Raw genomic sequence first — 250101 nt, forward strand, 5'->3', positions numbered from 1 at the left:
AGCTTTGACTATAATTAGTGAAAATAAAATTTAAGATTATTTATTAAAACATAATTGTTAGAACAACAGGTTTCCTCACATCATAGAGACTAACTAACCCACGACAAACACTCTGGGAAGCTAAACAGGTCAACAAGACCTTTTATCTCTTAAACCAGAGATGTTCTCAATAATGCCAATATGCAGGGAGGCTACAATATTTATCTAATGCATTTCTATTTAAAGAAAAGCACTTCTCTAAACTAGTTTCTCCACCTTACCTTCTCATATGCATTTTCCAGGAACTCAATTGGACTTTTCCCAAATGCTATTGCATGGCCAAGGAATGGAATTGGAGAGAAAATGTATGGCGGACTTTTCTACAAAAAAAAAAAAAATGAAAATTTTAATTTCCATTTAATTAAGAGTTGTTAGTCAGTTTGAGATTACTGTTTTAAAAAATTTAAGTATATTTAGAGAAAGTATAGTCAAAAAGAATTCAAAATAGAAATGACTACGCAGAAAGGCACTGTAATTTTAAACATTGGTAACTAACAAAAAACGTCCATTATTATTGAGGCTTCAGACAACTTTCTAGCCGTCAAAGGGGAGAGTTGACTGCATTTCTGAGGTTTCTGAAGTCTACGAGCACTCCCTTCAATCCCAGAGTCTTGCCTGACTTTTTCTGGAACAGAAAAAGCTAAATAGTAATTTACAGAAAAGAAAATGTTTCTCACATTTACAGGGAAAAGGAAGTTTGTCATGCTTCTTTGACTGCAAATAGCTAGATCCATCAATATTTGAGAGAACAGACCTTCTCCAACAGGAATTTTGTAGTGCTTGTCTTAAAGGGGCTTTAATGCCACCAAATAAGATCTTCAGATTGCCAAGACTCTGCGAGGAAAAACGTGCAACGATGAAAATAGATGATGTTCCTCGCATCTTTGGTGGTCTCAAAACACCAAAACCTCACAGCACTTTAGAATAAGGTACCTTTGTCTTTCCAGTGGTAAATACAATCTCCTCAAAGTAATGTAGAAGCTGAGTGTGTAATGCACACTTTCAAACTCACCACCCAAGGAGTGAAGGCTGTCAGATGTGCCAAGGTGAGTCTTGCCTACAGAGCAAGTTCCACTGCCACCCTGGGTTACAATGAGGTCCCGCCCCCAAAAAAAGGCTTTTAACACAGCATATCTAATAAAAGTAAGAAATAGTAACTGTCTAGTGCTTGTTCGGGTTGAAACAAAAATAATTTTAAAAGCAACTTGGTTGGAATTTAATGCTAGACACAGTGCCGTTTTTACATTCTATTATCGGTTCCAAAGGAGTGATTTCCATAGCTACCAAATGTTGATTACAAGGGCATTCATCAAATAACATTTGGGAGACTTGGAGCTTGTGGTTTGCTGTAGTGCTAGGCTAGATTATTTTAACAGTGTCTTCTCAGGCACTTATAAACTGGCCACAATTTCCCTGACACTGATATTAATAGCCATTACCTCCAATATCCCACAGGATACTAAACACACAAGGTAATATAGAGAGGAACGGCCACCAGGGCCGCTGTTGTCCATATTACTCGCCACCAAGGCCCTCACAAAAATCCTGAACACCTCGAAAGGAAACAGCAAAGCCAGTACAGCGTTCTACATTTACAGTCACGTCCAAGACCACGTCCAAGCCGACTCCACCCAGAAGGTCACACACACCAGTCTGCACATCCAGCGCTATAACTACAAACGCTGCAAAGCACGAGCCTAGCCAGATGGTCAAAGCAAGTTCTGCCACGGCAGAAACTGCGGCGGCCAGCACAGCCCCGAATTCGGATTCCAACGACCCCACTACCAAAAGCAAAGATCAGGATCGCCTGCAACACCGGCGTCTGCAGCCACCACCCGGGCCCCCAGCGCGCCCTCCACCGCAAGGGCCCCCGAGCCTGCTCGGTCGACCCAGGCACAGAACGAGGACCCCTGAGGTGCACGTACCGCCCCGGCGGGCAGCTGGACCATGTGGCCCACTGCGAGGCGGAACAGGTAGACCAGGCTGAGCGTGAAGGCGCAGGCGATAAGCAGCGTGGAGGGCAGGTTGCCTCCTGTCACCTGCTCCATCGCCTGGCCCAGCACCAAGCCGCCCGACTGCAACAAGCCCAGGAACACCATCCCGGCCGCCGCGTCGCTCCCTCTTGACGAGATGGAGGCCGAGGTCGCCGCTGCTTCTCCGAAAAGATGGAGCAGGAGAAGCCGACTGGTGGGAGTCGCAATGCGGCCCCGGCCTCCGGGTCTCTACAATCCCCGGCACCTCCCACACCCGCGGCCCGCCGCGCGCCACCGGCACGTCACAGACAGGGCGGGGCCTTCTGGAGGCCACGCCCCCTTCTGAATACCGGGATCCTTGCGCCACCGAGGGAACCTGCGGGAGTGGGCTTTGCCTGTTTCACTGGGGCACGGGCAAGAAAGTGATCGCTGCAGACACGACCACGCCCTGAGGACCGCGGGCCACGAGAGCCCTTGTTCCCAAGGAACACAGCGCTGGGAGCGGGCACGGGAGGGCCTGGCGGAGGGATCTCGAGACCAGCCCGCTGGAGGGCGGCGGAGGCAGAGGCGAAGCGCTCTGTGATTGCACCACGCGCAGCTGAGGTGATGTCGGCCTATGTGGCGTCAGCGGGACTGGCGGCCCGGGCACCGCCCCTTCTGTGGGGCGCGGGCTGCTGCTCCTATCCCGCCCTGGTGTCGCCTCCCGGACTTTTGGTGAGACCGGCCGTTCCTGAGCCCTGAAATCGGAGTTGTGAAAAAACGAGGTTCTGCAGACTCAGACTGGAGGATGAGGCTGTCGGGTAACCCGTACCCACCCAATTACAAACTGTTGTTTGTGTTGTTCGACAGGTTGTTCGTATAGGGCCACAGAGTTAACAAGTGATACTTGTGTAGTGTGCTGTTGCACCAAAACAAGTCTTCCAAAATAAATACAGATATCATAAGTGAACTGAGGCCAGAGCTCCCCAGTACCCACTTTCTGTTAGTTTACTTGCTAGATTTGAAGCAGGAGTTACCCTGATCACACTCATTCCTGTGGCTTCAAATAAAGCATCTCAGATGACATGCTTCCAAATTTAACCCTCCTTCATGATCCTTCACATGGGGTCCTATACAGCTACATTTATTTATTCAACCAGATTTAAGAGCTAGGTTTTTTGGCTAAGCTTGGCGATGACAGCATAGTAGATGAGACAAAACTGCTGCCTTCTACCCGGAGAGCCCACATTTTATCTTAGCGGGTCAATAAAGGCACAAACTAAACTTATTTCTTCCCACGCCTCAGCCAGCAAGCCTTCCTGCGGTGGCCATACAGGAAGGTCTGTACACCGTTTAACTACTTCCTCACATCAGTCATCGAATCTAATAGTCCGCCGTTTTTATTGCCACTGCTTGAGGTAAGAGCCTCATCATTTAGAATCTGTGTTACTAGAGCAGGAAACGTTTCCGGGCCTGTCTTGTGTGCTTGATGTACTAGAGTAAGTACAGGCCATTACTAACCCTGGTGATGAGAAAGAGTTAGACAATCATCCAATTAAAATAAACTTTGCTTAATACTGTCCAGGAAGACACTGGCCAGGTTTCCCAGAGAATGGCCTCAAACTATGTCGGCCAGGTGCCTATAAAGGTCAAACCCACAGCTATGGTACTTTCCTGTGGTGATATTTTGTTTATGTTTTAACAAAGCTTGCCTGAAGATCAGAGTGCCACTAGTTAGCCACAGAGGCCAGGCAATGATAGCACCGACCTTTAATCCCAGCACTCAGGAGATAGAGGTAGACTGATTTCTGTGAGTTCAAGGCCACCCTGGGCTGCACAAGATTGAATCTGTGTAAAAGCGAAACAGAGCTCACACAAAGGTGAACCCTGCACTTGGGGTTTCATGCCTTTAATCCCAGTACTAGGGAGGTGGAGACAGGAGCTCTTTGGTTGGGCAGAGAGAGGAATATATAAGGCAAGCAGGGGACCGGAGCTTGCCTCTGAGGAGGCAGTCTGTGGACAGGATTTCCCCCTTGGTCTGAGCATTGTTAGAGGTAAGAACTCTAGTGACTGATCACTCTGCTTCTCTGATCCTTCAGTTTTCACCTCTGATAGCTGACTCCAAGTTTTTAGTATTAAGACCAATTAGAATTTCCCACCTACACTTCCTACCTTCGTGCAATTGTGGGCAAGCATACATCCTGACATACTTCCTGCCTATGTGTGAGCAAACACATCCTGTGCAGTTGGGGCAACCTCACCACAGGCGAGGATGAACCTACCCTGAGGGCATGAATGTAGGGGAGCTGACTCAATCACTGCACCCGAGAAGGGTAACCCCAGTGGCTCTATCTGACCTACCTAGTTAACACCCAGGCCCACAGCTGGGCCTTAGTTTGACCCACCCTAGCATCTACCCCATTTACGTCCTGCTGGAGTTCATGAAGGGACTGGCTGTGGAACAATACCCCCAAGACCTTCAAGACACAGGATACCCCAGAAGAGCTCCAGTGAGGATCCAGTAAGGTTGATACACCAAAAACCAGAGGTTTTGAATCAGACTAATGACTCATTGCAATGGATAGTTGCCAGTCAAGCCGATGGGACAAAGGGGTATACTATATGACACACCAAAACCTCTGATATCATCAGGATGAATGAAGAAGTGATGGAGAGCCAGGAGTGAAGGAGAAGCAGAGATTTTTCTGTTCCAGGTGTGTTTTGTTGTTGTTGTTTTTGTTCTGTTTGGGTTTATTGGGGTTTTTGTTGTTGTTGTTCTTGCTTTTACTTGTTTGTTGCTTGCTTTGCTTTGTTTTGTTTAATGGGGGGAATATGAGGGAACTGGGGGGTGAACAGAATTAGGGCACATGATGTGAAACTCCTAAAGATTTAATAAAGAAATTTTTTAAAACTATGAAAAGAAAAACTACTGGAAATAGAATTTCATAACTATCATCTCAATACTAAGGATACTGCAACAGGCAGATTGCCAGGAGTTTGAGACCAGTCTAGTCTACAAAGTGAGTCTGATCAACGTGAATGGAAAAGTGAGATCCTAGCTCAAACAAACAGATAAACTTTTAAAATAAGAGTTTATTAGAAGGATAGATTATTAGTGGTTAGATAAATGAATTCTATACAGCTGGCCAACTTTCATAATCATGTACTACATTTTGAGGTCTTATATCCTCAATGAATAACTAATTTTGATCTTTTGTAAATGACTCAAGAATATTTTCACACTGTTTTTTGTTTTTGTACAGTTTTTCCTATATGAGAACTATACTTTTTGAAGTTCATCAGAGTCAATACATAACCAATATATATTCCAATATTCCTATTCAATTTTCCTATCTTCTGTACCACAGTGTTTGGAGTATGTAGAAATCCAGTCCAAATTTTTTCATCTATTGACCACAATACCAGTTTTTGTTTTATTTATTTGGGGGCTCTGATGTGTTATTTTGGGGTTTTTTTTTGTCCTTCTAAGACATTAAGCCTTTTTCACTATTATATTTTACTATTAAACTTTGCCAGAGAATAGTTTTTCCTTGCAGTTTTAAATGAACATACTTGCAGCTTCTAAGTTTGCAATCTTTTCTGAGGATTTTTTTAATCATACCTACTGCCAAAATTTCATCAGCTGCCACTTTTTGATGGAGAGACAGCATTTTCTTAGAAGAAACACATGCTAAGTCCAGGCATGACAACAGGTGGTAGCTACACTCATGAGGGAGTGGACTAAGGTCATGATCTTTTTGTGATGACAAAGACAAACCCCACAAACCCATTTATCATCTATAGAGGGCACAAAACTACTCATACAAACTGGTCTTTCAGGATTCTAGTTCTGGACACTGCTCCTTGACATTTGTTCCCCCTAAATAGCCCCTGCCCCGTTTTTTTGTTTATTTGTTTGCTTTTTAATAAACCGGACTTGGACTATTTGCTGCATCTGACAGAAGATACAACTTCATGCTTGCTTATGCCTGGGTTACCCAAAGAGGCCAAAAAAGACATGTGATGCATATATGTTGGTCAAAGTGCTGAGAATAAAGGACTGTTGAATGGAATATCCATATCACTACCTCCAAGACCCAGGAAAAAATACAGGAAAAGGAGCCATGATAATATAAGAGCCAGAGCAAGAAGTAAAGAGAGGCAGACATCTTTGGGGCATGACACTGTTATTGTACTCTTGATCTCACAGTAGCTGAAATTACTGGCACAAGGCCTGTGCAAGACTTAGACTGCCAGCATCCTGTTATGAGAGGAAGGAGGGTCTCTGGGTCTTTCTTTCTCCTCTCCATGGTCTTCTGGTCTTTCTTTCCCCTCTCCATAGTTTTCTCTGTCTTCCCATCTCCATCCTTCCGGGAGCCTGAAGGACCACCCAGGAGCGCTGGCATCCATTAAAACTGGGATTTTTCTAATTCGGTTTGATTTGGTCTTTGGATTATTGTGTCAGCAGAGAAGTTTGTTGGGCTGTAAAAACTTTTCACCTTACCCTACATCTCCACAACCCTGTTCAGTGCCTTTGTTTTTCTCAAGACCTAGTTTCAAGTAGCTCAGTTTAGCCTTGAACTTGCTATATGGCTGAAGGATGACTTTGAACTCCTGATCCTCCAACCTCCACCATTATTTTTGACAAGTTCCCATGATGTCTTTATATTCAATATTAGTGACATAAATTGTGTAATGATGTTTAGATAGACCTTAACTTGTTTTACACATACTCACAAAGTTGAGTATGATGCTGGGGTTACAAGCATGGGCTGTGTGTGTGTGTGTGTGTGTGTGTGTGTGTGTGTGTGTGTGTGTATGTGTGTGAAAGGCAGAAAAGATTAATCAATGATGCAACTTTGAATAGAAAGACAAAGGGATACAGTGATCCCTGAGATATCTTCCAGATTCTGACTTGAGTTAGTTTTTAGACATGTGGCAAAAAGAGCAGTAAATACACAGTTTCTCCCATCTCCTACATGGTCTGACAAATGGTAAATCTTTCACCGGCAGACCAGTTCTTTATCTAGTTGCATCCAAAGCCTCAGCTTTTGTAACATGATGGGCTGGCTTGTTGGAATTTTCTGTCCTGCCTGGTTCCCACAGCTATTTAGCCCCAAAGAAAATCACACAGAGGTCTCCATAAGTTATAAGCTTATTGGCCTATTAGCTCAGGCTTCTTATTAGCTCTTATGACTTATATTAACCCATTATTCTGATCTATTTTAGCCATATGGCCCAGTACCTTTTTCAGCTGACAGGTCACATCCTGCTTCCTTGGTGGTCTGCGCAGGACTGAGAGGAATCAGCTTCCTCCTTTCCAGAATTTTTCTGTTCTCATTGCATCACCTCTACTTCCTGTCTGGTTTTCCCGTCTATACTTTCTGCCTGGCCAATCAGTGTTTATTTAAAACATGACTGACAGAATACAGACAATTCTCCCGCACCAAGCTTTTCCTTCTCCCAGCACAAGATTCCAGGAGAGTGGGGATGGGGGGGGAGGCAGAATTCCAGTTATCAGGATCCATTGTGTCAGTATTCTGAAAGCCAAAGTAAAGGACATAAGTATATTTACATATGCTAATTCCTGCCAGGTATGTTGGTTACATTTCTCCACTCTTGTTTTAGCATCTGAGTCTTGAAGAAAAATATGCCTGTACCTGAAGTAAATATCATGAATGGAATACAAGCAGAAATGTTAATTCCATAGATGCAAGAAGAACAGCCACCAGCCCAAATTGAAGGACCCCAACTCGTATTAACCACAGTCATACCGTTCTTGCAAAGGATGAACAGATAACAAGCCTAGTCAGGGCCTCCGGAGTGCTGAACAAATAACAGGCTTAATTCAGGACCTCCGGAATGCTGAGCAAATAACAAGCTTAATTTAGGACCTCCGGAATGCTGAGCAAATAACAAGCTTAATTCAGGACCTCCGGAATGCTAAGCAAAGATACCTGAGATTAGAGCAAGGACAGCCTTATCTGGCTGCAAGACAGGGATTTATGGACTGGCCATAGAAACAAAGGAAGAGAGGATTGCAAGGCCTGAGTCACGTATAAAGTGGGGCTCTCACGAGTCAGGGGCTGTGCAATCAGACATCTGGTCGCCAGCCAGGAAAGGGGGGGGCAGGATAAGAGAAACAGTAAACCGCTGAATAGTCCCCTCATTGTTATTTAGGTTAAGAATTTACCACCCTGCATCTTGCTTCTGTAAACCTCGCTTTTTGCTCTCCTATAAGAACCCCTCATCCCCAACCTGCAGGCGTGCAAGTCCTCCGAGAGACTTGTCGCCCCAGGTACCTGCGTATCCAATAAACCTCCTGCTGTTTGCATCCGGCTGCGTGTTTTCGACTGATCTTTGGGTACGGGGTCTCTCCCAAAGGAAGACGCCCACGGGAGTCTTTCAAAATCATGGCCAAATTAATTAAAGCAAGCTTTATTTTTGTCTTCCACTGTAGTGGGATTCAAGATATGAGGAAAATAAGGTTTTCATAGCTTAGGAATAGAGGGTTTCTGTGAGGCTCTGTTTTCCCTGTTCCTCGAGGCCAAAGCACAAGATGCAAGAAATGTTTACGCTAACCAGCTAAGCTTCCTGCTAAGTTCCATGCTTGCTTCTGCTCTAGCCTGGTATAATAGCCTAGGGCTCTATATCACTTTAAAATGGTAATTTCTCAACCTACCTGGAAGAGCCCAGGCGCCAAGGCCCATCTTACATGTCTGACACTGCCCTGCACCCTCGACCACCTGCCTGTGGAGAAGCTCTCACAGGTGCCAGTTTCCCCAGCCCCCTCTGGGTGGGAGGAGTTTTTCTTTACTGGGGCAAAAGGGTATATTAACCCCAGATTAAGCTGAATAAATGGGACATTCTCTTCTTGAGGATGACTCAAACTCTCTGTCTATGTTGTGTGTGTCTTGTGTTTTAACCCCTAGGACAATATAGAACTCGTGGGAGGTGGGTGGTGATGCTGAACCTGTGACATGGAGCGACCCCCACAGGTTTCCCAATGGGAAATTTGGCAGACAAATCAGAAGCAGAACATAACAGGTTGGTCATAACAATCTCCTGAAACAGAGGCATGGTTGCTGTTTACTACAATAGGCTGTACAGAACCATTTGTAGTTAAGATTGCAGGTGGGACATAGCCCGATCCTTGAGAAACAGGTTTAATCATAGCAGAAATGAATCTAGTTTGATTTTCCTATAAGATAGCTTTCAAGCCCAATATGGAAGCAGGCTGGTTTATCATTCCCCACTTGTCTTATATGATTCTGTCAAATCCTAGATTGGGTTCCTTTGGGTTTTTTGTTGTTATTTTAAGGTATAATAATATCAATGGAGGGCAAATATCTTATCATTCTTTATCTGGGAGGGGGGAACAAATTTGTAATGTATCAAAAAATGCATGGCCCAATATCTGATTAGCATTGACATGTGAAATGTCAATGTGAAGTGGCCTTTCATATGTCAATAAGCACTATAGAAAGCCATTTTGTCCTCTTTGCCAGGGAGTTTCCTTTTGATATAACATTCCAATCTTTCACTGAGGAAAAGGGGTGACATACTGTCTTTTGTACCCACTCTCAGCTGAAATTAGAATTTTGTCACCAGGGCCCAACAAGACTGGAATATTAATCAATAACCAGGAGGGGGTTCTGGCAATGGGGCATTTATCAGAAACATCTGGTTTGTAGACTCATCTAAAGAGACAGGGATAAATCATATCATCTGGACATACATTAGTTTTCAGCAAGTCTAAAGCTCTCCAGTTTTATAAGAATATCTGTGGGTGGTATAATATAGATCAATTTTAGAGCAGTTTGTAACCCTCAGAAAATTTCTGGGTGGTGTCTATCAGCTGAGTGGAAACCTTCCAGGGCATATGTAAAAGTTAAAGTTAAGGAACTTAAAGGAAAATCTTATATTTGGAGCTGGCCCTTATGGATAAGCAATAGGCAGGGAAGCTTAGGCAGTTGATTGGTATGACAGGACTTATCTGGAGTTCTTTTGACTTGTGACAGGTGAACTTAAGTTGCAGCTATCTGAAGCTTAATAATTTTTTCTGGTGTAGCATAAATTCTGTTTTTAATGATAAAAATCTAGAGTCAGCTATTAGGAGATGAAAGCTGGAAGACCAGAGAAGCAGAGCAGTCAGAACTAGAGAGTTCTTAACCTCTACCAATGCTTAGACCAAATGGGCAATCCTGTCTCTAAAAATCCTCAGATTGCTTGTTCAGACTGAATCCTCAGACTGCATCTGTCTCTCAAACTGGCTGAACTCCTTCCAGTCTCCTGCCTTATATTACTCTCTCTGTCCATCCATATCACTCCTGTCTCCACCTCCCTAATACTGGGATTAAAGGCATGTGATCCCAAGTGTTGGGATCACCTTTGTGTGAGCTCTGTTTCTCTTTCAGACAGATTCAATCTTGTGTAACCCAGGTTGGGCTTGAATTTATAGAGGTCAGTCTGCCTCTGCCTACCAAGTGCTAGGATTAAAGGTGTGTGCCATCACTGCTTGGCCTCTATGGCATAGCTCCGCCCTTTGATCTTCAGGCAAGCTTTATTTGTTAGGTCACAAATACAATATCACTACATTTTAGATAACAAAAAGAGATAAAGGTTTCATATATATTAACATTATCACTGTTTTAATTTGTACTAACATACACATTGCAAAAAAAAGCAAAACTAATGTGTCTATAAAACATCTGGAATAGATGCATACCTTTGGGTTCTAGCAAAAGGTATGACTTCGGGTTAAAAGTTATGAACATTTTTTTTCTCTGACCAGAGGGCTGGATATTGGACAAAGATGTATTTAGCATGACGGAAAGTATTTTTAAGTCTATACTTAGAAGACAAGCAAAGGAAATTTAAAATCTTGAGTTGTGAGTGATAATAGCAGTTAGTGCTTTAATCACCCACCTTAGCAGAACTCCACTGACCAATGCTAAAACTCTAAACTTTTGAAATATTAGTTTAACAATAGCATAGAGGAGGAAAGAAATGTGAAACATCTCCCATTTGAAATCATTTTATGCCTTCATAACATATATATGCTATGTATTATATTATTATTTACAACATATTATATATACACCTATATAACATATAGATTATATAAAATGATTTAAGGTATATGTTTCTCTCGTGTGTGTGTGTGTTGTGTGCATATATCTTCAAAACTTACTTGTAGATACTCATAACTTACTTAGGTTTTCTTATCTTCAAATATGCAGTTTACAACTTGTATTTATATTTATATACCTTACATTATTTTTAGACTTTTATACACCTTAATTTTTATCTAATTATTTACCATTAGACACACACAAGAGGTCGATTACTGAGAACAGTCATTGCAAAGTAAGTTCTTCTAAATAAAAGAATAGTAAAAAAAAAGCTATATCTGAAATCTATTTTTTTTTTAATATGAAGTCTGCTCATAAGGAAAGCCTGTCTGTGAGCTTGCCTTTTTTTTTTAACCATGAGACCTATCCTCTCTAGAAAAGTAAAGCCTGGCTTCTATATATATAATGCATTGACCAGGCGGCTGATGTTAGACTGATAAAGCTACAGTTAGTTGTCAACAACATCAGAGATCTGAGAAGGATCAACTATAGCAGGAAGTATAAACTAAATGGCCTCGGTATCAATTAAAATGAGAGAACCTCACCAGCAACCTTAATGATTATCCTGGTAGGCTCCCATGGTGGTATCATTGGGGGCAGAGGTCATAGGTTTTTGGCTGTCACATAGGACAGCATTATAGCTCCAGCTGGTACACAACACTGACTAGCCCTTGACTGCTTACCCCAAAAGGTTCCAATGATTTTCCTGTGGAAAAAAAACTCAGGAAAATTGACCCACCTTTGACCAGGCAGAGTAAGGAAATCAACCCAATAATGTCTACAGTATGGGCAAGGCCCTGGGGGAAGGAAAGGCTGCCCAGTGGGCAGCATTGCCACAAGCCATTTGTGTCCCACTGACTTCTTTGGAGACCTTAGGATCCCTGATAGGAGCTAGCATTTCTGTCTTTCATGGGAAGCCCTTACTATTAAACATTTTAAATGTCATATTCAACTGATCTCTGAAAAGTTTTAACGGTCATCTACCAAGTATACTTGATTTGAAATTTACTTGCTTTTAGTTGTTTGTTTCAGGCTTAACCTTGGAAAAAAAATACAAAGGATGCAAAATAAAGCTTATTTATGTAAATAAACTACATTTATACTTAGGATGATTACAAGTGTAGTTCTGAAAACACTAAATTTGATCACTTATAAGATGGAAATTACTTGTATGTTTTAATCATCTTTAATAGTTTGTAGCAAGTTAGTAGCTTTTATAAGATTAGGATTTGCATTTTTATCCCTGTTAGATTTAGCTTTAAAAATTACAATTTTTGGTTTTGGGGTTTCTTTTTTCTTTCTGGTTTTTTGAGACAGGTTTTCTCTGTAACTTTGGAGTCTGTCCTGGGACTTGCTCTCTCTCTTTCTCTCTCTCTCTCTCTCTCTCTCTCTCTCTCTCTCTCTCTATATATATATATATATATATATATATATATATATATATATATATATATATATATATGCTGGCCTCAAACTCACAGAGATCTATCTGCCTCTCTCTGCTTCCCAAGTACTGAAATTAAAAGCATGTGCCCTGTTGTATAGGGAGGCCACTTGTTCATATTTCCCTGCTGCCCAGACTCTTGAAATAACTGTACAGAAACTATTAATTAAATCACTGCTTGGCCCATTAATTCTAGCTTCTTATTGCTTAAGTCTACATATTAATTTAACCCATCTCCATTATTTTATATTTTACCATGAGGCTCATGGCCTATCAGCAAGGTTTCAGCATGTCTGTCTCTGGTGGCGGCTCCATGGCTTCTATCTGACTCTACCTCCTTTTCCCAGCATTCAGTTTAGTTTTGCCCACCTAGCTCTGCTCTACCCTATCAGGCCAAGCCAGTTTCTTTATTCATTAACCAATAAAAGCAACACATATACAAAAGGACTTTCTTCATCATTTCCACTTTTTCTGTTTAAGTAAAAAGGAAGGTTTTAACTTTAACATAGTAAAATTACATATAACAAAACAGGTATCAAGCAAGAATTATAGTTACAATATTTATATCTACTTTATCTTTTATCATAACTGAGGAAAACTATAACTATCAATTCTTTAACTCCATCAAAGACTCCAGAAGGATATAATATTACCTAAGTAAACTGGAAGTGCATTGTAAGCAACTTCCAAAATTCTAGAATTGACAGAGATATCTCGCTGCCTGGACAATCACCTAAAGTTCTACTGTACCGTTTGGGCATCCATCTTCAGCCTTCAGGCCAATAGTACCCAGGAGATTTTTCCAAGAAGCAGGAAATATCAAAGACAATTCCACCTGTATTGACAGTTTATCAGTTATTTTCTTTTGTGTTCCTTTTATTCTTTCATGAAGCAGAAACCCTGAAGGACCATCTCACCTTTAAGCAAGTTCAGCAGTCATTTCTCTGTGGGTCCTGCCTGTCCAGTTCACATAGCATACCATCAAGCAGTCCAGGCAAGAGCAGTTTCTTGCCCAAATGGCTTACCAATTTCATAAGAAGCCTCTTCAATGGCCATCTTCCTCTTGAAGTAAACTGGTGCTGCCAATGTGTCTCATTGTTATAAAGTCTTAAGCTCTTAAAATATTTTAAATACCATATTCTGAAGATCTCTAAAAGATTTGAAGAATACCTAACTGAAATATATTTCTATGTATCTAGAAAACCTAACTAACAACTATAATTTTGACTATTATAGATGACTTTCTATTCACCTATATTTCTTAATTATATATTTTTAAATGAGCTGGACAAACATAATACCTTAATCAAGATCAGAAATATATATACACAGTATAACAAAATTTACCTTAAATTTGTATCAATAAACCAAGATCCATAACAATGCAAATCTTTATAGCATATCCTCTTTAAATGTAAACAAGCATTTATAGACAATATTTGGGAATATGGGCATAGATCTTTCCAAACTGCTTCCTGCTTTTTGTTGGGCAAAGTAATTTTTGGGGGGTGTTCTTGGTAACTTTTGATGGCTCTTGGTCCATTAAACATCTGGAAGGATTCCACAGGTTCTCATCTTCTGTGCAAACAAAAGCAGAACCTCTTTTCCAACGCAACATATCCTTAGACCCTGGTGTGGGAGAATTGTCTGTATTCTGTCAATCATGTTTTAAATAAATGTTGATTGGCCAGGCAGGAAATATAGGTGGGAAAACCAGACAGGAAGGAGATGTGGAGCAAAGAGAACAGGAGTATTCTGGGAAGCAGGAAGCTCCCTGCGCCAGTTCTGCCCAAGCCACCGAAGAGGCAAGATGTAAACTGCCCTGCTGTGAAAGGTACCAAGCCATGTGGCTAGCATAAATAAGAACAATGGTTTAATATAAGCTACAAAAGCTAATAAGTAGCCTGAGCTAATGGGCCAATCAGTTTTATAACTTATGGAGATCTCTGTGTGATTTTCTTTGGGGCTTGCCAGTTGTGGGGTACCAGATGGGACAGATACCCCAACGAGCAGGCCCTCATGTTACAAGACCCAAATTCTGAAGTCAAGATACTTTTATGTTGATTTAACTTAGCAGTCCATAGAATGAAATGTCTCTCTGTACTTAGATCCTTCACAGTCAAAAAATTAAAAGAAAACACAATAACATACATAATCCAGACTCTTTGTGTATATTCCATCTTTACATGTCTTGTTTTTTCTATTACTTTTTAATATTTATTTTATTATCTTTGCTCCTTTATTCTATGACTGTCTGTACTCTGTCTCATTAAAGTCTTTTTTTTAACCCTTTTATTTTTAAAACTCTCTATACTCTTTTTCTTCTCTCTCCTAAGCCTACATACATTTATTCAACACTGTGAATCATTTAGAGTTTTTTTCTATCTGGATTTGTCTTTATTGAATATCTGTAATCCTTTTCTTACCAGAATGACTTCTTAAAACACTAAACACTTCTTAAAAAACTAAGCAGCAGCCTTGCTAGGGCAAACAAGGCCCTGCCTGCTTGCTCCACCCAGTCCAGCAGGAGCTGTTTGCTCTCTCTGAAAGCCATGCTCACAGCTCCATTTTTAAGCACACTGCCAGTCTATGTTGCCATTAAGCAAATTGTAGTGCTCTGTTCACAAACCCCATTTAAATGCTCAGCTTCCTGAAAGAGCCAGAGATCATACTGGCAGCACAGCCCAAAAAGCTGGCATTTCAAAATGGTGTGGTTTTTTTTCTGCTACTACTGAATCAGGAAGACTTCTCTTAAAGGAGCTGTAGCATGCCACCAGTAAGCAGAGCTGACTGGCCAAAAAATTACAATTTTTGAATTGAAGCTTTTTAATATCAACATAAATCATAAATACAATCCATAAGGAAACTGGCAACTTCATTTTTCTGCTTTTTTCATACTGTATCATTACAGAATATCACAATTTCTTGTATGACTCATTCTAACAAATTAACTAAAGCTTAACAAAGTTAGCAAAGGCAAAGAGTATTGTAGAAAATTATGTTCAGGAATGTTACTTTTGTATGCTACATTAGTTTAACTCTGTGATGTTATGATTCTTTGCCGGTGTAAAACACCTTATGATTGAATAAAGAGCTTAATGGCCAATAGAGAAGCAGGAGAAAGGATAGGCAGGTCTAGCAGGAAGAAAGTATAAATAAAAGGAAAAGCAGGCAAAGAAGAAGGGAGCAAGAGATCAAGAAGAGGAGGACTTTGGGGCCAGCTACCCACCTGCACAACAGCAATCAAATAAGAGTGAAAATAAGAGAAAAGCTCCAATGCAAAAGGTAGTCAGGATAACTTATGTTAAGTAAAGCCAGCAAATAATAAGTCAAGCACTTATAAGAAAGTTATAAGAAAGTTATAAGTTATAAGAAACTTATAAGCCAGGCACTTATAAGAAAGAATAAAGACTCCATGTGTGATTAATTTGGGAGCTGGGTGGCAAGCCCCCAAAAAGAGTAAAGAAACTGCTGTGAGTCACTAGCATCATACAGTAAAAGTACAGCTAACTGATCACCAGACAAACTCATGTGAGTGTTTTACATCCAATGAGGAACCAAATTTGCAGAGCTTCAGGGATACCTGTCTTTTGAATAATCACTAACAATTCTGTGGAAATCTTGTGAAGCGATGGCTCTTTCCCTTCCATAATGGATTCATCCTGAAATATCCCAGCAGTGAATAAATCATTGAAATAACTCTTCCTGTATGGGCAAATGGATTACCTTATCCATAACCTGGGGTCCTGGTGTGAAAGCTTTCATTCAACTGAACCTTTGCTCTAATAATCAAATCTACATAAAGCTAGACACCCACAATTATCCTTATTGACAGGAGCTATTGACAAGAATGAAGGCACAAGCAGGAAGTCCTGAACAAGAGAGACAGTATTCTGCTTTTTCTGATAAACAGGTCTGGGTGGACATGAATTCTCAAATAGTCAACTCAGAAGAGTATAATCTACTAGCCTTTTCTCTACCCTAAGAAGCTATTAATATTCTGTACTTATCTTCACCTTTCATTTGACACAAGGTCTTAGCCTAGGAAATTGAGTGTACCTTTACCCCTAAAATATACAGGAAAAAAGTTTGGGTCACTAAACCAGCCCCAGAGAAAGAAATTCCTTCTTACCTGGGTGCCAGCAAATATAGCACCCTGATGTTTATTCAGGCAGGGTCAAGCTCCATCCTAATCCTCCTGGAATCTGCTGGGGAGCTTCAAAGCCATGTTCCTTCTAAGACATAAGGCACCTGCCTTGTCAATCTTTTATCCATCCTATTAGTCCTAAGAACTGCATGTTTAGTACCATTGTTATCACCTATGGAATTGCTAACTATGTCTGTGTGGGTATATAAACTAGAAACCTTATGGGACAGATAGAACAGCGAAGAACATCAAAAAGGGAACATCAAGAGAGCATTAAAGAGAGCATAGAAAGAATAAATGGTACATGATTAAAAAGACTTCTGTGAGCTAATTTATTTAATTTACCCTCAGGCCTTATTAGTCAGGTTTTTGCCTGCTATAGCAATCCTTCTGAATCCTGAGAGGTTAAGTGAGGCTTAACCCCAACATAAACCTATAAGTTTTTTTGTTTTTGTTTTGCTTTGCTTTGTTTTTTGTTTTGTTTTTGTTTTTTGTTTTTTGCCAGACTGCTTAGGTTATTGTCCTGTTGCATCATAAGATAGCACCATTCCAGTTTCTGATGTTTAGTGCTTGGTGTTTATAGTTGCGGCCCTAACCCTTTAGCTTTTTTTTAAAGTCTCTATTAGTCAGCCAGTAACCACATTGGGTGTTTGGGGTTTCAGTGTAGCTCACAGCCTTTCTCAAGGTAAGTTTTTAAACATAAAAGCCACGTCTTGGGTTGACAGACTTGAGTTAGCAAGAACATTCAACAAGAAGCACAATTATAGAAATAGATAAGCAAGGTTAGCATATTTGGAGATTTTTCCTGAACTATGAGCTTTGGTGGATTAGGTCTTTGTTTTCATTTGGCTGGTGCTTCTCTTTATGTACTGGGCTTTGCAGCTTGAAAGGTAAGATTTTCTAATGTATACATTTTAAATTATCAACCTTGTATTATAAGGTTTAAATCCATTTTTGTTATAGCTCTTACAGCTTCTTATCTATATAGAATAAACTTAACTTAAAGCACAGAAAGTTAACATAATAGTTTTACAATCTTGAGATAAGGTTTATCTTAGCAAAAGTTTTAGGCAATTAAATGAAACCAATAATCTAATTTTTTTTATCTGCTCTGCATTGTTTTTTCAGGTGGCTCTCCTGACATAGGATAGAAACTTTCCAACCCCGGAGCCAGTTTCCCAATAATGTAGAATATCATAAAACTATATTTCAATATTATCCATACCCAAAAGTTCTGAGTCCCTGCTGAAATGAATCCAGTAACCTGCAAGTTCAAAAATAAGAAATTCTGAATCAAGCAGTGGCAGTTGCTGGTGGCACGAGATTTGGGCCTGGATAGGGATGCACAAACTCCCCAGGGAGGCATGCTGGGGGTGGTTGTGCTAGCATTGCCCCAACCCAAAAGAGGGAGTTAGGCAGCTAGACCTTGGTTTGGCTCCCAAGTCTGTCTGTTACTGGAAAACACAAAGAGAGGCACAGGAACACATATAAAGGATGAAGGCAGCAAAAACTAAATCAATAAACAGACTGTTCACACATTCAGAAGATACTAGTCAAAAGCAAAACTTGGGGTGGTCACCTTTATTCAAGCCAGAGAGCAGAGGCAACTCTGTTAGAGCTGAAAAGGAAAATTTCAGGCAAGCAAGCTGTAAATCTTGGCAGCTGCTCAGAGGAGAATAGAGCATGGAAAGAATGAGAAAAATACCAAGCCATTTGATTTAAACCAGGTATGGAGGTCAGCTTTAGAGAAAGAGAAACTCCCAAGTGTTAGAAACTCCTAAGGAAAATATGCTTAGACTAGAAAAAGAGAAAGCTTCCTCAGAGAAGCAGGCAGACTTATGAAGCTGTGTGGGTGAAGTTCTGTAAGCTAATAAATGACTGCGCTGGGGGATGGGACATCTTGAAAGGAAAAGTGTCTCATTAAGGTGATCTTATCCCTTCAGCTTCTTCAGCATATTTCAAGGTAGAATTGCTTATCTTCTTGAGAATTGGTCTCTTGGCCAGATGATTCACCTGCCCAATTGGCTGAGCTCATGAAGAGAAAGTGTCATGTCTGCACAGAGGTAGATTCCATTCTTCAGTGTAACACCCCTCCCTCTAAAAAGGTAACCCTAAAGTCATTTAGGGAATGGGTTCACATTTGGACATAGCTATAAACCAAATATCACGAAAATGTAGAGATCTAGTTTCAGTGCTGCTCATCAAAAAGGATTAATGTCTGCACAGGAGTTTGGGTTCCCACTGTGATATGTAGCTTCCAGGCTGGGTGTGCTCATTTAGACAGAGAAATCAGAGCTCTCCCAGCAGAGAACTGAGAACATTTGTGGGACTGCTGTTGTTTGCAGGGACCCCTTCCTCGAGTCTGCCTACCTACTTCCTATCTACTGCTCTCATCTCAAGCACAGGTATTGCCCCATCTACACCCCAATCTCCTTAGAGGCTACTACCTGGAGGGTCTGGGAGAATTTTACTCAGAAACAAAGTGACAGCACAAATTAAGTACACTGCGAAGGGACCATGGGTTTGGGGGGTTATCTAAAGCCCCTAGTTACAGCCCAGGGACTCCTTCTATGGTGTCTAGAAGAAGGAATTTGTTTTTAAGAGGCATAATTGTGTCATTCTCTATTTTGATTGACAGGCTTGAATCATGTAAGCTTTTTTTCTATACACTTGCTCTTCTCATGATATATTTTGTTTCAGCCAAATGCACACCCAATTATTCATAGGCATAAAATGGTGAGTAGGGTTTTTAATCTCCCTAAAAGATCACTCAGAGCTGGGCATGGTGGCACACACCTTTAACCCTAGCACTTCAGAGTCAGAACCAGGAGATTCTATGTGATTCTGAGTCTGCATAGTGAGTTCCAGGGCAGTCAGCCAGGCTTATGGAGAAACTCTTTCTCAGAAACAACACCCAAAAAGTTCAGATGACGACTTTTGCTGTTCTGCACATGCTCTCTGAACACGCTTACTTGAATCGACCCCAAACTTTCAGTTCTCGATATGTTCCTATATATGTTATAATGGACAGAAAAGGAGAGTTACCAACGGCTTTGCTAAAGGAGAGCTGATATATCCCATTGTTTGTAGTGGGGTAAATGCACAGATAAATACAGGTGAAAGCCTCAGGTTGCTCTAGGCACATTATTAGGACAGAGTGTGTGCAACCCAAGGCAAGTGGAATCCCAGGTGGCCAAGCTATTTCAGAGTTCATCTGTGATGGTGGTTTGAGGTAAACTCTGGCTGCAGAGTGCAAGATGGTTTCAAATTCACAATCCTCCTTCATCCTCCAAGGTAGCAGCCATTACTGAGGCCAGTATTACTACATTTCCATTCTGGTAATTTTTTCTCTTGCCTCTGAAAATGTTTCCTGAAGATTCTGTTGATTAACCATTAATTTCTATTTTAGAGAGGTTTTGATTGTCAGACTTGGATTATGTAAGTTTTTTCTATGCACATGCCCTTCCTCATGATATAGCTAACTTTAATCAAATACACACCCAATTACTCATAAGCATAAAATGTTGAGTACTTTTTTTCTCTAAATATTTATTCAGAAGATGAAGTTTGCCATCCTGTACACATGCACTCCAGACCCATTGAATTACGACCACTACCATCTGGAGTAATAAGCTGTGAATAGCACAGAAAGCTGAGTCATAAATTGCCCTGGGTGGTATGTAAGGCAGGAGGCACAATAGCATTAATCACAAAACAAATTTGAAGCTACAATGGGATGTCATGATTAGAGATACAATGGCGGTGTTTAGAATGAGAAAAGGCTCCCATAGGCGCATGTCTATGAGCCTTAGTTCATAATTGGTGCTACTGTTTAAAGGAGGTTTAGGTATTGCAGCCTTGATGGAGGAAGTAAGTCACTAGCGGCAGGGCTGTAAGCTCATACAGACTCATCCTACTTCCATTTTGCTCTCTCTGCTTCATGCTTGCAACTAAGATATGATTTTTCAGTTTCATTGAGCTGCCACCCCATCCCTCTCTCCTCCCCCTTCAAATGATGGACTCATGTTTCTGCAACTGTTAGACAAAATAAATGCTTTCTTCCATAAGTCACTTCTGTTTATGTATTTTATCACAGCTATCCAACCTTCAAAGGGAAGCAAATATGCAATCCAAAATGAATAAGCCTTACAAAATTATATATTAATTCCTTCTAGGTCTCTGACTAAAATATCTAACAGAAACAACTTAAGAATTTGTTTTGGTTCATGGTTTCAACAGACCATGACTGCTTGGCCCATATACTTGGAGATAACATTATCACCATGTTAGCAGGAGCTTACTCATCTGGTGAGCAGAAGCAGAGAAAATACAGGAATACTGCAAAGGCAAGATTTGGTCCCAGGGACAAAATCCCAGTGATCTACTTCCTTCAACCGGTCCTACCTTTTACCTCCTCCAAATAATGTTATCATTTTAGGAATCTGCCAAAAGATCAATCCATCAGTTTAGGACACTAAAGAATTAGATTCAATCATTAACCCTAGATGAGGAACAAATTGATAAGAACAACCACCTCACATATATTAAGTAAAAAAAGCTGTTTGGGGCTGGAGAGATGGCTCAGAGGTTAAGAGTACTGGTTGCTCTTGCACTGATTTGATTCCCAGCACCTAAATAACAGCCCACAATTGACTATAACTCCACTTCTAGGGGACCCCCACAGGGAATTAGGAAGTATTATGAAGTATGGCTTTAATAGAGTAGGTGTGGCCTTGTTAGAGGAAGTATATCACTGTGGAGGGTGAGTTTAGAGGTCTAGTGTGCTCAGACAAAGGAATTTAAATACAGGGTTCTTGTTTTGAAAAGAAAAATAGGGGGATATAGAAATAGGATAAAAAGGTAGATTATTGAATCTACTTTTACAAACCAACTATGTGTTTTTAATATTTTACATTGATATGGAATTTTGTAAATTGATACAACCTTGAGATTAATTTTGTTAGACCATATTGTACTTATATTTCTAATCTTGTTCAAGGTATTGTACCTATACAGCTCATTTAACAATGTAATGCAAATTTCTAGTCCCTGAAAGTTATTATTACCAACTATTTAGGATAATAAGGAAGTGAAGGATAGTAGTTAGTCACTTATTACAATCTCACCTCTCTAAAATATCTGCTTGAAATATTTTTAGAGAGGTGGTCTTCAAATACTTCAGAGATCTACAGATCTCTGCTTAAAAAAGAATATGGTATGTTTAAAAAAAGAATATGGTATGTTTTAATAACATACAGTTTTTATGACAATGATACATGCCGACTCCTGGCAGCACTAATCTACTTCAAAAAAGATGATGGGCATTGAAGAAATTCCACATAGGATTTACTTTCTTTGGACAAAAGTAGGCCATTGGGTTAGAAAATGCCCTGCCTCAACTACTGACAGTATGCTGTCCAAATTGGACAAGCATGACACAAAAGAAAAGATTGCCAAACTTTATGAAGACAAGTAGGACAGCCCTTTAGGATATCCTGCTTCATAGAAAAGTCTGATATGCTAGGCCTGTAGGCCAAAGATGGATGCTGTTTCTGACATTTCTCATATATTTTTATAACTCACTTGTTTTCACTTCCTGCTTACTCAGGTAATATCATTTCCTTATTGAGCATTATGGAGTTGAAGTTGTAGTTTTCTTTGTTACCAGACTCAGAAAAGAAATTCACTAAAGAGGTGCAAAGTGTACGAAGTTGAGAGACATTAAAAGATAATTTTGGTAATGCAAGTTAGAATAGAAGATGAATTAAGTACAAGTTTTTGGACTCATCAAGAAAGGGGAGATATGGAGTATTTTCTCTGAATTTGTGAATTGCTAGTGGATTAGACATTGTTGATATATTTATTGCCTGTATATATTTTATATAACTATTGTTTTTATTGTATATAGTTTTTCTTATATTAGTTATAACCTTTTTCCCATCTTAGACAAAAAATGGGAAACGTGGTGATATTTTGTTTGTGCTCTAACAAATAAATCTTCCCTGAATATCAGAGGACAAAGCTAGCCACTAGTTAACCATAGAGGTCTGGAGGAGGACTGTACAGACAGATAAGGAGTGATATGGTTGGGCAGAGAGAGGAATATAAGGTGGGAGGAGACAGGAGGTCAGCCCTTTTTCAGCTGAGGAGTTAGCAAAGTAAGAGTTGGCCTTGACTCATTCTTTTGTCTCTCTTATCTTTCAGCATTCACCCTAATATTTGTCTATGGATTTTTTTACTATTAAGACTAATTAGAATTCTCACTACACATTCATTTACAAATTTCTATTATAACCAATCCTAGGAGACTGAGCAGAGCAGTAAGCAACTTGTCAGTTCTTTGTCTTGAGGTACAGACTTATATCTTGGTCTTAAAGAGGCATGTCCATGATCTAAAAAGTCTCATAGGAGAGCTGTAAAATCATAGGAGATCTGTAAAATCAGTCAGGAAGGGATAGCCACTTAAAGAAAAGCAAGACATGTCCCATGCAGAATGAAAATAAATGCAAATGAGAAAGATGAGAGTTTAGAGCATGCTGATGATGTTTTAAATAGCTTAGCTTGACTGGAGAATAATAGAAAAATAAGAAAAGATTTATACTTAAAAAAAGAGTTTTGTTGTTATTTTTAAATAAAAATATAGCTGAGTGTGATGCTATACCTATCTTTCCAGCACTCAGGAGGCAGAAGCAGGTGGATCTCAGTGAGTTCAAGGCCAGCCTGGTCAATAATATGAGTTTCAAGCCAAGCAGGGTTACATAGTAAGACCCTGTCTCAAATGAGATAGATAGATAGACAGACAGACAGATAGATAAAAGATTTTTAGCAAGAAGAGCAGCCAAGACTAGAGAACTGTATAGTTCCCAGGCCAGCTGTCCTGGAGTACTCAATGCAGCAGAAACAAGAGCCAAGTAACGAGAAAGAGACAACCACTCCTGAAATTGTCCTCTGAGCCTTATAGTTGCACCATAGACTGCATATACACACAGCCACACAACCACACATGCACACACACACAGAGGGGTGGGGGCTAAAATATAAAGGTTGCTGTAGTGGTTTGGTAAGAAACAATAAAGACCAGGTACTTTTATTGTTCTAATGTGTAAGCCCCCACCTTTTCTGTGGATACCCAGGCCCGATTCAGGCGCGCGCTTTCCTGAACTCGAGTCCACGAGAATGGATGATTGTCCTGAGGGTTAAAATAGACACACACAAAAGAGACCTGCTCACTTACCAAGAGTAAATGGCCACTTTATTAAACTCAAGTCGGGTATTTATACCAGTGGGCAAGGGGGTTCAAAAGGGCATGGCCTCCTCCCATCAGGAGCAGGAGAAGGAGATTACAGGTGCCCGGCGCCTCAGGCAGAATCAGCTGGGGGAGGCAGGTGTATGGGGCCCACTGCTAGAACCTTGATTACAGGTGGAATCACCATAACAAAAGAGAGCCAAATTCTTCCTAAGCTAACCCCTCAAGCCAGTGCTAGTGCAGAATCTCCAGGGAGCCAGAGGTCAAACGGCCCTACAAATCGCCAAAAAAAAAAAAAAGAGAAAAAGACCTGGGTACCTACTCTAATGCTTTCCAGTCATCTCTCCATACTTCTCCCCCTCTCCGCTTTCTCTCCTCTCTTCCTCCTTCTTCTTCTTTCCTTCTCTTACACCCACTTTCATTTATAGCGCTTACATTTTCTAGGTCTTAAATTTGTTCATTTATAAAAGTGACATCACTAGGAAATTTGCAATGTTCTTCCCACTCTAATGTTTTGTAAAAATAGCCCACTTTTAATGAGGTATGAGCTAATACAAACCCAGGGTAGTAATATTCCTACTGGAAAGTATCTTTAAATGGGGCAGATTAGAGATGGAGGCTTTTTGCTGTTGAACCAGTATTTTATAATGCATTTCACAAATGACAAAATATATACAAATTCCAACTAGGAAGATAAATTAGTTCCTACAATTATTTCTCATATAACATTTTAACTACATTGTATCTACAATATTATTAACTACTTAAATTGGCCTCTTTTCATTCAAAGTTGTAGAAATCCATGGGAGTCATGCTAACTTACATGAGTGAAAGTGAAATGTTCAGAAGCACAGGGAGTTCAGATATGATTAAATTTGAGGTTCACACAATATACTAGGGTTTTATCTTCCTTTATGCAACATTTGACAGATGACCACATGCTCCCAGATGTATAATCCCGCAACAGAGAAATTATCTTCCCAGGAAGTTCTCCAGAGAAGATCAAGGGAAACTCATTGACTTGGCTTGAGTCAAATAGCTTGCCACAGACAATCAGACCTTCATATTAGTGGCAGCTGAGGGAGTACCTTCTGCTCCTTCAGCCAACGCTGAAGTATGAGCCCACAATGCTGCGGGAGTGCCTTCCGCTCCTTCAGCCAATAGCCGCTGAAAATACCAGCCCACTGGGGTGTGGTATATTTCTCTTTTAAAAAGAGTCACAAGTGGAGGAGTTCTATCCAGAGAGGTGAGTGGGTGCTCGCCGGGGTGGACTGTCCCAGAAGAGAGCACAGCCCATAGCCCCTCAGCTTCTGCAGCAGAGACTTCAGTGTTCCACAGGACCCCTTCATGCCCCCACTGCAGCCACTCTTTTGTCTCCTGTGTCCCTGGAATACCAGATGTCCCTGTCTCAGTGCTGAGGAGTCCTATCCAGAGAGTGTTGAGGAGTTTCATCCAGAGAGGAGGAGATGGGCAGGCACCAATGCAAGAATTCCTCCAACAACCTGAAAAGCAACATGACATCACCAGAATCCAGGGATCACGAAACTAGAAGAATTGAAAACCCTACTCCAGAAGAAATAGAAGAAATCGACTCTAAGTGGATCTTTATGAAAATAATAGAGGAACATAAACAGGAGGTGAAAATCTGCCGTAAAGAAATGGAAGATAAGTATAACAAAAAGATTGAGGAAATGAGTAAAGAAATGGAAGAGAATTATATCAAAAAGTTTGAAGAAATGAGTAAATCCGTAAATGAAATTCTGGGAAACCAAGAAAAAACAATCAAACAGGTAATGGAAACAGTTCAAGATTTGAAAATTGAAATGGAGGCAATGAAGAAAACACAAACCAAGGGCCGGCTGGCTATGGAAAATCGAGGTAAATGAACAGAGACTTCAGAAAAAAGCATAACCAACAATACAAGAGATAGAAGAATGAATCTCAGACTCTGAAGACACCATAGAGAAAATAAATGCTCTGACCAAAGAAAACAGCAAATCCAACAAATTCTCATCACAAAACATTCAGGAAATGTGGGACACAATAAAAAAAACCAAATCTAAGAATAATAGGGGTAGAAGAAGGAGAAGAATTGCAGATCAAAGGTCCAGAAAATATATTCAACAAAATTATAGAAGAAAACTTCCCCAACCTAAAGAACGATATCCCTATGAAAGTTCAAGAAGCATACAGAACACCGAATAGACTGGATAAAAAAAAAGATCCCCTCGCCATATAATAATCAAAACACAAAACACTCAGATTAAAGAAAGAATATTAAGAGCTGAAAAGAAAAAGATCAAGTAACTTATAAAGGTAAACCTATCAGACTTACACCAGACTTCTCTATGGAAACCATGAAAGCCAGAAGGTCCTGAATAGAGGTAATGCAGAAACTAAGAGACCATGGATGCAAGCCCAGACTACTACACCCAGTCAAGCTATCGTTCACTATCAATGGAGAAAACAAAATATTCCAGGATAAAAACAAATTTAAACAATACATAGCTACAAATCCAGCCTTACAGAAAGTATTAGAAGGAAAATCACAACCCAAGGAATCCAACATTCCCAACACTGCCTACAATAACTCAGACATCTAGCGACCCTTCACAAGCACAACTCAAAGAAGGGAAACACATACACTCTACTACCCCCCCAAAAATAAATAAGCAGAGTCAACAACCACTGGTCATTAATATCACTTAATATCAATGGAATCAATTCACCTATAAAAAGGCACAGACTTAGAGATTGGATATGAAAACAGGATCCAACATTCTGCTGTTTACAAGAAACACACCTCAACCACAAAGATAGACATCTACTCAGAGTAAAGGGCTGGGAAAAGGTTTTCCAAGCAAACAGACCTAAGAAACAAGCGGGTGTGGCCATTCTAATTTCCAAACAAAATTGACTTCAAACTAACATCTATCAGAAGAGATAGAGATGGACATTTCATACTCATAACAGGACCAATTTATCAGGAAAAAGTCTCAATCCTGAATATCTATTCCCCTAATATAAAGGCACCCACTTATGTAAAAGAAACACTTCTAGAACTCAAGGAAGTCATCAAACCACACACACTAATAGTAGGAGACTTCAACACACCTCTCTCACCAATGGACAGGTCAATCAGACAGAAACCCAACAGAGAAATAAGAGAATTATTGGAGGTATTGAATCAAATGGACTTAACAGGCATCTATAGAACATTCCACCCAAATAGGAAAGAATATACCTTCTTCTCTGCAGCCCATGGAACCTTCTCAAAAATTGACCACATACTTGGTAACAAAGCAAACTTCCACAGATACAAAAAAATATTAGTAACCACCTGTGTCTTGTCAGATCACCATGGATTAAAGTTAGAATTCAACAACAATGCTACCCCCAGGAAGCCAACAAACTCATGGAAGTTGAACTGTCAACTATTAAATCACCCCTGGGTCAAGGAAGAAATAAAGAAAGAAATTAAAGTCTTCCTTGAATTTAATGAAAATGAAGACACAACATACTCAAACCTATGGGACACTATGAAAGCAGTGCTAAGAGGAAAGTTCATAGCACTAAGTGCCCAATTAAAGAAAACAGAGAAAGCACATATTGGAGACTTAACAGCACACCTGAAAGCTCTAGAAAAAAAAGAAGCGGATTCACCCAGGAGGAGTAGAAGACTGGAAATAATCAAACTGAGGGCTGAAATCAACAAAATAGAAACACAGAAAACAATTCAAAGACTCAATGAAACAAAAAGCTGGTTCTTGGAGAAAATCAACAAGATCGACAAACCCCTAGCCAAACTAATCAAACGGCAGAGAGAGAACATGCAAATTAATAAGATCAGAAATGAAAAGGGGGACATAACCACAGACACAGAGGAAATTTAGAGAATCATTAGATCTTACTACAAAAGCCTGTACGCCACAAAATTGGAAAATGTAAAAGAAATGGACATTTTTTTAGATAAGTACCATATACCAAAGTTGAACCAAGACCAGGTGAACAATCTAAATAGATCTGTCAGTCATGAAGAATTAGAAGCTGTTATCAAAAAACTCCCTACCAAAAAAGCCCAGGACCAGATGGTTTCAATGCAGAATTCTACCAGAACTTCCAGGAAGAGCTAATACCTATACTCCTTAATGTATTTCACAATATAGAAAGAGAAGAGTCATTGCCAAACTCTTTGTATGAAGCTACAGTTACCCTAATACCCAAACCACACAAAGACACAACCAAGAAAGAGAATTACAGACCAATCTAACTCATGAACATCGACACAAAAATTCTCAACAAAATCCTGGCAAACCGAATCCAAAAACACATTAGAAAAATCATCCATTATGATCAGGTGGGCTTCATTCCAGAGATGCAGGCCTGGTTCAACATATGCAAATCTATCAATGTAATCCATCATATAAATAAACTGAAAGAAAAAACCACATGATCATTTCATTGGATGCTGAAAAAGTATTTGACAAAATTCAACACCCCTTTATGATAAAGGTGTTGGAGAGATTAGGGATACAAGGATCATACCTAAATATAATAAAAGCAATATACAGCAAGCAGACAGCTAACATCAAACTGAATGGAGAGAAACTCAAAGCCATTCCACTAAAATCAGGAACATGACAAGGCTGTCCACTCTCTCCATACCTCTTCAATATAGTGCTTGAAGTTCTAACAATAGCAATAAGACAACATAAGGGGATAAAGAGGATTCAAATTGGAAAGGATGAAGTTAAACTTTCGTTATTTGCAGACGATATGATAGTATAAATAAGCGACCCCAAAAACTCTACCAAAGTACTCCTACAGCTGATAAACACCTTTAGTAATGTGGCAGGATACAAGATCAACTCCGAAAAATCAGTTGCCCTCCTATACACAAAGAATAAAGAAGCAGAGAGGGAAATCAGAGAAACATCACCTTTCACGAAAGCCACAAATAGCATAAAATATCTTGGGGTAACTCTAACCAAGGAAGTGAAAGACCTATTTGACAAGAACTTTAAGTCTTTGAAGAAAGAAATTGAGGAGGACACCAGAAAATGGAAAGACCTCCCCTGTTCTTGGATTGGGAGAATCAACATAGTAAAAATGGCAATTATACCAAAAGCAATCTATAGATTCAATGCAATCCCCATCAAAATCCCATCAAACTTCTTCACAGACCTTGAGAGAACAATAATCAAGTTTATATGGCAAAACAACAAACCCGGGATAGCCACAACAATCTTATACAATAAAGGAACTTCTGGAGGCATTACCATCCCTGACTTCAAACTTTATTACAGAGCAACAGCATTGAAAACAGCTTGGTATTGGCATAACAAAAGAGAAGTCGACCTATGGAATCAAATAGAAGACCCGGATATTAATTCACAAATCTATGAATACCTGATTTTTGACAAGGGAGCTAAAGGTATACAATGGAAGAAAGAAAGCATCTTTAACAAATGGTGCTGGCATAACTGGATGTCAACCTGTAGAAGAAAGAAAGTAGATTCATATCTATCACCATGCACAAAACTCAAGTCCAAATGGATTAAAGACCTCAACATTAATATGACCACTTTGAACCAGATAGAAGAGAAAGTGGGAAGTAGTCTGCAAGATATAGGCACAGGAGACCACTTCCTAAGTAGAACCCCAGTAGCACAGACAATAAGAGAATCAATGAATAAATGGCACCTCCTGAAACTGAGAAGCTTCTGTAAAGCAAAGGAAACTGTCAGTAAGACAAAAAGACTACCTTCTGACTTGGAGAATATCTTCACCAGCCCCTCATCAGACAAAGGTCTGATCTCAAAAATATACAACGAACTCAAGATGCTAGATACTAAAACTCTAATTAACCCGATTATAAAATGGGGTACTGAACTGAACAGAGAATTCACAACAGATGAACTTCGAATGGCCAAAAGACACTTAATGACATGCTCAACCTCCTTAGCGATCTGGGAAATGCAAATCAAAACAACTTTGAGATACCATCTTACACCTGTCAGAATAGCTAAACTAAAAAACACCAATGATAGCCTATGCTGGAGAGGATGTGGAGTGAGGGGAACACTCATCCATTGTTGGTGGGAATGCAAGCTTGTGCAGCCACTGTGGAAATCAGTGTGGCGGTTTCTCAGGAAACTGGGTGTCAACTTCCCTCAGGACCCAGCAATTCCACTCTTTGGAATATACCCAAGAGATGCCCTATCATACTACAAAAGCATTTGTTCAACTATGTTCATAGCTGCGCTATTTGTAATAGCCAGAACATGGAAACAACCTAGGTGCCCCTCAATAGAAGAATGGTTAAAGAAGGTGCGGAACATATACACATTAGAGTTTTACTCAGCGGTAAAAAAACAATGACATCTTGAATTTTGCATGCAAATGGATGGAAATAGAAAACGCTTTACTGAGTGAGGTAACCCAGACCCAAAAAGATGAATATGGTATGTTCTCACTCATAAGTGGATTCTAGCCATAGTTAAAGGTCTTTGAGCCTATAATTCGTGATCCTAGAGAAGCTAAATAAGAAGGTGAACCTGAAGAAAATCACATAGTTATCCTCCTGGATACAGGAAGTAGTCAAGATTGCAAGGCAAACTTGGGTACACGGGGGGGGGGGGTGTGGGGATGGAAGTAAGGGGAGATGGTTAGAGAGAAGGAAGAGGGGGAGGATTTGGGATGGCGTGGAGGAATGAGATGGGGAGGAAGGATGGATATGGGAGCAGGCACGTATATATCTCAACTAAGGGAGCCATTTTAGGGTTGGAAAGAGACTTGTTTCTGGAGGGGTTCTCAGGCCCAAGGAGAGGTCCCCAGATTTTTCCCTGGGCAGCAGAGGAGAGAGTGCCTGAACTGGCCTTGGCCCATAACCATAGTGATGAATATTTTGCATATCACCATAGAACCTTCATCTGGCGATGGATGGAGATAGAGACAGAGACACATACTGGAACACTGGACTTAACGCCCTAGATTCAAATGAGAAGCAGAAGGAGGGAAAACATGAGCAAGATCGGCAGGACCAGAGGGAACCTTCATCCATAGATGGATGGCGATACAGATGGAGACCCACATTGGAGTACTGGACTGAGCCCCCCAAGGTCCAAATTAGGAGCTGAAGGAGGGAGAACATGAAAAAGGAAATCAGGATCGCAAGTGGTGCGTTCACCCACTGATACAAGGGGACTGATCGAATGAGAGCTCACCAAGGCCAGTTGGACTGGGACTGAACGAGCATGTGATCAAACCGGATTCTCTGAATGTGGCTGACATGGGGGCTGACTGAGAAGCCATTGACAATGGCACTGGGTTATGTTTCGTCTGCATGTACTGGCTGTTTGGAATCCTAGTCTGTTTGGATGCTCACCTTCCTAGGCCTGGAGGGAGGGGGAAGGAACTTGAACTTCCCACAGGGCAGGAAACCCTGACTGCTCTTTGGACTGGAGAGGGAGGAGGGGGGAGGATAGGGAGGGGGGACTGGGAGGGTATGGGGAGGAGGGGAGGAAGTGGAAATTTTTATAAACAACAACAACAAAAAAGCCGCAAGTCTCGGCTCGGGCTCTCTTGATTCCGGTGCTTGTTTCCGGCTCCTGCTCCAGCGACTAGGCTCCTTTCCTGATGGTTTGTGTATATGTAAGTTTTACCCCCCAAAATAAATACCCCTTTAAAACCTCACTGGTGTGGGATTGATTCGCCATTATCTGGTGCCCGAACGTGTGGGTTTTTCCCCCCTCATGGCATGGGCCAAGCAACCAGAGCCACACACCACTACTGGCTCCCGACTGGCCCCGACCTTGGGCGGATCAGGGAGGGAACTTTTTGGCTTCTGCTACCCATATCGGGTACTGTCTTCCCTGCCGCCCGGCTGAGTCCAGTGCTCGACCTGCGACGGAGCACATGATCTGTGAATTTAACCTCTGGATTTGAGTGTATATATTTTAGAGTTTACTTCCTGAATTGACGCCATTGCCACATGGATTCAGGTGCGCCCCCGCCACCTACTGGCAGGCAACGGTCATTACAGGTAAGATTTTTCTTTTCGGTTGAAAATACATACATACATACATACATACATACATACATACATACATACATACAAGTACAATTTCTTTTGATTGAAAATGTCAGAAAATATTACTATCCAAAAGTTCAATGGTTTTTTTTAATTGCACTATGGAGGATATTTTGAAGGAGGTCTCTGATATTCCTCTTACTTGGTTATTTCTGGGATCTGTCACTTTTCTGGTGTTTGGCTATTTTATAAGGATGATACAGTCCTTACAGATTGAATCCACAATGCTGAGGGCAGAGATTAAAACCTTAAGGACAATTCAGACTGACACCAACCTCCTCAAAAGAGAGTTTGGAGTTTTCAAGGAGGAGACAAGATCAGAATTTGGAGTTTTCAAGGAGAAGACTAGATCAGAGTTTGGAGTTTTCAAGGAGGAGACTAGATCAGAGTTTGGAGTTTTCAAGGAGGAGACTAGATCAGAGTTTGGAGTTTTCAAGGAGGAGACTAGATCAGAGTTTGGAGTTCTCAAGGAGGAGACTAGATCTTTGTCTGATATGACTTGGTCGACTGACCAAAATATCAAGAAGGTACAGTCTGATATTGCTTCTTTAGAAGGGAGCTTCACTGCTCTGGAGGAGGGGACAACCAAAATGACTCGTAACCTCCAGTCCATGACTGTAAGTGCTGAAACATTAGCTGAGAGGATTATAATCATTGAATGTGAAAATCAGACTTTATCAAAAGGGTTTGATAGATTAATTGACAGGATTTCCATACAAGAAGGCACAGTACATGCCATGAAGATTATGTCCAAGGAGGATATGGTATCTCTAACGGACAAGCTCCACGCCTTAGAATTATCAATGAAGGCGATTGTGTCCAAGGAGGAAATGGTGTCTCTGACGGACAAGCTCCATGCCTTATAATCGTTAATGAAGGCTTTGGAGCATAATACTGGACAGGAGATTCAGGACTTACAGAAGGCAATGGTGAGCAGATTTAATAAGATTGAGGAAATCATAGACTCTGATGATCAGGAGCAAAACATAGAAAGGCAACATTCACCTCAAAAAACTCTCAGTCTACATAGAGTTATACCTGCCTTTCCAGTAATAACATCAGAAAAGATAACCGGCTCCAAAAACCCTAAGGTCATTAAAGAACATACATGGGAGCCTATACGTATGAGTGATCTGAAAGAATTTAAACAAGCAATTGTGAATTATGGACTACATTCATCCTTTGTTAGGGAGATATTAAAATCCTGGGCTCTGAGCAGCAGGGCCACCTCTCAAGATTGGAATCAATTAACATCAGCTGTCCTCAAAGATGGACCTTTATGGCATTTCAAATGCCTATTCAAACAAGAGGCCAGACTTTTACAACAACAAGAATCAGCAAAAGGAATTGAGGTTTCTCTAGATCAAATTTTAGGGGAAGGACTTTACTCTGATCCTCAGGAACAAGCTCTTTATGATGAAAATATTTTATCCATATGTGCTACAGCAGCTCTAAGGGCCAGGGACAGGGTTCAAGACTCAGATCAGAGAGTAGAATTGTATATCAGGGTCAAACAGGGTCCGAGAGAACCCTTTAGTGACTTTTTACAAAGACTAACTAAGGCTGTACAAATAGGGATACCTGATCCAGAAGCAAGAAATATAGTAATTGAGTCTTTGGCTTGTGAGAATGCCAATGTAGAATGCAAAAGGATCCTGGGGCCTTTAAAGATCAGATCAGCACCTTTGGATGAATGGGTATTACATACAATGAATGTTGATACATTTGATTATGGCAATGAAACATGGGTACAAGAAGCAATTTCCAAAGTTAAAAGGAGACATCAGATTACAAAATGCTTTCATTGTGGCAAAATGAGACACATGAAAAGGGACTGCAGACAATGGAATTCCAGAAATAATGCCTCTTCTAGGAATAACAGGAATAGGAGGAATCAGCCTTCACGTTTATGTAGGAGATGTGGAAAGGGAAGGCATTGGACAAATGAGTGTAGGTCAACAAGAGATAAACAAGGCAACTCGTTGCCATCGGGAAACACAATGAGGGGCCTCTCGCAGGCCCCCATGGTGAATGTGGTCCAGTCATTTCCAGTCACTGCAGAGAACATGCCTCTTCAGGGAAATTAGAATGCCCCACGCCTGCTGTTAAAAGCAATAACGGCCTGAAGGATGAGTTAAATGTGGTGAATGAATCAAGAAATCTAAGAGGACAAAGTAAACTTATGTTCTGGCAGACTTCTATAAATGAACAAAGACCACAGCTAAGAGTGTGTGTAAATGGCAAATTTATTACTGGCTTACTGGACACAGGTGTGGATGTAAGTATCATTACTCCAGAATCTTGGTGTCTGCATTGGCCTCTTCAGGGGGTAAATATTCAGTTCCTAGGAATTGGAACCCTATCTCGAGTAAGACAAAGCACAAGATGGGTCAATTGTATAGGTCCAGACAGACAAATAGGAAAACTAAGGCCATATGTAGCCAATATTGCAGTGAATTTATGGGACCATGATCTACTGCAGCAATGGAATACTCAAATTAACATTCCTGCTGCTTCCAGAGCCTATATTTCTGAGGACAATATTACAAGAATTACAGATGGCGGAAACCAGCCATTAGAGCTATACAAGAACACAACACAATTGATAGCCCTTCAGAGGTAGCAACAGCCATGCCTCTACAATGGTTGACTGAGAAACCAATATGGACTAAGCAGTGGCCTTTAGCTGAGGAAAAGTTACAGGCTTTAGAACAGCTGGTACAGAGCAATTAGATGCTGGACATATAGAAGAATCTACCAGCCCTTGGAACTCTCCTGTATTTGTTGTTAAGAAAAAATCTGGTAAATGGAGAATGGTGACAGATCTTAGAGCTATCAACAAGGTTATTCAACCTATGGGCCCTCTGCAATCTGGAATTCTTCTGCCCTCCCTGTTACCAAAGGGATGGACTCTTATAGTTATTGATCTGAAAGATTTTTTCTTCACTATACCATTACAAGAAAAAGATAGAGAAAAGTTTGCCTTCACAGTGCCTACTTATAATAACTCTCAGCCTGCAAGGAGGTACCAGTGGACCGTCCTCCCACGGGGAATGTTAAACTCTCCCACCCTGTGCCAATGTTTTGTAAGCCAACCATTGAAAATTATACACAAACAATTTCCTAAGTCCATAATATACCACTATATGGATGATATCCTGATATCTGATCAAAACAAAGACACCTTAGAAAGGCTGTTTGAAGAAGTAAAAATAGTATTACCTAAATGGGGATTGCAAATTGCTCCAAAAAAATTCAAAGAGGAGATTCTGTTAATTATTTAGGTTATAAAATAGGTTTACAAAGAATTAAGACTCAAAAGGCACAAATCAGGAGAGACCGGTTACAAACTCTTAATGACTATCAAAGATTATTAGGAGACATTTGTGACGCGCTTCCTGACCAGCAGGAATGGACGATCACGAAATCAAGAATCCTTCTCAATCACAATTTATTAGAGCTCCTTGCTTGAAAGGGGGAATGGGGAACAGGGATGAGAGAGAGAGAGCGAAAAATCCAAAGACAACCGCTTTTCTAGGGTGAGAGGCTCGAATGCTGATTGGTTGATGCCATTCTACTAGGACCCAAGGTCACGGGACAGGTCAGGAGACCGAGTCTCTTGAAATGCAAAACAAGGCTCCGAGCACACCGGCCTAAGGCGGCAACATCAAAGGATATGTATACCTCCAGGCTGAAGGACTGCTGGCACTATCTGGCCAAGGCCACATCTTGGCGGCTCCCTACAGCTCCTCCTTTTATTGTCTTTAAGAGCAATAAGGCAAAACTATTTTCCAATCTGGTCCCCACCTCATGATGTGTGGACTGATTAAAGAAAAGAAAAGCAAGACACACCCTTCCCGTGCAATGGGACAATTACTTCCCTGGGAGTGCTAGGGCTGTGTCTGCACACCCTCCGCCTATGCATACCTTTCTCTGTGCCGTGGGACTATCTGGTTCCTAGAGGGTGCAAAGGCTATGCATGGCTAATTGCCTATGAGCTCTTTTGAGGCTGAGAGCCAAACCTGGGGTGAGGATACACATTCCAAGGCTGCCAAGGCCTGTGTCACAAAGACCTTGTCCCTCCTCACCTGGGCTAGCAGGTAGCACACCAATCAAAGACATACAGCACTTCCACCTAGACACAGCATGCCAAGGATATCTCTGCTCCCACCCATCCCCAAGGAGGGAGAAAGGCAGAATAGAGTCAGTCAGAAAATTGTTAAGAGATAAGAGGTTGCACAGGGTGCTGCTCAAGGTGATAACGTGAAACAGTTGCTCTTGACACCGCCCAGGGTGTCATCTCTGCTGTCTCCGCACGAATCTTCCACAGCAGGACACTCAGCATCCACTGGATCATCTTTCTTCTTTATTTCTCTTGTCAGTCTCGTTGGCACCCAGATTGGATCTTCACAATTCTGAGGGAAAATGCAAATTGCTCCCCTGGATCTGGTAATTACCGGATCCGGTCCACACCATTTATTAATCAATACATCCTTCCACATGACCAAATCTCGCTCTGTAGAGCTTTCAAACAGGGTATGCCTGTCTGCTGCTGTTTTTTCAGCAATATTTTGAATTAAAAAATTAAGTGTAAAGAGTGCAAGAGAAATCCTTTCTCTGGGGGAAGCTGCTATAGCTATTCCCCCTTTTTGCTTTCGCAAAATTTTTTTTAAATTTTTATTTGTTTTTTTTACGATACCCTGGCTTTGAGGATTGTATGGTAGGCCAGTAGTATGTTTAACTTGTAATTGCTTGCAAAAGGCTTTAAAGCCCTGTGAGGCATATGTCGGGCCATTGTCGGTTTTTAAACGACTTGGCTTTTTCCAAGCTGCCCAGGCCTCTAAGCAATGCATTTTTATATGAGTTACCTTTTTCCCTGCCAGTGGGGTGGCATGAATTATTTTAGAGCATGTGTCCACCGACACATGAACATACTTTTGTCTGCCAAACTCCGAGATGTGAGTTACATCCATTTGTCAGAGTGAGTTTGGCTTTAACCCCCTGGGATTTACCCCAATATGTGGGGGATGTAACATGGTCATGCAGGAGGGACAGGCTTTTACTATCCTCCTGGCATCTTTCCTAGAGATCTTAAACTTTAAGCGAAGTGTATTTGCTGGAACATGATAGAGCTGATGGAAATCTCTAGCTAGCTGGAGTGAATCTGTAGCCACAAGGGCGAGTGCTCGAGTAGCACCATCAGCTTGAGCATTGGCCTCTGTCATAGGTCCTGGCAAGAGAGAATGGGCTCGAATATGAGCAACATAAAAGGGATTTTTTCTTTTTAAAATATGTTTTTGTATTTGTAAAAGAATATTAGACATTGTACTTGAGCTGTGAATTGAGGCTGTAACCTCAAGAGAGGCCATAGCATTGACCACATATTGTGAATCTGAAATTAAATTAAATGGCTCAAGAAATCTCTGAAACATTTTCAAAACCATCAAGCACTTAGTGACTTGGGGGGAATCAGGCCGAAATTGAAAGACCACAGGTTTAGCATTTTCTGTCACCAGAGCCCCTTTTTCCAGTCTTTGAGCCATCTGTATAGATAGTTAAGGCTCCTTCTAATGGATGGGGCGAGGTAATCCTGGGAAAATACACCAAATTTTTCTCCATAAAATTTATTAAGGGGTGCCTTGGCACATGATTGTCAATAACATTAGGGAATGCACAAAGCAGGATAGCCCAGCCATCTACTGTGGCTGTCAAAACTTCTACCTGTTCCCTTGTATAGGGAATTATCAACTTGTCAGGCATTCTCGCAAAGTGGGCTAAGCAAAGCTTTATTTTCATTAATGTTTGGCCAGCCACCAATTCTGGATAATATTGAACAGATCTTGCTCCTATGGAATTTTTATGCATTTACCAGAGGGGTCCATCTTGCCATAACATTTCAGTGGGATAATTCTTTGTTTTGAGAATGCATAGCAAAATTGGTAAGGATGGATTCACTTGCTGTAATTGAGTTATAGTAATAGCAGATTTTACCCTCTTAAGGGCCTGCATTGTAGCCGGGGTCATGGCTCTAGGTGAACAGATATCAGGATTGCCTTCTAAGATGGAAAACAAAGGCAAGAGCTCAGATCGAGGTATATTTAAATATCCTCTAATCCAATTTATATCTCCCAGCAACTGTTGGAAATCATTAAGAGTTTTAAGGTGATGGGTGTGAATAAGCACTTTTTGAGGCCTGATGCTTTCAGGGGTGATTATAGTCCCCAAAAATTTTACCATCGAAGATGTTTGTACTTTATTTGAGACAATGTGGAGTTCTTGTTCCTCCAAAAGGGATGTAACCTTTTGGAAAACTTCCTTCAGGGTTTTCTGATGTGGGGCAGATAATAATAAATCATCCATGTAGTGAACAATTTTTACCGTAGGAAATTGTCTCCTAACAGGACTTAATGCTGCATCTACATATAACTGACATATGAGGGCGCTATTGGCCATTCCCTGAGGCAAAGTTTTCCATTGAAACCGAGCATTGGGTTGCTCATTGTTAACAGATGGAAGAGTAAATGCAAACCTTTCCCGGTCCTGAGGGCACACGGGAATTGAAAAGAAACAATCCTTGATGTCCAAGGAAATTACAGGCCAATTTTTTGGTATTGCTGAAAGCAATGGGAGGCCCTGCTGGGCTGGGCCCATGACCTGCATCTGAGCATTGACTGCCCTAAGGTCATGCAGTAACCTCCAACCTCCAGAAGCCTTTTTAATCACAAAAATAGGCGTATTCCAACGTGATACAGAATGTTTTAAATGTCCTAGTTTTAACTGTTTTTGTACTAATTGTCTTGTAGCTTTCAGCTTTTTCAAGGAAAGGGGCCACTGAGGGACCCATACCAGCTTATCTACTAGCCAAGGTATGGGCATTGTCTTTTGTGTGGAAGTTACAGCTTCAGTGGCCCCTATGAAAAACCCAAGCCTTTTCTATCTAACTTGGAGACAGTCTCAATAGGATTTTGTCTACCTTGGAGACATTTACCAAGTCCCTTATTGGGGAACATAGCCCTGACGTGCCATCATTTGCTTACTGGTATCAGAATAATCATTTGTAAGTCTCAATCTCATTTGAGACTGCACATCCCTGCCCCATAGGTTGATGGGCAAATCAACCATAAAAGGCTGAAAAGTCCCTCTCTGATCTTCTGTTCTCCAGACTAACTCCTTAGCACTTATATGCAGTGTTTGTGCATACTCCAGCCCTTGAAGGGACTGGGAAGCCTGTTGTAAGGGCCAGCGTTTTGGCCATGCTTGGGATCTGATGATACTTTTATCTGCTCCAGTATCCATCAGGCCTGAAAAAATCTTTTCTTCTATTTTTAAATTTAAGATTGGTCGCTGATCAAGCTCCAAGGATAAACAAGCCAAATCTATTCCCATGGGAGCAAGGCTTTTGTCCTTTAAGACAAGCCCCTCAGCTGGAAGCTTATTATGCCCTGAAGGCAGAACTAAGAGTTGAGCTATTCTGTCTCCTGGGGCGATGGAAACTACCCCGTATGGAGAATGGCAAAGAATTTTAATGCAGCCTTCATAGGCAGGGTCTATGACTCCAGGATGGACTATCAGGCCTTTCATAATTGAGGATGAATGTCCCAAGACTATGCCAACAGTATCTTTTTTTAATGGCCCAAACATGTCTGTTTTTATGACCTGAACTCCCATATCCTGAGTTAATAGCAGTTCGGAGGTGGCACAGAGGTCCAGCCCTCCGGAACCTTTGGCTGTCCTTCTTGTTGGGACGATGGAGTCATCTCGGGGACTACCATCGTGTTCTGAATTGCCCCAAATATTTTTTGGACCCTGGGTGCATGGGCCCCTCAATCCGTTTTTTGACAATGACTGAACAGGCATAGGAATAAGTTGTCCATTTATATCCCTAACTGATCTGCATTCATTAGCCCAATGTTTCCCTTTCTTGCATCTGGGACAAATGTCTGGCTGCCTCTGCGATGTTGCAGCTGAGAGCCCTGAAGAATCTGAGGCATTATGACTATTGGGACATTGTTTTTTGAAATGCCCCAACTGTCCACATTTAAAGCATGCCTTTCCCTTATCTCCTCTGACATCTCTGGCAGCAGCAAGCACAGCAGCCGCCAGCCCTGCATTGGTTAGAGGCCCCCCAACTTCACGGCAGGCTTTGATCCAGGCTTCTAATCCCTTTCCCTTTACTGGACCTATTGCTCTTTGACATTCCTTGGTGCTCTGCTCAAATATTATTTGCTGGACAAAAGGCAATGAAATATCTAAATTCCCAAACATTCTTTTAGCTGCCTCTGTCATCCTAGCCACATAATCAGAGAATGGCTCTGTAGCACCTTGAATAATCTTGGTTAAGTTACCAGCTGTTTCACCTTTATTAGGGAGTGATTTCCATGCTCTATAATGAATCTCACTAACCTGCCTATAAACCTCCCAAGGATAATGATTCTGATTTCCAGCAAATGCCCCCTGTCCAAGAAGCATAACAGCCGTCCACTCTGGGTGGCCACTTTGTATGTTAATGCGCTCTTGGGTCTGAGCCTTGTCCTGGACTATAGATTTAAAATCCAGGAACTGCCCTGCTGGAAGAGCTGCTCTTGCAATCTCCTGCCAGTCTGTAGGAGTCAGTGCTGTTGTAACAATCCTTCTCAATAATGCGATTGTATAACTGGCATTTGCTCCATAATTTCTCGCAGCTTCAACCAAATCCTTCAGCTGTCTGTATGGGATTGGTTCATACCACCTATTATAATTCTGTGGCTCCTCAAAAACAGGAAAGGCAGCAGCCAGTTGCGACCAAGTTTGCCTTTCTATGAAGCTGTGACCTTCTGTAGCTACCTGCTGATACATGGGTGGAGGGGCGGATGGGGGTGGGGCAGCAGGAACTGGCGCCTCGTCTCTTTTGCCCTTTGTAGTAAACACATCAACATCGCCCCGCCTCCGGCTACCTTGCTGCTCTTTTTTGGATTTTGTAGCTGCTTCCTCTATTTGTTTTTCCTCCTCTGATAAATCTAAATCTACAAATTTTTTCATTACTAAAGCTATGGGGCTTCTCTTCCCCTTTTCTCCTTTTTCTATTTCCGGATCCTTATCTTTTAATTTTTTCTTTTTCTTTCTAGGCCTACATTCTTGTTCCTCCTTCTGATCTGATTCTGAAAAGCTGTCCTGATGTTTCTGTAATGCCTTGCGACCCTGTTTTAATATCTTTATATTACGTTTTTCCTTCAAGCAGTCCCGCACCATCCTCCAAAAAGGAAGTGTGCCTCTCCCAATATTTCCTTCTGCTTGTTCCAAATCCCTGCCTAGCTTATTCCAAGATGGCAAAGTTAGGTCACCTGAAGCTGCAAACCAAGGTGAGACATCAACAATGTCTTTTATGATGTTAGCGACAGTGCTAGAAGAGATCTTTAAATCACGCTGTCGCAAAAGTGCCTGGATTGAGCGATAAATCTCCCTGGGGTTTGAGCTGGCTCCATAAGAATTGCCCATGATGCGCACTTACCCCCTGGGCTAAAGAAAAAAACCTCCTTTTTACTTACAAGGAAGTCCTTTTAGAAAAATGTCGCTTGATCTACTGCGGACTTAGTTTTACTTTTGAATAGAGCTGCAGTCACAGCAGCAGCAAAGGCACTCACCACCTGGTTAATCACAGCGCAACCCAAAGCAACAGAGAAGAAGGAATGCAAACATTACCACTCTGGACCAGCCTTAGCAATCAGCATACATCTGGAGGATTTCCTGACGTCAGTCACAGCTCTTTGCGTTGAGTTCTGAATTCTGCTCCCTCCTTGGCTTGTTCAAATCCGGCGTCCCGGGTTTCAGCACCAAAATGTGACGCGCTTCCTGACCAGCAGGAATGGACGATCACGAAATCAAGAATCCTTCTCAATCACAATTTATTAGAGCTCCTTGCTTGAAAGGGGGAATGGGGAACAGGGATGAGAGAGAGAGAGCGAAAAATCCAAAGACAATCGCTTTTCTAGGGTGAGAGGCTCGAATGCTGATTGGTTGATGCCATTCTACTAGGACCCAAGGTCACGGGACAGGTCAGGAGACCGAGTCTCTTGAAATGCAAAACAAGGCTCCAAGCACACCGGCCTAAGGCGGCAACATCAAAGGATATGTATACCTCCAGGCTGAAGGACTGCTGGCACTATCTGGCCAAGGCCACATCCTGACGGCTCCCTACAGACATCTCCAGCCTACGACCGGCTCTTGGGATAACACCTGATCTAATAATTCATTTAAATAAGACCTTGGATGGTGATAAAGACTTAAACAGCCCTAGAGAATTAACAGCCGAAGCAGAAAAAGAACTGACAATGGTTGAAGAAAAATTACAGGAGGCTCATGTGGACAGGGTAAATCCAAAGCTTAGTTTATTCTTGTCATATTGCCTTCCAGGATTTCTCCTACAGGAATCTTGATGCAAAGAGATGATATTATCTTGGAATGGATCTTTTTACCACACAAACCAAGTAAAAAATTAAAAACTTATGTGGAAAAAGTCTCTGAATTGATTATAAAAGGAAAATTGAGACTTCGTCAATTAGCAGGTATAGACCCAGCAGAAATTATAGTGCCTTTCACTGCTGATGAGATAAAAAAAAAAGTTGTGGGAAGACAATGAACCATGGCAAAGAGCTTGTGCTAATTTTTTGGGAGAAATCAATAACAATTACCCAAAAAGCAAGAGACTTAATTTTATAAAGAGAACTTCTTGGATCCTCCCTCGAATTGTCCGTGATGCTCCAATAACTGGAGCCCGTACGTTTTATACCGATGCTAATAAATCAGGGAAAGCAGGTTACAAATCAGAAGAATTGAGTAAAGTGGAACAAAGTCCTTATGATTCTGTTCAGAAGGCAGAATTATATGCCATCCTTATGGTGCTTAGGGATTTTAAAGAACCTCTTAATATAATTACTGATTCACAATATGCAGAAAGAGTTATTTTGCATATTGAAACTGCTGAATTTATACCTGATGATACAGAACTGACCTCATTGTTTATCCAGGTACAAGACATGATCAGAAACAGGCTCTGCCCTATGTATATAATGCATATCCGATCCCATACAGGTCTGCCAGGTCCTCTAGCACAAGGTAATGCAGATATTGATCAATTATTGATTGGTAGTGTGCTGCGGGCATCTGAATTTCATAAAAAAATATCATGTCAATAGCAAAGGCTTGAAAAAAGAGTTTTCTATTACATGGCAACAAGCTAAGGAGATTGTAAAGAAATGCCCTACTTGCTCTTTTTATAACCAAACACCATTGCCTGCAGGGACTAATCCAAAGGGTATTAAAAGGAATGAAATTTGGCAGATGGATGTGTTTCACTTTCCAGAATTTGGCAAATTAAAATATGTACATCACACCATTGACACGTACTCAGGTTTCCAATGGGCAACTGCTTTAAGCTCAGAAAAAGCTGATTCAGTAATCACTCATTTAATAGAAGTTATGGCCATCATGGGTATACCTACACAGATAAAGACAGATAATGGTCCAGCTTATGTTTCTAGGAAAATGACACGATTTTTTGCTTATTATAATATTAAGCATGTTACAGGTATACCATACAATCCTACAGGTCAAGCAGTTATAGAAAGATCAAATCGAACTATAAAAGATATGTTGAACAAACAGAAAGGGGTGGAAAATACCCCCAGGAATAGGTTACATAATGCTTTATTAACCTTGAATTTTCTCAATGCTAATGAGAAGGGGACAACGGCTGCAGAAAGACATTGGATATTGGAAAAGTCTGCTGAATTAAATCAACCAATTTATTTCAAGGATGTGCTGACCTCACAGTGGAAGCCAGGAGATGTGCTTAGTTGGGAAAGGGGTTTTGCTCTTGTTTCCACAGGAGAAGAAAAATTGTGGATACCATCAAAATTAATAAAGGTTAGATCCGAAGAGAAGAAACCTCTTGGAACAGAGAAATGACAGTATCTACAATGATGATGTCCATACAGGTGGTAAGAAAAATATAAAATGGGGGCAGGGTTCTGCTCTTGTCTCCACAGGAAAACACTCGTCTTTGAAAAATTCAAAGTACCCTGGATGTTTGAATACTGACAGATGGAAAAATAACTACCCAATATGGATTATCAAGAAAACTGAATAGGTTCTGTGAGTATGAAACTCTGGAATATACTAAATCATATTTCTGAATTTATAGAGCTGGTTTTGGAGTTGGACTCTTGGCTCGGTCCCTCTCTAATTCCAAGCCTGTTGTTAGGAGAAAAACCCAGAGTTTCTGGAGTTTCTGTCTTATGTCAAGAGCCATGATATGAGACAGAAAGAAATATGAGTTTAGAAAACATCTTTGTTTTTCTTCATATATATCCTACTTTTCATTGAATATGCCTACCATACCTTTCATTGAATATGTTTGTATATGTCTATATAATTAATGTTGAAGTTTTCCACAATGAACAATGAGTTCTTTCTGCACTGACATTTGAAGTTTTCAGGAAGAAGATGGGACCCCCATAACAACAACTCCACTCGGTTGATATGACGTCATGATACTGATAGTGCTACTACAAGTCCTGTTTCGGGTATCAGCTGCACAGATGATTCCAACTTGGTTAGCTGAAATGGTGCACATCTTGTACAACATTCTGGTCAGATCTCCACAAAATACTCAGAAACTGTTTGCAATTTTAAAAGACATTGACCTTGAAATTTAACCATCATTTTACTTTCACAGGATCCTCCAGAAAGAACCTTACCCCCATGACAGCTGAAAGTAATTCTAGAGGACGATGTCCCCTCTCTCAGAAAAGTTTGTCCTGAGGTTTAGGAACAATATTTAGGGATTGATTATAATTAGTATACGGTTGAGAGTTGGGAAAGGAATTTTATAAGCTCAGGGATCTTTTGGAAAAAAAAGAAAAAAAAGGGATAATTGGATAGATAATAATGGTATTTGTGAGTTATTGTTTATAGATAATTACATTGGCATATATTGAATATTGTATGTGTGCATGCTTCTACCTGTTTAAAACATTTTTTATGTATTGATATATATATATATATTGCATTAATATATGTATACCATATTGCAGTGTACATTTCTACCTCTGATTAAGATACTAATATATTGTTTATGTATTGATATTATTGTTTACATTTGGAGGTCATTGTCCTCATTTATTGCACAGTTGTTTATTTTCTTAGTCTTTAAGTTAGATATGTGTTAAGAATTGTAGATCAATAGTCATCTATGTCTGTCATATTTATGGTTAGACTAATCAGGTTCTTTAGATACATAGAGATTATATTCTGTATAAATAGTCTTCAACCTCTTCAAAGAGCTGTAGAAAATGGCATTTAATTTAATCTTAGAGTTCTGTGTAGTGAGACACAATCACTCCTGGCAACACCGACCTATTCCTGAGAGATTGTTGAGCACCAAAGACACTCCACTTGGAGCTTGTCTTCTTGACAAAACCGGCCTCTAGGCAAGGAACTGCCCATACCTCAACTACTGACAAATACACGGTATCTGAAAATGGATAAGCAGAACTGTCCAATCTTACCAAGACAGGGTAAGATGGTTTTGAAAAATCTCTTGCCTGTTAAAATCCGGAAATGGATAAAATTCGGAAATGGATAGACAGAACTGTTAAATCTTGCCAAAACAGGGTAAGATGGTTTTGAAAAATCTCTTGCCTGTTAAAAATAATCTGTCAGTTATTCTAGGCCTTAGTCAAAGTTGGTTGCTCCAACACTGCAAACAGGTCTTTGGTGATTGCCCAGGTAGCCAGTTGTCTCTGTGATTTGTTGCATGTTTTGGAAGTTCTTTGATTGCACTTCCTAATTACTCAGGTAACATTATTTCCCTTCTCGGATCTTCTATGGGATTGAAGACTAGCTACTTTCCTCTCATGACTTGGCCAAGTTATTTATTGTATAAGACTTAAGCTAGTTAGAATAGGATATTTGTACTTATCGTATATAATTTTGTAGGTTTGTACTTACTGTATATAATTTCATAGTAGGCTTAGAATTCTCTTACTTAAACAAAAGGGGGAGATGCTGCGGGAGTACCTTCCGCTCCTTCAGCCAATAGTCGCTGAAGTACGAGCCCACAATGCTGCGGCACCACCTTCCGCTCCTTCAGCTAATAGCCGCCGAAATACCAGCCCACTGGGGCGTGGTATATTTCTCTTTTAAAAAGAGCCACAAGTCTCGGCCTGGGCTCTCTTGGTTCCGGCGCTTGTTTCCAGCTCCTGCTCCAGCAACTAGGCTCCTTTCCTGACAGTTTGTGTGTATGTAAGTTTTACCCCCCAAAATAAATACCCCTTTAAAACCTAACTGGTGTGGGATTGATTCGCCATTAAGTGGCTCCAAGGAAGAGGAAAACAGGTTCCATACAACCAGTGCAGTCACACATAAAATGTGTGTAACAGATTATTCCTCATGAATGAGAATTTCTGGCAGCAGAAAAAAAGGGGAAAAAATATAGGACAGAAAGATGAAAGATGCCCGTTCCATCATTACCATCAGGACATTCAGCTGAAGGAATACCAGCCCTAGTCTTATTTTATAGATAATGACACCCAATTCCTAAATTAGGGGAAAACATGGAAAAGATGGTATGCCATTTTCATTATAAATCAAAAACTTATCTTATTTATAAATTCAATGGAAACCACCAAAAACCTACTATTATCTATACATGTTGATTCATAAAATAAATAAATATTAGAATATTTTAATAGAATTATTTTCAAATTCATTGAAACAGAAAAATATACAAATCCTTGTCTGTAATATTTTGTTATGATGAAACTAGGATAGCAGGCACAGACTTACAGCACCTCTTAGTAATGAATAAAGAGTCAGGACATGGACTAAGCCTGATGCCTTGATTTCAGCCTCTGGATCTACATGAACACGTGTCTTTGACTTGTACACATCAACTGTAGCACATGCATGTTCACACACAAATGAAAACAACTACTAAAAATAAAAAGAGACATGATATACAAATAATTCCTTTGTATCAGCAAAATGAATTCTGTAAATGCCTCGTAAGTTTTCAGCCTCTACTTCAGATTCACTGGCTAGATTTTGATGGCACTTGTATAAAGATTCAAAGCTGTGATCTTGTCCATTATGTCGTAGGCACCTATCATGTTTAGTGCCCGAACAAGTTGGTCTCTTAAGGCAGTAGCTGTGAGTAACAAGCTTTTATCTGCTTTCCACTTAATAAGTGCATGGTAGATCCTCTCATTTAATGGAGTAGTGCTGTGAAAATTTAAATAATGATTATCTTAATAACCAGCCAAACCATTATTTTAAGCTACTCAAAGATTATCTAAGTTTTCAAATTAATTTTCCACATCAATGTGAGACTAAATTTAACTGAAGACAGTATATATGAACATTTACAATGAGCCTGACACACAGAAGCAAACATTAGCTCCTTTTTTTTCTTATAAAAAAGCCCACATTTCAACTTACATTCAACTATTAAGACAATAATCACTGTGGGTTACATAAACCAATACGAGAAAATGCTTGGTCTCACTTGATTGTCATGGCAGCTTTCTAAACTTATGTATTCATTTTACCATGGAAGAAACTGAAGCAGAGAGAAAGAAAAGGAAATGCTCAAGTTCAGGAAATCAGCTGGACTGAAAGTCCAACAGCTTCTCCTCACACAGTCCTCCTTCTTCTTCTTCATTACATTGTATGGTTGCCCAGCAAGTATCTCAAACACATTAGAAGCTAAAGGTCACCATCTATAGTAGGGTTTATGTTAATGTAAATATTTCTAAACTATGTTGATATGAAGACCATGTAAATGAGGTATGAAAATACATTTGTACCAAATGCTATTTATACTTACTTCTTTACAGGGAAGCTATTTTCTGAGCTTGTGATGTTCAGTTTTTGTTGCAAAAATTCAAAATTTATTTCAGTGACATTGTTGGCAACTATGTTGAATATCTTCTCTAAGATTTTTTCTACATTTGAACACAGAAGAAACATTATTCATTCCGAGAAAAAAGACACTTTGAGCTAATATTTAGTTTTCTTCTGTGTTTTTATCAAACATATATGTCAAATAAAATTGAAAGTGACAATATAGAGCTGAACTATCTTCAAGTTGTACTCCCCATCCTGTTGCTTCTAGAATCTGAGGAGTCCCACAGACCTACTTGAAAAGAATCTTACAAGCAACTTTACAGTGATCTCCAAGTTCCTCTCTTCAATTCTGGCTTTTTTTATATTAACTACCTTGAAAAACTACCATCTATTGTAAACATGGCATATAGATAAATATTTATAATAAAAATTATTATTTAGATAGATATTAATTTTTTAATTTATTAAAGGTTAGGCATGGTAGAATACATCTTTAATGCCAGCACTTAAAAAGGCAATCTCTGTGAGTTCAAGGCTAGCCTAGTCTACATAGTGAGTTCTAGGGCAACCAGGACTACATAGAGAGACCTGATCTCAAAAATGAGCATGTTTAGGGGGCTACATGTGAGTGTAGGCCCCCACAGAGGCCAAAGGTATCAGATCCTCTGGGATTGGAGTTTCAGGCAGTTGTGAGCTACCAACATGGGTGCTGGGAACTGAACTCAGGATCTCTGCAAGAGCACTGTACACTCTTAAACACTGAGCCATCTTTCAAACCCATTAGTGCCTTTTTAAAATAATAAAGCTTCTAGATAGTGTTATCTAGATATGTCTTTTTTGACCAGAAGCTCCTAAATCACGTGATTTAAAGTCATCTTTGATGATTAGAGTACTATGAAAAATTTCAAGATCTCCCATGCTCTGTATCATCTCATAAACATTATGACCTTTTTATTTTGAAAAAATGTATATAAACTATTAATTACTTAGAATATATTTCATACTAATAATAAAAAGAAAATCAAAGTGCTTAATAAAATGCTCAGAAATACAGTACTTTTTAATACAACTTTGTCATTAGCTTATACTGGTATATGCCCTTGGTTATGTAGATATGGTACATGATAGAATGATTGGGGAGCATATATTCCAATTTTCCCCAATATTGAATAATCTGAGTTATCAACACCTTCAGAAAAAGGAAGATGATAAACATTTTGATGTTACTGCCAGCTCACAGTCTCCAATCAAAGCAGGCTCCTTTACTATACAGATACCAGAAAACTTCTTACAAAGATTGTTTCTCACTCATCACCCACCATCTCTTTCATCTGCTCTTTGGAGATAGCGTGCAATAGTATGCAGCTGTTTTCCTTTGCAGATTTCCATTGGTGGTCTCCACAATGGATTGTCATCAAAATTTATCTCTTTCAGCGAAAAAAGACTGTAGATAGCACTAGGTAGAGCTGTCAGGTTGTTTCCTAATGAAGAAAAAACTTGTAAGGAATTTCATCTTTCTGTAAAATTAAACTACAGAAACAGAAACTATGCACACAGAAGTCTACTGTGCTGGTAAAGTGTCCAAGGACTTTCCCAGTGATGACAGTTCCAAAGTTCTTACTAATGTTCACGCTAGAAGGAAAAAAAAGAGTGTATTAAAAACCAATGTAGTTCCTTTGTCTCCTAGGGCTGGCAAAATGAAGCCAGAGGCTATCTTTTTACAATATAGCAAATGACTTTTCAGGGTAGGTATTATCATTTTTAATATAAACTTTTAAAAAGAAAATTAGTTTTATGCAAGTATATATGGCATGGTAAGCATTTCTTCCATGTCCCTGACCCCTTTTTTCTTACCCCTCCCTCTCCTTTGTCCTATTTGTTCTCTACACTGTCACTTCTTCCATACATGGATTGTCTTTTTGTATACATGTAAGAATCACAAGAGAGAGGAAACACTATCAGTCTGCATGACGCTGTCTGAATTCACTTAATATGATCCCCCATTGTGTTCATTTTCTTGCAAATGACATGACTTTATTCTTTATGACTAAAACCCCTCTATTTTGAGTATATATCATATTTTCTTTGTCATTGCTTGAAGAGAATACGCTTAAAAGAAATCCCACACTAGCTCAGAATTGAGAAATAGCTGGTTATTCATTTAGGGGTAAACTCACAAATCAGAATCCTCTGCTGGAACGGAGATCAGAAACAGAAACCCACAACCGGAACAGAGAGGCCTCAAAAGAGGCTGGATGCATGCTCTGTATCGGCATATATAGTATAAGAGGCCACGCCCCAGTGGGCGGGTAACCACTGGCTGTAAGACTTCCTACAGCAATTGCTCTGTTTTTTTAATTAATTAATTAATTAATTTATTAAAAATTTCCACCTCCTTCCCGCCTCCCTTTTCCCTCCCCCTCCCCACCTCCTCCTCCCTTTCTAGTCTTAAGAGCAGTCAGGGTTCCCTGTCCCGTGGGAAGTCCAAGGTCCTCCCCCCTCCATCCAGGTCTATAAAGGTGAGCATCCAAACAAACCAGGCTCCCACAAAGTCAGTTCATGCAGTAGAATAAAAACCCAGTGCCATTGTCCTTGGCCTCTCAGTCAGCCTTCATTGCCAGCCACATTCAGGGTGTCCAGTTTGATCACATGCTCCATCACTCCCAGTCCAGCTGGCCTTGGTGAGCTCCCATTAGATCAGTCCCACCGTCTCAGTGGGTGGACGCACCCCTCGCGGTCCTGACTTCCTTGCTCATGTTCTCCCTCCTTCTGCTACTCATTTGGACCTTGGGAGCTAATTGCTCTGTTTTTTGACACCTAAGTTGTTTCATAAACTTGCTCATGTGAACACTGCTCAGTGAACACTGATATACAGGTGTGTCTGTGATGTATTGACTTGGAGTGTTTGTGTAAAAATGAGTGTGGTATTTAGGTCATATAGGAGATCAGGGTTTAGTTTGCTGAAAAACCTTGATACTGACTTCCCTGGTTTCCTATTTTTCCACATCCTTGCCAGAATTTGTTGTTGCTTGTTTTCTTAATGAATGCCATCCTGGCTTGAATAATTTTAGATACACAGAAACACTGGAGTGCTTTGGTGTTGGCTAATTCTATCTCACACTAGAGTGCTGCCATTCTATTATTTATGTATGGTATATTTCTGTTAGTTACAAATGCAGATGAAGACCTGTTCCTCTTACTGAAGGGTGGTATCAAGAAATCAAGACCTGAAGCAGCATGTGCAGCATTAGGAAGGCACCTGTCTCATGCTCCTGAGACCCTGGCTTCCATCCTCACAAAAAAGACAAAACAGAGGGGGTGGGAGGACTCAGTATCTAGTGCTATTCATTTTGTGGGGGGGACAGAGAAGGGAGGAATAAAGTACATTATAAGAACTCAGATGAGTCATATAAAAATATGCATGTGTAGAGTCTAAAGGCCACAATGCACAGACCCTGACTTTTCTCACTTGCCACTTGAGAGTCATCAAAGTTCTCATTAATAGCTTGGCTCCTTTTATTAATAAGTATTCCATTAGATAGATGTCAATAATTTATTCATTCATTAAATAAAGAAGATACTTGAGTTTCCAGTTTGAGTGAGTGATTAAGAATAAAGTCATTCTATACATTTGCACTTATTATTTTTAAATATAACTTTAAAATATAGTTGAAGTTTGATTAATGGATCATAAGTGAGTGTGAACGTAACTTTATAAGAAATAACCAGTATTTCAAAAATGCTTATACCATTTTTTCATTCCTGCTAAAAGCGTATCAGAGTTACAGTTTCCCACATTTTAACTCCTCATAGTTTGCCAGACTTTAGTTCTTCTGCTAGTGTTATCGAGTGTACTTCCGAACTTCCTTACTCTGACACTGATGCTCCCCAGTATTGTTTATGTGTAGCTGCTGTTTGTGTGCACTCTTTAAAAAGGAGCCACTCAACATCTATGTAGATTCTGGTTGAGCTGACATTTTTCATAGTGTTGGATTAACTCAGGGGCTTCCCTATATTAAGCAAGTACTGTACCACACTGTGTTCTAGTTCTAAGCTCTTGACTTCTTTTTAAAATTCTCTCTCTCTCTCTCTCTCTCTCTCTCTCTCTCTCTCTCTCTCTCTCTGTGTGTGTGTGTGTGTGTGTGTATGTGAGATGCATGTGTGTTTGTACATGTGCATGTTGACCACATAGTTACTTTCTACATATACAGCAATTGTTTTATAAACTATGTGGTTTTTCTATTCTTTTTTTAAAAATTCTCTTCATAAGGCCTGAGTTTCACATTTTGCTGAAATCTAATGTCAATTATTTAGATTTACTTCTATTTTCAAAGCCTTCCATTCTCCAGCCAAGCACCATATTCCTAACTCTCATTAATTGTTAATATAATAGCTGAGAAAATTTTGTCAATGTTTTCTATTTATCTGCAAGGTTTTTTTACTTTTAGTTTTATAGCTAGATCTGTGATGCATTTTGGGGCTTTTCTAAAATGATGCGTGGCACAGATGAAAGTTTTGTTGAAATTGTTTTTATTTGGTCTTCCTTTGTATTTTGGCATCTAAAGTATACTGTTTATTGATAATATAATTTTCTATTGAATTACTTCCACACATTTGGGTTTGATCTTTATTTTATTTTAATTTTTTTGCTTTCTAAATTTAAAAAAAAATCCAAGTCAAATTGTATCAGCTTTATTAAAGACACTTCCGATAAACAATCACAGTATTTCATGCAGGATGTTGGCAGACAATCACTAATAATACACAAGAACTTCCAAATTCCCTTCTTGTATCGACTACCAAAAATCAGACAGCCACTGTAAAACCAGATGAGTCTTCATTTGAAGCTCCGAAAAGGAAAGAAGCATAGAGTGAGGGTTGACAGCTCACACTGAGGATGTTGTTTAACAGCTGTTAACAGGCCAACCCTGATTTTCAGGACATCAAAAGAAAACGGTAGAATTATCAGTCTGAAGATCCACAGTCTTTTATAAAAGTAGCCACTGCTCTTTTGAGGACACTCAGTTATGTCACTGCAAAGTCCAGATTGCCCAATAGACCAGCCAAATCAGTTTTGGGGGTCAGGTTCCAACAGGGCTCTGGTTTTAAGGAAGTTAAGTCTATGTTAATGGTATAGGGGGAAGAGGATATAAAGACGAATTTAGAGTTTTCCAACACAACATGGTCAAAACGGCAATCCCCAAAAGCAATCTATAGATTCAATGCAATCCCCATCAAAATTCCAACACAGACCTTGAAAAAACAATAATCAACTTCATATGGAAAAACAAAAACCCCAGAATAGCCAAAACAATTCTATACCATAAAGGAACTTCCACAGGCATTACCATCCCTGACATCAAGCTCTATTATAGAGCCATGGTAATGAAAACAGCTTAGTATTAGCCTAAAAATAGACAAATTGACCAATGGAATCGAATCAAAGATCTGGATATTAATCCACACACCTATGAACACCTGGTTTTGACAAATAAACTAAAATTATACAATAGAAAAAAAGCATATTCAACAAATGGTGTTGGCATACTGGATGTCAACCTGTAGAAGAATGCAAATAGATCCATATCTATCCCCATGCACAAAACTCAAGTCCAAATGGATTAAATATCAATATAAATCCAACCACACTGAGCCTGATAGAAGAGAAAGTGGAAAGTAGCCTTCAATGCATGGGTACAGGAGACCACTTCCTACATAGAACCCCCATAGCACAGACACTGAAGGCCGCTTATAAAGGAAAACATTTAATTGAGGGGGCTCACTTATAGTTTATGAGGTTCAGTCATATCATTATGACAGGGAGCATGGTGCTGTGCAGGCAGACACAGTGTTGGAGCTGAGAATGGTACATCTTGCAGGCAGCTGGAAGTCAAGTGACTGTCACACTGAGGGAAGCTTGAGCAAAAGAGAATTTAAAAGCCAGTCCCACAATGCCATATTTCCTTTAAAAAGGTCACACCTCCTAACAGTGTCACTCCCTTTGGAGAAAGTGCCACTCAGTTTTCTTTCAAACTACCACAGTGACCTTCACAATCAGAATTCTGAGTAAAAAAAAAAGTGTGTAATGGTAAAAATAAAACACTGCAGTCCCCCAAGGGGTGCAGCGGCAGGAACACTGCAGGACCCTGAATGGCAGCAGTGGGCAGCAGGTACGAGACCACAGCGGTCCCAGGCAGGGAGCTGCCAAGTGGTGGGTGAGAGACCTCAGCAGGGGCAGCCAGTCCCACAAGGAGCTGCAGCCACAGCAGGTGAGAGACAGATGGATAGGCACTTGCTGCAACAGGCAGCCATGAGGACCAGCAGGTCCTAGGCAGGAAGTCGCATGGTGAATGAGATACTGAGACTGAGGTTGGATATTTAATGGGTTGGGGGAAGGGGAGAAGAGAGAAGAGCAGAGAGAGAGAGAAACGGGGGTGGGGGAGAGCAGAGGAGCTATGGCAGCAACTACCTCTTTGGGAGAGAAATGAAAGAGAGCTCAGACCTAAAGCAGAAGATCAGCTTGCCTAGGGACAGGGGAGGAAGTGGGTGGGGCTTACAAAGAGGGCACGATATAGTATGAGAAGTCAATCCAGAGATGCATGGATAAACCAGATATTCAAGACAGAATTTTGTTTAACCATAGAAAGACAAATGAAATTATGATATCTGTAGAAAAATGAATAGTGGAGATAATTATGTTCGTCAAAGTAAGCAGGAGTCAGAATGACAAACACTGCAGTATCTTCCTCATATGCAGATTCCAGATTCAAATTTTAATTGCTTTATTATTGTATGTGTATAAGTATTTTTACTGCATATATGTATGCATATGTAAGGTTCCCATGGAAATTAGAAGATGGCGTTGAATCCCCTAGTACTACTGGAGTTACAGATAGTTATGAGCTGCCATGGGGGTTTTAGGAACTGAACCTGGGTCCTCTACAAGATCAACAAGTGCTCCTAACTTCAGAACCAACTCTCCAACTCATGACTCTAGATTTATATTCATGTGCATGTGTATAAACGTGCATGCATGTGCATGTGCAGGTGTGTGCCTGTTATGAAAGTAGCTAGAAAACCATGAGGAAGAGGAAAGGATCTTACAGAAAGAAAGAGGGAAGATAAAAATAGAATAACAGAATACAGGTGACATGAGAGAAGAAAGGGGGACTGGCAGGAGGACTGTAGCATGCAGTTGTGGGGGGAGAGAAATAGGAGCAAAGTATAATGGCATTGTGGAGGTTTGAAAAAATAACACCCAAAGGGAGTGGCGCTATTAGGAGGTGTGACCTTGTTGGAGGAAGTGCACCACTGTGGAAGCAGGTTTTGAGGATTCATATATGCTCGAGTCATGTCCAGTATCTCAGTCTAGTTCCTGTTGCCAGGAAGTCAAGATGAAAGACATGCAGTTACTTCTCCAGCACCACGTCTGCTTGTATGCAACCATGTCACACCATGATGATAATGAACTAAACCTCTGAAAATGTAAGCCACCCCAATTAAATGTTTTTCTTTTATAAGAGTTGCCATGGTAAGGTGTCTCTACATAGCAACAGAAACTCTAACTAAAATAGGTATATATGCATGAAATGTGATAATTAGGTCCATTACTTTGTATATCAACCTCAAAAGAAAGAGAGAGAGAGAGAGAGAGAGAGAGAGAGAGAGAGAGAGAGAGAGAGAGAGAATAAATAGAAAAAAAGACATAGCTTGAGGACCCTTTTAAAGTTCTGTTTAGGCCATGTACACAGTGATACTATTCAAAATATTTAATAACTGATCTGGCAGAGGAACTAAGCATCAGAACCAATGTTCCTGATACCAACAAAAAGAGCAAATAGAAAGGGTGGGAAGTAAAAACAGCACCCGTGGCTGTAAAGTAGACTGCAAAGAAAACTGGGCTGTCACTGAGGAATTGTCTTCCTTGGGTCCAAAGTGTCAGTATGCCCATCTCCTTTTCTTTCACTTGTTAGTCTGTTTTTTTGAGGCAGAGATGACAGCATCTGCTAAAATTCAGCACACCAGGCTCTGTGTTTAAATCTTGACAGATCCATCATTGCACTCCAAAGCAGTGATTCTCAATCCAGGGGTCATGACCCTTTTGGGAACAACAACCAATCCTTTCACAGAGGTCACCCCAAACCATTGGAAAACACAAATATTTAAATTACCATCCATAACAGTATCAAATTCCTGTCATGAAGTAGTAATGGAAATAATTTTAGGCCAGAGGTTACCACAGCTGTATTAAGGGCTGCAGCATTAGGAAGGTTGAGAACCACTGTTCTAAAGAGTCAATATTATGCCCATTTATTTATTTCCTCAAGTCACTGGTGGAAACTGCTTCCTGCCATTAGTATATCTGTGGTAACTTTAACTCTCTTTAGCTCTTCTAGAAATGAACTGCCTTCAGACTGAAACTTGGGAGGCGGTGTTTACACACGGGTCTTTCCACTGATCTGCACCACCCCAGCTTTTCTTTGGAGCTTGACTGGCAAAGTGAGTTTTACTATTTTCTAATTCTAATATGGAACAACAGAGAACTGTTCCAGTCTGAAGAGCAGGGTACCATGCCCCTGGCCTTTTGGTCTTGATGTTGTCCTAACTCAACCATCGCCAGGGACTATAGTTCCAGTTGGGAGTTTCAATCTGCAACAGAGCAAAAGGTTCTGGGGAAATTTTTGTTTGTATTTTGCTTTCTTTATTTCTCTTTCTTTTTGATAGTTTATTTTTTGAGAACTTCATACATAAGTACTGCATCCATATCTACCTCTCCCACTTCTAACTCCTCTTTCAAATTCATGATCTCTTCTTTATTATTACATGTATGTACATACATGAGTATGGTATATATATATATATATATATATATATATATATATATATATATATATATATATATATATGTAACCCACTAAGTCCATTGGCTTTGTTCATATGTACTGTGTCCAGAGATGGGCATTTTGGATTGGACAATCTATGTGGGAGCTTGTCCATAGAGAACATTGAACCTCTCTGTAGTCACAAAGCCTATATCCTTTCACCTAGTGGTTGGGTCATGTGGAATTTCCCCTGTCTACAGTGGACTGTTAACTAAAGTTGTCATTATGCTAGTCTTGTTCAACCAACCATATTGTTGAGAGTTCATGGGTGGAGCTTCCCTGTCTATGGTGCCTAGGAGATACAGTGTAATACAGGGTAATACAATGTAATAGCAGACATCCTCAGCCTCTGACTCTTAGAATCTTTCTGCCTCTTCTTCCACAGTTTTCTCTAAGCCTTGGATGTTACTTTTCACATGTATCAATTGGGGTGGAGAACCCTATAGTCACTTATTCCTCACATTTTGATCAGTTGTGGATCTTTTTAATAATCTCCATCTATTGTAAAAAGAAGATACTTTGATGAGGGGTGAAAGGATAAGTATTTAGAAAACAATAAAATTGTATTGGTTTAAGAAACTGTCAAGATAGACACTCCTCTTGGGTAGTCACTGGTAGTGGGCTAGTGTTACAGCACTAGGCATGAATACCTGGTGTGGGAGGTCCTTGTGTCTATGTATTGCTTTTCTTGATTAATGAATAAGGAGATTGCCTTGGCCTGTTGGTAGGGCAGGGCTTAGATAGGCAGGAAAGACAGAACTGAATGCTGGGTGGAAGAAGGGCAGAATCAGAAGACGCTATGGAGCTGCCACCAGAGTCAGACATGCCAGAATTTTGCTGGTAGGCCACGACCTCGTGGTGATATACAGATATAATAGAAATGGGTTAAATTAAGATATAAGAGTTAGCCAATAAGAAGCTAGAGCTAATGGGACAAGCAGTGATTTAATTAATACAGTTTCTGTGTGGTTATTTCGGGACTAAGTTAGCCAGGTGGCCGGGACAAACAAGTAGGTCCTCTTCCTACAAATATCACCATGTTGAGTGGGCCTTAAGTCCAAGTAGACAACTGTTTAATTACCCCAAAGTAAAAGTGCCACTATTGACTTTTGTGATTATCTTGGCGGTCCAGTCATTCTTGTATTTCATGGGCTTTATAACTGTGTAGGACTATCAGTCCCTCTTCTCCCTGTAGGATTACCAGTCCCTCTTCTTCCTTGACAACTTGCATAATACTTTCTGATAAGATGAGAGCTAGTTTTTGGGGAGGAGGCTTCCAGATTTATTTCAGCTCAAGTCTTTCAAGATCTGTGTCTAAAGTATGTGGTGTCTTGAGCAATAGGGTCTTACATTCAAATTCTGGGAGGGAATTAAGGACAATAACAGTAGTCCACATTGATAGCTTTGGAATTCTCTTGGGCTTCCCTGATCAAAAGCTAGAAAAGATGTTTCTCATGCTTGGTACTGTAGTTTTTATTAGATAGTCCATGGCTTTTGGAGGAAGCATTATCACCCCAAATACTATAACTTCATCTGAATTATAAACATAATATATGATCCCTTATGCCTTTTCCAAACATTCATAGTATTACTTCTGTTTCCCCCTCCCTCTGTATTGCTCTCCACCTCCCACCTAAAGCTCCCCCCACTCCTCCCACCACAGCACCTGTTTCCTCCTGTTTCTATATCTAGGGTTCCTTTCAAGGCAAGAAATCAGTTCTTCAGCTTCATGCTCATTTCTTGTTACTGGGAAAGCACTGTGTGCCCCTCTCCCTCCGATGCCCACTTAACACATTGTCTGACATGCTTTCGTTAGCAAAATCTGAAATTTAGACATCAATGTTCTACTTACAGATTCATATTGCTTATTATACTTGACACATACCTCTGAGATCTAGGTGCTGTAGAACTTTTAAAGACAGAAAGGATGGTGGTAGAGAACTTATTTGATTGTTGTTTGCATGTAGACTAACCAGGCTTCTCAACTCCCCTATATTTCTTGGAATCTCTTTGATGGCATTGTTTGAGATATCAAGTGTTTTGAGTTGAATCATATTAGACAGCTCTTCTGGAAGTCTTGTTAACTGCAAAAATGATTAAACAATCATGATTTTAAAAATCCATAAGTATTTGTATCACTACATTTTCCTTTTGAAAACAAGTGGAAAAAATAAAGTTTTGTTTTAACCTTTTCCTAAGGAGATACTTTCATTCTGTCACAGATTCTTTGTGACTTTACATCCTAAAAATCCTCAAACTTTTATGTAACTCCCATGTAACTCATGGTCTGATCAGTGCTTCCTAATTAGCCCTGTTGCTTAAGAACCTCTTTCTTCCCACACCCCAGCTCAGTGTCTGCTGTCACCCACTCTCATCTTTCTTGTCTCCCTAGAGTTAATGCTGCCTTGTCTTTTGTTCTTCCCTGAAGCTTTTTCAACTACTCAGTCACACTTTATCTTATTCTCATCACAGAGAGCAATAGAGGAAGACACCCGCCCTTACTCATGGGTATAGACCACACATATACACCACGCAGAACCCATACACAATGCAACACATACATACACACATACCATACATATACACACAATACAACACATAAATCACAAGAATACACACATACAACACAAATACACATACACACACAAACACACACACAAGAAGGAATAGGATTGAAGTACATTATGTAAAGCAGGATAAACATTATACATAAATAGAATTGATGAGGAGGTATCCATTACAGAGAAGTGTTAAAAACTTCACAGAAATACATAAGTAAGCAAGATTATGAAAGACTGACGGCCAAGCTTACGTAGCAAGAATAAGATCAGCATAGGTCTGTAGGCCTGTCATTGAATTTCCTTCAAATGAATGTTCTTTTTGAAAATTTTATTTAATTTTCTTTGAGACAGTGTCTCTCTGTGTAGGCTTGTTGTCCTAGAACAGGTGGGCCTCAAACTCATTGAGATCCACCTACTTCTGCCCCATAACCTCCTATGCTGGAATTAAAGATGCGGCCACCACACCTGACTAGATATTCTTTAAATGTTTCTCAATGCTTGTAGAGGAAGTGAGAGCTCTGTGATGAAGCAATGATGGAGCTGATGTTGAAAGAAAAGACCTGAGCAACTTCCACTTTGCCCAAGGGAAGCTCTGTGACTAACCTGACCCATCTTCTTCAGATGGTTGATTGTTGAAGGACTGTTGAATCATCTTCTTCAGATAGTTGGCTGTTGAATGACTTTTGAATCAGCTAGTCCTTTAGGTATTCTGTCTCTTTTTGTTTATTTGTTTGTTTTTTGAGACAGGATTTCTCTGTAGCTTTGGAACCTGTCCTGGAGCTAACCCTTGTAGACCAGGCTGGCCTCCAACGGACAGAGATCTGCCTGCCTCTGCCTCCCAAGTGCTGGGATTAAAGGCGTGCGCCACCACTGCCTGGCAAGAAGGATTCTTATAAACAATGTTTTCCCATCTAAAGACTTTTAAAATGATGTTGTAAAGACTTAATTGGTGCTTTTGGCAACTACTTTGATCCTAAATTTCTTTCCTCCCTCTTTTCTTCTTCCTTCCTTCTTTCTCTTTCCTTTCTTCTACCCCTCCTTTTTTAGACAGCTTCACTCTGTATTACAGGTTCAACTTACTATCCTTTCACTCAGCCTTGTGAGTGTTGGGATTACAGTCATGTGCCATCATGCCCAACAGAACACATTAACATCAGTCCCTGTGGGACTGAAGACATTGTTTAGCAGTTCAGAGTCCTTGCTGTTCCTGGAAAGGATTGAAGTTTTATTCTTAGCACCCACACGGCAATTCACAATCAACTTTAACTCCAGTTCCAAAGTATCTGACACCCTCTTTTGTCTTCCATGAGATTCAAGCAGGCTTTATATGCATATACACTGAAGCAAGACACTCATACACATACAATAGAATATGTACTTTTTTTTAAAAAAAAAAAGTCTTTTGGAATGAAGTCTGATGACTTTGACAAGGCCTGATAAACAGAAAAATAAGTCAGAGAGAACAGGAAAGGCAGTTACTGGAGTAAACTAAGCATAAAACAAGTGTTATATACATGGGTAAAGACAGAGAAAGTGACATTAAAAATTCCAGGGGAAATTATCAACTGTGGAACTAGAGTGCTAGGGATTATGTGTGTGACAGGTAGGTGTGATGACATCGAACAGTTAATGAAAAGTTGGTGTTATGCAATAGAATATTTGTTTAACTATGTAAAGATAAGTTGCATTTGCTTATTCTGTGGAATATTCATTTAACTAGGTAAAGAAGTGTTGCATTTGTTCAATTATGTAAAGATGTGTTGCATCTGTTTATATTGTGGAATATTTGTTTAACTCAGTAAAGATGGGTTGCATTTGTTATGTTGAGGAATATTTGTTTAACTAGATAAAGATTGCTGTTTTACCTTCCCTGTTTAAGGCACCCAACTGGTCTGATAAAAAATAGAATGGCCAATAGCTAGGCAGAGGAGGGATAGACAGGGCTAGCGGGCAGAGAGAATAAGTAGGAGAAGTAATCTAGGCTCAGGTGAGAAAGGGAAGAAAGAAAAGAGATGCCAGGGGCCAGCCATCCAGACATGGATAAAGCAGGAATACATAATAAGAAAGGTAAAAAGTCAAAAGGCAAAATGTAGATGAATAGAAACAGGTTAAATTGAGTTATAAGAGCTAGTGGGATAAGCCTAAACTAAGGCTAAGCAATCCTAATTAATTATGTCTCTCTGCTTTATTTGGCAGCTGATTGGTGGCCCAAAGAAAGTTCCAACTACAGTTAGGGACATAGTCTAGAGGAGTCACAAGACATAGCAAGAGATACTCAAAGTACTTAACATAAGCTAGTCAAATTAGCTGGTAATTATATTGAAGAATCAAAATATGTATTTAATACAAAAGTAACTTTACTACATTTTGTCTCATTCTTCATTCCATGAGGACACACACTGCTACTGTGGCAGACTTGCTGAAAATGTATTACATAGTAGATATAAGATATAAAAGCCAGATAACTTTGGTTCTGAGCCATAGATCATAGAGATTATTTTTGAGCAAAAAGGAAGATTTTTTAAGAACAGATTTTAGAGGTATTTTGCTCTGAATAATAATCTAGCACTAAAAATGGTCAGATGATAGTTGTGTTTATTGAGAATTAAGGATATATCAATAATTTAAAAAATAGTTCCAAAGTTTGAGGTATAATTTAGTAGCAGAGAATTTACCTACAATGTGAGGAATAGGTTTGTTCCCTAACACCTCAGAAAATAAGTAGTAAGAAGTAAATAAGCAAATAATTACCCTATACATTTCTAGGAGTAAGTTCCAAAGAAAACAGCTTGAAATATGAAAAATATATTTATGACGAAATTTACTAAAGCATTATCATGAAGAAAATATTATTTCAGAGGAATACTACATAAATCATGTATTTATTATAAAAGTTATTGGGACTATTATTATGTTCTATTAAGGATAAATGCTTATGTAGAATAAAAGTTTAAATTGAATTTGTAGTCTATACCTGAAAGAGACTAAAAGTACATTAAAACAATATATAATAGTTTTATTATTAAATGTCTGTGGGAAATTTCTATCATATCAATTTTCTAGAATTTCAGTGCTGCATTATGGTAGTGGGGATCAAACCCAGAGTCATGCATGAGTTGGCAAAATACTGCCAATGAGCCACATTCCCAGCTCAACCATGTGTATGATTAATAAACTTTAAAACTTCTTACAATAGGAGTCAGTAGATGACCCAGTAAATAAAGTATCTGAAAGCATGAAGATCTGAGTTTGAATCCCCTGCACCCATTGGAAAGCTGGGACCGTGCATATAACCCCAGTGCAGAGGGGTTGAGGTAGAGACACATTTAGTGAACAACTAGTCTAGCCAATCCATGGTCTCCAGGTTCAGTGAGAGATTGTCTCAAAAAAAAAAACAGGTAGAAATAATGGGCATGGTGACACATTGAATTCCAGCAATCAAAACAGAAATAAAACAGGTTGATCTCTGTGAGTTCAAGACCAATCTAGTCACCACGGTAAATTCCAGGACTGCCAGAGCTACACACTGAGATCTTGTCTAAAAACTAAAAAACCCAAACAAACAAAAAATAGAAAAAATTGAAGAAGACACTTTTGGCTTCTGCATGTACCCATGTGCACACTGTACACACTACAGGAATGCATACATGTACAAGACACATACAATTTAAAATTTCCCAGTGAATTAAATAGAAAGCAATCTACAAAATCATCTACTTTGTTTCACATTGCACTTGAATGAGATGTTGTCCTGTAAAGCTTTTGTGTTTTGTCTCTAGGTCATGTTTTCAAACAGAACATTTCACTTATTTAAAATACACACAAAAGAACTTCCATGTTGTCTTAGTTAAGGTCACTACTGCTGTGATAAAACACCATGACCAAAAGCAACCTGGGGAAGAAAGTGTTTATTCCAATCACAGTTCCATATGACAGTTCATCATCAAAAGCAGTGAGCTGAGGCAGGAACTCACACAGGGTAAGAACCTGGAGGCAGGAGCTGATGCAGAGGCCATGGAGGGGAGCTGCCTACTGTCTTGCTCGTCATGGCTTGCTCAACCTGCTTTCTTATTGAATCCAGAACCACCAGCCCAGGGTGGTGCCACCCACAATGGGCTGGGTCCTTCCCCTTTGATAACTACTTAAGAATATGCCTTACAGCTGGATCTCATGGAGGCATTTTATCAATCAAGGTTTCCTCCTCTCTGATGACTCTAGCTTGTGTCAAGTTAACATAAAGCTAGCCAGGACACAAGTACAATGTGTCTTAGGTTGAGATTCCTCTAGTCGCCCTGCCCTCCAAACCCAGAAGAGCACTCTTACCTTTTTCCCACTCGCCTGACTCATATTCAGCTCCTCCAGGGTTTGAAGTTGGCATACTTCAACAGGAAAATGTGTGAACTGATTGCTCGAGAAGTTTAATTTCTGGATCCCTTTCAGTTTAGATATGTCTGAAGGTATTTTCTGTAAGTGATTTTCTGAAATATCAAGTACTTGCAAGTTTTTTAAAGCACACAGTTCCTCTGGAAAAATTTCAAACTTATTACCAGACAGAATGAGCACATGGAGTGACACCATGGCAGAGATACAGGGAGGAATTATCTTTATTTGGTTTTTACCAAGATCCAGGTATTCAAGATTAGTGAGAGAACACAGGTGTTCTGAAAACATGGGGAGTTTGTTTCTATTCAACTCTAGATGAAGCAGCTCCTTACTGAATGATATATCCACAGGGATTTCTGAAATATAATTTCCATTAAAACTCAGGTAGTCAAGTGCCGGTAAAGCACACAACCCCACTGGGAAGTACATTATATTGTTGTAATTCAATTCAACTCTGGTTATTTTTTTGCAGTTTTTTATTTCAATCGGAATGTGTGTGATTTGATTGCCTGAAAACTCCAGGCTGTTTATGTTATTAAGATGTGAGATTTCTTCAGCCATTTTTATCATTTTATTTCTGTTAACATGGAGCTGTCTCAAATTTTTAAGCCTATGAATTTTCCTAGGAAGCTCTTCTATGTTATTATCACTAAGACTAAGATATTCCAACAGTAGACAGTGGGAAATTTTCTTTGGTATGTTTTTCAATAAGTTTTTATCAAGGTTAAGAAGTCTGAGTTGTCTGAAATTCTCAATTTTGTTTGAAATAGCTTCCAATTTATTGTCAGCTAGCTGAAGTTCTTTTATTTTGGGCAGCTGAAAAATTTCCACAGACAAAAAGGTAAGTTTATTATGATCCATTAAAAGGGTTTCTAAGTTTTTCAGCTCCCTAACTTCTTTTGGCAAACTGCCTATCATGTTTCCAGTAAGGTTTAGTGAAACCAATTTTGGAAGGAAGCATAGGGACTTAGAAAATATTGTCAATTGGTTATATTCCAGATTAAGAATTTGCAAGTTCTTCAAACTGGACAAAGACTCTGGTATATGTGTTAACATATTTTTACCTAAACTTAAAATTTCCAAATTTCTAAGACTTTCCAAGCCAGCAGCAGGTAAATCCTCAATTAAATTACTATTTAAAAAGAGTTGTGTCATATTCCTAAGTTGTAATAGTTCTTTAGGGATGCATGATATCTGGTTGTAACTGGCATTTAGTATCCTTAAGTTGTGAAGCAACTGTATTTCCATGGGAATTGATGGCAATCCATTTTCTTGCAGGGACAGAATCTCAAGTCCTAGCACATCTCCTGGATCTGCCCCTTGGAAAGTTTTTATTTGATTCTTATCTAAATACAGATATTTTACATATTTGACTTTTAAAATGTCCACAGGGAATTCTTGTAAACCCTTGGCCTCAAGATTAACTGCAAAGTTATCTGCCTCTAAGTCAAATTCTTTCTGATTTTTGGAGGTTTGTGGACTAACTTTCTCCCCAGATGGAAATCCGACATTTTGATAGTCTTCCATTGCCTTCGTCTCTGATGACACAGAGTTTCGGGACATTTCTGGTTTTGACAGTGGGGTGACATCTGCTATGTTGGCATCAGAAAACAGAATGTTTTTATTTTTCTCTTCATCTCTATTAAGTTGATTTGGAGAGGAGGCTGCTGACTGTTCTGTGCCCCCCTTTGAAGGATTTATTTCATAAATATGACTAGAATCTCTCCTTTCTGAATATGGAGAAGCTTCATTTAAGGGATCTGGTGTTTCTTCAATAAATCCACTTTCCTCTGGTGATCCGGATCTAGTGACTCTTCCAGTCTCTGAGTTGTTCTCATCTTCTGACATCTTATTTACTGGTATCTCTTCCACCAACTCAAGACTGTAACTCTACTTTTTTATGTTCTTTTTTCCTTTAAACCTACAAGAAAAATGTTGACATTAAAATAAGTGTAATAATGATGTTAAAAGCACACTTGTGGGGCTAACTGGATAGCTTCATCCCTCTCTCAGTCTCTTCAAATCCAATCCTCTAGTTTCATCCCTAGCTCTGTTCTGCAGAACACCAGCTGCAGCCAACTTTACCCTGTAGCTAGAATGATTAATAAAACCCAGAGACAGATATCGGAGTTCAAACTGTGGTGTAGGAGGGCCTTCTTTCTATGTGTTTCGTTCATTGGTTGAATAAAGAAAACTGCCTTGGCCTATTGATAGGGCAAAACTTAGATAGGCAGGGAGACAGAACAGATTCAGAGAGAGCCGCCATGAAGCTGCCAGGTCAGACATGCTGAATCTTTCCCGATAAACCACAAGCTTGTGGTGACATACAGATTATTAGAAATGGGTTGAGTCAAGATGTGAGAGTTAGCCAATAAGGGGCTAGAACTAATGAGCCAGGCAATGTTTAAAGGAATACAATTTGTGTGTTGTTATTTCAGGGTATAATCTAGCCAGGCTCCAGGAGCCAGGCAGCGGAAAGTGGCTTGCTGCTCTTTTTAAAACAAACCTGAAGACAAGAAAAGCAAAGCAGCCAGCTACTGACTCTTACCTCTACTTCATTCTGAAAATGGTGATACTGTCTCCAGAAATCCTCAGAATGAGACTGTGTGTGAGAGCTCTCTCCTGTTTTATATGCCTCTCTAAGGGCTGAGATTAAAGGCATGCACCACTACTGCCAGGTTTCTATGGCAAACTAGTATGATTACTGGGCTTAAAGGTGTGTGTCATTACTCTCTGGTATGGGACAATTCTGTATAAAGATGGAAAGCACACAGAGAATCTGGATACTGTATGTTATTATACACTCTTTGAATTGTTTGAATGCTGAGGAAGGAGCAACAGCTACTAAAAGATATTTGCTTATAAATGCTGTTGAATTAACCCAAGATAGGTATTTTGAAAATACCTTGACTTCAAAATTGAAGTCAAAAGGTATGTTACTTTGGAAAAGAGATTTTGCTTTTGTTTCCGCAGGAAATGAGAGGCTGTGAATTCATTCTGAGTTAAGAAAAATCAGATTTGATCAAGTAAGACCACCTGAGAAAACCCCAGTAGGAGCAGATGGCCTGGATGTCTGAGTTCTACATCCAAAACAGATTCAAGACTGCTGCCTGAGATGATCAAGGCTCACAGGATACTCCAGTCAGGACTTGATCATAATTCTAATTTTCTTTAGGTCCCCATAAGATTATCAGCACCCCCAACCAGCAGGAAGTAGCCTGGAATACTATGCCCTCATTCCCCAAAAATGGACTATGGATGTTCTTGTTTTCTTTTTTTTTTTTTAAAAAGGGGGGGGTGGGGGAAGTGGTGTGGGACAATTCTGTGTTCTGTTAATTATGTTTTAAATAAACACTGATCGGCCAATAGCCAGGCAGGAAGTATAGGTGGGACAACCAGACAGGAAGTAGAAGTGGGGCAATGAGAACAGGAGTATTCTGGGAAGAAGGTAGCTTTTTCTCCAGTCCTGCCCAGATCATGGAAGAAGCAAGATGTGACCTGCCCTGCTGAAAAAGGTACTCAGTCATATGGCTAACATAGATAAGAATAATGGGTTAATATAAGTTATAAGAGTTAATAAGAAGCCTGGGCTAATGGGCCAATCAGCCTTATAACTTATGTAGACCTTCTGTGTGATTCTTTGGGACCGTTGACTGTGGGAATCAGGCAGGACAGAAACCACGACAAGCAGCCCCTCATGTTACAACTCTCTGGTCTGTAAGGCTGACCAGTGCTGCTGTTTTATTCCTATCTTCAGGAAAATTTTATTTATTACAATACAAATGAAGTATCACTAAATTACCCTCCTGTTCCCATCTCCAGTGGACCACACAGATCTTCCCCTCTTCTCTGCTTTCATGCTACATGTATTTCATTATCTCCTTTCTCTGCTTTTTCTCCCTCCCCATCCCCTAAATTCTCTTCCCCTCCTCTATAGTTGTCTTTCTAGTTTCATAACTGACACTTATACACAAGCATACAAATTAAAATCGAGAATCCACATAAGATTCTGGATTATATCACAGAACTTAATGCTTTGCTGTTGCATCCATTTTCCTGAAAATATTTTGACTTCATTCTTTTGTATGGTGGAACGAAAGTCCATTATATATGTTAATCTTATTATTTTCTTTATCCATTTATCTATTGATGGATATTTAAGTTGGTTCTGTTTCTTAGCTTTGTGAGCAGTGTAACACATGGTGGCTATCCAAGAATGTCTGTGTAGTAGTTAAGAGTCCAGTGGGTTCTTCCTCTGAGAATTCCTTAGTGATTGGTTAGCATGTTTATTGACTGGAATATTTGTGGGGGGATTGATGTTTAATTTTTGCCGTTCTTCACATATTCTCTAGTTATCAACCTCTGGTCGTACATACAGTTGGTGTCTTAGTTTGAGTTTCTATTTCTATGAAGAGGAACCATGACCCATGGCAACTCTTAGAAAAACTTTACTGAGGTGGCAGATTACAGTTTCAGAGGTTTAGTCCATAGTATGATGGGAGTGACATCATGCAGGTAGACATGGTGCTGGAGAATTCTACAGCTTGATTCAAAGGCAACAGGAAGTGAACTGAGACACTGGGCAGTATCTTGAGCACATATGAGACCTCAAAGCCTGTCTCCATGGTGACACACTTCCTCCAACAAGGCCACACCTCCTCCAATGAGACCACACCTCCTCCAACAAGACCACACCTCCTCCAACAAGATCACACCTCCTCCACCAAGGCCACACCTCCTCTAACAAGGCCACACCTCCTCCAACAAGGCCATACCTCCTAATGGTGTCGATCCTTTTGGGGGCCATTTTACTTTCAAACCACCACAGTTGGAAAGGATTTTCTCTCCATTGTGGTGTGCAGGAACTTTTAACCATAGACCAATTACTCTGGTGAATATAGGCAAACAATTGTCAATAATGTACTTATAAACTAAATTCTAAGAAGTTTGTCAAGTTATGTCAAGGCTGAGTTGAATTTTATCACTGAGAGGTAAGGTTGGTTCAGTAGAAACAAATACAAATCAATAAATTTAATAAAACATAAAAACAGATTTGAGGTTAGCTATTTACATGGTCATCTCAATAGATCCAAAGAAGGTATTTAACAAAGTTCAGTGCCCTGTCATGATAAAAAAAAATCCTAAAGAAACTGAGAACATTAGTTACTTTTATTGCTGTGACAAAGGAAGGATCTGTTTTGCCTTACAGTCCAGCATGTCAGAGGGAACGAGGATGGCAGGAGCAGGAGGCAGCTGATCACACTGTATTCACAGTTAAGAAGTGGAGAAAGAACAAGAAGTGAAGCCAAGCTATAAAAACTCAAGAACCATCCTTGATTACATATTTCCTCCAACAAGGTTCCACCTGCTAAACGTTCCATAAACTTTTGGGAAAACATAACCTTTTGGGAAAACAGTACCACCAGCTGGTGATCAAGTGTTCAAACACATTAGCTTAAGAGGGACATTCCACACTCATGCTACAACAAAAAGGAACTTAGTTCAACTTAATAAACTTAGTTAAACTTAATAAAGGGTATATATATATATATATATACATATATATATCAAATAAAGGGTTTGATATATATATCAAACACATATTTAACATATATGAAGTTGGAAGACGCTACATGCATATATCAGTATAACACTAACACTACAAGCATTATAATCAATAAGAATAGAGAAAGGGATAAAAGGCATACCATTTGTCCTAGTTAAGATTTCTATTGCATATATATCAAACACATATTTAACATATATGAAGTTGGAAGACACTACATGCATATATCAGTATAACACTAACACTACAAGCATTATAATCAATAAGAATAGAGAAAGGAATAAAAGGCATACCATTTGTCCTAGTTAAGATTTCTATTGCTGGAAGAAAAAAAGGTTTATTTTTCTGGGATGAATATGACCAAAAGCAACTTGGGTTCATTGAAGGAAGTCAGGACTCAAGCAGGACAGGAATCCGGAGGCAGGTTGATGCAAATGCCTTCAAGGGCTGCTGCTTGCTTGCTTACTCTCCATGACTTGTTCATCCTGCTTTCTTAAAGAACTCAGGACCTCCAGCCAGGGTTGGCACTACCCACAATTATCTGGGTGCTCCCACTAATCACTAATTAAGAAAATTTCCTACAGGCTTGCCTGCAACTAAGTCATATGGACTCATTTTCTCAATTGAGGTGCCCTCCTTGCCAGTGATTGAAGTTTGTGTCAAGTCAAAATAAAACTAGTCAGCACACCATTTGTAAGAAAGAAGTTAAATTAGCCCTATTTACAAACTCTGTAATTGAAGACTTAAAAGACCCTAAAGATATTACCAGAAAAATCAGCAAATTCTGTGGATCTCTGTAATGAGATTGCTATGAAATAAAACAGAAATATAACCAATTCATAATAGTTTTAAAAAATAAACACTAGGAGTAATGCTAACCAAGGAAGGGAAAGACCTTGACAATGTTTATTATTTATTTATTTATTGTAACCAAGGCTGGTCTTGAATTTATAAGAATATACCAACATACACAGCTATATTTTGCATTTCTAATTGAAAAAAATATTTGCAGGACCTCATCCTCACACATTAGGCAAGCAATCTATCATTGAGTTACTTGCTAGACGTCAAGAATTATTGATGCAACGAGCTTCAGAGGACTGAACTCCACAAAATGCTATTCACTCAATAGTACTGTTTTCCTGAAAGATAAAGTTTAATAACTCATAGCCATAGGCAATATGGAAAATTAAATTAAGTATTTTTAAATTAAAAAAATTCCTTCCTTTTTCTTTTGGTAACAGAATTGTCAGGGGTATTTACCACAAGCTATTGTGGGCCATGACAAAATTTCAGCTCATAGCAATTGAAAATCAGATATCACCTCACCAGAGAAAGTATTCCCTGATGGGGTACCCCATCAGCAAAGCTTGTGGACTATTGACTCTGAAAACGGTTGCTTTCATCTGTAATTTCATTTGTACAATAACAGCTATGATATCTCTCCATTACTATGTATTTTTATTCAATGTGTATATATAATCTCATGATTATATCTCAATTTATGGGCACACATATCTATGGGTGGTCAGAAACATGACTTTTCATTTAGTTATATAATTTTAGTATATAGAATATATTAGGACATGCTTCATAACTAGATCTATTTGTCCTATGAGAACTATAGACATTTAAAACCCTGACTTGTTTCTTTTGGCTCAACTAACTACTACACACAATTAGTTCACTTTCACCTAAGAACAATTTTAATCTAGACTAAAGGCATTTTGGAAATAGATTATAAGCTTAAAACTTTACAGCTATATACAAGGTCAGAATCACAGATGTCCAACCAAGGTTACTACACAGAGCACCCTAAGAAAAACAATTCTTTGTTTGTCAAATATGTTAACAATAGGCCTATGCTTCAAAATTTGTCACTGTGTACTGTGACCCCTCCCCATCTGGTCATATGTCTTATTTCTATAACTTTGGAATCTTGTGTTGCTATGGCAATGGTTCAGCTCCATATCACTTACCCTAGGAATGTGCTTTTGACCATTGAGAGGTAACCCTTAAATTTTTTTTTTATTGCTTCAAGACTCCTGTAAGGAGAAGAGTTTTTAGAATAGAGGGGGGAAAAGTTTGGAAAAATTAAGAGGAAGGACAGGAGAATTAAAATAGAAGCAGAATAATTAACGACTGATTCAAAAAAGCACAGAGTGAGAGATACAATTGCCCTCAGACTTTCACTGGCTGTTACTTTCTCTCTGAACCCTGAGAGGCCTTGGGGCTGAACCCCAAAGACTCTCATTACAGAATTCCACAGAAGAAAGAGGATCCACTCAAACTGGTAACTTGAGGAGGATTTAACCAAACGATGATTTACAGAGGTTGGACAGAGAATAGGGGACCAAATTCTGAGATCAGTTGTTTGTTTTTTAGTTTAGCTTTCTCTGTGGCCCAGGTTGTTGTGAACTTGTGAGTTTTTCCATCTTCACCTTCGCCACCTGGGTGCTAGACCTACAGCATGGATCATCACAACCTGCCTTAATTTGGACTGGGTGCCATTTGGCTGGAACCTCCTGCTTGACCAGGAGAGCCCCATTCCTGTCTCTCCAAACCCCACCCTCTCAGAGAATCTCCAGCAAAGAAAAGGTGCCAAAAAACTCAGTTCCACATTCTTGATGGCTGTGGGAGCTCCTTCTCTGAAGTTGCAAGTAGCTGAAGACCCCTTCTAAAGCATTCAGCTTTTGACCATATTTTGGCACAAACCCAGCTAGGGATAGATATGTCATCACCCTTCACATACAGGGTATATAAACATGCATATAAGAAGTATGACTTCTCCAGCCTCAATCTCTGGAGCTGGAGAACTCACCCGGGTGGGAGTTTTGCTCAAATAAAACAACAGTATTTTGCTTTTTTATTTCAGCTTGATCAGGCTTACTGCATCAGTGGAGAAATGTATTATCATGCATATAGAATACTGTTAGGTGCCAGACTTCAGCATGGATTACCATGCCCCACCCTAATTGGAACCATTTCAAAGTCTTCAGCTCATGGTCTTCAGCTCATGGTACATTTATATTGTGATAGAGAGTTTGGTACATTTATATTATGGAAGAGTGTTTTTAGCCAGGTTGTGGTGTATGCCTTTAATCCCAGCATTTGGGAAGCAGAGTAAGGAGGATCTCTGTGAGTTTGAGGCCAGCCTGATATACAAGAGTTAGTTCCAGGACAGCTAGGGCTGTTACACAGAGAAACTATGTCTCGAAAAACAAAACCAAAACCAAACAAACTAACAAGAAAAGAAGATTCAAAGCCTTTTTAAAAACAAGGACTGCAGTGTCTTGGTGTGAGTATAAGTGAGCTGGAGACCAAAGTCTCCATGGGTCTAAATTAGGTCAAGTGTTTAACCCTGAGTCAATGACTGTGGCCAGGGACTGGAATAATGCTTTTTAGATTGCGCTACATGGTTCAGCCTAAGCCTAACATAGCATCCACTTCCGCTAAATCACAAATGCTACAGACTCTGTCGTACAGAGCAGTGGTTCTCAATCTTCCTAATGCTGTGTCCCTTTAATACAGCCCTCATGTTGTGGTGACCCCACAACCATAAAATCGCTTTCTTTGCTTCTTCACAGCTTCATAACTATAAAAATATATTTGAGGAAATCTCCATTCTTCATAACATAGGAATTGTAATGTAAAGATCTGTGTTTTCTAATGGTCTTAGGTGACCCCAAAGGAGGTCTCGACCCACAGGTTGAGAACCACTGGTATAGAGGTACAGGCAACCTCACAGGAAAATCAGGTGCTGGAAAAGAAAATAAGATGTCTTCTACAGCTTGTTAGAGGTAACAATTGGCAATCTCAGTCACATGCTTTATTCCCAGGGACTGGGGATGATACTGAGAGTTTAATACATGGTATCATTTTCCAATAAGGTATACACTAGCAACATGTAGCTATTTCAATGGAAATTAAGTAAAATACAAGACATCTCTTTAGTCACAGCCATATTTCAGGTGTTCAATAGCCACATGTGACTGGTGACTAATGCTACTTGTGCACACTAGTCTACACTAGAAGTGTAGAATGCTGTTTCATTATGGTATTGAACTAGGTTATTTGAAAACACGTACCTAAAAAAATTATTTTTTAAAAATAACTGAAAAGGGGCTGGAGAGATGGCTCAGTGGTTAAAAGCATTGCCTACTCTTCCAGAGGTCCTGAGTTCAATTCCCGGCAACCACATGGTGGCTCACAACCATCTGTAATGAGGTCTGGTGCCCTCTTCTGGTCTGCAGACAGAATATTGTATACATAATAAGTAAATAAATAAATATTAAAAAAAATAACTGAAAAGTATTCAGTTGAAGGAGTTGCCATCAGTGACCCAAGAACATAGCTTGGCTAGTAAAGGTGTTTTCTGCCAAGCCTGACGACGAGAGTTCGATGCCTGGAACCCACACAGCATAAACTTCAGCAACTTGTCTTCTGACCTCCACATGTGAGTCCCCCATGTCCTGGGCACCTCCCTTTCTGCACATGTACTCTTTTCCACAAAGGTTGTAAAAGCTGAAATATACAACTAAGTAAAATTCTAAAAATGTATTTGAGAAAATCTCCACTCTCGTGAGCATTAAGTTCTATTTTAAAACACATTGCCAATTAGATAAGCAAACACAGATCCAAACTGTTTGAACAAGTATTAGTAAAGTTAAAGATACAAGGTAATTTGTTACCTACCTGAAAGATGTGGACATTCAGGTGACCACAGGACTTTGTCACAGAAAGCGACATCAACAGTTGCTTCCACGGTGTGAGAAGAAGCGCACTGAGCGGCGGCTAAAGCAGCGTGGGACAGAGTGCAAACACTAGAAGCGGCAGGCTGGGAACATGAGGGGAGGACGATGTTCAGGGCTGCAAGTGTTGCAGTAGGTGGAGGCAGGAAGTGCCTCCTCCGCTGTGCACCAGGGCCGACAGGGGCTGGCGCATGCGCGCAGCGAATGTCTGCGATTATGGCGACTGAGGCAGCGCAGGCTCAGCGTGTCCTGTCTCCCTCCGACGTTTGTGAGCTGGCTGTGGTCGCACACAGGGACCAGAAGGGTGGGCCCTGCTGTCCTTCAGCTCCCCAGTGGCTGCCTCCTGCCTTTATGGACTGTGTGCTGGTTGACCTTCTTCTCTTGGGGAGATCTCGCAGCCTGCCGCCAGTAATCTGATTTAGGTGGTCTGAGCTGAGCGTTGAAATAGCACATAACTTATCTAATAATTGTCTTTGACTAAGTGGAATTTGGGCACTTACTTATTTCTATTAAACCTTTGTATTTTTTAAAAAAAGTTTTTTAACTTGTACAAAAACTGCTTCTTTTAAAAATTGTTTTAAATTTATGTGTAGTTAGATTATCTGTGATTCAATCTGAATTTTGAGAATATACTATTTTAACCATCAGAATAATCTTCCCTTTCCCTCAAATCCTTCACACTTCCCTTTATGTCCCCATGTTCTCCCACACCCATCCTTAACATCTAGTAACTGCTATGCCCTCTGCCCTGTAGTTTTATCTTTCTCAGAATGTTCCCTAAAAGGAATACTACATTGTCTGAGTCTGGCTTGTTCAGTTAGCGTATTGGAACTTCGTAATTTCTTTTTGAGTAGTATTCCATTGTATGGGTATATCTGAGTTTGTTCACTCACCAACTAAAGGATATTTGGTAGTTAAGAGTAAATATGGTTCATAGTGAAAATGTATCATTTGATAAAACCCATAGAGAGAATAGTGTTAGAGGGGGAATACCCCATATTATACAATCCTATATAGGATGAAAGCTATATATGATTCATAGCAAACACAATACTCAATGAAGACAAATTCTGAGGCAATTCTATTAAAATCAAGCTGCCCACTCTCCACTCTCATTTAAAACAGTCTGAGGTTCAAGATACAGCAACATGACAAGAGAAGAAAATAAAAAAGGCACAAATGTGAAACAAAATCAAAGTAGCCCTGTCTACTGGTGATGCAATACTACAAAAAGAAACCCTAAAAATAACATCAGACAAATAGAGCTGATGTAGTAGTGTGTACAAAAATCCACAGCCATTCAACATACCAGTGGCACACTGTGAGAAATCAGGGAATTGAAAATAGTCAGAAAAAGGGGGTTCAGAGGAACACTCCCAGATGGAAAGTCCTCCCATGCTAATGAGTCAGAATGAATGCTGTGAAAGTGACCATATTACTAAGTATTCTACAGAACCAATGCTATTCCACTCAAAATTCCCATGCCATTCTTCAGAGACAAAAAAAAAATCTTAACAGTGATATAGAAGTATAAAAGATCCAAAGCAAAAATAATACCTGAGGCATTACCATACCTGGTGTCTTAGTTATTGTTTTATTGTTGTGAAGAGATAACAATGATCAAGGCAACTTATGTGTTGTGGAATATTTTAAGGTGTGTTGCTTTTGTTTATGTTGCATTTGTTTAACTCTGTGAAGTTGTTATTCTTTGCCTGTCTAAATCACCTGATGATCTAATAAAGAGATGAAAGGCCAATAGCAAGGCCGGAGAAAGGATAGGTGGAGCTGGCAGGCAGAGAGTATAAATAGAAGGAAAATCTGAAAGGAGAGAAGTAGCAAGATAGAACAATGAGGAGGACAACAGGGGACAGCCACCCAGCTACATAGCAAGCCATGGAAAACGAAGGTAAAGAATGGTATACAGAGAAAGATAAAAGCCCAGAGGCAAAAGATAGATGGGATTATTTGAGGTGGATTTAAAAAAAAAAAAGCTGGCTAGAAACAAGCCAAACTAAGGCCAGGCATTTATAAGAAAGAATACGACTCTACGTGTGTGGTTTATTGGCAGGAAGCTGGGTGGCAGGAAGCTGGGTGGCAGCCTCCAAGAGTAAAGAGCCCAAGAATAAAAACAAACTTATGAAAGAAAGCATTTAACTGAGGCCTTGCTTACAATTTCAAAGGCTTAGTCCATGACCATCAGCAGGGAACAAAGCGACAGGCAGGCAGATATGGCATTAGAGCATTATGAGAGCTTATATCTGATCCATAAACAGGAGGCAGAGAGACTGAGCCTGACACACCTCCTCAAAAAAGGCCACACTTCCTAATTCTTCCAAAACACTTCTACCAACTGGGAACCAAACATTCAAATTTATGAGCTTATGCAGGCTGATCTCATTCAAACTGTTGTGGAATATTAGTTGATCACAGTCACTTACACTGTACAATATTTGTTTAATGTGCTGCATTCTTTTACGTTGCACAGCAGCATTTGGGAGGCAGAAGCAAAAGCAGAAGCAGGAGGACCTCTGAGTTCGAGGACAGCCTGATTTATAGAGTGAGTTCCAGGACAGCCAAGGCTACAGAGAGAAACCCTGTCTTTAAATACAGAATCAAACAAACAAACAGCATGGTACTGGCATAAAAATGCATGTAAATCGATGAAAGACAAGACCCAGACATGAGCCACACCAATACATAGTCATCTAGTTTTTGACAAAGATTCCAAAAATACAAGTTGGAGAATAAACAGCACATTCAACAAAAGGTGCCAGACAGCAGGATGCTTACATGCAGAAGACTAAAATCACATCCCTATTTCTCACCCTGTACAATACAAAACAAAACAAAAAAACTCCATGTAAAAATCTGAAACTCTGGGGGCTGGAGGGATGGCTCAGAGGTTAAGAGCACTGACTGCTCTTCCAGAGGTCCTGAGTTCAATTCCCAGCAACCACATGGTGGCTCACAGCCATCTGTAATGAGATCTGGTACCCCCTTCTGGTCTGCAGGCATACATGGAGGCAGAATGTTGTATACATAATAAATAAATAAAACTTTAAAAAAAAAAAAACTGAAACTCTGAAACTACTAGAAGAAAAAGTAGGGAGTATGTACAAGACAAGGACTTTCCTAAGTGGAATTCTGATTGCTTAAGAAAAATGGCCAATCACTGACTGATGGAAACTCAAGAAACTAAAAAGCCTTTGTGCAACAAGAGAAGCAGCCGATCAAGTGAAGAAGTAGCCTACAGGCTACAGAATGGAAGCAAGTCTTTGCTAGCTAGATATCTAACAGGATTAATAACAAGAACACAAATAACTCAAGAAACAAAACATAAAGAAACAAGTCCCAATAAAAAAAATAAGTCACAGATCTGAAGAGAAAGAGAGAAAGAGAGACACAGAGAGAGAGACAGAGAGACAGACAGAGAGAGAGACATCTCAAAAGAAGTAGATGTGGCTGCTAATGTAGAATTTCCATATACACCAGCTGTATCATTCCTGGGCATCTAATCTTCAGGACTCTATATATCCTTTTACAAAAATGTGTGCTCATCCATGTTCATTGCTGTTCTATTTGCAATAGTCAGGAAATGGAAAGAGTTCATCAACAGATAAACAGATAATGAAGACATAATCTATCTACCTACCTATCTATCCACACATACACACAATGGATTCATCTGCAAATAAAAGGTAAATTATGAAAATTGCAGGTAAATGAATGGAATTGGAAGGTTATACTGAGTGAAGTAACCCAAACCCAGAAGTATAAATATTCTCTCATTTGTGAATTCAGCCTGAACTATGTTTAACTTGGAATTCGTGCAGAAGCCAGGAAACTGGAAAAGAACAGTTGAAAGGAGATGCCATAAGAAGATGAACCTAAAGAAAATCATATAGCTATCCTCTGGGATATTGGAAGTAGACAAGATTGCCAGGCAAAACTTGGGTGCACAGGGGTGGGGGGGGAATGTAAGGGGAGATGGGTAGAGAGAAGGGAGAAGGGGAGGATTTGGGAAAATTTGGGGGGAAGGGATGGGTGGGATGGAGGAAGGGTGGATATGGGAACAGGGAAATAAATATCTTAATTAAGGGAGCCATTTTTAGGGTTTTGCAAGAGACTTGATTCTAGAGGGGTTCCCAGGTACAAGGGGAGGTCCCTAAAATGTTCCTTGGGCAGCAGAGGGAGAGGGTGCCTGAACTGGCCTTGTCCCATAGCCACACTGGTGAATATCTTGCATATCACCATAGAACCTTCATCTGGCGATGGATGGAGATAGAGACAGAGACCCACATTGGAGCACGGGCCTTAGCTCCCAAGGTCCAAATGAGGAGCAGAAGGAGGGAAAACATGAGCAAGGAAGTCAGGACCACGAGGGAACCTTCATCTGGCGATGGATGGAGATAGAGACAGAGACCCACATTGGAGCATTGGACTTAGCTCCCAAGGTCCAAATAAGGAGCAGAAGGAGAACATGAGCAAGGAAGTCAGGACCGCGAGGGGTGCGTCCACCCACTGAGATGGTGGGACTGATCTAATGGGAGATCACCAAGGCCAGCTGGACTCGGACTGATGGAGCATGTGATCAAACCGGACTCTCTGAATGTGGCTGATGGTGGAGGCTGACTGAGAAGCAAAGGACAATGGCGTTGGGCTTTGATACTACTGCATGGACGGGCTTTGAGGGAGCCTTGTCTATTTGGATGCCCACCTTCCTGGACCTGGGGAGACTGGGGAGGACCTTGGACTTCCCATAGGGTAGGGAACCCTGACTGCTCTTTGGCCTGGAGAAGGAGGGGGAGTGGGAGTGGGGGAAGGGGAGGGAAGTGGGAAGAGGGGAGGAGGTGGAAATTTTTAATAATAATAATAATAAAGAAAAGGATGATATGAAAGTAGAAAGGATGGAAAACTTTAAGCAGGAAAGAGGGGTGGAAGCAGAGGAACATGGGGTTAACCAAAATAAAGTATGTATAAAAATGCTACTTTGTAAGCTAATTAAAATATTTAAGTAAAAATATCAGTTGTGAGAGGATGCCCTGCTAGGCTGGATGCTGCTGTTCCTAGAAGCCACTGGCTATTAACCATAAATGCCAGTGCCAGCTGTGAGAGCTCCTTTTGATTTGTTGGGCAGGGGCATCCCAAAGGACTCCCAAACAATGCAGGCTGCTGTCATACTTCTTGCCTGTCCACCAGAACTTGATGGTAAGACCCTATTAGAGTCTTACACATCTTGGTTATGTAGGACAACACAACTTGGTTGCAAGACAGACATCAAGCTAAATGCTTCCTTCTTGCTGGTTTGCTTTCATGATGCCAGGTTCTATACAGGGGTAAAAAAGTCTCAATGGACAATTCCAGCTATGAACCATATTAACTAAATACCAATCCACTAAATACTAATCCATTAGTGGCAATGACTGTGAATGGTACGATAAACTACTCTGGTTGGATTTAAGACCTGCTCCACAGAAAGGAATCCATGCCTAGTACTATAACTCCAGTTTAAAATTTATGGTTTGGAGGGTCATAGACTCTAGGGAGAGATAGCTTACTACTTTTGTTTACCAAAGTTGACATGGGTTGACATCTATGTTTAGGTTTGTGGCAGGTAATCTTGGTTGCCAGCTTGACATACACAGTAAGAGGGAACCTCAATTGAAGAACAGACCTCCACAAGGTGATCTGTGGGACATTTTCTTCATTGCTAATTGGTGTGTGTGTGTGTGTGTGTACGTGTACGCGCGTGCATGTGTGTAGGGGGAGCCCAGGTCACTGTGGATAGTACCATCCCTAAGTGGGCTATATATAACAAAGTTAGATGAACAAGTCTGTAAGCGGCATTTCTGCATGGTCTATGCTTCAGTTTCTGCTTCCAGGTTCCTGTAAGCTGAAGCAAACCCTCTTCTCCCCAGGTTTTTATCACACCAGAGAAGCAAACTACAATATACACAAATACCACTCTCAGCTTTAGCGAAGCTTATCTTCATAATAAACAGCAACGAATGCAAAGATTCTTGACTGCCCAAGGTGCTGAGACCAAGGGAAAGCTGAGTACTCAGAACTAAATAGGGCATTTATACCACATTTAAGGTTCAGGAAATACCACAGAAGTGGCAGAAAAAATATAAAATCTGGAAGACAGTGACAATGGTCAAAATATGATCTGGGCATGAACCGCATAGCACCACAACCATGACCCTACAGAAGGTCTGGCTGCCTGTATAAGATTAGATCTTTCCACAGCCAGTCATGGATTGGAGCAGTCAGGGGTCCAACCCTTCCCTGCTTATTGGAGACTGAAGGATTCAAGGGGAAGGGGTGTCAGTATCTTTAGCTGTGAACCCATTGGTGAGGCCAGGCTCATAGGCAGTCCTGATTAAATTCAGTGTGTCACAAAACAAAACAAAAAGAAATGGGAAAGGGATCTGTAGGAAGATTGGAGACTGACAGAAGTGAGAGATAAGGGTGGTGGTGGCAAGAGTAATCTCAATGTGTCAAATACATGCGAAACTCTGAAAGAATAACTTTTTTAAAAAAGAGGTTTATGTTCAATGTTAAGGAATTTGTAATCTGATTCTAAACAGAATGAGAATTCTGGTGCAGGGGCCTGTGAGGACATTTACAGAAAGGACTGACATGAGAAGATCACCCCCACCATTCACATTGAATAATTCACAGATGCAAAAGTGTTGCTTGCTTGCCTTCACTTCTTGCTAGTGAGTAATTCTACCCTGTTGCTGCCACTCCTGCAGCTGCAATCCTTCACTTGGTGTGGGAAGACCTTCTGTCTGTTACTTATTGGTTAGTTGTTATTTATTGGTTAATGAATAAAGAAACTGTCATGGGCCTGCACAGGGCAGAATAGTTAGGTGAGGAAAACTAAACTGAATGCTGGGAGAAAAAAGGCAGAGTCAGGAGAAGCCATGTAACCATGCAGGAGACAGATGCTGAATGAACTTTACGTGATAAGCCACAGCCATGTGGCGATACACTGAGTAATGGAGATGGAGTTAGTTTCGGATATAAGAGTAAGCCAGAAATATACTTAAGTTATTGGCCAAACAGTATTGAAATTGACACAGATTTCTGTGTGACTATTTTGGGGCTGAGTAGCTGGGAACGAACCGACGACCCACTGATATCAGAACCCAGTTCCTTAAGCTTTTCAACTTGGACTAAGGATCAGCAGTGCTCTAGGAGTCCTCTAAGCCTCCATCACTATTTTTGCTGAGGGATCCAACTTCACAGACTAAGCAGCTACTGGGTTTTCAGCCCTTCCAGTATGCACACAGCCACTGTTAAGATTGTTAGATTACCCAACTCTTACAGCATAAACTGTTTATAAACTGGTTTATAAATCCCTTTGTAATTTACATACCATAATTTACATACTCATATTATCAGTTTGGTTCTAGAGAACCCTAATAGACAAATCATGCACTTTATTAATACAATCCAGTGATCAGACTGGTAAGATAAACTTGGAATTGTGTGGCAGAGGGGCAGTGTAGAGCCTGTATCAGGCTATCAGCAAAGGAAACAATGGCAAGGACTTCAATGCTGGTGGCTGCAGTAAAACCAGAAAGAGGATGGCAAAGGATTCATAAGACATTAGATTGCATATGATCAACAGAATGTATACCATAAGGAAGGAGGAAAGAAGAAAAGTTAAGACAACTCTAAGACTTCAAAGCTATGTAATGAATGTAATCTGACAACACCATTAACCAAATAACAGTGGAAGAGGAGGAAGGAGGAAACGAATGATGAAAACAAAATTGCTTATAGATTATATAAGTAGAATTATACTAACAAGAACTTAGAATTAAGATCTAGAATTCAGAGAGAGACTGAGGCTCAAGTTTTAGGTCTGATATTCAAGAGCATACCTACAAACAGTAACGGATGAAACTATTCAGGGAACAGTTTATACAGAATCAAAAGTACCAAGCACAGAACAAAAGGCTTTCTTATGAACCTTATTGAACTTCTTCAATATTAAGTTTAATAAGGTTTACACACAGAATCATTTTGAATAAAGAGTTAACATGAAGAGTAAACAATGACATATCAAAATTATCTGCAACTTGTAGAACAACTTTACGACCAATAATATATCTCTGAAACTGGAATACATTGTTCTACTGGGTTGGGAAGACTAAAATACAGAGCACATTAAAGAGTACATTGGTCAGGTTTACTGCTCATTTGTGACACTAATGCTCCACTAAATAAAACAATCAAACATGTGGTATGGCCTCCTATAATGCAAAGGCAATACAAATGAGTATTAAATCAATACACAAAAATACAGCATACATTTAACAAGTTCAACTACTGACATCTAGAAATTGTTATATTGCATAAGTGTATATATGTGTGCCTGCATGGCAACCAGTGGTCTAATTTATCAATATAAAGTCCTCATTACAGCTGAGATTTAAAATTTAAATTTATTTATTCCCAGTCCATTGTTTGGAATCATCATTGTTAAAACACCCAAAACTGATGCCACAACATCTGCAAGGAAAGCTATCTTGTGATACATACTTTACTGAAAAGTTTAAAAATACTTTGGGGCATGTTCATAGACTACAGAAGAAATGTTTTAAGTAAGAGATCTGAGTACAAAATACATGTTTATTCAAATCATGTTGATTTTCAGTATATTCTGAAGTAACACACAAAATTATATCAAAGCTATATTTTAATTTCATCACATTCTACATTAAATTCTTTACTATTTACCAAAAATAACCTTTTATAAAGCTTACTATTTTGTCTAATATAATATAGATTGTCTCTCTTTTTATGTGTTTCTCTCAAAAATCAAGTTTATGAGCATATCATACAAAACCGTGGTATATTACACACCAAGCATGAGTACGATTCTGTACAGTGTATATAACAGCATATACATATATACTACAAGAGACTACACGCCTTGTTAAGTCATAGTTTAAGAAATCTTTCATGTAAAAAACTCTGCATTACAAAATGTGGTGGCTTGAGAACCAGCTGTTTTTCTTTTCATGAATTTCTCTCAGAGGACATGAGTTGTCCATTTAACTTCATTAGTAGCTTTACCACGAGCCCAGCCTACAAAATAAAACATATGTTAACAGTAAATATGAAACATACAAAAAGATATACAGTAGTGGGCATTTTCATACCTATTTGAAGGGTAACTTAATTAGGAAGAGACAGCATGTCAAGAAATTGGTCGAATCTAATATACCTGCAAACCCACAAACTTAGTTCTAGACCTGTGGGTGTGAACCCTTTTCATTGAAGAATTCCCTCTGCTTGGTCTAGCCCCAGCACTGTGGGTTGGGAGCCAACTTTCCCTGATCCAGTTAAAGAGCTTGCCCACCAGCTTACTTGATTTAGTTCTGGCTGCACATCTGCCTCATAGCCCAGTCTAAGAAAAGCCGCACAACCAACAAAGGAAGTCCATATACCCAGGTCAAATGGCAAAAACAAAAACAGCATGATTGGCCAAAATAATTGCTCCCATAAACTCACCAGTTTCAGAAGTATTCTCCCATACAGATTTAAAAGAACAATCATGAAGTTTATCAAAGAATTCAAGGATTTAAAGAAGATATAAATACTTTATTGAACTCTAGGAAGATAACAATAAACAGTTGAGTGCTGTCCAAAAAAATACATACAGCTGAATGAAATAAAAATATTTGAAAACTGAAAATGAATAAAGAGATATGAACATTGATGAGAACACAAGCTGAAATGAAGATACAATTGAAAAACTCAATATGCCAGTTAGAAAACTCAGGGAAAGTCTTACAAGTAATACAAGTAGAATGAATCAACCAGAAGATAAGTAGATATCTGTACTAGAAAATAAAAGAATCTAGACCAAAACAAAATAAAACAAAAACAAACCAAAGAAAGTAAAAAAAAATTTAATAAACATGGAAAGGGAACATATGAAATGTGTGGGACACTATCAAAAGACTAAATCTTTGAATTATAGAAATAGAAGGGGGAGAAGAATCTTAGGGCATTCAATGTCATAGGCCAGATATTTAACAAGATGATAAAAGAAAACTTGCCCAAACTAAAGACACACTTGTAGAGATACAAGAAGCACACAGAACACCCAATAAACAAGACCAGAAAAGAAACACCCAAAGGCATATCACAGGTAAAACACCAAAAATCCATAAGAAAAGAAAATATATTGAGAGCTGCAAGAGAAAAACAACCCCCCCCCCCCGCCGCCCAAGTAACAAATACAGGAAACCTAGAATAACACCTGATTTCTCAATGGAAACTACCAAAGTCAGAAGGACCTAAAACCAAGAAATCCTAGTTTCAAAAGACCACAACGGCAAAATTAAACTACTGTAACCAGCAAAACTAACTGCCATAGTTGGAGAAGGAACAACTTTCTATGATCCAAATGGCCTAAACAAATTCACATCCAACAACAAGAAAACACAAAACAGAATATTATAAGCAAAGCAGCTTTGAGCTAAAGAGAGGAATATAGTCAAGCTACCCTACAAAGAAAAAAAGAAGGAAAAAATAAACTGCAAAACACAAATCAGCAAAAAAAATGACTGCAATCTATGTATACCTTTCAATAATAATTTTAAATATTAAAGGCCTAAACTTACCAATCAAAAGACACAGAGAAGCTGAATGGATTAAGAAACAAAAGTTATCTATATGCTGTCTAGAAGAATTCATTTAGTGTTAAAGATAGAGACTACCTTAAAGAAAAAGGATAGAAAAAGTATTCCAAGCAAATGGGATCAAGAAGCAAGCAGGCACTGCTATTCTAATATCCAACAAAATAAACTTCAAACTAAAACTAACCAGAAGAGATAAAGAAGGAAGGAGGGAGGACAGCACAGAAGCAGAGGGCAAGAGACAACACCGTGGTTGTTTCATTAAGCCTCAAGGACTCATTATTTTATATGTATCTAAAGGTATACACAACACATGTGCATGTGTATACATACACATTAGTAATGAGAAACCTCCTTCAAATGGTTGGTCAGGGAGTCTACATGGCTCCCCAAACCAATTTAGACTATTGATGTAGCTCCTGGTTATCTCTCTGGGTTGAGGCTCAAGGTGGTCCCCTCCTGATGAAGACACTACACAGTCAGGACAAAGGACTTGGATAATTTGAACTGAATCCGACCTGAAAGCCCCTGTGCTGTGGCTTAGCTTTCATAGTTCCAGAAAACACGATGCAAGCGGCCAAGGGAAGGAACTGATTAAGCAGTCCTACCCAGCTGCAACACCTAGGAGTCACAGCAATGACTAGCATGGCGAGATATCCATAAATTAACAGTAAGTGGCATTTACATGTCAGTAGTAATCAACAACTGTCTAGTCAGACTTAAGGCTCAAGAGGTAAATCAGGCCTGGTACTAGAAACCTAGCTAGTACCCTTGGCTAGTGACATCGTGGACCTTAGAACTAAGTCTATCGCCACTTTGTTAGAGCAGCATGATTCCTCACTACATTCTAAACCTCTCCTTATACCCACACATAAGCATAACTACCACCTCTCTCCTTAGCCAGGAGGTAGTGGTGCACACCCTTAATCCCAGTAAGTCTCTGAGTTTGAGACCAGCATGGTCTACAGTGTGAATTCCAGGATCTCCTGGACTACAAAGAAAAACTCTGTCTTGAAAAGCCAAAAAAAAAAAAAAAAAAAAGAAAGAAAGAAAGAAAGAAAGAAAAAAATTAAGAAAAAGAAGCCTTTCTCACAGATGGAAATATAGGCCATCATAGAAAACCATAACTGATACAATGCAGAGATCAATGGAATATGGGAAATCTAGTATCAACAAACACATGTACACCCCAGCTCCTACATCTATGGCTCAGGGAACACTGCAGAAGAGAGGATGCAAAGGTTGTAAGAATCAGAACATCAGACTCCTAAAATCCACTGTCAAACAGTCTCTCCTAGAAATAGCTGCATAAGTAAGACCTGGACAATGGCAATATCAATGAACATGTTACTATGGGAAGGAAAAATTGTAAAGGGTCTGTCTCTCCCCTAGACAAAGAACTACAGTGAAGTGATGAATACTGAAAGAAGAATTAGACTCTCCCAGAAACCCTTTTTGGGTGTTTAATGCAGAGTGGTTAGGCAGGAAACCATAAACACACAAAAATAAAAATGGCTCTGGCAGTTGTATTTATATATTTGTGTACACATGTGCATGTGTGTGCACACATACATGCGACAGTAATAATAAAAGAAAAAGAGGCTCTCAACTTGAGAGGTAGTGGGGGAATGGGAGGTGTTGGAGGGAGAGTATATAGGAGAGGCTGGAAGGAGAAAAGGGATGTAATCCTACTTTGATTAAGAACATAGTAAAAAAGAAATAGGGTATAGAAGATAAATTTACTTAGGATTCTGAAGGTAGTTAAGAAATGCCTCACAAAATGTATTGACTAGTTCAGATAGTATACTGGTCAAGAAAAGCGAAGAACTTTAAAAACAGAGGGAATAATTAATCAGAATGAAGAAAAAGAAACGGCATAAGGAAGCATTTAACTGCTCTAAAACAGAGATAAATTAATCTTCCAAGTTTTTGGTTCCTTTAGTTAGGAAAGGAATTTTATTTTTTTCTTGATCTTAAATATTAAATTTCATCTAATACTAAAGGTTTCCGGGGAAGGTAAATGAATTAACAACTAAAAAAAGAATTTTAGTAAAACTGTAGCCTATCATCATAAGTCCAAACTAATTTATCAGTACTTGCCTGTTTTGTGTGCACTATAAAGCTCATCTTATTTTCCAAACTATGGATTTGAAAACAAGTCCCAGCATCTCCCAGTTGCCATGTAAAGCAACAATACTTAAGACTGATGAGTAAAGCCTGCAATAGAATTAGAAATTATTATGCTAAAATAGAGCTAAAAGTAACATTGATCAGTAATGGTGGTGCACACCTGTAAATCCCAGTACTTAGAAGGTGGAAGATGAAGATCAGAAATTCAGGGCTATTCTTGGCTAGCAGTCAGTTGGAGACCAGTCACATGAAACCCTATCTGAAAATGATTGACAAACACCCTAAACAAGAAATGCAACATTTATCTTCACATTATTTTTAAAGTCTCTTTATAGCACCCGCACTAACCTCACACAGCGTGAAGCACAGAACCCAGAAGGCAGACTCCTGGGGCACAATGAACAATGACAATATTTGCATCAGACTAATAAACATTTTAACAGATGTTCATTCTCAATGAGTTTCAACACAGAAGGCTAAGCTTTTACTTCATGCAGGTTAATAATAACTTCTTTAATTTGTTCCAGACCTTTTACGAATATATATACAGTACCTTTAAATTTGAAATTTATATAGTGGGATTAACAGATGACTTCAGCAATTTTATTCCATTGAAAGTAAGTACACTGATGTGTTAATATTTATTGTAGAAATTAAAAAAAAGTAGAATATATTCTTCATAAATTTAATAGAACTATTTAAGAAACAATGTTAGGGTAAGCTACTCTCACGCTTTCCTATGAAATGCTATATTTAAGTAGCCATTTAATTTTTTCTTATGTTAAATGTTTATTTTGTTGACATGTATTACTTGGACTTATGAAGTATGATATGATGTTCTCATGAGCCTATATATACCATATATACATTGATTAACATGCCTAAAATCTAAAATGCTTATTGTTTCTCTCTGGTAAGTAGAATGAAATTCCCTTCTTCTATTTTGGTATATACTTATTTTTAATTATTGTCTTCTAGTAACAACTTGTTCTTTATTATCCTAAACATACAAATATACGAAGAAGTATACACACACACACACACACACATACCAAAAAGTATATATACATATACCAAAAAGTGTTTATACTATCCTTCAAAACATACGTGCTTAGAAATGTCAGCTGTTTATGAACGACAATTCTTAGAATGTTAACTATAAGCTAAAAATATGTTCAAAGATAACAGCTCAGGGACTTTTTAAAATTTTATTTGTTTGTTTGCTTGTTTGTTTGTTTGTTTGTTTTTGAGACAGGACCTTATTATGTAATTCCGGCTGGCCTGGAGTTCACTATATAAAACTGATACACTCAGAGAGATCCACCTGCCTCTGCCTCCTGTGATTAAAGGCATGTGCCACCACCACACCTGACAGTTTAGGGTATTTTTAAAGTGGGATTCTGTAAAGGAAACACAGCATAGCTAATTTACATGAGTGTATGCTATATAATCTACATTCATGTTGTAAAATAAAACTTATAAAATATGCTAAAATAGCTATTTAGTGTAGACAGGAACCAGTGAAAGCACAGTAATACTTTAAAATGAGTAGACTTAGTCACTTGAACTTTTCTTAAAACTAGTGTCAGAAATCAATCCTTTAATAAGACAAAAAAAAAGAAGGTAGAAAAGAAGAAAGGAAAGGAAAGAGTTGTGAAGTTGTAAAGGCAGCAACTCTCAGTTTTACCCCATATAGTAAAATAAAAATCTGCTCTTAGAGGACAATATCCAGTGAGGGAAGAATTCTTAAGGCCCCCAAAATATGAAGAGCCAGGTCCACACAGTCCTCTGATGTGTGTACTTGTGCAAGCACATGAAGCCCAGAAATCAATGCTGAGTGGCTTCCTCAGTCTCTTCCCACACTATCTTTCAAAATAGGTCTGCTCCACTAAACCTGGAAGCTTCTGATTAGACTGTACAGCAGCAAGCTCCAGGGGTCCACTCGCCTTCACTCACTATGCACTGCTCTGCCCATTTTTCATTTCTTTTAAGCAAACTCAGTTCACAGAAATAGAAAAGTAGCCACAAATTACATAGCAGTAGCCTACCCAGTATAAGTAAACCAGTTTTAACAGAAATAGGCAATGGCCCAAGAGCAAGCTGTAAGGAACCCCAAGAAATCAAATTCCATGTCAAATATGAAAATCTATGCTTTTCAGCCCTATGTTTGTAGTTATTCTCTATATCCTCCCACAGGTTAACAGCATAATAAAATACGGTTGTCCATAAGGTTGACTACAAATTCAGATGAATGACAGTTTACATAAGATAAGTAAGGGCTATGAGATCTGCTCCAGCCCTTACCCTGGATCCCAAAGATGAAATACATCTCAGGAGCAAAGGGGGTTGCAGAGGATTTCTATAATAACACACAGACAGGCTAATGCTCTTCATTCCAAGTGTTCTTTTTTTTGTTTGTTTCTACTCTAAAAATCCTGTTCTACTTCTAACTTCTCCAAGCTTCTTCTTCTTCTAACCTAAAAACTCTTCTCCTGTAGGATCCTTGAAGTGATAAGTAGCTGAGCTACTTTCCACGGCAACACAAAGGTTCAAGGCCATAGGAGCAAAGCCTTGACCAGACCAGGGTAGTGTGTGTGTGCACAGTGCCCAATGACAGATCCATTGTTAGTAGACTGGCAAGTGAAGAATTGGCATGCTTTTTTAGTAACCTTGGTTGGACATCTGTGACTATGACCTTGTGTAAGCTGTAAAGTTTCCTTTTTGAAAAAAGCCTTTAGTCTAGTTGAACTTGTGAACTAATTGTGTGTAGCTAGCAAGGTAGGCTTTTAGGTGTTTGTAGCCCTCGTGGGACAATAGATCTAGATATGAAACATGTCCTAGTATATATTCTATAAATCAAAACTATACAGCTAAATGAAAAGTCATCTATTTGACCATTCATGCATATGTGTGCCCATAAGATTGAGATACAATCACAAGAGTAAATGTACACATTGTATGAAAGTGCATGATAATAGGGAGTATCATAGTTGTTATTGCACAAGTGAAATTTCAGAGAAAAGCAACAGTTTTCAGAGTAAGCTGTAATTGTGTCATGGCCTGCAACAGCTGTGATAAACACTCCGGACATCTCACCCTTTTCTGTTTAAAAAAAGAAGCATGTAAGTCAGTCTTAGGGCAGTGCTTTCCCATCTGTTGGCACAGTAAATCCAAGACACTCTTGTTCTCTGTCTCTCTGAAAGCTATGATTCAACAACTTTAGACATGCCATAATTTTTGTCCTTGGGCATCTGTGAAGGTCTCTTTGCCTGGACACTAACACTAACCAACTGGCTGCCAAAGGAGATAATTGCAGGAGGGCAGACTTCTAAGTTTATACAAAGACTTGGTTGAAAGAGTAAGGGTATTGACTGTGATTACTTTCTTGCCAAAAATTATGCCCAGTAAACTATTAACACACTGCAGTGTTGTAGGAAAAATCCCCAAGCTGTAATGTGAGACAAAGAGCCCTGCACACTAGAATTCTGCAATGGGACAGTTTAACACATTCTGAAGGCAGAAAGATTGATGAGATGTGTATCTCTGGTGACAACGGTCCTCATCGGCTTGCTAAATGAGGAGCGCACTCCATGAGATACGCATCTCTGATGAGTTGACCCTGAAATATGTGCTGAATTCTCACTGCATAATTCTGCGGTCAGTAGCACTCCAGTGCTGGAGTCTCAGCAGTTAAAAGCGCTGGTTGCACTTGCAGAGGACACAGGTTCTATCCCCCAGCATCCCTATGGCAGCTCATATCACAACTGTAATTCTTGTTCAGGGATCTAGCACTCTCTTCTGACCTCTGTGAGCACCAGGCACACATGAGATGCACAGACTTACACAGGTAAAACACCCATACACATAATATAAAACATAAAAAAGAAGAAAGTCCATAATAAGAGACAAAAACTAGAATAAAATTTATGAAATTTCTAGACTCTTGAAAAATGATCTAACCTTGACAAATCTAAATAAATTAGGGAAAATTTTTGCTAGCTTACTATCATAAATTAGAAAGATGTTCATCCAACCGAAATGTGTTGAATATGTTAAAAATAACTGTCAAGCTTATCTCTTATATCCTAATCACTTTGATTAGAATAAGGAACAACATAGTGTCAAGAATTTCTGTATCAGGCCTGGAGAGATGGCTCACATTTCTTATGAAACCTGAGCTTGATTTCCAGTACCCACACTAGCAGCTCACAATGCCTACATCACCAGCTCGAGGATGATCTGACACCTGTAGCCTCTGTGGGCAACTGCACACACAAGTACATACTGCACGACATGTGATTATGTTTAATTTTAGACATAATAAAAATAAAAAATGTAAGAACAAAACAAACGAAAAACTCTGTAAAAAGCAGTTATTCTAATGGTTGCCATACTCCCTTCCACACTAAACCTCGTTCCCTGAAGAGCTTCCTGCAACCAATCTTCACTTTTAATTGTTATAAGAAGAGCTTCCTGTAACTAATCTTCACTTTTGATTGTTATAAACGCCTTTCCTTTCTTAAGTCTGGAGTCCTCCTACCTCACCTCCTTCTAATCATGGTCTTTCTATGTATTCTAGGATAGGCTAGCTTCAGAGTCATGACCTTCCTACTTCACGCTCAGGTGCTAGGATTATAGATATATGCCACTATGCTTGGGTAAGTATGAGAATAAAATAAGTTAGCAGCAGCTTATAACTTAGAAGAGGACCCTCACCAGAATCTGCCCATGCTGGTGCCCTAATCTCAGACTCTGAGCTTTTAGAAGTGTCCAGAAACAAATGCCTATTGTTTATAAGCCTCCAGCCTATGGTAGTTTGTTATAGCAGCCAGAACTAAGACAGATACATAAGAAAAAGTCTCTCTTGATTTGAGTTTGCAATATCTGGCTCCTGTCTCCAAAATTATCAATGAACTTTTTTTAATAAATATATATGAAATATATATGAGCCAGAAATAGTAGTGCATGCTTTTAATCTCAGCACTTGAGAGGCTGAAGCAGACAAAACTCTGAGTTTGAGGCCTAGTCTAAATGGTTAGTTTCAGGACATCCAGAGCTACATAGTGAAACCCTGTCTTAAAAAGCATAAACAAAATTCTTGTATAGAAATATATATGCAATTTGTATTTATGTAAAGATATTCGATTCCTATAATTTTTACACTAATAAAGTTTATATAAAGTTTAGCACCCTTTTTATAAAAATGTAACATATAAATGTGTTATTCTACCAAAAATACTATTTATTCTACCATATGGACAAAAGACAAGAGATATTACAAATGCAAAAGTATGCCATTTCTAGATTCTTCACAGAGGATGGCACTATTTCAGATACTACACAATGTGACTACTCAACAACAGCTTAAGACCTACCTTAGTTTCCATGTTGAGGAGATGCAGTCCTTTTATATTCACTCCTACATACACAGGGATGACTTTATGATTGCTTGGGCTTGCCTTTGTAAATATCTGTCCTGTGAAAAAAGCTGCTCCATACGTGGGGATTTCCCAGCAGTTCTGTAGAAACATGCGTTGCAGGTGATGCATTTCCTTACTGACACCCTCACTCATGCTAAGATTCTGAAAACAAAGTAGAATAAAAAGAGATGTATTTTTTTTTTTTTTTTAGTTTTTTAGTTTTTCAAGACAGGGTTTCTCTGTAGCTTTGGAGCCTGACCTGGAACTCACTCTGTAGACCAGGCTGGCCTCAAGATCACAGAGATCGGCCTGTCTCTACCTCCTAAGTGCTGGGATTAAAAGCGTGCACCACCACCGTCTGGCTGAGATGTGACCTTTTATAATGCAAAGAGGTTGACTAGTAATTTCTAAAATCAATGTTGTCTCCAAACAAGAATAAAGTTATGGTATATTATCTCAAGTGGATGTTTTCTCTTGTAGCCTTAATATTAAAAAGAAATAAGCTGAGATCGAGTGTTGTCTATGCCAATAGAAGGAAAGCACTTTATGGGCAAGGATACTACATTATTTCAGTTTTACCTCATGTATTTACCACAAAATACAGCATATATAAAGTATTCAATAAAAGACTTTATAATTCTAGAAATAAATACATCTTTTTATTTTCAGTTTTAGGCATTGTGAACCAGAAAATTCACTTTTAATTCTGCTATTAATAATTTAATATTTAAACATTATAACACTAATACAAATAGCTTACAGTTTTTTCCATTTCTGGAGCAGCTTACCTTGTACTCATGGAGTATACGATTTATCCAGTGAGGCGCTTTACTTTTCAGTTTAGTAATAGGTACAATAGATTTCAAATTTTCTTCGCTGGAAGTATACATGTCAACATCCTTTAAATAAGTCATCTTTAGTAGCTAAAGTACAATAATCCTCTGTCATAAATGGCATTAAATAATGGAAATTTTAAGCTGAATATGATTTTAAAATGCTCTACAATCTTAATACTATCAATTTAGAGAAATGTTTTCTATTTCAATATGAAATATTTTTTTATTGAAAATATTTTCAAAAACTGAAAGATCGCAGTGTAAAAACTTTAGACTAAATCTGTGCTAAAATCTGTTTCTCTCAAACTATTTTCTATTAGTGGGATTCTTAATTATCTGACTCATCATATTTTTTATTAAATCAAATTTTTAGCCAACTTATTTAAACACAAAGTAAAGGAATATAAATCAAAACTATAAAGCTAAATTATATCAAGTACAGCAAATAAATATAAGTAAAACTCAAAACTGCTTTACTAACCAAAACAGCAACTCATGTTTTATAGTTCTTTTCATTTATCCAGTGTTTTGTATTATTTAATTCTAAACCAATGTATAAACAGTATGTCTGTTCTGAGACAGTGTCTTACTCTGCAGCTCAGGCTGGTCTGATCATGACCCTCTGGTCTCAGGTTCACTGATTATGAGTAGGTGCCACCATGCCCGGCCAGCGATGTATTACATTACTTTGCAGTAATGTTAAAATTGTGTTAGCTAAAGAGAATTTTGAGCATATTATAAATCATGCATTGTATCAAATACTTACTTTAAGAAACCTTGTTTGTGCTTCTTACTCTCATAATTCCCATAAACTATTTGTAACAGCAGACTTGCCAGTGTTATCAGTTTAGCATCAGGAGCTGTATAAAATCCCTTCAATAAATTGTATCTGGCTTCATCAAAGAGAATAAGAATAGCTAGTGGGTCTTCAATCTTAAAAGGAAAAATGTATAATTTTATTAATAACATATAATTTACTTAAAAATATACTTTTTCTTATTCACTATAATAAACTATAGAAATATAGTGTATATGTATGATATGATATTATATATGTATACTATATATATATGATATTACTACTCTAAAGCAGGAGTTGGCAGGCTTTGTTTCTAAGGATCAAACAATAATATTTTAAGCTTTATGAATCATGTAATTTGTTGTAAATACTGCATCATAACATAAAAGCACAACTCTTAAATATATATGAAAATTTGTATTCCATAAATTTTCACAATATGATATAGTAAACTACTGATATTCAACAAAATTTCCTAACCCTGAAGGCTGCATGAGAATAGACAGCAGGTAGACAGTGGTCATAGTGGTCATTTGCTAGTCTATAAATATGATCATGGTATATACTGTTAATAATTTATAGCTCAGCTTATCTAAATGTTTACATTCAAAAAACATTTTCCTATTATATATACTTCATAAAATACAGTAGTGAACCTGAAAGACAAAATGCATCTATCCCTAGAATGACAAACATGGGTGAAATAAGCTTCATTTAAGGCAAACACTTTTTAACTTTACACTTTCAAATATATTAAAGGAAGAACATACTACTTTCTTACATTTTAAACAACTTATCTAATAGGATAAATAAATATTAGCAAAGCTATCCTATACATATTATATTTCTAGTTGGAAATAATTAACAATTAATAGTCTCTGAGTATTTCCAAACATAAGTCATAACACCAAGTAGAATGATTTTGATAAACCAAATAAAACATTTTTTAGCTTAAAAAAAACAGAGAAACAAAATTTTCTTTAGAAACATGATGACAGGAAGATTATTATTCTAGTTGAAAGGATACCAATAAGAGTCAAGAAGAAAGCATGAACACTGACTAGACCCTGCAGGTGGGTGCTTATAAAGAACTTCTCAAACAACTGGGAAAACGCTAATTTGGACATTAGACATTATTATGGAGACTTAATTTCCAGTTAAAATGCCATTGTGGTATATGTTATGTCCTCATTTTTGTGTCCTCTTCTGACTCGAGCAGGCATCAGGCACACATGTAGTACACAGACACACGTGCAGACAAAACACTATAACATAAAAATAGATTAAAAAATAGAGATGAAGTAAATGTGGCAAAATGTTAGCTATCAGAAGATCCAACAAATAAACCACAGTGTTAATTATAATATTTTTAAAATTTACCCTTCGTTTTTTAATTTCTTCAATTAAGATATTGAGGGAAAGGTTGAATGAGTGTTCTCACACTAACAACTTAGGAGATTTAAAGGGTTTGAGTAGAGAATAACATAGAATTTTCAGTAGTATATTAAATGAGTTTTAATCAATGACTACAATCTTCTAATAAAATCAGGCTGTTTCCATCCTAAAATTATGATGCCAACAAATAAATGCAATTCTCCCATTTTTCAGAGTGCGGTTAGAAATTTCTCAATTATATGAATTAAAGGACAAAGATATTGTATTATGTGACATTCTTACTTAAGAATTTGGTAAAACCTTGTTTTCTTTTAGGAACCTACTTTTCTAACCACAAAATTTAATATCTATGATTTTTATTCCTCCTTTTCTTTCCCAGATTTTTAAAATATTATATGAGTCAAGAAGATAGCCTTAGTATCCTTAGATTACGTAGCTTTTTTGTTTGTTTTTTGTTTTCCGAGACAGGGTTTCTCTGTGTAGTTTTGGAGCCTGTACTGGAACTCGCTCTGTAGACCAGGCTGGTCTCAAACTCAGAGATCCACCTGCTTCTGCCTTCTGCGTATTGAGAATAAAGGCATGCACTACCACTAACCAGCTTTACTTAACAGATTTTAAAAATCTAATACATTTTTTAAATTGTGGTTATATATATATATATATATATATACCAAAAAACTTGCTATTTTAATCATTTGCAAGTATAAAATTTAATGCCATTAATTATATTTTCAGTATTGTGGCATGCCGTCATCACTATTGCCAAGGACTTTACACTACTTGAACAGAACCTCTGAAAAAATTAATGTCTGAGCTGGATGAAGTTAATCAGTAGTGCTAATGTTTAGCTGGCAAAAGAAGTCAGGTCCAATCCCCAGAACTCAATCAACTAAAACACAACAAAAGAAACCTCCTGATAGCCCCAGCATAAGGACTTTAATAGTTTCTAATGTGTTTTCTGATTTTATAAACTTGCATGCTTTAATTAACATAAATGTAACAATATAGCATTTATCCTTTGGTCTTGCTTATTAATTTAGAATGTCTTTAAAGCTCAGCTCACTCATGTACCATATATTGCAAATTAACTTTTTTAATCATTGCATATTATATATATATTTATTGCATTTTCTTGTCCCCCTCATTTACTCAACACTTAGGTTGCTTCCAACTTTAAATTACGCAATAAACGATATCGGTTAATTGTCCCAGTTCCTGTTTTCAGCCCTTTCAAGTATATACCTACAAGTAGAATTACTTCATCAAATGGAAATACATACATATCCTGGCTCCACACTCTGTGTGTCTATGTCCGTGAGTGCACACATGAACGTGAGGTCAGAGAACAACTCTCTGAACTTCCATTTCTAATCTTCTGTGTACATATGTTCAAATTTATGCTAATATCACAATGTTTTGGTTACTACAGCTTTGTAGCATGTTTTGAAGTGTGAATATCCCAAACTTTATTCTTTCTTCATGATTGTACTATTGAATAGACATACTTTCCTTTACATCACCAAATATGTAGGTCAATTTGTTGTCAGCTAAACATAAAATATCTTTGTCATTGAACATGGATGGATATCTCTGTAGTTATTTAGGTCTTACTAATTTTTCAGCAATGTTTTGTATTTTCATTGAAACCTTTTCTTCATATCTATTTATTATGTATGTATGTGGACAATATGTAGAAGTCAAGTTTCACCTACCACATCATGGCTTCTAGAGACTGAACTCAAGATGTCAGGCTTGGCAGCAAGCACCTATGTTCACAGTGTCATTTTGCCAGCACACATTTTTTACACATGAATCTTGGACTGTGTTAAGAGTTATTTCTGTGTATTTCAATCTTTTAGTCATCAGTTAAAGAATCTATTAAATTCATCATCATCATCATCGTGTGTGTGTGTGTGTGTGTGTGTGTGTGTGTGTGTGTGTGTGTGTAAATGAAAGCCAGAGCTCAACCTCAGGTGTCATTCCTTGGGAAGTGTCAACCTTGACTTTTGTGACAGGGTATTTCACTAAGACCTTGGCTAGCCAGCAAGTCCTAGGGATCCATGTTTCTCCTCCCCAGAGTTGGGATCATAAGTAAGTTCCTCCATGCCTAGCTTATTGTATGGATACTGGGGACTGAACTCAGAGCTACTTTCTCTGCAGCTCTGGATGTTTTTATGTTTGTTGGTATACAGAAATATAAGTAATTTTTGTGTGCTGAGTTTGTACCCTGTAACTTTTCCAAAATAATTTACTACCTAGTTTGGGTAATTATCCAGGGGATTATTAAGGATTTCCCATACATAAGATCATATCACTTGCAAATAAGCAGTTCTTGTTTTTCCTTTCTAGTCTGGAAATCTATTTCATTTTCTTTTCTAACTACGATGTGTAGAATTTCCACACTAGCGCTGCATTGCAGTAGTGAAAGCACACATCCTACTTTGTTCCTGATCTTAGATCAAAGTTCCAGTCTCCTGAAATGGCACTGCGTTTTACTAATGTCTTTTCTGCATCACTGAGATAACTGTCCCCACCACCAACTTATTCAATTAATGTAATTCTAACACATGTTCAATATCAAAGTTTGTTGTACTTCATAAACATTTTTTTTATCTAATTCAGAGTATATTTATCTGAGAGGATCAAATTTACTTTTGCTTTAAATTATCAAGACTTTGGCTTTATAATATCAACATAACTAAAAATGCTTAGGAAGTCTGGACATAACAGACACTTGCTCAACCTTGTCTGTTAATATTCTTCTTCTACAAATAGTTATGGAGAGCATTGAATTTATTTTTTCTTAACAATATTATGTGACCTAGCAGTTATTAAGATTTTAGTTTTTATAGATACTAGTAGGCTAAAATACCTAGTTTGCTATAATTTCTCTCTTAAGTTTCTTCTTTGCCAATTTATTCTCTTCACATCTCATTTTCTCTACATCTACAGTACTTCAATTCAAACAAACTTGCTTGGAAAAGACTGATCAAGTTTAAATTCTGTTCTTATGTCAAGAATGGTTGCTTTCTTACTGCTTAGGGTAACATTCTTAAATCCATTTTGCAAAAATTCTATTCTTTACCCAGGGCTTTGTAGGTTTTTTTTCCATCCTGTTATTTCCTACATCATCTTTGAAATTCACAAAACTGATTCCCATTCTTAAAAAGTTAATTTCTGTATAAACTATCTCTTTAGTTGCTAATTTCCTTATTTCTTATTTTACAAGGAAAAATGTATTTGTTAAGGTAATGGAAATAAAGGAAAAAACAAAACAAAAACAAAAATAAATGAAAAACACCAAGTTTGTATACAGACCAACTGAAACTCTCACTTACGATGTGATACAAAGATTAAAAGAAGAGAAAAGAAGGAAACACTCCCAGTCCAGGAACAGCACAGTTTCTACCTCTACTATCTGCAATGGGATCTATAGAATCTGTGTATTCAAATAACTAAAGATTTCTAAGCAAACCTTTTTCTCAACTTCTAAAGGAAGTCCCACATCTCTTCTTAGAAAAAGCTGTGGTGTTTCTCTTTGTGGATCCAAATTAGTCAACTCAGTAAGTATTTCTGGCCAGTCACGAACTTGTTGCAAGGGTTTATGATAAGGCTTGAACTGAAGGCCTGAAAAAGAGCTTTTCTTTTATAAATGACACTGTAAAAACAAATCCATTATATCAATGCATAGAAACCTTTCATTAAACTATATGTACCTAAGTAGTAGACTGTTTATACACCTAAATTTTAATCAGTGTTTAATAATTATTACTAGCCAATTGTGGATAACTGCTTGCTTTTAAGAACATAATTATAAGAATATTTCCTTTTTCTAATTAAATTTATTTTTTTAATAAAACAATCTTTTCTCATTTTCCATACCTTTCCCAGTTCCCTCTCCCTCCTCTCCTCCCACTCCCTGAACTTCACACCCCATCCTAGCTCCCCATCCACTCCTCACAGAAGGTGAGGCTTCCCAAGTGGAATGAATAAAGTCTGACACTTCACTCCAAGGCACGGCCGAGGCCCTCCCAGCTATATCTAGGCTGAGCAAGGTATCCCTCCAAAAAGAATGGGAGAGCGGTATGATGGCACAAGACTATAATCCCAGCACTTGGGAGGTAGGAGAAGACCACAAGTTCAAAGTTATCCTCAGTTAAATAGCAAATGTGATCACCCTGAGTTACATGAAATCCTGTCTCCAAAAACAAAATAAAAATAAAGAATATTTCTTGTGTTTGGGATGTGAATCAGTAGTATAGCACTTGATTCTTAGTATTTGAAAGACCTGGCTTGACAAATAAGAGTGGAAAAAATTGCAGATAATTTTGCAGATAATTCTTAACATAAATGAAATATGTTAATGTATATTAAATTCTTAATTCCATTACAGCTTACTGAATTAAGAATAATCAGTATGATTTGGTGCTAAACATATATCCAAAGATAACCACCATCCATTTAATTAAATTCTTTAAGTATTTACAGTAAATTTGGAAGGGTAAATATACATTGACATTAAGGTGACTTTAAATAAAAAAGGTTTGACAGAAAACATAAAGAAACATTTCAATCACTTTGAGAGAAACACTTAAAATAAAGGCAAATTGTATGAATTCTACATTTCATAGCATTCTAACTAACTGGGTTATCACAGAAGAAACTTCTGGTGTTTACTACTTTTAAATGCTTGACTAGACACGGGAGGGAATCCTGCCCATTTCAGCAGCTTAAACACTGAAAATATAAAGTGTAATTAGTCAAATTATTGAATGCTATACTCAAGTTCACTAGTTGTAGAGATATTTCATTTCTATTTTAATAAATAAAGCTTGTCTGAAGATCAGAGAGTAAAACAGCCACCCTGGTCAGTCTTACAGACCAGGCAGTGGTGACACACACCTTTAATCCCAGTAGCCACACTAGTTTGCCACAGAATCTGGGCAATAGTGGTACAAGCCTTTAATCCCAGCCCTAGAGAGGAATATAAGATGGGAGGAGACAGCTCCCTGACAGTCTCGTTCTGAGACTCCTTGAGGCAGGATCGCCATTTCAGACTGAGGAAGAGGTAAGAACCAGTGGCTGGATGGTTTGTTTTTCTGACCTTCAGGTTGAACCCCAATTTCTGCCTCTTGGTTTTTATTAATCGAGCTACAAATAGCCTACTTTCAAAAAGGAACATTGAGGTTTAAACAGTTAAATACTTCCCCATCCCAAGTTTCCTTACTAAGGTTTTCTGAACAGATCCAAATAGTGAAACACTGTTGAGTTTCCTGAGAGAGTCGCATCCCTTCCATTATCTGCTGCGCTGTGGTATTGTTGCCATGCTTCAGTTCAACAGAACGGTACGATCCATCCATTCTGTAAATTCGAACTTTTTCATACTGGAAAAAAAGAAAAGTCATATAAGGTACTTGAAAATTACAAATCATGAGGCTGAAGAGATGGCTCAGCAGTCAAGAGCACTTGCTATTCCTGCAGAGGACTGGGGTTTGCTTCCCTGCACCTACCTTGGGAGGTTCACAACCACTTGCAATTCCAGGTTCAGTGAATCTAATTCCATCTTCTGGTCCCTGTGGACACTCACAAACGCATGTAGGCACACTAACATACACATTAATAATAATTATGTATCACAATGTAATAAGATACTTTATGCCCAACTTCATATCCTTCATAATATAGATGTCTAATGTGGGAACTATCACAACTCACTTCAAACAAGAACAGGCTGACAATATTCAGAACACTATTACTTCTATTACTTTCTAAATTTTCTTCTGAGTGTTCCATGATCAAATCAAGGAAAATCTTTATTATTGTCTTTTTTAAAATATAGTTTATAGAGTATTGAATATACAATGTAATGCCACAGTAAATATAAACTTGGAATTAAATCTAAGAACCTCATGAGAAGTAGATCACAAATTGGACTCAGGAAACGTGTATTAACAATAACTTATGCTAAGAGAAGTTCATAATGGAAGACTTTGAAAGTGTAAGTCAGGGAATATTGGATTTTGAGTTAATTTCCTTCCTCAAGTTCACAAAACTCCCATATAGCAGTAGCATTATCGATAGATCTGTACTGCTAAAGGAGGCAGCTTATCTCCCAAATAACTTACAGGCCAATACATTTTGGATTAAAAGTATCCGATTCATTTGATCACATTCACAATATAAAAGTTAGGCCAGAAAATGTTATCTGACTGTATCATTAGAAACTGAATGATAGAGAAGGAAAACATAAGGAGGTCTCTATTGAGCTAGCTTAATAAAAAAAAAAAGCAGGAAAGGGCTAAGAATATGGCTCAGTGAATAAGAGCACTTGCTGTGAAAGCAAGAAGATCTACATTTAAATCCCCAGCACTCACATAAAAACTGGGAATGGCTGTTTGTGTTTATAATTCCAGAGTTAGTGGGATAGAGGAGGGTCCTGGAAGTTAGACATAATGGTTGGCTTTAGTTTTAGAGAAAGACCCTGTCTTCAAAAAAAAAAAAAAAAAACAAGTGGAGAAGTGGTAAAGAAAGACTTCTAACATTATCCTCTGGTCTCTAGAGCATAAACAACTACACACATGTACACATGCATGCACACACACATACACAAAACTAGGAAATCATATATTCCACCTTTGTGGAGAAGAAATAGGGTTTTTATATACTAACTTGCTGAAGATTATTAATGAATGGTATATAATACTGCTGTTAGAAACATACATCAATGAGCAGAACTACTTACAATAAACATGTTAAATACATATAATTTGATACAAAGATGTGTTGCATTCTTTTATGTTGCATTTGTTTAACTCTGTGGCGCTCTGATTCTTTGTCTAAAACACCTGAATGGCCAATAGCAAGGCATGGGAAAGGATAGGAGGGTTTGGCAGGCAGAGAGTATAAGTAGGTAGAGAAATCTGGAGGGAAAAGAAGAAGGAGCACAACAGAACAAGGAGAGGAGCACACCATGGGCCAGGAACCCAGCTACACAGCAGGTCATGGAGTAAGAGTAAGAGAAACATTATACAGAAATAGAGAAAGGCAAAAGTTAGACAGCATAACTTTTAAGAAAAGCTTGTTAAAAAACAAGCTAAGCTAAGGCCAGGAATTGATAAGAAAGAAGAAGACCATGTGTGTATTTATTTGGGACCTGGATGGTGGGCCCCCAAGAGAGTAAAGAGTGAAACAAACAACAGCAAACGATCAATTTAAACACAACATTTGCCTCTAGCTATTCAAACAATGCTTACAGGTTTGTTTATGGCTTCTTTCAACAATTTTGCAGCTTCTTCCCAGTTATTTTGTTTGTTTTCTTCACAAATATTTAATGGGGATCTTCCTTGTTGGTCTGTTATGTGCTAGAATGGAGGAAGCAAGAAGATATTACAAATACATGTTGTTCTGAAGGAACGTTATTCAATTAAAACATTATACAAATACTCTGGTTAAAGATTAAGTAAATATTAACCATACTTAATATATTCTAAAAAAAATAGAAGAGCTACAAAATTCAAACATTAGTAGGATTATGTTTTGTAAAAGTTCAGTTATAGATTTAAGAAAGGTTTCCACAATTTTACTTTCCTTTTCATCAAATGAATATTAGTACAAATTCTAGAAAATGGGTAAATGGTTTTCTTTTTTTAAGACATTTGGGGGTAAATAAGATATATTTTGTAGAGATATATGTATGTAATGATTATATATAACAACACAAATGTATTGAATGTTATAAACTTTGCATCTATGTTGTTAAAATAATACATTTCATGTGAAGTATATTTTATCATAATAACAATTCAAAACTTATGTTAATCACAGTTAACATATACATTATACTCTATAAAGTAAAATTTGTTGTTCTTAGTTGACCTGATTAGATACAATAAAATGCTTTTGTATCACTACTTGTTAGTAGTGATAAATATATTTTTAAAATATAAAAACAGAAAACAATTTACTCTGTCAATGTCTGGGTGGGTTAGGAGGATCTGTACTATTTCTGCATGTCCCCCTCCAGCAGCAAAGTGAAGAGGTGAGCTGAGTTGGCCATTTAAAAGGTTTGGATTGCACTTTCCTTTCTCTAGTAATATGCGAGTGGCTTCAATTTTCCCATACCTATAAAAATAATAAAATATACATAAAAACTCCATCTGAAATACTTCAAAATTCAAATTTTACAAGATATCTGAAGGAAATCTAGAGAACAAATGAATATATTAAGATACCTTATTATTATTCGATGCGATTTAACTATTTTGATTTCTGACCAAGTAAGAGAAATATATTCTCAAAACAAGAGGGGAAAAGATGGCATAATTATCCCATAAAGTACAAAAGTTAGCCAGGTGGTGGTGGTGCACATCATTAACCCCAGCACTCGGGAGGCAGAGGCAGGCAGATCTCTGTAGCTTGAGGCCAGCATGATCTACAGAAAAAGTTCCAGGATATGCTCAAAAAAAAAAAAAAAGTACAAGACCTCTGCAGAACCAGGCCTGAAACAGAAACACCCACAGAAGCAGGCCCAAGCAAGTAACCTCCATAGGACCAGGCCTGAGCCAATGACCTCCATGGGAGCAGACCCAAGTGAGTGACCTCAAGGGGACCAGGTCCAAGCCAGTGACCTCTGTAGGAGCAGGCTCAAGCCAGGAGCATCCACAGAAGCAGACCTGAACCAGCGACCTCCACAAGAGGAGAACCAAGCCAGCAACCTCCACCAGAGTAGGCCCAAGCCAGCAACCTCAGCAGGAGCAGGCCCAAACAAGTGACCTTCTTGGGCGCAGGCCCAAACAACCTTTGGGATTGTAGAGTGATTACTGGTAGAGCCAATCGACTTCCAGGAATGTCTAGTGACTGAAACCATGGCCCTGACTCCACCACCAGGAACAACCATCTGAGCCTTGGATCCCTGGAAGAGTGATCACCAGAGACTAGACCCCAACTAACATCAATCAGAGGAAAAAATGAGTAGACAAGGTAAAAACACGCTCAACATCACAAAGAAGAACACGAAACCAATAAAAACTAGCGGCTCTAAAAAAGCAGGATGAATACCACAATACAGATATAGCAGAAGTAAATGACCTAAAAAATAACTTTAGGAGCATGTTTGAAGCCCTTAAAGAAGAAATAAAAAATTCTCTCAAAAAAAAAAAAAACTGGAGGAAAAGACAAACAAAAAAAAAATCAGAAGAAATCAACAAATCCCTTAAAGAAAACCAAGAAAAAGCAATCAAACAGTTAAAAGAAATAATTAAAGGTTTCAAACATGAAATAGAGATAACAAAGAAAACACAAAACAAGGGAACTCTGGGAACAGAAAATATAGAAAAATGATCAGGAAGCACAAGTGCAACAGAAGCAGCAGAATACAAGAGATGGAAGACAAAATCTCCAGTGCTGAAGATATGATAGAGGAAATAGACTCACCAGTCAAAGAAAACATTAAATCTAACACAAGCTTAACCCAAAATATCCAAGAAATATGGGACACCATGAAAAGACCAAACCTAAGAATAACAGAGATAGAAGGAGAAGTTCAACTCAAAAACACAGAAAATATATTCCACAAAATCATAGAAGAAAACTTTCTTAACCTAAAGAAAGATATGCATATCAAGATATAAGAAGCTTACACAACACCAAACTGACTGGACCAAGAAAAAAAAAGTCCCCTTGTCAAATAATAATCAAAACTTTAAACATACAGAAGAAAGAATATTAAGAGCTGCAAAGCAAAAAGGCCAAGTAACATATAAAGGCAGACCTATCAGAATGACACCTGACTTGTCAATGGAAACAATGAAAGCCAGAAGGTCCTGTTCAAGAGTTACGTAGACATTAAGAGACCACAGATGCCAGCCCAGACTACTACACCTAGCAAAACTTTCAATCTCCGTAGCTAGACAAAACAAGATATTCCATGACAAAATCAGATTTAACAAATACCTAGCCACAAACCCAGTCCTAAACAAAGTACTAGAAGGAAAACTCCAACCCAAGGAAGTTAGTTACATCCGCAAAAACAGACAATTGATGCAGCATATTCCAAAGAAGGGAAAAATGCACACAATAACATCATCAACAACAAAAACTAAAATAACAGGAACTAGCAATCACTGGCCATAAATATTTCTTAAAATAAATAGACTTGACTCACCTATAATAAGACACAGGCTAACAAAATGGATACGAAAACAGAATCCATCCTTCTGATGCATTTAAGAAACACACTTCAACCTCAAAGACAGACTCACCTCAGAGAAAACGGTTGGGAAAAAAATTTTCCAATCAAATGGTCCTAAGAAATAAGATGGTGCAGCTACCTTAATATCTAACAAAAATAGACTTCAAATTAAAATCAATCAAAAGAGATAAAGAAGGACATTTCATATTAGTCACAGGAAAAAACATCAAAAGAAAATCTCAATACTGAACATCCATGCCCCAAATACAAGGGCACCATCATATGTAAAAGAAACACTACTAAAGCTTAAATCATACTTTAAACTCCACACACTAATAGTGGAAGACTTCAATACCCCACTCTCACTACTGAACAGCTCTTCCAGATAGAAGTTTAACAGAGAAACAAGGGAACTAACAGATATTATGATTCAAATGAACTTAACAGACATCATAGAACATTTCATACAAACATAAAAGAATATACCTTCTTCTCAGACCCTCATGGAACCTTCTGAAAAACTGACCACATTCTAGATAACAAAGCAAACCTCAACAAATATAAAACAATTGGAATAACCCAAAGTATCTTATCAGATCACCATTGCTTAAAGTTAAAATTCAACAGCAACACTAGTTTCAGAAAGCCCACAAACACATGGAAACACATGGGCTGAATTGCCAATGGATCAAGGAAGAAATTAAAGACTTTCTAAAATTCAATGAAAATACCCACACAACATACCCAAATTAATGGGACACAATAAAAGCAGTGTTAAGAAGAAAGTTTACAGCACTAAATGCCTACATTAAGAAACTTGAAAAAGCCCACACTAGTGAGTTAACAAAATACCTGAAAACTCCAAAACCAAAATAAGCAAACTGACCCAGGAAGACTAGAAGGCAGAAAATAATCAAATTGAGAGCCGAAATCATCAGAAAGAAACAAAGAAAACAATACAAAAAAAAATCAATGAAAAGGGTTGGTTCTTTGAGAAAAATCAATAAAAGAGACTAACCTTTATCCAAAGTAAACAAAAGAAAGAGAGAGAATATCCAAATTAACAAAATAAGAAATGAAACGGGGGACATAACAACAGAGACAGAGGAAATCCAGAAAATCAGGTCATACTTTGAAAACTTGTACTCTACAAAATTGGAAAACGTAAAGGAAATGGACAATTTTCTGGATAAATATCACTTAACAAAATTAAATCAAGATCAGATAAGTAAATTAAGCAGACCTACAACTAGTAAAGAAATAGAAACATTCATCAAAAGTTACCCAAACAAAAAAAGTCCAACCAAAAAGATGGTTCCAGTGAAGAATTCTACAACATTTTCAAAGAAGAACTAATACCAATACTCCTCAAATTGTTCCACACAGTAGAAACAGAATTAGCATTACCAAACTCTTTTTATGAGGCTACAATTACCCTGATATCCAAACTACACAAAGATATTATTAAAAAGGAGACTTATAGATCAATGTCACTCATGAATATTGATGCAAAAACATTCAATAAAAGACTAGCAAACCGAATCCAAGAATACATCAGAAAAATCATCCATTATGACCAAGTCGGCTTCATCCCAGGGATGCAGGGAAGGTTCAACATACAAAAATCTGTCAATGAAATCCACTATATAAAGAAACTGAAAACAAAACCCCACATGATCATCTCATTAGATGCTGAAAAAGCCTTCGACAAAATACAACATCTCTTCATGATAAAGGTCTTCGAGAGAGTAGGAATTAAAGGAACATACCTAAACATAATAAAGGAAATATACAGCAAGCCAACAGCCAACATCAAACTAAATGGAGAGAAACTCCCACTGAAACCAGGAACAAGACAAGGTTGTTCACTGTCTCCATATCTGTTAAATATAGTGCTTGAGGTTCTAGCTAGAACAATAAGACACCAAAAGGAGATCAAGGGACACAAATTATATATATTTGATATAATAGTTGACATATGTGACCCCAAAAATTCTACCAAGGAACTTCTACACCATATAAACACCTTCAGTAATGTAGCAGGATAAAAGATTAACTTAAAAAAACATTAGTAGCCTTCCTTTACACAGATAATAAATGGGCTGAGAAAGCAATCAGAAAATTTCACCCTTCACAATAGCCACAAATCACATAAAATATCTTGGGGGAACACTAACCAAGGAAGTGAAAGACTTATTCGACAAAAACTTTTAGTCTTTGAAGAAAGAAATTGAAGAAAAAAACCGAAAATGGAAAGATCTCCCATGCTCTTGGGTAGGTAGAATTAACATAGTAAAAGTGGCAATCCTACCAAAAGCAATCTACAGATTCAATGCAATCCCCATCAAAATCCCAACACAATTCTTCACAGACTTTGAAAGAACAATGGTCAACTTCATATAGAAAAACAAAAAAACCCAGGATAACTAAAATAATCCTGTACAATAAAGGAACTGCCAGAAGCTTTACCATCCCTGACTGCAAACTCTATTACAGAGCTACAGTAATGAAAACAGCTTGGTATTGGCATAAAAACAGAGATGTTGACCAATGGAATCAAATTGAAGACCCGAATATTAATCCACACACTTATGAACACCTGATTTTTGACAAAGAAACTAAAATTATACATTGGAAAAAAGAAAAGTCTTGAACAAATGGTGCTGGCATAACTGGACATCAACCTGTAAAAGAATGCAAATAGATTCATACTTATCACCATGCACAAAACTCAAGTCCAAATGGATTAAAGATCTCAATACAAATCCTCCCATACTGAACCTGATAGAGGAGAAAGTGGGAAGTAGTTTTCAAAGCATGGGCACAGAAGAATACTTCCTAAATATAACCCCAGTAGCACAGACAATAAGAGCAACAATAAATAAATGGGACCTCCTGAAACTAAGAAGCTTCTGTAAAGCAAAGCACACAGTCAATAAGACAAAAAGGTAGCACACTGAATGGGAAAAAAAATCTTTTCTAACCCCACATCAGACAAAGGACTAATCTTCAAAATATATAAAGAACTCAAGAAATTAGACATTGAAATTAAAAATGACCCAATTAAAAAGTGGTGTACTAAACTAAACATAGATTTCTCAACAGAAGAATTTCAAATGGTCAAAAGATACTTAAGGACACGTTCAACTTCCTTAGCTATAAGGGAAATGCAAATCAAAACAACTCTGAGATATCATCTTACACCTGTCATAATGGCTAAGATCAAAAACACTAAAGATAGCTAATGCTGTAGATGATGTGGAGCAAGGGGAACACTCATCCATTGCTGGTGGGAATGCAAACTTGTGCAACCACTTTGGAAATCAGTGTGGCGGTTTCTCAGAAAACTGGGAATCAATCTACCTCAGGATCCAGCAATATCACTCTTGCTCAATCAAAAGATGCTCATCTTATCAATCAAAAGATGTTCAATCATACTACAAAGATATTTGTTCAACTATGTTCATAGCCAGAACCTGGAAACATCCTAGATGCCCCTCAACTGAAGAATGGATAAAGAAAGTGTGGCACATCTACACATTAGAGTACTATTCAGCAGTTAAAAACAAAACAAAACAATGACATCTTGAATTTTGCATGCAAATGGATGGGATTAGAAAACACTATCCTGTGTGAGGTAACCCAGACCCCCCCAAAAAACAAAAACATGGTATGTACTCACTCATAAGTGGATACTAGTCATAAACAAAGGACATCGAGTCTATAATTCATGATCCTAGAGAAACTAAGTAATAAGGCAAACTCAAAGAAAAACATATATAGACCCACCTGGAAATTAGAAACAGATAAAAATTTGGGAGCATGGGAGCAGGGGGTAGAAGGAAGGGGAGAAGGGGAAGTTGAGGAGAACCTGAGGGAATGGGATAGTCAAGATTGAGGAAGGACAGATATGAGAGCAAGGAAAGAGATATCTTGATTGAGAGAGCCATTATGGGGTTAGCAAAAAACCTGGCTCTAGAAAAATGCCAGGAATACACAAGGATGACCCTAAGCAATAGAGGACAGGGTGTCTAGACTGGCCTTACCCTGTAGTTAGACTGGTGATTATCTTAAATATCACCATAGAACCATCGTCAAATAACAGATGGGAACAGGGGCAGTGACCCATATCGGGGCACTGGACTGAGCTCCCAAGATCCAGCTGAAGAGTGGGAGGAGTGAGAGTATGAGCAAGGAATTCAAGACCATGAGAGGTTCATCTACCTGTCAGAATGGATAAGATCAAAGACACTTGTGGACAGCTTATATTAAAGAGGATGTGGAGTAAGGAGGATATTCTTCTACTGCTGGTGGGAGTGCAAACTTGTACAGCCACTTTGAAAATCAATACTGCAACTTCTCAGAAAATTGGGAATCAATCTACCTCAAGACCCAGAAATACTACTCTTCGGCATATACCAAAAGGATGTTCAATTATACCACAAGGACACTTGCTCAACTATGTTCATAGCAGCATTATTCATAATACCCAGAACCTATAAACAGCTTAGATGACCTTCAACTGAAGAATGGATAAAGAAAATGTGGCACAGTTACAAAAGGCAATGACATCATGAAATTTATAGGCAAATGGACGGAACTAGAAAAAAAAAATCATCCTGTGTGAAATAACCCAGACCTAGAAAGACAAACATGGTATGTACTCACTCATAAGAGGATACTAGATATAGGCTAACCAGACTATAATCCACAGTTTCAGAGAAGTTAGGTAACAAGGTGGACCCTAAGAGGGGTGCATGGAACTCCTTGGGAAGGGGAATTAAATGAGATCTCCTGAGTAATCTGGGGGTGGGGGACGGTAGATGGTAGGATGAGGGATGAGAACATGAAGGAATGGGATGGTGAAGTTGAGGGAGGGAAGGCAGGGGAGAGCAAGGAAAGAGGGAGCCATTATGGGGTTAGGGAGAAACCTGGTGCTAGGGAAATTCCCAGGAATCCACAAGGATGACCCCAGGGTGCCTGAACTGGTCTTCTCCTGTAATCAGATTAGTGAATACTCTTTCATCATAGAGCCTTCATCCAGTAAATGAAGGCAGGAGATGCAGTGATCCATAACCAAGTACCAGGCCTAGCTCCAATAATCCAGTTGAAGAGAGGGAGGAGGGATTCTATGAACAGGGGGATTGGGGGAGAGCAAGATAGGGAATTCTAAAGACAGCTGAACTCATGAACTCTAGACAGACAGCTGTAGAGCCTGCATGGGACCCAACTGCATGTGGACGACAGCTTGGTTTGAGGGTCCCCTGCAATGGAACCAAGATCTATCCCTGGCTTTTTGGAGCTGGCTTTTTGGAGCCCATTCCCTAAGGTGGGATAACTTGCTCAGCCTTGATGATGGAATGCAGAGGGGAAGGGCTTGGTCCTGACTCAACTTAATGTGCTAGGCTTTGTTGACTCCCCAAGGGAGGACTTACCCCTTCTGGATGGAAAAAAGAGAAGGAATGGATGGTAGGTGGGTTGGGAGGGAGTGGGAAGAGGGGTAGGAGAGGAAACTATGGTTGGTATGTAAAATGAATCAAGAATTTAAATAAAATAATATATTTCCAAGATAAAGTAAGCTTTTCACTAGTTTTTAATTCTTTTTCTTTTGAGGTAGGATCTCACTATAGAGCCCTGGCTGGTATATAACCAAGCCTGGCTCGAACTTGTAGCGATACTCCTGTCTCTGTTTTCCAGTTGCTAGGGTTACAAGTGTGTAGCACCCAGCATGGACTATAACCATTCTTTCTTCAGATTCACATTAATCCAATTACTACTGGATTAATTATCATTATCATTTTCAGTTGACAGAAAACTTTATCAAAAGAAAAATTTTCCCTTCTGTATTCTACTAATAAGACATTATAACTAAGAATAGTAAAAATTAATTAATTTTAGATTTAGACATCATACAATTTGTACATTTTCAAAATTCTTTCTCTTCTTTCTCTCCTCCCCCACCCCTTCCCTTCCTTCTTGACATATTAGGCAGATGTTCTACCACTGAACTATCTTTCTACCACAATCATATTTATTAATCAAAGTACTTACTGTGTGCTCTCAATTACTTTATTTGTATTTTCTATTTTATCATTTTAAACTCCATCTTGTAAATGCATAAGCAGGTTATTAGAATGTTAAGTAACTTAGTAAGGATCATACTGCTACTAAAACCTCGGCATATCCCAAAACACATTAAATGCTACGCCATACTTTTGTTTTTATGTGGTAGGCAGTTCAAAGTTCCACTTTTCTTTTACTAGAGAAGAAAATAACCTCTGCTATATGATGAAAAGCACTTTCAAATACATAAATCTGAGATTCTGAAATTAAAGTTCACTAATGCTGTCATTCCCAATTCTGCAGCAAAGTTTGAGGACTGAAGCACAATCTACACCTTCTTTTTAGCTCTAATATTGTTTCTACTACCAGGATTTAGTTATGTGAGGGAAAATATACTAGATCATTTAAAGATTATTTAGGGTAGCTTTATAAATATAAATATAAAAGCTTGACGGTTCTCCCCCATGCTACTGGGGATCAAACCCTGGACCTCATGTACACTGATCAAATGCTCTGCCACTGAACTACATTACCTAACAAGAGCATATTTATAGATAAACAGAAACATTCTCAGAGAAATAGAAAAAGGATGTATATTAAAATAACCATTAAACAGCTTGATACAAATATTAGAATCAGATAAATGAAAGTTTGAATTGGAAAGCACTCTGGAATGGTCTAAGTCACTTCTGCAGCTGGTGACTGGACCTGGGGCTTTGTGCACACCAGGCTGCTTCTCAACCCTAACCACTGGGATCCACTTATAGATAAGGTCAGTGTGACACAACTAAAACACTCTGGACATTAATAGGAAGAAAATAATGCAGTATTCTTTTTAAAAAGTTAAGATCATTTAAAATAGTACATTAAAAGCAATCTCATAAAAAATGAAATGACTATGTCTTTTTGAGACAATAATCTCTAACAGTTCATTGCTGCCGTGAAATAAAAACTCAGTTCAGCTAAGCATCACTACTGTGTGAGAAGAGTAACAGTGCCAAGAGGTATACTGGGAACGAACACAAAGAACAACTCCAAATATGCTTCAATCTGGTAAAATAGAAGGTAATGATTCTAAGAATCTCTGAAAAAGGATTTGTTAGACTTAGATTCTGAAAGATCTAAATGGATAATTTCCTCCTCCTTCTTCTTCTCCTCCTCGTTCTCGTCCTCCTCCTCTTCCTCCTCCTCCTTTTTCTTCTTCTTTTTGTACTTTTTATTCAATGTGTCTTTCACACCATGCACCTAATGGATAATTTTCCATCATGATATAAGGTCAAATCCCATGTACTTAACAAATGTCAATTTTACAGTAAGAATAAACCAATGTAATACAAAATAATAGTACCATGAAGAGGCAATATCACAGTTTGCACTAACATTTACTGACTACTGGTCATTTTACTGTATGGCTTACTACGGTTAAGAAGACTGCTAGTGCTTTACTTGTGGCAGATTTGGCAATTATGAACAGTAGCATATACACAGTTATCAAAACATCAGAACAGAATGCTCAGAAGGTAAACATGGCATAGATGCTATTTGGAATGAGAACCGTTTTCTAATAAGAAACAATAATATAATTATAAATTCAATTTTCCTAAAAAAATAATCTATTTACCAGCATGCATAATGAATGGGTGCCCAGTGGTCATTATCTAGTTGGTTGACTGAAAATCCCTTATTGAGAAGATGGCTTAGTAATTCGGAATCTCCTTCACAGGCATTTCGATGCAAAGGAAAGTCATCAACCCATTGCCGTTCTCTAATGATAAGAAGAAATTAAGACAGTATAAACGTTGTGGAAACTCACATTACGTCAAAACAGAAGTGACCCAGTTCTGAAGAGGACCTGTCACTGTGCAGCTGCCAGCCCGTGACCACACTGCTGACTTACTGCCTAAAGACATTTCAACATCAAGTTATGAGAGCCAGTTAGAGTAAAATCAAAACAGTACTTGTCTTCCATGACACTGCTCATGCTTCGCTGCCATTTTTCCTGTTTGGGAATTTGGATTTTTGAGTAGTCTGGAGCTCCTAGACCGAAGTATGGATTTATTACCACTTTATCTACCTAGAAAAGAAAAAAAAGTTAAAAAAAACTCCTTAAAAGTCTCATATACTTGATTTTCATATATATAAATAAAACATTGGTACTATTTTAATGTTTACCATGACAATCAATGTGTTTTTGTTATATTCGAAATGTCTTTTGAAGTAAGAGTCAACTGAATCTCTTACCCGGTTTGTGTACTGAAGCTCTGATCCAAACAAAGGGTTGTAAATGCAGGTGTCTGCTTTCTCTAGGGCTAGCATTTTATTCTTGATTTCTAGTGTGCTATAGCCCATATGCAGTGAGTTTTCTGTCTGACCTGACTCAGCAGCATATGCAGGGTTTATAACATTCGTCTTTATCCGCTCAAGCGGAGAAGGTCGGAATAAAGCTGGAATGAAGTGAGACTGTGCATGACGTTCATCTAGCCACCTGGCAGAGAGGAAAAAGTCAAACGTGAAGGTGACAAAGGCAGACTGCTCTAGAACTCTGACATGTGACATATTCTAATATTATGTCCAGCTTTAAAATATGTTTAGTATTAAGTACTTAATAAAAGCTTTGTCAATAGACACAGCAATTATTCTAAAATATCTATGCCATTATAATCATAAAACACCTTTAGAAAATATAAAGTACTTCTATACTGGGCCTCCTGAGATGTGATATTACCCAGAAGACAGACTATAACTGTTCACTGACAAGAGTAACTACTATGCCTACTTTATAAAAGAAAAAAAAATAATCTTGATCCTGAAAACTGAGAAGTGTTTATTATTTTGGAAAAATAAAATTAATATCCTCTAAGTAGTCAAGGCAAACTTAGTTGGGGGATTTTTTTCATCCTTATAGCTGAAAAACTGACCATTTTTGAGACAACAGATTATTTTTCATTAATATTTTCACACAAGTGAGCCTCAGACTAATTTCAATTATGATTGATTAAAAATATTCTTAATATGTTTCTTACTTATCCAAGGCTATTAACATCCTTGCTGTAAGTGTTGCAAAGTGAGTACTAGACTCACTACAAACCCTCATAATATCTTGTAAGCAGTAAAAAATTGGGCATCCGGGAGTATATGAATATTTAGTATTATCTGAAAAAGAAAAAGAAATTATTCATTACATAAAGTTTACAAATATGTGTTCTTAATGTAGAGCATGTTCTCAAAATTTGTGGAATATAACAGAAATTGTTCTGTATTTGCAATCAGAAGGCCTGGATTCAAGTGACAAGCAACTCTGTGACTTGTCTACTTTGATGAATAGAGCATTTTTATATCTTTATTTACTGTGTTTGTACGTAGATCAGGGAACAACTTTTGGGAGCTGGTTCTTGTCTTCCACCTTGTTGACACAATGTGTGTCTTGTTCTCCGCTATGTGCAACACTCCAGGAGAGCTGGCCCATGAGTTTTTGGTTCATTCATTTTATCTCCATCACCCAAAGTCACAATAGGAGAGCTGTGAATCCAGAGGATTTTGGGCTGTTTTATGTGGGTTCCACAGATCAAGCTCAGGTCATCAGGATTGCATAGCAAGCACTTTTCGTCATTAAGCCACTCTTCTGGTCCCAGCATTTATAATCTTTATAATCTCTTTCTCAATAATCTTGTAAAATCTATTACGATTTCCAACATCATTTAAAATGTTACATTTTTTAAAAACTTTATAGCACTTAGAAGAATGTATCTTGTATACTAGAGCTGATCAACAAAATAATGCAGCAGCAGGCTGATGGATGTCTCTGATAGGTCATTAAATTTTTATCATAAGTATCACTAACTTACATGAGGCAAACACTCTACGGTTTGCAAAGTTCCTCAATGAACTCTCTATATACTACAAATCAAGCAAAAGCATGGAATGATATCATCTCTACTCACATACAGTTAAATTTTAAATCTTAAAGATGTGCCCAAAGTCTCAAAATGAAATAGCTACAGGATCCGCACTGAAACTCAAAATTCCTTTCTATTACTCCAAGATGTCTAAAGTTCAATTAAAAATTTTATATTACATCTATGTTCTGTAAACATTATCAACAATATTACTGGGCAAAGTATTTTAGAACAACAGTAGACATTTTCTTGTCCTCGTTAGGTTGTATCTACTTTTAGCCTAGTAATAGCATATCCTTTGAAAATACGCTTTAACCAGAATACTTTAGTTTCATTTTTCCCAAACAGGGTTTCTCTGTGTAGCCCTGGCTGTACTGGAACTTACTTAGTAGTTAGTTCTGGCCTAGAACTCACAGATATCCGCCTGCCTCTACCTCCTGAGTGCTGGGATTAAAGGTGAGCACCACGGCCGCCCAGCCAGAACACTTTTTAATTTTAAGTGTGAGTTTTGTCTGCAAGTATGTCTGTCCACCACAAGCATGCCTTGTGCCTTCAGAGGACAGAAGACAGTGCTGGATCTCCTGGTACTGGAGTTACAGATGGTTGTGACCCACTTGTTTGAATGATGGAAATTGAACACGAGTCCTCTGGAAGCACAGTCTGTTTTTAACAGCTGAACCATCTCTAGCTCCTTAACCTGAATACTTTTAATTTTGATTACTCCTTCTCTCTTCACATCTCCATCTTAAAAGTGGAAATGAAAGCATTATGAATTAGCCAAGAAGCCTATACATTACTTTAAAATTAATATATATGATAATTTTTCTTCATTAACTTAAAAATATGTACAACAATATTACAGTAGTAACTATAAACGTACATTCCTAAATACGTCAATAAATTATCAATTAACATTCAAAATACCTAAAAATCTAAATTCAGGTTACCTTTGACAACTGATGGAACAATAAATAGTGCTGCTTCTCTGCCTGCTTTCTCTCCATCCAGAGGAAATTTCTTCATTAGTACTACTCGTTTTCCTAATTAAAAAAAAAAGCAAAAAAAGAAAGAAAAAGAAAAGAAAAAAGAGCAAAGATGAAAGTAAAGGGATATTTTGTTTGCTAAGCCCTCTGAATGTGGGTGACAGTTGTGTAGCTTGATCTGTTTGGTGAGGCCCCTAGCAGGCAGTGGGACCATGAGGGCTTATCCTGGGTGAATGAACTGGTTTTCTGGAGCCCATTCCGCCAAAACTTGTTCAGCCTTGATACAGGTGGGAGGGGCTTGGCACTGCCTCAACTTGGTATACCAGACTTTGTTGATTCCCCAAGGAAGGCCTTACTCCCTCTGATGAGTGAATGAGGGGCAAAGAGGTATGGGAAGGGGGGCAGGAGAAAGGGAGGGAGGGGGAATTGGGGCTAGTATGTAAAATTAAAATTTTTTTTAAATTAAAGAAAAAAATAAGATTCCCTCATTATAGCTCAGGCTAGCCTTTAACTCATGATTCTGCTGCCTTAGTCTCTCAAGTTTCAAGATTACAGCTGCAAGCCATCATACCTGACTGAAAATAATAGACACTTAAATCTGACAAATTGTCTTTAGGATTAGAAAACAAGTTTTTAGGGGTTGGAGATGCCCCTCATTGATATAACACTTGTCCAACAGGACCAAGGGTCTAAGTTTGATCTCTTGCATCACATAAATAAATATAAAATATTAACTTATATTAAATATATAAGATAACATTAATATATATTTTAATAATAAATTAGTGTTAATAAAAACTTAAAACATATACAAAAAGACCAAAGAAAATAAAGATTTAGAAAAGAAACCCAAACATTTTAAAAGGTTGTTATGTTATATTTTATTATATTATACTATATTATATTATATGCACTAATAAAAACTGATCATTCTGGCAGTTGGGGAGATGACTCAGTTTGTAAATTATTTGCTGCACAAGTGTGAGACTGCTCAGAGAACGCAGATAAATATGGGCACATTAGTGTGTGTCTATAATTCCAGTGCCCCACAGCAAGATGGGAGATGTGGATAGGAGACGTCCTAGAGGTTTGAGGACCAACTAGCATGGTGTACTCAGCTGAAGCAATTGAGAAATCCATTATCAAACAAGGTGGAAAGCAAGAACAGAGACATATAAGGTTTCCCTAGCACCTTCACACTTGAGTCGTGGTGTAACTATGACCTACACTCACACACACAAATGAGCATATGGGCAGACATGCATACACAACACACAAAGTTTTTAATTAAAAAAATGGTGGTAAAATTTTGATACTAAAGAATCAACATATAGACAACCAACTAATAGATTCAGGGCCATATTTTAATGTACTAGAAAATTCCTATGAGCTGTGGGCCACCATGTGGATGCTGGAAATTCAATCTGAGTTTTCTTTAAGAGCAGCCAGTGATCTTAACCACTGAGCCATTTATCCAGCTCTGAATACTTTCCTTTTTAAATCATAACATATATACAGTTTATAAAAGTTGTACCTTCTGACAGCTCTCTGTTTCTTATGAGGCCAAAAAATAGGTTATTACTTTTCAATAACTTTCACAGGCTATACATTATCTAACATTTTAAATGGGCTCTATCTTTTAGAGTTCATACTTTTTTCTTTCTTTTTATTTTTTATTTCCTTTTATTATTATTATTAATTTAGTTTTTTGAGACAGGGTAGCTCTGTGTAGCTCTGTCTGTTCTGAAACTCACTCTGTAGACCAAGCTTGTCTTGAACTCACAGACCTGTCTATGCTTCCAGACTGCTGGGATCAAAGGCTTGCACCACCACAACCTGGCCCAAGTTAATACTTTTCAGTTTGGTTTTTTGAAAAGAATTTTCTTCCTATGATTAAAATAAGAAGAAAACTGTATGACCTTGGTAGCTTAAAGGGTTTTTATGGCTAATTAATCCATGAATATTATATTTCACTAAGTCATAGAGAGAGGCTTATAGTTAGTTTCTTCTGTCTGGTAGAAATAAAAATAATAGCTCAAAGATAATCATCTAGAAAACCATACTATTGGCAAAAGCAACCTGCAGTCTCTCTGTAGAGGACCAGTGCAGGGTAGATGGGGACTGAACTGCAACAGTGAATATGATAAAGTACATAACATACATTGGAAAATTCTATAATTAAATCTATTTTGTACAGTCAATCCTTGCTAATAAAAATTGACAAAATTACACTGAAGTTACTTCTTCAAGGATTTGGACATATTTTAACAACTTCCCGAGGTTTTCCTACTTTTTCAAATGGAAAGGGAAATAGAAAGAAATTGGTTTTTAAAATATTTTAAAAAATATTTTTCAGAGTCTGGCACTGCAGCACAAGTCAGCACTCAGGAGCAGAAGCAGAACTCTGCAAGTTCAAGGCCAGTCTGGTTTACATAATTAGTTACAGGCCAGTTAGGGTTACACAGTGAACAAAACCAACTAAACAAAACAACCCTTTCACCCAAAACCCCCACATTTTTTTCTTTTTAACTCTTGAAAACAAACTGTTAGGTGTAGAGAGAGAGAAAACGTCCTACCTCTGATCCCCTGGTTTACAGGAGAGATTGGTTTGGTAGTTTCTACTACATAATCCAATATGTCTTGTGCTATTTCACTGCTGTCTTGTAGTTTAGTTTCCAGCAAAACTTTCTTTCTCTTTCTTTTCTGTCCTTCAATGGGAACTTCATGCAATAAAATCTTAGATGAGAAAAACGGCATTAATAGAAAGTTTAAAATTCACTTGCCCTAGAATACTATTACAATCTGACAGTCTTTCTCAACCCTAGGTGCATACTACTGAATAATCTATGAAGCTTTAAAATAATACCAATCCTAGTCTCCTCTCTGGACCTATTCAATCAGAATGCATAAGGAATGGAATCCTAGTGCAAATAGTTTCCCAAGTCAATCTATAGTGCAACTGAAATCAGGAAATGGTTACAGATAATCTTACAAAAGCACTTTAAGCCAAATATTAAAGAAATTAGGCTATAATACAGGAAAAAAAACAATTCAATTGCATTTATATATGTAACATACAACTGTAACACAGATATATAATTGCCGCAATTACACATTTACTAATAATAATCTATATACAACTACAGAAAAGTTATTTGATTGTGTAAAGCTGTCAAATGATTTAAGGTAAAATATATTTTTCAATGAATTGTTAAAAATAATCTGAAAATAACCAATTATCAATCTTTATATTAAAAGTCAGATTGAACTGATTTTCATTAAGTTTTTATTTTTGAGTTAATCCATAAATTATATAAATACCTAAATAGATAAGCTTAAGAAAATCATGAGCCAGGCATAGTGGTGCACACTTTTAATCCTAGCACTCAGGAGGCAGACGTAGGTAGATCTCTGAGTTTAAGGCCAGCCTGGTTTATCGAGTGAGTTCCAGGACAGTCAGGGCTATACACAGAGAAACCCTGTTTCAGGGGTGGGGTAGGGTGGGGAGGGGGGAATATTATTACCACCACCACCACCACCACCACCACCACCAACAACAACAACAAAACAACTCATGACTTTGTTTTTCCTTCTCTCGTCCTTTCATTTGTAAGAAAGGGTCTCATGCAGCCCAGGCTGGCTTCAAGTAACCTATGTAGTCAAGGTCCACCATGCTTGATTTTACGCAGTGCCGGGAATCAAACTCAGTTTTTTATGCATGCTAGCCAAGAATGTATAAACAGATCTATATCTCAGTCCCACAAGTAACTTTTATTTACTAATCTACACATGTAAATGAATGCCAAATTCAAAGGTATGCAACAGAAAAAAATACAATTGGGTAGAGACCTAGACTAACTAGCTCACTAATAATAATTGCAGCATGTGGTCATAAAACTTTATATATAAATAACAGTACAGAATGACATTCAATGGTAGGAATCAAATGTTATTAAATTTTCTCACTTCATAGGACTTAGCTCTATATTCCCGAGAGTTGAGACTGGCAGTATTCTTTGGACGGATAACCGCAACATAGGCATCTTCTATGTTTTCTGGATTTCCCATTGCTTTATAAAACAAACAAAAAGGTCCTTGGAAGAGTAAATGACATAACTGGTGGCAAAGTAAAATATATATACATAGCATTACACCCAGTTCAACAACTTTTGTTTTTTAAATATTCACTTTGCAAAACAATTGTAAAATGTTGATTTTTTTTATAACTTATAACATATAATACCTAAAAGGCAAGCCAAAGATGACTTTAATTTTGTCTTCATCATCAAGAATCAAGAATCTGTCTTTGGGGCTTAAAAGGGTGGCATAATTATAAAATATTTTATAAAGTAAATAATGATTCAAATTAGTGGTTCGGAATAATGTTGTACTTTATTTTCCTTAAAGTATACAAATAAATGTTGAGCTTGGAAGTTGGAAGTAGCTGCTTTATACCTACTAACACTCCAGAACTTTGAGCAAGAAAACATTTGATTTAGACATCTGGATGCCCCAACTTAAGTTTATAACTTTCTTTGGAGATGCCCATCACAGATTGGAACCATTTGGTCAGTTAAAAAAAAAAAAACAAAAACAAAACTTTTCCATTTCTTTTATCAATTTCCCTAGGTAATCCACAATTTTTCTTTTAAATATATTCACTGTGTCAATGTATGTAATCCTCCCTAACCCCCCAAAATTATTTTTTAAGTCTCCACTGGGCAATTTTGGAAAAAGTAATTGAATTTCAGCTATATACTTGACTGCTGAATGTTCTCCTTGACCAGAACTATTACTTGTTCACAGCTACACTAAAAAGCTTCTCTTGGATTGAGTATCTTTATCCTTTGGCTTTTAAATGTTCCAGTCAGTGATATGCTAGTAAATTTCTAAAAGAAATCAACCAAAGAGGTTTCTTTTCTAGTCACACTGGCATGAGCTTCCTTTAATTTTTTTAAAGGCCCTTTAGGCATTAAAATGGTCCTTTCATATTTAATGAGTCCCTTACTGCTTCAACTCTCAGAAGAGAAAAGAAGCATTTTCCAAAAAGGGTTGAAAATGTTACTTGAGAGGATACACGTTTACTCTCTTCTCTCAGATGCAATGGATGTCACCTTGATAGCCTAACTCATTTTCCTAAAGTTAAAGTATTCAATAACAAAAGTTTTCATTGATTTTGTACCACAGAAACTAAGGTTTTTCTATGAACTGTCGATGAGACACTAGAATGAAAACATTTCATTTTGCTCAAAGTTTTGAGGAAAGATTTGTTCCAATTCTATAGTTCAAGGGATTTTTTTTTCAGTTCAATCATTTTAATAAGATCATCCTAAAAAGCCACTACATGCAGAAGAGCTGCTTACAGAAAGTGAAAAAGAGGCTTTTCTAAAAAATTCCTGTCCAGCAATTATTTTCATCTCCAATCAACAATGACTAAGGCATACATAATAAAGTATAAATAATAAGATATATGGATGCCTTAAAGACTGTAATATTCTTTAAAAGGCATTGTATTGTAGAGACACAGTACAAAATACATGGCAATTGCAGAAAACAATGCTTTCTATAAATCACCTAAAGAAGAAATGAAGTAGCTGTTCACTTTCTACACAGAATTTAAAGTTAACTAATTCTTGTTTCAATCAACTCATGATAAGAAAACACCTATTAACGAAGTATTTCATTAATTAATACTCATCATATATTTTAAATCGTTCACTATTAACATATTCCCCAAATATTCTTTAAATTGGTTTTCAAGAAGTACTTGTACTGGAGCATTTAAAATAATCTTCCAGTGACATAAAAGGAAACAAAGGTTGAAGCCAGGAAAACAGCAAAAGCTACGATTATTGCAACTACTCCAGCTCAAACTCAATCACAAAAAGAAAGAAAGAAAGAAAGAAAGAAAGGAAGGAAGGAAGGAAGGAAGGAAGGAAGGAAGGAAGGAAGAAATCGGCAAAAGCTACACTAGTCATGAAGGTGAGGCAGGTGCAGCAGAAACACAAAAGGCATTGTTACTATGCCATATGGCTCAGTGCACTGGAGAAAATGCTCAGGCGTAAGTGATATGCTGCCTAAATAATGAGGACTTATGTAAGTGATGGTTCCTAACTGGGAGAGGTTTCTGAGATCGTTTTAGAAATACGTAGGGGCATTTTTGTTTATCATTATGATTGAGAAAGGAGAGGCCGACAATTGTCATTTAGTGCCCACATTTAGTGACCCTTTGTGGGTCAGCTGGTCTGACGGAATACAAACAGTAAGGACATGTAAGTTTTCTGAGAGAGTGGGAGAGGAATGGAGTTGATATCTTGAGGTAGGCCATCCCCATAAAGGGGTTCTGGTTGAAGCTACAAACACAGGGGAAGGGGCAGGGACAGCAAAGCAAGCGAGGCAAAAACCATAAACGAAGAACTCGGAAAGAAGAAAGGACCCACAATCAACATGCTGGTCATCACTTTCCCTACAAAGATAAGACTTTGCCTGGGAAGCTGACCCCTGACACCACCCACCAACCTTCCACTACTGGGGGAAAAAGCAAGCTGCTTTGCTCCAAAGGCTCTTACCCAAAAGACGACCTTGGAGTCTTGCTAACTGCTCGGAGAAATACTCCTTGCCTGCAGAACCTAGTTGGAGAGGTTCGGTGTCTCACCCGTTTTCACTAGCTGGAGTCTGGATTGTGCCTCTCGATTCCGCGAAGGAAACCCAGAAGACTACCCGAGCGAGCGGTCATCTCCTTAAGGATCCGCTACATCCAAGACATAGGGTGGGGCGGCAACCGGTGCATTGAGGAGCCGTCACCGTTTTCTCATTTCTTCTGCCTTTCTAGGAGGACAAGGGGCTCGAACCAACTTCCTGTAGCAGGAAGCCCCTCGGTCGTCAGCAGAAGTCGCCGCCCCGAGAGTTCGGGTCTGGATACCTGCCCTCCACCTGTCCTTTCCTTCCCTCGGCCGCAGTCTGATTCAACCTCTCCCACAGACTCGGGACACCTAAGGCCTCGGCTTGCCTTGTCGCCGCTACCGGCGCCAGGAAAAAACTTCCGGGGTTACGCCCCGCCCCCTGCCCCAGCCTGCTTAAAGTTTGCGGCGGAAAAGCTTCCGGGTCGGTCTGCGGGTGCCGCCGTTCGTGCCGGTCCGTGCCACTTCTTGCGGCGGCCGCCGCTGTCTGGAGCGGACAACCGGCCCCTGGGCACTCGCGGTGCTGGCGGAGGTCGGCGTCCACGGCTGCGCGCGCATCCACGGCACGACCATGCTCTGGACTTGACCGAGCGGCCGAGGCCGGCGCCCCCGCCCCCTCCTCCACACCCTGAGCGCGGCGGCGCAGCTGGAGAGGGTGTGTGCTCGCCCGGCGTCGGGCTCGCGCGGCGCTTCCCGTGGCCTCCGGCGCGCACCCTCCTCCGGCTGAGCCGCTGGCGGCGGGTGGGCAGGGCGCGGAGTGGACCCGAGGTCACCGGCTCGGCGCGAGAGGCAGGTGGCCGCGGCAGAGAAGACCTGCAGACCTGTGCGATCCGCGCGACCCCGGTTCCCACCGGGAGAAGTAACCGTAAGTCTCTGCTTCGCGGCTCGGCTTTGTCCGAGGCTGTCTAAAGCTGCCGAGTTCACGCCCTTCCGTGTCTCTTGCGAATGTGCCCGTCGTCCCTTCTGTCCCTATCCCTTAACAGGTACGCTCACGTATTTACAAGCCTCGCGGTTTGCACGGCGGGCCCCATCCTCCATACATGTCTACATATCGACTTGTCCCTCTGTCCTCACAAGATTCGTGCCCTCCTTCATTTTCTTTAGAACCCGGAGCAGCCTGGGGTTGAGATGTGAAAAGCCTTGGTTTCCTCCAACTCCACAGACCTGACGTACCGAGGAGCTAAGAGGTTAAAAGTGCTCTGCAGAACTGTCATGGGTGGGGATAGGTAGGTGCAGATGGCACCGTTGTTTGTTGGTTTTGCCATCCAAACAAAAGAATGGACGTTCCTTCTGTACTCTCATTCCTGCCCCTGTTTGTGGGAACTGTTTTTACATTGAGGTTGGAGTCAGAGGAAATTGGAGCTAGAGCCCTAATGAAGCAGCTCCTGAAGAGGATTTATTCTCAAAAGCTCCATTCTTGAAAAATCTACTGCGACGACCCATTGCAGGAAAGCTTTACTAGTATATCTGAAGAACGAATGTGAAAACGTTTGAAATTTTAGTATACTTTAGATACTGCTAATTTCTTACTGTTTTGATTACTAGACTTTTTCCCATTAAATTTTAGTTTGATTTTTTAGTCTGCTTTTGCAGAACTTTCCAGAAATTAGGTTAAAATATACTTTTAATACTGTCAGTGACTGGACAATAGCTGTCATGTGTCTTCATGTATTTACTACTTTTCAAGGCATTGTAGAAAGCAAATGGTAATCTCAAAATACTGGTGCTCTGTAGGCTGCAGGTTTTGTCATTATTCTGTAAACTACTCTAAGGCAGGATGGTAGCATTGGTAACATTTTTCTTGGAAACTATTATTTCTTTAAGAACAATAAGTATGTTTGGTCACCCTTCCCCCAAAACAATTCTTTTAGCAGTTGATTCTGTAACTACACTTCACAGGCCTTAGTTTGAAGCGGGCTCAGAAGATGTAGTCCAGCGGTCTTTCTGGAAATTGACTTTGCTTGGTGCGGAAGCCGACACTGCAGACTGGAGTGCATTGTTGAAGGGGTGTCTTCTGTTTTCTGTACGATCAGCTTCTGAATAAGACCTGAGTATTTTAATGGGGGAATGGGCAGTTACACAGAACAATCCTTATTTAAAAGTCTACTGATTTCGATTATCTTTGGGGCAAAGAGGGAAAAATAGAACAACATTTTCCTATTTCATTTATTTGTTCCCTTTCTCACAGCTCTGAGAATACCTAATTTACGAAAGTGTCGTGCAATCATGCATGTAGTCTTAGAAAGTGAGGGCTGTACACGGGTGCATGCTATGGTCTGGAGACAGTTTTGTTGACCTCTCTTTCAAGCTCCTGTGGGACTCCTCACTTCTGAGAGTGTTGATTGCCTTTCCTCTTCTTTTCCTGGGTGTGTTCACTAGTGAAAGTGAAGTGCATATATTTATACAGCTTACCTGTAGGTAAAAGATAAAGGTATTTTTCGTAAATGAGTAGATACAGTTGATGGAAGAAGTATGAATTAAGTGTCTCTTGTTCTCCATTAGTGGAAAATTTTTTCTCAGTGCGTTTAATAGTTTTTCCCCCCTTTGAGGTTGCATATATCATTTAGGTTAAATTCTTAAGTGTTTCAAATAATGAGTTTTATATGGCACATATTGTCAAAAAACATTCTGAGTGTTCAGTATTGTCAGGAGTTTCTCTGCATTATCCTAAAAATGCTTAGGTATCCTACTTTACAAAATGATCTAACTTGGGGAACAGTGATATTTGGACTTTTCAGTTTATTTTCTTCAAACTGCTTTTTCCTTTCTCCATGCTAGATACTTCACTTTCCTGCTTATTTTATTTCTTCGTTTCATTCAACTTTTACTGAGCTGTGTGGGGGGATCAGGATTTATGTTCTGACACTCCAGGGTACATATATCAAGATTCCTTTTCTCACTGACTTTCTCAATCTAGATGTTTGACTGTGATTATATCTAAAGGCATTGGAGAGTTTTTGTTCTGAGATGAAAATACTCATTCAGACTTGATTAGTGGGATTTAGGGTTTAGCAGCATTTTGATACAGTCCAATCTTATGGTTTCTTGAACCCCCTAACTTTCAGAAGCATAATTTTCTACTATTAATACTTTTCTCCCAAAGCTTTTTTTGTATTATACACATTTTGTTTGTTTTTAAGAATCAAAATCTGTTAACAGCTTGCTCTTCTTTTGGCCAATGTCCTTCAATCTTTTCTGCTTTTGAGATTATAGATCATACCATTAATAATTCTTGAATTTTTAAAAAAGAGCAATACTTGCTACTTTTTCTGTTTTCTGTCTTTTTCTTACACACACAGACACACAGACACACACACACACACACACACACACACACACACACTTTGACTTGACACCCATAATCTTTCTCTTTCACTTGTAAAAGTCTTTGGTAATAGTCAAGAGTACTGTATTTTTCTGATTGGAATGATGGTGGAATTAAAATTCCTACACAACAATGTAACAGAGACAAAACTACAAAAGTGTGTTGATGCTTGGCCTATAAAGATGAACAAATCAAGATTCTCTTTATCATTGAGCTGTAAAATATCTACTTAAAATTCATGAAGGAAAAGCCTATTTAGATGTCTTTAGTACCCTAAAGGTATAAAAGTATTGCCTTGTTGATGCATCCATTCATTATGGTAAAGGCAGGTATATAAATGCTTTAAACCAAAGTTTTCATCTGGTTTTGGTCTCAGACAATGATAGCTGGATCCCATTCTTTTCTACCACCAGGTATTCTACATTACATCTTTCAAAATTTTAACAATAATTTTGAAATGATTTCAGAGTACTTGAATTAGAAGTCATTTCAGATTCTTAAGATGCTAGCAACACAAAGATCTGCAATCGTATGTCTTCATTTGGATTTTGTTCACTGTTAATGTTCTGCTAATTTCTTTAATTGCTTACCATTTCATTCTCCATGCATTAATATATACATTCAACACATACAGTTTTATAAGTCTTTTGCAGCATTTTGAGGAAGCTTCAAACATGTGTGTCTTTACTCTGAAACACTACAGTGTCTGGTTTCTAAAAACAAAGCCCTGTTATACAATCCTCATACTGCCCCTTCAAGAATATATACTATGTTAATTTTTTTCAGACATTCTTAGCCTCAGTTTCCTCATATTCCATGTCTTTGACAGTTTTGTAAAGTATAAGCCTACATTTTCTCTCTTTTTTTAAAGAAATTTTTTTATTGGTATTTATTGAGCTCTACATTTTTCTCTCCTCCCCTCCCTGCCTCTCTCCTTCCCCCCTTCAACCCTCACCCAAGGTTCCCATGCTCCCAATTTACTCAGGAGATCTTGTCTTTTTCTACTTTCTACTTCCCATGTAGATTAGATCTATGAAAGTCTCTCTTAGTGTCCTCATTGTTGTCTAAGTTCTCTGGGATTGTGGTTTGTAGGCTGGCTTTCTTTGCTTTATGTTTAAAACCACCTATGAGTGAGTACATTTGATAATTGTCTTTCTTTGTCTGGGTTACCTCACTCAAAGTAATGTTTTCTAGTTCCTTCCATTTTCCTGCAAAATTCAAGATGTCGTTATTTTTTTCTGCTGTGTAGTACTCCATTATGTAAATGTACCACATTTTCCTTATCCATTTTTAGGTAAAGGGGCATTTAGGTTCTTTCCAGGTTCTGCCTATGACAAACAAAGCTGCTATGAACATAGTTGAGCACATGTCCTTATGGCATGATTGAGCATCCTTTGGATATATACCCAAAAGTGGTATTGCTGGGTCTCAAGGAAGGTTGTTTCCTAATTTTCTGAGAAATTGCCACACTGACATCCAAAGAGGTTATACCAGTTTGCATTCCCACCAGGTTGCATTCTTTTCCTCACAACCTCTCCAGCATAAGTTGTCATCAGTATTTTGACCATTCTTACAGGTATAAGATGGAGTCTCAGAGTTGTTTTGATTTGCATTTCCCTGATGACTAAGGATGTTGAACATTTCCTTAAGTGTCTTTCAGCCATTTTAGATTCCTCTGTTGAGAGTTCTCTGTTTAGGTCTGTACTCCATTTTTTTAAATTGGATTATGTGATCTTTTGGTGTCCAATTTTTTGAGTTCTTTGTATATTTTGGAGATTAGACCCCTGGTTAGTGAAGATCTTTTCCCATTCTGTAGGCTGTCGTTTTGTCTTGTTGACTGAGTCTTTTGCTTTACAGAAACTTTTCAGTTTCAGGAGGTCACATTTATTAATTGTTTCTCTCATTGTCTGTGTTGCTGGTGTTATATTTAGGAAGTGGTCTCCTGTGCCAATGCGTCCAAGTATATTTCCCACTTTCTCTTCTATAAGGTTCAGTGTGGCTGGCTTTATGTTGAGGTCTTTGATCCATTTGGACTTGAGTTTTGTGCATGGTGATAGATATGGGTCTATTTTCATTCTTCTACATGTTGATATCCAGTTATGCCAGCACCACTTGTTAAAGATGCTTTCTTTTTTCCATTTGATGTTTTTTGCTTCTTTATCGAAGATCAGGTGTTCGAAGATGTGTGGATTGATATCTGGCTTTTCTTTTCGGTTCCATTGTCTGTTCTTATGCCAATACCAGGTGTTGTTTTCAGTACTCTAGCTCTCTAGTAGAGTTTGAAGTCAGGGATTGTGATACCTCCAAAAGTTCTTTTATTGCACAGGATTGTTTTGGCTATCCTGGGTCTTTTCTTTTCCATACGAAGTTGAGTACTGTTCTTTCGAGGTCTGTGAAGAATTTTGCTGGGATTTTGATGGGCATTGCATTGAATCTGTAGATTGTTTTTGGTAAGATTTCCGTTTTTACTATGTTAATTCTGCCCATCCAAGAGCATGGGGTATCTTTCTACTTTCTGGTGTCTTCTTCAATTTCTTTCTTCAAAGATTTAAAGTTCTTATCAAACAAGTCTTCCACTTGTTTGGTTAGAGTTACTCTGAAATATTTTATGCTATTTGTAAGCCTACATTTTCTAGCATAATCCTCATCCTAGAACTGTGAACTATTTCTTCATGTCCCCCAGGCAAGTGATACTTTACTGGCAGGAATATCAAGAAAAGATGTCATACCCTTCTTAGTGAATTTCATCCAGAAGCACTCAGTACCAAACCGTGTCTAGCAATGAATGTAACAAGATATAATTGTGGAAATAAACTCCAAAATTGTGCCATTATCTTAGTTCTTATCAAACCTTCACTTGCTGACCTTAGTGTCATTGATGACTCCTACCTAAATTAACCACTTTTATGATTATTAGCGATTATTATTTATTTCCATTTTCTCTCTGCATGTATAAGTTGATGTTTTATTGAAAACTGCTTCTCTTTTCTTGCTTTTTATTAAGCTAAAAGTAGAGATGAAATGGTGTTGACTTTATGTGAGAGGTTGTGAATTGTTACTTATCTCACTTATTGTGCTATTTCAGATATCCCCAGTTTAGTCAGGGGGAACATCTTTAAACTGGCTGCTATGTCCCTTGATCATGCTCCTATCTGGTTCCCTGTGCATTTCCTTTCTGGCAGAATAAATTGTTCCTGATTCATCTTGTGCTTTACTTGCTCTGCCACTGAAATCAGCCGTTTCTACAAGGAGCCTGCTTTTGCGTTTTGGTTTGTAAAGATGATAGGTGTTTCTAACAAAGACTTGGGACCTCATCCTCTTTGCTGCTAGAGTGTGAATGCTTCCGTGTGCTTTTACTGAGCATGGTTAGGATAGTTGGTTTGTGTGTGCACCCACACATAAATACACACTCATATACGTACCTCTTTTTTATTTTGTTTTGCTTTGTTTCTGAGTCATTTTCCAGACTGGAATTAAATTTATTGTATAGCCAAGGTTGAGTTATATTCCTAACTTCACAAAACAAAAAATAAGATGTTTTCTATGTAGTGAGAAGTTAGATGTAGGCTGTCTGTGGCAGTGTGACCACACGTCTGTCAATAATACATGCTCACTTGTCTTTCTGGTTAGTCGTCCTGTCTTATCACCTGTGGTCTTAAGGTGACATTCCAGACTGAGTAGCACCTTCTTCCTTTTTATTCTCTCATCATCCATGCCTCAGGGTGTGTTAACAGTGTCCTATGTAGTTATCTCTAGAATGGAGCCAAGACCAAAGAGCCGTGCCCTCTTTACATTCCCATAGCAAGTTTTTTTCTGTTCTTTTAGAAAATAATTCAGATTTGGCTTCATGTGACATAAAATTACATTTAAATTAGGAACTCAGAACTTTTTTCTATAATCTCTTGAATTGTCATACCTAAAAGGTTTTCATGCCCCACCCCACACTAAGTTATTTATAAACAGAGATATAAACATGGTTATCATATTATCATCAAATTGGAAACTGATATTTTGAGAGCACAGAAATTTATCATTGTACACAATAAATAATGTTGATTAAAAATTTATGTGCAACTATAGTATGCAGTGATTATAAAACTGAATAAGCCTGGCCTTGGAGAGATGATTCAGTGGTTAACAGCGCTGGTAGCCTTTTCAGAGGACCTAGGTTCAATTCCCAGCACCCACATGGCAGCTCAAAACTGTCTGTAACTCTGTTTCCAGGATTTACACCCTCATACAGATACATATACAGGCAAAACACCAGTGCACATGAAATAAATAAATTTTTAAAAATCCTATATTCGTTTCTGGCACCATTATCACTGATATACATATGACATTCACACACACACACAATAATAAATATAAATAATAAAAAAAACTGAACAAGGCTCAGGGGCAGAGCACTTACCCAGCAACTGCAGAGCCCTAAGTTTAACCTTGAGCACCATGAAAACAAAGGAACTAACCTTGAGTGTGATATGACTCTTCTTCTCCAGGAGTTTACACATAACCAGGCAAGCAGATAAACACTGAAGTATAGTTTTAGGTGGTAAGCTCACCCCATGATCAAATTAGACAACCTATAACTTAATGAAGGTTTGGGTAGCTATGATCCAGAGTCCTAATAGTGAAAATGATTTTTAAAGTGCTCGCAGGGAATTTTCTTTAGAGCAAGTTGCCTTTATAATATTCTAAAACGGAACTGGGCAAGATCATGTTTGTTATTTGATAAAGTTAATCTGGTTATATGAAAGAATGGAAGTTAGTCTGATATATTAAGATAATTCTTGTGTATATTGAATAATGAATGTGTGTGTAAATATAAGCTTATTCGCAAGGATTTTTTGTTATAATATAGTTTAGATATCAACAATATAAGATAGTATAATAGTACTGTGGCGTGAATGGGGCCAGGCCATCCTGGTGTGGTGCTGAGCCAAACAGAGCATAACAGAGACAGACCATGTCCTGTCTTATAAAGTGAGCTTGAATTAAGACTTCAGCTCAGGGCTGGTTAGATAGCACTTGCTGCCTGGCCTCCTAACAGGAATTCATTCCTCAGGAATTACATGGTGGAAGGAGAAAACCAATTTCTGACAGTGTATATAACTTCAAAACCCGTTTGTGCACATACATGTAATTTTAGAAGTTTTTGAAAAATACTTGATCTTATTAAGTCCTATATTCAAACCCATGTTCTTTCTGTGTATTCTGTTCTGCCTTCCTCTTGGCCCCATATAATCTGTATGTTGCTTCTACCTCAGAAATCTTGTAAAATAAGATTATAATTCAATTAAAATAATTTTCAGCTTGGGACAAAGTTTCAACGAATTCTACTCTTGATTTTGTACGACACTCTCTATGTGGGATGGAGTATAATTTGAAAGGAAACTGCCACATTACATGAACGAGGCGGCTATTGTTTAGTTAGTTTCTGAGGAATGTAATACTGAACTGATAAGACTTGCCATGCCATCAGACAGTTGAGTTGCAGTCACTAATGTTAAGATTCTTCTTTCCCCTGCCATAGTCGATGTTCAGAATAAGGAATAAGAAAAGGGAGTACACTATTGCCAATACTTAAGGCAGGCATTTGTAGTTTTGATGATGTTTAATTCCCCAAAACAATTGTAAAAATAAAGATAATTTCCTAACTAATCATTTAAGTAAATATCTCAAATCATTGAAATAGAATAGTTATTTCAGCTCAGGTTCTCTCTCCTTCTGAAAAGAGTTGTGCCCGGTATGGGACTAATGTTGGCATGGTACATTAAACGTTTTCCCCAAACATGATTTGACATGGCATCCACAGATTTAATACTAAAACATATGACATGATATTCTGAGTGGAAAACATCTTTATATATAATATGGGTGAATACGAAGGAAAGTAAAGATTAGACTGATGATTTGATATCATATAATGGTGAGAAGTAGGGTAACTCAGGAAGTGGGAACATCTGATTTTTCTTAACTAATCAAAAAATTCCATGTGTTAAATGTCGAATATATGAGGCAAGAGAAGGTGGAAAATAAGATTCCAATGTTCAAGGATTATATAGTCCAACAGTCCTTTTTGATTTGGCTCCTTCAGAAAACTGAGCCTTCAGTGCTCTAAGCTAGAATTCTGCAAGTTGGCCATGTATCATAGTATCATCTAGATAGCCTATTAATACACAAAACGCTGGGCCCCACTTCTGAGTTTCTGATTCTGGGTATCTGGGTGGCGGTCTGAAAGTTTTTTCTTAATAAGTTCCCAGGTGCTGCTAAGATTTCTGTTACTTGGTGTATGAAATTAAATTCTCCCTATGTCTCTAAAATATTACTAGTTATAGATAATCACTTTGAGAATTTAAAAACATTCTCGATTCATTTCTCTGTTTTGTCTCTTAGATGAGGAACTCTGATGAATAAAATTTTATTTTATTTTTAAAAATGATTTTTTTTAAATTTATGCATGTATGCAGGTATCTTTAGATGCAAGAAAAGAGGATCAAATACCCTGGAGCTGGAGTTAGAGGTGGTTGTGACCTGCCCAATGTGAGTGCTGGTAACCATTCTCAGGTCCTCTGTAAGAGCAGTATTCTTGGCCAAACTACTCTAGTGGGTTATATGTGTCTGTCCCATTTCTGTAAGGGACTCTGGAGAAGTCTTTATCATTTGAGAAGACACTTCCTGTTGCTAGTGAGAAGCAGCCTCTGTTTTTATCCTGGGGTGACCTGTAAGGCTTCACTGTTCGTATAGTCCAAGGTTTAGTCTATATGTTTAGGACAGCGAGGGCAGACTGAGGTGGAACAGGACTTCATATACATTGACATAAAATACTTTAATTACTCTTTGTGCTTTCAGCCTTGGAAGGGAATGAGGCTGCTTAGAGAAATGTATAACAAATCCACTTTTTATCAGCTATTAGTTTTAGACAGTCTTTAAATGATTAATATGTCTACAGACGGAAAGAAAGAGGCAGGTACAAAATGAAGACAGAGATGCTAGGGTTTTCTACTGATTCTTTTTAGTTACCTTCTGGACCCAAGTGAGGAGCCAGTGTTCTTTTAACAAGCAGTTTCTTTTCCTGTTCCTCATGGACATAGGCAGATTAATGTAGTATTGTGTGCATCATGTTGGAGTTGAGGAACAGAGAATAGGTCCATCTACTTGGAAGAACACTTGTCTGCTGGCCAGAATATGACTTAAAGAGACCTGTCCATCCAGTGGGTTTTACTTTTGGATCTAGGCAGCATCAGTTACGCATTAAGGACCTTTATTAAACATAGCACATGTCAGTGCTCCACTTTGTAACCCAAAACTCACAATGACTTTGTTTTGATGCTTTGTATACTTTCCCTATCCATACCTTAATACTTTTTCTTGGGTTTTATATATTTCTGTCTCTATAATTGATTTCCTGTCTCTCATTTAACATGTGTATTAAATAATGAATAAAGTTTACTAGACAGTTAAGAGAAAATCTTAGCTTTTTAAATTAGAAAACTATAAATGAGAAGTAAGCCATCTTATATAATATTTTATAAGAGCAATTTAACTCTTATATTGCTATATTTAACAATATTGCAAATGGTTAAATCTTTAGTCTAGACTTTTCTCTTCGGGTCTATCTGAATATTTGTGTATGTACTATCTAACAAGCATGTCAGATATAAGTAGCTCTCCCACTTCTCATTTAAACCATACTGCCTACAGTCTTCCACCTTCATTACTCCATCCTTCCAGGTGCTTTGACAAAGAGCTGTTGAGTCATTCTTCCCACTCTTACTCCACTTCCAAGTTGTTGGCACATTCTGTCTGTCCTTACTTCCAGAGTATGTCCCAAGTTGGAGTAAGTGCTCTGCATCATGACTGCTACTTTCTCCGTTCAAGCTACCTACTATCAGCTTTTACTTGGATTACTACAAATACTTCATAAATGGACTCCTGCTTCTTGGTTTCCCCCCATTTCCAATCAACCAGCCAGGTTAAATGTTACAGGTCATTCCCTCCTTGCAAACAGCCACCAGTGCCTTTCCTTTTCACCCAGAATAAAAACGAAGTAATTTAACCCTCCAAGAACTTAGCTGCTCCTATTCTCCTCATCACGGTCCAGCCCCTTTCTGTGCTTGAACATCCATCCACAGCTGTTCTTTGTGCTGGAGTATTTTTACCTGTGGAGGTGCCTGACTGCCTCCTTTAGCTCTTTACTCAGTTGTCACTTGGTAAGTTTTCCCTGATTACTCTTAAGCATTGCGACATTCTCCCTTTCCTGGTTTGATAATTCAGAAATGACACTTTCTGTTACCGTGTGTAAAATGTAAAACTCCATTCGTGTACCTGTGATTTAGCTGTTTTGTTCTGCATGATTTTTATCTAATATATATATATATATTAGATATATATATATATTTTATCTAATATAGCCTGACACATGGTAGGTGGTCCAAAAGTACATTCTTCTATGAGCTTATATATCTAAAAAATATAGCTTTCTTCTGAAAAGTCAGCTTGAAAATTACATCTAAATCTTTACTTTGAATATTTCATTGTTCTGTTTTTCTCATTTAAAAAACAATTGTGGGGAACTGGAGAGATGGCTCAGTGGTTAAGAGCACTGGCTGCTCTTCCAGAGGTCATGAGTTCAATTCCCGGCAACCACATGGTGGCTCACAACCATCTGTAATGAGATCTGGCTCCCTCTTCTGGCCTGCAAGCATACATGGAGGCAGAATGTTGTATACATAATAAATAAATAAATCTTAAAAAAAATTGTGTCTAGCCTGTTGATGATGGCCTTTAATCCTAGCCCTTGGGAGGCAGAGACGGGCAGATTTTGTGTGAGTTCAAGGCCAGCCTGGTATACAGAGTAAGTTCTAGGACAGCCGAGGTTGTTACACAGAGAAACCCTGTCGCAAAAAACTAAATAATTATGCCTTATGCCGTTCTTTTGTTTGTATTTGAAATTACTGATTCTTCTTTGGACGGGATAACATTTACTCCTTATGTAAGTTGCCTTTTCTTACTTTATGTGCAATTTGGGGGAATAAATAAGCATCTTTTCATCCCCTATTTATTGATTACATTATTGATTGCTCTCATTGACTCTGGTGCTTTCTAATACTCATAGTAAGATGCTGACATACATCTTGCTTTTAGGTGACTTTTGTTAATCGTACAGACTGTTCTATGGTCCTTCACTACTTCATTAAGATGTATGGGATATAAAGTGAAATCCAAAACTAAGTAGGCATGGGATTCAAGTTTTGTTTTCTGATACTGGAGAGTTTCCAACTTGGAATAGTTCAGGTCTATGGTAACAGATAGTAGGCCTGAGAAAAACTTTAATTATATTTGGTTCCTGTAGCAGTAAAATATATTTAACACTTCAAATAAAGATCTTTGGGAATATAAATGAACGCTTCTAGGTGCTAACCAAGATTAAAATGTCTACACATACAGTAGACTCTAAATGGGAAAGCCTCAAACTGAGGCTTGTCTCTAGAATTTTCTCAGTTTACCATTAAACCTTTCCAAAATTACTAAACCTCTAGAACTTATTTCATATGTATTAGTTGATGGTAAAATGCAGGCAGAATTGTGTGAATTAAATTTGAAACGGTACATATACCACAAAGATAAATCTTACCATGATCATCTCATTATGAACCCAGGAGTTTGGTCTTTATAGAAGTTCACTTCTACACATCTGCTAAAGCTGTACTGTTCAACATTTTCATTAACAACTGAAATTTAACTCCATGATATTATTAAATGTAACTTGCATCTCTTTCTTTCTACTTTCTCTTTCGTTTTCTCCTCTCCTCCCATCATCTCCTTCCTCCTCTCTTCTTTTCCCATTCTTTTCTTCCCTCTCCTCTCCTTTTCCCTAGCTCCATTCTTTTCTCGTGGGGCTCATTGTTTAACTTATTGTTGCTTTTAATCTCCTTGAAGTCTTGTGCCTCAACCTACTGAATGCCAGGATTGTGGTCCTGTGCTATCACTTCTCCAGAGATAGACAAAGCTTAGTTGCTGATTTGAAATTATCCTTTACAGATTTTATGTTTATGTAGTGTAAATTTGCAGTCTTTCAGAAGTTTTTTCCTCTAAAAATATTTACTATATGCATTTAATTTTAGCACTCAGAAGTCAAAGGCAGTTGTCTAATTTTGAGTTCAAGACCAACCAGAACTCCATAGTGAGACCTTGTCCCCAAAATAATTCTATTTATTATTGTTGTTGTTTGTATGTGATGTATATATGTGTTGAGAGCTGACACTCATGCCCTGGAGCTCATATAAAATTCAGAGGACACCTTTGTGGAGTGGATTCTCTCCTTCTTCATTTAAATTGATTCCAGGAATTGAACTCAGGTCACCAGGCTATCATGTGTGGAGAGTAAACGCTTTTATCTAGTAAGTCATCTCTAGCCCCTTTTTTTGTTTGTTTGCCTAGTATACATAAATATCAGTAATGACCTTATCCAAGTGTTCTCATCCTCTTTAAAATAAAGGCATGAATATTGAAGTGAACACATCTGAACACATCTCTCAGGTTTCATATGTGTGTGTATATAGGTACACATAGATATGTGTACACACACATACACATTTTGAAGTTAGTGTAAAAGCCTGGTGAAACATCAAAATGTAATGATTGGTTTCTAGGTGATAATTTTTGTTATAGTCAGCAAAATATAAGCACATGTACATATAATGATCAATTATTAGGTATATATTATTCTTTTTTATTTTTGTATTTTTTAAAAAGAAAACAAACTTATCTTTTTTCATTATACATACCAAATCCAAGTTCCCACTCCCTCCCCTTCTCCCATCCCTTTCACATACTTCCCTACCCCACCCCATCCACTCCTCAGAGAGGGTAAGGCACATTGCTTTGGGGAACATCCAAGACCCTCCCTGCTATATCTAGGTTGAACAAGGTACCTGTCCAAAGAGAATAGGTTCCCCAAAAGCCAGTACAAGCAGTAAGGATAAATCCTGGTGCCACTGCCCGTGGTCCTGCAGTCTGCCCCAGCCATGCAGATGGACTAGTTTGATCCTATGCTTGTTCCTTCCCAGTTCTGCTGGAGTTGGTGAGCTCCCATTAGCTCAGGTAGATTGTTTCAGTGGGTGTCCCCATCATGGTCTTGACCTCTTTGCTCATATTCTCACTCCTTCCATTCTTCAACTGGACATTGGGTTCAACCCACTGCTCTGCTGCCAATCTGTGCCTGTTTCCATCGGTTGCTGAATGAAGAAAGGTTCTACGGTGATATTTAGGGTATTCATCAGTCTGACTACAGGGCAAGGGTACTTCAGATCCCCTCTCCTCTGTTGCTTAGAGTCTTAGCTGGGGTCATCCTTGTGGATTCCTGAGAATTTCTCTAGAGCCAGGATTCTTGCTAACCCCATAATGACTCTCTCAATCAAGATATCTCTTTCCTTGCTCTCATATCTGCCCTTCCTCCATCTTGCCTATTTTGTTCCCTCAAGTTCTCAACTCTCCCCTTATCACCTCTTCTTCCCTATCCACCCTCATTTATCCCCCCACCCCCATCCTCCCAATTTTGTCGTGCTTATTCCTTTTTGGTCATCTATTCAGTATACATTATTCTAGATTTCATAAGGACATTTTGTAGACATATTGTACCTGACAGTGTCCTCCCAACACACATATAGCCTCATACCCTGCCATTAGTCCCCTTCATTCTGCTAAACAACTTCACTTGATTCCATGTCATACATACATACATAATTTTTGTATATTTACATATAATCTACAAATCTGTAAATGAGAGACGATGATATTTTCTGATTCTGATTTAATTTGATTAACGCAATTATCTCCAAGTGCTTCCATTTCTCTGCAAATGACACTTGTGTTTCTTCATAGTTAGATAAAATTATATTGTAAATGTACATAGCATCTCCTTCCTCTGTTGTCCATTCCTCTGTTGACAGACAGGTTATTATGAATAGTGATGCATCCATCATACACCAACATATATGTATCTCTGTGGTGCTGACTGGGATTTTTGCAGTAAATACCTGGGTCATATAATAGTTCTGGGTTTTGTCTGATTTTCATTGTGACTGGATTAACTTTACCTTCTCCTTAGCAGTGTGTAAGAGTTCCCTTTTGTCTGTATCCCCACCAGCATTTATTGCTCTTTTAAAAATGGGTGATAGTCTAACTGGGGAAAGGAATGGAGTCTCAGAGTAGTTTTGTATTTCTATGATGTCTAATGATATTGAACAATTTTTTCACATTTATTGGCCATTTTGTATTTCATCTTTTAAGAACTCTTTGTTCACTTCATTAGTATGGCTGGACTTTGACTCCAGTGTGAGCTTTTGGGGAGGGTTCAAATGCACTTTTTTTTTCCCCATTATAGATAGATATACACTTGTCTGAGTATTTATTGAGAAGGCCATCCTGTGAGGGAGTTTTTTGTTTTTGTTTGTTTATTTTGATTTGATTTAGATATATAGCAATAGAACTTGTCCAGATCAGCATCATTTCTGGATTCTAAGAAACTGGTACTGTGGAAATAGGATAAGCAAATGAAAAAGGAAGGCTGTACCCAGGTAAATAGCACCACGTCTTTGTTCTACAAAGGATGTGCTTCCATTGAAACAGGAGGAGAGGAGGCGAACAAGTTCAAGTGTGAGGTGACTTATCAGCTTGGCTCTGAGAAAATGAAGGAGTTTCGCTTGTATGCTTCTGTTTAATTCACAGGTCCTGAAAAGGTAGGCCTAAGGAGAATGTGACCTTTCCGTGCAAGTGCACCTCTCCAGCAATTTGTGCATCTACCTGAAGGATTTTCTTTTCCTTCTTTTCTTCTCTTTTCTCTTTTCTTTCTTTCTTTTTTACATGTGATATTTCTTTTGTGCATGTGATATTTCAGTATCAGTTTTTGGAAAACTATTATTTTTTTCAGTGAACTGTTTTAATCCTTCAGTAAATGTCCTATAACCCATGCCATAATTATGGTAGAGGGAATTGCTTCAGAATAGGTGAGTTACTCTTGCCAGAGAAAGGATTTAGCAGTTGCTAGGTACTTAAAAAGGCATTAGAATACAATGGTGGAAGATATTTGTAACTCCTTTTTTAAAAAAAAAAAAAAAGTAAATGACTATGGATTACATACTGATTTTACATTGTAAAATCAGTGCATTAAACATTAAAATTATATTTCAAATGTAATCATATTGTATATTCTTTTAGATCAGTGTACCTATTAAATATATGTCCTGTTTCTTCAATGTACTTTCTATCAATTGTGGCTATTTCCTCTCAGATTATAACTCTTCCTTTATCTGAAAAACTGTAAAAGGAGAAACATTTGTCATTAGTATAACTTATGATAGGTTGTTATAATAGCCTTAGGATCATACTTCTTGTTATGTTCCTTCCCCAGCACGCAATAATGACAAGTTAGGAATGCCATAAGAATTAGGAATACAGAATTGGTCAGCAGTCCAATACAATTGTTTCATCATGGAATCCGCCCTTTTCCTGTGGCATTTGGATATGACCCAGGCAATCCAGCTGACACCCATTGGTGTTTTTCATAATTTAAGGCCCATAGAGGAGTGTCCTAAATCTGCAACAGCCTCAGTCCGAGTCTATGTTCTATTCATTGAGCCTCTGCCTATTTTCAATTCAGCAAAGTGCATGCTGTCCCTGAAATAACCCTGTATCAGAGAGTGACATGTTTTAGTTTAGAGTCAGGACTGGACAGTTATGATCTGTAATTTCATATTTATAAAAACGTTAGCAACTAGTCTTTTGCACCAGCAAGTCTAGACTGCAAAACTAGGTTTCTGTGTTTCAAATTTTAAGTGGCAGCAGGCTTTCTTAAGCTCTTTTTAAAAATATTTTTTAAACTTATTTATTAATTATATATATATAGGCATATAATTAGGTATGCCTTCAGGCTAGAAGAGGGCATCAGATCTCATTACTGATGGTTGTGAGCCACCATGTGGTTGCTGGGAATTGAACTCACGACCTGTGGAAGAGCAGGCAGTGCTCCTAACCTCTGAGCCATCTCACCAGCCCTTTAAAAATGTTTTTTAATGACATTTATTTATCTACTTATGTGTGTGCATATGCACCAACCACAGCATATATGTGGAGGTCAGAGAACAACTTACAAGAGACCACTATCTATCTGTAAAAGGGCTGCTTTCCTGCCACCCAGATTCCAGCTAGCTTACACCCAAAATAATTACACAGAAACTGTATTCATTTAAACATTGCCTGGCCCATTATCTATAGCATCTTATTGGCTAACTCTCACATCTTGCTTTAACCCATATTTAGTAATCTATGTAGCACCACGAGGTGGTGGCTTACCGGGAAATATTCAACATGTTTGACCTGGGGGCTAGCTGCATGGCATCTGCCTCACTGTCTTCTTCCTCCCAGCATTTTGTTCTGTCTACTCCACCTATCTAAGCTGCTGTCCTATCAAAAGCAAAGGCAGTTTCTTTATTAACCAATAAAAACAACGTATAGACAGTTAGCCCTCCTCCATCAACTATCCTTCTATTATACTAGTCTCAGAGATTTTATTTGGTTTGTTAGACTTTTCTGCTGAGCCATCGTACCTGCCCAACTTAAATTCTTTTAGTCTTACCAACCTAGACTCCATGTTGACCCCTGCAAAAATATGTGCATCAGGTTGGAAAACCATCTGCTTCTTAGGGTTATGCACTTCATTTCATAAGAGCTTATTAGCAGCTTGGTTTTTAAAACTTTAAAAGTAGGGCCAGAAAGATGGCTCAGCAGGTAAATGTACTTATCTCCCAGCCTGAGTTGAGTCTTTGTGATCCATATGGTATAAGGAGAGAACAGACCTCCATAAGTGCCCACACTCATTTACTCATGCAGACATACCCAAATAAATGCATATTAAAAGAAACACAAAATTCCACCCAACTTTAAAGGTATACCTAGAGATGCTCATTTTTAAAATGATTTTTAAGTCATTTTTAAATGATTTTTATTGAGCTCTATATTTTTCTCTGCTTCCCTCCCTGCCTCTCTCCTCCCCCTGTCAATCCTCACCCAAGGTCCCCATGCTTCCAATTTACTCAGGAGATCTTGTCTTTTTCTATTTCCCATGTATGAGTCATATCTCTATATAAAAATGAGCATAGTGTGATCATGTAAGTTTGTGTACATAAGCACTCTGGTGCACATACTGCAGATGTGTGCAGAAGCCAGAGTTTGATGTTGAATGTCTTTCTTGATTTACTGGTATCCTCTCGTTTTCTGAGATATGGTCTCATTGAACTGGAACTCATTGTTTCGACTAAGCTTGCTATAGCTAGTGTACTTCAGAAACCCACTTTGCCTCCCAGAATTCAAGGGTTGCATATATGCACAGCCATGTCCAACTTTTACGTGTATTCTAGGGAGCCTTACTCAACAGGCATGTTACCGGCTGAGCCATTTCCCCAGCCCCTGAGCATTTGATTTTTTTAAAAGTACCATTTATAATAGCATCATCAAAAAATGTGATATAAATCCAATTTATACATTTATGTAATAGTACATGTTACATAGAAAATATTACTTAAAGATTTTGATTAAAACAAAGAAAGGATGATTACTTCAGGCGATAGCTATGCCTGTGAAGAAGAAAAAGGATATAATTGGCAAAGTTCTCGTCAGGACATCTGAGGATAATCTGAATGGCATGAGCTAAACTTTTAAATGATGTGCTTATGCACTCAGCTTTATTGATCAGATTTTAAAAATGAAACAGTCCTGAAAATAACAAAGCCACAAAAAAGCTTTTTGATGCCATTATGACTTTCAGCATGAGTAACAGTAATATTTAATGCATATTTATTTATTTTATTTTTATTTTCCATTCAAATATTTATACTTCCTTCCTGCCTCCTACTCCCCTCCCACTCCCCTACTCACCCTCCTCCCTCCCCCTCCCTGCTTGAGAGAGGGCAGGGAACCCTGCCCTATGGGAAGTCCAAAGCTCTCCCTGCTACATCCAGGCCTAGGAAGCTGTGCCTCCAAATAAACTAGGGTCCCCAAAAGCCAGAACATGCCATAAAAACAAGTCCCCGTGCCTTTATCAATGGCTTCTCAGTCAGCCCCCATTGTCAGTTACAATCAGAGAGTCCGGTTTGATCACATGCTCGTTCAGACACGGTCCAGCTGGATTTGGTGAGCTCCCATTAGAACAGGCACACTGCCTCAGTTGGAGAACCAACCCCTCGTGGTCCTGATTTCCTTGTTTGTCTTCTCCCTCCTTCTGCCCTTCAACTGGACCTTGGGAGCTCAGTCCTTTGCTCTGATGAGGGTCTATGTCTCTCTCCATCTGTTGCCAGACAAAGATTCTATGGTGATATTCGAGATAATCATCAGTGTGATAGTGGGGCAAGGCCAGTTCAGGCACCCTCTCCTCTGCTGCCCAAGGACCTAGCTGGGGACATCCCTGTGGACACCTGGGATCCCCTCTAGAGCCAAGTCTCTTGCCAACCCTAAAATGACTCCCTTAATGTAGATATCTTCTTCCCTGCTCCTATATCCTCCCTTCCTCCATTTCTACCCTCCCACTCTCAAGGCTTTGAAGAAAGAAATTGAAGAGGACACCAGAAAATGGAAGGATCTCCCCATGCTCTTGGATGGGTAGGATCAACATAGTAAAAATGGCAATCTTACCAAAGGCAATCTATAGATTCAATGCAATCCCCATCAAAATCCCAGCAAAATTCTTCACAGACCTTGAGAGAACAATAATCAACTTTATATGGAAAAACTAAAAATCCAGGATAGCCAAAACAATCCTATACAATAAAGGAACTTCCGGAGGCATTACCATCCCTGACTTCAAACTCTATTACAGAGCTACAGTAATGAAAACAGCTTGGTATTGGCATAAAAACAGAGACGTTGACCAATCGAATCAAATCAAAGACTTGAATATTAACCCACAAACCTATGAACAACTGATTTTCGACAAAAGAGCTAAAAGTATACAATGGAAGAAAGAAAGCATCTTCAACAAATGGTGCTGGCATAACTGGATGTCAACCTGTAGAAGAATGAAAATAGATCCATATCTATCACCATGCACAAAACTCAATTCCAAATGGATTAAAGACCTCAATATTAATCTGACCACATTGAACCTGATAGAAGAGAAAGTGGAAAGTTAGTCTACAAGACATGGGCACGGGAGACCACTTCCTAGGTAGAACCCCAGTAGCACAGACAATAAGAGCAACAATGAATAAATGGGACCTCCTGAAACTGAGAAGCTTCTGTAAAGCAAAGGACACTGTCATTAAGACAAAAAGGCCACCTACTTAATGGGAGAAGATCTCCAAAATATACAAAGAACTCAAGAAACTAGGCACTAAAACTCTAATTGACCCAATGAAAAAATGGGGTACTGAACTGAACAGAGAATTCTCAACAGAAGTTCAAATGGCCAAAAGACACTGAAAGTCATGTTCAACTTTCTTAGCGATCAGGGAAATCAAATCAAAACAACTTTGAGATAACCATCTTACACCTGTCAGAATGGCTATTGATTATTTTAAAATGAATATTTTTTTTAATTTTGTAACTATCTAAAGTACTCCCAAGATATTATTGCTTTTTTAGGTATGTGTGTGTGTCTGTGTGTCTGTGTGTGTGAAGTATATCTGTATGGTGTAAATTATTTTTCATGTAGAATATTTTTCAAAGTAATATTTTTTTATATAAATCAGAGAAATGTGTTGTTAATCTAATATAGAATTCTGGAAAAGTTTATGAAGGTGGAAGTCACAAAATAAATCCATACTTGTTCAGAATTATGAATAATAAAGGGTTATTTATTTAGGGGAGTCTTACATATCACTGTTCTAGATAACAGTCCTCACAAAAGGGGAACAGGAACAAAATCTAGTAGCCAGAAGCAAGAGGGCGAGCACATGATTTACCGCTGCATTTATAGTATAGAGACCACCCCCACGTGGGCTGGTATCTTAAAGACTGTTGGCTGAAGCATAGGAATGAGCTCCCACAGCACTGTGTCTTAAATGCTATTGACTGAAGGAGCAGAATGTGCTCCCACAGCACCTCCCCCTTTTGTTTAATTAAGAGAGTTCCAAACCCAATACAGAACTATTTACACTAAGAACAGATATCAAGTATAAGATTAGAATTGCAACCAGTATAAACAATATTAAGTAAAAAAAAAAGTATGCTAAATGTTTTAATAAACTCTCTATCCTAAGGAGTTTTGTATGGGAAATGACTTGGCTAGATCATAAGAGGGTAGTAACTATGACTGTCTAATCTTCAACCCCATTGAAGGCTTGAGAAGGGAGATAATATTACTTGAGTAGGCAGGATGTACAATCAAACAGCTTCCAAAGCAAGCAATATATGACAGAGACAATGAGCTACCTGAACAATCACCCAAAGTCTCATTTGCAGTGTTGAAGCAACCAACTTTGGCTAAGGCCTACAGTAACTGACAGACCACTTTTAGAGGCAGGACATTTTTCAGAACCATTTTACCCTGTCTTGGCAAGATTTGACAAGTCTTTTTCCATGTGTCCTGCTTATCCATTTCTGGATACCATGTACTTTGTCAGTGGTTAAAGTATAGGCAGTTCCTTGCCCAAAGGCCAATTGTGCAAGAAGAAAACAATCTCCTAGTGGAGTGTCTTTGGTGCTCAACATTCTGTCAGGAGTAGATTGATGCTGTCAGGAGCAATCATGTCTCATGTTATGAGAACCCTAAGTTATTTAAATGCCATGTTCTACAGATCCTTGAAGTGGTTGAAGATTACCTATCTAAACAGAATACAATCTCTATGTATCTAAAGAATCTAATTAATCTGACTGTATGTACAACAAACATGAATGACTATTGACCTATATTATTTAATACCTGTATAACTTAAAGACTAAAACTTCATGTCAGAGTATTACCTAATCTGTAAACAAACGAGGACAATGACCTCAAAATCTAAACAGTGTATAGGTATCTTGATCAGAGGTAGGAATAATACATAATGCAATATTAAAATATATCCTAAAAGGTGTATCGATATACAAGATGTTCTAAACAGAGGTAGAAGCATGCATATATACAATCTGACAGAATAACTTTGCATAGGTGTACAAATATTGTAAACAGAAATAAGAAATATAATTTGAACTTTTATCAGTATACAAAACACTATGCCAATGTAAATTATTCATAAATAATAGCTCACAAGTATTCATTCTATTACCCACTATTATTATCCCCGTTTTTAAAAAGATGAACATTGTTTTCACTCCAGCCTTCTATCTAATACAAGTAATGATCAGCAACCCCTAAATGGTGTTCTTAACCCTGAGGACAAACTTTTCTGGAATGGGGCATCATCTTCAAGAATTGCTTCCCGCTGTCATGGGAGCATGTTCTCTTAATGGGATCTTACAAAAGCAAAGTGATGGTTAAGTTTTAATATTATTATCTAGTATAGATGCAAATGATTTCCAAGCAGTCAATAGGGTTTTTTTTCCCCCAGAGTTCTTTTTTGGAGTTCTAGCCAGAAAGTCATGCACCATATCAGCAGCTGGTACCCAAAAAGCTGGTCTTATAGTAGTGCTATCAGCATCATGATGCCATCTCAACCAGGTGGAATTGTTGCTGTGGGGCCCCATCTTCTTTCTGGAAACTTCATAGATTACTGCAGGGAAAGGATCTGTAGGAAAGTCTATTGTTCATCATGGAAAACTTAAACATTACTCATAGAAACGTACATTCAATAAAGAATATGATATAGACAATATAGACATAGAGAAAGTAAATTTTTTCCTTCTGTCCCATACCAGATGACTCCAAATATGAGACAGAAACTCTGAATGTAGCTTTTAAGAGAAAGCTTGGATTTAGAGAAGTACAGAGCCATTGTCCAACTTCAAAACTAATTGAATGTGTGTGTGTGTGTGTGTGTGTGTGTGTAAATATATATGGATACAGATATGTTTCAATGTATGTATATCCATTACCTGACCTCATAATCCATATTCCTTTTTCTAGATCCTTAGTGGATAATTATTTTCCTTCTATCAGCATTCAAACATTCAGGGTCTCTTGAATTTTTGAAGATGTGTATTTTCCTGCCCCAACCTTATATGCTTTTCTTACCACTTGTATGGTGGTCACCATTGTGGATGAGCTGTCATTTCTCTTTTTCAAGAGGTTTTTCCTTTGCAAAGTAAATCTTTATTAATTTTGATGGTATCCATAGTTTTTCTTCTGTGGAAACAAGAGTGAAATCCCTTCTCCAACGTTGCACATCTTCTGGTTTCCATTGTAAGGTCAATACATCCTTGAAATATACTCGTTGATTCAATTCAAAAGTTTTTTCCATTATCCAATTCCTCTCTGCTGCTGTTGATCCTTTCTCATTAGCGTTAAAAAAAATTCAAGGTTAATAAAGCATAATGCAATCTTTTTATGGGGGTATTTTCCATCCCTTTCTGATTGTTCAGCAAATTGAACTTTATAGTTCAATTTGATATTCCTATAACTGCCTGACCTGTAGGATTATTTAGTATACCTGTAATGTGCTTTATATTATAATAAGCAAAAATCCGTTTCATTTTTTCGATACATATGTTGGACCATTGTCTGTCTTTATTTGTGCAGGAATGACCATGATGGCCAAAACTTCTAGTAAATGTGTGATTACTGAATCAGCCATTTCTGAGCTTAAGGCAGTTGCCCATCTGAGTATATGTCTATGGTGTAGTCTACATATTTTAATTTACCAAATTCATCAAAGTGGAACACATGCATCTGCCAGATCTCATTCTTTTGAGAACCCTTTGGGTTACTCCCTGCAGGCAACGGTGTTTGATTATAGAAAGAGCAAGTAGGACGTCCCTTTATAATCTCCTTAGCTTGTTGCTATATAATAGAAAACTCTTTCTTTAAACCTTTGCTATTGACATTTTGTTTTATGAAATTCAGAGGCCTGCAACACATTTCCAATCAATAATTGATCAATTTCTGCATTACCTTGTGCTAGAGGATCTGCCAGACCCATATGTGATCAGATGTCTGTTATGTATATAGAACAAAGCCTATTCCTGATTATGCCTTGCACCAGAATGAATAATGAAGTAAATTCTGTATCATCTGGTGCAAATTCAGCAGTTTCATTATGCAAAACAACTCTTTCTGCATGTTGTAACTATATTGAAATGTTCTTTATAATCCCTTAGTACCACAAGAATAGCATATAGTTCTTCCTCCTGGCAGACTTATAAGGGCTTTGTTCCACCTTACTTAATTCTTCTGATTTGTAACCTGCTTTTTATGATTAATTTGCATCAGTATAAAACGTATGGGCTCCAGTTATTGGTGCATCACATACACTTCGGGGAAGAATCTAAGAAGTTCTCTCTATAAAGTTAAGTCTTACTTTGGGGGATAATTGCTATTAATTTCTCCAGAAAAATTAGCACAAGCCCTTTGCCAGGGTTCATTGTCTTCCCATAACTTTTTTATTTCATCAGCAGTAAAAGGCACTATAATCTCTGCTGGGTCTATACCTGCTAATTAACAAAGTCAATTTACCTTTTATAATTAATTCAGAGACTTTTTCCACATCATTTTTTAATTTTTTACTTGTTTAAAGTGGTAAAAAGATCCATTCTAAGATAATATCATCCCTCTGCATTAAAATTCTTGTAGAAGAAATTCTGACTAGAATACAATTAAGATTTGAATTCACCCTATCTGCATGTGCCTCCTGTAATTTCTCCTCAGCAATCATCAATTCCTTTTCCACTTTAGCTGTTAATTCTCTGAGACTATTCAAGTCTTTATCACCATCTAAGGTTTTGCTTAAATGGATTATTAAATCAGGTGTTATCCCAACAGCCAGTCATAGACTGAAGATGTCTTCAAATAATCTTTGAAAGTCTTTAAGAGTTCCCAACCGGTCTCTCCTAATTTGTGCCTTTTTTGTTCTAATTTTCTGCAAACTAATTCTGTTACCTAGGTAATTAACAGAATCTCTTCCAAAATGTCATTCATGTAATGGTAAATTAGGAAATTGCTTACCTGTTATTTCCAATGACTGGCTGACAAAGTATTGGCACAGGGTGGGGCTATTGAGCCTTTCTTGTGGGAGAACACTCCGTTGTTACCTCCTAGTAGGCTGGGAATTGTTGTAAGTAGGCACCGTTGAAGGCAAACTTTTTTCTATCCTTTTCTTGTAAAGGTGTAGTTAAGAAATAATCCTTTAAATCAATAACTATGAGAGGCCGTCCCTTTGGTAACAGATAAGGCAGAGAAATTCCAGATTGTAGAGGGCCCATAGGTTGAATAACTTTATTGACAATTCTAAGATCTGTCACCTTTCTCCATTTTTCAGATTTCTTTTTAACAACAAATACAGGAGAATTCCAAGGGCTGGTAGAGTCTTCAGTATGTCGAGCATTTAGTCACTCTTGTACCAGCTGTTCTAAAGCCTGCAGCTTTTCTTCAGGTAGAGGCCACTGTTTAAATCATACTGGTTTCTCAGTTAACCATTTTAAAGGCAGAGACGTTAGTACCTCTGAAGGTTTATCAGTTGCTTTGTGTTCTTGTATAGCCTGAATGACTGGTGACCATTGGCTATAATATCTTCTAATATTTTCCCCAGAATCATAAGTTTTTGGGACTGCAGGAATGTTAATTTGGGTATTCCATTGAAGTAATCGGTCACTGAAATATTAGCTAAATATGGCCTCAGTCTTCCTCTCTGTCCTTCTGACCCTAGACATTCAGCCTATCTCTTGCTTTGTTTTACCTGAGCTAGGGTTCCAATTCCTAGGAACTAAACATCTACCACTTGAAGAGGCTAATTCAGATGCCAAAATTCTGGAGTAATGATAGTAAGCCTTCAATAAAAATGACATTTATATACACTCTTAGCTTTGGTGTTTGATCATCTATAGATGTCTGCCAGAATATACATCTCCTATGTCCTACTAGAGTTTTGATCCATCCTCCACATTTATTCCATCATTCAGATCAGTATTGATTTTTACAGTAGACATTGGATTTTTTAATTTTCCTGGTGAGACATTTTCTCCACAGTAACTGGGAATAACTGGACCACATTCGGCATGGGGGCCTGCAAGAAGCTCCCCGTGGTGTTTCCCGATGGTATTGGGTTGCCTTGTCTATATATATATATATATATATTGGACAGGGCTTTTCTGTAGCTTTGGAGCCTGTCCTGGAACTAGCTCCTGTAGACCAGGCTGGCCTCAAACTCACAGAGATATGCCTTCCTCTGCCTCCCAAGTGCTGGGATTAAAAGCATACACCACCACCACCCCGCCCCCTCCTTGTCTTAATAATGTTTCACAGTCACTCTCTTTTGTGTCCTGATTGTCCAAATAGGACAACGTCCTGTCAGCAGTCGAGGCAAGGGCATTTTCTTGCCCAATGGTTTACTTTTGCCGAGGAAAGCAAACCTCATGTGGAGTTTCTTCAATGTCCATTATCTTCTCTGAAGTAGATTGGTGCTGCCAGGAGCAGTCATGTCTCATTGTCATTAAAAAAAAGAAGAAGATGAAAAGGAAGAAGAACCTGTGCTATTAAAACATCTTAAATGCCATATTCTGTAGACCTTTGAAGTGTTTGAAGATGACCTGTCTATGTACTATATGTCTTTGTTTGACCTTGAAAACATACCTAATATAACTACAAGTTCGATTATAATAGGTGGGTAACTACTAACCTGCATTTTTGTTATTATCCTAAATAATTGGAATTAATTTTCAAGGACTAGAAAATTGCATTACATTGTTAAATGAGTTGTATAGGTATAATACCTTGATGAAGAGTAGAAATGTATGTACAGTATATTCTAACAATATTAATTTCAAATTTGTATCAATATACAAAATTTATATACAATATATAAAAGTCTAATGTAAAACATTGAAAACTAATACTTTTAAACTAAAACTACTTTTTAAATGTAGACTCAATAATCTTACTTTTTATCTTATATCTATATCCTCCTTTTTTTTCTTTTCAGAGTAGATTCAATAATCTACTCTTTTATTCTGTCATATCTATAGCCCTCCTTTTTCTTTTCAAAACAAGAACTCTGAATCTAATCTCCTTTGTTTAACTTTGCTTCTGACTATAACCAATAATAACTTGTAACCACCCTTCCTAAACAATGCCCAATATTCATAACCCATTGAATGACCAAAAATCAACCACCCCTACCTCTTGGGAATATGGGTGTCTTATTTTTTAATTTACTTCCCGCTGTCTGGGGGGAGCAACAGTATCTTTAGGAAATCCTGAAAAACTAATTTGTCAAGTCCTGGGAGAGGTAGCTGTATCATTTGTAGTTCAATCTCTGCATAATGGGAAAGTGCAGGCTTTCTCTAAGTCCTGGCTAGAGTGGTCTGTTAGACTAGATCATCTCAGCTAACCACATCAAAATTGTTCTGATCCGTTTGTAGACCAAAGCTGATCATTAGATGGTGTTTTTCAGCTTAGTGGTGTTATCATAGTCCTGGAGGAATCATCATTGTGAGTCCCCATCCTCCTTTGGAGACATCCTAAAGATCACTGTTAGGCATGGTCATAGTTCACTGCAGAAAACATGCATAGGAAGGTAGATGAAACCTTTTTCTAGAACTAGTTAGTACTCTATATGGCCATTAATATCATGACAAAAAGTTTAAGATATATATTAATCTTATAAAATTTATACCTTTAGTAAGCTATTAAAGAGTCAATATAAAATCAAAGGATTATGAGATTAGCAGCAATATTTTTCTTCTGCTCCATATCATGTGGCTCTTCTGACATAAGACAGAGTTTTTTTTATTTTCTTTTTTAATAAACATGCTTGTGTTTAGAGAAGGAGAGAGCCATACACCAGCTCCAAACCCAGCTTTGATTTTTCATTAGATTGGAACTATGTAGAGACTTGTATTATATGTTGGTAGCGAATAGCAAAAACAACAAGTTTGGGAAGATTTATCCTTTTGGAGATGTGATATACCAATAGACCAATCTTTTTCTTGAGGCATTTTTTTCAGGATAATTTGTCCTTTTTTTTTTTTTCCAGATGTCTCATGTGTCTAGTGGTCTTCAGAATTCTTAACTGGATACCTTTATTCTCCCAAAAAGACAGAAACAAAACCTTTCCCCAACCATAATTTTGGGGGGATTCTCTTTGTCAAGTTGTATCTGATCAAATTAAAAAACATTTGTTAGTTTTCTAGGTTAGTTTGGATTGAACAGCCATGCATTTGATGAACTATCATCTCTTCTAATTAAGAGGTCTCTCGTTCAAATTGAATCGTTATCAATTTTGGTAGAATCCATTGCATTTTTTTCTCCTGTAGAAACAAAAGCAAAACCCCTTCCCCAACATAACACATGTCCTGGTTTCCATTCTGTGGTCAGTACATCTTTAAAGTATATTGACTGATTTAATTCCGTAGTTTTTTTCTATTATTCAATGTAACTCCACAGCTGTTGTTTTCTTTCTCATTAGTATTTAGAAAATTCCACATTAATAAAGCACTGTGCAGTCTGTTTCTGGGGGTATTTATCATCCCTTTCTGTTTATTTAACATATCCTTTAGAGTTCGATTTGCTCTTTCTGTAACTGTCTGACCTGAAGGATTGCTTGATATACCTGTAATATTCTTTATATTATAATAAGTAAAAAAACCTTTCATTTTCTTAGAGACATATTCTGGAGCATTGTCTATCTTTACTTATGCAGGTGTGCCCATGATCCCAAAATGTCTAGCAAGTGTGTGATTACTGAATCAGCCTTTTCCAAACTCAAGGCAGTTTCCCATTGAAAACCTTAATAGGTTTCAATGGTGTTTACATATTTTGGTTTTCAAAATTCTACAAAATGAACCACATTCATCTGCCAGATTTCATTCCTTTGAGGACCCTGCAGGTTCTTCCTGCAGGCAGTAGTGTGTGATTGTATAAAAAAGAATTAGGACATTTCCTTATAATTTCCTTGGCTTGTTGCCACATGCTGGAAAAGTCATTTTTTTTAAACCTTTGCTATTGACATAACATTTATATGAAATTCTGAGGCCTTCAGCACATTTCTATTCAATAATTGATCGATTTCTGCATTCTTTTGTGCTAAAAGACGTATATACATGGGATGATTCCTATTCCTGATTGTATCTTGTAACTGAATAATAGTTCTGTATCATCTGGTATACATTCAGCAGTTTCAATATGAAAAACAACTTTCTGCATATTGAAAGTCATTAACTATCTTGAGAGGTTCTTTAAAATCCGTTAGTACTATGAGAATTGCATATAATTGTGACTTTTGGACAAAATCATCAGGGCTTAGATCCACTTTATGTAAATTTTCCGGTTTGTAATCTGCCTTCCTTATTTATATGCATCAGTGTAGAATGTAGGGGCTCCAGTTATTGGTGTATCCCATACAATGTGAGGAATGATCCAGTTAGTTCTCTTTTTAAGTTGTATTCTTTTGCTTTTGGGATAATTGTCACTAATCTCTTTCAAAAATTTTTTTTTGCCAGTGTTCACTTTATTCCCTTAATTTGCCAGTTTCATCACTATTAAAGGGTGCTATAATTTCACTGGGTCTAATCCTGCTCATTGATGAAGTCTCAATTTTCCTTTTAGAATTAGCTCAGAGACCTTTTCCACCTAAGTTTTAAATTTTTTTCTCGGCTTATGTGGTAAAAATAACCATTCTAAGATAGTATCTTCCGACTATATTAAAATTCCTGTAGAAGATTATTTGGAGGGTAATATGACCAGAATGGAGTTAAGATTCTGATCCACACGATCCACATGTGACTTCTGTAATTTTTCTTCAATCAAAATCAATTCTCTCTGAACTTCAGCTGATAATTTTCTGGTACTATTTAAGTCCTTGTCAACATCATTTTGTTTAAATTATTCAGTTCATCAGATTTTATCCCAATTAAAGTAATCAGGTCATCAGGACCTATCCCAATACCATAGATGTTACCATAGATGAAAAATGTCTCCTAGCAATCTTTGAAAGTCATTAAGAGCTGATAATCAACCTGAGCAGTGGCAGCACACACCTTTAGTCCCAGCACTTGGGAGGCAGAAGCAGGCGGATCTTTGTGAGTTCGAGGCCAGCCTGGTCTACAGAGTGAGTTCCAGGACAGGCACCAAAGAAACCCTGTCTCGAAAAACCAGAAAAAAAAGGCTCCTAATTTGTAAACTTATTTTACTTATAGCCTACATAATTAATAAAATTTCTCTTTGTATTTTTTCAGGAGCAATTTGCATTTCCCAACAAAGCAAAATGTACTTCTTCAAACACTCTTTCTAAAGTATCTACATTTGAATCAGATAGTAAAATGTCAACCATGTAATGGTAAACTATAGATTCAGGAAATTGCTTATGTATCATTTCCAGTGGCTGACTTACAAAATATTGGCACTGGGTGTGGCTATTTATTTGGGTTAAGGGAGAATCTTCTATTTTTATCTCTTAGTAAACTGAGAATTATTATAAGTAGGTACTGTAAATGCAAATTTTTCTGTTCTTTTCTTGTAATAGTGTAGTGAAGAAACAATCTTTTAATGGCGAATCAATCCCACACCAGTTATGCTTTAAGGGGTTATTTATTTTGGGGGGTAAAACTTAGATACACCATAAACCGTCAGGAAGGGAGCTTAGTCGCTGGAGCAGGAGCCGGGAGCAGGAGCTGGGACCAAGCGCCGGAACCAAGAGGCCTGAGCCGAGATCTGTGGCTCTTTTTAAAAGAGAAATATACCACGCCCTGTGGGCTGGTATTTCAGCGGCTATTGGCTGACGGAGCGGAAGGCCCTCCCACAGCACCGTGGGCTCGTGCTTCAGCGACTATTGGCTGAAGCAGCAGAAGATACTCCCGCAGCAATCTTTTAAATCAATAACTATAAGAGACTATCCTTTAGGTAATAGGGAAGGCAAAGGGATTCCAGATTGTAGAGAGCCCCTTGACTGAATCACTGTATTAACAGCTCTTAGATCTGTTATCATTCTCCATTTTCCATTTCTTTTTAACAACAAATACAGGAGAATTTCAAGGGCTCATTGAGTCTTCAATATTCTGAACATCTAGTTGCTCTTGTACAAGTTTGCAGTTTTTCTGTTGTTAAAGGCCATTGCTTATCCCATACAGGTTTGTCTGTCAACCATTTTTAAAGCTATGACTTTTGGTGCCTTTGGAAGATCAGCAGCTGTTGTGGCCTATTGTACAACCTGAATTGTTGGTGACTGTTCTTTATAATATCTTGTAATATTTTCCCCAGAAACATGTGTTAATTTATGGTTTGTTTCTACAGTTGGGGTGATTTTATTCTGAGTAATCCATTGCTGTAACAGATCATGTCCCCCCAAATTTATTACTATGTTAGCACATATGGTTTTAATTTTCTCTCTGTCCTTCTGGCCCTATACATTTGACCAATCTCGAGTTCTTCTTTACCTGAGATAAGTTTCAATCCCTGAAAACCGAACATTTACATCATGGTGAGGCCAATACCAAGATTCTAATGGGATTATTGCTACATCCATACCTGTGTCTATCAGACCTTCAATGATGTCACTTATTTGTAGTTTTAATTTTGGGCTTTGTTCATTTATAGAAGTTTTTCCAAAATACTCGCTTTATGGTTTCTCCTAAATTTTTGGTTCTCTCTTCCATGGCTGTTTTATTATCCAGAGCAGTATGGTTTATTACAGTAGGCATTAGGTTCCTTCATTCCTCCATGATGACAGAAAGTGACTAAACTTGATTTGGCATAGGGGTCTGCAAGGGGCCCATCAGGGAGTTTCCTGACAGCAAAGGAACCTTGAATATTCCTCATTGACCTACTTTCATTAGTCCAATGCCTGCCTTTGCCACACCCTCTGCAAAATCCAGAAGGGAAAGGCATTCTGAATAGATTAATTTTAGAAAAATATTGTTTCTAGGAACGTCTACAATCCCTTTTAAGGTGACCTTGTTTGTTACAATTACAATGTTTGAAGTACAGTTTTTTCTCAAACCTCTCCTATCCATGTGTCATCATGGTCATGAGATTCAATATTAATTGTATCTTGAATCCATTCCTCCAGTGGTATTGACCTTGCTTTTAATGGCCTAATATTATCCTTTTGTATAGAGAATCGGCATTTTCAAAAGCCAGAGATTCAATCGTTCTTTGTCTAGCTTCTGAATTTGGTATCATTCTATTTACTGCGAAAGTCAGTCTTTGTAAGAAATCCATAAAGGTTTCCATTGGGTCTTGTATAACTTTAATAAATGACTCAATTTTCTTTCCGATTTTTTCCAATTCTGTTCCAAACATTCAGTGGTGCTGTGCAGCATAAATCTAGTGTGTGGTAAATCATATACAGCCTGCCTTTCTATTGTAGCATAATCTTCTCCAAGAATTTAATCTTGGGAGATTTCCCTACCTCTAGCTTTACTACGTTGTTCAATAATCTTAGCCTCTTTGGACCAGGTACTACATTGTAATTGTGGACCAGGCTCTAAAAACCTTTTACCAATTCTATCCAATCTTTAAGGATAATTAGAAACTGACCATGAGTTTAACATTTGCTTCACAGCATGCCATATGAGACGATTGCTTCCTTGAATCTCCTTAAATCTAACATTGGCATAGGAATCCAGCTAGGTGTAACAGAACCTCTGCCATCTGGCGATTCTTGTAAGGTTACTGGTTATATTCAGTTTGGCTGTTTGAAAACTTTAGACTGCTCCTTTCTATTTTTATAATGAAATGCTGAATGGCCCTCCATTAAATTCCTGGATTTTAATATCTCTGTGATCTTTTTTATTAGGTTTTTATAAGAACTGTATCTTAGCACTCATATTAACCAACTTTTTTAGTGATAAGACAAAAATGATAAACTGATAGTATTTACAATTGATATTTCATAAATCCCATCTAAATTAGATATCCTCTCATTTAATCATCCATTTTCAAACTGTCTAGCATATTATCATACAGAGACCCAAATCCTTCCATTGTAATGGTTCTCCCCATTTTTTAATGTGGTAAAAAAAAAAAACCTCTCTTTAAACTAATTCCTTCAAGAATTAATTGTCTTACCAAATCTTCACCAATGCTGATGAACATGTAAGACCGATTGCTGCTGTGTAGAACAGTAAAAGCCTGACTGGCTCTCTAATTTGGCAGCAGCCCAAAAAGGGGGTTCAAGGAGAACCCGTCATCACTGGGGGAGGGGGAGTTGGCTTTCTTGGTGATTGTTCAGAGAAAACACGTGTGGTGGTGGTGGTGGTGGGGTACTGCCTGAAGGCAGAACTGGCCAGTCTAGAGTGGGTGAGTCCTGTGACAGTTGGAGCCCAGGTAGTTCTGGAGTTTGGGTGGCAGCTGGTGACTGTTTCAGAGAAGCTACAATTGGAGAATCCCAAGTTCAATCAGAGGCCTTGTGGAAAAATTAAAAAAAAAAAAGAAAAGAAAAGACTAGCCAGGTGGGGCTGCGGCCCTATGTGCAGCTTTGGCCTATGATGGTGGCAAAAAAAGCCATAGGCAAATGGATTTTTCGTGAATTCATACCCCCAAATGTTGAGTGCCAAATGTAGCACAAATAATAAAAAACCCTGAGACAGATATTGGGGTTTACCCTGAAGATCAGAAAAGCAAAGCAGCCAAACCACTAAAGAGTTCTTACCTCTACGAAATCTTCAGAATGGAAGAGAGCGAGTTCCTGTCTCATTCAGCCTTATATTCCTTTCTGGTGCTGGGATGAAGGGCATTCACCACCACCACCTGGCCTCTATGGCTAACTAGTGTAGCTGCTGGGATTAAAGGTGTGTGCCACCACTGCCTGGCCTGTATTACTGACTAGTGTAGCTGTTGCATTCTGATCTTCAGGCAAACTTTATTTATTAATATTTAAATATCACTATACTTTCTCTTATGATCTTTATACACATGTCTGTAAAATAGTCACTTTCCTTACTGTACAGATGGGAACTTGATATTTTCAGGGGTAACTAGCTTGCTTAAGAGTAGTTTTAGCAAATGTGACATTTCACTTTTCTGACATATTTTTCATTTTTTGCTTTCCCCTCCCCCACCTCAGATTGCCCATTTGATGATCATTATGAGTTCTTCACACATGTAGTGTGCACAGACATTTAATATTTTCAGCATTGCTTTGAATCCTTTAATAGCAGAAAATTTTATAACTCTGGAAGGTAGAATAATTACTATCTCCATTTTCTGTTTGATCAGAGTTATTATTTTGCTGTAAGTATCAGTAAGTTGTATAGTTACATATGTATTTATATTTTAAGTCCTTTTCTGCTGAGTACTTAGCAGTTCCATTTTTCCTGATTTCTTTCCTGTATTTCTGTATTTCTTAATTGAAGAAAACTTTTTGTTCTTTTTTAAATAATCCACAAATTGACTTAGTAATACCTACATGTAATTCACTGGGTTGTGTTTTTGTTGGGGTTTTCTAAAGGAATAGAACTGACAGAATACTGTGTACCTGCATACGTGTGCATGTATGTGTTGTGGGGGGGTATTAGAATGACATACAGACTAATCTTTGTAGCCCAACAGTAGTTTATCTTTTGGCCAGAAGGTCAAGAATCCCTTAGCTGTTCAGTCAGTGAGCCTGAGTTTTGCTGGAGAGCTGCTTGTCTTCCATCTGCATTAGGCTACTGAAAAAGTCGGTTCTAGTGCTGAACACCTCAGCAACAGAAAGGTGACTTTCCAGCAGCTCCCTTCTTCCACGTGCAGCCCAGAGTTAGGGTGTATCTGCTCACCTCAAATTGTCCAGTGAAGAAAATTCTCCCTAGGTGTGCCCAGCTGCTTGGGTTTTATTTGATTCTTGGTGTCATCGGGTTGACAACCAAAATTAGTTCCTCATGAATTATAAATGTATTCAGCCATAAAAGTCGGTGAAACTGATTCCTCCTCATGTGAAAAGTTTATATATATAAAAGAAACTTTTCTAGATAAAGTGCAGCTGTGTAACCTTACAATCTTTATATGGGCAAATGTTAAAATTTAATAAGAGGTTAATTTGACCAGTGTTAAAAATATGACAAATTTGACAGCATGTAATATTGTTTATTTCCTTCATCTGCTTCACAGATGTTATTAATATTTGTAATTGTCTCTTTAGGATACCTTTTTGTAATTACTGTGCTGCACTCTAATTTGATTACTTCTCCTTCATTAGAATGTGGAACATGTAGAAGAAGTATTCAAGAAGTGGCTGAAGGAAAAAAGTGCCACTGCCTATCAGAAAATAAAATAAAACATGGGAAATACAACCACCAAATTCCGCAAAGCTCTCATTAATGGTGATGAAAACCTGGCTTGCCAAATATATGAAAATAATCCTCAACTAAAAGAATCCCTTGATCCAAATACATCCTATGGAGAGCCCTATCAACACAACACTCCATTACACTATGCTGCTAGACATGGAATGAATAGAATATTAGGGTAAGTATTACCTAATACTTGTTAAGTAATCAGTGGAAAGGAAAATATTCGGGATATTTGAAAATATATACTGACATGTTTGTGTTATATGATACTATTCTGGGTTAAGTTTTCTAAAACTGAGAGTACCCAAATAATTTGATATGATTGTGATTTACTATGATCTTCTGTATTATCTCTAAATCAGACCAAAAGTTCTAATAGTACTTTGTTGCTTTGGATGTATTGTTATCCAGAGTGTAATGTTAAAAATAAATTAGATTACAAAAGAATACTCTCAAGGGTAAGAGTGAACAGTAGTCAAAGTGTCCATTGGAGATCAGTGTATTTTCCCAAGGGTGAAAGTGATTAAAGAGGTTAAAACTAATTTAACATTTTAAAAGACATTTTGCATTAGAAGTGAAAAAAAAAAGACCATCAGCAGTCACTAAGTATAAGCCCTTCCTCATTTTCAGATACTTATAAAACTAAGAACTGAAACTACAGGATTCTGATTACTGGAATTTAAATCTGAGTCATATCTTTACTCTGGGTTATAGGTATGACATCTTGGTCTTTCCAGAAGGTCATTAATAGATAACTGTCGATGCATAAAATTATTAGCTAGCTGGAAGCTTTCTATTTAAAAAGAACAAAAAAGTCACACATTAGTGTCCCCTCACCTAAGGATCAGTCCAGATGGATCTGTCAATCAACTAGTCAAGAAAATCCTCTCAGGAAAAACTGTCTGTTACAGAGAATTGAGAAATAAAACAGAAGTTGACAGATCCATTTGGACTGATGTGTCACTTTCTTGTTCTTTTTTCTCTTTTCTTTGATCTTTCAAGTGAATGCTAAAATTTTGAAAGACTCATTCTTTATGTTCAACCTGACAACTTCTGAGTTCTTACCTTCTAATAAAATTGGTAAAGATAAAAACCAATGTAATTTATTATATAATAAAATTAGAGTGTCCCTAACTCAGTGAACCAATATATTTCACATTTGTTTATGATCGTTTAAAGTTCTGCATTTATTAAAACTTTTTAAATGTAACTTAGATCATTAGACTTTTAATTAACACTACAAAAAGTTCATTCATACAATTTTTAACTATGCTTTAATAATCTATCACTTGTTAGACTTTTGGTATAGTATCAAATATGAGTATTCAGCTATTTAAAAAGGCAATTTAAAATTGCCTTCCCATTTTCTAAACTATTTTTGTTCATAAACTATGCTCAACCAAAATGTGTGTTAAGACAGATTGAATCTTTTGAAAAACTCATCTGTGGTGTCTAGAAGTTAAAGTAGGAGTGGACATCAGGCCTCATCCCTAATCCAGAAGCAATCTTTAGTTAGTAGATGGCCAACAAAAAAATAAACTCAGTGGCATCTTTGGAGGTTCCTTGATTCATATGGCATGTCAGGGCTTTTCCTTTGTTTTTAATTTTTTATTTCTGTTATTTTTTTTTAAAGTACTCTTTTGGACTGGAACATCCTCTACCCCCCTCCTTCTTTCTCCTTTCTTTCTTTTCTTCCTTTCCCTTTTCTATTTTTATTCTCATATACTTTATAGACACTAAAGTTCATTTTTCTTGTGTATGTATATGATTCATGCACATTAGTGCATTCATACATGTGCCACAGCTCATGGTGGAGGTCAAAGGACAACTTTGAAGAGTCAGTTCTGCCATTCTACCATGAGTTCTGTGCCCGAAATTCAGACTGTCAGACTTGTGTGATGAGCTCTTCACCGTCTAAGCCATTTTGCGGCTCCCAGTCTTCTTAATTGAATGAATTAGTCATACAGACACTTCAATAGAAGTTGGATTTTTAGCTTTGGAGTACAGCTTATCTTTAAAATATTATCTCTGTATTTTTAGGTTGGAAAAAGTTGTTTTTTTATCATTCCTTTCCCTTTTAGGACTTTTCTTTTTGGTAGAGATGGAAACCCAAATAAACGGAATGTGCACAATGAAACATCTATGCATCTGTTGTGTATGGGGCCTCAAATCATGATATCTGAAGGAACCCTTCATCCTCGCTTAGCACGCCCTGTGGAAGATGATTGCAGGAGGGCAGATTGTCTGCAGATGATCTTAAGATGGAAAGGAGCAAAGCTTGACCAGGGTGAATTTGAGCGAGCAGCTATTGATGCTGTTGATAACAAAAAAAACACACCCCTTCACTATGCTGCAGCCTCAGGGATGAAAGCCTGTGTAGAGGTAAACCTGGTCTTTCCAATTTTCTGTGGTAGAAAATGTTTGCTGATAATATGTGGTCATCAGTGTTTGCTTTGTCTTAAAAGTTCTTACCTCTTTATTCATTCTAAAAGAACCAAAACTTTTTATCAGTAAAGTTATTTCATTATGTTAGGAAACAATAACAATAGGAAACAACAATAAAAACCCATGCAGCTTACCAACCTTTTGAAATATAATGAAATCAAGATCAATAATGTTAACATCTCCTAACATAAAGTACTTTTTCAGTACTGTCATATTGAAAATAATAGGGTTTGGGTTTATTTTTTCTTCTTTTGCTGATTTTTTTAAAATAACTTATAAAACTTACATATCTATTTTCAATCTAAGATATTAGTCTTTTTTATTGATTTTTATTTAGCTCTACATTTTTCTCTGCTCCCTTCCCTGCCTCTCCCTTTCCCCTTTCAACCCTCCTCCAAGGTCCCCATGCTCCCAATTTACTCAAGAGATCTTATCTTTTTCTACTTCCCATGTAGATTAGATCTATGTAAGTCTCTCTTAGTGTCCTCATTGTTGTCTAAGTTAAAACTTACATTATCTTAAATGTGAGAGAAAATGGCTTGTATGGCCTATCAATATATTTGAAATGTTTCTGCACCCCCTAAAAGCCTTTCCACTGATGCAGTAACCTGAATCAAACCAAATTAGAAAAAAAAGTTTAATGGATACCAATGTTCCTGGATGGCCCTCCAGCCCCGTAGAGAGGAGCTGTGAAGGAAGACCAGAAAACCACCTGTTTGTTCTCTAGGGTACAATTTAAATACCCTGTGGGCATGGTCTTGAGCATCTCTGGTCATCCTTTGGCGGGCTTTTTCAGAGGTGGAGTGTAGACTGAGGCAACTCCCAGTGAGGGGCTTAGAATGGAACTTCAACTTGGACATTCCAGACTCTTTGGATATAGTAATGCCAGGGGCTGTGGTGTAGCCTCACTCAAACATTCCCAACTCTTTGGGTATAGGAGCATTGGCTCAATTCTGGCTACTTCCTTCTGGCATGGAGTGATGTGGGGGAGGGGAGAGTTAGGAGTTTGTGGGCTCATGCTCAGCTAGAGGTGTGGGTGGTTAGGCATCTGATAACTACCATCCTGGAGACTTCAAGATTCCTTGAGGGATCTGAGAAGGCAGGTTGCTGGAGAAAAAAAGAGATTGTTATTACAGGCCCTGTAAGTGGGGCTAGCCATGGGAAGGGTGATTAACTGCCAGAAAAAAATGGGATGGAGAAGTGCCCTGGTTACACAGGAGAAACAAGGGTGAATGAATGAGATGAGAGCAGATATGCCCTTTAAAACTAGATTTCAGCTGTTGGGTAGGTACCCATTTGAACCTGGAGAGGTGGTATCATTGGTGAAGTGCCAGGAGCTGGTGAACTGGTGTAGGTGCTAATATTATCTGGAGAACTCCCTGCAGGTTGTTCTTGAAAATAAGCTTGAAAATGGGTGGGGGTCAGAATAGGCTCTGGAGACCATTAGTTTCCACTAGACCAGATTTCTTGATGCAGCAGCAGAACTTTTCCCAAGAACCTGCAGGTATCTGTAAGATAGCTGGAACAGATTTATATCTTGGTGTCATAGCAAAAAGCTAGAGCTTTAGGTTAAAAAGCATGAACATTTTAAAAGACAATTAAAGAAAATTGGAAACTCTGAACCTCTGAAGATACATCTGAAACCTTTTAAATTTTGTACTATGAAGCCTTTGAAAGAGGCACACCTGTCTGTCCTTTTAGCAGGAAATTTAAATAATAAAGTAATGAGTTACCAGTACCCTAAGTCATCAAATGCCGTTAGACAGATTGGAGAGGGATAAGTAAGTGAATAGAAGTGAGACAGCTTTTTTCAGCTACACAGGCAATCCCAAGTCTTTCTGTGGCCTTTAATGAAGCAGTACTTGCCTTCAGCTGCTAATCCCAGGAGGCCTGACAGATTTTCCTGTGGGGGTAAGGTTCAGTCTGCCTTTCTTGGCAGGATTAGACAATTGATCCCCAGTATAGTTTCGAGGAAGCTGATGAGGCAGCTTATTGCTGTGTGGGTGACTTTGCCATACCCAAAGGCAAGCCTCCAGACAGGGTCTTTCACAACCATGCATCTTCTTGGAAGAGCTATAGGATGGTGCAGGAGCTGGCTTCTCTCTCTCTCTCATAAGAAGCTCTTTTGTTAAATGCCATACTCTCAGATCTGTAAAGACACTTGAGAATCAGGGTACCATTCATTACCTGTCAGGTAATCTAAATTAGACATATAAGTTAAATTTAGACATATAGTTTACCCAGTTAGTTACATCTTACCAATGTTAGTAGAAGCAAGACAACTAGAAAGAACATTTTAGTAAGCCAAAGGATATTGGAGGTGGATTGTCTCCTTGGTAGGACCAGCTTGCATGGGTACTCTTAGCAAAGATGACACTGAGGTTTCTGTTTTGACTTCAACCAAAGATAGTGGCTATTCATGTACTTTTTCATGAACAGTTTTCAGAGCTGTTGTAGTAATCTGGACCTATAAGTTTTACAGATTTTAAAACAAGCACACATATGTACACAGACATAAAACAAGCATACTGTGCCCACATTATTTACACAAATATATTAACAGACGAACAAAACAACTTAAAAATCCTGGAGTAGGCTGCAAAAGCCAGGTGAGCACACAGGTGGTCCCATTGAGGGCCAGATCATCAGATGGCTGGAAGGAAGAACAGAAACATAAGGACGGAATGCCTATGCAGCTCAGAGTGGGAGGACGGGGAACGAATCCATTGCAGGGAGAATCCCAGAGTGACCTGATCACATGCCAGAAATGCACAGGGGTTGAAGAGAGGGAGCAGGAGCACCAGCATCCAGAAACCATGGGCATATGGGGGGGGGGGGTTTGTTTGTTTCCATGCTGGCAAAAAGTTTTAGGCGTCAAGGATGTACAGTGTCGGGTAGCCCCATTTTAAAAAGATTTTGTAACAGGTCACCCAATGGCATTTGGGGATCAGGCCTTAAATGGTAGATATCTGTTTTGCAAGTCTATTCTGAGACCCATAGCCTAGTGTAATACGTCCATTTTGGTAGACTTTAGGTCAAAAAAATCAGAGGAATCTCATAGGACAAGGCAGGCCCTTGTCCTATGGGACAATGCAGGTTCCTTGTCCCTGTAACAGATAGGTAGCCTGGCGGGCTGTGTGTTTCACAGGACAGCCCAAAAATCGCCTGAGGCCCTGGGCCTCTAAGGTAATGACTTAGAACTTGGATCTTACCCAGACGAAGCCAATCTTAGCCTGGTAGAGAGCAGGTGTGGGGATAAGAGTGTTTTTCTACCACGTGCCTTGGACCAATGGGAGAAACAGCCTTCTCCATGGGACCTCCAGATGAAAAGTTTCTACACCCTGATAAACCTCTCTACTAACGCAATAATCCAAACCAGACCAAATCAAACCGAATTAGAAAAATCCCAGGTTTAATGGATAACAACACTCCCAGATGGCTTTCTAGCCCCTCAGAGAGTAGCCGGGAAAGGAAGACCAGAAAACCACGTGTTTGTTCTCTGGGATACAATTTAAATACCCTTTGGGAATGGTCTTGAGCATCTCTGGGAAGGGGTCATCATTTGGCGGGCTTTTTTGGAGATGGAGTCTTGACTGAGGCAACTCCCAGGGGTGGAGACTTGGGGTGGAACTTCCACCTGAACAATATTATCTTTACTTGATTTGTTTATTAAATAGGTAACTGTTAATGGATGCATTTGTTATTAACCTTGTCTTTAAAATACCTTGATTCTGTTGAATCTATGCTAAAGTCTTCCTGAATACATACTAAATTTGGGGATTTTTATTTATAAATGCCTGTTATATATTGCCAATATAGAAAGCATCTTATAAGCTTAAATAAAAACCACCCATTTAGCCCTTAGTTTCTTAAAAGACATTGTAACTGTAAGTATCACAGCTCTGAGAGGATAGGTATCCTGGCAGTCAGAAGCCAAGGAATACCACAAAGTCACACTGCACAACAAACCTCACACCAGAGATTTATTGGAAAAGATACAAGAGGGTGGTTGCCTCAGCGCAGGAGAGAAGCAGCAAAGAACTGCATAGGAGGCAGGTTATTTGGGAGGCAGACCTTCTCAGGATAGTCTGGGATTGATAGAATTCAGTAGTCTAATCTTGGTGGGATTCTGATTGTTAGGATTCTGTGGCCTTGTCATGGTTTTTGTTTGTTTGGTTGGTTGGTTGGTTGGTTGATTGTTTTGGCTAGGTTTTTACACCCTTTAGAGTAGTCTGGAGATGAGACTGGCCACTTCCATGCCTCTGGGTGCTAGGCCTGGCACTCAGAGCAGTCTAGAGGCAGGGCCTGGGGGCAGAACTTGACCACTGGGAGTCCAATAGTAACTCTTTATAGTATTATCACTACTGTTCATACAGGTGTACAAATATTCTCAACTACCAACTTTCATGTTAATTCATACATAATAGAATTTATTTTGTATAGATGTATTTAGCTATATACAGGACAGATTGTAGATTGGATCAGTCTTTTTATTGTAAAATTAGTATACTTTATTTTAAAAGTAATGATCCTAAAAGATTTAATATTTAATGTTTCTTTAGTGTTACACTTTTAAGTTGTTATTAAAATTATGAATGTTTTTAAAGGTTATAGTCACATAATTCATTAGTATAGTGAAAGATCAGTTTTTGTTACTTCTTGAACTCTTATGATCTTGTTTTCTATTTATTGCTATTTCTTACTTGTTAATCTTTTACAAACTTTGTCATTTTGTTTCCTCTGTTTGTATCTCCTTTGCCCACTAGTTAGTGAAATGTGGTCATTAACTTGAATTCCCAAGCAATGCTTTCTAATATTGACTCAACATAGTGAAAATATGCCCTAGGACTTAGGAAGGAGACACATACCAACAGAATTTTTGACATTTTTTGTAAGGAGCCGCCAGGATGTCGCCTTGGCGAGATAGTGCCAGCGGTCCTACAGCCTGGAGGTATACAAATCCTTTGATGCTGTCCTGCAGGCCAGTGTGCTTGGGGCCTTGTTTTGCATTTCAGAAACTTGGTTCCCTGACCTGTCCTGTGGCCTTGGGCCCTAGCAGAATGGCATCAACCAATCAGCATTCGAGCCTTTCACCCTAGAAAAGCAGCTGCCTTTGGGTTTTCCACTCTCTCTCTAATCTTTCTCTTGTCCCTGCGCTCTCTCTTCCTCTCTCCCTTGCTCTCCCTTTCTCTGTCTTTTCTCTCTCTTCCCTTCCCCCAATTTTCCTCAACCGAGTGCTCCAAATAAAGACGTGATAGGGAAGGAATCTCGTTTTCGTGGCCGTTCATTCCTGCTGGTCAGGAAGCGCGCCGCAATTTTTATTTTTCCTGAATATAGTTCTGTGCTCACCTCCTAGGGAAGAATCGGCTGTGGTGACTCACATGTGTGAACTCTGTGGTTCTTTAAATATGTTACGGTAGAAATAGCTGGTTCTTGTTAGTAGCAATAATACTCTTAAAATCTGCTTTAGTAATTTGCTTCTAATAATTCTCAGTAAGCAGTATTAAGTACTGGTCAGTTTTTAGTGTATTTACAATGTTGTGCATATTAAATTGTTTAAAAACTGGAGTAGTTTCTTTTGTTGTTGTTCACAGAGGGCTAATTATGTAGTATTTGGAAGGAAGGTCTGATGACTGCCTTGATATGTATGTGTGTTTCTCTTTGCACTGCCTAATCTATCAGCATATCACATCACAGGAGCCACTCTGCTTAATGACTATTCTATTTTTTTGATATTGCGAAGAGCTTGTTGGTTTACTGTAAAGTCTTCCAAGTGGAACCTTATGAACACCTTGCATGTGTTCCAGCATTTATTGACAAATTTCATTGTAATACTTTGTCCACTTAAAGTTTATCACCAATGCCTTAACTGACCTCTTGTTCAGCTTTAGGCTCTTACTGACCTTTTGTCATGCTTATTATTAAACTAAAAGTATTTCCCTGGGCACCATATATTAACCTATCTACAGATGCCTTATGTGTTTTCATAGCATAACTGCTTAAAACAAACACATTATAATATATAGCCCACTATGTAACTAAAGTTCCTAGATTATCATGTATCTTATAAAATTTATTATTATGGGTACTTTAAATACTTTTAGACTTCTCTACATTATTGCTCATGGGGTTTTTTTATAAGAATAATAGGAATAAGTGCCATTTCTGTAATTTTTAAGTATTTGTAATGCTCAGTGGTACCAAGTATCAAATAATGGTATAAGTAAATAAATATTACCAGATATTCATTATTTTTCATAAAACTATGAGATCATCTAACTGTAGAAGGGGCAGAGATGTCTATTATTGGTCCTGTTACTGCCTATGGAACTTTTTGAGGTTATTTCCTCTTGGTTGCTTGGGATAAATCTCAAAATTATCTCAAAAGACCCCTTAGTCACTAGTGTTCTACTAGCTAATGGTTATTGTAAAATATACCCCCTTTCTCTGCATAGTCTTTATAAACTTGAGATTATTCCCCTTCCCAAGTAAGACCAACCTATTTTTTAACTAGTAGGGGTTTATATTTATGGAAACATTTCTTCTCTAGTTGTTAGTTTTGTTTCTTTTCTTTATATGTGTTAGTTTCCTCACTGCTTTGACAAAAGCAGCGTAGGATGCTTTTTGACTCACAGTCATAGCCAGAAAACCGTGATAGGATGAGCGGCTCAAACTCTGGGAGGAGAGGGACTTTTCTGGGCCTTTTCATCCCTCAAAAGAATAGGAAGCAGAAAGCAGACAGGAAGTAGGACCAGGCTATAAAATTTCAAATCCACTAGCTATATCGTCTGATTCTTGCTAGTGCTCTCTTAATTGACTTTTTTTCTTTAAATCAAAACAGCACCAAAACACATAAAATTAGAAACCCTTACAGCCTACTGCAATGGCCCACTTCCTGCAGTGGAACTTCAGTCCCTAAAGTCTTCACAGCCTTCCACACAGTACTATTAGTTGGGAATCATGGGTTCAAACATGTTAGCTTTTGGGAGGTATATTTCACATTCAAACCATAACAGTATATTTATTTAAGAGTAGAATTTAGAGTTATCTGGAGCTGAAGAGATGGCTCAGTGGTTATGAGCACTTGATACTCCTGCCAAGGACCCTGGGTTTAGTTCCCAGCACCTACAGGGTGGCTCACAACCATCCCTATTTCCAGTTCCAGGATATCCAACACCCTCTTCTGAACTCCAGGCACTCACATGGTTCATATGCTACATACAGGCAAAATACTCATAAACAAATCAGAAGAAGAATTTAGAAAGTTATTATTTGGCAGTTTCCTCTGTGCATTTAATAATTTGAAGTTTCCTTGTGGTTCTTGTTTTTTGTTTGTTTGCTTGCTTGCTTTTGAGAAAAGAGTCTCTATTAATTTAACTTTAGCTGTCCTGGAACTCACTATGCAGACCATGCCGGCTTTCAAATCACAGAGATCCACCTGTCACCTGAGTGCTGGGGTTAAAGGTGAGCCTCACCGTACCTAGTTATGACTCATCATTTTGAACCATAGAAATGGAATGTTTATATCAAAACTCTTCCTATGCTGTATTCCACAAGTGCTTACATGTAGTAATATAATGTTAGCTCTTTGGACTCTCTTGTGGGGCCTGACACCCAGCTCTCAAATAATCACACATGGAGTCTTATTCTTATTTATAAACGTCCAACCTTAGCTTGACTTGTTTCTTGCCCACTTTTCTTAATTTATATTATCCCATCTACCCTTTGACTTCTGTGTTTTTCTTCTTCTCTTGCTTCGTTAAATGTTACTCTTACTCCGTGAATTGCTCTGTAACTGGTGTCTGGCTCCTGATGTCCTCCTCCTTTTCGGACTACTACTACAAACCCTTTCTCCCAGTTTTCTCCTTTAGTATATTCTCTCTACCTGCCAGCCCTACCTGTCCTTTCTCCTGCCTCGCTATTGGCTATTCAGATCTTTATTATATCATCAGGTGTTCAAGACAGGCTAAGTATCACAGCTTCACAGAGTTAAATAAAATGCATCATAAACAAAAGTAACACACCTTAAAATAATATTCCCAACACTTACACACACTCATATACATACACATATGCTCATACTTATGCATAGCAGAAAATTAAAACCCCTTAATTATGTTGCTCTTAGAACCTGCAGGTATCAAGGTGTTAAGAGCATTGTACAGGATTGCATCTGTGTCTGTCTGTGATGCCTTGCCTGGCTCCTTTGGAGTTTCTCACACTCTGTTGTTTCTATGTTGACTTCCTCATATGTATACTGTACCAGTCTCAAGTTCAGTATTTCTGAAGCTAGCCTCAGTCACCTCTAGTTACTAGCAAAACCTCCTTACCTTTGGGTTATACACATGTATTCATTCTCATTCCTCACCTCTCCTGCTTTCCCTTCTCCCCTCATTGCATCAGGTTAATTCCACTTATCAGAATAGTGCTCTTTGTTGTCTCTTTAGTCAGCTCCTTCCTTTGCTGTTACTGTTTGAGACATGCTTTCATGCAGCCTAGGCTTGAGTCTCTGTGTAGCTAAGGATGTCCTAGAACTTGGTGCTCCTGCTACCATCTCCTGAATTTGGAGATTACTGGTCACCTTTTTATCTGTTTGTGTCACTCTCTAATACCAAGTACTTAAACGCTTCACCTTTGTGTTTTTTTAAAACTTCATTAAACAGGAAAACCTGGAATCTTATAAATAATAAGTACCTGAAATTATTTGTGAGATAATAGTGTGTAAAGAGTAGATTTAATTGTTTAAAATTGCTAAATTAAATCTAAATTTGAAATTGCTAATTTTAAACAATTAATTTTGGGTCAGGCACACATAGGGAAAGGAGAGAAGCAACTCCTGCCAAAAGTCATCTAACCACACACATAGCATGTCATCTGTGTGTTCCACATTCACAGTATAAATAATTCAGTGTAAACTAAAAGGGAAGGTGGGGTGCTGCCTAAGATGTGGCTCAGCTGTTAGAGCACACTGGCTGTTCTTCCAGATAACCAACCACAGAGCAGGCAACAATTTTCTTTTACTCTGGTTCTAGGAGATCCAATACCTTCTTTCTGGCTTCTGAAGGCACTGCATGCATGTGGTACATATATCTGCAGGCAAAACGCTGGTACATATAAAATAAAAACTTTTAATAAAAGGAATTAGAAATGCTTACAAAACCATAATTAATATTCCTATAATTTTAATATCTTCATATACCAGAGAATTAAGAGTTAATAATTTTTTCTGTTAAAGCCTAGATAGTAAATATTTCAGGCAACTTAGCTAGTGTAGCTTACAAGAAACTATAGATAATATGTTAATATGTAAACAAAGAAGCAACATCCAGTACATTGTTATTTTTGTGGACATTGCCAAATGATTTTCCTATGGCTTTTATATGTCATGAAATATTCTTTAAGGTATTTAAAGTATTTAAGAACTATAAAAATTCATACAGAAGAGGCAACTTGCTAGATTTGACCCATAAGCCCCAGTTTGTGATAGCCCTCTACATAATATAAAGAACTGGGAAAAGGAACTATACCTCAAAACATACTCTCTCTCTCTTTCATATATATGTGTGTATATATATATATATATATATATATACACTATATATATAATACGTACATGCACAAATGCCTAAACATATGTAGCGTTATCAATATATAACATCCATTTGCTTTAATAACAGAAAGGACTTAAAACTTTCTCTGTAAAGAAAGCACAAAAAAATAAAGCTTCAGTAATACATAAAACTGGCAGGAATTTAATGTGATAATTAATATTCTGGTTTTCTTTGTAGCTGAAAGTTTATCTTTTCTGCTTTGGAATAGAAATGAACTTTGGTGATGGATGATGCCAATTAGCATAATCTAACAAAAGCTCCATGACTCTTCTCCCCTTTGGTAGACTTCTCCAAGGTAATCATATTCAGTAGGCAACATTTTATTTCTATTAGTGATTGACCTGTAATAGTGGTTCTGTAAATAGCAGACATGACAGAGATTTAGTTTTTGAGGGTGTTTCACATTTGGTGAAAAACATTTTTATTAAAATTAATATTATGTCACATCTTTCTTATATGCTTTACTGTAAATACTTATGTGGAGTTGTAATTAATTGTTTGATCAAGTAAAGACCATAAGAAACCCAGAAGTGGTAAGTACCACCACTTACCACCTTTACTACCACCCACAGCACCTTTTTGACACTCTCAACTGCTATTGGTCTTTCACGTGTCATTGAAAGCCATAAAAAACATTAACCAATCAGATTGAATAGTCTACCTAATTTTGTTGATTTTATTACCTAGAGATTTAATACAAAAGAATATAGGACTCTTCTAGACCAGCAGCTAGGTAACTTTCTGTCTTGGCTTCAGTTTTCTGATTATATTAAACACTTGACCTCCAGATATCAAAGTAAAATCTGTATATGAGATTCTAGGAGTAACTTGGCCTCTTCCTCTGGTGATTATTTTCCATGGCAGATTGAAAACTGCTGTTCAGGTTTCAAGTATGTTCTGATTAAGGAATTTTGTAAGGAAATCAAAAGATGAGTGACTTTGAAGGAGGGTAGACTAGGCCATATTAAATAGAATACACTAAGTGCTAGACATTCAGGGTCAGGACCAGAAAACTGAACTATTCAAAAATTTTAATTGAAGTAGTGTTATGCAAGCAAATATAGAACTATTAGACTGATGGCTGAAGTATAGATTAGATTAGAAATATTCTTCAAGCAATGAATGCTTCTTGACTTGTTATTTAAAAAGACCCCAGCTAGTATTGATATCAGTCTTTTGAAAATTACTGAAAATACAGAAACTACAGGTTGTAAGAACAGCACAACCTGAATCTATAGCTTAATGGACTCTTAGAATCTCAGTTACTGTCAATTCTCAGTCATACTCAGATTAAATATTAAGAAGCTCTCAATTTGAGCACAGTCCACATTGAAACTTTCACCTGTAAACTTTCCAGGCCCGTGATAGGACTATCAAGGCGCCCAGATCATTCTTCCATAGCTTGAAACCCTGTACTGGAAGAGTAATTCCAGCTGTGATTGCCCAGAAACATCACACCAGTGCTGTTTAAATCCTTGAAGTGTGTGCCTCCATTTTGTAGTGAAGTTGGGATCAGTGTGCTAGCAGGAGTGCTATAACAAGATTAGTGCACCAGATCCTGGGCTTTGAGATGACACAGTTTGGATCTGTGTGGCCTCATTAGAGAAGCAAAGGCTCAGAAGGACAGAAGGAACAATGAGAAGAACCAATGGAATTGGGTGTCTTAAAGTACAGGAGAGAAAGTTGTAAGTAAAAAAATGAAGTTTTGAACCCGAGTAACTTTAAAGCCTAACAATTTCCAGTGAAATGTGAATGAGTGAGATGAGGTGGGAATTGATCAGAAGGTATTTATTAAATTTTTATTTAGAAAACAATATCCACATGAAATAGTAGAGAGCCCATAGAACATTGGGATCAGATGTTTGTGAATGAAGAATATAGATTTGAAATTTGCAGCTTTAGGGATAACTAAAAGCAGGGTATTAAAGAGAAGAGAAATCCAAAGGAAAGACTTTCCATTACAAATCAATTTAGACAATACCCAGGAGAACCAGAAGACCACAAAACAAACAGAAAAAGTAGAGGAGTGAGAGGGCTAAGGTAATATTGGGCAAAGAATACCAAAAGAAGAGTTTCTAGGAAAGGGGCGTGGATCATTTATGTGACATGTTACAGAAAGGTAAAGGAATTAGGAATAAGAATAGTAGGTTGGAGTGAGGGCTTTCAGGAATAGTATTTCTGTAAGACATTTGGGATAGAAATGTGATTGCTGGCAGTAGTTGGTTGATTTACAGGGAATATCAACAGCAAATTTAAGAGATGAGGCTAAGAAAGCAAGTGTAGTCTTCTGTCACTCATGATGGGGAATGCCATCTGAGAAATGTGTTGTTAGGTGCTTTTGCCATCGTGTAAACATCACTGTGTACTTAGACAAACTTGACTGATACATTCTACCATATGCCTTGTATGCATAATTATATAATGCCATTTTATACAATTGGTGAAGCAGTTGGTCTATTTACACTAGCATCATCTTGTGAATTATGACCTTAACAAGGCCATAATGACACTAGACCAGCCATTCTCAACCTGTGGGTCATACCTCTTTTGGTGAATGGCCCTTTCAACAGGGATCACCTAAGACCATTGGAAAACAGATATTTAACATTATGATTCATAGCAGTAACAAAATTACAGTTAGGAAGTAGCAGTGAAAATAATTTTATGGTTGGCATCTCCACAACGTGAGAACTGTGTTAAAGAGTCACAGCATTAGGAGGGTTGAGAACCACTGCACTTGTTGTGAGATATTTGCACTGTGTGAAGATGTATTGCTGTGCTTGATGGACTAAGAAGTTGAATGGCCAATAGCTAGGTAGGAAGTATAGGCAGGACTTCCGGACAGACATAGAACTCTGGGAAGAAGAAAGGCAGAGTTGCGAACCAGACTCAAAGAGGAAACGGGGTGCAAGATGGAAGAGAGGTAACACCATGTAACAGAATGTAGATTAATATAAATGAGTTAATTTAAATTATTAGAGCTAGTTGAGACAAGCCTAAGTTAAAGACTTTCATAATTAATAGGAAATCTCTGTGTCATTATTTGTGACCAGCGAAAAAGCTTGATACATATACTAGACGATAGAAAATTTTCAATATTGCTAAGTTTTTCAGATATTTCTTTGTATTATGCAGACCGTCAAACCTGTAACCACATTAAAAAGCTAACTAGAAGGAAAGCAGAGAGTTTTCAGTGCCAGGAGCTAATAGGAAATTAGAATGGAATTGGAGGGAGAATGGAGAACTCAAGGTCACAAAGGTTGCAGGTGCAAAGAAAGGGGCAATCTTAGAACTAGGAGAGGCTTTAGGGAGAGTATTTTGTATTGCATCTTTTTGTTTTGGTGCGTGTGCTACTTATGATTACTATTGTTGTGATGAAGCACCATGACCACCTGATGGTAGTGTTGCCTGCCTTTAATCCCAGCACTTGGGAGGTAGAGGCAAGTGAATTTCTAAGTTCCAGGACAGCCTGGGCTACACAGAGAGTTTCTGTCTCAAAAAACCTGGGAGGGAAGGAAAGGAAAGGGAAGGTGAGGGGTCCAAAGGGGTGGTTAGGGGAGGGGAGGGGAGGAAAGGGGGAAGAAAGACCACAACCAAAACAATTTGGAGAGGAAAGGGTTTACTTCAGTTTACACTTCCAGGCAATAGTCCATCAGTGAGGGCGGGAGCCTGGAATGAGTAGCTGATGCAGAAGTCATGGAGGTGCTGCTTACCATCTTGTTCCTCAAGGCTTGCTCAGCCTGCTTTCTTATAGAATCCTGAACCACCAGCACAGGGATGGTACCACTTGCAAGAAACTAGGCCCTTCCCTCATGAATCACTAATTAAGAAAATGCCTTACAGCTGGATCTTATGGAGGCATTTTCTCAGTTGAGGTTCCCTCCTTTCAGTTAGCTTGTGTCAAGTTAACATAAAACTAGCCAGGACAATTTGGTTTAGCTTTTGGTTTTTGAAGGTCTCATATAGCTCATGTTGAGCTTGATCTTGAACCTCCTGTTTCCATCTCCTTAATCTGGAAGTACAGTTGTATACCACGTTAGATGACTTTCTGTTATACCTTTTATCAAAATTATAGAAGCTACCGTATTTTCCAGATAAGCCATTGTAAACCTAGTCTTTAAAGCAGTTAAATGATTTGACCTGTCATCAACGACCTAACCATAAGGAGGATATGGAATATGTCTTGAATATTTTGGGTTACTCCTTTTCTTCTGAAATTATGAACCAAAAAATGCAGAATTAGAATAGATTTGCTGAGATCATTTTATGTGCCAACAAGTATTTGAGAGACATTAAAACCCTCACGAATAAAATACCCAGTCCTCCTGTTTCTTTATGCTTAGCTGATCAGAATAAGTAGAAGGATACTTGCTGTGCTTTGGTTAAAAACTTTTAAAACTGCCTTTTCTGAACAAACTCCCTATTATATCAAAGCAAAACAACTAAGTTTGTATAGGGGGAAAAATATTATCTCTACCCAGCATGTCTTTAGCTGGTAATTTTCTGAACTTATTTCCCAAAGGCCTGTAGGGAAATTTTAATGCATTACCTTCCAGTGTTCAATAGTATTTTTAGCTATTTTCCATGCTAAAGGTGGCATACAAGCAGATTTTCATCTTGCTGCAAATATGGTCACCTTACTCCATCCCATTTTATGAGAATCTCTACAGATGCCAGCTGTAACAGTGGTTCCCTTGGCCACTCATCAAACTCATCTGGGGACCTCTTGCACAGCAAACTACCTGTTTGTCTCTGTTCAAACAAGGTCAGCATGCCTCTCAACAATGACTTACCTGTCCTCTCTACATAGACCTTTTGAACCTTCAGCATATTGTTTTAGAAGATTCCCCTTCCCAAGAAAGCAATAAAAGTTTCAGTCCCAAAGAACTTTATGTGTTTGTATTCATTGGTGTGTCATGAAAAGTATAAAATTATTTAGATGAAATTTCAACTTTGATTACCTTTTACAAAATAAAAGCTTTTTTATTTTAACAAAATAAGAGCCTCTAAATCGTATTCACATCAGATCCTAAATGAGAATCTGGGCAGAATTTCAGAATAGATATGGTGTGCATTTGTCTTCTTTGTTTTATGTGAGTAGTATAACTGACTTCGTTCAGGATCTAGGCATGATGAAAATCAGTCAAACTGTCTGAATCCAGTTACACTGCTTTGCTGGGGATCTCGAGTCACAATCTGTAAATTTCCTAATATATTAACAGTAAGGAGAGAATGTATATTTACAGTACTTAGCATAGAAGTTCTGACCAGTGCACAATGTGTGACTTATTGTATTGCTCTGGGGGTCACAATCCTTTAAGAGTTTTCATGACAAACTGAGGCTGTCCTGTGTTCTTTCTAATGTCTCTAGACACAGTGCAGACATAGGAAAACTGAGTCAAAGGCCAACCTGGCCTATATTGCAGGCCCTTGTCAAGAAAGGAGGGAGAAAAATCAAGAGAAAATTTTAAAGTTTAAGCATTAAATAACTATAATCTTTTTGAATATCTAAGTAAAGTTTTATTTAGGTGTGGGAAATTGACAAAGTATTTAAGAATTTGTTTTTAAAGTTGAGGATTTACTTCCTTTAGCCAAAGAAACTCATTATTAGTAAAACAAGAATTCCCAACCTTAAAAATCAAATCATTGCTACTTGATGCCTCTTATCATTTAAAATACATTTGTGGTGATATTTTGTTTGTGCTGTAACAACTAAAGCATGCCTGAAGATCAGAGTGCAGAGCTTGCCACACTAGTTAGCCATGGAGGTCAGGTAATGGTTCCACACACCTTTAATTCCGACATTAGGGATGTGGAGACAGGAAGAGTTCAAAGCCATCCTGTGATATAAGAAATTGATCTGGTGGAAAGGGGAAACAGAACCTGGCTGTGGTGGCTCACAGCTTTAATCCGATACTTGGGAATTACACACCTTTAATCCTAACACTAGGGATGTGGGGACAGGAAGAGATATGGCTGGACAAAGAAGGAAATATAAGGTGGGAGGGGACCAGAGCTCAGGCATTCAGTCTGAGGACTTGTAGGGACAGGATACCCCATTCGGTCTAAGGATTTCGTAGAGGTAAAACCTAGGGGCTGGCTGCTCTGCTTCTCTGATCTTTCAGCTTTCACCTCCTAATATCTGACTCCGGGTTTTTCTTACTAAGACCAATTAGAGTTTGTGCTACATACATTTATATTTTAATTTAAATTTTTTCATATACTTTAATTTTACATTAAAATACATTTAGATACATTGTATCTACTATATATTTTTGTTATGCCAGTCATGTACATTTAATTTTTTAATATGTAACGTGAAATAACCCAATCTATAATTGTGAGTTGTTTCTTTTAAAAGAAAGCTGTTTTAGCTTTTAGTAAAACATGGAGGAGATTTGTTTGCTGAAAATGAAAATAAAGATACTCCTTGTGATTGTGCCGAAAAACAACACCACAAAGACCTGGCCCTCAGTCTGGAGTCTCAGATGGTGTTCTCTCGGGACCCAGAGGCTGAGGAAATAGAAGCCGAGTATGCTGCATTAGATAAACGAGAGGTAAGGTGATTTCTTTTCTTTTCTTTTCTTTACTTAATTTTTTTTTTCTTTAACTCAGTGTGGGTGGTCATCTTGCAGTATGTTAAATAACCTCATCAGTACTCATTTCATAGCCATAAGCATAAAAATACGTCTAGAAGACCTGGGTGTTGAGTCTTCCCTTTAACATGTTTATATGTTTACTAACATGTAAATAAATTTGTTGATGTTTAAGTCCTGTTACCACTTACCCAGATAACCTCATGGTTCCATTCTCTGTTAGTGTTTCCCTCTCACACAGATTACAGTTGACAACATAAAAGCTTTGGTAACTCCCACCTGAAACACAAAACAAAAGGAAAATGTAACAACTGAAAACCCAACCACTGCTCTGTGCCATCCATGTCCCCCTTTTGCTGTAGTGTCATGTCCCTGACCTGTACCTGCCAACTCCTTCAGCCTGTTTCCTCTTCCTTCCCCTGCGTTAGGCCAGTCTCTTCTTGTAGAATGGAACTGTACTTGACATGGAATCACATGTTGATCAGTTTTCCATTTCTCTTCATCTTTCCTGAATGCCTCACAGTACTTCACAGACTTGCCTACTGCCTTCCTGAAGAAATACCGCCCTTGGCTTCAGACATTTTCTTGCTTTCCTTGTCTCAATAAACATTACTTTGATCTATTAGTGGCTCAAACGTAAATGTGGCAGACATTCTTGATTTTCATATCTCCTTTATCATTGCAAATTACATGCAAACAACCAAGAAATCATGTTGCTTTTACCTTCAAAAACATGACCTGAATCTTCATCCCAGTTTGTATTCCTGTGCTCTGAACCGAACCACAGCATGTTCACTTCTCATCCCAGCGGCTGTCATAGCTCTTTACTGGTCTCCTCCCCTCCATTATGATCACTTGAGAATCTGCTTGGTACAAAGGAGGTAAAATGACTTTAAAAAAAAAAAATGCATCATTGTTTGAACCATTTAGTGACTGTATTATTAGTCCCTTTTGGTATCTTACTAAATAAAATTATACATACATACATACATACGTTTACTTTGCTCATAGTATCAGGTTGAACTCTTCCATTGTTACCCACTTCAGTTTAAAACTACAACAGTTTAAAAGATTAATGTATGTAGACTCTTAGCTATCTGAAATCTAGACCCTCTGTATGTTGTCAGGATTGCAAGAAAGACTAATTTTATTATTTATTTGCATTGTTGGCTTCTGGATAACACTGACCTGTAGAGTTGTTGATAAATTTACAATTTCCTCTTTGCTTAGTTGATTTAACATAAAGGAGGTAAAATGATTACTAATCTGAAAAGGAACTTTTAGGAAATACATGCAAGAAATATACAACTGGCACCACTGGGAATACCTGAGTCCTATTGCTGAGGCAGGTTGCAATCCTATGAATGCATGGCCGAACAGGGAACACACTTTGAAGAAGCTGTGTGATAGATTATATGTAACTTCTGGAACAAATTCTGTGGATTTAACTATGAAAGGATGTATTATATTTTTCAGGGAAATGTGTGTTTAATAATTAGCTTAACAACAAACTTTGGACACTTTTCTAATGACACTTAGGATTAAGTTGCAGTTTTCATTTAATGATATCCCCACATAGAACCATGGGTTAAATTTCCATTTCTTTGTAATTTCATGTGATCATATGATCACAGCCATGGCAGGAATATACACAGATGAAGTAGGGTGTTTATGGCGTGTGATAGAAAATGTCTTTAACCTAAGTTTGCTCCTCAGTATTTAATTGGAAGAGCTCTAAAGACTGTGCACATTGCCACTGTTAATAGTTCCTTAACATCCTAGTGATTTTTATTTTTAAAGTGTATCATTCTGTTGCTTTCAAATAATCCTCAACATTTTGCCTCTTACATATTTTTATGTTATTGTAATGATATTACATATTTTCTTTTCCTTTTTTTTTTTTTTAGTTGTTTTGTTTTGTTCGTTGGTTGGTTTTTTGAGACAGGGTTTCTTTGTGTAGCCCTGACTGTCCCACAAATTGCTCTGTAGAACAGGCTGTAGAACTCGCTGAGATCTGACTGCCTCTGATATCCAAGTGATGGAATTAAAAGCGTGTACCACCACCGCCTGACTCACGTATATTATTTTTAACAGTTCTTATTCTTAACTCTTTGAATTTTTGGAAACTCAGGGAAATCATTTTAAATGAATGGTGAATGATGTAACATGATGGTATTGCATAACTGTTGATATATATTTGAGCTACTGGTGTTTGTTCTCATTTTCAAGTAATACTACAGATGGCTTGTTTTGTTTGCATCGGAATAGAATTCTACCATGGATTAAAACATGAATATTCCAAAGGAAAGCTTATGACACCAAATTGTTAAGTTATATGTAGTTTTATATGTAAAAGGAAGATACTATTTTCAACCTAGTGAATCCGAAGACCAGCTTTCTAAAACCTTACCAATATTAAGTATTATCTTGTTTTTCTAACCTTGGATAAATTGAGAGACAAAAGTTTGCACCTTTTTGAAAGTTTGTGTTTTATAATTCTTTATCTATGGGTTTTCAAATTTTTCTGCATTTTTAAAATGGTACACTTTTCATAAAAAAGTAGACTTTTATATGTTTGAGTTCTACCAGTCTTTACAAAACTAACATATTTGTTACCTTTTATGTGATTGCTAGAAGACATATAGATCATGAAGTGAATTGTTTTACCTCAGAAATTACCTTAGTGAACAGCCCTACTCACGTGCTTTATAAGAACTGATGAAGTGGGATTAGAAACAGTATCAGATTGTAAATACTTGTAAATCAGCTCCAGTAGATGAGATACACCTTATTCCCAGAACTCTAACTCTGCTGCCAGACCAGATTCTCAGTTGGTTTGAGGCTTTTGTGGATTTTTTTTCTTCTTCCAAAACATTTGGCAAATCCTACATGTTTTTAAATGTGATCTTTAGTTCTCTGTTTACTACTAGACGCTGGTTACTGTTTAGTTGTTTAGTTCCTGAAACTGTGCCTCGTGGGCATTCATACATTCACACACGACGGACTCACATTAGTAGTAAACTAGATAAAATTATATGAGAACTGTAATAATGCTTATTACTTAGTGGTTCTGTTTTTATTTATGTAGCTTTTTATATAGAACCCATTATTGTTGTACTGTAGCGTACAGTTTTGGTCTCCCATTGTAATCCCTTGTGGTTTAAAGTGGACCCGTACAAGGATATACTGAAAGCCATGGTAGTGGAGTTAAAAAGGTCCTTCCACATCTGAACTGAAACTGAAATATTAAATAGAATATAATAGCCAATTTAACGTTGTTTCTTTTTCTTTCCAAAGCCATATGAAGGATTAAGGCCTCAGGATCTCCGCAGACTAAAGGATATGCTTATTGTGGAGACTGCAGACATGCTCCAGGCTCCTCTGTTTACTGCTGAAGCGCTACTTCGAGCTCATGGTAATGAGAAATGTCTTTTACCTCTAAGAACTCATGACTTTTGAAACTTCAGAGTTAAACATGGCCATTTCTGAGTTTTAATATGAAATTTTTTAAATGAACTCACATAGTTTCTGTGCACATGTTGCTCTAGTAGTCACCACCCTGTAACACTTCACATTTGATGCATGAAGTGGCTATAAATCAAAAAGAAAATTAGAACTTTTTGGACTGAACTGCTGAGTAATTTTTGTTGAAGTCATTCACAAATTGTATAGCTCAATTAAATTGTGTTATCAATTATGTTTATTCAGAAGCTGTTTCTCACATGAAATGTACAATTGAAATTAATATTTGAGAACATACTATCTCTTCTAAGTTATTTTTGTTTTTTCATTCTTTAACTTATTGCTTTGGTTTTTTTTCTTCTTCTTCTTAAAGATATAATCAACTAAAAAAATTTACCCAAATTGTTCTTTGACATCTGTGATTCTTAGCAGTCACTTTGGAAGTTTTTCCATGCTGGGTTATACTCTCCATGCAAACTTATATTTGCTATTTTATCTGGCTTAAAAGAACAGCATTTCCTGACTTTAAAATAATTTTTAAAAAGAAAGGTGTAAGGAGTCTTACTCTATCCTGCCAGCCAGCTCCCAAATAATGACACGGAGACTTCTTACTAATTTGGGCTTAGCTTAGGCTTTTTTCTAGCTAACTCTTATAACTTAAAATAACCCGTTTCTGTTAATCTACATGCTGCCATGTGACTTGTGAATTTTACCTCTCCTCCTGCATGTCCTTCTTCCTCTATGTCTGGCTGGCGACTCCACCTTTCTTCATCCCAGTGTTCTCTCTCTGCTGCCTAGCTATTGGCCGTTAAGGTTTTTGTTACATAAATCACAGCAATATATCTCCACACAGTGTACAAATATCCCACATTTCCCCCTTTTTGTGTAAATAAAAAGGAATGTAATCAGTCTTTCTCAGTCCCACCAGCCAGCTCCCAAATAATGACACAGACTTTTTATTAATTATGAAAGCTTGGCATTTATCTTAGACTTGTCTTAGCTAGCTCCCAACTTAAATTAATCCATTTATATTAATCTATGTTCGGCCACATTGCATTATCTCTCTTCCATCTTGCACCTCCTGCTTCCTCTCCACATCTGGCTGGAGACTCTAACTTTCTTCTTTTCAGAATTCTGTGTCTCCCTAGATGTCTGGCTTACACCTCCTGCCTAGTTATTGGCCATTCAGCTTTTTATTATACAAATCACAGCAATATATCTAGACACAGTGTATAAATATTCTATAACAGAAAGGTAAGTGCCGAATTTTAGCAAAATACATTTTAAAACAGAATAGTAAATATTCAATTCCAGTTATTTGAAGCTCTAGTTTGAAGGATGATTAATAAAAACTCAGGGTCAGAAATTGGGGTTCAACCTGAAGATCCAAAAAGCAAAGCAGCCAGCCGCTGGCTCTTACGTCTACCTGAAATGGCGATCCTGCCTCTAGGAGTCTCCCTAGATTGTGTTAAGAGCTGTTTCCTCCCGTTTTATAATCCTCTCTAGGGCTGGGATTAAAGGCATGCATCACCTAGTTTCTATGGTAACTTCTATGGCTACTGGGATTAAAGGTGTGGTTATCATAACCTGGTCTGTAAGGCTGCCCAGTGGGACTGTTTTACTCTCAGATTTTCAGGCAGTCTTTATTTATTAAAATACATTTGAAATGCCACTACACTAGTTGTCTATTTTTAACAAGAGGTCTTTATCCTGAACACCAGAATAGAATGTTACTTGGTTACTTCCCAAAATGTTTGTGTCATCTTTTGTTCATAATAATTTCAGCACTTGGGAAGCAGAGGCAGGCAGATCTCTGTGAGTTCAAGGCCAGCCTCTTCTACAAAGCTAGGAATTCCAGGACAGTCAGAGCTGTTACACAAAGGAACCCTGTCTCAAAATAACCAAAAAAAAAAAAAAAAAATCAGAACTCGGTGTTTGATTATGGATTAAGGACCACTGTTGCTAGCTTGTTGGCTAACCCTCCGGAATCACACCATTAGCACTAGTGCTTGCATGGTTCTATCATTTTTTTCCTTCTGAACCACAGTATTATGTACCAATGACTCCTAAATTTACTACAAAAAGAATGGTCTGGGATATTAAACATAGATTTCAAGGCAAACTTCAGAGAATCAGAATCTTGAGATATGAGGTCGAGCTCAGAAATAAATATTTTTAAACAAGTTTGCTAAGTGGACTACTGTGAAACCAATAGTTTTTAAAATGACCTGATAATAGCTACAAATCTATAGTCTTGACTGTAACCAGGTTTTCTAAACTGTATGTCTAAGTGCTTATCAGTCATTTTCCATACTACCTAACACTATGCTCTGTTAACTACTCACTGATAGGTGGCAGAAATTTGAATGTCACCCTCATGGTGTTATCTCTGGGCAGTTCCCATCACTTCTGTTCTTTTTTTTTTTTCAAAGTTTATTAAATTATGAAAGTTTCTATTTCCGCCCCTTCTCCCAACACCCTCCCACTTCCCCCCTCCCCCTCCTCCTCCCTCTCCATCCCTAAGAGCAGTCAGGGCTTCCAGCCCTGTGGGAAGTTCAAGTTCCTCCCCCCTCCCTCCAGGTCCAGGAAGGTGAGTATCCAAGCAGACTGGATCCCAAAAATCCAGTATATGCAGAGGAAACAAGTCCCAATGTCATTGTCAATGGCTTTTCAGAAAGGCTCCGGGCCAGCCACATTCAGAGAATCCGGCCACATTCAGAAAATCTGGTTGGATCACATGCTCGTTCAGTCCCAGTCCAACTGGCCTTGGTGAACTCTCATTAGATCAGTCCCCTTGTATCAGTGGGTGATCACACCCCTCGCGGTCCTAGGTTTTTTTTCATGTTCTTCCTCCTTCTGCCCCTCATTTGGACCATGGGGGGCTCAGTCCGGTGCTCCAATGTGGGTCTCCGTCTGTATCGCCATCCATCGTCGGATGAAGGATCTATGGTGATAAGCAAAATCTTCATCAGTATGGTTATAGGCCAAGGCCGGTTCAGGCACCCTCTCCTCTGTCCAGAGAACAATCTGGGGATCTCTCCTTGGACCTGGGATCCCATTTATAATCAAGTCTCTTGTAAACCCTAAAATGACTCCCTTAGTTGAGATATATTCTTCCCTGATCCCATATCCATCCTTCCTCCCTCCCCCCATCTCAGTCCCCCGAGTTTTCCCCATTCCTCCCCTACTCCCTTCTCTCTAACCCTCTCCCCTTCCAACAACCCTCCCACCCCCCCCCCATGCACCCGAGGTTCTGGGACTCTTGTCTATTTCCAATCTCCAGGAGGATAAGTACATGATTTTCTTCAGGTTCACCCTCTTATTTAGCTTCTCTAGGATCTCGAATAATAGGCTCAAAGACCTTTAATTATGGCTAGAATCCACTTATGAGTGAATACATACCATATTCCTCATTTTGGGTCTGGCTTACCTCACTCAGTAAAGCGTTTTCTGTGTCCATCCATTTGCATGCAAAATTCAAGATGTCATTGTTTTTTACCGCTGAGTAAAACTCTAGTGTATATATGTTCCACACCTTCTTTAACCATTCTTCTATTGAGGGGCACCTAGGTTGTTTCCAGGTTCTGGCTATTACAAATAGTGCTGCTATGAACATAGTTGAACAAATGCTTTTGTAGTATGATAGGGCATCTCTATCATATCATTCCAAGAGTGGAATTGCTGGGTCCTGAGGGAGGTTGACTCCCAGTTTCCTGAGAAACCGCCACACTGATTTCCACAGTGGCTGCACAAGTTTGCATTCCCACCAACAATGGATGAGAGTTCCCCTCTCTCCACATCCTCTCCAGCATAGGCTATCATTGGTGTTTTTGACTTTAGCTAATCTGACCAGTGTAAAATGGTATCTCATAGTTGTTTTGATTTGCATTTCCCTGATCGCTAAGGATGTTGAGCATGACCTTAAGTGTCTTTTGGCCATTCGGAGTTCTTCTGTTGAGAATTCTCTGTTCAGATCAGCACCCCATTTTTTAATTGGGTTAATTAGAGTTTTATTGTCTAGTTTCTTGAGTTCTTTGTATATTTTGGAGATCAGGCCTTTATCTGATGAGGGGTTGGTGAAGATCTTCTCCCAGTCAGAAGGTAGCCTTTTTGTCTTACTGACGGTGTCCTTTGCTTTACAGAAGCTTCTCAGTTTCAGGAGGTCCCATTTATTCATTGATTCTCTTATTGTCTGTGCTACTGGGGTTCTACCTAGGAAGTGGTCTCCTGTGCCTATGTCTTGTAGACTACTTCCCACTTTCTCTTCTATCTGGTTCAAAGTAGTCAGATTAATGTTGAGGTCTTTAATCCATTTGGACTTGATTTTTGTGCCTGGTGATAGATATGGATCTACTTTCATTCTTCTACAGGTTGACATCCAGTTATGCCAGCACCATTTGTTAAAGATGCTTTCCTTCTTCCATTGCATACCTTTAGCCCCCTTGTCGAAAATCAAGTGTTCATAGGTTTGTGGGTTAATATCTGGGTCTTCTATTCGATTCCATAGGTCGACTTCTCTGTTCTTCTGCCAGTACCAAGCTGTTTTCAATACTGTAGCTGTGTAAGAACCCAGCCTCAGCTTATCGTCTTTGTTCCATTCCCACTGATGACTGGAGTTTAGACTTACTAGTTTTCAGCATTGTATTACCCTGGACTAATCTTTAGTTTTGTTTTCCTTTCACCCAGTACATTCTTTGTGTTGTTTTAAAATGCAAATCTGAGCCCATCATTGCAGGAATGCACACTCTTCACTGGATGCCCAGACTTTAAACCCATCCAGTTTTCTAAAGTAGACCTGTGACACCAGTTTCTTCATCTGAGCTGTTAGACTCTCCAGTTCTTTTACCATGTATCTCAATTTGTCCTTTAAAGCCATCTCTTCTAAGAATTTCTCTTACCTTTCATTTTTGGGGGACTTCTTGTTTCCATTATATTCTATACACAACACACACCCACACATACATACATACATACATGCATGCATGCATGCATGCATGCATACATATCTTACACCAGTGGTTCTCAACCTTGCTAATGCTGAAAACCTTTAAAGCATACAGTTCCAGGTACTCATATGTTGGTCCATATGTATGTGGGTGGACCTGCCTGGAGGTGGATAGGGAAGCAGTGTCTCAGTTCCTAAAAACATCAGAAATAAATGGTTTCCAGTGGTGTTTGGTGTCTCCCCTAAGGGAGTCACAACCCACAGGTTGAGAACCAATGTCTTACACACTCAGACTAAAATAGTAAATGTCTTTATCTGCATTTCTTCTTTATTAGCCTGGAAACGACTTTGTGTGTGTGTGTTGTGTGTGTGTGTGTTTCCATAATACCAAAATATATATTAATCTCAGGAAATAGTTGTGAAATGAATAAACATATTTGAATTTTATTTTTTAGATGTTTTAAAAATCTGTGTTTTGCTTTAAAATTGTTTTTCATTTATCATCTTTTAAATTCCAAAGAAAATCCTGGGTCAAAAAACTTAACTTTAGAAATTCCTTTTGGGACTGGAGATACATCTCAGTTTATAGAGTCCTTGCTTAATGAGACAATTTAGTAGCAGAATGGTCTCCTTTTACCTGACAATAATGCCCAAATATGAAAATTTGTATAGAATCCTGTAATTTAGGATTTAAAATCCTATAACTTAGGAGGCAGGTATGTCAGTATGATAAATTCAAGACTAGCCTAGGTTACATAGGGAGACCCTGTCTCAAGATAACCATAAAGCACCAAACTAAAATAGAAATAAGAAATGCCTTAAATTATGTTACCATGTTTCTTTAGAGTCAGGCTCCTAGCGCCATTAAATATATTCTATCCTTTTGTTTAACCTCTTTCACACAAAGTATGTGCAGTTTAATGTAGTGCATAAAGCAAGGTATGCTATCTTCTACCTGTTATCTCAGCACTTAAGAATGAAAGATAGGAGGATCACTGTGGGCTACATAGTAAGGTTCTGAGCAGTCTGATCTACAGAGTTATAGTCTATTTCATAAACCTAAAAATAAAAACCGCAAAAATAGTTTGAAGAAATAAAATGCAAACCTGGCTATTCATCAGTGGGCTCATCATATGGCATTATCTTCTTTCTCCCAGTCTGTTTGTTTTCTATGGTTTTAGTTACCTATCCTCAGCTATAGCTCATAATTATCAATGAAAAGTTAAAGGATCAAACTAAGTTTTTAATTGCACACCATTCAGAATGGCATGAGATTTTACACCCTCAGGCTCAAGGTGCAAATCAGTCTTTTGTCCAGTCTCTCAGACCTGTATGCTGTACTCACCCTTCATCAGTTAGTGGCCATCTCCACATTAGATCAGCCTTTACAGTATTTCAGACGTAATGCTCAAGTTCCTAATGCTTTACTTCATCATAGCATAGCATACTGATGTTGGGAGTTTTGTTAGAGTACATCGCTATACCTATCCAAGTAGTTGTTGGTAATTTATAAACTGAACTTTATCGTGCGCGTCTGGGTGTGTTAAAAAAAAAAACAGTCCTTGGTACACATGCACTTAGAATTACATACATATGGTCAGTACTATCCACAGGCTTCTAATGAAAATCTTAGGACTTGTCCTCAGTAGGTAAGGAAGAACTACGTTAGCACTTAGGATCAGCTAGCTGTTGAAACATCTCTTAATCTTATTACATGATTCAAAGCATTTCTATCTTGAAACAACAGAGCTTCAGGGATACCAAAACATGACATCTGGAAATGGTTTATCTCCATCCTAGCCAACCAGTCAGAAAGAGAAGAATAGTGTGGTTACATTTTTGAGCCGATCCCAAATGTGTTAAATGTCATTCCTACACATATTTCACTAGCCAGATTTCAGACAGGCAGCTACTCCTAAGTGCAGAACTGCTCTTTTGCAAATAGTCATCTTTGCCAGATACCTATGTTCTCACAACTAAACTCGAATTAAATTTATCTGTTCGGCATTTGCCCTTTCTATGATAACTTTTTGTTGTTTGCTTTTTATTTTGGTGGGTTTTTTTTTCTTTTTTTGGTTTTGTCGTTTTATTTTTGTCTTTTTGTTGTTGTTCTGGAAACAAGGCTTTTAATTCAACATATAAGGCCAACAAAGGGGAGAGGGTGCTTTAGAAAATATCACCCAAGTGAATTAATGGTGAATCTGAATCTTGTGCTGTTTTTTATTTTTTATTGATTTTTATTGAGCTTTACACTTTTCTCTGCTCCCCTCCCTGATTCTCCCCTCCCCACTTCAACCCTTCTCCAAGGTCCCCATATTCCCAATTTATTCAGGAGATGTTGTCTTTTCTACTTTCTACTTCCCATGTAGATTAGATCTATGTCAGTCTCTCTTAGTGTCCTCATTGTTGTCTAAGTTCTCTGGGATTGTGGTTTGTAGGCTGGCTTTCTTTGCTTTATGTTTAAAAATCACCTATGAGTGAGTACATGTGATAATTTTGTCTTTCTGTGTCTGGTTACCTCACTCAAAATGTTTTCTAGCTTCATCCATTTTCCTGCAAAATTCAGGCTGTCGTTACTTTTCTTTGCTGTATAGTACTCCATTGGGTAAATGTACCACATTTTCCTTATCCATTCTTCGGTCGAGGGGCATTTAGGTGGTTTCCAGGTTCTGCCTATGACAAACAAAGCTGCTATGAACATATTTGAGCACATGTCCTTATGGCACGATTGAGCATCCTTTGGATATATACCCAAAAGTGGTATTGCTGGGTCTTGAGGAAGGTTATTTCCTAATTTTCTGAGAAATCGCCACACTGACATCCAAAGGGGTTGTCCGAGCTTGCATTCCCACCAGCAGTGCAGAAGTGTTCCCTTTTCCCCACATCCTCTTCAGCATAAGCTGTCATCAGTGTTTTTAATCTTAGTCATTCTGACAGGTATAAGATGGTATCACAAAGTTGTTTTGATTTCTAAAGTTCTTAGCTTCCTGATAGCTAAGGAAGTTGAACATATCGTTAAGTATCTTTTGGCCATTTGAAATTCTTCTGTTGAGAATTCTCTGTTTAGTTCAGTACACCATTTTTAATTGAGTTATTTGGAATTTTAATGTCTAATTTCTTGAGTTCTTGATATAGTTGGAGATCAGTCCTTTGTCTGATGTGGGGTTGATGAAGATTTTTTTTCCCATTCAGTATGCTGCCTTTTTGTCTTATTGACTCTGTCCTTTGCTTTACAGAAGCTTTTCAGTTTCAGGAGGTCCCAGTTGTTAATTGTTTCTCTCAGTGTTTTTGCTGCCAGGGTTATATTAGGAAGTGGTTCCCTGTGCCCATGCGTTCAAGGGTACTTCCCACTTTGTCTTCTATAAGGGTTCAGTGTGACTGGCTTTATGTTGAGGTCTTTGATCCATTTGGATCAAAAAAGTTTTGTGCATGGTGATAGATATGGTTCTATTTTTATTCTTCTACTTGTTGATATCCAGTTATGGCAGCACCAGTTTGTTAAATATGCTTTTTTTTCCATTTGATATTTTTTTGCTTCCTTGTCAAAGATCAGGTGTTCGAAGATGTGTGGATTGATATCCGGGTCTTCTATTTCGTTCCATTGATTCTCCTGTCTGTTCTTATGCCAATACCAGGCTGTATTCAGTACTGTAGCTCTCTAGTAGAGTTTGCAGTCAGGGATTGTGATGCCTCCAGTTCTTTCATTGTACAGGATTGTTTTGGCTATCCTGGATTTTTTGCTTTTCCATATGAAGTTGAGTACCGTTCTTTCGAGGTCTTTGAAGAATTATGCTGGGATTTTGATGGGCATTGTGTTGAATCTGTAGATTGTTTTTGGTAAGATTGCCATTTTTACTATGTTAATTCTGCCTACCCAAGAGCATGGGAGATCTTTCCACTTTCTGGTGTCTTCTTCAGTTTCTTTCTTCAAAGATTTAAAGTTTTTGTCATACAAGTCTTCCACTTGTTTGGTTGGAACTACGCCGAGATATTTTATGTTATTTGTGGCTATTGTGGAGGGTGTTGTTTTTCTGATTTCTTTCCCAGCCCTTTTATCATCTGTGTACAGGAGGGCTACTGATTTTTTTTTTTGTAGTTAATCTTGTATCCTGCTACATTAACAAAAGTGTTTATGAGTTGTAGAAGTTCCTTGGTAGAATTTTTGGGATCGCTTATGTAAACTATCATATCATCAGCAAACAGAGTTTGACTTCTTCTTTTCCAGTTTGTATCTCCTTGATCTCCCTTTGTTGTCTTATTGCTCTAAGCTAGCACCTTAAGAACTATATGAATAGATATGGAGAGAGTGGACAACCTTGTCTTGTTCCTGATTTCAGTGGAATTGCTGGGAGTTTCTCTCCATTTAGTTTGATGTTGACTGTTGGCTTGCTATATATTGCCTTAATTATGTTTAGGTATGTTCCTTGTATCCCTGCTCTCTCCAAGACCTTTATCATGAAGGGATGTTATATTTTGTCAAAAGCTTTTTCAGCATCTAATGAGATGATCATGTGGTTTTTATTTTTCAGCTTGTTTATATAGTAGGTTACGTTCACAGATTTTCATATGTTGAACCATCCCTGCATCTGTGGGATGAAGCCGACTTGATCATGGTGGATGATGGTTCTGATATGTTCTTGGATTCGATTTGCCAGTATTTTATTTAGTATTTTTGCACCAATATTCATGAGTGAGATTTGTCTGTAAATCTCTTTCTTAGTAATGTCTTTTTGTGGTTTGGGTATCAGGGTAATTGTAGCCTCATTGAAAGTGTTTGGCAATGTCCCTTTTGTTTCTATTGTGTGGAATAATTTGAGGAGTATTAGTATTCTTCTTTGAAAATCTTGTAGAATTCTTAGCTGAAACCATCTACTCCAGAACTTTTTCAGTTGGGAGACTTTTGATGACTTTTTCTATTTCTTTAGCTGTTTTAGGTCTATTTAATTTGCTTATCTGTTCTTGATTTAATTTTGGTAAGTGATATTTATCCAGAAAGTTATCCATTTCCTTTAAGTTTTCCAAATTTGTGGAATACAGGTTTTCAAAATATTGCCTGATGATTCTCTATATTTCCTCTGTCTGTTGTTATGTCCCCCTTTTCATTTCTGATGTTGTTCATTTGGATATTCTCTCTCTGCCTTTTGTTTATTTTTGTTAAGGGTTTGTCTATTTTGTTGTTTTTCTCGGAGAACCAACTCTTTGTCTCATTGATTCTTTGTATTGTTTTCTTTGTTTTTTGTTTGTTTGTTTGTTTGTTTTTTCGGCTCTCAATTTGATTATTTCCTGCCATCTAGTTCTCTTAGGTGAGTTTGCTTCTTTTTGTTCTAAAGTTTTCAAATGTTCTGTTAATTCACTAGTGAGGGATTTTTCCAGCTTAAGATGTAGGCATTTAGTGGTATTGAATTTGCTATTAACACTGCATTCATTGTGTCGCATAAATTTGCGTATGTTGTGTGGTCATTTTCATTGAATTCTAGGATGTCTTTAATTTGTCCCTTTATTTCTTCCTTGACCCATTGATGATTCAGGTGTGCATTGTTTAATTTCCATGTGCTTGTGGGCTTTCTGGAATCATTGTTGCTTTTGAATTCTAGTTTTAAGCCATGGTGATCCGATAAGATAGTTTGTGTTATTTCAATTTTTTAGTATTTGTTGAGATTTGTTTTGTTACGGAGTATGTGGTCAGTTTTTGAGAAGGTTCTATGAGGTGCTGAGAAGTAGGTATATTCTTCTCTATTTGGATTGAATGTTCTATAGATGTCTGTTAAGTCCATTTGAGTCATAATATCTGTTAGTTCCCTTATTTCTCTGTTCATTTTTTGTCTGACTGACCTGTGAGTGTGAAATGTGGAAGGGTTTAATGTATGATTTAAGCTCTAGAAGTATTTCTTTTACATATGAGGGTGCCCTTGTATTTGGGGCATTGATGTTCAGTATTTAGATTTCCTCTTGATGGATTTTTCCTGTGACTAATATGAAATGTCCTTCTTTGTCTCTTTTGATTGATTTTTGTTTGAAGTCTATTTTGTTAGATATTAGGATAGCTACCACAGCTAATTTCTTAGGTCTATTTGATTGAAAATTTTTTTTCCCAACCCTTTATTCTGAGGCAATGTTTGTTTGAGGTTGAGGTGTTTTTCTTGTATGCAGCCGAAGGATGGATTCTGTTTTTGTATCCAATCTGTTAGCCTGTGCCTTTTTATAGGTGAGTTGAGTGCATTTATATTAAGAGATATTAAATACCAGTGATTGCTATCTCTTACTAATTTAATTTTTGTTGTTGGTGATGTTATTTTGTGTTTTTTTTTCCCTTCTTTGGGATTTGCTGTTGTGAGATCATCAATTGTCAGTGTTTTTGTTGGTGTAGCCAACTTCCTTGGGATGAAGTTTTTTTCTAGTGTAGGGCTGGGTTTATGGCTAGGTATTGGTTAAATCTGGTTTTGTCATGGAATATCTTGTTTTGTCCTTCTATGGTTATTGAAAGTTTTGCTGTTGATAGTAGTCTGGGTTGGCATCTGTGGTCTCTTAATGTCTGCATAACACTTGACAACGACCTTCTTTCTGACTTTCATTTTCTCCATTGAGAAGTCAGGGGTAATTCTTATACGTCTGTCATTATATGTTACATGACCTTTTTCCTTTGTAGCTCTTAATATTCTTTCTTTATTCTGTATGTTTAGTGTTTCGATTATTATGTGGCAAAGGGACTTTTTTTTTTTTTGGTCAAGTCTATTTGGTGTTCTGTAAGCTTCTTATATCTTCATAGGCATATCTTTCTTTTTGTTGGGAAAGTTTTCTTCTATGATTTTGTTAAATATATTATCTCTTCTTTTAAATTGATTTTCTCCTTTGTCTTTACCTACTATGCTTAGGTTTCGTCTTCTTAGGTTATCCTATATTTTCTGGATACTTTGTATTAAACTTTTGTTAGGTTTCATGTTTTCTTTGACTGATGAGTCTGTCTCCTCTTTTGTATCTTTAGTGCTTGAGATTCTCTCTTCCAACTCTTTTATTCTGCTGTTTATGCTTGCATTTGTGGTTCCTGATCATTTTCTTATAATTTCTGTTTCTATAATTCCCTCGGATTGTGTTGTTTTTTTTTTTATTGCCTCTATTTCAGTTTTCAAGTCTTGAATAGTTTCTTTCATATTTGATTGCTTTTTCTTGGTTTTCTTTAAGGTATTCGTTGATGTCTTCCAATTTTTTGTTTTGTGTTTTCCTCCATTTCTTTGAGGGAATTTTTCATTTCCTCTTTAAGGGCCTCAAACGTTCTCTTAAAGTCATTTTCTTCTTCATCATCTGTATTTGGTTGTTCAAGTCTTGCTGTTGTAGCTGTTCTAGATTACTGTTGTCATGTTGCTCTTTGTGGTGTTGCTTGTGTTCTTACCTTGTCTACCCATCTTTTCCTCTGATTGGTCTAGTTGGGGCTGTCTGTGTCTCTGTTAATCAGTCTTCCAGGTGCCAGTGGATCTAAGGCTCAGATGGTTGTTCCTCATGGTGCAGTCAGTGCCACGGTTACAGTTACCCCATTGGTCACTCCTTGTTTTTCGAGGTCACTCAGTTATCCCAGGGCTTCCTCTGCCTGCTCTGGCCTAGGTTGCCAGCTCAGACCTGTTTCTGTAAATGTCTCTTGTTTTGATCTGCTTCTGCAGAGGTCCCTGGATTGGGGTTGGTCCCACAAAGTTTCTGGCTCAGGCCTACTCCATCAGAGGTCCCAGACTCATGTCCGAACCTCAGAGGTCTCTGGTTCCTGCCTACTCCCTCAGAGGTCACAGACTCTTTCCCGGACCTGCAGAAGTCCTGACTCAGGCCTAGTTTCTTGGAAGTCCTAGACTCATGCCTGGACCTGCAGGGGTACTGGCTTAGTTCTACTCCCTCGAATGTCCCAGACTCACACCTAGAACCACAGGGGTCTCTGGTTCCTGCCTACACCCTAGTAGGTCCCAGACTCACACCTGGACCCACTCCCACTTTCTCAGGGGTTGATCCCCTGTACCTGCTCCTGTGGAGTTCACTATCTAATGTCTGCTCTGGCCTAGGTTGCAGATTCAGTCCTGTTTCCATAAATGTCCCTAGTCTGGATCTGCTCATACACAACCTGCTCAGTCCTAAGTCACTGGCTCAGTCCTGCTCCCATGGAGCTCCCTGCTTCTGGCCTGCTCCAGCCTAGGTCGTTGGCCCAGTCCTGCTTCCGCAAATGTTCTTGGTCTTCATCCGTTCCTACTCCCATGAAGTTCATTGTCCCAGGTCTGCACCTGGCTCATTCCTACACCTGTGGAGTTTGCTGTCCAAGGCCCACTCCAGCCCAGGTAGCTGGCTCAATCCTGCTTCCACAAATGTCCCTGATCTGGATCCACTAGAAATTGGTTTTTTAAGTAGTACTATATTCAGCCTTTTTCATCAGTGGGATCATCAGTCAGCTCCCCAATAATGATATGGAGACTTGTTATTAATTATGAAAAGTTGGCTGATAGCTTAGGCTTGTTTCTAACTAGCTCTTAAAGCTTAAATTAACCCATTTCTGTTAGCTTGCTTTCTGCCTGTGGCTCTGTTACCTCATCTCTGTAGTGCCCATCCTGCTTGCTCTCCATCTCCTTGGTGTTTGCCCTTCTTCCCAGCATCCTCTCTGCACCAAAAATCCTGCATTGCTATTGGCCATTCAGCTTTTTATAAAACCAGTCAATGTGACACATCTTCATACTGTACAGAAAGATTCAAAAACAGTACATCCATGAATAGATTGAAACTTTAATCCTGGAAATGCCTCTGTTGGAGGATGAGGGCCTGGTTTTCCTCCCGTCTGCCCAGCTAGCTTACACCTGAAATAACCAAACAGAAACTGTATTCATTAAATCGCTGCCTGACCCATTATCTCTAGCCTCTTATTGGCTAACTCTCACATCTTGATTTAACCCATTTCTATTAATCTACATATCGCCACGTGACAGTGGCTTACCGGGAAAGATTCAGCATGTCTGACCTGGCAGCTCCATGGCGGCTCTCTCACTCTGCTTTCTTTCTCCTAGAATTCATTTCTGTCTTCTCCGCCTACCTAAGTTCTGCCCTATCAACTAGGCTAAGGCAGTTTCTTTATTCATTATCCGATGAAAGCAATACACAAACAGAAGGAACTCCTACACCAATTTACCATCATTAGGGACTATATAAGATTCATTAATTGAGATGAGTTTTGATTGGTTGAGATGTCTGCATCATGTTCTGAGCTCTCCTCTGGTATTTTAAATTCATTATTTACTTGTTTGAACCAGATTTGCTTTCCAGCTTAAAAGAAGTATCTTTCTCTTGCTACCAAAAGCTTTATTTAATAAGCATCATTTTGTTTATTTTATGGATCATTGCTGTTGCCAATTCTACCTCATACAGCCTGTGTCTAACTTAAAGTTACGAAGATTTTATCATAACTTTTTAGTTACGAAATTTTGACAAGTTTGACTGACTGACAGATCTCCTAGTTAGTTGGTTTGTGGTTAAGATTTTGCTCTGTACCCTTGGCTAGTCTTAAATATGTCACAATCGTCCTGTCCCAGCCTCCCCAATATGGGGGTCACAATTGTAAGTCACCATGTCTGACTCCCTCTGTGGTTTTTTTTTTTTTGTGTGTGTGTGTGCTTCACAGCCTCTTTCTGAAGCTGTAGCTAGTGATCAGTCCTTGGACCCCCTGTATGCTCAGCAAGACCTTTACCATTAAGCTACATTCCCAGGTCCAGTTTTATGATAAAATTTTGGTTTGTTTTTATAGGATATAGATTAAAATTATAACTTTTGCGTTTAAATTGCCCTTTACTAAAAAATTCTACCCTTCTCTGCCTCATTGTCTTTTCACCTAAAACCTCATTTGACCACGTGTATGTAGATTCTTTATTTTGTTTTTTTTTTTTTAGTTAGCATACAAAGTAAGAAGTTGTCATTGTCGTTCCCAATTCGTTTTGTCAATCCTCCTCCCTTACTCTCCTTTTCCATTCTCTTGCCACCTATCACTCTTACAGCCTCAGTGGTCCCTTTCCTTCTTTATGTCACTGTATTCTAATACCCTCCATGCTGCCATAGACTCTTTTTCCGTCTTGTCCCCTTTCTATTTCATGATGTACCCATATTTACACCCACATAGGAGAAAACATGCAGTATTTCTCTTTCTAAGTATGAGTTGCCTCTATATAGTAATTCTTAGACTTAGCCATTTTCCTGAAATTTTTGTCATTTAATTTTCTTTTATTTTTCTTTTTTTTTTTTTAAAGAAGCAACTACAGAAAGCTTTTATTTGCTCAAAGGAATCAGTGCCTTTTAATGCAGAACAAAAACCAAAAATATCCCAACTACTGTCAATATTTTCAAAACCAGCATATCAAACTCGATTTTCGTTAGAATGCTATTTTTTTCACAGTAGTAATTCAAAACTCAAGATCCAGATTTTTTATATTTATATACATATATACATATGCATACATACATGTATATATACATATACATATATATATACATATACATATATATATATATATTGCAAACAATTATTGCACCTCGTCTTCTGGACAAGAATGCCAAGTCAGCCTTTCCTCATAAAAGGTGATGACAATCTGAGGACCCTTCATATTTGCCTCCTTTGCCAGCACCAAGTCCGCCTCATTGGAGTCCTTCCATTTCATAAGCAACATTAATTCTCCACTGCTGTCTGTGGCACCGATTATTCTTTCAGAATCAAGACCTCTGGCAAAACCCCTTGGTTTGTCAGCAGCATCTCTTTTCTTCTTTGATTTGCTATCATCAGATTCACTGTCAGATAAAGATTTCCTTTTTGTACCATCCTTTTCTTTACCAGCTTTTTGAGAATTAAGAAATGCTTCAATTAATTCTGGACAATCTAAATTTTCTTCTGGTTCCCAAATATTATTAGCGTCTGTGAACCCCTTCCACTTGAGGAAATACTCCACCTTCCCATTCATTACACGCCGGTCCAATACTTTTTCTACTACAAATTCTTCAGGCTCTGCCTCTTCAACTTTTTTACCATTCTGTTTCTTCCCCATTTTTTTGCAATGTAATTTTATTGGAGGCCATTTAAAAACAAAAAGACAAAACAAACAAACAAACAAACAAAAAACAAAGACTTGAAGAGTTCCCCGCTCAGATGCTCCAGGCCGTGGATCCTGAAGAGTATCTCATTTCATTTTCTTTACAGATGAATTAAATCTCAGTGCATGTGCCACCTTTTCATTGTCTCTTCATGTTCATGTCCATGTAGGCTGATTCCATTTCCTTGCTTTTATGACTAGCAACAAACAGATATGCAAGTATCTCTGTGATAAGGTATAAAATCTTTTGGTGTGTTGTATGTGGCAGGTTTATTTTCCAGTTTTTGAGATACCTATATGCTGATTTGCATATTGGTTGTACCAGTTAAGACCCAGCCAGCAGTGACAAAGGGTCCCTGCCTTCCACGTCTTAGTCATTCTGAAGAGAGTGAGATGGACTTCCAGCGGCCAAATGCGAACATTTAAAAAGTGTGTATTGACGTTTGTGTTTGTTTTGAGAACCGTATATTTGTCCATGTACTGACTGGGCCGTTGGGGAGTAGGGTATGATTAATTTTAGCAATATATATCTACTAAAGATTTCCTCCTGTTTGCAAGCTGTCTTTTTACTCTTCTAACAATCTCCTTTTAAGCTTTCTATATAAAGTCTAGAAGTATTTTTCAATGTGTTGGACTTTTTTCAATCTTAAGAAGAAATGCCAGTACTGTTTTTCTCTTTGAACATACTGGGTTATGAGTTACCTTTTCTAATACTCAACCACTTTCCTATTCCAAGAGTAAGATAGAGTTGGTCTTGGGGCATCTCTTCCCCATGCTTGTTTTCCTAATACATCATTGAGAGTTTGGCATTATAATACAGTAAATAGTTTTACCAATGTCAGTTTAGCTTGACTTGCAGTGTTCTTTTTGTCGGCTAAACTGAATGTTCCTGTTCAGAATATTTGTGCATTTAACTTGAATGTGTGCCAAACTTTGTCTGTGATTATATAATATAATGAACCATTACTGATAAAACACATTTTTAATTTTTTTCTTTTTCTACAATCTAAATCAGATTACATAGAAAGCATTAAAAAAAAGGCAGGTAACTTTTTAAAGTGTTTTTCCATATGAGTGAAACAGCAAAGAAAGGGGAGATAGTAACTTATGTAGTATTTTATATATACTAAGGAAATGACAGAAAATGTAGGCATTGTTTTCTGATGTGGTGGGCATAAGAAATAGGAAGTAGAAGCAGAATAGAAAAGCCGTTGCCTTACATTAAAAGACTTAATCAATTTTGCTTAGTTTCTATTCTAGTAGAACTTTTAAAAGTTGTGTTAGTGTGTATGGTATGTGTTAGTGTATTCGTGCATCTGTTATTAGTACCTAGGTTGATGTGGAGATGCAGGGGTTCTTTGTTCATCTGTTGGTTAGAACCTAGGTTGAGTCCATTATTCATTGCAGTTAGTGTTAAGATAAACATAAGCATCCATGTATCGAATTTGTAAGCTAACTTTGGCTCTTATGAATAAGTGCTATGACTAGATTATATTGTTCTGTTTTACATTTGAGGGGGACACTTTTAATACACTTGACAGTGTGTGTTAGTGGAAAGAACACACTCTTGGGATCTCAAAGAGGTTTCAAGTCTTTTTCTGAGCTTGGGTAAGTTAAGTAACGTCCCTGCACCTGGTTTCTTCTCCTAAATAATAACTGAAAACTTTGTTGGGAGAAATAAATTGGGAGATATATAGATAAATATAGATATAGATATGTCTCCAAGCAAAATAATTGAATATTCTAGTTTGTTTTTTAAAAACTGGATCTTATGGCTCTGGATTTTATAGTAACATGTTTCACTTAACCATTTTATAATTGTTTACAGAAGCAAGATTATCTGCTTTAAATTAAGCCAGAGTTAAATTCCCCTAGCACATACTTAGTTCACTAAAGTTCACTTAGTTTACTTAGTTCACTAAAACCTTACCTATAACTCAATTTCCTTTGGAAGTTTCTTCTATTTCCAGTCTCTTTCCCAAATGACCTTTAGTACTATATAATCTGTAACATGAGGGCCGGCTTGTTGGGGTTTCTATCCCACCCGGTACCCCAGAGCCGGCAAATCCCAAAGAAAATCACACACAGGACTCCATAAGATTATAAAACTGATTGGCTCATTAGGTCAGGCTACTTATTAGTTCTTATGAAACATATTACCCCATTATCCCTATCTACGTTAGCCATATGGCTTGGTACCTTTTTCAGCTGGGCAAGTTACATGCTGCCTCGGTGGTCTGCGCAGGAGTACAGAGAGCTTCCTGATTCTCAGAATACTCCCGGTCTCTTTTCTCTACCCCTACTTCCTGTCTGGCTTTCCCACCTATACTGCCTGCCTGGCCAATCAGCGTTTTATTAAAATATGATTGACAGAATACAGACAATTCTCCCACACCAATAATCATTTTACAGCTAGAGACCTTTGTGAAGACAGTTTCAAAATTATGAATTAAAAGAGGAAAGTGGCTAAATTTAATCTCTACTAAAGAAAATAGTAAATTCTAAATGATGTGAGTCATTAAAATATCAATAAAAATGACTGGAAATTCTGAGTACATTCTTAAATATTGATATTTGTAATAGGAGTTTAAATTATATTTTAAAATATTACTAACTTCAGTCTACCTAGATATGCCTTTGTAGTTACTATTGTATATAAATTCTGTGATTTTTGTTAACTTGGGTGGCATATATCATCTTCATTTATCCTGTTTCTGTGATTAGTAGGTTTCAAAACATTATAGTTCTGTATTTTGATAGACATCTGTTCTATTTTTTAGATTGGGACAGGGAGAAATTACTTGAAGCTTGGATGTCCAACCCAGAGAACTGCTGCCAACGGTCAGGTGTGCAGATGCCAACTCCACCACCAAGTGGGTACAATGCCTGGGACACTCTTCCTTCCCCAAGAACTCCAAGGACTACACGCTCTTCTGTCACCTCTCCAGATGAAATCAGTCTGTCTCCTGGGGATTTAGATACCAGTTTGGTATGGCTTAGTGTATTTCCCATAGCTTTGCTTTTAGTCTTTCAACTTTGAAACTATGTGAGACTGTTCCATGGAATGGTTGTTTTTATTATTGTGACTGAATGTTGTACCTTGCTTTGAAAGCTCAGTTATTTTCATGCTTTGGTAATTTTTTCGTACCACAGAATGTTTTTGTGATCTCTGAATTATAGGTTGAAAAAGCAAAATATTTCTCACTTCAAAACAGTTTAGAAAAGGCATGCCCTCAGAAGAAAAAAATAACGACATCTTGAATTTTGCAGGAAAATGGATGGAACTAGAAAACATCATTTTGAGTGAGGTAACCCAGACTCAGAAAGACAATTATCACATGTACTCACTCATAAGTGATTTTTAAACATAAAGCAAAGAAAAACAGCCCACAAATCACAATCCCAGAGAACTTAGACAACAATGAGGACCCTAAGAGAGACATACATATATCTAATCTATATGGGAAGTAGAAAAAGACAAGATCTCCTGAGTAAATTTATGAGCATGAGGACCATGGGAGAGTGTTGAAGTGGGGAGGGGAGACACAGGAAGGGGGGCAGAGAAAAATGTAGAGTTCAATAACAATTTAAAAAAGAAAAAAAAAAGAAAAGGCATGCCCTGTATTTTCACCTAAAAGTATTCCATGTATTTTAAACACAATATATTTGAAATACTAAAACTTAGTTTGTAGTATGCATGTTTAACCTAAAACATCATTTTTAAAATAATTTGCTGAGTGCTGGTTTTTTAAAGGATTTACAGAATATTTGTATGATCATGTGCTCATTTTAGCAGAGCTTCTGAGTTTGTCGTTCAGTGCATGTCCTTAGTAAATGCCTGTGTGTGAGATAAGCAGCATGTGACTCGTGTGCTGTGGAGATGTGCTTCTTGCATGGTTTAGCCACTCAGAATTTGTAATAAATATGAAAACACCCCTTTCTCTTAGGTAGGAACCATTTAGGAAAGCAAAATCCTATTCTATAATTCACATATTAACATAATCTTTATTTCTCATAAGTCATGTTAAAAGGTAACATAGTTGTGTTAGACTTCTTGCATGAAAACTTTACTTTGCTCTTTATTTGAGGGGCAGGGGAAGGTAGGAGGTGCTAACTCTTGAACCCAGCTGCTCAGGGCAGGCGCTGTATCACGGAGCCACATACCCAGCCCGTTTGCCACTCTTACAATCCTGAGTTTCTGTGTTCACAGTGCAGATTTGCTCTCTCTGTGCGTTTTCCAGTGAGCACAGAGTGACAGCCACACACTGCAGTGGTTGCTTTCTGGTGCACCTGTGTGATCTTGACCTGAGTGGATGCTAACAATTTGTTTCCTGTGTTTCCCTTTCCTAATGCACAGTGATGATTAATAGGTAAACTAAGTTTGGTGTTTGTATTAATACATTAAATTCTATAGCAAATATTTTTTTAAAAGAAATGCAGTCTTGATATTTATTCTTCAGTCCAAGCTAAGTACTCTTAATAGACTTCGTAGCTTGAAACATTTAGTTTTTAAAATTTATAATTACTGCAATAATTTTTGTCATTAAACTACTGAACAAAATGAATGTATTGCTTCTCTTCAGAGTATGACCCTGCTAAGTCACTTTTCTTGTGCATCCCCAGTGTGACATTTGTATGTGCAGTATTTCTGTATTTGAAGATCCAGTGGATATGCCTTGTGGACATGATTTTTGTAGAGGATGTTGGGAGTCGTGAGTATATGAACAGCTTATTCATCTCTTACTGCATGTTAACACCTTTGGTTTGGTAGTGAAATTATTTGCTTTCATTGTTTAATGGTATAGACCATTATATTGGTTTCTGAGTTACACTGAAATGTACTATGCTTTATTACAAAGAATATTTTTGTTTTTCCTCTTTGACATCAAAGAAAGTATATCTAAACAATTGTATTAGTATTTTATTTATATTACACATAATATAAATTTCAGATCTAATGCAAATATCAAGAATCAGTTTCCATCTTCTATCCCAAGAATTTTATGCATTGTGGTCTCTGAATTTTTTAAAGCAAGTAGATAGCCTTGAAAATCCTTAAGAATGCAGATATTTTAAATTCTTTTTATGTTATTCTTAAGTCAAATGCCTATGCTAGAGATTGAGTGTTTATTGTAATGGAAATTTTATTTTGCTTCTTCATGTTTTTCTATCATTTCCTATTTATTACCTTCCTCAGATTTAAATACTTGAATTTTTTGACCTTTATTGACCTTCCTCACATAACTAGTATCATAGGAATTATTTCTCCTTCTTATCAAAGACTAGTCAGAAAAGGTTTTAGTAAGATTTACTTCTTTGTACTGTTTTCATTGTTGCTGTACAGCTATCTAGCATTCTCCATCTGACCCAGGACAACTCTTGTCAAATCAGACACCAGTAAAACAAATTGGGTGGTTAGTGTCAAAAAAAAAAATCTTTTAAATTTAATAGGAGTCTAGCCAGAGAGCCGACAGCTTAGCAAGTAATGACATTGGGCTCTAAGCCTAATGGCCTGAGTTAAATTCCCCAAACCCACATTCCGGAAGGAGAGGAGTGACTTCTGCATGTTGTCTTCTGGTCTCTGTGTGCACACTGTATGTAGTATGTGTACCCCACCACCACACACAAATAAATAAATAAATAAATAAATAAATAAATAAATAAATAAATAATTCTGTCAGCAACACATAGAAAAATAAAACTTGGTTTTAATAAAGAATAGTGTGAGCTTAGAACTTCCTATCTAATTTACTTTTCCCATCTCCTCTTCATTGTCATTATGGCCAGATGCTTTGCAGATCTGCGCCAAGGACTAAAAGACACCCTCACAGATACATTCTTACAAATAGTAAGGCTTAAGCCTCATGGATAATGTAGTCTTTCTAAGTCTTCCTTGATTGTTATTCTTCCTAAAGTGCAGTGAAATTAATAGGTAGTACTAACAGAAGAAGATAATAGAAAAATCAAAAGTTGTTGATCATAAGAGCCAGACAATCATAATATACTTGCCTAGTCTCAATTTGTTTTCTCTAGAGTAGTTAAATATAGTATAATCCACAGCTAGGAATGTATCCAAGTTTGTAGAATGCTTCGCTAACATGTGAGTTTCAACCTTAGTATAAACCTGGCCTGCTGGCACATGTCTGTAGTCTCAACAGCACATATGAAGTAGAGGCAAGAGCACATTCTCAGTTATATCCTAGGGTACGTAAGAGCTTGTCTGAAAAAAATTTAATTACATTAAAATCCAGACTTAATAAGTGTTTCTTACTTGTATATACATATTAAATAATAGTTATAACACCTTCCAAAACATACAGATTCTTTCTGCATATATCTTACTATCTAATCTGTGTTAGCAGTTCTGAGAAGTATGCTCATTAAAATATGGTAAAAATAAGGCTTTTATCATTAAAATAAATTGCTAAAGAAAATTTTTCTAGCTTATAACTTTTTCTGAGTTGATTCAACTATTATGCAATATGAGTTTTTCTTACTACCTCATTAGCGAACATAGAAAATAACACAGAACTCATTTTAATACTCATCTAAAGAAATATAAAGAAAAAAGTTTTTCTTTAAAAAGTATGCTGTATACTCTATTACTCCTACAAAATCCTTGATTTATCTCTTGTTAATTTCCCATTTACTTAAAGGGAAAGAATATTGAGTATTTAATATGACCTTTCTAGGTCACTTGGGTCTAAGGCTTTTTTTATGTGAAAAATGTTTCAGATTTTTGAAAGTACAAAGTAAAATAAATACAAAGTTATGTACAAAGTTATATATATATAAAGTTTTATATATAGCTTATATATATAAAATTTTATATATATTTATAAAATTTATATGTATAAGTTTAGACAGACAGACAAAGAGAATGAGCCCTGGAGAAGAAACAGGTTCTGGTGCATGCTAAGCATATACCTTTGCACTATACACTTCTTGGTGTTATTTTAACAACACTCTCATAGAAAATTCATCAAAAAGAAAGTCTTGGGATATACAAATAACTTACATCCTCTCCCTTTTTTCTGTCAACTGATATTTTAACAGGTTTTTAAATCTGAAAATTCAAGAAGGTGAAGCCCATAACATTTTCTGCCCTGCATATGAATGCTTTCAGCTTGTGCCTGTAGATATTATAGAAAGCGTCGTTTCTAAGGAGATGGACAAACGCTACCTACAGTTTGATATTAAGGTATGGTACCAGCTTATTAAGCCTGTGGGGTTTTTTTGTTGTTGGTTTTTTGTTTTTTATTTATTAAAAATTTTCACCTCCTCCCATTTTCCTCCCACTCCTCCCTTCCCCTCCCCCTTCCCCTCCCTCTCCAGTCCTAGAGCAGTCAGGGTGCCCAGCCTTCTGTTTTATTTTTATAAACAAAATAGTGCTATTTTCCAGAAAAAAATGCATGTGAATATTATTAATAATAATATTATTTAATATTATTAAAACTGTGAACCAAAGCAGCATTTTATAAGTATAAAAGGAAAAATGAAGATTAATGCCCCACAAAAAAGCTATTGATATTCTTTACTAATTTTCTTGTCCCTTTTTTTATTTATTTATTTTTATTTATTAAAAATTTCCACCTCCTCCCCATCTCCCATTCCCCCCACTCCCCCTACCCCTCCCTCTCCAGTCCTAAGAGCAGTCAGGGTTCCCTGCCCCATGGGAAGTCCAAGGTCCTCCTTGCTCCATCCAGGTCTAGGAAGGTGAGCATCCAAACAAACCAGGCTCCCACAAAGCCAGTCCATGCAGTAGAATCAGAATCCAGTGCCATTGTCCTTGGCTTTTTGGTCAGCCCTCATTGACGGCCACATTCAGAGAGTCCAGTTTGATCACATGCTCCATCAGTCCCAGTCCAGCTGGCCTTGGTGAGCTCCCTATAGATCTGTCCCAGTGTCTCGGTGGACACACCCTTTGCGGTCCTGACTTCCTTGCTCATGTTCTCCCTCCTTCTGCTCCTCATTTGGACCTTGTGAGCTCAGTTCAGTGCTCCAATGTGGGTCTCTGTCCAAGGGGATTTCCCCAGCTAGGTCCTTGGGCAGCAGAGAAGAGGGTGCCTGAACTGGCCTTGTCCCATAGCCACACTGATGAATATCTTGCATATCACCATAGAACCTTCATCCAGCGATGGGTGGAGATAGAGACAGAGACCCACATTGGAGCACTGGACTGAATTCTTGTCCCTTTTTTATAACTGTTGAAAATAGCATTCAAAATACCTAGTAGCTACTCTTCCCAAACAATAGTTTATACTCCTGAGAGGAATATTTTTTAAAAATTTTAACTTGAAAATAATTTTCATTCCAAATAATAGTTTAATACATAAATTATAATTTTTGCCTTTTTTTCCTATTCTCTATTTTCATTTCAGAGTTAATCAGAAACATGAAAAATATTCTTTTTTGTGTATATAACTTAAAACTTTTATTTTAATTACTTTGTATAGATTTTTCTTACTCTAAATACTATTATGTAATCTTAAAAAGATTAGGCCCTACCTCTTCAATGTAGAAAGTATTATAATACTGATTTTTATGTATTTATCAAGATGACATTTAGAAATTTAGTATTAAAATGTAACATAATTATACACAAGTTTCTGCTTACATTTAATCAAAAAGTAGCTTAATTTGAACCAAATCATTTTTATGTTAGACACCTTTTTGCAGATAATTGCATTTTTACTTTGTTATCATTTACCTACCTTTTAGTTTAAAGAAAATCTGTTTTTAAAAACAATTCTATTACTAAGGTAAATGCTATATTTTTGCTTTTGAAGTATTTCTAGTTCTTGTTTCAGTATTTTTTAAAGCTAAACTCCTGTGTTTGATTTCATTCTTTTGTTTGCTTTTAATCACTGTGGAGATACATTCTGTTTTAGAATTTGCAGCTGAAATACTTTCTTTTGTTTTTCTAATTATTATGGTTTTTAAACAGGCCTTTGTTGAAAATAATCCTGCCATTAAATGGTGTCCAACTCCAGGCTGTGAAAGAGCAGTCAGACTGACAAAGCAGGGGTCAAATCCCTCTGGGTCTGACACACTCAGCTTCCCCTTGCTAAGAGCCCCTGCTGTGGACTGCGGGAAAGGACACCTCTTCTGCTGGTTAGTATAAGACAAGCCAGAGCCGCCACACTGCACCCTATGCTCACAGTTTGTAAAGACTTGGAACTTTGAATCTGGTGTTTAGGTTGCTGTATACTTGATATTATTCTTAGTATTTTAGGAATGTGTAATAAATAGTTCATAACTATTGTGGGCTTGATGTTTGCACCATGCCAAGTCTTTTAAGTGTGATTATATATTTTAGTTGAATCATTCTCCCAACGCTCTGAATTAAATATTGTTTTATCCACGTAAGGAAGCTCAGTCATGGAGACATTTCTTAATGTTGTACAGCTAGGAAATGACAGAAATGAAAGTGGAGACCCCTGTTGATTCCAGAACCCATTTACTTCATCCATAACAACAAAAGTGGTGGTCATAGATTATGAAATTTTCAAAACTTCATGTCTTCATAAACTATAGCCCTTGGCAGCCATTCTAAGCCAGGGATGTTTAGGGTTTGCAATCTTTTCCAGATTTCCATCCTGGACTTAAAACATGCATGTTTTTTTAGAGAGGCTCTCCCAAAAGGAATTCTCAGGTAACTGTAAAGCGCAATTCTAATTAAGAACTTATGACTATCTGGGCGTGGTGGTGCACGCCTTTAATCCCAGCATCAGGGAGGCAGAGGCAGGTGAATCTGTGTGAGTTCAAGGCCAGCCTGGTCTGAAAAAGTGACAGCCAAAAATACACAGAGAAACCCTGTCTAGAAAAACCAAAACAAACAAAATAAACACCCAAACAAACAAAACAAAGAAAAAAAACTAGTGATGTTGGTTACTTTCTACTCTTTTTTTGGCTCTTTCGTGAACCTACCACCCAGTTCCCAAGTAATCACACACAGAGACTCTCTTATGAATGCCTGACCTTATCTTGACTTATTTCTAGCCATCTTTTCTTAATTTAAATTATTGCATCTACCTTTTGCCTCTGGGCATGCGCGCACACACATACATAGCTGTAATGGTAAATTTGCCCACCTTTGGAGAAATGTACTAGTTTTACTCTTTCTGTTGACTAAAAATATCAGGCTAGTAATAATCAACATCCAGTGGAGATGGTTGTCCAGGACCTCAGGCTCTGGTGTGAATTCCATTCCAGTCTGGGATCTGTGAAAGACTACATTGACTTTGGTCACATTTGACAGTCATTTGTTCTCTTGCTTATGCAGAAGGACAACAGAGAACTTCATACATTGAAACATTTTCTGTACATAGGCCTTAGGGGAATTGACTTAAATGAAATGAGATTAGATTTTATGTAGAACAAACTCAAACTTCGAGTTATTTAATTTAATCTAGTTGCCTTTAAATTTTGATACTCATTCAACTATATGAATGCTACATAGTTTTCTGGACTTTCTATATTGCCTGTCCCAGCACTGTGAGCATTAATATACAGTCTTTTTTTATATTCTTTGTTTCTTGGTAATATGGGATAAATGTTTTGAACTTGTAATCAGAGAAATTCTGAGTTAAAATGACCACATCTGATGTGATTATATTATTCCACCAAGAAACAAAATCTCTTGTGAAAGGAAATTGTACAAGAGAGAGCTTTACAGAGTAAAGACTGTGACTGGCTTTGCCCCTTTCTTTTCCCCCAGCAGTTATTAAACCATCTTCTGTGGTGTGTGTGCATTTATGCACTTGTACCCATCTCTGTGTGTACAGAGCTTGCAAACAATTTCTTCTTCTGTTGCTCTCTACCTCTTTTAAAACATGCATTTATTCTTATTTTATTTATATGCACTACATGTATACCCTGTTTCTGGGGAGTTCAGAAGAATGTAATCAGGTCCCTCCTAATGTTGCTGCTGGAAATTATCCCCAGGTCCACTAAAGAACAGTAAGCACTCTTACCCACCAAACCATCTGTCCTGTCCTCTAGGATGAGTTTTGAAACAGGATCTCTCAGTGAACCAGGAGCTTACCTGTTTAGACTGCAAACCCATAATCCTCCTGTCTCCATCTTCCAGCATTGCTATTACAGTTGTGCATCTCCTTGCCTGGCTTTTACATGGGTACTAGGGATCTGAATTTGTAAACAGAGGCAGAGCTTTCTTTTTGTCCCAAGCACCCAGTCCCAAATAAACACACAGAAGCTTATATTAATAACAGAATGCTCAGCCAAAGCTCATAGCTCTTACAATGTAAATTAACCCATTTGTATTAACCTGTATTTTGCCACATGGCATACCTGTCCTCTAGCATCTTGCTTCCCTGCAGCTGGCTCCTCTCTCTTTCTGACTCTGCCCTGTTTCCTCTCTGTATTTTCAGTTTGGCTTTCCCACCTCACTATAGGCCAAATCAGCTTTATTACCAACCAGTGAGAGTAATATGTATTCACAAAGTACAGAAGGATTATCCCACAGCATGGGTTCAGTTCCTCATGCTTTTTGCAGCAAGCACTTTACCTATTGAACCTCAGAAAGTTTTCCAGTGATGATCAAAGAACAAAAACCACAAAATGTTTGAACCTAGAATGCTTTCTCCCCTTAACCTATTTAAATAGTTTTTGTTATTTGAAGTGAAATCAATCACCCCTGGGTGGTATCCACAAACTGGAAGGCAATGACTTTAACCAGTGACTGGTCCCCCTGTTTTTCATTTATAGCTTTCATATACTACTGAGTAGCTTCTTTGCCCTCTGAATTAGCACAGAATCCGTCTTGCCTTAGATGAAACATTTAAAGTTCATTGTCAGAAATATTTCTTGGCCAGCAGCATTCATATCTATCAAATCCAGAGCTAAGATTTAACATGGTATACTAATCATCTCTTGCTCCAGAATGACCTTAACTCAAATGACAGGTTTATGCACTTGAATCTGGAAACTCACTTGGAAGGTTCTCCTGTGAGTCAGTAAACAATTAAACCTACCTTAGAATAATTTCCTCAAGTTTACTGGAAAGGCCTGGAAGATGTAGCTGAGTGGTAGGTCATTCAACTACTATGCAAGAGGTTCCAGGTTCCACCCACAGTGCCAACAAAACAAAGATGAAATGTCACTGGGAAGATATTCTAAATAATAACATGGTGGGATTTTTAACATTGTATAACAATGGATATTTGTTTACTGAAATTGCAGACACATGCTATCATACCTAGGACTGTGAATCCTAATTACAGTAAAGAACAGTTATGGCTCATCTTTCTCGCTGGAGACATCATAGTCAGAGAGACTATTTAAAAATCCTCCGATTAAAATAAAGTTATCCTTTTGGGGGAATAAAATAATTACATAAAATTCACTTGTACAATCAGTCCCCTAAGTTGGGAAGAATGGCTTTTCCTGATTGACAATATCTGACTGTGAAAGTTCATGGTGACTAGTAGCATTTCCCAGGTCTTTACAATCTGGAAATAATGTAGTGTTCTTTATTCAGCAAATCTCAGTCATTGCTAAAATATTGTAAATACTCTTTACAGAACAGCATATTAAAACACTGCTTGAAAGTTCAATTTATTGAATTCCAGTAAAGTACATATTGATATTCTAAGAGTCTGCATTTGAGCCTTAACTCTGCCTTACAGTGTGGTTCAGTGATCAACAAGCAGCCAGCACAGTGGTTCTCAGCCTTCCTAATGCACAACGTGGATGAACCTGCCTGGAGATCAGGGAAAGGGGTGGGTGACACCAATACCAAAGAGTCGTTATGAATTTAAGTTCAGTGGCTAGTGTTTGCTTCACATGAGAACCTATGTTTAGATACCCAACAGAAAATAAAAAGCCAAAAGTGGCGGTGTGCATCTGTGAACCAGCACCGGGCAAGCCAATAAAGGATTATTCTGGGAATTGCTAGCCAGCTAGTCTTGCTTCAGTGAGAGATCCTGCCTCAAGAAAATGGATGGATGGGTGGGTGAATGGGTGGATGGGCAGATAATAGAGGAAGACACCCAGTGACCAGAGGTTGCCTTCAAGACTTAGAACTGTAACTAAAGCGAATAACTATCAAAGTGATGATTCTTAATTAAATCACTCGCTATTTGTGATTACTAAGGTTCTATAATTACATATAACTGAAATTTCTTACATCTTAATAGAACTTTTTTTAATCAAGTAATAAAACTTTAAAGGAGTAGAAGATTTTTCCTTTCTCAGCCACTTTATATTCCTACCAACAGTGGTGAACATTGACACATCTTCAAGAAAGGGCCTTGTTTTGTTGATCCAAACAAAACATCCAGGTTTTGTTAGCATCCAGGGATGAAGACTCTGGGCACCCACATTTTTCTTCATAACCAGATCAATTCCATTAATAATTCAAGCCAAGGTTCTCCTCCATACCGTGTTCTATGGACATCCTGAGATACAATTTCAGTAGGCAGCAGATAGCAGTCATCAGTTAAAACTTTTTTTAGGAGTGAGGTGTAGCGTTGCATCCTTGTAAACTTAGGAGTCTGATACAGAACAGGTTTAAAGTCAGCCACTTACACAGCAAAACCACATCTCAGAAGTAAAAAAAAAAAATCAAAGAATTTAGCTTCATGTTATCAGCAGGACTACAACTCAACCTAGATTATCAACCAGCTGCTCTATCTAGTATTTGTTATTGTAATACTCTGGAGTCCAAACCTCTTTTCTCAGATGAGTTAGTGCTCAAAAATAGCATTAAATAGCAGCCATGGTTCACTTTCTGCTTTGAGGTCCTTCCTGGAGCTTCTTAGAAGTGTCTCTGTTACACCCACTCTCAGTGTCCATGGGAACTGCCAAACTGTCATCACACTCTGGACACGTTACTGATTGGGTTGGCACCTGCAGCACAGCATACCTGTGTCCTGCGGGACTCTGGGAAGGAAGGCCTTCTGTTGCTATCTAATGCCACACAGTTAGAGAGAGCCATGCACACCGATAAGTAGTTACGGCCTTTTGAAGAAGTGTTGTTTGGCTTTTTAGATTCTGTTTTACAGCATTGGGTTTTTCCTCCATAATTTTCTTTTTCCTCTCAGAATATATTTTGACAGTAGGACCAATATACTAGTATTGATTCTTCTAGGAAAAGATAGTGAATGTGCAATTTAATCCCCAGGAGTGGGTGAAAAAAACTTAATGGAACTAATTTATATTTATTGATTTCACTCATTTCTTTTAGTTGCTGAAGATGTATGACTTTTTTGCATCCTAGGATTTTGTTTTCTGCTTTCTTGAAATATAATTAACAAGTAGGCTTTAAAAATAATGAGTGCCAAGAAATGTACCTTCTGCATTCCAACATGAATTCTCAAGCACCAGATAGGAGCACTGCTTCTCTCTGGCTATAGCATGTACTCCTTACTTATGCGTGCTAGTACAAGTGCATAGCGAAAGTTTGCAGTTATCTCAGATCTGAGTCTGCACTTCACAGCATATAGCACGTGCTCTAGTGTTTTTAAACAACTTAGCGGTTTTGAGTAGCTTTTAAGTTGCTATTAAGTGTGACTCCCACCTCTGACGTTTCTCATTATCCCCAGAGAGCCTGTGACTATGAAAGAGCACTTCTCCCTCTTTCTTTCCCCAATAACTATTGACAAAATCATCGTTTTGTCTTCTTTGTCTATAAATTAGCCTACTCTACTTTTAATAGTAGTGAAATCCTGCAGTTTTTATCCTTTTGTATCTTGCTTATTTCCTTTAGCAAAATGAAGTTCATGTGTTTGAGCCCCTGGTCCCAAGCTGATGCACTGTTTGGGGGCCTTATGGAGCCTCTGAGACACGGGTCCTAAGCCTGTGGAAGTGGGTTGCTGGCTGTGTCAGAGGTGGGACCCAAGCCCCATGCCTTCTCTACCATGATGATGAATTTCCTGCTTAAACTCAGAGTAAACCTGCCTCTCCCTAAGATGCTTCTGTCATGCTGTTACTTTGTCACAGTAAAGAAACATCATAATACAATACCTGAGCATGAGATTTCTGAGTTAGACAGTAGTTCTGTTTCACTTTGTAGAAAACCACTAAGCTGTTGCCCAGACAGCTACATCAGCATTAGTATTTGTATGAGCAGTGCCCAAGAGTTCCAGTTTTTTAAATCCTCACCAACACTTGTTATTTCTAGTTTTCAGTAATAATTATGCCAATGAGTATGATATAAAATCATTATCAGTATATTTTAAATATAGTGCAATAGTACCTCTTAGTTTGTAAGGCCTTATCTAAGCCAACTGGTGTGTCTTAAAAACTTAACCTTTACAAACACGATTCTTATTTAAGAAAGTGGTAGCGGTGGTGTTAACACGTCCAGCTTTTGGAGTTTCTTTCCCTAATGACACTTTCTAGAACACAGCATTACACCATGTTGAATCAAAATGAGTGATTTTATAAAGGGTTTAGACTCTTTCTTAGTATTTGAACTCTAATATATTCATAGAAGGAATGTATAATTTAGTTACAACTGAATGATTGATATTTTCAGTTATTTATATCTAATTTCCAAGATCCCTGTAAAAGTAACGTTTGGTTGCTTGCACTGGCAGTTACCAGAGATTTTGGAGGTAAATGTAACTGTTCAAATATGATTTTTCAGTGCTGGGGAAATGGCTGCGCAAGCACAAGGACCTGAGTTTGGATCCCTAACCCCCACATAAAAGCTGGGGGCGGGGTCTGCAGTGAGTGGACACAGGTAAATGAAACTAGAAGAGTTCCTTACACAGAGCTTCTCAAACTCTACAATGAAGAAGGAGTGTTCGTGATGTAGTTACCAGGTCTCTGGGCCTGCTCTAATGAGTCTCTAAGAGAATGGCAGTGCTGCTAGGAACATACCTGAGTAACAATAATTAGAAGTCTGAGGAAGGTAGAAGTGATTAATAGCTGTTTTATAGCTCCTACAACTGCAAAACTAAGTTGTATTTTAAAGTGTGTAGCCATGCTGTGTTCAGAGACTGAATTGAAATTGTCTAGCTTTGGAATCCTATTTTCAAATCCATTTTTGAAATGCTTCATATCTCATTTGTGCCTTAGTTTTTTTTCAATTTTAAAATTGGATTAATATTTGCCATCCACATATTTGATTCCAGATAGTGATGAGGACTATTTTTCAATGACTTTCTTGTTTTGTTTTTTAGGGAGTGCCTTGGTGAAGCACATGAGCCTTGTGACTGCCAAACATGGAAAAATTGGCTACAAAAAATCACTGAAATGAAGCCAGAGGAACGTAAGTAGAACTTCGCATAGCTGCACTACGTATTTCCTTTGGGCGTTCAAAAGATAATGTCATATTTCTCATAATCTTTATTTAAGAGAAATTTTCAAATTTGCTAATGCCAGGCCCCATGTTCAGCATGGCCTCTCTCACGTAGATCCTTTTGCAGATGGGTTTATACAGGTCAGAATCACAGGCAGATCTTTGCTTGTAACAAGACATTTTACCCTAAGGTGCAAGTGAGGGTCACATTTAACCTTCTCACCAAGCCCTTTTCATCCTTTAGTGGGCCACCTTCCAGTAAAATAACTTCTTGTTACTATGCAGTTCTGTCCATTTATTTAAACACTGAGACTTTTTATTATTGAAAATAGATTCCTCTCATACAATATATTCTGACCTGCACATCCCCTCCCTCCACTTCTCCCAGCTCTCCTTTCCCCCAGATCCACTCCCCGTCCATTTCCCTTCAGAAAGGACCAGGCGACAAAGAGACAAACACAACAAAATAAGATACAATAAGGCAAAGCAAAAGCCCTAATATCAAGCAGGACGAGACAACCAATAGGTGGGGGGGAAATCTCAAGAACAGACGAAAGATTCAGAGGTACATCTATCTGTTCCCACTGTTAGGAGTTCCACAGAAACACCAAATTAATAGCCATAACATATATGCAGAGGTCCTGATGCAGATCAATGCAGGCCCCATGCTTTCCGCTTCCATCTCTATGAGCCTTTCTGCCTTAGTTGGGGTTTCTGTTGCTATGACAAAACACAATGACCAAAAAGCAAATTGGAAGGAAGGGTTGGTTTATTTGGCTTACACTTCAGCATTGTAGTTTATCATTGAAGGAAGTCAGAACAGGAATTTAAGCAGAGCTGGAACCTGGAGGCAAGAGCTGATAGAGAGGCCATGGAAGGGGGCTGCCTACTGGCTTGCTTTCCCTAGCTTGCTCAGTCTGCTTTCTTATAGAACCCAGGACCACCAGCCCAGGGGATAGCACCACCCACCATGAACTGGGCCCTCCCCCATTGATCACTAATTAAGAGAATACCTTACAGCTGGATCTCATGGAGGCATTTCCTCAACTGAGATTCATTTGTCTCTGATGACTTTAGCTTGTGTGAAATTGACACACAAAATGAGCCAGGACACCTGCTTAGTTGATTCAGATACTAAAACTTCTATAAATACATTACCTGTACTCTGTTGTGGAAAGGATATGAAGTGATGTTAGTAATCCCATTTTACAGATGAGATGACCCCTGGATTGAGTGACATAAGGCATATATCGAGTGACAGAATAGATTTGAATTTCTGAAGGATTCCTTTTTACATTTTTCCTAATAGCAATTCCCATATTTAACAAATAAATGTATTTTCTTTGCAATAATTTCCATTTTCTAAAGTATTTGACAGCAACTATTTCCTATTAAAGTAATGTAAGTAAAGATTTAGTGAGAGTCTTATGTGTTTTAGATAATGGAGCTAGTAAGAATTCACTTGGTGAATCTGTACTTCAGAACAAACACATAGTAAAGATGGCATCAGCCTTTAGGGAAGGCAGGGACATGCTAGCATACAGTTAAGGAGATATGAGAACAACACATAATAAAGATGGTGTCAGCCTTTAGGGAAGGCAGGCTATGCTAGCACACAGTTAAGGAGATATGAGAACAACACATAATAAAGATGGTGTCAGCCTTTAGGGAAGGCAGGCTATGCTAGCACACAGTTAAGGAGATATGAGAACAACACATAATAAAGATGGTGTCAGCCTTTAGGGAAGGCAGGCTATGCTAGCACACAGTTAAGGAGATATGAGAACAACTAGCTGGAGCTGGGGTGGGGGAGAAAGGGGGCTTCAGGCTCTCACGAAGGCTAAGGTGCTTGTACCAGAAGTGTCACTTGGAGAGAGGCTAGAGCTATGAGACCTTTGGCCTTATGGAAGGAAATCTCCCATTGCCCAAGGGCTAGTCCTCACAGTATTATAGATCCCTGAGTTTCATGTTGTGGGCTGAAATGTCACTTACTCTTAATAGAATAAGCCACGGAGTACAGTATTTATGCAGGGACATGGTGTTTATCAAAGCTATTTTTATCAGAATAGCTGGTAACTGTAGGGCTAGCTTAAAGGATAGAGAGACCAGTGAATGAGAAGTTTTTAATTTGTGTCATAAGATAGACCATTATACCATTAGTCAGAGTTAGCAAGTTCAGATAAAAATATTGCTTTCTAGGAAAAAGAATGGCCCTTGATGTAGACATGTTGAATGTGTAGTACTTGCAGGATAAATGGTTGGATATGTTCAGTGGAATTCTAGAAGTACTTGCCTCATGCTAGTAGAAATGGTAAGAAAACTTAGTAATTTGTTTATTTTAAATGGTGTCTTCCTTATTTAAGTATTGTTTGTTTTAGAATATAAAATTTAGATACTATCGATGCTCTGAACACTTATGTTTTCAATAATATAAGTGTCACAGATATTATAAGAGAATATTATTCCTGTGATGAACTGTGGGGAAAGGGGATCAGTCATCTCAGGATAAGAGTAACAAATTTGATGTTTAAATTGCACATTTGAAACCTTGTCAGTGCTCTTCTTGTGTACCAAAATAAGAAGCACACTAACAGGCACGGTGAAGCAGCGTGGCTGAAAGCCTGAAATCCAGTCCTCAGTGCAGGGTGCTGTGGTGAGTGACGGAGCTGTGCAGGCAGTAGTTGAGATCAGGTGGACGTAAATAGACATAGGAATTTAAAGAAAATGCAGCGTCATTGTTTTAAATCTAGCATGCTTGCTTCCTAGTTGCTTGAAGATTGCTATGCTACCAGATGTAATTAGTCTAGCATACTATTTTATTCTAAAACAGAATATGTCCTAAGTATGTGGTTTGATATGCAAAGCAAGTATTTGGAGAAATATTTTTAAAGGATATATATTAATTATTTTCTATTGCTGTGATAAAGCATCATGAGCAAGCAAGAGAAGGAGGAAGGTTTTTTTTGTGCACTTAGGGTTCCAGAGAGAGAAGTGTCCATGATGGTAGCGCATGGCAGCTAGCACCAGACATGGCGGCTAGCACCAGACATGACAGCTAGAGCCACAAGCTCAAAGTTTGCTTCTTGTCAACTAGCATGAAGCAAAGAGAATGAACTGGAGTAGGACAGGCCTTAAACACTCAAGCCTGCCCCCGTGGCATCTTTCTCCATCAAGGCCGTATCAGCTAAACCTCCCAAACAGTGCCACAAATAGGGAAAATTTCTCATTGAATCCACTACAGGAAACTGGCAGGGAATGTTTGCATGTTCCTTGTGTAATAGAAGTTGGGGGTTGCAGCGTTTTTAGTCATCACTATACTTGTGTCACACTCCAGGGTTACTATATTTGCTTTGTACAACAAAAAATAATAATCGCGTAACCATTTTTAAGACAGTTTCTTACTAACTTATCCAGGCTGATCTGAAACTGGTGCTCTTTCTGACTCTGCCTCCTAAATCGCTCAGATTCAGGTATATGCCACCCCACTCACCTGTCATAAGCATTTTTTTTTTACCAAATTTATAAGTTTGTGAGTGTTTTTTTATTCTCTTAAGCCCGGTTTTCTAGTCCTTGAGTGGTGAAATTCAAAAGAAGTTACACAATCAAATTAATCAGAAAAAGTATTTAAAAAATACCAAAAATCAGTTCAGAGGATTGCATAAAAACAATTGACTAGTCTTTTAAAGCACTAAATTGATTCTGTCGTGTTTAATCAGAGCAAAAAGTAGGTATAGTTATTGTCTGGTGAAATGGTAAATTTATAAAATTTGCAGACCATTTATATATTCATTAAATGAAACAAGTCTTTAAAAGCAGCTTTCAAGTGCCTCTGTGTGTGTGTGTGTGTGTGTGGTCTGTATACAAGTGCGACTTATAGCTGAGGTAAGAGGAAGAGTTTGAAAATCAGTGGAGTAAGAAGACTCTGGTGGGACATGTATCATAGGCCCTTAGAAGGATGGGTTCAAAGAAGTGGATGCACAGAAAGCAAATCCCCCAGAAGTTTCATAACAATAGCAGTTAGCCAGTTCCTGATCACCATCATACAAGTCCTAGAATGTGTTTAGATGTGAGCCTTCTCTCCAAGAGTGGAAGAAAAGTGCTCTGTTGTGTTTTATACAGCGGCTTTGTCTACATGGCATTGTGCTTTATGTATCATAACAATGAACAGTACGGATCATAAGAATATGCTAGAATCTCTAAACTAAAAATAATGTTGATACTGAAAAAAGAAGAAAGGCTCCTTCTTTTAAACAAGAATCCGATGTTTTAAATATGTTTAGATTTTACAGCATTGCCTCCACAGCTTGACCACACTAGCGATTATGAGTGGATTATTCTCAGATTCCTGTTCTCACCAAACAATGTGAGTTCTCCCCACCAGTCTTTTCCTCTCAAGTTAGAAACTGACATTACCCAGTCACCTCACTAGTGCTGCTGCTTCTCTTTGCTGTGTGGAATTAAAAACCAGTATTATATAGGCAAAAGCTGGTGCTGTAGTGTTGTAGATGCAAGACATATAGAGGTAACTTGCAGGATCAGTGCAGCAAAACAGCACCTCTCTGCTGCCAGGTTCCATGGAAGGGCAACTCCTAGTGCCCAACCCTTGTTCACATTTAGAGCCACTTCCTAAGGATCAGTCAGCCCCAATCTCTGTCCCTTTTCTTTGTCTTGTATGTAAGAACTGGGGAAACATTCCTTTTTAAACAGTCTGGTTTCTCCCCTGCTTTGGACAGTACAACTCAAACCTTACTTACTGTACTTTCTTTTAGAGAGTGCATGGAATCAAAGCCTTGACTTGAATAGCCACTTACAGTGACTGTTATGTGACTTTCCTGACATCATTTTCACTACAGAAAAAGTAAGGTTGCCCAGTGCAGAGGTAGAAAAGAAAAGACAACCCACAGATCCCTGCCATTCTTACAGGACAAACAGAGTTTTAATTTTACATTTTAAATTATTAGGGGGAAGTTAAAATAGAATGCTTAGAATCTTTAAAAACCATAATATTCCTTAAGATCACAGATGAATTTAAGAAGACAATTGATAAAGGTGATGTGGGACAAGCACTTCCCCACTGAGCCATACATCCCTAGTCCCTTAGAAAAACGTGCCAAGTGAATGGGTCAAGTCTTAAAGAACTTCACACTATTTACTAAAACAATTTGATTTTTATCTTGTAGCCCTTTGTCAAGGGGAAGCAAATGAAAGATTGAAAGCATAATTTTATTTTTCAAAGATCACTCTGTAGTCAGTGTTGTTGAAAGTGGGAGGGAGAAGGAACTGTGAAGAAGGGTTAGTTTCCTGTGCGTCTGTTGTCCCGGCAAGAGATGTGGAGGGCACTAGCTCAGACAACAAAAAGTGGGGATGGAAAGGACATGGAAGAGTCAGGAGTGGAATCAGTGATGTTCTGTGAGTGAGCTAGCCAGAGGGTATTGAAGACAATCCACCCAGTAGACTAAGTCTGAGCTCTCTAGATGACTTTACAAGCATGGGTAAATAAAAGAAGAACTGATGTTTAGTTTTAGGCATATACCCTTGGATCTGTTTATCTGAAATAATCAAAGATTTAAAAAAAAAAAGAAGAAGAGAAAATAAAAGAAAAAAATGGTGCTCTTGTGTATTTGCAGCACTCTAAAGGCTGGAAAGCCAAATTCTGGATTTGTAGCTGGGCTGGACAATGCATAGCAAGTTGTCTCACAAAACAGATGTTGGTGTTGAATAATTTCCACTAGGAAAAATTCCTGATAATTTTGTTTACAACTAGCCTGTTTTAAGAAAGTATAGTTCAGGGCCTAGAGAGATTTCTCAATGGTTAGGGACACTTGTTGCTCTTACAGAAGATGGTAACTCACAACCATCTACAACTCCAGTTACAAGGGATCCAACACTCTTCTGCAAACATCAAGTTGCATGTGATACACATACATGCAGACAAAATAGTCATGCACATAGAACAAAATAAACATCTAAAAGAATTAAAATCTAAATAAATTATAGTATAGCACAATGGTTCTCAACCTTTGGTTACTTGTATGTGAGTGTATTTGCATGTGGGCAGACCTGCCAGGAGACAGACAGAGGAACAGTATTTTGGTTCCTAAGAAATATGTTTTGGTTCTGTCAGAACTAAATGTTTTCTGATGGTCTTAGCTGACCCCTGTGAAATGATCTTCTAACTCCCAGATTTAGAACATTATATCTAACGTAGTCATTCTATCTTGGGTATAATAGTTAATTTAAACAAAGCACATACTTTAAAAAAAAAAAAAACCTTTGGTTCTTCCCCAGTTTATTTGTATAGATTTACAGAGAAATAGAAGTAGATTTTCAAGAATAATTTTGAAACAGAAGTCCTTATATTATTGAAATTGAAGCAATTTTAAAAGTTTCTCCATAGACACTAATATGAAAAAGAAATACATTATTACACTGGAGACACAGCCTGCAAAGAAGAGTCTAGTTCCCTTCCACCTGGAGTCATATGCTTAATAATCTATTTTTATGTTTGTCCTCTATATCTTAAAGTTGTTGGAGTCAGTGAAGCCTATGAGGATGCTGCCAATTGTCTGTGGTTGTTAACTAACTCCAAGCCTTGTGCAAACTGTAAGTCTCCAATACAGAAGAATGAAGGCTGCAATCACATGCAGTGTGCCAAGGTAAGGTGCTGGCATGTGTTTCCAGGCTTTGTGGTTAAAAGTCTTAATTTAGTTTGTACTTCAAGATGGATGATATTCTGGTAATAAAACCATCAGCTAAATAAATAATTCAGTTCTTTGCTACGTTGAAAAATTAAAATGCCTCCAGAGATCCGTCTTGCTGAACATTTAGGGGATTGAAAGGGAGTCTATGATCTTCTGATCTCAGTGTAGAAAAGACACTACCTGCATTGTTGTTGTTTTTTAATCTTGGAATTAGGTTAATATTTTAATTCATGCCTCTGTTTCAGTGTTTTTTTAAAAATTGTAATAATGCTTTTCATTTTCTTCCTTTATTTGAAGTGGTTTTAAAATATGAAGACAATGTATTTTTTTTTCATTTAGAATGTGAAAGAAATTAAAATAGTTAAGACTAATAAAATATCTCAACGTTGCTCTAAGAATCACTTGAGCCAAGCATTGGTTGCACACGCCTTTACTCCCAGCACTAGAGAGGCAGAGGCAGGCAGATCTCTGTGAGTTTGAGGCCAGCCTGGTCTACAGAGCTAGATCCAGGACAGGCTCCAAAACTACAGAGAAACGCTGTCTCAGGGGAAAAAAAAAATCACATGATTTTTTTAATCCTTAAACCAATTATCATTGTATTACAACTTGCAAAAGAATGGAAATTACAAAATTATCTTACAAGTTTGCATTATAATAAAATTAATGTAAAGAAATGTACTTTTTGAGCCATCATTTTAGTGATTCCCTAAGTGGTAGAAAGAAACAACATACTGTTGTTTTCTGAGAAAATTACTCAAAAGTACTTAACAGTTTAGCTAAAAACTGAACAAAATTATTTTCTCTAATTATGGCTCATATTTAACTCCATATTTGTTTTGTTCTTAGAAAATGTGGTATAGAATTCCTAAATGCGCACAGAAGTACACATTGATCATAAAAGTCAGCAGCTGGCTGTTGAGGTAGACTCCAGTATTCCCTTTCTGTCCTTTCATGAACATGAATTACTGGAGGGGCAACTTCATGAACTAATCAGTACAAAGGTACTAACATAAACATATATTGCTTGAGATTCTCTGGGGTTTAAAATATTTACACGATCTATAAATTTAAGAACCTTATTTGTATCGTTTTTTAATTGTTCAGATTGAAAATATAAGCTGAGTTGGTCATGGTAGCAGATGGCCTTGATCCCAGCACTCTGTAGGCAAAGGCAGGCAAATCTTTGAAACCATCCTGGTCTAAATAGCAAGCTAGAAGTTAGAGTTACGCAGTGAAACCCTATATCCAAAAAGAAAGAAAATAAACTGAAGAGTGGTGTTCTTATTTTGACATAGAAAACTTACCTAGACAATAGCTTCAGTGCACACAGTTGAATCCTCTTAGAATATTTTTCAAGTATGCAAATAAAACATGTCATGAAAAATTGAATCCATGCTGAAGTGCAAACAACATCATTATCTGCCTAGGCTTTTGATGCTTCAGTGTGGATTATGATTTAATAGACAGTTTGCATTGTCTGAGATTCAGTGGGTTAAACATTTTTATACCAAGAGTAGAAATATACATATAGTATAGCAAAATTGACCTTAAATTTGTATCAACATACAAAATCCTTTAAACAAGAATAAAAATATATATATAGTGTAACAAAATTGAATTTATATCACGATATCAAAATGATATGGTTGTTCTCTCTGTGTGCTGTGATTACCAGTAATGAATAAAGAAACTGCCTTGGCCTGTTGATATGGCAGAACTTAGGTAGGCGGGGAAGGCTGGACGGAGTCAGAGAGATGGGATGGAGCCACTGCCACCAGAGACAGACATGCTGAAACTTTACTGGTAGGCCACGACCTCGTGGTGATACACAGATTAATGGAGATGGATTAAATTAAGATATAAGAGTTAGCCAATAAGAAGTTAAAGCTAATGGGCCAAACAGTATTTTAATTAACAGTTTCTGTATGGTTATTTTGGTTTGGGCAGCTGGGACAAACAAGCAGCCTCTCCTCGTACACCAAAATCCATATCAATGCAAAATATCTGATATTAATAGTTGTCTTTTTATCCTATATTCCTGTATTCCTCTAAATATAACGTTCATAACCTAACAAACAACCAAAGATTATCTATACCCCCCCCAAAACTATTGGGAGTGTAGACATTGTTTTCTCCTACTGTCTGAGGGCAAAGTATCTTTAGGGTCCCTGATAAAATTTTTAGACAATGACCAAGCCCTGAGAAGACCAGTTATAACCTTTGTTGATAGATAATCACCTCTCAAAGTTCAAGCAGTCTCCCTTGACCAAATCTGGTTCATCTTAACCTGGAACAAATCCATAACCTTTTATTTCCAAAAATAAAATGACTTCTCCAAAGTAATGCTTCTTTTATTTTACAAATACATTTTTGACATCTGTTTTAAAGTTAAGGCATTTTAAAATATTTAGGTTGGCATATTTTGCCAGTCTCTCTTTCAATTCCATGTCTCTCAGCAGCTGTCCCTTGTCATCTTATCGGCCATTAAGAAATTCAAAATCAACACAGTACTTATTATACAGGATCCAGACTCCTTGTGTATTGTCTATCATTACATGGCTTTTTTTTCTTTTATATTATTTTTGCCATCTCTTTTTTTTTGTTAATAATTTATAAAAATTTCCACTTCCGCCCCTCCTCCCAATACCCTCTCACTCCCCCCACTCTTTCTCCTCCTCCCTCTCCAGTCCTAAGAGCAGTCAGGGTTTCCTGCCCTGTGGGAAGTTCAAGTTCCTCCCCCCTCCCTCCAGGTCTAGGAAGGTGAGCATCCAAACAGACTAGGATCCCAAAAAGCCAGTACATGCAGATGAAAGCAGTCTCAGTACCATTATCAATGGCTTCTCAGACAGCCCCCGTGTCAGCCACATTCAGAGAATCCGGTTTGATCACATGCTCGTTCAGTCCCAGTCCAGCTGGCTTTGGTGAGCTCTCATTCGATCAGTTCCCTTGTATCAGTGGGTGAACACACCCCTCGCGGTCCTGACTTCCTTGTTCATGTTCTCCCTCCTTCTGCTCCTCATTTGGATCTTGGGGACTCAGTCCAGAGCTCCAATGTGGGTCTCTGTCTCTATCTCCATCTATCGTTGGATGAAGGTTCCCTCTGATCCTGACTTCCTTGCTCACATTCTCCTTCCTTCTGCTTCTCATTTGGACCTAGGGAGTTAAGTCCTGTGTTCTAATGTGGGTCTCTGTCTCTATTCCCATTCATCGCCAGATGAAGGTTCTATGGTGATATGCAAAGTATTCATTAGTATGGTTATGGGCCAAGGCCAGTTCAGGCACCCACTCCTCTGCTGCCCAAGGAACAATCTGGGGACCTCTCCTTGGACCTGGGAACCCCTCTAGAATCAAGTCTCTTGCAAACCCTAAAATGGCTCCCTTAGTTGAGATATATACTTCCCTGCTCCCATATCCATCCTTCCTCCCTCCTCCCATCCCATTCCCCCAAGCTATCCCTAATCCTCCCCTTCTCCCTTCTCTCTAACCATCTCCCCTTACTTCCACACCCCCCTCCCCCGTGCACCCAAGTTTGCCTGGAAATCTTGTCTACTTTCAATATCCAGGAGGATAACTATATGATTTTCTTCAGGTTCACCTTCTTATTTAGCTTCTCTAGGATCACGAATTATAGGCTCAAAACCTTTAACTATGGCTAGAATCCACTTATGAGTGAGTACATACCATATTCCTCTTTTTGGGTCTGGGTTACCTCACTCAGTAAAGCGTTTTCTAAATCAACAAGATTGCCATCTCTTTAAAGACTTTTATTTTTTAAACTATATCATTTTATAACTCTCTCTCCCAAGCCTACGTACATTTTTAAAACACACTGTGACCACTTTAGAGGTTTTTTATTTTCCTTTCTGAATCTGTCTTTATTACATATCCGTAATCATTGTTTGATTGCTGGTTTATGCTGGTAAGCAGATGTGGCTAGAACCAAAGCAAGCGCTTTGGCTCTTGGATCCACCCTGCTTGGCTTTTCAACATGGCAGAGGTAGCAACAAGCGACATGCTTACACACCACCCCAGTGCTGCCACTGGCCCACAAACCGTTTCTTTCTGTATGAGAAAAAGCTAAATGTGCCACGCAATGTGATTAGCCTCTCTGTACCGAGGCCTGTGTGAGACTGCAGAAACCTACCACATCACTTAGCTCATGGTGGCTGGCACCGGCTCTATCTTGCATGCAGCTTTTGTTGCAGTCTCTGTACTGCTGCTGGCATGAGACTGTGAAACTAGGAAGCCCAGTTTAGATCCATTTCTGTGCATTTAGAACTTCCCTCATCTTTTTTTTCCCTCAGGCCCTATGGAAATTTGGGAGCCTCACATTGGCATACCATTTGTAACTGGAGGTTTCTCTCCCACTCACCAGTTCCCAAATAACCACTCTGAGGCCTAATATTAATTGCAAACTGTTTGGCCAATGATGCAGGCTTATTACTAACTAGCCTTTACATCTTAAATTAACCCATTTCTATTCATCTGTATTGCCACATGACCATGGTATTATCTCACATCTTGCTTCTCTGGCAGCTGCAGCTGCTGTTATCACTCAGACTCCACCTTCTTTCTCCCTTTATCTGTTTGGATTTCCCACCTACTTCTGTTCTGCCCTTCCATGGACCAAAGCAACTTTTTTATTAACCAATGGTAATAAAACATATTTACAGCATACAGAGGAATATCCCATATCACTCTTAAATTCATTCTTCTCTTATTAATACATTCCAACTGCACCCTCCCCTCCTTCTACTTCTCCCAGGTCCCCTCATCATTCCTCTCCCCCAGATCCTCTACTCTTCCAGAAAAGACCAGGCTTGCCAGTGATATCAACCAAACATGGTGAGACTAGGCACAAATCTCGTTTTTTCTTCAGAAAGGAGCAGACCTCCCAGGGATATCAATCAAACATGGCATATCAAGTTACAGTAAGGCTAAGCACCTCCCGTCATATAAAGGCTAGACAAGAGAAACCAGTATGCGGAAAGGGGTCCGAAGAGCAGGCAAAAGACTCAGAGATATCTTCACCCCATAGTTAGGAGTCCCATCCCATAAACACCCCTAGCTAAACAGCTACAGCATGTATGTAGATGATCTGGCATAGACCCATCCCTCTGGCTCCTACAATCTTTCCTCCCACCCTTCTGCAGGGTTCCCCAATCTCTGAGGGGAGGTACCTGATGGAGTTCTCCAACTTGGGCTCTTTTTCCACCTTGTCTGACTGTGGGTCTCTGCATCCGCGCTCATCAGCTGCCTGAGGAAGCCTCTCTGATGATGATTTGCCTAGGCACCAATCTCTAAGTATAACAATATTATTAGGAACTTTTTTTTTAATTTGCCAGCCTGTTTGATTCTATCTTAGGTCTCTGGGTTATCCAGCCTTAATCTGGTTCTTGGCCATCCAGACAGTGTCAGTCATGGGTTCCCTCCTATTGCGTGGGCCTCAAGTTAAACCAGTCATTGGTTGGCCACTCCCTCAAACTCTAAACCATCTTTGCCCCAGGACAGATTATAGATTGAAGGTTTCATGGTTGGGTTGGTGTCTCAGACCTACTAATGGAAGCCTTGCCTGATTACTAGGAGTCCTCACCAAAGTCACCTTCGTGGATTCCAAGTAATTTCCACTGCACTAGGTTTCCATATTACCACGCAGGTGACCCCCACCAATTCCAGTAGTCTCTTCCCCCTCACTTGATTCCCTCCTCTTCTCATTCCTACCTAGCCCCAGTCCAACAGCCAGATGTATTCTATTTCCCCTCTGAAGGAAGACCCATGCGTCTTCTCCTAGAGCCCTCCTTATCACCTATCATAGGGCTATAGATTATAGCAATTATGCTTTGCTTGTGTCCGTGAGTCCATATCATGTCTGAGTTACCGCACTCAGGGTGTAAATCTTTCATTCTTAAATATTTTCAATTATTTAATCTGACACCATGGAAAACTAGTGCTAAAACCCCCCAAAATAAAAAGTATTAACATATAAAATTATTAATATAGTTATGTATTGTTTTTCTACTATAGTTGGTAATATCTAGTTGATTTATGAATTTTTGAGAAATAAAGCCACATCATAGAGTATTTGTATCAAAGAAGGCACAAAGTTTGGTTTTATCAACCAGGAAAAGAATTTGTATAGAACTTTGAAACAAATTCACAATTTATTGAATAAGTGCGTAGTAAGTGCTAAATGAATGTAAAGAGTTTAATTCAGTTCACTCTCCATCACTACAGGGAAACCAAAAAGTAGTGAAGAAATAGAAATTATAGAGAAGTGTCATAATTACTACAATAGATACATGTATGTATCCAAAATAATTCCTGTAACATTGGTCTTCTCCCAATAGAACATGAATCATCAGAGAAAAACAATTAATAATCTTTAAGTGTTGGCTGTTATAATCAATAATTTTAAATGATTATTGTAATCAAAGAAGATAAAAAATTAGACCAAGTAATAGTCTTAATCATAGAGAATAAGTTTGAAATTAATTATGAAGTTATTAAAGACCATGAAAGTATTTAATCTTTCAAATAACTCAAAGAAATTAAAGAATTTATGGAAATAACAATACCACATTATCAGAGCCTGAATGCTACAGCTAAAACCATTGTAGTCTTGTTCATTTAAAACAATACAAAATAATAAATTGAGGATGTGGTTCTGGATTTTTAAAAAGCAAATTAAGAAATACCAGTAAGAAGATAAATTTTAAAAAAAGATGACCAATGTGGCAAAAAAAAATCCAAAAGGTAGTTTTTAAAGAAAACTGAAGGTAAACTAAGCTAACATAACAAAGCAGGAAGTTGAAGGATTTCAGATTTGCAATAAAGGGGGAAAAAAGAATTAGAGAACCAGAATATTTAATATAGAGACTAGAAGCAATCAAGAACAAGAAATGAGAGTGTAAAACCTAGAAATATGGTCATAAAGTGCCTGAACTTCAAAGCTGTGTGTAGTGGCACATACCTGTAATCCCAGCATTCACATGCTGAGGCAGAAGAGTTATGAATGCAAGGCTAACCTGAGCTATGGTGCAAGACCCTATCTCAAAAACAAAACGACACTATCACATTTACAGATGGCATGATTACATACTAGAAAACTTACAAGAATCAACTGAAAAAGTACTACCAGCAACAAAAATTCAGCTTAGTAGAAGATACAGAATTAATGTGCAGAAAATAATAGCTTCTATATCTCCTTACAACATCTAGATGGAATATATAGACCTTCTGAATCTAGAAATGAGCTTAATAAATGCACAAGGCTTTTGTTGAAAATATTTTAAAATCCTCTTTAAGACAAAAATGGCAAACAAATAGAAATACAACATCTTAAATAAAAAGATGCAAACAGAAATGCCAGCAGCTTGTTCTTCTGCATCTGTAATTCAGATGTTAGGAAAACCCTGAAAACTCCCATAAGGGGGAAGTAGCCTTGTAAGATAATATGCTGTGAAGCTGCAGTAGTTGAAACACTCTGGTACTGCATATGAATACATAGAGTATGAAATAGAATAGAAAGCAAGCCTAGGAAATAGATGCATACATAGGGATTTAATGTGTGGTAATGGCAATATATAATGAGTGATAAAACATGAAGTATTTAGAACATGGTATTGCAATAACTAGACAGCTCTACAGTTGAGTTCATACTGGAGAAGATATACCCATGATTTTAATGTTTAAACAATAAACAAACCAGTACAAGAAGGTCCCGGTAAAAGAATCAGAAGACTACAGACTTGGAATGGGAAGATCTTCTGACGCAGAACCCATAAGCGTAAAAAGATGAATTTTTATATTATCTTTTAATTGTGGTCTACTTAATGAGTAAGTTTTTATTTAGTTTATGGAGATACCTGCATGTGTGTTTTCTTTTACAGTGCAAGTATGACTTTTGCTGGATCTGCCTAGAAGAATGGAAGAAACATAGTTCTTCCACTGGTGGTTATTACAGATGTACTCGCTATGAAGTCATTCAGCATGTAGAGGAACAATCCAAGGAAATGACAGTGGAGGTAACACCCGCCTGAGCACTTTCTGTCTAAGCTACTGTTGGAGAGAATTCCCTGTCTTTATCATGATGAAGCATTGCATTGAATACACATTAGAGTACCCTTTAAACAAAAACACTATCAACTGGGAAATTTTGTCCTTTAAAATTTTTCCTTTTTTTATTTTGATAAATATAAGAAAAATCCAGTTTCAGCCTGTCTTTGTAAAGATTTAAAACCAATTTTAACATAATATCAGCAATATAGTATTGTGTTATAACATACATCTTTTTTTCCAGTCAGGCACAGGAGGGAATGTTTCTTTTTTAATTGATTAATTTATTTTATGTGTGTGACTATTTTGCCTGGATATATGTTTATACAATACTCATACCTGCCTGGTGCTCACAGAGACCAGAAGACAGTGTCAGATCACCTAGTACTGGGATTATAGGCAGTTGTAAACTGCCATTTGCATGCTAGAAACTGAACCTGGATCTCTGGAAAAGCAGGTGGTGCTCTTAATCACTGAATCATCTCTCCAGCCTTAATAGTTGTTTTATTATGTTTGTCTTATAGATTAGATGGGTTTTTTTCATTGTTTATTTTATGAACATGGGTGTTTTGCCTGCATATATATCTATGCACCGTGTACATACCTTGTGTCCACAGTCAGGGTGTTAGATTCCTCTCAAGCTAGAGTTATAGATGTTTGTGAATTGCTATGTGGCTACTAGGAATCGAACCTGGGTCCTTTGGAAGAACAGCCAGTGCTCTTAACCACTGCGTCATTTCTCTAGTTTTCTAGTCTAGAAAGCTTAAACAACAGAAATTTAGCTGGGCGGTGGTGGCGCACATCTTTAATCCCAGCACTGGGGAGGCAGAAGCAGGCGGATCTATGTGAGTTTGAGCTCATTCCAAAACTACAAAGAAACCTTGTCTCAAAAGAAAAGAAGAAAAAAAACTTGCTCCCTTGTAGTGACTACAAAGCCCCACCTAACTCGTTCTTGGTGAGGGTGCTCATCTTCTGATCATGATGACTGAGAAATAGAACAAGAGATCTCTGGTGTCCCTAGGCAGCATTTGCATTAAGATAGAGCTATAATGGTCTCACTTAACCTGTCACCTCCTCATAGATCTTGTCTCCACATATAAGTACATTTTGTATTAGGGCGTCAATGTGAATTTTGAAGGAATACAAATCTTCTGTAGCAGTGAACCATACAATCAAATATTAAAGATATGGAGTTATCACCAAGACTACAAACAAGCGCCTTTAAAAAGTATAGGTTATTATATTCTAGCAGCAAAATAGCTAGCACATTTGCATGAATTACTACCCATTACTAATAAGACATTAATCCCTCTAAAACCAATTTTAATATAGTTTTAGCAAAAGTCATTTATGTACTTTTCTTTCCTAGGCTGAGAAGAAGCATAAACGGTTTCAGGAACTTGACAGATTTATGCACTACTACACGAGATATAAAAACCATGAGCATAGTTATCAGGTATGTCCCAAATCATTACAAATGAACTAAAACACTGTTAAGAGTAAAGAGTCTGGGTGTGGTGGTACATGCTTTTATTCCCAGCGCTCAGGAGGTAGAGTAAGTTCAAGGCCAGCCTGGTCTACAGAGCAGAGCAAGTTTCAGGACAGCAAGTGCTACACAGTGAGACCCTGCCTTTAAAATAAATAAATGAATGAATATTTAAATTATTTATTTCTGTTCCTTTAGTTAGAACAACGCCTTCTTAAAACAGCCAAAGAAAAGATGGAACAATTGAGTAGAGCTCTCAAAGAAAGTAAGTTCTATATTGTGTGTGTGTGTGTGTGTGTGTATTAAGACAATTCATTGGTGATGGTAGATGGGAAGGTCCCTAAAGGGGGACAGTAGATCCCGTGAATTGCTTCTGCCATTGTCCTAAGTTCTCTCAAGCCCTGTGTGCATGTTAGCTTATTCCTGTCTACCAGCGACTCCTAATGCGGCCTCTGCTATTACCAGACAAAACCACACCGTAATCTTGCTTCCCCTGTGCCAGCACTGGTGCTCTAGTGTTGACAAACGTGAACGGATCCTGGAGTCTTCCAGGAGGAGAAAAGCATACATATTGCCCAATCATCACATAGCTGAGTACTCAGAGCTGCTTCAGACATCATATAGATTTTGGGGAGAATTGAACTCAAGAACCAAAGTCTTGAGAGGGCCCAACTTGTGAGTATTCACACCAGCTACACAGAGCGTAAGTTCTAGTATGCTTGTTTTTGAGGGTTTATAGTTTATATATTAAAAGCACATTTCAAACATAAAAGTGTAATTTCTTATATTTATCTCAGTTCATAAAGTAATTTGCACCTATATTCTTTTTTGTGAAAATAGTTTGCTAATAAGACATTAAAAAGTTAAATAAATTAGTGGAGGCAAGTGTCACTCCTGGTCTGGTCTCCTTGTTAATTATTAGTGTGTAAACTTTAGAGGTTATGTACTGTACTAATACAAATTCTAGAATGTTCTTATGAGGCAGGAAGAAAAAAAGTCTCACAAGTGCGTATTTCCTCATGTTCAGAACTGTGTCTGACAAAGCAATAAACAGTAAGTGCAAATTATTGCTTTTCTTCATATTAGAGATTCGAGGCAGCAGAGTAAAGCTGAAAATTAGAAGCTGTAACAATTGGAAAATGAAACAGTCTGCTTCTTAGACATTTCATGTATATTATAATGCAAGGCAAGGGATGTTGAATTCCTTTTGCTTTTTATATTTTATTACACATACCTAGAGACATATTGTACGTATAGCAGGGTTTCTCTTAGGCCACCAACCACCCCCAAATCATGAGACAGAGACTTATTACTAATTGTGAATGCTTGGCCTTATCTTACATTGTCCCACTGACTCTTAAAACTTAAATTAAGTGAAACTTAACCTGTTTCACTTTATCTACATTTTGCCTTGGGGCTTTTCTCCTCCCTTCCTCCTTCCCTCCCACCCTCCCTTCCTCTTTTCCTTCCTTTCTTTCTTCCTGGCCTACTCCACGTCTGGCTGGCTATCAGCTACCTGGCCCTGGGCGTCTCCCTCTCTTTCTCCCTTGTTCTCATCTCTCCTATTTTTCTTTCGAGCTTATATTCCTCCTACTACTTATTTCTCTCTGTTCACCAGTCCTGCCCATCCCTCTACTGCTATTGTCCATTCAGCTTTTTATTAGATCAATCAGGTGCCTTAGGCAGGCAAAGAAACACATCTTTCCATCATTAAACAAATGCAGCATAAACAAATGTAACACACCTTTGCCTAGTTAAACAAATCACAACATGTCTGTAGATATATTTGGATGTTCCATGTCAGTTTGTACGTGCATGTGTAGTATTTTCCTAATGGTATGCTGAATTTGATATTCACTAATACTTCGATTTAGATTTTACAGCTTAATTTTGTCTTATTTATAGTTTAAAAATAGAATGTTATGATGATATCTTGGTGTTATTCTATCAAGACAATTTCTTCTCTATCCTCCTTACTCTTCCTCCCTTCTTTTTTACTCCTTGATGGCTTTTAGTTTTAGTTAGCCAGTTCCTCAGCATTATTTTTTTTCTTTGTAGTATTGCTTTTACAGAGGAATAATTATGATTTTTTTTTAAGCAAGCAACTTAACAAAAACATTTGTACAAATTCTTCAGCAGCTAAATTCCTGTCAGGATAATCTGACTATTTTTATGAATTAAACACCTTTGGGTGGACCCAGAGCTATACTGTTTCCTGATAATATTAGAAGACCCTCCAGAAAAATATGTGTGTTCATGGCTTCTGGGCTTGTAGGGATCTGTACCTTTCTCAAAAGTGTTTACCTAGGATTTTAGTTTAGTCAAACTATATATTTGCAGAAACATTCACTGTATTCAATTCCTTTGCAGCTGAAGGAGGCTGTCCAGATACCACTTTCATAGAAGATGCGGTACATGTTCTCCTAAAAACTCGACGCATCCTCAAGTGTTCTTATCCATATGGATTTTTCTTAGAACCTAAAAGCACAAAGAAAGAAATTTTTGAACTAATGCAAGTAAGATGCCATTTTAAATTGTTTTGACTTTAAGTGTGAGTAGTAAAACAGTTTTGTTTATATTTTTAAGTAACTTTACATAAAAGGAAAAGTACCTTAATGAACTAAATTTTCTTTCTGTTTAAATTTATCAGTGTGAATTTGAATGAGTTCTGAACCGTGTAACATTTCTATAAGCATGAGTTTATTACAGACTAGTCAAGGTAGAATGTGGCCTATTTTTTATATAAAAATGGAGGGTTTATATTTAGAGATGAAACAAACTACATTGCATACTTGAATAGAAAGTTAATCTTTGCCATTTTATTTCAGAAGTAGAACTCAGAAAGTTACATATTTAAAACAAAAACTCCTAAGCCAGTCCCAGAACTCACCAAACTCATTACATCATCCTCCTAATTGAAGGCCACCACAATTTTCTGGTTATTTTTATTCTGAACTTTTAAGCTGCCCTCTACTGATTTATATTCTATATTTCTTTTAAGGCCACAGCAGTCTTGCCTTGTCTTAGATTCCTTCAGCATTTATACATCATTTCCATGCGGCAGCTGTGTAGTAGAGTATGCAATGCCCTGAATGTACTGCATTTCTCTACTACGTGGAGATTTACACCCACTACCTTAGTATAAGTGTCTGTCAAATGGATGCTATCTTCTTGCATTCATGATGACTTAAAAATATCCTTTCAAAACCTGAAAAATATACAAAATAGAAAGAATGTTAAATGAGAAAATATTTCAAAATGTAATTTCGACTTCAAAAGAATTTGACTTGACTAAGAAACCAGATATGCTTTGTATCTGCTTACCGGCCCACTCAGCTTCATCTTCCTCTTGTTTCTTTTTTCTGTAGACAGACCTAGAAATGGTCACTGAAGATCTTGCCCAAAAAGTCAATAGGCCTTATCTTCGTACCCCCCGCCACAAAATCATCAAAGCAGCTTGCCTTGTGCAGCAGAAAAGGCAAGAATTCCTGGCCTCTGTAGCTCGTGGAGTTGCTCCTGCAGACTCACCAGATGCTCCCAGGCGCAGGTAAAAATTTGTGCAATATAGAAACCTCGCTGGTTTGAGCCCCCAGTGCCAGGACTTTTTTTAAATCATGCTGTCATTCATATTTTTGGGTAGCTGATAAAAATATGTTGTTTTGGTGGTATTTTCTTCTTAGTACAATTTTTTTTTAATGATTTTCCTTGTCTATCATTGTGCAGCCCTCCAGACTAAATTAGGCTAGCTTAATTTCACATACTAGAATTCATAATCCAGAGTATTCTGACATATGATTTCAAATTTAATATATGTAGTGACCTGGGAATGATAGTCGTAAACATCTTAAGGTGTAGAATTTGGAATCTTTGCCAGCTTGCTGTGTTCATATTTGTATTTTGGTGTTAGGAAATTAAAAGTCTGGTATTGTAAAACTACTTAAGTAGTCTGAATTAATCCCGTAAAGAGAAGTTGGTTTGTTTATTTTATTTCACATCATCCTCCATTGCTTCTGCCACAATAAATTAAAGCATTTTTTTCTTATAATTATAGCACTAGAAAGTCATTTGTCCTTATTTTTACATAAATATTTATGGTTAAATATCTTTTCTACTTATGAAATGAAAAGGCGGTTAATCAGAATATTTTTATGTTACATGGTTATTTTTATTTTCTCTGTCATTTTGCACAAGTCTAAAGCAACTTAGTATTTGAGAAAATAATGGAAGTAATTATATTTTAATAGTTGGATCTGCCTGACTTTGGCAAGTTATAAGCAGATAAGCATTTTAAAGGGTAATGGTCTGGTTATATACTTGCAGTACTGATAATGAATCAAACAGTATGTCTAATTTCTTTGTAGCTTTGCCGGTGGAACATGGGATTGGGAATATTTAGGATTTGCATCACCTGAGGTAATTGTTTTTCTGGGGTTTGGAGTTATCTCCATGGTTTTTCTTCATGCAACCCCACTTGCATTTGCATCCTCACCTGTTTAAATCCTCTGAGATCAGAAATACTTTTTCTTTCTTCTATAACAGGAATGCCTTGGCAGAGTCTGCATTCAGCTCTTCCTTATATTGGAGTCTAACAGTACATTCCCCTTTCACTGCTATTAATTACTAAATAGAATTTAGTCAAATTTATAGCATAAACATTTGGAACATCATCTAGTTTGTTAGTAGAGATGTAAATTTGATGTATAGAAATGTATACTTGTGAGTTGTGGCCTGGTAATGATACCACCAGGCTGTCCTGGAACTTGTTCTGTAGTCCTGGCTGGCCTATGAACTCAAGAGATCCACCTGCTTCTGCCTCCTGACTGCTGGTATTAAAGGCATGCACCACCATGCCTGACCTAATAAACCATTTTTTAAAACATGGAAATTGTAGAACAATTAATACTCTAAATAAAAATATGACCTAGTAAAAATCTTGGTCATGTAGCTGTTTCCCCATATTTAAATTGGCACTGCCACTGTTGTATCTGAACTTAAAATAATTTTAACATTTCTTTCCATTTCTGTTTCCTTTGTGCTTTATAAAATAGTACATCATTTGATAATCCTTGAGTTTAATTCTTGTAAAGAGGAGGATAAATGGTGAAAAGGCCTGTGCCTTGTTTAAACCAAATGCAAATCTCAGCTGCTGAGGACATTTGTAATCACCTGGAAGCTTTTTTATTTAGGTATATGCAAGAAAATAGTGACATGAGTTTGTGCTTTGAGCACATAACACAATTTTAAATGCACTTAAAAATAATTGTATTAGATAATAAATTGTAAAAATAATATTAATAAATAACTTTAGGAATGTGCTAAACTGTAGCTCAGTGATAGAGTGTTTGCTTAGCATATCTGAGATTCAGTTTACAGCCACACCGATAAGTAGATGATAGATAGATGATAGGTAGGTAGGTAGAGAGAGAGAGACAGACAAACAGACAGATAGAATTAGATAAATAAAGATAGATCCGATAGATTGGTTGTATTGGCCAGATGGATAAAGTATGAAAGTTTTATAATATCTAACTTGGTTTCTCTTACTCCTAGTACTTTCACTATAAGCACTTCGAGTAACTCTAAAGTAACTGGGATATTCACAAGCCTGAGGATCTTCATGTTAACCCTTGGGAGATCAACAATGATTCTCAAAAGTCTGTTGCCATACACTGTGGCCTCTCTTTGACTCTCATTTCCCCTATTTCTGAACTCTGTAGCAGATATTCTTAGGTCATAGCCTTTGGTAGTAACAAACTTAGCATAAACTATTACCATAAATGTAAAACAAATGTATGGACATCTGTTTTAGTCTGTCTTCTTCTAAAATACTATGTAGTGAATACTCCTATGTTGTAATAAAACTGGGCATTGGATAATGAGAAAAGAGAACTCAGTGATGTATTTGAAAGCCAGTGTGTAACATACTTCTTTTCAGCTATACTTTTGACTTGTGAGTTGATAAGTAGTAGTCACAAAGACTCTCTGGCTTAACATTATTTCTATCATCTGGTTTTTTCTGCTGCTGTCCCCCTCCTCTTCTTCCTCACCTATACTTCTTGCATATATCACAAGCACTTAAAAACTAGACCTCCAGAGAACCTATACTGTTACTAACATTATTGTGATACCAGTGGTAATTTTAGATAACAAGACCCTTGAAGTGACAGTTACAGCTAGCTCTGGAGTTTGCAAGTATCCCAGTAGACGCATCTGTGACTGTTAGAAATTTTGCATTTTGCTTTCTGCCTTTTTTATTTCCTTGGCTTGGCTAAACTTGAAGTTTCCTTTTCTAAAGCAAGTGATTTTATAGTATGTGTAAAATCATACATTTTTTTCCTCCTGGAGGAATTTTTGTTTTGTTTACATTTTTACAATTTGCATGCTCTCCTGTATTTTATAACCTTTGGTTTATGCAGGAATATGCTGAATTTCAGTATCGGAGGAGGCACAGACAGCAGCGCCGTCGAGGAGACATGCACAGTCTGCTCAGTAACCCTACAGATCCCGATGAACCAAGCGAAAGCACTTTCGGTGAGCTCTTGGCGTGGCAGGTATCATAGTCTCTTAGGAAACCATGGCATTGAGGAATCAAGTAGGAACATCCTAGGTTTATTGCACCTATCTCTGCTGTGTAACTTTAATCAAGGCACTGACGGTCTTTGTCTTCCTTATTCTTAAATGAGCATCCAGTTAGGCCATGCAGGTAAAGCACTGAGCCTGCTCAGAAAGGGAAGTTCTTGATACCAAATACTTCAATTTTTTTTTTCTGCATTTAATTGGACTCTTAAGGTGAGAGGCATCCTACCAGATTAGGAAACAATGAATAAAAGATTCAAATTTCTCAAGGGATCGGGTTCCTAGAAGCATTCTTAAACAGGACTATTTTAATTATTTTACTTTAAAAATGTTATTTTAATAACATTTTAATTATTTGATAACTATTTTAATTTATTTAATATTTAATAATTTAATAATTTAATATTTCAATAAATAATAATTAAATAATTGTTATTTATATTTTATAATAATAAATAAATATTTAGATAAGTAGTTTAAATATTTAATTATTCAATAACTATTTTAATTATTTGACTTTAAAAATTCATCAAACATACCTAGACTTGTAAGCGGGGGGCTGCTCGTTTGTTTCCCAGCCACCCAGACCTGAAATAACCACACAGAAACTGGATTATTACAACACTGCTTGGCCTATTAGCTTATGCATATTTCTAGCTAGCTCTTACATCTTAAAGTAACCCATCTCTATTAATCTATGCATCGCCACATGATTGTGGCCTACAGGTAAGTTCCATTTGGCATTCACTATCTGTCTCCTGCAGCATTTTTAAATGGCTTCTCCCTGACTCTGCCTGCTCTCTCTATGTATTTCTCTTCCAGTCTGGCTTTACTCTGTTAAGCTATTGGCCGAAAGCAGCTTCTTTATTAACCAATGACAATAAAACATTCACAGCATACATCACCTCACCTTTTCTGTCTAAATTAAAAGGAAGGTTTTAACTTTAATATAATATAATTATAATATAATAACTTAGATACAACAAAACTGTTATCAACCAAGAATAACAGTTACAATATTTAGTCCATTTGCATTTGTCAAATTAAGGAAAATAGTCTATCATCTATCTTATCTTTGTGAGTCTAAAGTTTTATATCTAATCTATCTTTTATTATAACTAAGGAAAACTAACTAGAACTATTTATTCTTCAACTCCATCAAAGACCCCAGATGGATATATTACCTAAGTTAACAGGAAGTGTATTGTAAGCAACTTCCAGAACTCTAGAAATGACAGACACATCTCACTGCCTGGACAGTCACCCAAAGTTCTTTTGTAACATTGGGGCACCCATCTTCAGCCCATAGTATCCAGCAGACTTTTCCATGAAGCAGGAAATTTGAAGATCTTTTATGCCTTCTATTGGCAAAGTTCATCAGTTGCTTTCTTCTGTGTCCTGCAGAATGTCTGGCAGACTCTTTCATGAAGCAGGAACTCCAAAGGATGGTCTCACCTTTAGGCAAGTTCAGCAGTCATTTTTTCTGTGGGTCCTGCATGTCCAGTTTACACAGCATAACATCAAACAGTCCAGGCAAGAGCAGTTTCTTGCCCAAATGGCTAACAAACTCTATAAGGAGCCTCTTCAGTGACCATCATCCTCTTGAAGTAGATTGGTGCTGCCAGAAGCAGATGTGTCTCATTATCATGAAATGTCTTAAGTTCATAAAACATTTTAAATGTCATACTCCTTAGGTCTTTGAAAAGTTTGAAGATTATCTAACTGAAATATATCTCTAAATATCTAGAAAACCTAAATAACATGACTACAAGCTTGACTATTATAGATGATTATTTATAAACCTGTATTTCTTAATTATACATTATATTTTTAAATGAGCTGTACAAACACAATACCTTAATCAAGAGCATAAATATACATATAACAAAATTGACCTAAAATTTGTATCAGCAAACTATGATCCATACCAATGCAAATTATTCATATCTATAGCATATCCCCCTTTAAATGTAAATAAACATAAACAATCATTTAGGGAATTTAGGCATTGTTGTCTACTTCCTGCTGATTGGGGGTGGCGCTATTAATTAGATCTGTCATGGGATATCCTGTGTGGTAGGTTCATCTTAGCCAGCAGTCCTGAAGCTGACATGGATGTTGGATCATCTAGACCATTGTTTCAGGGGATCTTGTTTGATCAAATCACATTAGTCTAGAAGGAACCCACAGGTTTTCATCCTCTGTGGAAACAAAAGTAGAACCTCTTTTCCAAAGCAACATATCCTTAGCCCTAAATTTTGAAGTCAAGGTACCTTTAAAATATATATGTTGGTTTAGCTTAGCACATATAATGAATGTCTCTCTGTACTTTACTCATTCACAGTCTTAAAATTCAAAGAAAACACAATAATATACATAATCCAGATTCTCTGTGTATATTCCATTTTTATATGGCCTTTTTTTACTATATTACTTTTTCTACAAGCTTAATATTATCTTTATGCCTTTAATCCAAGACCGTTTGTACTCTATCTACACTCTCTTTCCTCTCTCTCTTAAGCCTACATATATTTATCCAACACTGTGACCCATTTAGAGGTCTTTTCTATCTGAGTTTGTCTTTATTGCATGTGTATCTGTAATTAGTTTTTAAATGGCAGGTGTGGCCAGGACCCACTCCACGGCACTGCCTGTTGGCTCCACCTATAGGCTCTCACTGCCTCTGAGAGTCATGCACATTGCCCCAGCTCCAGGGTTGTATGTATCACATCTGTGTCAACATTAAGCAATTTGTAACGTGCTGGTCACAGACCCAGTTTAAGTGCTTAGCCTCCTGAAAGGGCCAGAGCTGGTCATTCAACTCGCACAAACCAGAAAGCCTTTTTAAAGGAGCTGTGTGTTGTGTTTTTGTTTTTTTTTATTAGCTGCTAATGATAAATCAGGAAGACCTCTCTTAAATGAGCCACTGTGTCCCTGCTTGCCACCAACTAACAGAGCCCATCCGAAAAAAACATGCAACTAAACTTTGTTTTTTTGTATGTCTAGAATTCTTTATAAACTCTCTCAGGTTTTATGTGAAATTAGCTGGCACATGATTGGCATGCCAATCTGTTTGCAGAGACTGCTCATTCATTTCCTCGCTGCCCAGACATGAAATAAACACACAGAAACTGTATTAATTGCAATACTGTTTGGCCAATAGCTTAAGCCTAATTCTAGCTAACTCTTATATCCTAAACTAACCCATTTCTATTAATCTGTGTATTGACATGTGCTTGTGGCCTACCTACAGTAAGGTTCCATCTGGCATTTGGCATCTGTCTCCTGCATATATATATATATAATATATAGAATATATATAATATAGAATATATATAATATATATATTCTAGCCTGGCTTTACGCTGTTAAGCATTGGCCGAAAGCAGCTAAGCAGCTTCTTTATTAACTAATGACAATAAACATATTCACAGCATACATCACCTCCCATATCATAGACTGTAATATCAGAATCAGTTGAACTACCGATTGGTTTTTGAGGCTATTGTGATTCCAGAACTTTTTAATTTTATGAAATCTGAAGATAAAAATACTGAAATTCATTGTAACTCGGGAAAAAGGAGTAGACAGTAGAACCTGCATTAGTAAAAGTCACAGACTGCAAGCCAGAGTCTAACAATCACAGATGTGCAATGATCACAGTAGATGCCTGTTATTGTTTACAATCAAACCAACTGAAAAGTGAAGGAAATGAAGTGGATATGAATGTGAGTCTGGGTTTTCACTAGCACTGAAGGAGACCTACCATTTTAGAGGTGTATGGAGACAGCAGTGTCTCCTTGTTGCTAAACTGTTGTGCCAATTACTTTCAAGCAGATATGCCAGAAGGTGGCAGCAGCCTCAGGCCTGGTGCATCTGTGGTAAGCTCTGCATCTATGAGTGTGCTGCATAGCTCTTCCCTTCGAGACTACAGCCCTGCCAGCCACTCTGGAAACCAGGACTCTCTGCAGGTAACCTTGCTGGTGGCATGGCGCCATGCTTTTGTTCCTTCTCTGCTCAGTGATTTTTGGGGTTTACTTTTACTGGTTTCCTCTTTCTTCCTTCTGTGGTAGTTTTGTTTTAATGATAAAGCATAAAAAGTCTTCTTGTATTTCAGGTTTATGTTAGGTATATTTTCCCCTTTATCAAAGGCAAGGAGAAAATGGTAAGATGTAAATATGTAAAGTAACTTGTAGAATTAGAAGTAGTATTATCTGAAAAAGGAAACTGGTAAGTGTGATTAGGTTAAGTAATGTTTCCTTTAATCACATTTTGATGTGACTTTATTTTTCATTGCTTCAGGCTCTGAGTTCCTTAGATGAAGATGACCCCAATATACTTCTTGCTATACAGTTGTCACTGCAAGAGTCTGGACTGGCCATCGATGATGAAACCAGAGAATTCCGTAATAACGAAGCCTCCCTGGGAGCCATAGGCACTTCTTTACCTTCACGACTAGACTCTGTACCCAGGAGCACAGATCGTCCTCGGGCTGCATTAAGTAGCTCTGAGCTACTGGAACTTGGTGACAGCCTCATGAGACTAGGAGCAGACGGTGATCCATTTTCAACTGACAGTTTGAGTTCACGACCTCTCAGTGAACCGAGAAGTGACTTTTGTCCTTCTTCCAGTGATCTTGACTCTGCTGGCCAGGACCCCAGTGCCAATGACAATCTTCTTGGCAATATTATGGCTTGGTTTCATGATATGAACCCTCAGAGTATCGCCCTGATTCCTCCAGCAGCAGCCATGGAAATGAGTGCAGAGCCTCAGCTTCCCTGTGTCGGAGCTGGGTCAGAAGGTATGAGAGATGTGAGACTGGTGCCTCCAGAAGACTCAGTGTCCAAAATTACTGGTGTCCGTGAAGGCGAAAGAACCCAGAGGGAAGAAAAACCTCGGGAAGAGAATATTCTGGCCAGGGAAGAGTTGTCTCAAGTTGGTGACAGTAGCAATGAGGCAGTCAGCAGAGGGGATCTGTCAGATGCTGCCAGTCAAACCCCTCAAACCTCAAGTGACTGGCTCGAGCAAGCACATTTAGTATGAATGGCACATGTTCATTCTCCAGGGTGAATCGCAGTACAGGGGTATGTTAGTTGGAGTTTGCTTTATTGAGACTTTGATCCACTCAGTTTGAACTCAGTTATAAACCACTGATGTTAGGATTGAATGCAAAGGTGTTCCCTCGGATGATAGCTTCAGTGTCGATTTTAACCTTACAGGGAATTTTCTTTTGTGTTTGTCCCTTTTTCCGTGACAAAAGAAGAGCAGGAGAGAACACAATGGGATAATGTGTTGACATTCACATTCTCAGAGAACGCAGTGCTCTGTCTAGCCTGGGGTTGACAGTATTAAGTTGACCACTTATATCAAAAGCTTACTCCTTAATCCTCTGATGGCTTTCCTCTTTTTTAAAACAGTGAGACGTTTTCTTCTTTTTAGAAGCTGGACTGATAGCGTGTGTTCTCAGTGTCTATGTCTATGTCCCTTGTCCATCAGTGTGAGCTGTGGTGTCCGTGCTGCTTCTAGTACCTGTCTACCACAGTGTGACTGATTTGTTTTTTCCCCACATGGATCAAAGATTCCTTCTCATGTCTATTCACTGTCCAATTGTGCCAAACTCTGACTCAGGCGCTGACTAACGAGATGTTCAGTTGTGCAGCATCCTAGTGTGCTCCAGGGCAGTGTCAGCGTTGTCGGGAGTAAAAGGTGCCACTCGGTAGCAATGATGTTCCAGAATTTAATGGGCTTTTGTTGCCATGGAGACTGCATTTAAATAAATGTAGCCTGTAGCTTAAGTAAACTAAAGCTAATGCTGCTGTTAAAACAGTTTATTTTAATATTAAAAAACAGTTGATTAGCAACAGCGGTGCTGTATTTAAGAGACACTTTATTGGAAGTGCAATCATAGTTCTTTCTTTTCACAATTTCACAGTGCATTCTAATTACTAATGGGTGCAATTACTTTTAATGGTGTTTTATAACATAGAAAAACTGGAGTTTTCATGAGTTACAGTAAATCCCGTAGTTATTAAAAAATTCAATACAACATCCTACACAACATGTTACCGTGCCTTTGCCTAACCTAAATGGGTAGTTGCCAGTTAAGTAAGTCAGTAATTCAAATTTCAGTGTCTCTTCTGAAGTAACTATGCTATGAATTGCAAAGACCTCCATGAAACCACCCATGGCCTTGCCTTTACAGTAACTATGACAACTAAGTGTTCAATTTGTTTGCCTAGATAGCAGATGCTGCTGTGTTTGTTCTCTTGTGCAGAACTCATCTGCTGTGTGATCACTGTTTAGTATTGACAACCCAACCTCCTAGTTACCAGTGTCCTACTGTGGAGAAATACTGGTCTTAGTTCTAGTTAAGATATAATGGTACAGTGTGTCATTAATACTACAGTAAACTGTTGGAATGGCTCTTTTACTTATTATTAAAGCTAGGATAACATAAGCAAAATAGATACAAGGAGCACTCCATGTAGTGCTTTGCCATTGTTACCAGAAACCAAAATTTCCATACTGAGTTTGTACAGGTAAGTCTTAGGCCAGGTATAAGATTGACTTTCATATTGATGAAAGTCATAATTATTGTTTTTATTACCTCTCTTTTTCAAACCTTGCTTTTGAAATGTTCATGTACTTTGATTACAGATGGCCAAAACATTGTACCTGTGTTTACTGGTAATTGTTCATGGATATCAAGAGTTCCTAATAGTTTTTATTTCTCCAGTTATCACAGCATTGATATGAGTCCCTTTAAAGTAAGTGGGGCAAATGCTAACTTTGTCTACAGTGTATTACTGTATGTTAAACTGAAATAGTCTATTAAAGAATTTTTAATTTGGATTAAAAATATGAACACCATAAAGTTTCTAGAACAGGGTGTAACTTTTCCAGTAGAAAGCACTTGGATCCCTAGAGGCGTCTTGCACGGCCACAGTGAGGAGAGGAGGGGCCTGTGGAGACCCATGTGAGCTGGGCTTCTGTCCCCTTGCCTTGTGCAGTGCCTGTCATGATGTATCGGTTTCCTGGGTGTAAAAACTATCATTTTCCAGTTTGTACTTCCTTGGTACATATTTTAAAAACAACACAGTCATTGACTTTCCAATTCAGTAATAAAGTTTGGCAAAGCCTATTTTGTAAACAACTTTAATTTTATAATGTAAAAAAAAAAGTTAATCTAACCTTGACTTGTTATTTGCACTTTCATAATCTATACTTGATACATTCCCACTTTATATACAGTAGGATTCTACAGACCTGTAGATGTTTGGCCAAATGAATGCTGTTAATAATATGTAAAATTCTTTGATTAAACATTTATTACTTAAACTATTTTCATTTTGTCTCACTAAATCATAAACTTCATTTTAAACTAATTAGGAAGTAAATTTTGCTTTATGTTAAATATCCTCCAAAATGATGATATTAATTTGGTTATGCCAATTAATTGATTAGTGCCTAATATTTTTTACAGTAGCCCACTTGCTGAACATTGTACACCCCAAAGATAAATTTGAATTCACTATATGATACTATATTAAAATTATGAAATTAGATAAACCCGATTTCATTATATGGCAAGTATTAAAATTATGATTTTAGTGCTCATTTTCATTTCTCTTGCTTTATGAGGAAAATATTATTTCCTTGAAATCTAGTAGAAGAAGAGGAAAGGTAATATAGAACTTCAATTTCTGTTTTGTGAAATTGGGAGGAAAAAATGTATGCCATGTGAATAGAATGTCATGCCTCTCACCACCCGTTCTCTGGCTTCCAGTGAACACAGCCCTTGGTGTCCCACCTTCAGGGTATGTGCATCAGTTCCAGGCCACTAGATGCCACTGAGTACCTTAGCATCGTGCCTTTTATGTATGCCTTTCATTGTGTGCATCTGAAAACCTCCAGAGTCCACATGCTGAGTCCTTCCTTCAAGGTATCTATTGTAGCCACTAGTTGCAGTTCTTTGTTTTACTCTTTTGACTCTTTGCTCTCTGGGGGCCCTGCCACCCAGCTTCCAAATAAATTACACAGGGACTTATTCTTGTTTATAAATACCCAGCCTTAACTTGCCTTGTTCCTTGCCAGGTTTTCATAAATTATCCTGTCTACCTTTTGCCTCTGGACTTTTACCTTTCTCTATTTCTATGTGACTTTTCTTTCCTTAGTATTCCTTGTATGGCTGTGTGGTGGGTTGACTGACCCCTTCTTTTCTTGCTCCTTGGTCTCCCTGTCCCCAGATTTCTCTTCTTTTATTTTCTCTGCCTGCTAACCCTGCCTATCCTTTCTCCTGCCTTGCTATTGGCTATTCACCTCTTTATTAGACCAGTCAGGTGTTTTAGACAGGCAAAGTAAAACAGCTTCACAGAGTTAAACAAATTCACATAAAAGAATGCAGGACATCTTTACATCATTAAACAAATGTTCCACAGCATAAACAAATGTAACACATCTTAAATAATATTCCACAACAACTAGTCTCATCTTTGTTATTTTTTCAGTCCTACATAACCTGTTGCCTGACCTCTTAGGCATTAAAACCTGAGGCTTACTGAAGTTCAGTTATTTTTAAATTGTTATGGTTAGTCTGTCTCCAAAGAGTAAAACCTTGGAACCTAACATTAAACTATGGTAGGAATTGGGACCAGTGGGGGTGGAGCTGACATAATTGCATAGGGAAAGGCTGTCCCTTTGCTCAGCTCTTAGAGCCTTCCCTCACCTCAGCATAGCACTGGGCCATAATTGTGGCATCCTCTCTTTAGCTACTGTTGCCTTGTTGGTTCCTATAACGTCATCAGAGCCCGTAGATAAGGTTTGTAGAAAGATAAAAGTGGCTGTCACGTAGACTGTTTTTTGTGACAGTTGTTACTTTAGAAGCAGGCAGTTTTTCATTGTGTTTGTCTTCTCTTTTTCTTCAGTATTGGGCATTGAGCCCTACAACAGTTAGTAAAGGAAATGGCCCTTATGGTATTCACTCAAGTCTGCTTATAATTGAAATACCTGACAAACTGAGTCGTGGCCCAAAGTTCTGGAGGAATTATTCTTCAGTCTTTGAAGCTAATTTGGCAGTGTTCTTAACCAGGCTTTCTACATCTCCTAGTCCCTTGTTTCCCTGGGTGCTTCTTCTGCAAGGGCCTACCCTTCATGAGACATCAGCTTACAAACAGGTTAAGAGACACACAAGTAAACAGAATAGCATGAAGACAATAGCTGGAAGAAACTCATTCTGGAATCCTTGTATACCTGTTCATCTGCTGTGTATTTAAGACTGTTGTGAAACCCAGTTCCTTTATCCTTTCAGATCTGGAGAGATTACACTGAATTGCAAACAGGAACCACTCACTCGGTATCATTAGCTTCCCTTACCCATTACAGAAAATGCTCCTAAAACATATCCATTACAGGAGCTGAGGAGGTCTGTCAGCTACAAGTAGTAATAGCACAAGAGTGTCAGGTCACCCTGTCTCTCATCCAGGAGGTGGAGACCATGGGAGGGAGGCTGTACACTGGTAGCTACTCTGTGACTGTAGGCCTAAGAACAATTTGCACCATCTCAGTGTTTGTCTAACTAGTAGCCTTCAGACTAGGGAATAGCCCAAACTGTCTGCTCTAAGTCATGCTGAGGATGTTTCAAATGCAACAGAAGCCCACGCATGCCTGGTACCATCGAGGCCCCTGTGTTTCTTCCTGTGGGACTGGATGTATAGAGGACTGATGCAAAACTGCCTTGTGCATTTTCAGTGTGAGCTCTTTGCCTCTGACCCAATCTCCTGTCTTTGCCTGAGAGTGGGACAGTGTAACTAGCTTGTAAGGAAAAAAAGTCCTAGACCGGAGAGTTTTGACAGGGACAACAGGATGCTCAAGATTGTCTGGAAAGGAAACTGAGTCAAAAGAATGTAACCATGGAAGTTTACGAGTCCTGGGGTATAGTAGAGAAGGTTCTCATCTGAGTGATAGGGTTGAGGTGAGGAATGAAGTTTAGAGCCGTGGTTCTAAGCTGTGGGTCATGACCCCAGGGTTGAATGACCCTTTACAGTGGTCACCTGAGACCATGACTCCTCTATCTACCCACCTGACAGGGTCACAGAATTAGGAAGGTTGAGAACACAGGCTAGAGGATTAGCCCTAGAGGAAGGACTGAAATTAGTATCCAGATGGCGATGGCAAGTAGGCAGGCAGCAGAAGGGACATTTTTTTATGGCACACAGCCATAAAGAAAGGCAGTGTGGCCCTGGCTGTTGTGTCATAGAGTAAATCATTCCCAAAATCAGAACCTTGATCTCTGATTGAGAGCTTTACATAGTGGACTAAAAACACTGAAAGAACTTTTGGTTGAGCAATAGGTAGTTAGTGCATTGTTCAAATGCAAGAGCAAACATAAAGTTCTGCCTAAGGGTTTGGAGCAAGCACAGCCAAATGCTAACTTAGAGGCAAGGAACATTGTGCTGGGTGCAAAAGGGCAGAGAAGTTGTCAAGAGTCTGACAAGCATTTCCAGGGCAGAAAGCTTCAGGGCCCGGGTTCTCTGCATGTTGCGGTCATAGCCACAGAGTAGTTTGCAGTCTGGAGCAAGGGCTACAGACGAATGGACTGACTTGCCCAGATTTGCCCACTCCCTGCAACTAGACTCTTCCCCCTCCCAGGATGAGTGCTAACTCTTCTGCTATTCATAGCTGACAGACCTCCTCAGCTCCTGAAATGGATATGTTTTTGGAGCATGTTCAGTAATGGATAGGAGAAGCTAATGGTCTGGAAGAGGGGGAGGGCCTGAGGGCAATCCAGTGTAATGTAGCCTCTAGATATGGATGTATATAGAACTGTATTATGACCCCCACACTACCAGTTTCATAATCGTCAGTGGCTTGCCCCATTCAGAGGCCTCCACATACAAAAAGGTAACCATGACACATGTAAATTGTTGCTCTGCTAGTCCCCATAGTCCCCTCCCTGGTGGTCCAGCTGAAACAAATGTAGAACCCTGTAGAAACCCCAGCAGTGAAGAGGAATGCACTGCCTTTGCTTGAGTCAGAGCCAGAAGCCTTTTCCCAGTCCAACATCGCCATCTGCCAGATGTTGCCTGTAAATACACTTTTTTTTTAATTTTTGAGAATTTTATAGGTACTGAATTTGTGTCATTTCTTTCCCACCCTCTCCAACTCCTCCCATGTGCTCCCCACTCTTTCAAATTCATGATCTCTACTTTATTAAATATATGTACACGCATGCACAGCCGCTGAGTCCATTTAGTATTACTTGTTGATATGTTTAGGGCTGATTGCTTGGGATTGGAAGAACTTTTGGGAGCTCATTCATGGAGAAGACAGTCTCCCTCCCTTAGCAACCACTAATTGCCTGTAGCTCTTTTATCTAAGAAGCTTGTGAAGCTTCCCTTATCCACATTGGAATGCCAAGTGGAAGTGTACTCATTTTTGTTGTTTTTAATTTTTTTGAATTTTTATTTTGTATGTATAGTGTTTTGCCTGCCTGTATTATATGCACCACATGAATGCCTGCTGCCTACAATGCCTTGAAAGCCAAGAAACAACAATACCACAGTCCAACCTTGCCTGTGCCTACTGCTTTTCTCCTTCCTGTAGTCATGAATTGTTGGACTATGTAAAAACTTAAGGAAACAAATGTATTTGGTTATCCTGATTCACCCACCCTGAGAGTTGTGCCCAGGAAAAGAATCTTCTCTCCAGCAGCCACAGGGCTCAAGTTGCAAAAAATCCAAGCAAAGGCCTTCTTATAAAACTGACTGAATTACAGCAAAAATTCAAGTCTCAGCATGAGAGGGTGTCAGAGTTTAAAATGAGGGCATTAGTTGTTAACAAATGAGATCCTGTAACTTGGGGTGGAGATATGTGGGAGAGCCCCATTGAGGCCGAGATCTTTGAGCCCTCAGATTCTCAAGGGTTTATCTCACCTAAGGAAGTCATCTCTCCAACCTCTGAAATACTGCCTTTTCCACCTTTGACTGAGGAAATTAATCTTTCATTGTCTGCTAAATCACATCTCCCTTTAACTCTCTTAACTGGCCAGTGCAGAAAATGGATGGATCATGGATACTGACACTTGACTATCAATAATTCAGTCATGTAGTTACTCCAATTACAGCTGCTGTACCAGATGTAGTGTCCTTACTTAAACAAATTAACACATCTCCTGGTATGTGGTATGCAGCTACTGATTTGGCAAATGACCTTTTCTCAATAACTATCCATCGGGACCACCAGAAGCAATTTGCTTTTAGTTGGCAAGACTACCAGTATAGTATACCTTTACAGTTTTACCTGAAGGATATATAAATGCTAGATCTGTGTCAAAAATTTCAAAGGAATCTTGATTGTCTGTCTGTTCCACTAAAACACCACATTGGTGCACCATATTGATATTATGTTGTTTGGACCCGGTGAGCAGGAGATAACAACCACTTTGGACTTGGTAATATATATGTCCATCAGAGGATGGGAAATAAATCCAACCAAAATTCAAGGACTGTCTACCTCAGTGAAATTCTTAGGAATCCAGTGGTGTGGGGCAGGCAGAGGTGAAACTGCCCTTCTCACCACCAAGCAAACACAGCATTTAGTGGGCCCATTTGGATTCTGGAGACAGCACATTCCTCACTTAGATGTGTCACTCCTACCCCAGTGTCTCAGAAAGCTTCTCGCTTTGAGTGGGGGCTGGAACAACAGAAAGGATCTTCAACAGATCCTACTACAGGAAATCATGGAGTTGGCTTAGTTTAGCTGCCTTGAAAAGCATGCATCAGGTTAGAGTCTGTGACTCCTGGGGCACTGTGTTCCTTTCAGTTCCTGGGAAACCAAGGCACCCTCTCAGGCAGTGAAACATTCAGGCCACTTTCTTTCTCTGTATGTTTCTTTAGAAGTTAAGGAACCATGGAAACTTGATAGAAAGTTGATCTTAGACATTAATCATGTGTATACACTGTATAATGCACAAATGTCATTGTGCTCTGGCAACTACAGCTATATTAATTCTAGCAATTACCACTATGTTCTGTTTCTGATAAGGGTATAAAAAGTCTGATTGTTTTCAGTAAAAATTGTTATAGCCTTAGCCTTGCTGAGTCCATCCTGAGTCTGAGGTTTAATTCCTTGACCAGCCCATATCAGGTAACACATTGGCCCAGTAAGTAAGTACGGATACTCTACCACTTGGATCCAGCAGACCTAATTGTTCCTGAGTGGCAGAAAGACATGCTGTTTGGAGCCTTTTTCAGGCCTCTATAGGTGAACTACAGAAGACACCTTTGGGATTTGGAGTCCTGGGATTAAAGGTATATGCCACAACTCCTTGACCATTATGGATGACTAGTATGGCTGCTTTGCCCTCTGATCCTCAGACAAGCTAAATTTATTAAAACACAAATAAAATACCACTATAGCTTCTGACCAAAGACCTCACTTTACAGCCAGAGAAGTGCAACAGTGAATCATAAAATCCACTGGCTTATCATGTTCCCTACCAGAAACAGCAAGCCTGATTAGATTAAATTGCCTTTTGAAGACACAGTTACAACATCAACAAGATGACAGCAGCCTGGAGGACTGGGACAGAGTTCTCCAAAGGGTGGTATATGCTTTGAATCAATAATCCAATATGTGGTATGGTTTTTCCCATAGTAGGATTCTCCATGGGTCCAGAAATCAAGGGGTGGAATCCACTCACTGTCACCCCTAATGACCCACTAGAAAAAAAAATTGCTCCTTGTGATATTAAGTTCTGCTGGCCTACAAGTTTTGGTTGCAGAGTTGGGGGAGGGATGCTACTGCCAGGAGCTACAACAAATATTCCATTGAACTCAGACTTCCTCTGGTCACTTTGGGCTTCTGTGTTAGGAGGGATGATTGATTCATATTTTCAAGGGAAAATTGGATCGCTGAAGACAAGCTGAGGCATCAAGCCTTGTGGAATGAACAACTACTGGATTCTTAAACCCATGACCACAGTAGCTCTTATAAAGAAACCATTTACTTGAAGTGGCTCACTTACAGTTTCAGAGGTTCAGTTCATTATCATCAT

The 250101-nt window shown here is 38.1% G+C and overlaps 4 protein-coding genes and 1 pseudogene across 12 annotated transcripts in view; 1 reads left to right on the forward strand and 4 right to left on the reverse strand.

Annotated features, from left to right (window-relative positions):
- The window catches only part of LOC125401153 (lanosterol 14-alpha demethylase), an 18211-nt gene extending 15924 nt beyond the window's left edge, over positions 1-2287 (reverse strand). Inside the window, exons 1-2 of the mRNA XM_048435360.3 lie at positions 1965-2287; positions 261-359 (exon numbers count right to left, since the gene is read on the reverse strand). Coding sequence (XP_048291317.1) covers positions 261-359; positions 1965-2138 — 273 coding nt within the window. The 5' untranslated portion in view covers positions 2139-2287. The remainder of the gene's footprint in view (positions 1-260; positions 360-1964) is intronic.
- A 44761-nt stretch (positions 2288-47048) lies between these two features.
- On the reverse strand, positions 47049-74240 carry Lrrd1 (leucine rich repeats and death domain containing 1). The gene is made up of 6 exons (XM_048436408.3): positions 74024-74240; positions 63703-65683; positions 58704-58902; positions 49256-49417; positions 47917-48034; positions 47049-47312 (listed from the first exon to the last, which is right to left on the reverse strand). The coding sequence occupies exons 2-6, from the start codon at positions 65608-65610 to the stop codon at positions 47129-47131; spliced, it is 2571 nt and encodes an 856-aa protein (XP_048292365.1). The 5' UTR covers positions 65611-65683; positions 74024-74240; the 3' UTR covers positions 47049-47128.
- A 7824-nt stretch (positions 74241-82064) lies between these two features.
- On the reverse strand, positions 82065-123496 carry Krit1 (KRIT1 ankyrin repeat containing). Of its 4 annotated transcripts, none has more exons than XM_048436446.3 (17): positions 123110-123496; positions 120421-120524; positions 119031-119190; positions 116419-116511; positions 114599-114728; positions 113817-114060; positions 113534-113649; positions 113197-113340; positions 103288-103444; positions 102577-102684; positions 100551-100707; positions 98799-98950; positions 93896-94062; positions 93082-93169; positions 92249-92455; positions 86844-86960; positions 82065-83184 (listed from the first exon to the last, which is right to left on the reverse strand). In XM_048436446.3, the coding sequence occupies exons 2-17, from the start codon at positions 120520-120522 to the stop codon at positions 83116-83118; spliced, it is 2211 nt and encodes a 736-aa protein (XP_048292403.3). In that variant the 5' UTR covers positions 120523-120524; positions 123110-123496; the 3' UTR covers positions 82065-83115. The 4 variants fall into 4 exon arrangements, with proteins under 4 accessions (XP_048292403.3, XP_085539840.2, XP_048292395.3 ...); XM_085683714.2 differs by having other exon boundaries at positions 120421-120570; XM_048436438.3 differs by having other exon boundaries at positions 123024-123496.
- A 367-nt stretch (positions 123497-123863) lies between these two features.
- Ankib1 (ankyrin repeat and IBR domain containing 1) lies at positions 123864-243389 on the forward strand. 6 transcript variants are annotated; one of them, XM_048436478.3, is made up of 20 exons: positions 123864-123999; positions 158718-158986; positions 160893-161193; positions 177242-177424; positions 180761-180878; positions 199741-199949; positions 201584-201672; positions 204017-204161; positions 205908-206074; positions 213112-213200; positions 219756-219886; positions 227821-227955; positions 229356-229442; positions 229671-229737; positions 231843-231988; positions 232841-233019; positions 233834-233885; positions 235889-236003; positions 239886-240019; positions 240351-243389. In XM_048436478.3, exons 2-20 carry the CDS (start codon positions 158799-158801, stop codon positions 241089-241091), a joined length of 3276 nt encoding a protein of 1091 aa, XP_048292435.1. In that variant the 5' UTR covers positions 123864-123999; positions 158718-158798; the 3' UTR covers positions 241092-243389. The 6 variants fall into 6 exon arrangements, with proteins under 6 accessions (XP_048292435.1, XP_048292444.1, XP_085539837.2 ...); XM_048436487.3 differs by having other exon boundaries at positions 235907-236003; XM_085683710.2 differs by lacking the exon at positions 123864-123999 and adding an exon at positions 157654-157774.
- On the reverse strand, positions 196400-196946 carry LOC125402011 (chromobox protein homolog 3 pseudogene; annotated as a pseudogene).
- Positions 243390-250101: the final 6712 nt, after the last annotated feature.

Source organism: Myodes glareolus, chromosome 25 (genome assembly GCF_982192425.1).
Source record: "Myodes glareolus chromosome 25, mMyoGla1.1, whole genome shotgun sequence".
Lineage (NCBI taxonomy): Eukaryota > Metazoa > Chordata > Mammalia > Rodentia > Cricetidae > Myodes > Myodes glareolus.

Excerpts from the sequence above, each read along its gene's own strand:
- Lrrd1 (XM_048436408.3), bottom strand. The coding sequence starts at position 65,610 with ATGTCAGAAGATGAGAACAACTCAGAGACTGGAAGAGTCACTAGATCC. Across the intron at positions 49,418-58,703 it reads ACAGCACCTAGATCTCAGAG|GAAACAACCTGACAGCTCTA; the intron begins GTATGTGTCAAG and ends TTTCTTCATTAG. Across the intron at positions 48,035-49,255 it reads AAGAGCAGATGAAAGAGATG|AAAAAATCTTAGAGAAGATA; the intron begins GTGGGTGATGAG and ends GTTCAAATGTAG.
- Krit1 (XM_048436446.3), bottom strand. The coding sequence starts at position 120,522 with ATGGGAAATCCAGAAAACATAGAAGATGCCTATGTTGCGGTTATCCGT. Across the intron at positions 119,191-120,420 it reads ATAGAGCTAAGTCCTATGAA|ATTTTATTGCATGAAGTTCC; the intron begins GTGAGAAAATTT and ends TTCTCATCTAAG. Across the intron at positions 86,961-92,248 it reads TCCTCAACATGGAAACTAAG|GCTTTACTCATCAGTCTTAA; the intron begins GTAGGTCTTAAG and ends ATTCTATTGCAG.
- Ankib1 (XM_048436478.3), top strand. The coding sequence starts at position 158,799 with ATGGGAAATACAACCACCAAATTCCGCAAAGCTCTCATTAATGGTGAT. Across the intron at positions 233,886-235,888 it reads TAGGATTTGCATCACCTGAG|GAATATGCTGAATTTCAGTA; the intron begins GTAATTGTTTTT and ends TGGTTTATGCAG. Across the intron at positions 240,020-240,350 it reads GAAACCAGGACTCTCTGCAG|GCTCTGAGTTCCTTAGATGA; the intron begins GTAACCTTGCTG and ends TCATTGCTTCAG.